Source organism: Astatotilapia calliptera, chromosome 2 (genome assembly GCF_900246225.1).
Source record: "Astatotilapia calliptera chromosome 2, fAstCal1.2, whole genome shotgun sequence".
Taxonomy (NCBI): domain Eukaryota; kingdom Metazoa; phylum Chordata; class Actinopteri; order Cichliformes; family Cichlidae; genus Astatotilapia; species Astatotilapia calliptera.
In genome coordinates this window covers 21,727,321-22,010,861 of record NC_039303.1, presented here as the reverse complement: position 1 = coordinate 22,010,861, position 283,541 = coordinate 21,727,321, and the positions used below count along the sequence as shown (strand labels likewise).

At 41.5% G+C, this 283,541-nt stretch overlaps 20 protein-coding genes across 39 annotated transcripts in view; 9 read left to right on the top strand and 11 right to left on the bottom strand.

Annotated features, from left to right (window-relative positions):
• Positions 1 to 4,996, top strand: part of LOC113033856 (integral membrane protein 2A) — a 6,652-nt gene extending 1,656 nt beyond the window's left edge. The window contains exons 3-6 of the mRNA XM_026188014.1: positions 1,139 to 1,318; positions 1,417 to 1,527; positions 2,238 to 2,382; positions 3,755 to 4,996. Of these exons, the coding sequence (XP_026043799.1) occupies positions 1,139 to 1,318; positions 1,417 to 1,527; positions 2,238 to 2,382; positions 3,755 to 3,849 (531 nt within the window). The 3' untranslated portion in view covers positions 3,850 to 4,996. The remainder of the gene's footprint in view (positions 1 to 1,138; positions 1,319 to 1,416; positions 1,528 to 2,237; positions 2,383 to 3,754) is intronic.
• Positions 4,997 to 5,062: 66 nt separating this feature from the next.
• Positions 5,063 to 15,849, bottom strand: gpr174 (G protein-coupled receptor 174). 4 transcript variants are annotated; one of them, XM_026187988.1, is made up of 4 exons: positions 15,836 to 15,849; positions 9,979 to 10,156; positions 6,759 to 7,208; positions 5,063 to 6,180 (listed from the first exon to the last, which is right to left on the bottom strand). In XM_026187988.1, the coding sequence occupies exons 3-4, from the start codon at positions 7,056 to 7,058 to the stop codon at positions 5,380 to 5,382; spliced, it is 1,101 nt and encodes a 366-aa protein (XP_026043773.1). In that variant the 5' UTR covers positions 7,059 to 7,208; positions 9,979 to 10,156; positions 15,836 to 15,849; the 3' UTR covers positions 5,063 to 5,379. The 4 variants fall into 4 exon arrangements, with proteins under 4 accessions (XP_026043773.1, XP_026043763.1, XP_026043788.1 ...); XM_026187978.1 differs by lacking the exon at positions 15,836 to 15,849 and adding an exon at positions 10,414 to 10,855; XM_026188003.1 differs by lacking the exons at positions 9,979 to 10,156; positions 15,836 to 15,849 and adding an exon at positions 7,314 to 7,331.
• Positions 11,290 to 15,809, bottom strand: p2ry10 (P2Y receptor family member 10). 2 transcript variants are annotated; one of them, XM_026187963.1, is made up of 4 exons: positions 15,370 to 15,809; positions 12,976 to 13,215; positions 12,717 to 12,897; positions 11,290 to 12,435 (listed from the first exon to the last, which is right to left on the bottom strand). In XM_026187963.1, exons 2-4 carry the CDS (start codon positions 13,122 to 13,124, stop codon positions 11,587 to 11,589), a joined length of 1,179 nt encoding a protein of 392 aa, XP_026043748.1. In that variant the 5' UTR covers positions 13,125 to 13,215; positions 15,370 to 15,809; the 3' UTR covers positions 11,290 to 11,586. The 2 variants fall into 2 exon arrangements, with proteins under 2 accessions (XP_026043748.1, XP_026043755.1); XM_026187970.1 differs by lacking the exon at positions 15,370 to 15,809 and having other exon boundaries at positions 12,976 to 13,580.
• A 2,470-nt stretch (positions 15,850 to 18,319) lies between the features above and the next one.
• Positions 18,320 to 23,807, bottom strand: lpar4 (lysophosphatidic acid receptor 4). 3 transcript variants are annotated; one of them, XM_026187913.1, is made up of 3 exons: positions 23,726 to 23,807; positions 19,482 to 20,229; positions 18,320 to 19,371 (listed from the first exon to the last, which is right to left on the bottom strand). In XM_026187913.1, the coding sequence occupies exons 2-3, from the start codon at positions 20,055 to 20,057 to the stop codon at positions 18,883 to 18,885; spliced, it is 1,065 nt and encodes a 354-aa protein (XP_026043698.1). In that variant the 5' UTR covers positions 20,058 to 20,229; positions 23,726 to 23,807; the 3' UTR covers positions 18,320 to 18,882. The 3 variants fall into 3 exon arrangements, with proteins under 3 accessions (XP_026043698.1, XP_026043707.1, XP_026043714.1); XM_026187922.1 differs by having other exon boundaries at positions 23,730 to 23,807; XM_026187929.1 differs by having other exon boundaries at positions 23,755 to 23,785.
• Positions 23,808 to 54,114: 30,307 nt separating this feature from the next.
• On the top strand, positions 54,115 to 56,266 carry cysltr1 (cysteinyl leukotriene receptor 1). Its single transcript, XM_026179862.1, has 2 exons — positions 54,115 to 54,350; positions 55,111 to 56,266. Exon 2 carries the CDS (start codon positions 55,119 to 55,121, stop codon positions 56,151 to 56,153), a length of 1,035 nt encoding a protein of 344 aa, XP_026035647.1. The 5' UTR covers positions 54,115 to 54,350; positions 55,111 to 55,118; the 3' UTR covers positions 56,154 to 56,266.
• Positions 56,267 to 78,551: 22,285 nt separating this feature from the next.
• On the top strand, positions 78,552 to 105,707 carry LOC113033752 (endothelin receptor type B-like). Of its 2 annotated transcripts, none has more exons than XM_026187835.1 (9): positions 78,552 to 78,619; positions 96,841 to 97,346; positions 98,620 to 98,732; positions 98,818 to 99,022; positions 102,340 to 102,489; positions 102,793 to 102,926; positions 103,015 to 103,123; positions 103,211 to 103,283; positions 103,386 to 105,707. In XM_026187835.1, the coding sequence occupies exons 1-9, from the start codon at positions 78,613 to 78,615 to the stop codon at positions 103,490 to 103,492; spliced, it is 1,404 nt and encodes a 467-aa protein (XP_026043620.1). In that variant the 5' UTR covers positions 78,552 to 78,612; the 3' UTR covers positions 103,493 to 105,707. The 2 variants fall into 2 exon arrangements, with proteins under 2 accessions (XP_026043620.1, XP_026043628.1); XM_026187843.1 differs by lacking the exon at positions 78,552 to 78,619 and adding an exon at positions 93,478 to 93,628.
• A 3,997-nt stretch (positions 105,708 to 109,704) lies between these two features.
• polr1d (RNA polymerase I and III subunit D) lies at positions 109,705 to 123,184 on the bottom strand. 2 transcript variants are annotated; one of them, XM_026187885.1, is made up of 5 exons: positions 123,090 to 123,184; positions 117,169 to 117,266; positions 116,679 to 116,755; positions 112,196 to 112,278; positions 109,705 to 110,071 (listed from the first exon to the last, which is right to left on the bottom strand). In XM_026187885.1, the coding sequence occupies exons 1-5, from the start codon at positions 123,117 to 123,119 to the stop codon at positions 110,024 to 110,026; spliced, it is 336 nt and encodes a 111-aa protein (XP_026043670.1). In that variant the 5' UTR covers positions 123,120 to 123,184; the 3' UTR covers positions 109,705 to 110,023. The 2 variants fall into 2 exon arrangements, with proteins under 2 accessions (XP_026043670.1, XP_026043663.1); XM_026187878.1 differs by lacking the exon at positions 123,090 to 123,184 and adding an exon at positions 118,950 to 119,047.
• On the top strand, positions 119,597 to 122,915 carry sybl1 (synaptobrevin-like 1). Of its 2 annotated transcripts, none has more exons than XM_026187864.1 (8): positions 119,597 to 119,758; positions 120,173 to 120,351; positions 120,537 to 120,594; positions 120,865 to 121,002; positions 121,154 to 121,244; positions 121,527 to 121,594; positions 121,742 to 121,834; positions 121,950 to 122,915. In XM_026187864.1, exons 2-8 carry the CDS (start codon positions 120,206 to 120,208, stop codon positions 122,016 to 122,018), a joined length of 663 nt encoding a protein of 220 aa, XP_026043649.1. In that variant the 5' UTR covers positions 119,597 to 119,758; positions 120,173 to 120,205; the 3' UTR covers positions 122,019 to 122,915. The 2 variants fall into 2 exon arrangements, with proteins under 2 accessions (XP_026043649.1, XP_026043641.1); XM_026187856.1 differs by having other exon boundaries at positions 120,131 to 120,351.
• Positions 123,185 to 123,241: 57 nt separating the features above from the next.
• mtus1a (microtubule associated tumor suppressor 1a) lies at positions 123,242 to 147,787 on the top strand. Of its 5 annotated transcripts, none has more exons than XM_026187800.1 (15): positions 123,242 to 123,306; positions 127,258 to 129,252; positions 129,403 to 129,625; positions 130,655 to 130,888; positions 132,151 to 132,243; positions 132,619 to 132,738; positions 137,446 to 137,651; positions 141,706 to 141,772; positions 143,873 to 144,087; positions 144,215 to 144,320; positions 144,459 to 144,532; positions 144,631 to 144,726; positions 145,329 to 145,445; positions 145,535 to 145,632; positions 147,163 to 147,787. In XM_026187800.1, the coding sequence occupies exons 2-15, from the start codon at positions 127,375 to 127,377 to the stop codon at positions 147,389 to 147,391; spliced, it is 3,756 nt and encodes a 1,251-aa protein (XP_026043585.1). In that variant the 5' UTR covers positions 123,242 to 123,306; positions 127,258 to 127,374; the 3' UTR covers positions 147,392 to 147,787. The 5 variants fall into 5 exon arrangements, with proteins under 5 accessions (XP_026043585.1, XP_026043596.1, XP_026043593.1 ...); XM_026187811.1 differs by lacking the exon at positions 123,242 to 123,306 and adding an exon at positions 124,854 to 124,961; XM_026187808.1 differs by lacking the exon at positions 123,242 to 123,306 and adding an exon at positions 125,002 to 125,428.
• Positions 147,788 to 149,120: 1,333 nt separating this feature from the next.
• pdgfrl (platelet-derived growth factor receptor-like) lies at positions 149,121 to 154,329 on the bottom strand. The gene is made up of 6 exons (XM_026179850.1): positions 154,071 to 154,329; positions 152,830 to 153,100; positions 152,084 to 152,235; positions 151,036 to 151,329; positions 150,337 to 150,473; positions 149,121 to 149,386 (listed from the first exon to the last, which is right to left on the bottom strand). The coding sequence occupies exons 1-6, from the start codon at positions 154,123 to 154,125 to the stop codon at positions 149,201 to 149,203; spliced, it is 1,095 nt and encodes a 364-aa protein (XP_026035635.1). The 5' UTR covers positions 154,126 to 154,329; the 3' UTR covers positions 149,121 to 149,200.
• A 1,567-nt stretch (positions 154,330 to 155,896) lies between these two features.
• Positions 155,897 to 165,484, bottom strand: slc7a2 (solute carrier family 7 member 2). 2 transcript variants are annotated; one of them, XM_026187778.1, is made up of 12 exons: positions 165,223 to 165,484; positions 163,714 to 164,091; positions 163,480 to 163,635; positions 162,409 to 162,574; positions 162,138 to 162,274; positions 161,835 to 162,057; positions 160,976 to 161,115; positions 158,484 to 158,586; positions 157,818 to 158,029; positions 157,545 to 157,711; positions 157,336 to 157,444; positions 155,897 to 156,404 (listed from the first exon to the last, which is right to left on the bottom strand). In XM_026187778.1, the coding sequence occupies exons 2-12, from the start codon at positions 164,081 to 164,083 to the stop codon at positions 156,223 to 156,225; spliced, it is 1,965 nt and encodes a 654-aa protein (XP_026043563.1). In that variant the 5' UTR covers positions 164,084 to 164,091; positions 165,223 to 165,484; the 3' UTR covers positions 155,897 to 156,222. The 2 variants fall into 2 exon arrangements, with proteins under 2 accessions (XP_026043563.1, XP_026043571.1); XM_026187786.1 differs by lacking the exon at positions 160,976 to 161,115 and adding an exon at positions 160,584 to 160,720.
• A 7,892-nt stretch (positions 165,485 to 173,376) lies between these two features.
• On the top strand, positions 173,377 to 187,024 carry mtmr7a (myotubularin related protein 7a). The gene is made up of 14 exons (XM_026187770.1): positions 173,377 to 173,558; positions 173,858 to 173,980; positions 174,123 to 174,285; positions 174,525 to 174,682; positions 174,766 to 174,894; positions 175,966 to 176,100; positions 180,166 to 180,298; positions 181,608 to 181,717; positions 183,422 to 183,547; positions 183,875 to 183,924; positions 184,009 to 184,209; positions 184,319 to 184,453; positions 184,600 to 184,726; positions 185,614 to 187,024. The coding sequence occupies exons 1-14, from the start codon at positions 173,535 to 173,537 to the stop codon at positions 185,947 to 185,949; spliced, it is 1,950 nt and encodes a 649-aa protein (XP_026043555.1). The 5' UTR covers positions 173,377 to 173,534; the 3' UTR covers positions 185,950 to 187,024.
• A 1,354-nt stretch (positions 187,025 to 188,378) lies between these two features.
• On the bottom strand, positions 188,379 to 191,785 carry LOC113028278 (uncharacterized). The gene has a single exon (XM_026178431.1). It carries the CDS (start codon positions 191,688 to 191,690, stop codon positions 188,379 to 188,381), a length of 3,312 nt encoding a protein of 1,103 aa, XP_026034216.1. The 5' UTR covers positions 191,691 to 191,785.
• Positions 191,786 to 194,321: 2,536 nt separating this feature from the next.
• On the top strand, positions 194,322 to 206,614 carry cnot7 (CCR4-NOT transcription complex, subunit 7). Of its 3 annotated transcripts, none has more exons than XR_003274058.1 (8): positions 194,322 to 194,465; positions 199,580 to 199,703; positions 199,778 to 199,971; positions 201,917 to 202,078; positions 203,115 to 203,259; positions 203,393 to 203,503; positions 204,731 to 204,922; positions 205,129 to 205,195. XR_003274058.1 is itself a non-coding variant. In XM_026187745.1 (7 exons), exons 1-7 carry the CDS (start codon positions 194,401 to 194,403, stop codon positions 205,258 to 205,260), a joined length of 933 nt encoding a protein of 310 aa, XP_026043530.1. In that variant the 5' UTR covers positions 194,322 to 194,400; the 3' UTR covers positions 205,261 to 206,614. The 3 variants fall into 3 exon arrangements, 1 of the variants encoding a protein (XP_026043530.1); XR_003274060.1 differs by lacking the exon at positions 194,322 to 194,465 and adding an exon at positions 198,743 to 198,943; XM_026187745.1 differs by lacking the exon at positions 204,731 to 204,922 and having other exon boundaries at positions 205,129 to 206,614.
• A 52-nt stretch (positions 206,615 to 206,666) lies between these two features.
• Positions 206,667 to 218,969, bottom strand: zdhhc2 (zDHHC palmitoyltransferase 2). 2 transcript variants are annotated; one of them, XM_026187720.1, is made up of 14 exons: positions 218,482 to 218,968; positions 216,191 to 216,217; positions 214,482 to 214,576; positions 213,740 to 213,860; positions 213,492 to 213,561; positions 213,347 to 213,379; positions 212,104 to 212,224; positions 211,934 to 211,972; positions 211,636 to 211,768; positions 210,883 to 211,009; positions 209,492 to 209,584; positions 209,143 to 209,258; positions 207,944 to 208,011; positions 206,667 to 207,855 (listed from the first exon to the last, which is right to left on the bottom strand). In XM_026187720.1, exons 1-13 carry the CDS (start codon positions 218,606 to 218,608, stop codon positions 207,971 to 207,973), a joined length of 1,143 nt encoding a protein of 380 aa, XP_026043505.1. In that variant the 5' UTR covers positions 218,609 to 218,968; the 3' UTR covers positions 206,667 to 207,855; positions 207,944 to 207,970. The 2 variants fall into 2 exon arrangements, with proteins under 2 accessions (XP_026043505.1, XP_026043516.1); XM_026187731.1 differs by lacking the exon at positions 211,934 to 211,972 and having other exon boundaries at positions 218,482 to 218,969.
• Positions 218,970 to 221,369: 2,400 nt separating this feature from the next.
• Positions 221,370 to 243,008, bottom strand: micu3b (mitochondrial calcium uptake family, member 3b). Of its 3 annotated transcripts, none has more exons than XM_026187692.1 (15): positions 242,672 to 243,008; positions 239,551 to 239,698; positions 237,034 to 237,065; positions 236,800 to 236,878; positions 232,502 to 232,549; positions 232,312 to 232,394; positions 232,165 to 232,236; positions 230,265 to 230,306; positions 228,337 to 228,432; positions 227,815 to 227,903; positions 227,416 to 227,587; positions 225,278 to 225,386; positions 223,909 to 224,066; positions 223,388 to 223,456; positions 221,370 to 222,345 (listed from the first exon to the last, which is right to left on the bottom strand). In XM_026187692.1, the coding sequence occupies exons 1-14, from the start codon at positions 242,936 to 242,938 to the stop codon at positions 223,388 to 223,390; spliced, it is 1,464 nt and encodes a 487-aa protein (XP_026043477.1). In that variant the 5' UTR covers positions 242,939 to 243,008; the 3' UTR covers positions 221,370 to 222,345. The 3 variants fall into 3 exon arrangements, with proteins under 3 accessions (XP_026043477.1, XP_026043486.1, XP_026043495.1); XM_026187701.1 differs by having other exon boundaries at positions 221,370 to 222,342; XM_026187710.1 differs by lacking the exon at positions 228,337 to 228,432.
• A 282-nt stretch (positions 243,009 to 243,290) lies between these two features.
• fgf20b (fibroblast growth factor 20b) lies at positions 243,291 to 245,274 on the top strand. Its single transcript, XM_026187758.1, has 3 exons — positions 243,291 to 244,048; positions 244,282 to 244,385; positions 244,533 to 245,274. Exons 1-3 carry the CDS (start codon positions 243,775 to 243,777, stop codon positions 244,776 to 244,778), a joined length of 624 nt encoding a protein of 207 aa, XP_026043543.1. The 5' UTR covers positions 243,291 to 243,774; the 3' UTR covers positions 244,779 to 245,274.
• A 25,426-nt stretch (positions 245,275 to 270,700) lies between these two features.
• Positions 270,701 to 272,178, bottom strand: her11 (hairy-related 11). Its single transcript, XM_026179839.1, has 4 exons — positions 272,044 to 272,178; positions 271,736 to 271,831; positions 271,522 to 271,615; positions 270,701 to 271,435 (listed from the first exon to the last, which is right to left on the bottom strand). Exons 1-4 carry the CDS (start codon positions 272,095 to 272,097, stop codon positions 270,846 to 270,848), a joined length of 834 nt encoding a protein of 277 aa, XP_026035624.1. The 5' UTR covers positions 272,098 to 272,178; the 3' UTR covers positions 270,701 to 270,845.
• A 4,692-nt stretch (positions 272,179 to 276,870) lies between these two features.
• her5 (hairy-related 5) lies at positions 276,871 to 278,170 on the top strand. The gene is made up of 3 exons (XM_026179825.1): positions 276,871 to 277,025; positions 277,118 to 277,213; positions 277,321 to 278,170. Exons 1-3 carry the CDS (start codon positions 276,981 to 276,983, stop codon positions 277,786 to 277,788), a joined length of 609 nt encoding a protein of 202 aa, XP_026035610.1. The 5' UTR covers positions 276,871 to 276,980; the 3' UTR covers positions 277,789 to 278,170.
• Positions 278,171 to 281,834: 3,664 nt separating this feature from the next.
• pfdn6 (prefoldin subunit 6) overlaps positions 281,835 to 283,541 on the bottom strand; it is a 2,942-nt gene continuing 1,235 nt past the window's right edge. The window contains exon 4 of the mRNA XM_026187679.1: positions 281,835 to 282,108. Coding sequence (XP_026043464.1) covers positions 281,988 to 282,108 — 121 coding nt within the window. The 3' untranslated portion in view covers positions 281,835 to 281,987. The remainder of the gene's footprint in view (positions 282,109 to 283,541) is intronic.

Here is a 283,541-nt window from a genome sequence, read left to right as displayed (position 1 = left end):
GTTTCAGTAGTCGTCATCATGGGCTCATCCGATTAGAATGAAAATTAAGCAGTCATCAATCATGTGCAGGTTTTGTTGTTTTATTGTATATTGTTTAACGGGTAAAGGAAAGAAAGACACACATGGACTGCAATCAGCATCATGGGCTCATCCGGTTAGAATAAGAATAAGCAGTCATCTAATTATTCTCAGGGTTTTCCTTTTATTCTCCAAATCAATAAGGCAAAGAAGGAAGGAAAGAAAGACACACATGGACTGCTCTCTCTCAGCTGCCGCCCCATGTGGGAGTGAAGAAAGAGTGAGGGGTAGGTGAGTGCAGTCCTTATATAACGAGTGACAGGTGAGTGCAATTAAGGCCAAGCACCACACCCAATCAAAGGTGAGGAAAAGAAACAAGGTGCATCTGGTGAAGTGAATGTGCTGAAAGGTGAGCCTTTACAACAGCCCCCTCTGTTCATTTCATTCTGTTTGAAAGTATGATTCTTTTGATTGGATGCTCTTTGCAAACAAAAGGTAAGAGCACTGGGTGGGCGGGGCTTCTGACATCTCAGCCAGAGCCAGTGTGCCATAATTATCAGCATAATTATCACAATTTGATTTGCAAGAAAATAAATGCCTCACATATGCCAAAAATGTTACTGGAAATCTTTATTATCAGTGCCATGTGGAGAGTGAGTGTGTAAACATAAGCTTAAAACCTGATATTAAAAGAAACTATGATCAATAGTCATGGAAAAACTGTAGGCTTGTTTGTGTAAACGTAGTCCTGCTATATGCCGTGATGTAACTGTGCTGGAACCAAGCAGAACATGCGTGCTTTGGCTCCCCCTGGCAGCCTGAGCTTCCTCGACAGCTGCGTGATTGTTTTTCAGTAGTTGGTGCAGTGTGTGAAACGTGAACTTTAGACAGGAACAGAACACACAGATTCACAGCTGATATTGCAGATTCACAGTAATACCAGATGATGCGTCTGTGGTTGTAGAGGCAAATCCCAGCTGCACTGCTGGTTGAAAATAAAATAACTCTATTACAGTGCGTTTTCTTTCTTTTTTTTGTAAAATGTACATAAGCAAAGGTTCCAGTGCCCCCACCTCACTTTACATGTTCTTAAGACTAAATGAGATGCATTCTTCATCAGAGGATGTATCATGGCGCGATGGAGTTCAGAGACGTGTCGTCCGGAGCAGAGAGCCAGCCTTACTACTTGCCGCGAGTGGAGGAGGAGGTGGAGATCTCTGACAACATCGCCGTCATCAGCGTCCCTCCTCCCCGCTTCAGGCCCGGAGACCCCGCTTACATCCTGCACGACTTCAACAGGGTGAGGATTGTGGACTCTGTCACACTTGGCGCAGCTCGGTGGATGATTTCTGCTGCTCTAAATTCTTTCCCGATGATTTCATGTGTGTGTGTGAGCAGAAGCTGACGGCCTATCTGGACCTGACTCTGAGGACCTGCTTTGTGATTCCCCTGAACACCTCAGTAGTTCTCCCCCCTCAGGACCTCATTGACCTGTTCTCACAGCTGATGGTGAGTACGGTCCCTCCTAGCAGCACCTGAAGACACAGATGAAAGTCCAGACTTGGATGACGGACAAACCGAACACATAAGTCTTGTTAAAGCTCATGCACACATAAGAAATTCAGGGATGTGTTGTCATTCCACAAACTGTCTGCTCTTTAATCCTTCTCAAATCTGTAATATCTTTAATTTGTACATATGAAGGTAGGTTTTAAATATTGGCTAAACTGTAAAGTTCCTGTAATTCAGTTTTCTATTATTCACTGGCAGAGACTATGCAATAATATCATCTTAAGTGAAACGTAGGTTCTTGACAGGAAACTAAAGATGATAAATGAGCGACTTCCACCCACAGGCTTGTCCCCTTCTTCCTTTATTCATGCAGTAAACTAGAAGTACGCTGCATTTATACTGCATACTTGTATTCAAAAAGTCTCCATATTCAAATAGGGACTTTTTAAAAATCATTGATGTAGTGTTGGGTAGTTTTAGCATGTGAAGGTGGAAACAGCTTGGCGGAGTTTAGTTTGCTTAGTGAGGAAATCAGGAAATTTCAACACTTGGTGTAGAGTTGTTTCACAAATCTATGTTTCATCACCTTTTTAAAAAAAAATTTATTCAGTTTTCACTGATCTGTTTTATCTGGTGGAAGATCAAAAGTATTTTTTTTTAATTTAAAAAGGTGCCCTGACAGTCTCATGCTCTGGTCTTTGTTCCAGTCTGACTCTTACCGCAGCTACCTGGTGCACGAGGACCTGGTGGTGACGGAGCGCATTGATGATGTCAAACCCCTGGGCTTTTATATCCGCCGTCTTTGTGATGGAAAAGAAACGTACAGAATGCAGCGCCGTGCCAGCCTGCCAGGTATAGATGTGATGGAAATGTAAAACCTCTGATTAACGTGCAGCTCTGTGGCAACCCCTCGGAAATAGGGTGCAGACCAGAGGAACTTGTGTATATAACATGCATGTCTTTAACTGTATTAAGCTGTAATATATAATCCTCTTTAATCTTTATATTACTTAATTATATTATTTAATCTTTAATTACGACATCACTGCTGTTATGCAAGATTTTTTTGCTTTACTCAGCAAGTGCAAACTAAAAAGTTTGAGTTTGCAACTTTTCCATCCTGTACTTGTCTCGTATTTTAGAAAGGAAGCTACTTGGCTGACATTAGTTCTTTCATAAATAACCAGAACGTCAAAATCAATGTCTGTATATAAAATATATCTGAAACTGGACTTTGTCTTACAGTTTCAGGATCATTTGCATTCATAGCTATGTGTAGAGCTGTTAAGTCATAAGCTAACATTAGCGGTAGCTAATGGTAATAAATAACCACACAGTCAAAATTAGGTCTTGTATTTAAAAGACGGATGCCCCCAACATGACTGTGCTCCTTAGTTTCAGGACTACAGGTTTGTAGTCATGAGTTAAGCTTTTTGGTAATACCGTGGTGCTGCTTAGTCATAAACTAACATTAGCGGTAGCTAATAGTAAGCCACACGATGAAAATTAGTGCTAGTATTTAAAAGACAGACCCCACCGACATGACTGTGCTCTTTAGTTTCAGGACTATAGATTTGTAGTCATGAGTTAAGCTTTTCAGTAATATTGATGTAGTAGTGTTGTAAAGTAATCAGCTAACATTATCGCTAGCTAAAAAAATAGCCAGACCATAAAAATTACTGTACTGTATTTCACACTGGTTATGTATAAAACTGTATGAGCTAGCTTGTTTAGCAGAGTGTTAGTGTAATTTATTATGATTTTATCTTTTGGCTAACAGAAACAGCTTTCAAACAAAATACGCTGACCACAACATAAAGGAAGCAAGCTGTCACATAATGCAGTTACAACTTTAGGCCTTCATACATTTCTGATGGTTGAGTTATATAAACATGTATCCCTGTATAGTTCTTATCAAGGATGAAGTTAGCTGCTGACATTGATAACTTTTTATTTACTAGGTACACATTAATATTGATTTTGGAGTCACTAATCACTATGGCTCAAACAGAAACTGCTGACTTATCAAGTAGATGCAGAAATTATACAGTGTCAAACACACTTTGGTTAGAAACCGAATAAGAGGACGAGTGTAAACAGGCACCAACCATGCTTGACACATCTTCCTAAATGTAGTTGTGTTTGAAATGTGTCAAACACGCCCACGGCTGAATATTGAGATGAATACTTAGCACTGCTGCTTATTTGTCTTTTTGTTTGTCAGGTGGAGGCATCCAGAAGCGCTCTGCGGACGAATGTTTCACCATCCATCACTTTGAGAACAAGTTTGTGACTGAGACCCGCATCTGCAAGGCTTAAGCATGAATATAGGTCATAGAGAGCGAGAGAGGGTAGGTGGGAGTGGGCGGTGAAGGGAACAGCAGAAAGTTACTTCTGTACAAAACTCTTTCCAGTTTTTGCCTCCCCTGCTTTTAATCTAGTGTTGAGTGAATTTAAGTTGCAGCATTAGAGCCTAGCCCCCTTCTCCTCTGATGTACTCCCTCGAACCCGTGATAGGTCACAAGTGCGTAAGTATTCATTAGCTAGTCTTGTACTGGTTATTACTTTAAGTCAGTAAGCTAAAGTTAGATATACAAGTTTCATTTATTACGTTGCTTTCTGTTTTGTTGCTGTAGTTTCCTGCAGACAGATCTTATTGATGTTACTATATAACGACACATCCGCCTCATCCAGAGCAGAGCTATTAGTCATCCTACTGAATATTCTAGTGAGATCATATTAGGCGTGTGTTGCGTCAACCTCCTGTCGCCGCTCTGACCCGGGTGCACGGTGCAGGTTCGACCAGGTATTTGTATTCTGTTACAGCGTGATATAGCACAAGTCAGCATGGAGATGTCTGGTACAGTATACGTGTAACATGCTTGTCCATGGATGGTAACGCAACGCTCTCAAGTCACCACTGTTTGTAGATATCCCCCACAGTGCTGCTGTGTGATAACTTTAGTGTTTCTGATGGTCTCATACCTGATGGGAAACAGTCCAGCACCCTTACAATATATGACCAGTTTTTGTGTTTGTGTTTCAAGCTTCATGCGTGATCCTTAACCAGAGTGATGAGCTAACGATGAATAAGCTAAAGGGAAATTTCACTTAATTTGACTTGAAAACAGTCGGTTATCTAATTTGACTATTATGTATCCGTAGTGTTATAACACGAGATGGCTCCCTGTGATCTTTACACACATCGTGTGCTTAAATGGAAAACAGTCGTCCTTGATTTCTGAAGTCTGTCGAGCACATTTTAAGTCATTTTTTAGTAATTTCCTACTTGATGCCTGCACACAGAGACAATCAACAGGAAGTGTGTTTGTAAAGATGGGGTTTCTGTCTCTGCTTTTTAATTGAATACTAGAAGATATTAGGGGGGGAAACGCCCAATGTTGTGTGCAACTACTGAACTGAACTCCACTTTGTTGTTTGAATAAAGTTGCATTTGTTTACCTACTGAACGTCGCAGTGGCTTTGTTATTATAATGGCGGTGAAAGCGGCACCAACACTAACCCTTTTATCATCCTGCGAAGGACATCGGGTTATCAAAACACTGGATCTGGAGGAAAACTGTCGCTGCATTTCGGGGTTTTCCTCTCTTTCACTTGCTGACACTACTCGCCCTTCATCGAGGAAATGCAAATTGAGAGGGGGAAGGGGAAAAAAACATTTATTGAGAAATAAATAGGTTTAAAAAAATAACATTTTAAAACTCTACTTCCATATTTTCACATTCCCGTTTCAGCATAAATGTTATTTCCATAGTTTGCAGGAAGTTGAAGTTTGCATAGTCTTCAGTCTCAGTTAGTGGTTGCGGGGAGGCTGTCGCCACCAGAAGTTTAGTCCTCCTCTTCGTCCTGTTCTCCGGTTATACAGGACAGACGCCGGCTGAGATGTATGCTCTCCGGTATCTCTGGCTTGCTCAGTCGCCTCCAGAATTCATCAGTAGTGAAATAGTACATGATAGGGTCCAGGCTGCAGTTCAGGCTGGCCAGGCAGAGTGTGACTGGGTGACTTCGAAGAACCAGTTTCTGAAAGTCACAGCTGGTAACTTTCTTAGCTTTGACCATAAGGTCGAGAGGCATCGTGGCGTGGTAAGGTACAAAGCACACTAAGAAGACTACAGCACAGCTTAGTATCATCCTCAGCGCTCTCTTTTTCTCCCCTCTGTCAGAAATAGCATTTGCTGTATTTTCCCGAAGGCTCCAAATAGTCATGCACGTGCAGCCTAGCACCAAAACGAGAGGGACGAAGAAGCCGAACAGCTCTAGTAAAATCAAGAGGGCCCACATTGCCAAAGGACCGATATCCTTCCGCAGAGGCAGCTCCGTGAAACACTTATTTGTGTCGTTCCTTTCGGGCAAGGAAGGATCGTGTCTGAGCAGAGGGAATCCGAGGCAGACGGTACAGATGATCAGCCAGATGATCCCACATATTAACACGTCTCCTTTTTGTCGACCCGAGTTGTACAACAGCGGACGCATGATGAGCTCACAGCGACGTATGCTGACGAAAACCAGGAAGTAGATGGAGGCATACATGTTGACGTACTTGAGATAGAAGCAGAACATGCAGAAGAAATACCCAAAGGGCCAGGAGTTATTCAGGTAGTAGTAGATCCGCAGAGGCAGAGAGAGCACCTGAGGAGAGGCCAGAGTGACAAAATTGAAGGCAGAGAACAGCAGGCAAACGCTGATGTACATATTTGCTCTTTGGCGATGATGGTAAGGAGCTCGCTTGGTTATCTAGTAAACAGAAACATTTCTAAATAGATTTTTAAAATAAAATCCTCCCCGTTAGGCAGTTCATTGGAATAAAGAGATGAACTTCTGTAGTTGTTGTGTTCTATAATGGAAGTTTTTTCTTGTGGTTGGAATTCTCCCACAACTCTGCCAACATCTAAGAGTCATTTTGTTTTTTTGACTTCCTAATTTAGTACATGAAAGCAGAACAAAAACTAAAGAGGTCATTACACTAATTTGCTTTATTGCAGTTTTAAAACCGTATTGTAGGATCAGCATTACAACACTAAATGTAACTATTAGAGGCACGAGTAGTGTAACAAGTACTTCTTGCATGCAAACTTCTTCCCTGATTAAAGCTTGACCCCTGAGGACGGCTATGTGGTCACTTAACCACACAACCACATCATGTGATTTCACAGTAATGGTTTAAACTAGAAAGTAAGTGCGAAATACGACTGAAGAGGATTTTTTACCTGCAGTAGGTCGGCCACAGCCAGGTTCATCATGAACACCACGGCCTTCTTGGTCTCTCTGATGTAGGCCCTGAACACCCACAGCGCCAGCACGTTACCCAGCAGGCCCGGTGCTAAGATCACACTGTACACCACGGCATACAAATGGTGCTGGTAGTCTATTATCTCACTGGTATTGGAGCAGTTCATATTAGGAGAACTGACATTCATGTCAGTGTTAAGATGAGCTGCCTTGCAAACCAGCAGGAAGCTTGTATCAGCAGAGCTGCTTGTAGTCCGGTGACGGGTTGGTTTGAGCATCCATGCCGCTGGTTACATCATGCTGCAGCCCGTGCAGCTGGTACTCTCTGCGGCATGTCAGACAGAGGAAGAGTGTCTTTTGTTTTAAGTTTTTGTCCAGCGCTGATGTGTCCTCCAGGCTTCTCTGCGATCCCCAAAGAGTCTGGTGGTCTGGTAGAGGAAAGAAAAGTAAGTTAAGTTAGTGTAGTCGGAGGTGGAAAGCGTTACCAGAAAGAGGAAGAAAAACAACTACAGGTTTCTGTGCTGTCACCTCACACCAAGAGGTTCTGTCTCTGCCTGTTTTCTCACACACTGTAGTACAAATCAGCTCTTGACAGCGACGCAGTTGAGTTTTAACTGCTTTATCTTTCGCCTAGTGCAGCCTAGGGATATTAAAGTTACTGTTTTGCATGTTGCATAGATAGCCATCAGAATTGGAGAAGGAACCTTTTTAGATGAGACACAGATGACATTGTGCTCGGCGGCAGCACCTGCCAGCTATAATCTCCCATGTGTTTTTATGAATAACGTAATTAATCAATGATCCTTGATAGCTGTGTTTTTGCAGTGCCCTTTACAGCAAGCGTGCAAACCCGCAGAGAAGTCGGTAAAATCCCCCACGTGCTGCTTCACTGCCGAGCATTATGGTGCCTGCACTGAGTCTGTGTGAAATAACTACGGCGCAAGGCATCAAAGTGAAACTAGCGTGGTTAGCGCAGGCAGACCAGGCAACTGGTTAACAGCCCAGCTCAAGGAAAAACCTGTCACTAAAGAGCACTTTGAGATGAGGAGCAGCACCGCGGGTGGTTTTTCGATGTAGGTGACGCCTGTAACGCGCTTCTTTTTTTCCCTCCTTCTTTGTGACACACACACAGAGCAGAAAATGAAAGTAACAGAGATGAAATTTTAAAGCTTTTAGATGACCTTCAACTTAGATTATCTTCAAATGCTTTCGGTTCAAATGGAAATAGTAATGTTAGGGACTGAACAGCCTATAGGTGCACACACCCACAGCTATAAACTTTAGTGCGTATAAACCAGTTTAAAATTATGTTTTTTTACTTACTGTTGTCATCCTCTTTTTGATCAGCTTTTGTTTCTTGTTATCTTATTTCTAATGAGACTTATTAGACCCTAGCAAACCCAGGAACGATGTGGTGTTGTGATCTTCCACATACCTAGTACCCAGACACCTGCTATGCTCAAATAAACATCTCCATGTGTTTATTTCTGGCCTCCATTAGTACATTAATCCTCTATCAGTTTAAAAGGGACAATGTTTATCATGTGGACCCTTAAATCATACACTGTCTTCCTCCCTTCCCCCTCTCTTTAAGCTAGCTTTCTTCTGATTGGCTGCTCCTTGCAACCAAAAGGTTTGAATAGCTGGTGGGTGGAGCTGCTGTGCTAACCGCATTGGGATATTTTTAAGTGACATCATCCAGAGCAAAAAGCAGTGAAAAAAAGAACAGAAACTGTGTTTAGAGTATTCTGAAGCCTGAACTTTGACTCACAGGGATTAGTAATGCATACTCTGATGTCATTATTTGGAACTTTGGCCTTGTTTAGCACTATGAGAACACTATATATGTATGGCAGAATGTTAGCAAAGCATATTAGACCTACTTTAACCAGTTTCAGGACATCTCAGGATCATTTATGAACCATTTTATCGATGTGAAAATGCAAATCAGCCAGTAAAATATTGTTCATATTTGACAAGAAACTTACTGCCACGTAAACTGTTCAGAAAAGCATTTTTTGTTTTGTTTTTTACACCTACTATACTCAAAACACGCAGCAAAAATTGTGTAGCTATTTTCGTGCGTGAGGGGGAAATGGCACTTGCCAAACACAAGACAAACAGTGGTTAACTAACTGCTCCTAGTTCTCTTTATGGGCTCCCTCAGCAGGTTTTTATACACGATATTCGCGTTCCTGTTGCTTAACTAAAAGAACGCCACATTTCTTTACAGGGAAATGACTAAATATAGTGGCACATTTGACTACATTTGAATGCATACATTTGGCTGCTAGCATTGCACTGCTGTTTCAGCTGCAACAGTAAAAAGATGACACGGTTTGAGTATTGCCTTCTCACCCGTGTGTCTGCCCTCCCCTAAAGAGTCACGAGATAAATTCTGCGTTGGAGTAAAATGATTAATAGGGTGGACCTTTTTAGAAAAAAACAAAAAACCTTTATTTGGGAATATATTTTTACTTTCTTCAATGTTAAAGCTATTTATCTAAGACATTTACACTTTTTTTTGTTAGTTTGTACTCCTTGTTTTTGTAAGCGGTTACAAGCCAAAGAAGTTTAGGCAGCAGTCTTTTGATAATGACCTGTTTAGTAACTTGTACCTTTAGCAGTGTGTAAGTAAATGTAGCGGAGTGTAAACAGCGATCCCTGCCTGGGATGTACCAGTGTAAATGTATAAAGTAGTATTTGGGCCTGAACTTAACTCCTCACAATCATACACAAACAAACAGTGGAATTTTATTTGTAAAAAGGGGGGGTATGCTAAGCTTGGACTGCTTCTCAGCTCCCTGACTGCCTTTTATGCTCAGGCCGAGGCCCCAGTAGACCGTCAGCCCTCGGACTGCCTTTTAACTCAGTGACCGCTGACCTGTGTGTTACTGTTTGAAAAGGATTCTCCACTTATTACTCTCACTTATGCACGTACCATGTGCTTCCTTCCAAGGCTGTGTGTTGATTTGTATGATGTGCAAAAGGCCAATCTGTGACAAGCTCTCGTTTCCTTCTCGCAGTAGAGGCTTTAACATGTATGTACAGGAGTCAAACCGAGACCATCTGTTGTGAAAGTAACATGTTTACGGTAACGAGCGTCGAGATCAAGCTGAAATTTCCATCTAACCGAGAGAAGTGAGCTGTTTTTAAAAAGATAAAGCTAAAAAGAAAAGGCAAGTGCTGCTCCCCTACCTTAGGACTCAGTAGTTTTCATCAGGTCTTGCCAGTGGAAACACATAATCTCATCTGCTGTGATTCACCTCCGTCTGTGGGCTGCTGGCATGTAAGCAGCTTTCTGAAGATCTGACCTCGTGTTTCAGAACCAAAAACGCTGCCGGTGAGCATCGGGGTCCCTCCACGTGTGTGTGCCCTGTTCAGATACACAAGAAAATATGCCGTGATCTCCAGGAAGTCCACTGACACATAAAGACCAGACACCCCAATACTGGCCCTCACACACACACACGCACTTCAACATAACAGGCATTCCACACACTGGAGAAACAGACAAGGTCCCCCATGAGCCATGACTCCACATAGAAAGCATCCACACACAAACCCCCACACACTCGCTACTTTCTCCGAACACTTCTGAACATTATTAGCAATTAATAATCAACCTCTCACCTCTGTCTTTAAAGATGCTGGAGAAACGAAAAGCTGATAAGACCGAGGCGTCAGATGAAAAACTCCATCCTCCTTTCTCCTCCTCTAACACTCTTTAATTTCAGTGTCCCGCCTCTTTCTCTCTCTCTGCCTCTCTCTTTCATTCTACCTCTCTATCTATCTTTCATATCCATTAACTTTTGTCTTCACTCGTACTCTTTCCTGTTTTGATTTCTTATCTATCACTCGTTGCATGTGTGTCGCCCGTCTGTGTGTCTGCTGTTCTGGGGATTTTAGCGCGCACACACACACACACACAGACACACACACAGAGGGCTTCCTGTGAGCGTAGGGGTGTGGTTTACAAGAATTTTCTTTTGACACTTCTGCTATTACACTCTTAGTTGCCATTTCCTTGTGGACAAAGTCAACACGTCAACACGCACTTTTTTTGTTTTATTGACAGGACATCAAAAAAAATCAATCAAAAATAAATATTTACACCAAAGCCACGACGCAAACTTTCACAAGTTACAATGTGACACTGTCAGAAAGCAAACGCTACACTTTGATGCGTGTGAGAACAGAGAAACAAGAGGCAGGTGCATTTTGGTGGATGATTCATTCTTGGTAGATTTCCTTAGGTGGGCTGCATTTGTGCGTCTGGGGGCTGATGTAGACTCAGAGTTGGCTCAGGCTTGGCCTGTACAGATGGGTGGGTGGGGGGGCGCCTGACAGTTACTGGTTTCAGAGCTGCTGTAACTGCTGCCAACTGCCTTCACCACTTTGCATTCTGAGAGGAAGTGAAGCAAAAATGAGCTGGCACCTGTTTTCACATTTTACCTGAAAGAAAAAAAGTCCAACTCGCAGTGAAGAAACAAACATCAGAGCCAGAGATGAGACTTAAAGCTTTTAATGGGAGTGCATTTCACATACAGCTTTTATTACATAGCTTATATCAAGTTTTATACACACAAACTGAAACATTGGGCAGCGTTTACGATACTGCATGTTGGAGGGTGTTTTCTGCTTGCTTTAGAGGAGGCGGGCTTCACACAACTCAGGTCAATGTCTTTTGGGTTGTTTGTGTTCAGACAGCTGCAACATGTCAGCTGATCATATCCAGCTTGGACCCGGTGTCAGTCGGCTTTAAAGTTCAACAGAATCCTTCATGGACTTTTCCTCTGAGCAATGCTACTCCCTGTATGAGGAGGTGCTCATGAGTCTGCTCTGCAAAGGACACTGGGTCGGTGATGTGGTCGGGGAGGAGATGGAGGACGAGAAGGAGGAGGTGCGCCTTTTGAGGTGCATCCTAAACTCGGCTGTAAGAAAGTAATAAAGGATGGGGTTGAAGCAGCAGCTCAGGCCCGCCATGCACAGAGACACTGGGTGAAACTGGAGCACCACCCTTCTGACGGTGCAGCTGGACACGATACTCTGCTTCACCATCAGGTAGAGCGCGAAGTTGAGGTGGTACGGAGCGAAGCAGAACAAAAAGAGAATGAAGCAGCCCACCACCATCCGCAGAGCACGCCGCTTCTCGCCATTTGTGTGCTTTTCATTCGGTTTCTCCGCCTGGCAGTTGGAGGTGACTGAGTGGAGGCGGCTGCGTGCTGAGGAGTTGAAGGAGTTGTGCTGATCCTGGATCTGCTTCTCCTTGAGTGACCAGAAGATGCGGACGGTGCTGTATGACATGCATGCTAGAGGGATTAGGAAACCACACGCCTCAAGAAAGACCAGCATGGTGATCGTCAACGAGAGAGGAGGTTGGCGCATGGGCAAGTCTTTAAAACAGCCCGCCGAAGTGGCGTTGGAGTCTAAACTCTGTTTGGTGACACCTAAGGGAAACTGGGCATGGGTGCTGTTTAATGCCACTTCATTTTTGCTACTGTTGTTGCTACTCCGCATCAGGATAAAGGGAGAGCAGCTCAGACCAACCACAACCCACACTACAAAGCTGATCAGCAGGTCATAGCGACGCCGCCACCTTCGAGCCGTGAACGGCTTCTGCAGGAACAGACACCTCTGCATGCTGATGCACACCTGAAATCAGAGAGAAATGAAAAGAAGCTACTTTGTTATTTATTCTGAGGCACAGGAAGCAAAGCAGTTCCAAGAAGGAAGACAGAGGCTTTCATTCAAATCACTTTCTGCTTTGGAGTTTAATTTTTAAGACAAAAACAACAACAAAAGTGCTTTGTACTGACATTTGACTGATTTTAAATGTAATGAAAACTAGAAAGATCTCATTTGATTATCCTTGTTCCCTGTGATGAGCATTATCAGGAAATTCAAGGCTTGCTTTCCCTAAACTGCCTGCTTACCAGGAACATTATAGCGGCGTACATGTTGAGATATTTCAGGTAGAAGCAGAACAAGCAGAGACCGCGTCCAAAGGGCCAGGTGTGCGTGAAATAATAATAGATCCTGAGGGGCAGAGAGAGGATGTGGGCCAGGTCTGCGATCGCCAGGTTTATCATGAAGATCACCGCCTTGGTCTTCTTGCTGTTAAACGGCACATACAGAGAGAGTTAGTGAAAACATACCTGAAAATCTAAAGGTGTGAACTTGTATGAGTGTTACCTGATGTATCTGAGGAGGACCCAGAGTGCAGTGGTGTTGAGCAGCAGCCCGGGTATGAAGAGTATCAGGTAGAAGTAGGTGTATATCACGTCCATTTTCTGATTCCAGACCGTTTCATTGTAGTTGCATTCAGTCATATTGGTGACCATATTTCTTTTTCCCTCACAGTGACACCGATGATATAACCAAGCGTGCCTTTCCTTTGATCATAATTTTTTTTTGCTGAAGTACCTTTGACAGCTGAAAGGCAGAGGAGAACTTGTGAAACATCCGATGCACATACACGTTGCGCTTTATCTTTATTTTCATAATTTGCCCTTAATAAAAATCTTGTAGCCTGCGCGTGGAAAGAAAAAAGCTGAACAGTGCTTCATGTTTCCCGTTATGTTGTTGCGAAAGTTGAAACTAAAAGTTTGCTTTGAAAACTGGAATCAGCAGCTGCCAGAGCAACAGTCAACGGTGAACCTACATTTTCACTTTGGCAGGTGTGAAGCCTCCTGCAGTGTGACACATACTTTGTAGCTTTAAACCCAGTTTAACACAGAAATGCTCCAAAAAACAAGAGCAACTGCAAAAAAACTGCATACTGGTTTAATTCAAATCCAATTCAATTCAATTTTATTTATATAGCGCCAAATCACAACAGCAGTCGCCTCAAGACGCTTTATATTGTACAGTAGATCGTACAATAATAGATACAGAGAAAAACCCAACAATCATATGACCCCTTTAGAGCAAGCACATTGGTGACAGTGGGAAGGAAAAACTCCCTTTTAACAGGAAGAAACCTCCAACAGAACCAGGCTCAGGGAGGGGCGGGGCCATCTGCGGTGACCGGTTGGGGTGAGAGAACTGAATGACTGCAAACGTCTATATGTAAAAAAGTATCAAGTGTATTTAGATGAGATGATGTAATCATTGAGTCTAAAAGTGAATGTTAACAACTCATTAAAGGGGCATTCCATGAATTCAGTTCATCCACTTTCATTCGTTGCTGTTGCTCCTGACATCATCATCCCGATGATGTCATTAGCACTACAGGAAAAAAATTTAAGAGTTTGGCTTTTGCTTGAAAATCAACCGGGGCATTCATTTCATGCTATTTGAATCTGTTAGCCACTTTGCAACCCACCTCAGCGATCCCTTTCATGCTGCAACATCAACACCTGCTCTATCCTATGTGCTACTCCTCGTTTCACCTCAGTGTGCACATGGAAAGGCAGAGGGAGGTGTGTCCTCTTAGATCAGCTAAAAATAAATTGCTACAAGTAGAAATATCAGTCTTCCTTCACTATATTTGTTCCTTACTGATCAGTCAGGATATCCCCACCTTTCTTCTTTGGGGCTTGTTTGTGGGAATTTCTAAACAGATTTTGAAGCAGATGTAGCTGCTCTCTGGAGATAAGTGCCATAAAGTCTATTGGACTGGTAAGCTGCAGACCCAGATAAAAACAAGGTGTCATAAAGCAGCAGCCAGCAAAACACAGAAAAGGCTTGCACTAATGGCATATAGCAAAATTACAACAATTTTCTATATGAAGTAATTTTGGTCATCACAGCCAAGCTAATATGAAAAAAAAAATGATTCAGTTAAGATTTTTCCTCCCCATTCTTGTGTGATGGTTAATTGTTTAAATTATGTGTTTTTATATGAGAACGCCATGAAAAAGCTGTTAAAGTGAAAATAAATCAAAAACTGCTTAGGACGGCAGCAGGAAGTGACCGGAAGAAAGATCGGGGACTGGCTCTGCTTATCACGGGAGGATCATCCTTCCTCTAACATCATTATAAGTCCGCACCCTTTCCTACACTAGGCCCACGAGGGGAACACAGTAATAGTGGTCGTTTTTTAAACTGCTTCACCAGATTCAGGCCTGTTTAGACTTGTCTGACAGCTGCTGAGACTCTCAGTTTAAAAAAGCTCCCTGATGATGCCTGTACGATAAAGAGTTGTGTAATACTATCTGAGGAGTTGTGCTTAAGGAAATTACAGAAACCGAGAATTCATTTTCATGACACACCATGAAACACGTGTAAAGAGTTTCTTATAGCTGTTAAACGTGCTAACATAAAATATCAAGTTGATATGATTAAATATTGGTGATACAGTAACTGGTGATTCGCTTTAGCCAACATCGAAACAAAAACAACAATAACGATAACTTTTTTTTTTCAGCGTATCAGAAATTTCAAAGTCTTTATATCTTGTGACACAAAAGCTTTCGTATGCACACGGCGACACATGTACATTTCCAGATTTAAGATTAAATGCAAAGTGAAAGCACTAATAACAGTCCGTTAACATCAGCAATATTCAAAGCATGACTGACCGCAGGGCACAGCAGCATGACGCCCTCACAGACATGTCTACACAAACAAACACTGTGTCAATACCTCGTTTCTTGTGCCTCTAAATCACCCGTATAGGCAGAAGGTCGAGGTCAGAGCCAGGAGCGACCGCGTGGAGCATCGCGCACACCTTCTACAAAGTCCTCGCGCTGTGCAGCAGAAAAAGGAGTCAACAGATGCCGAAAGAAGAATCTGTCAGCGCACTGCAGGTGAAGACAGCATGAAGCTGATGGTGATGTGATATGAGAGTGTTTGCTGGAGGTGGCGGGATCTGGTGTCACTTGTTCTCTGACTCAACTAGCTGCCAGTTTTGAAGGGAAGGGGAAGCTCTGCCCTATTGCGTTTGAGTGTTTTTCTGCAGTTTGCGACGTCGTCACTAGTGCTTAGCAACGCACGTAAGAGCTAAGACGAGCAGAGTTGGACACACATGTGGTTAAACCAAATGGCAGCAGGAAAAGAGGTTATGCTGAAAGAGCACAGGCAGATGCAGACACATGCTTGTTTTTCTTACCTCAGAAATTTCTGAAGATTTTCAAAAGATGTTTTCAAAGGTGATCTGGTCCGCAGACGCAGCAGATCCCGAGGAAATCAGCCCTCTTCTTTAGCTTCTCTTCTTTGCAGTCTGTATTTAAATACATCTACAGTGCAACACTGACGGTGTAAAAGTTGTCTCAGTTCACTGACAGCCGTTGTGACCAAAATAACTGCACTCATCTGCTTCCCCGTTCAGATTCCGTACTTCCGTTTTTAAATCATAGTATTTATTCAGCAAAATGTAGGTTACCTGGCTCCTAGTCCTCTAAAAATTAAAAAGAAAAATTAAATAAAAAAGCTGCATTTGTGTGTCCTCTGACAATGAGCAGTAGCTTTTAGGCTTTGTTCTTGTGGTTATGGTTTTCGTTCACGAGGCCTAGAGAAAAAAAAGAAGGAAAGCCTTCACGTGCTGTAGAAATGTTTAACCACGCTTCAGCTTTATGACATACACTCGCCATCCTGTTACTTTCACAGCATGAGGCCACACCCAGAGAAAATAACTTGATAACACTTCCCATGCTTGCCCCAGCTGCTTTATGGCTTCTCTGAGACTTCTACAGGGCTGACAAACAGGTGACTATAAAGCCCAAAACAGGAAAATAATCAGCAAACGTGGAACGTGGTCTGTGGTCAGTCTGTCTCAAATTAAAAATTGCTGTTCTTCCAACTTGTTGCCACTAGATGTCAGGACAAGCCACTGGTCATAAATGACTGAGCCATGTGCATTTTTCTCTTCTAGATTTAGGGCAGACTGTTTCTTTAACAGACGTGCTCGAACGGTAAACATCTGACTGTTATCTGTTCAAAAAAATGGAAAAAAAGTGACGCAACACTCTTGGAATGAACCACTCGGGGGGTGAAGCTCATGCATACCTCTACACTCCCACTGTTCTTATTTCCTGGTTTTCTTCTCTCCTCCTGCTACCCTTGACCCCAAATCTGAGAATCCAAAGACTGCTGCCCCTCTGTCGTTCTGCTGCTAAATGCTCCCATCATTCACACAACCAGACGCACCCCCCCCCCCCCAACACCCTTATTTCTCACTGTGCATACCAATGAAGCAGGTATACTCTGTTACATTGCCAACTAAGGCAATGGAAAGCAAAAGTTGTAGTGCTTAGTAAAGGAATAGAAAAAACTAAACTTGTACCTACATTGAGTGTAATGACCCCAAGAGAATTTATTGAGCTTCTCCAGCAGGGGGCTGTAAGTACACAGAGAGAAGCTGCGAGCCTGCTGTCATCCTCGGCTCTACAGTTTATGCTTTAATGACCAAACACGAGGTGGTGCTTCAAGCATGGTGGCATAGGGACTACTTGTTGAACTACTGAAACTCGCTGGGTTGGAAGACGGTAGAGTTCAGCAACACAGCTGGTTGCTCTACACTGTGTTGTTTACTCTCTGGACCGTTTATAATTCCAAGGTTTGAAGATTAAATAAAGCCCTCCAAACAATCCAGCAATCCAACCCAAACTTGTAGCTCGGTTGATAACAGGAAATTTCACTGTTAATTCTGCATCTGCTTGTGTTATTGATTCCTGCCTCACAGCTGACCTCAACTCATGTGTCCTACACGTGTATGAATACTTCTGCGTCAGATCTACATTGTAACTTATGCAACAACCGAAACTTCATTTTAACCTTATGCCGAAATCTTCTAAATAACCTGCTGTGTACATCCAGAGAAATGTAACTAAACGTCAGGTTGATGCATACCACATAAGGCTGAGGTGTGGGGATAAAAGGAGTTTACTGTTACTATGTAGATTTCCCACAGAAGTATAAATCAAGTTTAATGTAGAGCAATTAAGCTACAGGTGGTTCCTCCATCTTCAGATGCCAAACTTGACCAAAGTTTAACTTGATTCAGAAGCTTCTTCACAGATTCAGCTGCAAAATCGATTTATTTTGCTGTTGCAGATGCTGCTCTGACCGGATTGTGCATCCTCTTCGGACTTTATGATAAAGATTGGACAAATTCTGCACGTTTCTGCATTTTATACATGCAAATTCAGCAACACTCAAACATCCAAATCTGCTGACACACAAGTGTTTTGTGCTCCATGCAGTTTAAATCCATGATTTTGGGTAAACAGCTAAAGGCGTTCATCTGTACTTGGAGTGTTTGCACATTGCTGTGTGTAAGAGACTTTGAGCAGATCTGCAGTCTAAGGCCGGATTAAGACAGAGAGACCTCATTCAGAGGCAAACAATGGACCATTGCTCCAGTCATAATAAGCATTTGGCCTGTGACACAGCACACAGGCCGAGGTCCTCAACTAAATCAGAGCTGCCCTCTGCGCTGAGGACAAGCTCACACTGGCTGCTTGGTGAAAAACCAAGAAGCTGGAGTAGAAAAACTCCCGCACAAGTTCAAATGTACAGGCTCGCTGACAAAGAGCAGCTCAGAGCAGGTTTGACTGTGAGGACAATCACAAGACCGGAGCAAAGAAATAATGAATGCAATTCAAAAACAGACATTTACTGGCCTCAGTCTTCAACATGATGAGATACATTTGACTCAGCAGGTCAACACAATGCTGTGTTACACAGTAGCATTACTAGTAACACACCACAGTGATATAATGCACTGTGAAAGCTTGAGCTTTATAACAATAATACTTAAGGAACTGTTGTGTTACACAAGTACTAAACAGCATGTGGATGGACATCATCTTCTTCAGAGTCCAGTGGAAGTGTGCATGTCTTATGTTTGATCAATGACATGTCAGAATCTCTTATAGACCCACTTTGAGTCTCTGGATTATTGCAATAGTCCCAGTGTAGTTGGATCTCTGGTCCCTGTAGCGATCGCTCATAAAAACCACAGATACATTCCTCTGATCCCTGGTGCCGGGTTAATCCATAAAGCCCAGGCCATGCCTCAGGACTTACCTCAGGACTTAACTAATCTGGTGAGTTATGTGTTTTCCATTTTCAGGACCAAACAAGTGATTGTTATATTTGTTAAATTCAGGAGTTACAGTCAAATCCACCCTGTCCTTCTTCTCCTTCTTTCTTGAGTCACAATTGAATTTCAGTGATCTTTGTCTCTTTTCCGTTGCTGGTCAGAGTGTGGGTGTCGCTTGGGACAGCGGTCGCTGTGTCCTTAGTCTCCGTGTCACTGCGGGGCATGCTCTCAGGTCGAGAACCAGACCCTTTGCCTCCCTTGGTCAGGCTCTTCTGGAAGCTCTCCGAGGTGAAGTAGTACACCACAGGATCCAGGCAGCAGTTGAGACTGGCCAGACATAGAGTGATGGGGTAAAGTGTTCGAACAAAGCGCTCCACAGTGCAGTTAGCCAGGGCCTGGGTTCGCACCAGGGCATACAGGAAGAGGATAGAGTTGTACGGGACGAAGCAGATGATGAAGATGCCAAGATGGACAAGGATCATCCGCAGGACGCGTTTCTTACTGTCACAGCCGTGACCAGCAGTCACGGGGCGACGCAGCGTCCGCAGAACCAGCGAGGAGCATATTAAATTGGCCAAGAGCGGGAGGAGGAAACCAACAATCTGGAAAAATAATAATAATAAAAACATTATGAAAATTACACCTTAATTCTACGTCTTGGTTATCGTAATAAAAAAACAAAGTCATCTGTATGTTGTGCGTCTCGATTCACCTCGATAAAAATGGTGATTTTAGACAGGTAGGTCTTCCAGGTGTTCTTGGAAAAGCCCTCGAAGCATGTGGTGGCTTTGTGTCGGCTGTTGATGGTAGAGAAGAAGGTCACCGAAATGCCTCCTCCCACGATGGTGAGCCACACGGCGGCGCACATCAGTGCCGCGTTCCTCCGCGTCCGGATGCCGCGTGAACGGAACGGATAGACTATCGCCAGGAAGCGGTCCACGCTGATGCAGGTGAGGAAGAGCATGCTGCCATAGATGTTAGTGATGAAGGCTGTTCCCGAAACCTTACACAGTCCATCTCCAAAAGGCCAGTTGCGGTTCACGTTGTAGAAGACCTTGAACGGCAACGTGAAAACAAACACTAAATCAGATAATGCTAAGTTGGTCATAAACATCGTGGTCTCGTTCTGCATCTTCATCCGGAAACAGAACACAAAGAGTGCGGCACAGTTGGTTATCAGGCCCGACACAAAGACCACGCTGTAAACCGCAGAGTACAAGTTGTACTTGAAGGAGTCGTCAATCCCACAGTCCACCATTCCGGTCTCGTTGATCACCAGGCTAGCCATGTTGAGAGCTCAGCCGCAGAGGGGGGGGGCTCCAAAAAATATATAATAAAAGGGTGCACAACAGCTCAAAAGCTGTCGGGAAACGGGGGTGTTTTAGAGCGGAAATCTGGGGATCAAAGATGTCAGCAGGGGATCCACCAGTCAAGCCCCCTCGGAGTCATCGTCAGTCCTCCTGTGGAGAAAGAAGGAAAAAGCACTTAGTCACTTCCTCATTACAAAACCACTCTAGTTCTCCAGAAAATGTGGTACAACTGAACATGATGCAGATTTCATTTTAGGAATATGGCTGGTTGAAATGTATTACTCTGTGTTTCTACAACTGAATCTCAAGTGTACAATTCTGAAGAAACTACCAGATAGAGCCAAGTATTTAAAAGAAACAAGATACAAACAAAACTACATGGATTATCCATCCAAAACCATCTATATGTACGTATTGATACAGTCCTAAGATTTGGTCATGTTTGTATGTGACAGGATCGGGAATCATGGAGTCGCTCGTGATCAGGTATCACATTTTATATTTTAATTCTGAAAGGCACTTATCCGTGAAATATGCCAAAACGAAAATAGTAAACTTGAATCTTGAACTGCATGATTATTATATATTGTTATCTGGCACTACTACATTTGTAGCTGATCGAGTAGAGTTAGTAAGGTAGGTTGTGAATGTTTCTCTCTAGTTGCTGGTCGACTTTTCTCTGCTTCAGTCAGTTTAGGAGGAAAATAACCTTTTAGACACAAATAACTGTGACGTCTTGTTAAATTCACACTATTGGCTAGCTGATAACATAAAGACATCAATGCTGCTGAAGTGGAACCTCTGCAGAAATTCTTCTCCAGTGCTGTTAATGTCAACTGCAGGTCACAAGTTCAGCCTCTGCCTCCCTGCTGCAGTGCTGTGCGGAGTTGTTTCCACAGGAAGAGGTGAACACGGCACGGTTAGCGTAGTGTCAATAGTGTCAATCGGATGGTAAGTTTCAGTATCGATTAGCATCCGAGTATCAATTTCTCTCATAAATGTAACGCTAATAATGGGTCAATTCAATTAATTCACGGGATTTATATGTAATTATTTGCTATAACAGTTACAAAATTGGGATATACCATTTAAAAGTGCACATATACAGACTGGGAAACTTTACGCCCATAAAAAGAGAGAATATTGAATGAATAACCACGCTACTTTTCATGAAGTCTTGTATGTAATCCCAGTAATCTTTCATATCAAAGATAAGATAAAACAAAAACTGAGGGTGCAGACACATTATGTCAGTATGCTGTGAAACTGCTTCTATCTGAACAGATATTGGCCTTTCACAGCAGTGTCTAATCAGAGGAAGTGAAACAAAATTACTGAATATATAACTATTTCACCATTCTAGCTGCTTTCAGGACTGTGTGAGATAACATAGCTAGAGACCGGAATATGTACTGTAGTGGGATATCTACATATTTCCTTTAAATTCCATTTATGTCCATGAACCAGAGTCAAAGAGTGCAACGTAAAATGAATGTATGGCTGAACTCCAGCTGGAAGAAGTAAATAACCCAGCGTGGTGGAAAGAGCAGCTGAGAGCGGCTCCCACCATCACAGAGCACTGCTGTGGGGTGAAATACAATAGTTTTGTCAAACATTAACAATTACACTGATCTGATATTGTTCCAGACAATGTGTTCCCAAGTTGTTTACTCGATGCTAAATCTGAATGTGTGAGGTCAGAACAGGAAGTAGGCAGATGGAAATGTGTTGGAGAGTGGTAACTATCTTATCTCTGCCACATCCACAACAAATTCATTATTTGGATTGGGGTAATGATTTCCAGTGAATCACAGTGTTCGAGTGGAAGTAAGTTAGAGGAAAGAAGCATTTCCATGTAAAAGAACATGGGCATGAAATTGCTACACAAAATAAGAGTAACTTTCCTTACAAAGTATTACAAATGTGGCAAACTAAACAACGCTTTACACTGAGAAAGAGGTGACGTCACCGAGCAGAACTACAAACCTTTAACTGCTGAGTGATTCAGTTCACGTTAACACATTATTTTAAGTTTCATAAGCAGTGCAGCTGTATGATGTTGGTTTCTAAGGTTTCTAAAGTCAGTTAAAAGCAAACCTCTGTGATGTCATCACACTTTGTGTCCAATTAAAAACAGAAAATTTGGCATTTTAAAGCGATTCCTGCATCCATCATTTTTCAAGCTTCACCTAAAACTCTAATTCTAACTTTCTTTTTTTGGTCTTCCATGGAAATGTACCCATGCTTTCCCACCCAGTTAAATAACCTGACAAGAGCTAAATCTGGGTTATGCAATTACACTAAACAAGCAGTGAGGTGCTCTCAACAGACTCTCCAACGCACGTACAAAGTGATGAGAGTTCAGGCTGTGTTGATAAATAAAGACGAACATATCAAATATGGATTTTCAAGTTCGATGGAGTAAAGCGTACACTAGTCCATCAGCACTGTCCTGTGCCTCCATCAGCCTTTACAATACCCCTACTGTACCCGTCTGCACCAGACGCACGCTTACATATGCACAAGGCTCCACATGTGAACGCACAAACAGGCAAACACTTTAAATGTGCCAGTCCTCCCTCTCTCTCTCCCACACAAACACACTAACACTATGCTTTTCTGTGTGCCGTGGCTCAGGCCCAGGACCCCTGACAGCGTCCCTGATTCACCGTCAGCTGTTGTTGCCTTTAAATGCAGCAGAGCCTATAGAACCGGGAATCTGGCAGCTGAACAGCTTGTTTAAAAGTCAGGAGAACTTCCAAGGTTTGAGCATGTTGTGGATTGCCAGTGGTCCAGCTGAGGGTTCTCAGCCTGGAGTCTGTGATTTCTCGCACAGGTCGTGGACAGCTGCACGGTTACGGGGTCTCCCCCCGTAGCAGCGACAGAAACAGGCCTCTGGAGACTCGCTGATACCAACAGATCGAGTTCAGAGCTCAGCACATATCCAGCTGTTCCTTTCTCTCACATGCTAGAAAGAATGAAAGCACACAGGGCTGAAGGTGGAGGACGAGGAGACGCACAGCGCGGTGTAATAAACGGACATCTTGACTACTTCACAACAGTACATGAAGTCCTCTGGGTGTTACTTAGATCAAAGCAGAAACAGTCAAAAAAAAGTCAATATTAGAACTTTTTTATTATTATTAATAAATGTGAACATTTGCTAGTTTTCTTCTTCTATGATCCCAATTCGAGTATTGATTGAGACCTGAGAAAATGTATTGGACCTGTTTATTATTTAACTATTTTATGATAATATATACACAAAATTATTAATCAAATGTTTTAAAAATAAAGAAAACTAAAAGAACAAATATGGTGCTGGACGTAGTGTAATTTAACCAGGCTGTTACATGCACAACAAATACACAAAAATCTACTCATACTATCCATACTGCAAAAAATCTGTAGTAATGAGCATTACAGACAGATGCTAATGGTATTTCTTTCAGCTGCATCACTCCATCCACAGCTTAGGTTTTCTTTGTTAAAGCTGTTAGACATGTTGCTGGTTTCAGAAGCTTCAAACAACCAGAACCCGATAAAAAGGTGTTTTGTTTTTTTCTCCATTAGAGACAAAATCATCGGTTATCATCAGCTATAAAGGGAACTATTGCAGCTTAAAGACAAAGCAGAGCAAACTTACTGACAGCTGAATGGACGGTGACAGCTCACCTCCCGGTGTTCCAGATCAACTGGCGTTTAGATCAACTGGCGTTGGTCGAACAGATGTGTGGCAGTCTTGCGTTTCAGGAGCTCCTACCGACAAACCAGCAAAAAAACGCCAAATGTGTCATCTGTGACACTTGTGAGGTTGTCTCAAACACACTCCGTCAGTCTTGATGCTGTTGAACAACAAAATGTTTAAAAATGTGGCGAGTTTACCTGGTGATATCCTCATGCGCGACTCGATCGCGAAAACAGCAAACAAGTAACACCACGCCGTTGTTGTTCACAGGACAGCAAGAGTAAACGATCGGGAGACCCTTGTCGTCGTTATCGTTCCCCTCGCACGGTTTATTTCACCGAATTCAGCGTTTTTGCTCCACAACTAAAGCGAGCAGTTTGCTCTGTGCACCAACATGGAGTCGAGTCAACCAGCGCCACCTCTGGCCAAGTGCCACAGCCTACAGCCAGATCAACTGGTGACACACATCTGCAGCACGTTTGAATTCGTGTCATGCACATTTGTACCTTTCAATTGTGTCTGTTTGTGCGTCATGCAAATAAACCTTTGAAATGATATCATGTATTTATTATCAGCCTACATTTGTACAAAATGCCAAATGACATACACATAAGAATCACCATCCTGATATCAACACTTTTGCCCATAAGAAAAATGTCGTGAACAAATATATGACACACCAATATTTCACCAGTGTTGTAACTCACATGTCGCCAGCATAGTCTGCCTGTGTCCCCCCTCTGCAAACGCACATTTCAGAGTTGGATGTGATATACAGTCTGCATAAGTGTGGTCAATCCCATAACGATCCGTAAGGGGATGGCAGTTACTGTGAATGTACAGCAGTCACACAGTGATCAGCAATAAACAGTCCCCAAAACTTGCATATAATCCCCAATGTGGAGCCCATCTACTGACTACCACATAGCAGCTGGACCAGTCCCCAATGCAGGTCAGTCCACTGCTGCCACCTGTGGCCAAGTACCATAGCCTACCACTAGATTAACTTGTGACACACATCTGCACCTGCTGCTATGATCACATTGAGTAAAGGCTGAGTGGCTGCACTCACACGTGGTGCATCTAAATCTACCCACAAATATGTTGAAACATGCAATGCCAGCAATGTGGATTGTCAACACTGAAAACAATCAGTAAGCAAAGACAACAGGGATCATTTGTTTCTGTTTATTTAGCACCCACAACATTTGTAGTCGCCTTCTGCACAGGGGAAGTCCACACACACCGTGTGGTACCACTTTCCACAGAAGGTGCAATCTGCAAGATTGAATGTGATTGTCAGGGTCATTGTCTGACTGTTTATTACTAATCACTGTGTAACTGCTGTGCATTCACAGTAACTGCCATCTCCTTATAAATGTTTATTAGATTGACCACACTTATGCAGACTGTATATCACATCCAACTCTGAAATGTGCGTTTGCAGAGGGGGGACACAGGCAGACTATGCTGGCGACATGTGAGTTACAACACTGGTGAAATATTGGTGTGTCATATATTTGTTCACGACATTTTTCTTATGGGCAAAAGTGTTGATATCAGGATGGTGATTCTTATGTGTATGTCATTTGGCATTTTGTACAAATGTAGGCTGATAATAAATACATGATATCATTTCAAAGGTTTATTTGCATGACGCACAAACAGACACAATTGAAAGGTACAAATGTGCATGACACGAATTCAAACGTGCTGCAGATGTGTGTCACCAGTTGATCTGGCTGTAGGCTGTGGCACTTGGCCAGAGGTGGCGCTGGTTGACTCGACTCCATGTTGGTGCACAGAGCAAACTGCTCGCTTTAGTTGTGGAGCAAAAACGCTGAATTCGGTGAAATAAACCGTGCGAGGGGAACGATAACGACGACAAGGGTCTCCCGATCGTTTACTCTTGCTGTCCTGTGAACAACAACGGCGTGGTGTTACTTGTTTGCTGTTTTCGCGATCGCGTCGCGCATGAGGATATCACCAGGTAAACTCGCCACATTTTTAAACATTTTGTTGTTCAACAGCATCAAGACTGACGGAGTGTGTTTGAGACAACCTCACAAGTGTCACAGGTGACACATTTGGCGTTTTTTTGCTGGTTTGTCGGTAGGAGCTCCTGAAACGCAAGACTGCCACACATCTGTTCGACCAACGCCAGTTGATCTAAACGCCAGTTGATCTGGAACACCGGTCACTGATGTTTGTCGGTGCAGCGGCGCAGCTGTCAAAGGGGGCGAAAAAACCCTCCAGACCTTCTTTTATTTCCCAACTTAAAGGTTTTGCTGCTGCTCCGACTGCAAACTACTTTCCTTAGAGTCTCTCACGAGTTAAACTGTAACCCACCAGCGCAAACCACTGGTTTTTAAGCGAGCCGCAAATCCTGACGACTCGCTCCGTCCGTCCGCTACAAATGTGACCGCATCACAACCCGCCACGCCTGCTGTGCGCGTGCGGAGAGCCGCCCGCACGGTGACAGGAAACGAGACAATAGTACCTCGGCCAGTGAGAAGGAGAGGAGGGGAGGAGGGAGAGAGTGAATAGAGATTTGTGAAGAAGGAGAGGACAAGGAGAGAGGGCCACACAAGAGTGATCCATCACAAAAGTCTTTCTTTTTTATTTTGCTTGGATGAGATAAAGATGGAGAGATTTTATTGGAGGATGTGCGGGTATAAACAGAAGTGCACTAACAAAAAGTTTGTATAACTTCATTGTTCAAGTCAATATTTGGTATGATCATCTATATTCTTCAGTACAGCTTCCTTTTAATTTGCTCAAGTAGTTTTCAGGAATAGTTTTCCAGGTTTGCCAGGGACATTCAAAGCTCATTTTTTTGATGTTGGCTGCCTCTTGTTTTTTGCTCTCTGTCAATATTTTTAATTCCATTTTTTTTATATAACTCCAAATAACAACAACAGACACCTCATATTTATAGCCCCCTTTATATTGTAAGATGAGAACCCAACAATAATGCAGAGAAAACCACAACAACGATTAACTGGGTCTGGGTCCACATTTGCCTACTCGTTAGAGTTGGACAGATGGCACAGCAAGGTCGGATTCACCGGAAGGAAAAGTTGGAGGCTGGTACCCTAGAGATTGTTCAAAGGGCAAAAAACCAGTAGCAGAGGAGGTAAGTGAGTTATGTGCATACCCAACCCACACCAGTTGAGAGGACCAGGAGGAGGGGTTTGGGGGGGGTTACACAGCAGAGAGCTGTTTTTAGTTCTGGGTTTAGCCTCTCTGATTGACCAACATGTTGAGAATGAAAACCTGAGCTGAACTCCGAGGCTCTGAGTGCTGAACATTAGGTCTTTCATGCCTGGGAGATGAACTGAGTTCCTGGGTTGCTGACTATTTCTGAGGGAATTACATGCTGCCTGAAAACATCATCAGTCAATAATTAGTTTCAAAACAGTGCAAGTTACAGTGCAGAATTATTTCTAATAAGGTAGCACCAATCTATGGTGAAGAAATGTCAAACGGTCTGAAATATTGTTGAAGATGCAGCAATTCATAAACATTCACTAGGAGTAAGTGCTGCCTCATAATAACATCGCAGTTATATTGAAGTAAAAATTTCAACCACAAGATAACTGCTGTAATAATGGAGATAGATATCCCATCTGCCACAGGATGAAAGGCGGGGTGCACCTTGGACTGTTCAATTGTCTGTCACAGGGCTAACACAGAGAGACAAACAAGCACTCACATCCACACCTACGAGCAATTTAGAAACACCAGTTAACCTGATCACACTAACTGTTTGGGAGGAACCCAGAGTACCCAGAGAGAACCAACACAGGCTCAGGGAGAACATGAAAACTCCTCACTCTCCCCAGCCTATCTATTTCTTTAGCAGGTCTGTTCCTGCACATCAATCTAGGATGGATTACAAGCCCATTTCAAAACAATCTGAAGTCTATCAGCGATCGTGGCTCAAAGAGTTGGCAGTTCGTCCTGTAACCGGAAGGTTGCCGGTTCAAGCCCCGGCTTGGACAGTCTCGGTCGTTGTGTCCTTGGGCAAGACACTTCACCTACGGCCTACTGGTGATGGCCAGAGGGGCCAATGGCGCGATATGGCAGCCTCGCTTCTGTCAGTCTGCCCCGGGGCAGCTGTGGCTACGATCTCCACCAGTGTGTGAATGTGCGAGTGAATGAATAGTGGAATTGTAAAGCGCTTTGAGGGGTCCGAAAAGCGCAATATAAATGCAATCCATTATTATTATCATTCTACTGTGAGAAACATTAGTACATTAAGATGGAACGGCTTGTTTGCAAGGAAAAAGACTCTTCTCTAAAAGGAACATGGTTGCATCCATTAGGTTTGCTAAAATGCATCTGAACAAACCACAAGACATCTGGAAAAATGCTCTTTGGATAAACAAGACCAAAGTGGAGATGTTTGGCCATAATGCAAAGCGCCGCTATTGGCAAAAACCAAACATAGCATATCAACACAAACACCTCATACCAACTGTCAAGCATGGTGGCAGAGGGGTGATGATTTGTGGTTGTTTTGCAGCTCTGTACCTTGGAGGCAAAGACCCCAGTCACCCATCACATGGACTCTTCACCCTCGTGCCCTCTGGGAGGCGCTACAGGAGCCTCCGGACTAAAATCCCAAGGTACCGGAACAGCTTCTTCCCCACAGCTGTCAGACTCCTGAACTCTGCCTCCTGACATCTGACCCATGTTAACACATGGACTGGACATACACACACACACAACCACCTACACACACAATGGACAACTGTACCCTCATACACACAATAATAACATGGACTGAACCACCACTCACAACCACTAGCACTTTATGGAGCCTCTGTAGAAATTATCCACATATCTTACTTATCTTAACTGCACTACTGTATAGTTCTGTGTAAATAATCATTCTGTACAATACCATAATTTTTAAATCTACAACTGTTTATAACCTGCATAGTTCACATTTCTGTATAGCTGTATATCTCATATTTCTGTATAGTTTTTCATATTTATATCCTGTTCATAGCCTGTACATAGCTTGTACTCACTACAGCCTGTACATACTTATAGTTATAGCATATTCATAACATACTTCATACCGTGTACATTATAACATACCATAATAGACCCATTTCATATACTTACATATCTATATTATTGCTAATATATATTTGTAATATATCTATATCATGGCTAAAGCACTTCTGGATGGATGCAAACTGCATTTCGTTGCCCTGTACCTGTGCATGTGCAATGACAATAAAGTTGAATTCTATTCTATTCTATTTAGTCAACCACAAAGTATTCTAGGGTCAAATACGGGGCCATGTGTCCAACAGCTGAAGCTTGGCTGAATCTGGGTCACGTAAGTGGACGATGAGCCCAGCAAATCAACAACAGAACGGCTGAAGAAGAAAAAAAAGAGTCCAAATGTTGCAACAGCCCAGTCAAAGTCCATACATCGCCATGATTGAAATGCTGCGGTGGGACCTGAAGAGATCTGTGCATAAACAAACGACCGCAGACCTCGATGAACTGAAGTGTGCCAAAATTCCTCCACAACACTGTGAGAAAACTTCATGTTTTTCTGCTAAAAGTGGTTCTACAAGCTGTTGAATCATGCGGCGTAATTCGTTCTTCACACACTTCTTCTGCTTTACCGCAGCTAACTGTTAAATAACGATCTGAGGTAGTATTTAAATCATTTCGAGACCTGGATTTTAAAAATTATCTCCTGATATGTAAAACCTCAGATCTGACAGAGAGAGTACAGTCTTCCGCCCCCCCCCCCCCCCCCCCCCCCCATTATATATAGTATAAATACAGCACAATAAAAAAAATGGATGTGACATCTTCGGGGTGCCTGGCAACTTTACGGAGCCAAAACATAACAGTCAGCTCTGGTGAGTGATACCTCAAAATAACAGCGTAGTGCTATTTTGGCTGATCAAAGTCCTGCTATTGTTAAAACACAGCCATAATCTGTTGCAAAAAGAGTTATTTTTAACCAGGTGACAGGGCGGTGTTGGCCAGGTTTTCATTGTGTTCAGGCTGGCATGGGGCGCTACAGTATGTGAGCATGTGTGTGCTTGTGTGTCCGTGTGAACAATGTGTTTTTGTGTGACAGAGACACAGAGAGTGAGGTGCTTGACAGAGGGGAAGTGGTCTTTAGGAGTAGCGTCTGGCAGGCTGACCGCTCCACAATAGCAGCAGGGAGGACAGGACATCCTGCTTAAAGCCTAAACTGAGCTGAGACGCACACACACACACAGACACACAATGCTTTGCACACCACCAGATGTCTTTAACCGTCTTAATTGCTGATGTTGAAGAACAAGCACTTAAAGAAGTGTGAGTCACACCGTGTGATAAGAGCATATTTCCTGAATGGTGTTTCACATCTTGACTACTGTAATTGAATCCAGATAGTGAGCCTAAACAAGCTACAGCTTCATGTAATCATCTAGAGGGTATCCCATTAATTTGGCAAGGCCTAATATAAGCCACAGTGGCATGTAAAACAGTGCAAACAATGCCATTTTCACATATATCCTTACAGTGACTTTCATCTGCCACCACCAAATCCACTTTAATTTATTCAGCCATCATCAGAGGGGCTGGATGCTAAAGCAGTATTAATAAAATTAAATGTGTAAATAATCAGAGTATTGGACCTATATTACCTCGACCTAGAGCCCCAAAACGTACCCCAATCACACAAACCCATATGCACTCCTCCCTCCTGCTTCTCTGTGTTTGGTAAGGGTAACTAAGCTGTGCGGCCCTGGCCAGGGCTTTGTGAGTCACACCAACCAGAACAAAGACCCCATTACTGCCACCACCGCCTCCTTCCCTCCCTCCCTGGCCTCTTCTTCTTGGACCCTTCTGTCCAACGCTCCTTTAATGCAATGATGAGTGTATTTCCTTTGCTTTTCTTCCCTTGCTTCTGCCCATCCTCTCATTCACGGGCTCCAGGAGGGTTTAGGGGTAGCCCCGTCATGCCGTACATGCCTCTCCCCTGACAACAAGGCTGGACAAAGGCAGCAAGGCAGTATAACACAGGAGTCTCGAGCTTTGTAGGCTCTTTTTGGACTGATGTTAACAGGAGTACAGTGGGCTTTACTCCTTTACTCCTGTGTGCATGTGTGACCTTAGTCCCTGAGACGGCATTAATCTCTGACCTGATTAGACACTCGATTGGGCAGAGCCCAGATCAATGCCGCTGGCTTTAACTGAGGCCTCCGAGAACTACTACAGCTTGAGATCGAGGGGGAGTTGTTTACCCCACAGCACTGATAGGTGCAGCATGAGCAGCCATGGGTGAGTGCCCGTTTCTCCAGACTGAGAGGCGAGGCAGACAGGCTGACCAGACTGACCTCAACCTGTTCAGACTGAGCTGTTTGTCTTTGTGATATAATGGGCTGATGTTCCTCATTTCAAGGGAGTAAAAAGTCAGCTCTCAAAGACTGTATCAGCTCTTTTCCAAACATGGTCTTCTTGAAGGGGAAAATTGGCATTGCTCCAGGGGATAATTGAATTTAGTTTAATTTTAACCCTCTTTACTGTGTGATACAATAGATAAAAGCACTGTGTTACCATAGCTGTGTTGAGTGCTGAGCTTAGAAACAGTAAAAATCCATAAATACCTCTAATGATACATGAAAAAAGGACGTCCTTCATCCTAATAGCATAAACAATATAACCAAAGCTTTGTATTTAAAGTTCGGTTGTATATACTGTATATACAGCTGTTCATTAAGCAACCTACATGCATAGCTGTCTCTTAGTTAAAATTATCTCAGTGCAATAAACAGCTTTTTAGGGCCGGAAGGGGTGCCATTAAGAGGGGGCAATGGGGGCACTGGCCACCACCCAAGATTTGCTGCCCCCTCCAGTGGCCCCCCACTGGCAAGCGGAGATGGGCGTCCGATTACTTTTTTCAAGTAACGAGTAGTGTAAGAGATTACTATTGCAAAAAAGTAATTAGATTACTGTTACTTTCCCGTAAGCACGCTGTGTTACTCCGTTACTGCGTTACTGCGTTACTAAACCTTCATGATTTTGTTTGTGAGAGTGTCTCATGACAGTGACGTAAGCATGTGCGACGCTCGTGGCAGCAACAGACGTGTGCAGATCAACAATGGATAATATGGAGTGATGGAGAGAGTACGACCGTGCAGTTTAAAGCATGGCCGTACTTACATTACTTTAAGTTTTAGTCCGTAAAAAGTGACAAATAACATTAGCGTACACTGTACACTCTGCATGGGAAGAAAACTTCTGTCTACAGCGAAAAATCAAACTTCAAATCTGAGCGAGCGCCTAGCACGCCGCCACGGGAACGTGACATTCACAGAGAAACCCCCGGATCCCCCTGCGGACATGACTGCGACACCAGGCAAACCTCCACCTGCTCCACTCCTGCTAAACAGGTGAACATAGATTTAAGAGCGACAGGACTTAGTGCCGCTGAATCTTTGATTTTATTTATTTTCTGCTGTGTTTTACTTGCATCTATTTGAAAGAGTGTAAACAGAATATGCAGAATGTGCAGAAAATAAGTTTAAATGTTAAACAATTTCTTCAAGTCAAAAACTGTTTCATATAGTTAAATCTTTGCTTAATGCGTAAAATTAAAAGATTAAAACTCATAAAACGTTTTCTATTTGATTCAATTTCATATGATGGATTATGAATAAAAAATAGAATTGGGCTGAAAGGTCTGTTGCTTTATTACGTATTCACGTTGTGTATCATGTTTTTTAAAAAATTACTAAGTAACTAATTACTTTTGAAAATGAGTAATCAGTAAAGTAGCGGGATTACTTTTTAAAGAAGTAATCAGTAATTAGTTACTAATTAGTTTTTTCAAGTAACTTTACCAACACTGCTGTCAAGACTGTCCTATGCTGGTATTAATTCTAATAAACGTGAGCAAACGAGAGCGACACCCTACAATGAGTTGAAACATTAACTTCTTATTTATTCCTGCTTAAAACTGATTATTATGAATTTCAAAATCTTATTTGGTTTTCAGTGTTATCATCTTTAACAGCAGGAAATTAACTAGGCATATATTTCTTGTCTCTCTTTTTGACATATTTGTCAAGTAACCTGTATTTGACAACACTATAATAAAACTGGAAATTCTGTATTTGGTGCGACACTCCACATGACCACTGCTATGAAAACATTCTGGAGACGCAACTGCAGCAGAAACTTGAGAAATCTCTGCTGGAAACATGTAACAGTTTATAAATATTTTATTTATACATCAGAATTAAGGAGGAAAAAATACTTTTCCTGTATATTGTGAGTACGTTTGCAGGTAAAAAAAAAAAATCAGTTAAATACAGTGAAATGAACGTGTGTCACAGCTCAAGGGATGGACATGCTAACCTGTCTAGAACAGGTCTGCAACCTTTACTATCCTAAAAGCCTTTATATGCGTTATCTTTCTGATTTCTCATCCACAGGAAGAGATCCATGCCATCACACAGATTCACCAGAATAAATGAGAACAAGGCGTCAGGTGGTAGAAGTAGGCTATGATGAACTTTTTTTGCTGTTGTTTTTTTTTAATATACATTTATATTCACACTCAGTCTGAGTGTGGTTTTTTTTTCTCCTCCTCTTACCTCATGTTATGTATTTTGTTGTTTTTTTTCCTATCAGCCTACCTTTCTGACATGTCTCCCCAATGTGATGTTTGTGTAAAGTTGGTCAGAAGGTTCCTTTGTGAGTGCGCATGCGCCATTAGCGCGCTGCCTGCTGTAACCCTAATTTCCTTCGGGATTAATAAAGTATTCTGATTCTGATTCTGATTAACAACATGTAAAACTGTAACTTACTGTCAGTTTAATCAGTTGGCGAAAATCTGCACATTAATTGATAGATTTCTTTACAGACATCATAGCTGCAACAGTGTGACAAAGCATGTGGCTTAATGATCTGGACTGATGGATTTTTCTTTCTTTGACACTGGAAAAATGAAACAGCCCAAATGAGGGCGCTGTTGAACTACATGTCAAAACAAGAGGCCATTCTGTACTGTTATATGTTACTGACTGTTTCATTGGTAACAAATGACATGTTTTTGATGAACGTATCACAACCTCATCTTCAAGAAATGTTAGGACAAATAAATCAGGTCCTATCAGGACTGTTGGCAATGAGTGGATACAGGTTTGGTCCATTTGCTAATTAGGAAAAGTCAAACACAGAAAGAGTTTTAAAGTGGCCGACAGGCAGGTTGTTGGTGACTTTCACATGATAGAGTTTTAAGCATAAAAAAAAGAGTAGATAAACTCGAGGAGCATGGCAGCCTTCCTGAGAATCATGGTTAGCAGGATCAGAGAAGAAGTGAAACCCAGGCCACAAGTACGGAGGCAAAACAGCAGACGCATTATTATTACAGATAAAGGCAGTGGGAGAAAACAGGAACAGGAGAAGGAAAATACCCAAGGTATGAAAAATTTCAACTTCAGCCTTATATTTAAAATTGAAAGACAACACATCAAAGATCAAAGCTGAGAGAAGATGAAGTCTAAATGTCAGAGGGCTCATTACAGACATACAAACTTCGGTCCGTAAACCTTTGATGCAAACCGGTCGAGCACAAGGCCCATGTTGATTTGAGATGAAATGACCCAGTTACCACGGTCTCTCCTTTACAGCCTGTAGTGCAGATGAACCTTGACTCGTTTTAGAGAACAAACAGGACATGTTGTTATTTTTAAAAGTGTAACCTCCCACATTGTTCCCCTGTGAGTGACAGCTGCGATGCCAAAGTAGTCTGCGTAGGGCCACCACTGCCAAACATCACGGGAAGGAAGCGGCCACCGAGGCCCCTCTTTCTTAAGCTGTTCCTCGCTATTCAGCTTTAATTGATTTCTTCCAGGAACACTTGAGTTTGCAGCTACACACTGATACACACAAACACAGTAGTAAATAGGTTAGCATAGAAGCAGGGTTCCTCGATCCTCTTCAGTCTTTTACACTGTGTCAGGAGCTCCTTGGAGTGGATTATGTAAAGAAGCAGAGCAAGCAGCTCTGTGCTTCCTTCTGCTGGACACACCGCACACTGCAAGAACAAACTCTGGATTCAGTCACAAGTACGTGGAAGCTGCTGCTCACATTAACTTTGAACCATGTAATGTGTTCACCCCTCTCTGTGGTTGGAACTTCCTTAATTTCATCATGTATGGCAGCGACAGAGCACATATTTCTCGGCACTGACTGCTGTGTGTGACGTGGTTATGTCGCAGATTCTATCCAGATGTAAGCACCTGTCGTTATCTTGAATCTCTCATGTGCTTTGTGACAAATGTGAGGAGTTCAGGTATGACTGTGGTGGTTGGTTAGATCATGTCTTGATACAGCCCTGCCTGCCAAGCTGAGTGTTTGTGGCTTTGGTCCTGCCCAAAGTTACCCACATTTCACTAACCATCCATCAAATCGTTTAGGAAAATTATTTTCCAATCAGCGTGTGCGCATTTGTACTATCCACATAGTAACAAATTAAATCAATAGAAGACATTACGGAAATTACACTGAGGCCATTTCCATTCATTAGAGCTTCCTTGTGACCCATCCCAGTTTGTTGTTTTTGTTGTTGTTGTTTTCCGTTTTGCCGCACAAAAGAAATGATGAAAAGCTGCAGTGAACTGGAAACCTTTTAGAAAAGACTGTTATGAGCTCTAGTGTGCGGTTTTACCACGGCAAACCTTTTATTGTGTTGCACTCTGGTATTAACACCATTTCCTGGGCTGGCTGCCAGTTTAAATAAGGGAGAGACAACAAGTGAGCGCGCATTTGCACGTAAAGCTGATCATGTCATATAAGCCTCTCAAAAATCAAGTGTGAAAGCCGTGTGTGTTCAGATTCCCATTTAAAGGATGTTTTGTCCTGTTGCAACACATTTTGTTGTACCAAAAGTATTTGTTTTTTTAGTAATATATGTCAATACATCATTTTAAACTCCAAGCAAATTTCAGGTGTTACTCCAAGTAATGTTAAAAAAAACTAAACTTGCTTTTAGTTTGTGTTTACACATGAAAAGTTGCATTTAAAAGAATTAAACAGTCTTTTTATGTCTGACAGTCAGACGTTCCTCTGCTCAGTTCATAAAACACTGTACATAAAAGATGGGCATTAAATGTGGTTACTGAAAAGTGAAACGGCTTAAATGTGAACTCTTTTTGAATCGTCGTGCCGAGCAGGGTGTGACGACTTTGAATACAAAGAAAAGAAGAATTGTTTAGAAGTTTATGAGAAAATTACACTAATTCATATTTGATATGTGACCTCAGTAAAGAGCTTCCTAATGAGTTAATGGTTATAGTCACATGTTTTAACTCTTACTGAATATAACATTACATTAATTTTGTCAATTATAGTCCCATTAAGACTCAAACAGATGCAGATAAAGCATGTTTTAGTGCATGGCTCCGCCTGTAACAGATAAAACACAAAAATTCCAAAGATTAACCCCTCGATGCCTACTGTACCACATATGATACAAAGAATGTACTGAAAAACCTGAATAAACTCCACAATGCAGCTTTTTCCCCCAAATGCCAGATAAAGCAAATATGATACAAATTAAAAGTCCATCCATTCTCTTTTCCTTGTATCCTTATCAGAGTTGCTGGGATAAGCTGGAGCCTACCTCAGCTGTCATAGGGCGAGAGGTGGACTCAAATTAAAGGTCAAATTAAAGGTCATTTATGGAAATTAAAATGTTATTAATTTTTAAAGCAAATTCCTCAGATCATTCATAAAGCTAATTTTCCTCAATGATGATCTGTTTCTGAAAAATCACTTTCATTTTACTCTGAAGCTCCTGAACTGGATAAGTGGCTATGCAAATGGGAATTCAGATGATGGGTTAGTCACTGATTAGTTGTCTATTTATGACTACTGTAAGTATGAAACACTTGTATTTCCTGTTCCAGCTGAACAGAAGGCCTAGTGTAACTTCTACTTTGCTTTCTGTAGTCAAATTCATGTTTATTAACATTTTAAAGCATTCATTTTTACATTAGTATATTTTTTTTTATTGGTTTTATAAATTAAAATCAAATAGTCTGTATGACAGATTATTCGCAGAAAAGCTTACATAGTCTGGCTTGTAAAATAAGTTTTTATAAATAAGATTTTGTTTTTGTATAAATACAACCATTTCTCCTCCTCTTACAAAGGTCTAATGATAAGAACTCTTTTTCCTCTGTGGTTGACCATAGAAGATGGTGTAATGCAGCCATGAATTCACCAGCCATAACATCTTCCTCAGATAACACGAGAAGGTAGGCAGGGAGGGGGGAAGCACGATGCCAGGAGGGGAAATCTGAGCATCCTGAAATGCTGAGGGGTCCTGCAATGTTTTGCAGTGTAGCAAAGACGTGAGTTCCAGCAGCACAAGCATCCAGGCCAGACGGCAGCTGAGCTGCGCCCAGCGAGAAGTCCTGAATCTCCGAGTCTGCTGAGGCCAGCGTGACACCAGCGTGGCCTCGAGTCCCAGCAGACCCAACAGCAGCAGAGAGGCCAGCTGATGTGCATCAAGCAGCTGATGACAGAGCACTTTTGCGGCCTCTCTCCACCAAACCAATTTCCCGTCCTTCATAAAACTCACCTCCTCCTTCCAGCCCGCCTCCTCCATCCACTTGCCCAGGGTCGCTCCCAGCTGAATCACCCAGTGCAGCAGCACCAGGCTATCTGAGTGAGCCAGTTGGCTCAGGAGGACAGTGGAGGGCTTGGTGGAGATGTGAGGGGAGCGCAGGAGCAACAGAGCACGCAGGCTGAATACACTGCCCAGGAGCAGGGGGAGGCCCACCCCATGGGGGAACAGCAGCACCGTCACCAGCTTCAGCAGTAAAAACCTGCGTAGCCATCCTTTGGAGGCCGGGTGCACCCCTTTTGTGACTGAACCAGGAAGGCAGAGGCAGCTTATCTCCCAGATCGACTTTAAAAGTTGATGCGACCTGCAGAGAGTGCAGCACGGGGCGGTTAGCTCAGAATGACATAAAACAGTTTAGACACTAAATAATTCTCTAAATTGTCGCTGCCTCACCACAGACTCACTGCTGACTTATCTCGTCTACATAGATTTCTTAATGCTGTTCTCTATTTTTATGAGTAGGCAGTACTACTCATGAAGGCAGAAACCCAGGCAAGCAAACAAACCACTGATAAATTTCTCAGCTTTACAGGAGTCTTAAGATGACTCATGTTAACTTCATTTAGCCTATAAGTCAAGTTACACTGAAAAATACAGCAGTAAGTTATGCTTTTAATTGGAAAATAAATATAACGTGCAAACTTTTAAAATTTCCTAAGCAAAATAGCTATATACCAGTTTATGTGTATAAAAACTCTCATGATTCACAGTATGTATGTATTCAAACCTTAGCTAAAGCTATCTGGAAAACAATACGTTTGAAACTGCTCTTATTAATTATAAAAGTTAGCTTCATTTAGATCAGGGGTGGGCAACTCCAGGCCTCGAGTGCCGGTGTCCTGCAGGTTTTAGATGTGTCCTTGATCCATCACAGCTGATTCAAATGGCTAAATTACCTCCCCAACATGTCTTGAAGCTCTCCAGAGGCCTGGGAACAAACTAATTATTTGATTCAGGTGTGTTGGCCCAGGGTGAGATCTAAAACCTGCAGGAAACCAGCACTCGAGTCCTGGAGTTGCCTACCCCTGATTTAGATCATTTCCTCAGCTTTGTTAACCTTCGTCTATCGCTTCTGATATCTAAGGAACTCACCTGTGTATAGACAGGAAGTCGCGACTGAAGGTCATTGCCCTGTTTCACCTCTTGTGCGTTGATCTCTTCTTTTAAAAAAATCACATTTTAGCCCCTCATCCCAGCCCGGCTGCCGGCGTGGGCAAATGGAAAACAGTGAGTGTGAGGAGCCCCAGCTCTCTTCTCCTTATTAGTGCCGGTTGCTTCAGCTCAGTTGGCTCATTCTCACTCTGTGGTGTCATGTCTGTGAGCAAAGCTGAATCTGACTCACAAGGGCAGAGGATCTGTGCCCAAGAGTTATCTTTTCACAGCGGACATCAGCCTAACCTGTATGTTTTTCAATGTGGCACAGAGACAAAAAGGAGTTTCCTCAAAGAGCCTTTTATACAGACTAATATCAAACCAGTAACTAATACAGCTTCATATAATTTTGTCTTTATTCTTTTTAGATGTGTGATTGAAGAGTTGACTAAACAGCCAGCATGTGCTGTCAACATCTCATGTATTGCTGTAGGGCAGGTAGAGACATGCACACAACAAGGATATGATCACTACAACTGCTGCCAGCTAAGAATGACTCATGACTTGACTCACTTTGACATTAGTTGTATTCAGTTCAAGTTTGTTTATACAGCACCTAGTTACAACAGCAGCCACCCAAAGTCACTTTGTTCTGCAAGCTAACAACCGCACGAAAACCCCAACAATCAGATGATTCCCTATGAATGAACTCTATGCAGCAGTGGGAGGGGAAAACTCTTGTAAGAGGAAGAAACTTCTGGCAGAACCAGCTATGGGTTGGGGGCGATGGGAAAGACTGGACGTGTAGCAGTGGGGAGAAAAAAGAGGTGACTGGAGAAGAAACCAGCGGATCACACAAAGTCCGGGAGTCTGAGCCTATAGCGGCGTAACTAAGGGACGGTTCAGGGTCACCACATCCGACACAAAGACTAATCTTAAAAGTAGAGAGGGTGTCTAACTGGCCCAAATGGACACAAACGGTCTAATGGCTGAAGGCTGTTAGGACGTTTTTGTATGAGGAGAAAGCTTTTAAATTAAACTCTGTGATTAAGAGGAGGTAATGAAGAGAAGCTAGTACAGGAGAAAAATGCTCTATCTTTCTGCTCTGTTGCAGTACTGTCACTGCAGCTTTTTGGATTAACTGCACAGCCTGATAATAATGAATTACAGTAGCCCAGCCTAGAAGTAATGAATGCACAGACTTAGACGGGATGTTTCTGCGATATTGGGCAGATGAATGAAAGGCTGTCCTAGATATTTGTTAATGTGTGGATTGAAGGGCATATGCTGTTTAAAAACAACTCTTGGGTTCCCCACAGTGTTACTGGAGACCAAGGTACTGCCATCCAGAGTAAGACATGCCTAGTTTAACTAGATGATTTGTGCCCCCTGGCTTCACAGATAAATAAAGCTTGGTATCATTTGCAAAGCAGTAAAATTATATACTGTGTTTTCTAATAATACTGCCAGGGGAAACACGTATAACGTAAATAGCGTTGCTCCCAGCAAAGAACCCTGAAGTCCACGATTAACTTTTGCATGTGAAGAAAAGCCATTTACAGCCGAAAATCTGAGTTTATCAGATGTGATTGAAACCACTGCTGCACATTTCCTTTAATACCAATCCTATTATTGGAAATATTAAAGATAATAAAGGAAAATGCCAATTTTATTTAACCTCCTAGGACCTGGTGTACACATATGTGGACATCACATTCTGGGTTGTCTAGACCAGCGGTCCCCACGGACCGATTTATGTCTGACAATATTTTCACGGACCGGCTTTAAGGTGTTGTGGATAAATACAACAAAATAAAACCAGTAACGGTACAAAAACAGAAAATTTATTCATAGCACACAGGAAAAGATCCAGGGAAACCGAGTTAACGATAAAAAAATAACGATAAAAACTGATAAAAACCCTGAAAACCATAAGTTTCACACCCGAGCCTCAACTCTCGCAGCCCAGTACCAAACAACTCCCTGGGATTGGGGACCGCTGGTCTAGACCACAATACTTAATTTTGCTCTATAAGGGCCTAATATCTCTTACGAGAACATTACACTGCCACTGGTCTATCGAAATTTAAAACGAATGTTCTCATATGTGGATATCAGACCCATATAGAGAAAAATCAGGTAAAAAGATAATTCTTTGATTTTACATTCATCAGCTCAAGTAGCAAAGCGAAGTTAAAAATGCATGCCATGAAAGAGTTCAGGTCTTAGGAGGTTAAGGTAACAAACTGTATCAAATGATGCACTGAAGTCTCCCAGGACAAGCACAAAGATGAGCCCATGGTCAGAGGCCATGAGAAGGTCATTAGTAACGTTCACTACTGCTGTTTCTGTGCTCTGAATCCAGACTGAAATTTCCTCAAGTAGATAAGTCCTTTGCAAAGTTAGATTAGTTAGTTGTTTCACAGCTACTCTTTGAAGAAGTTTTCAATAAGAGAAAGGTTGGAAAAGCTCAATGATTAGATGAGACATTAGATAAGGCTTGGCACGTGGTGCCTAGGGACAGCATGTTGCTGCTCTGGATGAAGTAGTTATTGGAGAGAGTTTGCAGAGGCTGATGGGAAGGCAACTGTCTAGATAAACATCAGTAAACAATAAGGTAGCTATAATTAATGAGGTACTTGTCTGAAGGTCGTAAATATTTTTTCCTCGAATGCTTACAATGTTGTTATTATGAAAAACAAAACAAAACATAAAGTTTGATGGAATTCTTGGGTAAAAGAGCTCCAAGGCGAATAGGTTTACTGCAGAAAAGGAACCTCGTGTTGTTCCTCTTTCTTTTATCAGTGAGAAACAGTAAGAAGTCTGCGATTTGTGAAGGTGTTTTTTCATACAGCAACATATTATTTATCCAGGCTGATTGAGAATTATAGCAGCAAGGCAAACTTGTCTAATTTGTCCCTTTCTTTTCGAGAGAAGCCACGCTGTCCAGTATTGCATGAAGTGAGGCATGCGTCGCTCCTAACAGGAGCAATAATGCAATATTGCTCCTAACAGGAGCAATAATGCAATATTTGCCAAAAATGCCACAAACTTTGCATATTGAATTGCTTCATGTATTTGTTGCTGTGCTTATCGCTCATAACAGGTGCAAATTTATTCTGTCTCTAAGCTGGTAAACACTTGTCTGCTGGCTGGACTGAGAACAGCCGTTTTTACTTTTAGTCTGGTGCATTTTGCATGCAGTGTTTACACAGTGAATAAATCAGACGAGTATGTTTGTATCAGACTAGACATGACAGTTCGTTTGTGAGTTCTCATACGCATGACTTTGCCAAAACTAACAAAATTATGTTTATTAGTTTCGATGCTTATATGAAAAGAGAACGGATTTATGGTAGTGGCAAGAGGTGGAGGGATGAGATTCTAAACTAGCCTGTTATAAAGAAAGTAATGTTTCAGAAAATAATGAAACAATAACAAGGAACAAAAAGGAACGAATACTTGCAAGTAATATTACAGTGGCTCTAACATGATTTATCCAGGAAAACATTGGGTGTTAAGATTTAAACACAAGATTTAAGATTTAAAAATATTTTTTCCCATCACTTCCTCTGTCAGCTTCATTGTCCAGGATGCAAAACATATTCAGTTCAATTCAATTTTATTTATTACAGCGCCAAATCACAACAACAGTCGCCTCAAGGCGCTTTATATTTTAAGGCAGACCCTACAATAATACATTCAGAGAAAAAAACCAACAATCATATGACCCCCTATGAGCAAGCACTTTGGCGACAGTGGGAAGGAAAAACTCCCTTTTAACAGGAAGAAACCTCCGGCAGAACCTGGCTCAGGGAGGGGCGGGGCCATCTGCTGTGACCGGTTGGGGTGAGAGAAGAAGGACAGGATAAAGACATGCTGTGGAAGAGAGAGAGAGATTAACAAGTGTGATTCAATGCAGAGAGGTCTATTAACACATGTTGAGTGAGAAAGGTGACTGAAAAGGAAATACTCAATGCATCATGGGCATCCCCCAGCAGTCTACACCTATAGCAGCATAACTAAGGGAGGATTCAGGGTCACCTAAACAAATATAGAAAACATTTTACAATACATGCTGAGGCTAAGCATGGAAAATGATTGTCATTGTGACATATCAGCATGTCATCACACTGCCAGCTCATGAACCGTCTATCTATCATCAGCAAGGAATCCGATCTTTAAGTGATGACATATGAACTCTGCTTCGGGGTCAAAACTACTCTGCGTTTATTAAGGCTGTTGTGTGTTTAACATGTTTTAATGCTTTTTATCTTGTTCTATTTAATCTGAACAAGCCTCTAAAAAAGTCAGTGATCACTGTCGGCCTCGCTCAATTTTATTACCACTGTTTATTTTAAAGCTTCGTTTTTAAAACCTTATTGTTACTCCCCTCGAGTCGTAATAAAGCTCAACTTGTTCTTTGCGTTTTAGCTGACATTTATTTCGGACAGGAGGATTCTTCGACATGCTTTAACATGTAATGATGTCCAACCACAGCCGATACAATGCCGTCAGAACTAAAAAGAAATACAAACTTAAATGAATATTCTTAATAAAGTCCTTAAGCATTCTATATAACAAAACATTCCAACAAAACAATCAATAAAATACACATTACACCTCACACTGCGGTAATTGCACTCAAATATCACGCAACACTAGCGTATTTACATACAACGATAATAAACAAAAGAAAACATTTACCTCATTGGCCTCACTCAAAGGGAATAAAACTTTAATCCTTATGTCGTGGGGAGGTCCAAAAAAGGCACTCTTTTATTTATCTTACTGTAGACGTGCAAACCTTGTGGCTCATCTCTCAATTAGCTTGCTGAGTGTGACAGCCAAAAAAATACCCTCTTAGCAATAACAGACGGAACTATAGAAACGGTTCCTATCTAATTGCACAATTAGCACAAATAACACATTTAAACATATAAATCTAAAGAACAAAACATGAATTACTATTTATTTATTTATTTATTATTTCTTAATATTTCAACTACTAATTGTTTCAGTCTTACATATCTAATAAAATGAACTTAAATGCGAGAGTTGCCTATGACAGCAGCTCACTTATGATGTAACTACAGCCCAGCTCACACAGCATTAATGACTAACCTCGTATTGTGGATGGATTATCTCAGTTATTCTCCTGACTGAAGTTTGGTCTGTTTACAGCATCCTGCCATGCGACTGTATTTGTCCCTAACCATCGGGAACCCTCACATTAACTTTTATTGAGTGGAAAAAGTTAGCGTTCCTCCTCCAGCTTCACTGTGTTTATGTTATGCTAACATAGCTGTGTATCTAGCAATCATGTAGCACATCATTATATACCAGCTAGCCCAACTTGAGTAACCCTACAAACGTCACTGCTGTTTAGTTTTCTGTCTTCATTTATGTTGGAAGTGATAGCAGAGCTGCACGTCTTAATTTGTCTCAGAAATCTCTCAGTCAGAATATGCTATATTATATTTAGATGGAAACTAGCGAGCTAACTTCCTGCTAATTTCTAACTCTGTTAAATTTAATAAATTCTGTTTTCATGGATGCCTGGATGTTAAACTTAATTGTTACACCTGGTAGAGCAGCAACGCTGATCATTTTATTAAAAATGACAGACTTTAGATAGTTTTCAACTCTCAGTAATGCCGCAGTGATCGTTTGACTTTGGGACCTGTTTGGGCCCAGACAAAGCTAATGACTTCAGACAAAATAGGTTATAAACAGTTCATCAAATGAATGCCCTCTGTTCCACATCAAAACCGTTATATATAATCTCAAATGAATAAGGATCCTTCATCTGTCAGTCTGTCTATTTTTGAGAAATGTTCTTCTAATGCACCTCTAGTTGGTGACTCTTTGGCCCAAGCTGGAAATGGTTAGGATAACCAGTGTGTGTGGGGTGGTGGTGGTATTGGGGGTGCCCACGTACACTGAGCCACATTTCTTTCTTGTAATTTCTTTAAGCAGCCTCCAGGAATAGTTCACTCTTAAAAACAAGTTTTCAAACAGCTATTTGAAAGGGTCTAAAATGCTCTTCAGACTGGGTCTTGCTACAAAAAATGTTTCCAGTTAATTTAACTGTCTCTGTTTTCCTGTGACAAATGACATCAGTCACTCACATATGCTGTATGATGAGTGGCTGTTGAGAAAGTCTGAAACCCACAGTCTGCATGTTCTGCACAGTCACATTTTGAGCAATCGCACACACACACGTCCTTCTAGCTGTCTTCATTTCAAAATGAACTTTACAGTGGCCCTGAGAGGCCAAACGGACTGCAACTTCAGAAAACACTTTGCAAAAAAAAAAATGCTGCAAAAAGAAAAATGCTGCAAAAAGAAAAACACTTGCAAAAAGAAAAACGCTGCAAAAAGAAAAACGCCTGCAAAAAGAAAAACACCTGCAAAAAGAAAAATGCTGCAAAAAGAAAAACGCCTGCAAAAAGAAAAACGCAGCAAAAAAAAAAATGCTGCAAAAAGAAAAACACCTGCAAAAAGAAAAACGCCTGCTAAAAGAAAAACACCTGCAAAAAGAAAAACGCTGCAAAAAGAAAAATGCCTGCAAAAAGAAAAACACCTGCAAAAAGAAAAACGCAGCAAAAAGAAAAATGCTGCAAAAAGACATCCAGGCATCCATGAAAACGGAATTTATGACATTTAACGGAGTTAGAAGTTAGCAGGGAGTTAGCTCGGTAGCTTCTATCTAAATACAATATAGCATGTCCTGACTGCGGGGTTTTGGAAACAAATTAAAATGTACAGCTTTCTTATCACTTCCAGCATAAATGAAGACAGAAAACTAAACAGCAGTGACGTTTGTAGGGTTACTGAAGTTGGGCTAGCTGGTATATAATGATGTGCTACGTGACCACTAGCGACACAGCTATGTTAGCATAATATAAACAAGCCAACTTTTTTTCCACTCGATAAAAGTTAACGTGAGTGTTCTCGGTGGTCAGAAACAATTGTAATCGCATGGCAGGATGCTGTAAAAGGACCAAACTTCAGCCAGGAGAACAACTGAGATAATCCATCCACAATACGAAGTTAGTCATTCATATACTGCTGCATGGGCTGGGCTGTAGTTACATCCTAAGGTTTTAAAAACTGAGCTTAAATAAATGATTAGCGGTAATAAAAGCCGAGGGAGGTCAACAGGGATCACTGACTGTTTTAGGAGCTTTTTGAGATCAAATAGAAGAAAATACATAACATTAAACATGTTAACAACACAAAAGCCATATTAAACACAGACTACTTTAGACCCGGAAGTAGGATTCGTCGCGTCATCACTGAACAACCGGATTCAGGGTCTGCAGCCTTAAAGTACGCAGCCTTAACGGTCCTCAAGGGCCGCGTACTCAAAGACAGCTGAGGCCGGAAGTGCGAGGCTTGTAGGCTTGTGAAATGGGACGGTCTAGCCTCCGTCACGCTGCCCAGGTTGCCTAGCAACCATGATACTAACAGCTGGAAACGTTTCACACAGCTTTGTTTGACAGAAATGAAGGAGAACATATTTTGTACATTTGTTTCTACATGAGCTTTGTGTGATTTGATAAGTATCTGAGGCTGAGACCACAGGGCTGTAAAACATGATTGTTGGGCTTCATTTCTGTATTGAACAGTCATTTAAGATTAACTAGTAAATAACAATTAGCTAATGTTGTTCATGAGACTAAAGTCATCTCACTTTGGTAATGTAAATATAATATGGCCAATATTATAGTTATTATATTAATCATTATTAGTTATTACAGCAGTGAGTTTGAACTCCGTGTCAAATACTGAGCTTCAGTAAAGATTCAAGTTACATTTATTTATATTTCCTATCACCTTAAATCTTTACTCAAAGACAAGTATCTTTGACAGTATATATATAGATGTATTATATATGAGACAAATATTGTTCTTTTAATATGTTGGCATTACTAAATTTGGCTCATATGTGTAAAAAAAAAATGTACGAGCTGTGATAACTGTTTCTGATAGAATGAAGAGTAGACTGATATATGAAATATTCCTTTATTGGGTGAGAAAATCAGACCATGTCATAACTGCTTTAAGTCACACAGAATAGATATCAGAGCCTCAAACAGGCTGACTTGTGCTAAATGGGTCAAACTGGGCAGAAAGTATACAAACACATAACATCCTTATAGAATATGATGTAACACTATAGATCAACTTACCTCAGAATATATAAAGCATATAAACAATTACAGCAATATGATGCAACAAACACAGCAGCACTACTAATCCTCATACTCAATACTCAAAGCTTCATAGAACTGAAACAAACATTTATTTTTAGCTCCATTCTGCTGCTGATACATACTTTAGGTTTCTGAATATTACACTTGTTGCTGCCTTTCATAGTGTGTAACTTGAAGGCCCTGAGTACTTTCTCCCACACTGAAAACACTGGAATGATAAAATGATTTGAACATTACCTAATAAGACTGATTCAGGACAGACAATTAGTTATTTTAAACTTTTCTAGCAGTCCTTCACAAACAGGGAACAGTCTGTCTATTCTCTCCATCTGTCAGCTGCTGCTGGCTCTTCCTCCTCCTCTTCCTCACACACTGCTGAGTAGGGATGGGTATCGTTTAGGTTTTATCTGATACCGGTGCCAAATCGGTACTTTTGAAACGGTGCCGGTGCTCAAGCGGTGCTCAAACCGGTGCTTAAAGAATGGAGAACACAAAATTGGTCCAAAAACCTCTCATATTCAGCTGGTTTTTTGTAAAAAGATAACAATGTGTGCCTTTTCTGCAGCTATGGGGCATATATGGTATCACTCTTAGCCGGAAGCAGTGCTTAAACAATGGAAAAAATACAAACTTTGTCCAAAAACCTCTCATGTTTAGCTGTTTCCCTCTTTTTCTTTGGTCATTTTAGCCTTTTTGGCCAGGGTGAAGGGAGTATCTGCCATCAAACAAGAAGACAGCCGCATGTAGCTATGATGATGTTTGCTAGTTCACCTTACATGCATTAATGTAATAACGTGGTTAGCCTACTCAACGTAAATTACACACGAACAACATTAAGCTACTCACGCAGAGAAGAACGGCTGCTGCTGCCATCAAATACGGCACATTTCTCAGCTTTTAAAAAATAAAAGCTATGCGTCGCCAGGTGTTTCATCGGATTCGAGGTGTTACCTCCTTTGACAGTATCACAGTATCAGCTTAAAGCACTTGTTGCAGGCTGCTGAGTTTGCATATTTTGCTGTGAAGTACAGCCAGACTTTTGACCGCTTCGCCTTGGGCATTTTTAATCTGTAGCTCTGCATAAAAGAACGTACGTACCTGGCCCTGCCTACTATCCTCGGAAACGTAAAATGATTGGCTAGAAGTTTATCACAGCTCAGGAAAAAAAAGCACCAAAATAAAGCACCGAAATGTGCGCTGCTTTTCGGTCTGGTTACTACCGTTTATGTCAGAACCAGTGCCATCATGGCACCAGACACCGGTACCCATCCCTACTGCTGAGTTTGTCCTGGTGAATCATCAGGGGTGCAAAGCCTCACAGATGATGTGCAGCAGTGGGTCCCTCAGTCTGTCCTCATTCTGGACACTTGCAGTTGTCACACATGGAAATCAAATGTGTGATAAGCTGCAGGATTCAAACACAAGTGTAACTTGTAAGAAACAGAGAGAGAGTGCAGGACAGACAGGTGACAGTCTCAGGTGTATACACTGCTACAAAACAGCACCAGAGAAGGAGGATTTAGTGTTTGTGTTATTACGAGTGCTAAACAAGAAGGGTTCCCAGATGGTACAGTGGACACATGTGTGATTCCTGTGATTAAGGCATCTTTCTTTCAGCTTAACGAGTGAACCGTCAGCTCGTTCAAACACACGTTAAAGTCCGTTTGGCTCGACACCACCGAACAGAGGCAGCAATATAGCATGGCTAACATTAACAGTGCAGTGAATCCTGCTTGTGCCGTGATATTCAGGACTGCAAACCGAGCAGCATCACTGACTTTCAGCTTGTTGTGTTTGTGGATATATGACTGACTTTAATTATCCATAAAATCATCAGATTCTCTGTAAGATTAAGGTCGACTATCGAACGGCATATAAAGTAAAGGCTTTAAAACCAAGTAAACGCTGAAAAAACAAACATCGCTAATGTCACATAACTTTGCCGGCATGTGGCCAACAGTAATGTTTTAATGTTCTTCATTATTAAACATTTGCACATAAATAAGTGACATCATATTCAGTACTTACTTTTGAAAGTTTACTCTTTGGCCGCCCCGCTTCCACTTCTTTGAAGTGTCTCCCAGTCCCAGTGCACTTGTTGGCATGTTTTGGTTCGTGCAACTGGTCCGTTGGGTTATTTTCTCCCCAGAAACATTTCCGTTGTGTCTTGTGTGCTTTTGCAGCGGTTTTCTTTTTGCAGCGTTTTTCTTTTTGCAGCTGTTTTTCTTTTTGCAAGTGTTTTCTGAAGTTGCAGTCCGTTTGGCCTCTCAGGGCCACCGTACAATTTATAATTTACGATAATCTGTTAGTAGAAGATGCAAAACACTAGACTGAAAGAACACTTGGCTAGTCTACACAATGAGCAGATTTACTAGTAAAACTCTTGAAAATGTGCCTCTTGGTTGGCTGATTTATTTGAATAAATGAAATGTTAGTGAAGATGAAGAAACCCAGGATATATGAGCCGTCTACAGTGTAACAGTAGTTACATCTGACTGATAAATATCTGATAAATAATATCAGTGATGATCTAATCAATGATTTGATTGGAATCTGCATGACCATTTAGGTTAACATGCTCACGATGAGACTCACATACTTAAAGGACACTTGACTTAATACAATTCTAAAAACATCAGGATGTTAGAACAAAGGACTCTCACGAGTCACGACTGATGAGCATCTGGAATCCTCTTGAGCAGCTGGTGTCCTCAGTTTCTAGATGTTTACTGACCGCTGTCAAAGAAGGGGAATGCTACACATAGGTAAACATGACTGAGCTGTGTTTTTTTCCTAAAACAGTTCATTGTCTCAGTTGAAACACTTGATATGTGCTCTCTTGTGAATAAAATATAAGGTTATTACATTTGGAAATCTGTGCATTCTGATGTATTTTGATTTTAAACAACATTTTAACTTTGTTTTTTACAATCGTGGTTGTAAAAATGTTGACACAGATGTAGACTAGATACACTTTCACACAAAGTGTGTCCTCATATCTTTACTTCCACTGAAAGTGGCCTGTAAGTTGTTCTGCTTTTGCAGGATGCTACAAACAGCGCTTACACAATGTTAACAGCTCAGATAAACAACAGTTTCCCCATGAATATTTCTTTTGTATGATTTTGGTTTTATTGCTTTTTATACACTATTAGATTTATCTGTTTGTTTGTTTGTTTTTCATTTGTTTGTATTCACTAAACTAGTCTGGTTTCGTCTTTGTTTGAGAGGTGTTATGTGGTAAATGTGGTAAAAATATGAAACAACAATGCTGAGTGTCATATAACCCTACATACTCTGCATGAGGACTATAACGACTAGCAGGGGGTCATCTGAACGGACCGTATTCTTACATATGTGCAGCATACACTCTGGCTTAAATTCTTTATCATGATGTGTAAAATGAAGCTGTACCATTCAAAGATGTGTCACTATTTCCACTGACCCAAAGCATCCCGGATGTTTGAAATAATATCTCTAGATCAGCTAACAAGAACTCTGTATACATGCACAATGTCAGCGACTAGAAAACCACAAAGCTTTACATGTTGTTTGTTTCCTATGAGTGTTCTGGCAGGGTTCTGTCTCAGAGGTAATTGCTGAGGTAAGTGGTAATTTCAGAGATAAAGTGACCTACATAAACATCTGCAGCATAGCACCGGCTCTGCAAAAACCCACAGAATGGACCATTTTTAAAGTCAGATATCACATCAATCATATGAAGATGTTCTTTCTCATATGATTTGAAACAGATTTGAGTTTCAGGGGATCACACATATATTTAACAGTGATTTGAACCTCAACAAATCTCTCTTTAATCTATAACAGCTATATTTTGCAAATTATGGAGGTGAATAATGACAGACTCAACAGTGTAACACTGGTTTAAAATGATTTAATTAAATGGCGGCTGCTCTCATTTCCATGAAAGGATTGGAGCTGCTGTGAAGTCAGAAGTGTTGTTGGGCCCATTTCAAGTATGTAGGGTGGCTACATCCAATAAACAGAAGTTGACAGGAGTAATACCTAAATCTGTGACTACTTCCAAAAGAAGTCATGGATTCCTCTAGCATTAATGGTTATCACAAAAGAGGTCTGTGTTCCAGTTTACAATGCAGCGACTGCTTTAAACACGCTTTTATGTTTGGTGTTTTTTTTTTAAAATGTGAGCATTAACCCACAGATAAGTCAGCTCTGTCAGCGCTTTCTCTTTTTTAGTGGGTTATTTTTTTTCCCAATCATTGCTAACCCAGTGTAAGCCACATACCAAGCATCAAACCTAGCAACTAGCTAGTGAATGTCCATCTGTTCATGTCCATCCATCTATTTTCTTCCACTTATCCAATTCAGGGTCATAGGTGGGTGGCTAATGGAGACGGATTTGTCGCAAAGCCCTGCCACGCAGGACAAACGCTAGGAAGAAGAAGAGGTGGGTGGCTAACACAGAGAGGCAGACAACTGCTCATACTAAAAGTAAGTGTTGGGGAGTAACGGAATACATGTACCGGCACTACGTGTTTAAAGTTGATTTATTCTGTTACAGTTACCATTTAAAAGGGTAGTATCCAGAATGCAGTTACTTTGTTGAAACAAAGGGATTACATGGTGGTCTTTTCCTGTTTCACATGTTGGGCCATGCTCCCTCAATTTTTGGTAATTCCACGCCGCTGGAAACCCAAACAAAACACGCATTAAGACGCTCTAATGCCTGTGTCTCAATCTCGCGGCCCATGTCACCCCTACTTGCGGCCTGCATATTGACGTAATGAAATATTTTTTTGAATTATTGTTCAAAAAATTATTTAATATGAAGGCAATAGGCAGAGTGTTACAGGCATAGAGAATGTAGCCTCATGGGCAGTGTAGCCCAGTTGTAAGTAAGCTATTAAGACTTGACTGTACACTGTGTTCGTGTAAAAAGTAAAGCCCTACACGGAACCCGACGTATTAGCGATGTATTAGCCAGACGTCCCTTTACTACGGTTCAGAGCCGCGGATCTGTTTTATATACACGCGGAATAGTTTTCTATATGACATCGCTGCAAAAAGTGCAGCCTTACCTAATGTCCACCCTACTGTTACTCATCTATATTAAGATTTAAAAATCTAGTTGGTATTGGTATGGCAAGTAACCCTCAGTGATAGTAATAAATCACACAGCAATAGGACATTCATGTGGTTCTAAAAAGCATGATAATATATTAAGTAATCCAGAGTATTCAGAATACGTTACTCTGAGTAACGTAATGGAATACGTTACAAAATACATTTTGGGGCATGTATTCTGTAATCTGTAGTGGAATACATTTCAAAAGTAACCTTCCCAACACTGCTAATATTCACACTGAAAGCCAATTTAGAATCATCAGCTAGCCTAGCATGCCTATAGATGTGCATATAGCATGCATAGCCTTGCAAGCACATTGACGTGCTTGTGCTGAGGCAGCAGAGCTAACCACTGTGTTGCCCTATGACCGTCGCAGAGAATTTAGCAAGGAAGATAAACTAAAACTAATATGCTGTTAGCGCTCAAACACAGGCTAAAAAGTCGGACCTATCTAACTTGTGTAGCTAATAAAGCTTAATTTAATCCATCTATCTGTAGCTATTCATATATTTAACTGTGGATTTAGCATGGAGGGCTTGATCTTATCCCAGCTGAAAATGGGTAATAAACAGAATACCTGCCGCTCAGGTCATGATCACACCCACAGCCAATTTAGAAATACCAAGTAAACTGTTACACATGTCTTTGGGTCACTGTAGCAAGCCAGAACACCTGGAGAGAACTCACACAGGCGCAGGAAGAACATAGCAATTAGCAGTTACACAGCTGTGGCAGCCGTGGTATTGGGGGAAACAAGGCTCGTCTTTTTAGGCTTTTCCAAAGAGCTACAAGTTAGCTGGAAATGCTGAGGCGAGACAGCAAAAGAGCTCTGTGTAAATGAGCAGTCAGTAAAATTCTGAGTAAATGAGGTAAATCTGGGATGATGCACTCAACATGTTAAGCGTCTCCACTTCCCGCCCACATTGGACTGTTTTATTGCATTTTGTAGATCAATACAATTATGATCCACAAAGAAACCACAGTTCAGAATCCACAAAGTGCACTCGAGTTCATCACCAGTTAACAGTTTTCAAGTGCACGCTCACAGATGCAAACAGATAACGCTAATCTGTCGAGCAAGTGTTTTTAAGTCTGCCACTGCATATGTGCACTTTGATGTACTGATTAATGCTCTAGATGCAAATCCAGATTTCTCAATGCGCCATTAAGTTTTGCGATGGCGGAGGAAAGCATTTGTTGCCAACATTAAGACTCAAATCTCATTGAGGTCACACAAAGAACGGCTACATGTGGTAAACGCTAAACACTTTGTACGTTTTTCAGTTTCTGGCGCTTGTATTTCGTGGAATGTAATGACTCAGAAAAACAAACAAACACACAAATATCCTCTCAACATCTTTCAACGTCTCAAAAGACCTGCCCCCACCTACCCGTCATTACTCCCTGCGTTTGGCGCTAATGCATTTTCAAGCTAATACATAATGTAACAGACGCCTTTGTTTTTTTATGCTTGTGCTGAACCACTAAATAGGTTATAGATGAATTATCTTGCCCTTCCATCCCAAAGGCCGTTCAACTGTGAGAATGAGTTTGCCCATTTCCACTGCAGCATCCGCACTCCATTAACTTAGTGTAAACCACGCTCATTGGCAATATACAAAGGAAATGCAGCACAACAGCTGTTGATGATGTTGTTGTGTTTTCCTTCTTTGGGTTAACTAACTATCTCTGCATCTCCTTTCTTTATAGCTAATCGTCATCATCACCCGTGTCAACCCGAGTTCCAACTTGTTGTCAACATGTTCAGACAAAACAGCTGCGCTAAACTCTCCAGTTTACTCGACAGCTGCATAGTAAACGACGTGTTCATTACAAAGCGACTAGACATAAGCTGTCACCTAAAGCAAAGACTTTAAATGTTCCTATTTCCCAACACTTTTCATGCAGTGCCCAGTGACATTAGACACTATGTACACAATATGTTGTTAGAAATTGCTGTGTCAACAAGGTGTCAGACTCGAACAGGTCAGGCAGGCTGATACAGTCATCTGAGGGGGAAATATGAGAAAATAAATAAAGAACAGATGGTGTTTGCATTGCACCAGGAAAGTGTAAAGTGAGTGGAAAATATGGTTTAGGGTGTGTGTTCAGCAGAAGCAGATACTGGCCTATCAGGATAAATCAGTAAGTGGCAGTAAAAAAAATATTAGTAACAAATTTTGGCAAATGAAAGCACAATATTGCCTACAGCGAAGAAGTAAAAAAAGATCACCTTTACAGTGGTTTCCCCCCATGAGCTAAAGTGTTTGTGATGTCACTGAGTTTGATGTGACTGTGCTGCGTAGTTAAAGGGAAAGACCAGCCCCACTTCAACTTGCTTTCAAAGTGAGCCTCTGAAGACGCAGCATCATTCCATTACTGTGGCAACATCTGGTAGATGAAGCAGGCAGTCGGTCTGAGGCAGCATTGTGATTGCGGACGTCAGGCGGGAGTGAAGATTGACATACCATTTTTGAAAACAAGAATTCACCGGTAAGGAGAACATGCCTTAGCTGGAGTTGAATTTGCTGGAATGTGGGTTTTATTTTTGTGATGTTTATACTTTTGCTAACAGCTGTGGGTGACAGAGAAAGCGCTCAGCAGCGTGTAGGCTTATTGTTAGAAGTTACCACTCATTGTCTGAGCGGTGCAAATAATCTATTTGTTAATTTAAAGAGTGTTTTGAGAATGTCTTTCAATCAAAAGTGAAAGAGCAACAGAAAGTCTGTTAACTGAAACTGAATCAACGAGTTTTTAGCTTCACAGTAGTGAATGTGCATTACAGTTACGCTCAGGTGCATGGTGAGTTATGTAACACATATGCACGCTCCTTAATAATTTATCGCCTGCACAATGCTAAATGAAACGATTTGCCCCGTAGTGAAGTGGAGTCTGACAGAATGTGATCCATCTGTTAATAATGAGTCTGTGACAAGTGCTCACAATGAACAGTGTCTCAACATTTCACAAGAACTGCATCTAAAAGAGACATTAGCTTATGAAACCAAAAACAGAAGCTTTACCATGTGACAGGATGGAGGTTGAAAGTGCTTATCTGTTTTCGGTGTTTCTTCCAGAATTGCACGACAGGCTCACAGACTATCTGAGAAATAATCTACCACATTGGGGTTACAGCACTTTACACAGCTCTGCGTTTTTGCTTTCTCATATGCATATTTTTTGGGGGCCTGAACCACTTTCATTTACACATTTTTATGCACGCTCATAATGCGCTTTCCCTCTGTCTCAGCAGCTACACAAATGGAGAATGTGACAGGTGGTTTGCAGGACAACTCCAGTCAGTGCGAGTCCATCGATGACTTCCGTAACCAGGTCTACTCAACAGCATACTCCCTCATCACAGTTCTAGGCCTGGTTGGGAATGGCTTTGCCCTGGTGGTGCTTATCAGAACGTATCGCCAGAGCTCACCCTTTCACGTCTACATGCTGAACCTGGCTGTGTCTGATCTGCTGTGCGTTATGACGCTGCCGCTGCGAGTTCTCTACTATGTCAGAAAGGGAGACTGGCACGAGGGGGACTTTCTCTGTCGTATCAGCTCTTACGCCCTCTATGTAAACCTCTACTGTAGTATTTACTTCATGGCAGCTATGTCTTTCACGCGTTTCTTGGCTATTGTTTTCCCTGTGCAGAACCTGCGGCTGGTGACAGAGAACCGTGCACGCCTTGTTTGTGGTGCTATCTGGGTAGTGATCTGTCTTTTATCTTCACCCTTCCTGATATCTGGCCAGAAGTTTGATCCGATAACGAATAAAACCAAATGCTTCGAGCCACCTCCACCCGGGAAAAGCTTGAAAAAACTAATTGCGCTGAACTATGTGTCGCTGATGGTGGGCTTTGTCCTGCCCTTTCTGGTCATCATACTTTGCTACGCTGGCATAGTCCGAACCCTGCTTTCCCGCACCCATGCTGCCCGCCGTCAGCGGGGCACAGGCACCAGAGCCATCCGGATGATTGTCATTGTCCTGCTGACCTTTCTGGTCAGCTTCATGCCTTACCACGTGCAGCGCACCGTGCACCTGAACTTTCTGTCTCGGGGAGACACTACCCACTGCGAGAACGTTTCCATGCAGAAGTTGGTGGTGGTGACGCTGTGCCTGGCTGCTGCCAACTCCTGTTTTGATCCGCTGCTTTACTTCTTCTCTGGGGAGGGTTTCCGCAGCCGGCTGTCCTCGCTGCGCCAATCCATGAAGGCAAGCACCATGCAACGCACAGACAGGCGAAAGCCCATCACAGCTTCAGAGTCAGGGGAAAACCAACAGCTGAAGACCGGTTAAATGGCACCATGAAGACAAGTTGTCAACAAGAACATTTTATCAGGCTTAGAGTGAGTAGCGCTCTCACGCCAACAAAAGACAGAAGTTTAAAAATGTTGACAGTTTTAAGTATTTAAACAGACTGTCTCCAGAGGATCATCCTCACGTAAGTTGATATTTATCATCTCAAAGTATTTGTTAAATATTTAAGTGATGTTATGTATTTTCAGTATAATGTAGCCTGTCGTGATCTAAAGGTTGTGGTGTAAATGCAAATATATATGTTATGTCACTGCATGAATGTATTTATATGATGGTGTAGTAGGCTATGACTTTTTATTGAAGGTTCAAGAAGGTCAAGGTTCGAACTTTGTAACTTGCATATGAAGGGTTAATCTCTGCCTCATGGTGAATACTGTAGAAAGAGCAGTGTGGTAAAGACTGTGGGTATTTATTTTCCTTTATAATTATTCTACTCTATGCTGTCGCTTTTATTTTTCACATTTCTTTGTGGAAACATTACTTTGATTTCTGTTTTTTCAGTACGAGTTATCATCATTTCCTGTCTTAGTTTATGTGTTTTGGTTTACTCTGAGATTTCTACACATTTTAGACATTATTTTTCTTTTCTTTTTTTTTAATGTATGAATAGTAATAAATATTTCACATTTTTACAGGAAGGTTTGTGGATTTAGAGGGTACCTCTAAAGCAATAGTTGACATTTTGGGAGATTGGGGAGAACGTACCCATGTGAAACTGAAGCCACATGACTGGAAGAGGGACTAAATAGCTTGCATGTTGCTCTCCACAGGTAACACATCCACCTACAGGTGTCTGTAAGGCTCACTACTCAGTGCACATATTTAATCCCTCGAATGTTTACAGCTTTGGCTTTATGCTGAATTAAACCTCACTTTCACAAAGCAACATGAGAATGGTGCCACTCTTTTTACTACCTGACATTAGCAAAAATAAGCAACATTTATTACCCAAAATGTCGAACTATTCCTTTAAACACATGGAAATATGTTGCTGTATTCAAGCAAATTTTCAAGCCATGTATAATAACTGCATTAATAAAAGATTCTGTCATAAAAGTCTATTAAATTCCCAGAGCCCTTAGGAGCAGCTACACCCTCTGGCCACTGGGGGTCAACACCAGTACAAATATTGTTAGTTCTTGCGTACAGCTCATTGTCTCCCTTGCCATACTATGTTTTTAGAAAAACAATGAGCCACTGTTTTCATGTCTAGAAACTGTGGAGGTCTTTCACAAATTGAATTTGTGAGAAACATATAAGTCATATGATCATATGTATGGTATGTGAGCATACAACCCCAGTTCCCAAAATAGGTGGGACGCTGGATGATCATCTGGTTTGTGTCCTCTTTTATCGACATTTCTGTTTTTTTGTTTTGTTGATTTTTTTTTTTGGCTTGTTTGTTTGTTTTGCTGTTGTTGGGTTGTTTTTGTGTGGTTTTGTGTGTGTTTTGTTGGGATTTTTTGGTTTTTTGGAGTGATTTTGAGGGTAAGTAAAGGTTAAGAGCATATTTCATCCTTCCATAAACCCACAACAGCCATAAATGAATTATGCTTCGGGGGTAATTTAGAAATACAAAACAGTGAGAGAAGATGAGACTGATGAGGCTGACCCTGCTGATTAGAACATAGAAGGCCACTGTATTACCGCTTCATACACAGATAATATCAAGCACATGATCGGCTCCCCCCGCCATTGGCACAAAAAGCTGTTTGTCTCAGTCTGGAAAACAGGAGCTATCTATCCCATAACAGTATTAGTGTACCTCACAGCAAGGATGCTAGCTATACAGGAAGCAGAGAAAGTCCCTGCTTGATTCTTACTTGCTTCTAAAGAGGGTATAGATAATTGTGCACTATTCATTGCAGGAAGTCACTCACATAGCTTTATTCAATTCATGCTGCAGATTCATTCCTATTTAATTAATTTAGCTTCATTTATGTATCATACTTATTTCTTGCTCTGCATTGTTTTTCTGGGACAATCATTTCATTCATTAAACTAAGGCTATTTGAGGCCCACCTTACTAAAGACAGTCTTGTCTATGATTGGCCAGCATCTGGAAGCACGGTGAGGGGCAGAAATTGGGGCTTGTAAAAACTCTTTTATTGTTGGAAAGGTTCGAAACCTGTAAACCTGCTAAGTAACATGATTTTCTATTAATATTTTAATTATAATTAATATTTTTCCAGGTTGGACACGCTTAAAAAAAAATCTTGACAGATTTCATCTGTTAAATGTAACAAATATTCCTCTTATTTTTAAGTACATGAAATTGCAATAAAATTAAGACTTATTTTAAAAGCGAACAAAAATTAATAATGATAAAGACCTAAAATAGAATTAACTGTACTTTTAAATAAACATAAAAAAAAATTTTCAAGATAAAATTATATAATATTAAAATACAATTACAAATTTAACATAATATCAGAAAAGGCTATTTTTTAAATAGAAAAAACGGAAAGTATAGTTTGCCATAAATACTTTTTTAAAACTAATTTTACAGATGTTATTCAACCAAAAGAATAAAATTCTGGAAAAGTATCAATAATAGAAAAGTCATGGATCATTTTAAAGATTTGTTTTTAATAAATACACGGATTTGATGACTTTGAGCAATAAATGCCTGTGGAATCATCCATCTTTGATCATTAAAAATATACTAAATCTAAAAGATGACTTTAGAGATAACTCATTAAACTTCTATGATTAAAATATTAATTATTATGTAACACTAAAAATATCTAAATATTTTGTAATTTCTTAGTCTTTTTGTAAAAAAAAAAATTTAATCAGGAGCATTCGGGAACAATCACATTTTGTATTTAAACTTTGAACAGAAACACAGTGTGTAGAGAGACTCTTCAGTTTTATTTATATATGCTAAAACACAGCAAAAGTTGCCTCAGCATGCTTTATATTGTAAGGTAAAGATCCTACAATAACACACAGATATATCAACAGAAGTTAAATTTCAGAGGACGCAGGAAATGAACTGACCTGACATGTTGAGGCAGTTAAAGATTCGTGGACATTTACAGAGCGACACTGTGGAATTTTAAACTTTTTGCAGCTAATGAAGAAAATGGGCCGTTCAAAGCCAGCAATGAGCACGATGCATCTGCAACTCAAGCTCCAGCCTGGCAGTAAATATCCATGAGCAATCACACTGTCTATTGTTTACATATACTTAAGGTGTCAGCTAACCATTAAAGTAATGAAACCATTGCTTTTCTTTCATGATGTTTATACAAGTTTATACAAAAGTAGAATATGGTGGCGTAGTGGTCAGCATTTAGCACTATGCAGTTAGTGGGGTTAGGCTAATTGAGGGTGATTTGCCCATAGGTGGGCGTCTGTTTCGATAACAAATTTTACCATTCTTGAATTCAAGAATTGCAAGAACTGCTCTTTGACATCACCTTGGAGAAATCTTGTCCCATTCTTCTTTGCACACTTGTTTTAATTCAGCAACACTGGAAAACTTAAGCATGAACAGCCTGTTTAAGGTCATTAGAGAGCATCTCGATCAAGTCTGAGTTTGGACTTCAAACTCAAAACCTCCAAAACCTTCATTTGTTTTTATTTGTTTACTTAGTTTGTTTTTTTCTAATCCACTTTCACTGACTTCACCTTGTCTAACAGGTTCTATTTAAGTGATATCCTTATTCATCAGGTCTGGAAGTAATTAGGCCTGGGTGTGGTTACTGAAACTGAACTAACCATTCAGACTGTCTTCCTCAGATATTTTACTCATAGGAGCGACTTTTAAACATGTTTAAGTCATTACTTAAAACTTATTAAAACATATTAAATGTAAATGTCCAACACTGTAAGATTATACTGAATGGTTTTGTGGGGTTTTGTGTTTTGTTTTTTAAGGGGAAACAGACTTACTTTTACAACATGTGTAAACACTCACTCTGCTAGATGAGAAACACTTGGAGGAGCTTCCTGGGAGAGCTGTTTCTGTGTCAGGCATTTAGCCTTTCAGTCATATTTTCAAATTAAGTAACCTAATCAAAAAAGCTTGCTAAAATTGTTCTGAGGGATTTTTGTATTTGCCTTAGACAAAGAGATCACACTGATGAATACCACGAGCGGAACAGGCCTTGAATATGTAGTTGTCCATGGTGTTTTATTATTCTGTGTTTGAGAGGCCGATCGAGTTTAGGGTTTTTATGGAGCTGATCAAAAACAGAATGGCCCAAAGTGATACAGAATTACCCCACAGATGTTTATTTATTCACTAATATCTAATTCATGGGCGTTCAACATGGAGAAGTAGAACAAGTTTTCAAGCACCGTCATTTTATATCATCACAATCAGTTACTGAGTTTTTGAGCGGTCCTTTTGTTGCTGTTGTTTTTATGCCTGGGACTTTGCAATGAAGTATTATTAGCAGAAATTAGAGTCGAGTACTCTTTTCCTTCGCACATGCAGCTATAATTTTTGAAATTTTTGTCAGCTGATTTGAAATCTTCGAAAAATGTTTTTCCATAGCGTCTTTCCTGCCTGGTAAACAGTCGTATCTGTCAAACTAGTGTGTAACAAAAGCTTTCTGTTGAAACTCTGAACTCTCTAAACACAAGCTGATATTTTTCTTAGACTGGAGAAAGCACATCAAGAGCCAAAGGCCATACGTATGCAACATGTTTTCATCCCCGGGCATCACATCCCGACATTCTGTGAAATCCTGCTTGCGTCACAGAGACAAGGTGTCCTTTGGCTCTCATGCCTTGAGACAGTGTCTGCATTGATATTAAACGCAGGGAGAGAACAGCCTCTTTTTAGGAACCAAAAACGTAGCAGCAGGCTGAAGCAGTGATGGTGGAGTGCCTTGAAGGGCTGGTCAGCTACAAGATTACAGTTCATGACCTGTGTGGGAGGTTTACACTTTGTTTTCCTCACTTTTTACTTTCACTTTCACTCACTGCTTGATTTGGCTTGGCCACCACATTTTTTGTATTGCTGCCTCTGTATGCAACCACAGTCAAGGTGTGATTGACGTGTCAGTCAAGTCTACAATCAAGAGAAGCCTTCACAAATGGAAATATAAAAGGTTTATGGTACAAACAATGGGTTACACTCAACAACAGGAAGATCAGACTAGACTTTGCCAGAAAATATTTAAAAACAAATCTCCTGCACAGTTCTGTAAAAACTGATTTGGACAGATGATCAGGATGTCCTAAAACTCCTTGAAAAGTCTTTAGTTGATCCAAATTGCTGCAGCAAGAGTCCTGACAGAGACTAGGAAAACAGAGCATAATTCTTCTTCATTGGCTCCCTGTTAAATCCGTATCCTACTCATCAGCTACTTGAATAATGTCTTGAATAATCAGGCCCCATCTTATCTTAATGATCTTATAATACCGTATCACCCCATTACAACTCTTTGCTCTCAGACTGCAGGCTTGCTTATGGTTCCTATAATATTTTAAAGTCGAATGGGAGGCTCCCAGTTTGGATTCAGGAGACAGACGCCCTCTCTACTATTACCATTAGGTTTAAAACTTTACTTTTTGATAAAGTATATAGTTATATAGGCTGGATCAGGGATTCCCATGATGCATTAAGTGATTCTTCTTCACTCACCTTTTTCACTCACTATGTGTTAATGCACCTCTTTGCATTTAATTATTTGTTATTATTGATCTCTGGCTCTCTTTCCAAGCATGTCTTCTGTTCTGTCTTCATCCACTGATCCCCAGTCGTTTGCAGAAGGCAGCCGCCCCTCCCTGAGCCTGGTTCTACTGGAGGTTTCTTCCTGTTAAAAGGGAGTTTTTCCTTCCCACTCTCGCCAAAGTGTTTGTTCATAGGGGGTCTTATGATTGTTGAGGCTTTCTTTGTTTTCTTTGTGTTAATCGGGGCTCAAGAGTTGGCAGAGTCCGACAGTCTGGTCGTTGTGTCCTTGGGCAAGACACTTCACCTGTTGCCTACTGGTGGTGGTCAGAGGGCCCGGTGGCGCCAGTGTCCGGCAGCCTCGCCTCTGTCAGTGTGCCCCAGGATGGCTGTGGCTACAATGTAGTTTGCTGTCACCTGTGTGTGAATGGGTGGATGACTGAAAGTAGTGTAAAGCGCTTTGGGGTCTATAGGGACTAAGTAAAGCACTATACAAATACAGGCCAGTTACCATTTAATGTGGGGTCTTGAGGGAACTGTTGTTGTGATTTGACACTCTATAAATATAGAGTAAATATAATTGAATTGAATTGAAATGTCAAGACACAGAAGCTCCACACAATGCATTGAGGTCTCCATCCAAAGTCCATCACCCCAAGACTCTATGAGCAACAGAAAGAGGTAGGGTGAGGATTAAGAGTGCCAGAGACACAATCCAGGAAGAAACACGGAGCATCTGTGAACAGATCAGGAAGATTGCACCCCGGAGAGGAAGCTCTAAGAAGTGGCTGACATCAAGAAATCATACCCGTGTCTAGAAAAGCCTGGCTTACAGGACAACAGACGCTCTGATCATGGAGGCACAGGAACAGGCCCTAAGCAACAGATCCATAGAGGCAGAAGTCTACCACAGCTAACAGGGCCCAAGTTGCAGACTCTACAAAGATGACCTGAGACTATCTAACACATAGTAGCAGGATATTTGTTGGGACTGTCTACACTGAGAGGCTAATTAAGTGACTGAGACAGTACACAGGAACATCTGTGCCGCATATGGACTAGAAGTCCCCAACTCCCGATGGGAGACACCACCAGTGGTGTTTGGGAACAACAGGGCAAAGGTCCCGTGGGATTTCAAGTTCCAGACAAGCAGCTGCTGGTCAACCAACCGGACATAGTGGTGGTTGAAAAGGGGGAGAAGACCACAGTTGTGACAGATGTGGCAGTGCTAGCAGACAGCAACATCAGGAAGGAGGAGAAAATAGAAAAGTACCAGATGCTGAAGGCACAACTAGAGAAGGTAAAGTCTAAAGTAGTAACAGGAGCATTAAGAGCTGAAAGAGTGGTTCCAACAGATCTCTGACCAGGAGAGCGCAGTCCTGAGAACCGCCTCTGGAGGAGGACCCGAGCTTCAGGATCTATATGTTACATACAGCATGTTTGGCCTTGTGGTTTTTAAATAACTAATTGAATTTGGAGAAGAGATCCTTGAATCTAAATAACTACTGGACTCAAGTTATATCAGGTAATTAGCCAAACTTCTTCCAATCAGAGAAGACCGCTACACTAAAAAAAAAACCAGACAGTCACATTTGCTGTACTAACCCTCCAGACGAGGCCCCACCTGCTCTAACAGGAAACTTGTGAAGAGTGCAGCAGTGTCAATGACAGTAATTGTGTATCGTATTGAAAATATTTTTAGCCAGCAGTGTATTTTTGTCCACACTGTGACGCACGCAGAGAGAAAGGCCCCTTCAGTCTGCATGACTTTGAAAATGTTATCATCCCATCACTTCTCTAAATCACATAAAGCCTTGTGGCATTTGTTTTCCACAAAACAAATGAAAACGAGGGTCGCTTTTAAAATAGATTGGGAACTGTTGGGATGTTACAGTGTTGGTGTTGTGTACGTTCTTGTTTTTATCCTGCACTTATAGACCTGACGAGAACTTGTCGGACATCAAGTCCTTGAAGTAGGAAGTGCTAAAGGAATTAGGATCTTGACAGTGTTTCTCATGACTTTGTGCAATATTTCATATTAATTAAAATTGGCAAAAGCCATAGTTTCACTGCTCTCTGTCCGGCCAGCTTACCTCTCCAATAAACAGAATGAATAAGATTCCTAAAACTCTCCAATTCTCAAACTCCAAGAAGCCTAAATCTTGTTCAATCTGTGTGAGCACCAATGACCAAATGAGTCACAGACTTGCTGATCTTCTACCATGAAATTCTCACATAATCTGAATCAGATCAGTCTGAGCAGAACTTCACAGCTGAGTCCACACTATGAGAGCACTTTAATGGCAAAAGCTGCAAATGAACGTTTGGCAGAAAACTTAACTTTGGGAGGATTATTCAAACAGAAAGCTCATTGTTCGGGGGGAGGTCAAAAGAAGCAGTCCCTTTTGAAAATTTCAGTTTGACTCTTTGAGGCGGAAAACTGCTTTGTTAGTCAATGAGGGAAGAAAGAGAGGATTTGGAGCTTTGGTAAGGAGAAGACAGTCGTGATGCAAAATTCACTGAAAAGCTGCAGCATGTCCAGACGCAGTGAAACTGGGTCATCCTGCTGATATCCCAGTTAGACCTCGTCTGTTTTGGTGCCTTATGCACGTCACTGCCTGAACATTAGCAACACATACTGGCCTGTTTGAAAGCTTCAAGACAAACTGGTTAGGAGTACTGGGACAGTTTGTGAGCAGCCTGTACAAGTTCATGTGAACCAAAGAGAGCACTTCACAGAGCAGATCTTGAGCAAATAAAAAAATGTAAACACAATTTGTTCCCTATGAATACTAAAAAGTTATCAGGTATCATCATTTATAAGCATGCAATGCTTAGGTCATGCAATTTAAGACAACAAGAGGGCTTTTAACTCGTTTTAATTCTTCAACTGAAAACTTCATCAGAAACAAAAGACTAGCTTTACAAGGAACTACAAAAGCACAGGAATTGCAGTCCTCTATAACACAAGGGCATAAAAGAAACTGTTTTAATAAAGAGCAAACGTGTGAATTTGAATCCGGCTTATTACAAACTCATCGATGCAGGAAAACGTTAGATTCATCAAAGATGTTACTTTTTGGCTCATATCTCGTGTTTCCTGCCATCGGAATGACCTTTTCAATCAAAACCGAGCGTAATAGCAAAATATTTTGACACTTGGAAATAACTGCCAGGTCCTTTGAGGTGTCGGAAGAAACTCAAATGATTTAGCAAGACTGAAGATTTTGTGTGTTATATAAATAAAAATAAAATACAACAGTTTGAAAAAAAAAAACATTAAAAAACATTGCATGAAAACATGACAAATCTGAAAAAGGGAAACATGCTCATTTTGATTTTGATTCCATCAACATGTTTCATGGAAGTTCAGCTCAGTCTGGAAAAGTGCAGGAGGACATCTTCTGGAAACGACTGCTGGGAATTCAGCCAGAATTCTTTTTAGAAATGATCAGCACACACTGCAACATCCATGGGGGGCATTACTGAACATGGCCTGGGTTATTCACAGTGAAGGTTTCATTAATGCTGATTACACTGGGCAAAAGCACAACCCCTAATTTCCTTATATTTTAATTAGAAAGACACAGATCTTATTGTATTTGTGTTTTTTAGTGTTCTTGAGAAACAGTTCTCCAGGCTTTCTGGAGTTCTTTCAGCTTTTCTTTAGACATTTGGCTGCTTTTTCACCATTTTCAATCCCGTCTTTGTAAGAGACCATTTTCAGAGGAATGTTTTTAGTTTGTTTGTTTCTTGAACCACTTAACGCTGACTTGTGGATAATTCAGTTAAAAAAGGCACCTAACTCAAGGAATGCACCAGTGTGGTGTCTACACAAAACACAAAACTTAACTTAACTTTACTTGGAATCTGTTAAAAACACATCATTTGTTTCCATTTCTTTTGTTTCATGTACAGAAAATGACAATGCTAATATAGTTCAAAAGGCATAAAACAATGTTTTTGCATCCAACAAGATAACTTCAAAGGAAATATTGGCTAAAAACTTAGAATATCTCAGTATTGTGTGCACTGTCATTAAAAAGGTTTTAGGAAACTGGAGAATTGGAGGTCAAAAGAAGAAGAGGCAGGTCTAAAAAACTAGTGTTGAAGTACGCCGACTTCACGGATTCTTTTTGATGGTAGCGACTAGGCGGAGACTCTTACTTCGAAAATCAGACGTCTTTATTTGCGCTTTACAATAAAAGACAGATGCAACCTAGCTAACTAGCCTACTTCCGCTATGTCTAGCGAGGTCTGGCTCACAACCGGGAGTCAACACACAATCTTATGGGTTCAGTGTCCCACCCATTGTACCGCCCCCTTCAACTGTCCTGCCTCCGGTCTTCCTCATCTCAGCAATCTAAATAGAATCACCTAAGTTTAAGCATAGCTCTCTAATCCTCTCTACCTACAATGAAAATAGGAAACCAAGAGTACATAATCACATTCTCCCCAAGCACCTCTTCCCACACTAACTAAAGCAGTTGAACAGCGTTTCATGTCCCTGACACAGGACCTGAGAGATGCATCTGGCCCTTCAGTTTATCTCACTACTCATCACTGAAGCCTCGGTGGAAGGTTGTCTGTCAAGAAGCCATTCTTAAAGAAGGGAATCAGGAGTTAACGGATGAGGTATGTCAAATTACACAAGAACTGCAACTTTGTTGAAGCAGTGTGGGATCATCTTGACAGAGAACAGAACAAAAGGCAGAAACATCCAAAGAAGAGTTTTGAATGCCCTGCAAGAAGCCTGGAGAACTACTCTTAAAGACTATTTAAAGAAATAACAAAGAAGCTGCCTGAGAGAGTTCAGACTGTGCTGAAGAATAAAAGTGGTCATTAAAAATATTCACATTTAAGCTCATTAAAATTGTACCATGTTCTTGTTTTATGTACTGCACTAACTTCCCATTTTCCAAGCCATTTTTTGGCAACAAGCCTCTACTACTGCATGCTTCGGTTTAATTTAATTCAGTCGTTGCTTATTGAGCAGCTCAAGGCAGACAAGAAACCACCACGTATATATAGTATGACATAATGACATCATGCACATAAGAACTTGAAATACTTTCAGGTTAAAATCATCAATAATAAATTATAATTGACTGGCAAAAGACGCTGGTGCATGAGCTAAGCAGTAAAGCAACTATTCCCGCTGTGTTTAAGACAGATAGGATTTATGGCTTCTGGAATAAACCCAACTATTTTCTCCTCATGCTGGGCTTCTTTTGCTCTCTTTTTCTGGAAACATCACAGGAAAACCTGACAGCGTGATGAGCTGACATGACACAAAACAGAATCATCACTCACTCTCGTCTATGACTATCACTGCAGCCACAAAGCAAGTGAGTTATCTGACCACTGACCACATTCATCTTTAAACTTAAAAGGTCATTTTGAATTTGATGGTAGCAACACGTCTCAAAAACACTAGGACAGGGTCGTTTTTACCGCTGTATGGCATTCCCTCATCTTTGAACACCCTCTGTAAACATCTGGGGACTGAGGAGACCAGCTGCTGGACCTTTGGGAGAGTCATGTTGTGTCTTTCTTGTTTGATACAGGATTCAGGCTTCTCAACAGTGCTGGTTCTTTGTTGGATCCTTCGTTTATGATTTGGCACATGAAAAGTCTGAACTGCGGGCAGAACAGTTCAAATTCTTCTATGTGGTTTAACATTGTGTTGCTGAAATATGCAAGACCTTAGTTTAAAAAGACGTCATCTAGATGGATGTTGTTCTAAAACCTTTATATACCTTTCAGTATTGATGGTGGCTTTCCAGATGTGCAAGCTGTCAGCTTTATAGGCACTAATTCAGCCCATTAGCATCATAGACAGGCTTTTAAACTGAGCACTAATAACAAGCTGGATGGTCCCTATCCACTTTAGGTCATCTCCACACTAATACATTTTCGTTTGACAACACATCGTTTTCTCTTCATTTTGGCCTCCCGTCCACACTGAGACGGCGTTTTTAGTCAAGGAAAACTGAGCTTTTTGGAAACGCTCTCCAAAGCGGATGCATTTGAAAACGCAGCTTTTCGCGTCACAGTGCAGACTGCGTAAATGGAGCCTTTCGAAAACCATGACGCATTTTAGTCATATGATGCAGTCATGTAACCAATTCAACTAAGATAGTGGAGGTTATTGTACAGCAGTTGTTTTGTTTGCTCTCCATTTTGACAACCCTGTTAAAGATTAATATCAGTCTGTACATGCTCCAGATAGCTTTTCTTCAAATCCTTTAACTCTCACTCGCTTTTGCAACTTTGTACTTTTGTGTTACTCACAGCAACAACTCTCTCTCATTGTTAGTCCATTTAAAAAACTCGGTGCTTTTCCTCGATATTTTGCTGCAACGTTTCAAAGAGCCAGAAAGTAAATAAACAGCAGACAGAAATGAGGCACGTTGAATTGTCTTACATTTCACGTATGCGCAGTACAGGAACGTAACCGTTTTCAGTCGTTTCAGTGTGGATGAACAACTGTTTGGAAACGATTGAAAACGTTAGTGTAGACCGGGAGTGTTTTTAGACGAAAATACCGTTTTCACATTAGTGAAAGTACCGGCTCTAGATTAGTGTAGACGTGGCCTTAGACTGCAGGGTGCACTTTGATGTTTTGCAAAAAGAATAATAATGGATGTGATTTATATAGCGCTTTTCAATGCCACTATTCATTCACTCTTGCATTCACACACTGGTGGAGGCAAGCTAGGGTTGTAGCCACAGCGAGGCTGGCATATCGCTCCATCGGCCCCTCTGGCCAACACCAGTAGGCGGTAGGGTAAAGTCTCTTGCCCAAGGACACAACGACTAGGACAGAGAGCCCGGGGATCGAACCTTACAGATGCACTTCCCAACCCCCTGAGCCAAGGTCGCCAATGTAAAAGTTTGATTCGTCTGACCAGAGAACAGTCTTCCACTTTGTCTCGGTCTGTTTTAACTGAGCTTTGGCTCAGAGAAGATGATAGCACTTTAACAGTTTTGGTTTTTTATAGTAAAAAATATAGGATTATGAGATATGCAAATCACTGTACTCCGTTTTAATTAAGATTTTACCTATTGTCCCAACTTTTCCAGGATTGTGTTTGTAAAATATGAAATTAAATAGTAGCTCTGCGCACTTAAACAACTATGACGTGCGATGAGTCTAATTACAATTAAACTGGATAGCATGACTAGATCTAAATTTTCTGTTTTTCACACAATCTTGCGAGATTTTCCATGTATCTGTTATGTCACACATACAGGCCCAAGCCCTCTGTGAGGTGAGCGAGAGGAAACAGCTGCTTTTGAAGTTGTAGCTGAAGTGCCCTGGTGTGGAGGAGACTCACAACAACCTGAAAATTGTGGGTATAATTAAAGGAGGCTGAGGAATAACATAACACAAGCCAGCTGCTGAGCCTGAGATATCAGCAGAGTCAGAGGACACAAAGAAACCAGGAAGGGAGAGGTGGAAAAGGGGAACCCAGGAAAAGCTGCTGGCTTGAGCAGAACCAGCAGGTTTGTTTACAGAGGAGTGCTTTTGCCTTGTATGTTACAGGATGCAAAGTAGCAACACTTCTTTACTGTACTTAAGTAGAATTTTTAGGTCTCTGTACTTTTCTTGAGTAGTTTTAAGTTAGGAGCCTGTGAGTTATTATATCACATCATTGCAAACATTCAAACATTAACAGTAACACATGAAATCCTGTTGCCTGTTAACCAGATAGATGAGATAAAAGAGGCAAAACTGTGTGCCAAAGTCAGGGGCTAAAGTGGGTTGTGTTTCGATTTATCGTTATTTAACAACTGCAGTTGTCCGCAAGTTGCGGTTGTGGTACTTTAGCATCTAGCTAGCTCCACTGAAGAGGTGCGAGCATAACGGGAGTGACTTTTAAGTGTCAGCTAATTTCAAATGCGGCATTTCTATCAGCTCAACAAAGCAAACACACAAACTTATTTCAAAGGGAGAGAAAAGAAAGAGAGCTAACTTCACCCAGAGATGGAGAAAGATAAGAAAGACAGGAGAGGAAGAAGAGAAGAAGCTGTGGGTACCGACAAAAAGAATTAGATCACAGATACAAGAGGTGGAAATGGGCTTCCTCCAAAGGGCGGCTGGCCTCTCCCTTAGAGATAGGGAGAGAAGTTCGGCCATCCAGGAGGGGCTCAGAGTAGAGCTGCTGCTCCTCCACATCGAAAGGAGCCAGCTGAGGTGGTGACAAGGATGCCTCCTGGGTGAGGTGTTCCGGGCATGTCCTACAGGGAGGAGGCCCCGGGGCAGACCCAGGACACGTTGGAGAGATTATATCTCTCGGCTGGCCTGGGAACGCCTCGGTGTTCCCCCGGATAAGCTGGAGCCGGTGGCTGGGGAGAGGGAGGTCTTGGCTTCTCTGCTTGGACTGCTGCCCCTATGACCCGGCCCGGATAAGCGGAAGAACATGGATGGATGGATGGATGGATGGATGGATGGATGGATGTCTTCATGCTTTTAAATCAGATATTGGGACTGTACAGGCGACATTAGGTTTTTTCATATTGCTGAAAAAAAGCTGAGGTAGAGTAACTGTTTTATTTAAAGGTGTCACGTTATGTGTAATTCTGGTTTAAATTATATTCTTTGACTTGTTGTTATTCACAGTTATCCACAGCGTCATACACAACAAAAGGTTGCATGAAAAGGTTAATGCAGGATAAACAGGTTAGCTTGTTGTTCTGTGTTGGATTTAAAGGTTGTCCTGCCTGTTGAATCCATTTTAACCTCTCCTCTCTTTTTTAAATATTCCTTCTTTTTCTGTTCTCATGTTCTACTTAACTGATTAAAGCTGACTACTTTCATTAGAATTAACATTTAAACTGAAGTAGAGTTTTTAATGTCATTTATTCGTGCTATTTCATTATTACATTAATATAACACAAGGCTCAGTTAGCTTTGCTCTAAAATAGCTGGTAGTAGCGTCCTCCAAAGAGCTGCGTTTTACTGTTTTACTTTGAGTACATTTTAGAGCCAGTACTTTTTTACTTTTACTTGAGTAAAGAAGCTGAATCAATAACTGTCTTCAACTTTTACTGGAGTATTTATTAATTACTTTATCACGTCTGAAGCATTGTCTATACAATTTTGAACTAAAAGGCAGTCGCTATGGAAATAATCTACATGCAGGCTAATTAAATGAATTGATTTTCTCATTAATTTATATTTATATATATGCTTTCAGACTAATCAGACTATTAGGGAAAAAAGCAACAAGCAATTTGCAAAAATTTGCAATTTGTGAATAATGACATGTACACTATAAAAAATTACATGATTTATTTAACCACAAGAAGTCATATTGGATAGTGTTTAACAGTAATTATAGACTTCCAGTCCTCCTCTGGCATTAACATTGGGGAAAAACTGTGGGCCGGAGCTTCATGGTATGGTTTTCCATGAGCGAGCAGCTGCATGCAGGCCAGGCACAATGCCAGGCATTGGCTGGAGCCACCACTGGACTCTGGAGCTGTGGAAATGTTTTCTATTGAGTGATCAAACACACTTCTCTGTTTGCAAAGTATGATGGACAAGTCTGAGTTAACAAGAATATTACCTGCCTGGCTGCACTGTGCAGGGAAATCCTTGAAGGGAATGAAGGGAAATCAAAATCCTTCAGCTCACTGAGACATTTTGGACAATTGCATGTTTCCAGCTTTGCGGGAACAGTTTGAGGAAGGCCCTTTCTGTTTCAGCATGACTGTGCACCAGTGCACAAAGCATGGTCCATGAAGGCATGGGTTGTATGCGTTTGGTGTGAAAGAACTTGACTGAACCACAAAAAGCCCTGACCTCATGCTCTTCTGGATGAATGGGCAAAAATTCCAACAGACACATTCCAAAATCTTGTAACAAGCCTTCCCAGAAGAGTGGAAATTGTTGTGGCTGCAAAGGGGGGCACCAATCCATACAGAACCAATTTAGATGTTTTACATCTACCTGTAAGGCTGTGAGACTAGACCCTGGCCCCTGGTAACACAAAGAGCTCAGCCCAGAGTCTACAAAAGAGCTTGTTCACACCTTTAGCTTATTTACTCTACTTAAAATCTGCTGACGAGCCAGTAAACTTGTACTATACTTTGGTTTCTTTTCATGCAGAAAAATTCCATTCGAACACCACAACAAACCACACGAGAACATTCAGTCCATTCTGTGACAAAAATAAGTAATAATTTACAGCACAGATTTGCTTTTATAGATAGTTGCTATAGTTTGTGTAATCTCCATGTGTACTCTGCTGTATCAAAGCATACATACTTGCAGTGTACACCTGGTAGTTGAGTCTGAGAGAGGCTGGATCATCTTGATGTAATTACCATATACACATACATGTATGCATGACTGAAAAAAAAAACATATGCATGACTGTGGGCACCCTAAAATATTTTAGAATGGGTTTCTTGGATTTCATTAAACGTGACTGTCATTGTTGGTATATGAGAATGTGGGCGGGACTTAATTGACTCATCTGACTTCCAGTTCAATTCAATTAGGCCAGCGGTCCCCAACCCCTGGGCCACAGAGTCATTTGGTACCGGGCCGCGAGAGTTGAGGCTCGGGTGTAAAATTTATGGTTTTCAGGGTTTTTATTGTTAACTGGGTTTCCCTGGGCCTTTTCCCGTGTTGCAGTTGTGCGTCTTATTTTGAAAGAAATATTTACGTGTTACCATAGCGACGAGAGCATTAAGGGGCAGAGAGGAGGATGTTACTCTGAATGTTGTTGGCGCATTTCAGCGGGACGCTGCTAAAGTTACACAATCACACAGTAAATTGGCTTTTATTGTTATATTTACAAAATACCACAGTTTTTGTGTTGATTGTATGATTTTCTTTTGTTGTATTTATCCGCGACACCTTAAAGGCTGGTTCGTGAAAATATTGTCTGACATTAAACCGGTCCGTGGCACAAAAAAGTTGGGGACTGCTGAATTAGGCTCATTTACATGGCATCAAATCACAGCAACAGTTGCTTCAAGGTGCTTTATACTGTAAGTTAAAGGCCCTACAGTATTAGTTAAAGTTGGAAGGAAAAACCCATTTTTAACAGGACCAGGCCGTCTGCACTGCAGTCCTGAAGTGGTGCCGTGTTATACTGCTCCAGATCCACAGAGCAGACGTGTACCTCTGTCGGTGGGTGAGGCAGTTGCTACAGTAGGAGAAGACAGCATGCAGGGTTAAGGTTGTTTACTTTCTTTTTCAAGTGGCCATTGTGTTTACTTCCACCCATCACATGGCACCTGGTCACAGTCTCCTCATCAGGGCTGAGCTCGACCCTCAACATCTACCATCACAAAAACACACACGCACAATCACACACTCAGATGCACACAATGGGCTGCTTGTTATCTCCAGTGAGTGTACAGGAAGCCTCTCCTGCAGATTTCAGGGTCAAAGTCATGATGTCGGCATGGTCCTGCATGTGCCACTTGCTCATGGCGCAACCTCATCAATGCAGCCTATTGATGCGGCAGCCATTTCCTCCAGTTAACTGAAGACAGCACCTCTTATCCTACGGCCAGTTAACACTGAAAGCCACTGAAATATGAGAACATGGCGATTTTGTTGTTTTCACCGCCGTATATTTCACATCTGAATAATCAGCGGTTTATGTGTAGTCAGCTGAAGCTGCTGCTGCTATTACATGGGACACCAGCTTACGTAGGCTGTTGCAAAGCTTGTAATTAGCAATGTACCCAGCACGCCCTGCTCCCTGACACTGCGGCCATGATAAAAAAAAACAAATCTGTTTTCACCAAACAGTTCTCTTTGGTAGAAACCTTTTGGCCGGTTTTATGGAGCTCACATGCTCATGTTAAGCATTTGTCAATATTTGTGGAGACAGGAAGTCTGAAAGTTTGAAGACCTACCATATTTACTGTTTCATAAAAGTCATAGAGCAGTGATGTGTTTTTGAAGTTAGTTCTGCTTAGTGTTGCCACTGCAAGCTCAAGGGGGAACTCGTGGAATTGTTCATGAAATGAAGAAAAGTTTGCATGTTCTTCAACGAATTTATATCTTACATTCAAGGCATGAGGGAAGTAATAAACTTTAAAATTTAAAAAAAAGGTTTAATGTCTTCCTGCTCTTCCATCCACGGTGATGGCAATGACGCTTCATGCTGTTTTCAGAAAATTCAAGTCAGTGGACCAGAGGAAAGAGAAAAAAATGTAAAGCAGATGTCCAGCTGGGTTTGTAAGCACAGCCAAACCCCCTCCACAGCACCCATGTTGAGGAAAGAACATAAATTCTGATGAGATGCTGTACTAGAAGCCAAAACAGGTTAGAGATTTCAAAATTTTTATTCTACTGGCTTTCGCTGACCTAAAAATCCCATCAGGCTGCTCTGAGACCAGCGCACCTAAACATGCAGCACAAACAGATGCAAAAAAGCTGGAGCTATGGAAGAGATTTCACAAGCCCCGAGCTGTTTGGAATCAGAGTGTGCAAATATAATGGTGTGTGTGTCTGTGTGTAGCCTCTGGGTAAATGTGCAATAATGTAAAACAGGATTTGGATCACCCTCAGCTGTGAGCAGGTGTGAGGTTTTTTTTCCAGCTAGTCAACTTCCTCTCTTGTCCTCTTCTGTCCACTGACCTCGTTTTTAGCAGTCTAAGAAAATCAGCCACTGCGAAAGGACTTTGCCGCAGATTCACAACATACATTTATTGGGCCGAAAAACAACTGGCAGCTTTGTGTCCCCAATTACACTGTTTGCCAGCCGGTAATGGGATGCATGAGAGCTTCATTAGAGGCGGTGAGCCCCTCTCTGTCGTCAGTGACCTCGAGATTTGCATTCGTACACAAACACACCGCAAATGAAAGAGTACAGGAGGCGGCCAAAGACTCGACATTCCTCGCTGGTGGCCGCAAACACATTTACACACACCAGGGTGGCCTGGCCTTCAGTGCTGCCATCATTCAACCAGAAGACAAAAGAGCTGAAAGCATCTGTGCTTCGATTCTTCTGCTGAAAATGGGTTTGAAAAAGAGCCACCTTATTGCTACATGTTTTTATTTTGTGCAGTTCTTCATTAAACATAACATTAACTGTTTAATGACACATAACATGTTTAAAATAAAGGACTGGTGGTACAAGTTATTTTGACTTGAATTTAGTCAGTCTGCCTAACAGAGTGTTTTATCATGTGGGTCAGCTCTTGCACAAGCACATGACGACTAGGGCTGCCACGATTAGTCGACTATCAGAATCGTCGACGACTGATTTAATAGTCGACGCATCGTTTGAAGCTTTGTAAGATCACAAAAGACGCAGGAATAAGTAGTAGGATTTAAGAGTGTAATAATGGACTGAAACAGAAGATGGCAGCACTGCATGTACAAGGATGCCAGCTGCCGTTAAACCCCCGAAGAAGAAGAAGAAGTAGCTCTGTCCCAGAATTCATAGCACAGCCCTGCTCAGTTTACAACAATGGCGGCAGCTAGTTAGTTTTAATATTACTCTTATTATTCTTTCTGGGTCACAAAATAAACGTTTAACATATTGTCAGGAGAGAATGTAGCTGTGTAAACCTCAAATATCTGCTCAGTTTATCAAGACACCACATATTTTCAAAATCGCTCTGACATTTTCGAAGATGTCTGTTACCCACTAGCTCGATAGCTAGCTGGGGGCAAGGCTCACTAGAGCCCGTGAGAACACCGGACACCCTGCAAATCGTTTTCAAACCCACCGCCATCTTTCGCTACTCAGGTTAAACATGATATACAAGTCACTTAGATAACTTTAAAATGTTATTGTTTGGCTTTTTTCAGTATTTTATTTGTTCCTGAGTAAATTGGTTTGGATTAGATTGAAGTTATAGTTTTTACACAGCTGAATAAACGTCAAGCAGACAACTGATTATCAGAAGTGTGAGATGCTCGAGAATATACTCCAGTGTCCTGTTATATTTTAGATAGCAAGGAGTTTATTAAACTTCACTGAAACAATCTGCAAATTTCATTAAAATTTAATAAACTATCATCTTGTCTTTATTTTTAGTTAGCACAGACCTTAAACACTTCAAGCTGTAAGCTAATGATAGTTATATAAGAGCAGATGCTGCTGGTGCAATAAGCTGTACGTTTTACGTCCAATGGATGATGATCTGATTAGTCGACTAATCGCAAAAATAATCGGTGACTGTATATTAGGTAAAACATTGATAAATCAACTTATGTATGCAGATGACCTGGTTGTTTTTAGTCCAAGCAGTGCTGGGTTACAGGATCTTCTTAATGTCTGTACTGAATATGGTGTGCAATATGACATTGAGTACAATGCTGCTAAAAGTGCTGTTTTGATATGTAGAACCAAGCAGGATAAACAGCTAAATTTCCCTTTGTTTAAACTGGCACAAAAAACTCTTGAAGTTCATAAAAAGGTGAAATACCTCAGTCACTTTATTACTGAACAAATGAATGATGATGATGACATATACAGACAACGATGTAAGCTCTATGTGCAGGCAAATACTATTGCACGCAAATTCAGCTTTTGTTCACTTCCAGTTAAAGTGGCTTTGTTTAAAGCGTATTGCACACCGCTATATACTGCCCCCTTGTGGTCATCCTACAAACAATGTAGCATGCAGAAGCTGCATGTTGCATATAATGATGTGATGAGAATCCTATGCAGGATACCTAGAAGTGGTAGTGCCAGTCAGATGTTTGTAGCTGTGGGTGTTTGGACTTTTAAAGCACTTTTAAGAAAGCTAATGTTCAATTTTAGAGAACGGCTGGATGGTTCGAGTAACAGTATAATTGTAGCACTTACAGATCCGACACTGAGTGGTTCCCGTTACTCATCCAGTCTCAGAAAGCACTGGTTAAAGTGTTTGTGTATTTATTGATTTATTTTAAGTAATTGTGTTTTATGTATATTATGGTTTTATATTTTTACAAATGCTTTAGATACTTATTTATATACATATATATATTTAATGGTTTATACCTTGTGTTGGGCGGGGGGGGGGGGGGGGGGGGTTGTGTGTGGTTTTTTTTGTCTTGTTTTTATGGACATGAAGTCTGCCAATAAAGATTGAATTGAATTGAATTGAATTGACTATCAAAATAATCGTTTGTGGCAGCCCTAATGACGACTGTAGAAAAGTAAGTGTGATGGTGATTGTGTTACAGTCCAACTGCAGCACAAACAAAATAGCTGCAAATGTGTGCCATGAACTGAAATGGCTGCTTTAAAGATGGGGACCAGGTCTGACACCACTCACAGTCCATCTTCAAATACTCTGGCGCAATGTGATGGTGACAAGGTGGCAATAAAACCGTGTCTGTCTGCTATCGGTTTGCTGCCAGTTTGTGATTGAATGGGGTTAAGTTGGCAACTACATGCAAACTCTGCATGTAAAACTCATGCAATTAACTGATGAATCAGCAAAGACTGCAAATCTGCTGTTGTCTACATACACATAGATTCCAATTACTCATATTTGGTGTTTATAACTAGGGTGGTAATTAGTTGCAAACCATCAGTCTGTCTGAGAGGGATTGCAGTCAGTCTGAGTTGCCTATCTGGCAACCTGAGCAACTACCTTGTTCCTGAGCCATTATCCAGTAGATACGGTGAGGACAAACTATGACGGACACAAACAATGGTGGTACAGACAGACCAACTAACAAAGATTCTTCTTCTACTGTTTTATAGCAGCGCGCATGGCCTGTTGTTGTATATATCCGATGTAGCTAAAGTCTAAAAACTTCCTGTTTTCCGGGTCATTGTTCACAAAAGCTGATGAATTTTAAAACGCTAATACAAAGCTAAATTGTCATCAGACAACAGCCGGTGTTTTTGAATTTCTGCAAATACGTTCTTTCGTCTGCACTTCAGAAGGATTGTTTACCTGCATGAAGCCAAAGGCTGCACAAGCCTGATTGAACAATGCTATCTGCCCTGAAAGCAGACTGCAAACGGCAACCAAATACTGAGACACACTATATGGACAAAGTAGACGGGCCACAACTCTTAATATTTAGATTCAAGAGTTTTCAGTCCCGTTGTCACAGGTGTATAAATTTTGCAAACATTGGTGAAACAATGGTCATTCTAATCAGCTCACTGAATTGAGCATTGTAGGGGACACAGCCCCTGCTCTAACCACTTGGCACCCTAGGCCAGATTTTAGGTGGCGCCCCCACCCTTGCATTGCAGTAAATTCCACTTCCTATTTACATATACTCCTGAAAGGAACTGAATGGCGTTGTCTTTGACATTTTCTATACTGTACAAGTGTTATATACAGTGCTTTGTTCTGAATAAGCAAATGTTTCTACTTAGATTCAAATGTATTGTCATTACAGTGAATTATTGATTAAATTTAGTATTAACATTCACGGTGTGCACTTCAACACTGATTTAGAGTTTAATACTATAACCAGATAGCAACAAAAATGTAGAAAATGTAACACCTGCTGAATAGATCAAATCTTTAAAAAATAAAATTTCACTGAGGAGTTTAAGGTGGACAAAGTAATCTATAATACTATAGGTGACTCCTAATCCTGAAGCTACAGTGGCCCTGAGAGGTCAAACAGACTGCAACTTAAGAAAACACCAGCAATAAGAAAAACGCTGCAAGCACATAAAACACAACGGAAACAGGAAAAAAGAAAACAGAAATACAAAAAAATAACATATTTCCAAAAGCACAAGGGAAATGTTTCTGGGGCGACAATAACCCGACGGACCAGTTGCGGAAACCATAAGCTAAGAATTGTGCTGGCAGACACTTACAAGAAGTGGAGAATCTATCAGTTTTGCGAGGAAAGAAAAGATGAGAGGTAAGTGTGTTAGCCTAACTATTAGCCTAAAAATCTATCATCAGTATTATATGAATCATGAGATTAAAACACACTTACCTAGCATGTTTTGATCCTGCAACTTGTCCGTCGAGTTATTGTCTCCCCAGAAACATTTCCCTTGTGCTTTTGGAAATATGTTTTTTCTTATTTCCGTTTTCTTTTGTCCTATTTCCGTTGTGTTTTGTGTGCTTTTGCAACGTTTTTCTTAATGCTGGTATTTTCTTAAGTTGCAGTCCGTTTGGCTTTCAAGGCCACAGTATAAAGCACTTTAACTGATCTTAAAACTAGCTATTTATTGATTAGCAAACCATGCTAGGCTAAAGGCTACTAGCATTCAACAGCAAATTAGCAGGTTAACACTACGTTCTGCTAGATAATTAAAGCAAACAAATATTATCATATTATATTTACTGTACCTCTGTCTCTGCTACTTTTTCCTCTTGAACGATCAGATGTAACTGATTCTACTGTAAGATGGAGTCAAATAGGAACCACACCAAAGAAGCCACAAAGTGGCAAACCACATAAAGATACAGAGCTAGGCACTGAGTGCTGAGGCCCATAGTTCTCAAAAGTTGCCAGCGCTTTGGTGATTCAGTAACTGCAGGGTTCCAAACCTCCTGTGGTTTTAACATCAGCACAAACAGTGCACACCAGGGCCCGTATCCCTAAAGATTCTGAGAATCCTCTCAGAGAGCTCCTAACTTAACCTAAAAATTCCTTGCCAGGAGTTTTAGCTTAGAAGTGATTCCAGAACATTTTCAGTGAACTCTGAGCAAGGAATGGATGGAAAATCCTATCTTAGTGAGGAGGTGTGGTTGACCCCGTTGCTAGGTATGAGTCATCATTTCAAAAGCCGTGATTGGTTGATCCTACAAGTTTGATGGAAATGAGCTTTTGGTGATAATGAGCAAAGGATGTACCCTCAAATCAATAAACATATTATATACTCTAATCTTATGCTGACTGTAATTGTAAATAATATTTCACATTCAAGAAAATATCTGGAAAATGAATAGTAAGCTGTAGGGGTTATAGCCTAACATTAGAATCTAAAATATGTGAAAACTTAAACTCATTACACCCTGTTCAAATAATGATTCGTGTCTTATTTGCTCATATTAATATCCTAGCTGGCATATTTTGTACTTTCACTCCCATATGGACCCTGTTGAAAACAAGATGGCCTATCTCAAGAGGCTGTCCTTAATGAAGTAGAAATCACAACGTTACAAGTCCAGTGTGGTCTTAACGAGGGTAACACGGCTCAGCTTTTAGCAATGTCTGTGATTGCAGACCCAAGTCATCACTGCTGCATTGTTGCATTTTCCCAGTTGCCAAATACCTCAGGGTTGTGATTACTTTCGTCTCCGGTGTAATAGTGTTGTGGCGTCGAGTTGGTGAAGTAATTGCATCTCTGAGGAGATCCACCACAAACATGATTCCTGCACGATCCAATCTGTAGCATCTCAATAATTCCCTGTCATCCAGTGTTTGCAGGACATCTCTCCTGCCTCTTCTGTTGGCCATTTTGTGCAGCTGCTTAGGGGAACTCCTAAGCCACTAAAAGTCCTCTTCCCTGCTCTTAGCAGATCTCGCCTTAGGAGCCCTTTTAAGCGCTAGGAATCTTGAGGAATAGCTTTTATATTAACTGGGATTGTCGTGTCACTTTTAGGGGAAATTCTAAGAAAACGTCACGACTCCGAGAATTTTCTTAGAATTTGGCCGCTAGGAGCCACTTTTTGCACAAAGATTCTTTAGGGATACGGGCCCAGGAGTTTAACAGCATAGCTTTACATGGCCGAGCCTTTCATCACCAAGCACAAAGCCAAGAATTGGATGGAGTAGTGTAAACATTTTACTAAACCTGCTATGGAGGTGGCAAGTGCAGGATGAGCACTTGTCAGAATGTTTTTTCTAAAATGCTTCTTTTTAGTGAAGAAACCAGCAATTGCTTTTTAGGAATGTGGGATGTTATTCCCCCAGTAACCATCTGGAATCAAATCTACAAAATAAAATTATGGCGTCAAACATCTAAGACAGTGTGTGCAATTCAGAGGTCAGTTTGGTAGAGTCCTTAGCACTTCAGGAATTTAGAAATGGACAAAAATATACTACACTACCATGCAAATAGTCTGGAATTTTGCTAGGAAAATGGGAAAAAGATGGAGTGATTTATTGAAAAGTTCTCCTTTGGATGTTGGCTGTCTGTTATTCTGTTCTCTATCAAAATGATCCCACACTACTTCAATAATGTTGCAATCTGGGCTCTGTGCAGGCCTTGGATAGTGATCCATAGTGTGTCTTTCTATCCAGGTATGTTTTTACAAAGTGTTTGGGATCACTGTCGTGCTGAAAAATGCAGCTCTTGTCAATCAGATTCCTTCCAGATTGTACTGTACATGATAGTGCTCTCCTGACCTCCTCCATACATACTGATCATTATTTGAACCAAAGCTTTAACATTTGGACTGATCCATCCATAACACTGCCGCTGATTTTCAGTCTAGTTCATGTATAATTTGGCATATATCAGTTTTTTCTCCCTGTTTTCATTTCTTAAGAATGGCTTCTTGATAGCCAACCCTCCACTGAGAGCAGTTCTGATAAGGTGAACAGAAGATGAATCATCTCTCAGTTCCTTTGTCAGTTCTTTTTTTAAGGATATGACTTTCAGATCCTGCTCATCTGCTGTAGATAGGTTTTCAGGTCTGACATTTATACCTTTTTCCTCCACCAGTCCAGTTTCCTCAAAGGAAACACTGGACACCACGCCAAGTTTCCAGCTGATAGCTCTTTGCCAATCACCTTGTTAGTGTAAAAATATTATTTCATGTCTGTCAAACTGTGTTATTCTTGGCCTTTTTCATATATTCAGCTAAAGAAATGAAAGCAAAATGTGTGTTTTTGTGACAGGCTGTTAGTAACAAAGTGCCTAAAGATAACATTTTAAATTCAGTTCTTTACTAAGTTTTCTGTAGACACAGCGTTGTGTCCTCCTTTGAGTTAGGTGCCTTTTTGTGCTTGAATTCACTGGTCAGTGTTAAATGGTTTAACAGAAAAACAGCAAAAGAAAAAAATCATTTGAAAATGGTCAGGCACAAGGACTGGACTGAAGATGCCGTTTAAAAATGGCACAGTCTGATACCATGAAGGCCAAATAGAAAAAAATAAGGAGTGGCTAAAGACTTGCACAGTGCTGCAGATTTTATTTTTAATTACTATTCAGATGTTTATTATCTCCAAACTCTCCAAAGATAATTTTATGTAGTTTCAATCAATGTTCACTGGAGAAAACCATCAGGTTTTCAGTACATGTGATGCTAGATCTCTTGAGTGTAACACGATTTGTTTTGGTTTTGGCATACCAGAATTACACTTGTAAAAAAATACTCAAATGAAAACCATTTTAGGATGTTCTAACAATCCCAGATTTCAATCAGCGCCCTGTACTACTCAGTGTTTCATACAGATGGAACAGCAGACTTGTTATACGTGCATCTCTGCACACACAGGGTGATGAGAGACACTATTTTACAGTCCAGACCTGAAGGAAGCACCAAATGGTTGTTACCATCATTCACATGGTAGTAAAGAACTGCCTGTCTTATTGTAATCTGCATTCAGGGAGCTGTTTTCAGGTGAACGGGTAAAACAATATTAAGTAGTTCTATCTGTCTGGTTCTTTATTCCTTTCTGAACTTTTATTATAGTTTGTTTAGTAAAGTTTCATGTGTGTGAAATGGCTAATAATAAAAGGTTAATAAGATCCTAGCTAAAGTAACAGTTACAGCCTCTGTATTTAAAATAAATACTTGTGTTTAGAGCTAGCAGGGAATATGTCTTGTCCTTGATAATATAAGTACCCAAATGCTTGACTATTGAGCAGAACAACAGTCCCTATATTTACTCTTATATTTTTTCTATGTCCTTTTTACTGCACAGGGTCCACAAACAGTGGGAACAATCCATGATAGCTTCCTGAACTAAAGCCAAACTTCCCAAATTTCAGAATGACTTCAGACCCACGGCCTTGACCTCTTTATTAATAAAATCATGAGAAAAAATATTTAAAACAGCAGTGAGCTTTGCTTCTAGAACTGAGAAGGGACTCAGGATCTTCGCCTTAAGAGTTCGACTGAAAATGCAGAATTGTTTGGGGACTTCAGCGCCACACAGCCAGACATGCAATTGCATAAGCTGGCTATCAGAGTTAAATGTCAGTCCTCTTTTTCCTTTTGTACTCATGGACTCTACAAAAATGAGACATTGATCAGACTTAGATAAGCGTGTGCTGCTGAACTTGGGGAGCCGCTACAACGAGTCTTCAACCTCAGTCTGCGACTGGGGAGAGTGCCCGCCCTATGGAAGACATCCTGCATCGTCCCGGTCCCCAAAAAGAACCGGCCCAATGAGCTGAATGACTTCCGACCGGTGGCACTGACGTCACATCTTATGAAGACTCTAGAGCGGCTCTTCCTCAACCTCCTCCGACCACAGGTACAACATGCCCAGGACCCACTACAGTTTGCATACAAGGCAGGTGTCGGAGTGGAGGATGCCATCCTGTACCTCCTACACAGAGCCCACTCACACCTGGATGGGGGAAAAGGCACGGTCAGGATCCTGTTTCTTGACTTTTCCAGTGCCTTTAATACCATCCGGCCCTGTATGCTTCAGGAAAAACTGAACAGGATGGAGGTGGACCCCTGCCTGGTGGCTTGGATCTCCGACTACCTCACCGACAGACCACAGTACGTCAGGCTGAAGGACATCACGTCTGACACTGTGGTCAGCAGCACAGGAGCACCACAGGGAACTGTGCTGTCCCCTCTTCTCTTCACCCTGTACACCTCTGACTTCTGCTACAACTCTGAATTATGCCACATTCAGAAGTTTGCAGACGACACAGCCATCATGGGGTGTATCTGGGATGATCAGGAAGAGGAGTACAGAAGTCTGGTGAGGAACTTTGTCGCATGGAGTCACACAAACCACCTGCAACTCAACACCTCAAAGACTAAGGAACTGGTTGTGGACTTCGGGAGGTCTAGAGCAGGTCCACTGCCGGTTCAGATAGAGGGGGAGGAGGTGGAGGTGGTCAACAAGTACAAGTACCTCGGGCTGTGGGTGGACAATAAACTGGACTGGTCATGCAACACAGAGCACCTGTATAAAAAAGCCCAAAGCCGACTGTACTTCCTCAGGAGGCTGAGGTCTTTTAACATCTGCAGGAAGCTCCTGAGGATGTTTTACCAGTCGGTGGTTGCTGGAGTACTTTTCTATGCTGTGGTGTGCTGGGGGAGCAGCACAGCAAAGAAGGACTCATCCAGGCTGGAGAAACTGATCAGGAGGGCTAGCTCTGTGGTCGGCATGAAGCTGGACACTCTGGTGACAGTGGCAGAGAAAAGGACATTAAAGAAACTGATGGACATTATGGACAATGCCAGACATCCTCTGCACACGGCCATTAACAACCAGAAGAGTCTGTTCAGTGACAGGTTGCTTCTCCCAAAGACAAGAACTAACAGACTTAAAAACTCCTTTGTCCCACACGCCATCAGACTGTTTAACTCCTCTCTGGAGGGGAGAGGGAGGGGAAACAGGAGGACAAAGGAGGGGGGAACAACTAAGCTGTAGTGCCTCTTCACCTCACTGTACAATACCTTGTGCAATACTTTTGTAAATAGTCAACAGTGCAATAGACTCAATACTTGAAATGTGCAATTCACTTGTATTTTTATTTTTTATTCCTATTTATTCTATTTATCCCCTTCGTATATTTTATTTATATTGTCTCTGTATTTATATATATGTGTGTGTGTATAACTCTGTAACTTCTGTCGGTGCTGTGCTTTTTTGGAAATCGAATTTCCCAGAGGAACCCACCCGAGGGATTAATAAAGTTCTATCTTATCTTATCTTATCTTATAAGTTAGCATAACCCATCCACCCAAAACCAAAAAAAGATTGTTTTTGTGCATGCATGGCTTTCTATATTGTGTGCTTCTAAATTCCTGATTTAGTGTTACATTCATGTGTCTATGTGTGCTAAATGGGTTACCCACTGGTTATGGTGTATCCCACTGCAGTATGACTAACAGCCCCATAGGGACAAATAAAATCAGTGATTTATTTATGGTCAGATTTTCCAGAACTCCTGAAAACCACAAGAAACCCACAGCAGAGGGTGATAAAATAAGAGAGATGACAGCAAAGGCCTCCCTGTAGCGTGACATTCAGCCTGCTTACGTTGTATTTGGGGGGGGGGACAGGTGTTAGAGGAGAACCAGGCAGTACACCGAAGCTCTAAACCAATGAACATATGGTATGTTTTTGAGCTTTACTGGGGCTGGAAACCACATTTAAACCACATGAGAATGATCTGTCTGGATATTTTTTCTCCCCTCAATACAGATGTCCTCTATGAAAACTAGGGAGGAGAGAAATAGTAAATGATTATGTTTTATATGTGTTAACATCATTCAGACATCTACCAGTCAGGTATTGTACTAAAGATGTATTAAAGCTTCATGAACAGCCAAGCATCGATAAGTGAGTGGAAGATGCCACTGGTTCAACCTTCACATAGTAATGGTGTAGTACAATGGTCCCTCGTTTACCGCGGGAGTCACGTTCTAAAAATAAATTGCAATAGGTGAAATCTGCAAAGCAGCCAGCTTTATTTTTTACAATTATTATAGGTGTTTTAAGGCTGTAAAACCTCTCAACCTCAGACAGGCATGAACTTCCATGTTTTTCAAGTTCAAAATCATCATTGTCAAGCAGTTCCTTTTCCTGAGGTAAAAAGAGTTTTAACGAACTCTGAAAAGGCAAAAGTGCTCAGAGACACGACCAAGGTAAGGCAGGCTGAAACCCAACCATCAAGACTGGACCAAGAAACATCTGAAAACAGATTTTTCAAAGATTTTATAGACTGATGACATGAGAGTGACTCTTCATGGGCCAGATAGACGGGACTGTGGCTAGACCAGAAACATGCACTGAGCTCCACCTCAAATCAGATGCCAGCAAGGTGGAGGTGGGGTTAGATTTAGAATCTGTTGGGGATTTTTTTTATTACTCTCACTTGTTCTATTCTTCTAGGAAAGCCAAAACCTCACTTTTGCTTTCATAGACATTCAGGTTTGACTTTAGCATTTTGGATTTAGCATTTTACTTGATCAATAGTAAAAATGAATCCTCAAAAATATACTTTGGCTAATAATTGTTCACAAGGTTCAGAGCTACTTAGTAACCAAACCTGTTGTCAATAAATGTTGTTAGCTGACCAGTTTTGACTGGGAAGACATTGTTGCTGTTTTAACCATGTTTGCAGGGATAAAAGTCACATGCTGGGGATTTTTTGCAGAAGATCTATCCCAAATCTTTCCCATAAAATTAGTCCAATAAGGGAACCAAGCTTATCAGGGAAGGTCAGATTTATTAAGTTCACATGCCAGCTTATTGAGGTTTTCAGTTACAGAACTTCTAAATCTGTCATGCACGTTTAAATTATTCTGCAAGCTATTGTTCCAAACTGAGAACTACTGAACAAGAAACATTCAAGCCCTTGAAGTTATCAGCATCCCTGATGCTGTCTTTGTGTATCAGATGTTTCCTGCACAGGGCCTTAGCGGAAAGGAAGTACCCACCTATCCTGACTCTGACACTAGCTATCTCGTACTGTTATGTTGTTGCTAAATAGACCCTTTGCCCCGAAGCCAGCACTGCAAACGTTGCTTATTCAATAATAAATCGGATGCGTGCAGCAGGTTTCCTAGATGTTGATGTCATCTGGAAGTCACTGTTCCTGTTCCCAAGGGTAGAACCAGCCAGGGGCTGGTGGGAATTGTTCACGTACTGAGGGAGGGTTACAACATGTGTGCATAGTGTGGCTTTGGGGTTATCACTGAGCTACTAATTGGAAAGGCTTCAAAAATTAAAAAAAGAAGAAGAAACTTTGTACAGTGTAAGGTACCTTTTCCCATTTCTCACATCATCAATCAAATTTGTACACGTTTCTGAAAATTACAGCAGACGGGTGTGGACAGAGCAGGGAGGGGGGATTTTCATAATAGCCCTGTGATAACCCTCTCGTCAGTGCTAATGCACACATGCCTAGGCCCAGCTATACACTAAACGTAATACAGAGCTGCAAAACAGATTGCTACCAGATGTGCTTTTCCTCTGCACCAACTATATGACAATTTCCAACCTTACTCAAATATTTACCGGAAAACTGCAGTTATCATAAAACGTAATTTTCTGGTAAATATTTGGCACAGAGATCTCATCATCCAACACTCTAAGAAATTCATGACAAATCGTTCAGGTTGTATCCCTGGGAAAATCACCTATTGAGTAATGCTGCAATTTTCTCAGTCTTCCGTACATTTGATATCCAGCGGTATTTTCTTTATTCGTAAGAGAGAAAACAAAATCACAGAGCTGGTTTGGATTTCATTAAAGAATAAATTCCAAGCTCAATGAAGAGATTTCTCTCTAATATATTGCCTACTGTTCTTCTCTCTCCTGCCAAGTGGTATCGTGCTACAGAAGCAGCAGCGTGCAGAAGAGAAACTATTAGAGTGTTAATGGTGCTGTCTTTGGCAGGACCATGTGCACCTTCTGCTCAACTCATCCCCTGATCCTGTCAGTCTAAAGCTGTATTTTTAGGATTATTTCAGAGCCAAAGCTCATCTTTAAGTCCAACGGCAAACTGATCAGTCAATCCATCTCACAATTTGTCTTAGGATTTATCACCTTCATCCTTCGCCATCGCTGAATTATACTGCTATAGGCCTTGGCTCTTCCCAAGGTAGAACAGTTTCTGTATTTAAATATCGAGAATCTTTAAACAGCTGGTGCCAATTTCAATGGCAGATTGTTGTTGTTGTTCTTTTTTCTGGGGGGGGGGGGGGGGTTGGGTTTTTGTGTGTGTGTGTGGGGGGGGGGGGGTTCTCTTCATAGTTTTGCTTGTAATTGAGTACTTTTGCTCAAATATCAACTGGCTACTCCAGAAGCCCTGAAAACAGACCAGACAATGTGTTTCCAGATAGTCCACAAAGCACTGAGCACCTTTTCTCTCATTTTCCCTTCATGCCTTTTAATCCCACTATGCATTTATGTTGTCTTCTGAGGGTAATGTACCATTTGTTGTTGTAGTGTCCACTATTATGTCAAAATGATGGACAAAATAAGGAAAATTATGCAATTCTTGTCATAGGTCTGTTCTACAAGAAATCTGAAAAATGCTTTAGGATTTATGCTGCCACCCTAAAAGGGGACTCATGGATAATTTCCTATATGAATGGATCCTCCCTTTATTTATTTTTTTCAAACCAAAATGTTTAAAAACAGTCAAAACCAGAGTAACTGTAAATCCAACTCATCTCTCAGTTGTACACAGCGTCCATTGTTCCATCTTCAGGATGATTTGTACTTATATTGGAAAACCAGTACTTCCATAAAACAGACAGGTCCTTCTGCACCACAGCACTGTTGAACAAAGGATAACTTGGACTTGATGCAAGGGCAGGAATATGCAATCCTGAGACAGTGGACCAACACGAGTTCTTTGCAGCTTTAGCAACAGTGATGAGTGAAGTCTGGCGAGGAGGCCTAACAATGCTGTTTAATTTCCAGCATCCTAATGTGGCAATCTTCCTGTGGAATCCAAACTCCACCTATTCAACTTCATCACTCATATACAGTTCTAGCTCCATCAAGCCAAAGCAAAAATGGCTATTGTCCCCTGAGATTTAAGTCTGTCTGGTCACTGAAAGATTGAGTTCAGCTGTGCTCTAAATCTTTGTTTCCCCTCACAAATATCCAATCCATCCGGAGCTAGCTCAGCTGAATAGAGTAAACAATGAACCATTATTTTGTCAGCACTATAGCAGTACCAACTGTACCCTGTTCACACATTTGGAGAACATGGAGAGTATTATGCATCCAAATATTCACTATTCTTTGAGCATGATGTTCTCCCTCATTTCCTGTCACCACTCCAGTGGCAAACAGCTAAACTCTGCAGAACAGAGATGTTTTGGGGTTTTAGCATCATTTTAGTGAAAGATACCAAGAAAAGAAAATAGATTTTTTGGAATCTCTGGACCTTAGGAGAAGAACCACAGAAATTGGATCTTTCTGTAAAAGTTACCAAAAATCATCAGATTGAGCTACTTTGTCTAGAAACAAAAGGAATGAGACACTTTATCTGATAACTTTCTTCCTTATAACTTACAGCCTTTTTTGTGCCACAGACCCGTTTATGTCCGACATTATTTTCACAGACGCCTTTAAGGTGTCGCGGATAAATACAACAAAATAAAACCAGTACCGGTACCAAAAAAACTGGAGGTTTATTCATAACACACGGGAAAAGACCCAGGGAAACCGACTTAACGATAAACGACGATAAAAAAATAACAATAAAAACTGATAAAACCCCCGAAACCATAAATTTCACACCTGAGCCTCAACTCTCGCGGCCCGGTACCAAACGACTCACCCGGGGGTTGGGCACCGCTGACTTACAGCACATAGTGTAGTCTGACCACTAGTTCAAGGAACTTTCCTCTTAGCCTTTCCTCTTTATTTCAATCTACCTTCAAAAAGGCACCCCCTCCTTAAAAATGATTAGCGTGTAAAACAGAACTTTTAATACTCACCACTGAAAAAATATCTCTCCATTAACACCTGAATGATACAACAGCAAGAGCCAGAGGGATGCATTTTAAGGTTGCAATGTTCCACATCACAGCAGCACACCAATAGAGGACGGCTCGGTGTTGTAAAAAGAGCAGTTCTGGCATTTGGCAGTACTTTATGTTCTTATTATCAGTGAAAGCTGACGGTAGCAAGTGAGCTGAAACAGGACAAGCAAAACTGCATGCAATCCCCTGATGATTTTGTCCTGCAGGCTATTCTCACGGTTGCAAAAACTGTATATAAGGTGTAAACGTCACAATAAGATGCAAACAGAATGAGATGTTTGCCTTTTTGGTTAGCGTTGTCACCTCACAGCAGGACTTCTTCTAATCCAAACCTCCTGGTTGACTGGAGCCTTTTTGTGTTGGGTTTGCATGTTCTCCCTGTGGGTTTCCTTTGGGAGATCACGCTGCCCCTCATAATTCAGAGTCATGCATGCTGGGTTAAGTGTTATAAATTGGCCATGTGAATGTTATTTGTCTCCAGCAGTGGATTTGGGATTTTGGGATCCTTGTTCTGTTGGAACATATAATTGTGTCCAACTTTCAACCATCTAGCTGTTGATTTAAGGTGAAGTTGAAGAATGTCTTCATTATTTCATTCACCTTGTTCAATGCAGCATTAGCACTGGCTGCAAGAAAGCTCCAGAGCATGATGGTACCACCAGCATGCTTGATAGTTGGTACAGTTTCTTAGGTTTGAAAACCTTTACTACTGTGAACACAAGTAAAGAAGAGACATGCTATATAAAAACCAGCTCAACCATTCATTGTGACCAGCTAGCTTAATCTTTGTCTTGTCTGACCATAGCTTGTCCATGTGAGCCATTTGAGCTTGAAGGTGTTGATTTTCGAGTGGGTGCTTCTTTCTTAATCAGCCTCTTTGAGTGTTTGGCGATGTTTTACTTCACTGTGGGCAGTGAGACTGGTGTTTCAGGAGTTCATATTTCATGGTGGTTCCTGTGTTGTTTCTGAGCATCCTAACCAATTTCCTGTCATCTGAAGGTGATGGTTCTTCCAGCATTTGTGTGTTGACGTATCAAGTGTTGACGTATCAGAATAACTTGTACTTATATCTATGTACAGTTGTGCTATGTTTCCCTGTTGAGCAGAGGATGGATGGTATTGGTTTGGGAAGTTTCTTTTTGCTGGTGTATGCATGTATATTGCCACTAAAACCTGATTTTACTGTCTTCATATTTTCTGTTTTAAAATCAGATCAAAATAAAATATATTGTAAGTTTTCATAAGCACATATTAAGTTTTAGTTTAGCGAAAAGAAACATTTAGCCTCCATTTGTCTTCACATTTAGAAGAAGATGGTGCATTCACTGTTCGTGCTGCTTGGCCTCTCTAGATTTATGTCAAAAGTCATGTTTCCACGAGCCTACACGAAGAGATTAATTTGAGCTGCTGGTGCTGGCCAGTATTGTTAACCAGTAAATTTTACATATTCTCCCATTATGCAAATTGTCAGGTTAGCTACACCCTAGAAAGACTTCTCTTTCAGATATTCACATCAACAAAAATGTAATCAGTCATCAAGTTCATTCCATTTTTCTGCCAGTGCAGGATTTCATATTGCAGTGCTCATCATTCATTTTATCAGATACAAAGCCAAAATTTGACACAAAGAATCTCCAGAGTCTTCTTGAGTTTTTGATGTTATTTGAGGTGGTGCCAGAAGCCTTGACTAGCAACCTTTCCAATTTGCACCCCACCTTTTCCCAAAGGTAAACTGGGATAACCTCCAGCCCCACCACAGTCAAGATCGGATAAGCGGTAAAGGGAAAAAAAGAGATGGTGCCAGGTTAAAACAGTCCTGTCTGCTGGATAAACTCGTCATGTTTCATCAGGTTAGATCCAGCACCCCTTAAGTTTTTTAACCATATGAACTCGGTGATATCAATTGTTAAAAACTAATGTTGAGTGACCAAGCATTGTTCAAACCCACAGATATTTGTTTTCAGTTAACATAACTCATTACAAAAAGACGTCAAACATCTCTGAGTTTGCGGGAAGACCTTATTTACAAAGTGATGGAGTAATGGTGCTGTGGCATTATGAAGAAGTGTGGCTTTATTTTCAAAGTTTAAAAAACTCCAGAGTTCAAGAGGTTGAGCAGGCATAAATGAAAGATACAAGAACGATTCTTTTTGTGCTTTTTCTGGAAGCGGAACATGATGTGTTGAAATTGGATTTATCACATTACAGCTGAAGAAAGAAGAATGAACTGTGCACTTGTGTGCCTTCAGGAAAAAAATAGCTCAGATGGGTGAAAAGAAATTAAGCGGCAGAAAAACTTCAGCAATGATGTGAGGGGTTTGTTTGTTTGTTTTTTTTAAAGAGTCTTAATAAGTTTGGGGATGAGTTTTGCCCCAGGAGGCTTATTGTGCAGCAAGAAACATCATATCCAACAAATGCTCATCAGGTTCCTCCCACTGGACATCAGCCTGAAGGTGGAGCCATGGAAACTTAACTCACACATGAAGATCAATCATTGTCTTCCTCTATTGTCTTTTTGCAACCTCTGTTCTTTCTTGAGTAGAAAACAAAATAGACTCCAACTTGAAGAGCTGTCGTATTTGCTGCTTTCCAATTTCAGAGTTTGGTGGCTTCCTGTGGTAGAGGAGGAGGAAGAAGGAAGAGCTTTAAAAAGTGCCTGTGTGCATCTGCCAAGGCCAAATTCTCTAGAAGCACAACAACACATCCTCTCTTCGGTTCCTCCGTCTCCTCAAGCACACACAGGTGCAGAGCAATGCTGCATTAAGGAGTGTGTAATGGTGATAATGTCTGTTAATGGTTTAATAATTTGAGGCTGTGGTAATGACAATAATGATGCACCAGGAATAGTCGCGTCCCAAAATAGAGCAGGGGATGGGTGCCATTAAACAGACTCCACAGAAAGGTCCTTTGTTTTGTGTGTGTGTGTGTGTGTGTGTGTGTGTGTGTGTGTGTGTGTGTGTGTGTGTGTGTGTGTGTGTGTGTGTGTGTGTGTGTGTGTTGTGAAGGATTCACACATGCAGAGGGTAAGTGTGCAAGCATGCATTTGTTACAAAGAGAAATGATTTTATTGTTATTGTATGTTTTGAATTGTTAAACTCTAAGATTGTTAAAAAATGAAAGCACACAGTGTGTTTGTGTTTGTTTGATAATGCATGTGTTGCACCTTTTGAATACCTAAACAGCACTTAGTCATCAAACAACAATGCATGCAATAAAAACAAGTGTTAAGTTCACACCTGCAGGTTAGAGTAACAGCAAAAGGCAGATGTGAAACCCTCTGATCCTGCAGCCTGTAAAGATGTTTCCATATTAGAGTCATGCATGCAGTCATATCATAAACATAGGATACATTTTTGTAACAGCATATGTGTCACTGTTGCAACTGCCCACCCTCAATAGCCGAGTTCAGTTACAACGCTAACTTCCTCCATTTGAATAAATCATGTGAATATTTTCATTTTGTGTGTAATCATCTTTCAGTCATGTGGGCAGTAAGATAAATAATACGTTCTTTATTTGACCTATTTTGGGGGAAATGATCATATTACAGCAGTTAAAGTAATGATAAAAGATTTCACGGGGGCAGCTGTGGCGAAAGGTTGGTGGTTAAGTCCCTGGTTCCTCTAGCCTGCATGTGGAAGAAAGGCAAGTTTCCCCTGATACAACCATTGGAGTGTGAGTGTGTGGATGAATGTTATCTTTAAAAAAAAAAAAAATCAGTGTGTTTTTGAATGGATGAATGAGGCTTCCCATAGGTGGTCCAGGTGAATCAGTGTTTTAATAACTGAGATATATTTGGTGCAACCCACCTCAGTTTTCCCCTGGAGATGGAGTCGATGATTCTGAAGAGGCTCATCAGTGGAGAACGGCTGAAGGCAAAAAAGATTCCCATAAAACAAGCAAACAGCAAAGGAAAGGTCATATATTACACATTTATTATTTTGCGGGAACAATCCGATAAGCTTTTCATCTGCAGTATTGAAAAGATGTATTTCTAAAGTCTTCCTGCATTCATCCTGACAACACAATGGAAAGGATGGCTGTGTCTGATTGGCTGCTTTCGCAACCTCCCGGCTTGGGTATTTAACCCCCTCGACTTGTCGGGAGGCTGCTCAGAGCGCAGGCGGAGCAGGGAGGGGAGGTTTTACGCACAGCTAAGCACGGTGTGAACTCTGAACGCCAGGAACTCACACAAACAGCTTCGGGCCAATCAGAGGAATATTGATCTAAAACGTTGAGTTTGAGCACATCATAACAGCGCGGTCCGGTAAGTCGAGTGAAGCTGGTATTAATTTAATAATTAACATTTGATTCAATTTAAATATGGAGAGGCAACAACAAATGTATGTTATGTTATGTTATACTAGACTACAATCTATCTATCTATCTATCTATCTATCTATCTATCTATCTATCTATCTATCTATCTATCTATCTATCTATCTATCTATCTATCTATCTATCTATCTATCTATCTGCAGTTTTGTGTATATATTAACTGCTCTTGTGCGTCTGCTACTGCATTCTCCGGGCTTTTTGAAGTTTGCACTTTGCATGCCAAATATGTTTTGTTGCCATGTCATAGAGTTTTATATTTACTGCTTTGAACCCCATTCAGTCCTTTGTGCCGGACTTGATGAATGCTTTAACCTACTTTCAGCCTGCCCTCTGATGCTCCTGCATGATCGTGTAGTTTTCGGACAGCTGCAGAGCTGAAAACGAGCGGCTTGTGCGCCGCATCACCAGCTGATCTCAGGCTGCGACCTTTGTCGCTTCCAGAACCTGCAAGCGCGCAGGCTTTGTCTTTAAAATGTGTGGCATGAATGCATCACAACACCATCAAAAGAGTAAAGCTTTGAAGAGCTTTTCCTTCTTGCTAGAGAGGATTTATCGGATCTTTTCACCCTGGAGATCCTGCAGGGCACTGTCGGAGAAACATTTAACACTTTAATAGGGATTTTTTTTTTTTTAAAGGAGGCTGTTTAACTATTACCTAAATTCAGGTTCGGTGGATTTGGAAACATTTGGAAGCATTGGTTTTTATCCCCTCACAGCCATGTAAAACGGCACTGTGATGATGTGCACATGATTTTAGACATTGCGCTTCTAAACAGCAGGGACAACGTGACGATGTTCAACAAATATTCCCATAAACTTTACTTATGCGGGATTTGTTTGCTCGGATATACAAGCTCCCAAGCTTTTTGTCTAAAAATACAGTTTTCAGGTTTATGCGCACTGTGTTCTCACTTTTAAAAAAAAATACATAACTTTCAGCGGCTGTATTCTGTATTCTGGGAATCATTTCAGTCATAAAGGCATGCGAAGCTTTATCTGATTGTTGCACTTTTATTGCCAACTAATTATCTAGCCAGCGCTATAAAATTAATGATAAAATGAAGCCACCTCCTTTCCACAGCTTGGGATGAAAACCACATGTTGCTTTCAACAGTCACATTTATTGTGTGCTGCTCGGATAATTCAGAATGTGAAGATCCAAGAAAATTAAGACAGTTTGATGTCATTTCCTCACATCATGGACATCCTGGAAATTTATGCTGAGGATAAATGCTTCCTAAAATCTTCCTGCCATCTCTTACTTTGAGGTCACTCTCATGACTTCTGCCCTCTTCTTCATTGTAGCTCAGATACCCCCCTCCTTCATTCTGGCTCTCCCTTTCCTGTGCATTCCTCCCTATTTTATTGTCCTTCCAAATTGTACGGTAGATCAAGTTGTCAGTTTTCTCCTGTCCTGGCCTCTTGTGTCTTCCTGCATTTCATTGTTTTTAAAAACACAGTTTTCAACACTTCTCTGCGCTCCCACCTTCAGCCCCCACGCACAGGCATACACTATCTGACCACCGCAATATCCCTTCCACTGCTGCTCAGCTGGTTGCCAACATTCCCCCTCCCTCTCTCTCAACCTCTTCAGATGTGGAGCCAGCAGAGCTAAAGGTTGGAGATGGTCTCTAAAGCCAAATCTATTAGATTAAGAGGATCGGGCCAGTTAAAACTCAGGTTTCCAATTAAATCAGACAATTCTGCTCTAACATAGCCTAATGAGCTGCCATGTTACACAACACAAAGGCATCATTCACATGACCGAGACATACGTTTGGACGATGGCCACATTTTTCAAAACTGATTTCTTGTGATATGTGTGTGAGTTGACCCATGTGATTTTCTGTCTTTGTGTGTGAGAACAGAACCAACTAGTGTTTTTCAGTCAAATGCATTTATGAATAGCAGTTGTCTTTGAGCGAGTGTGTGTGTGTGCATGCGCTCAAGCGTATGTTGCTTCTTTTAGTGCAACTGCATTAAATTTTGCAAATGCAAGTGTATTCTGACATGATTATTTAAAAGTAACCCTGTGTGTCCGCAAATTGTTGCCTTTCCAAACCATCATGTCAAAGAGGTTTGCTCATCTGCGCCAAGATGAAGATTGTACCCATGTGTGTGTGAGTGTGTCTGTGTGGTGTGTGAGCGTGTGTGTACGTCTTCACCCCGATAGCATGTCTCTATAGACGCGGTTGTATTCGTCAATCAGCCCATTTATCCCTCCATGCTCCAGGCCATTCTGAGGGTGTGTGTGTGGTGGGAGGGGCATGATTCTTGAGAGGGCTCATAGCCAAGTTAGAGTCCTCTATGAGTGAAAGAAAGAATCAATGTTAGAGCGCACGGGACACACAAACACTGTTTTCATCAATATTTCATCCCTCCTGCTCCCTTTGTTCACCAGCCTTTATTTTACAGCTTCTTTTTCATCGCATAAAAACGCTGCTTTGATGATGTGTTTAATATACGTGCACATGTACTCAGTTAAATATATTGTGACGCCTGTTGATTCAAGAGCAAATTGCTTACTCAGGATTGTGCTTGAAATGTTTGCTTTGTTTTATAATTACTGGATCGAGCGACAATAGGCTGGCTCAATGGTGTGGGGATGATTTTGCTCTTAGTTGATCCATGAACATACTGCAGGGGTCGCTGAGATTGTTAAACGGGTTTCTTTTTTTTAATTTCTTCAAAAAAAGAATTTTCACCATAAACCAAAGCACAGGAGAAATTTAAATTTGCACCTGGTGATGTTGGTCATGCTCAGAGGGGCATTATTATATGTAATAAACTTTTTAATAATCCATTCAGTAGTTATTTTTATAATTATTTGGTACAGAACTGTAAATGTGAACCCCAAGTTGAAAAATCACAGGATCAGCAACAAGTACATATTTTATAGGGTAAACAAAAACACAGACGTGCTTTTGGCGTTCTAGATGAATCAAAAGTCATCCTCTTCAAACCATAAATATCTTTTTATGCGCCCTGAGAATCTAACATTTGTTAGAAATACTTTAGGCCAAAGCGGTGAACTCACCATCGTTGCTGGTTTTCACCTCAGCATGCATTCTGGAAGGCTTGTCTTCATTTCACACATGCAGCAAGTTTTCTGTTTTGATGGTTGAACTATTTTCTCTGCAGGACAACTTGGACTCAGACGTTGCCAGCTGTGGAGCAAGACCCAGTGGGTGGATGCGTGTGTGTGCCTTAAGTGTTTGTTTTCTTACTTCTGTGCACCTTTGGGTGAGGCTTCTGTGAAGATGAGGGCCATCACACTGCTGTGTCTTCTGATGGTTGCGGAGGCTGCAGCCTCCAGGTTCGTCCGTGACTCCCAAAGTGGGCTTGAAGCTTTAGAACCCGGCAACAACAACGCATCAGTTGTTCTTCCACCCTCGCAGCCGGGCCGACCACGGAGCTCGCACCCCCCCATGTGCATAAACCCCACGGAGATCAAGCAAACCTTCAAATATGTGAACACCATCATATCCTGCCTGATCTTTGTCGTGGGAATCATTGGCAACTCAACACTGCTCAGGATCATATATAAGAACAAATGTATGAGGAATGGACCCAATGTACTCATTGGCAGCTTGGCACTGGGAGACCTGTTATATATTGTCATCGCCATCCCCATCAATGTGTACAAGGTAACCAGATTTATACTATGTGTCTTTATGATTCTTCTCATAGTTTAACATCGACTGTACATAAAAGATGGACATAGCTACATTACCCACTGGTTGCTGGATTACCCCTCTGCCAGCTATGAGTCTGTTTGTCTGTTGTTTTTTGTGGCTTCATTTTGGAGTTTGTCACTTTAATGTGATCTCTGTCTCTCAGGTCTCTAATTCAGAAACTGTTTGCTGTGTTAAAATCACACAGTTATATCTTTGAATAAAATTCAATTCACTGTTAATACAAGTGAAAGTTTCGCATGACAAAGTCTTCATTAAATAATTTAGCTGACTTACACAATATGTAGAAACTTAATATTGATTCAGTTTATTACCAAAGCTGAGGATGCATCTTGTATTTTACTTTAGTATTACTTCAAGCTAAAGCAGTTTACATTGCCTAAAATGTAAACCTGATAATTGTAATTTTTTCTGCCGGAGGTTTCTTCCTGTTAAAAGGGAGTTTTTCCTTCCCACTGTCGCCAAAGTGCTTGCTCATAGGGGGTCATATGATTGTTGGGTTTTTCTCTGTATCTATCTCTGTATCAAAAGTTGCCTTGAGGCAACTTTTGTTGTGATTTGGCGCTATATAAATAAAATTGAATTGAATTGAATAAATAAATCAGGTTTATTTATTGCTTTGTAAGATTTGATGTTGCAGACTTGTCTACCTAAAACTTCAAGGGATTGTCAAACCCATAAAAAGGCAGATGTAAAGTGTTATGCTAGGATTTTCATAGAAAGGACTTTATTCACTTGCACTATCCAATGGTCAGAGATTTTAGTGCAGCCAGACAATCCCAGCCTGCAAGAGCTTATTAAACCAAAAAACAATATTTGAAACTTTTTTGTGGGAGTATTAAGATGCATTTCAACTTTTTGATTTAATGAAGAAACATTTAGAGTGCGAAGGCTTTACAACCTCTGATAGATTAGCGAACAGTACAGATTGCTGTGAGCAGCTGAAAAATATAAAGTCCCTTCTGATATTCAGATGTGTGGCCATAATTTGTTGTTACACATGCTGTCCTGACCCTGAGCAGAACTTATTGCCCCTGGGAGATGGACTTGGCAGTCACGAGGAACATGCTGTTGTTGCTTTTGGCATTAGAAGCTGTATTAATGAAAGAAGACACGAGGAAAGAAGGACCCCTAAATGGACCTCAAAGAGGTCTGCCCGCATGTTTACACAGGTGAACTTCTTACATTTACAAAACTCTCTCCTCTCCGTCTCTTTTTCCTGCAGCTGTTAGCCGAGGACTGGCCATTTGGCGTGTACGTCTGTAAGCTGATGCCGTTCATCCAGAAAGCGTCGGTGGGAATCACCGTCCTCAGCTTGTGCGCACTCAGTATTGACCGGTGAGTACACCACTACTCCACACACATACATAGACACTGACAAGTGTTAGTATTAAAAGCAGCTAATGGATGTCTCTGTTTATAGCTACCATGCAGTGACATCATGGAGCAGGGTGAAAGGGATGGGAATCCCACTGTGGAAAGCTGTGGAGGTGACACTGATCTGGCTGCTTGCTGTGGTGCTGGCAGTTCCCGAGGCGCTCGCATTCGACATGTTGGAGATACCATACAGAGGCACCAAGCTGAGGGTTTGCCTGTTGCATCCAGAACAGACCACAAGCTTTATGAAGGTAACCACCAGATTGTCACAGTCAAGTCAAAATTTACAGCATCACAATGTAGAGGTCACCAGTATGAGGTGGAAAAACTGCACAAGTACTTTTTATATAAATGTATTAAGGTCATAAGGTGTTAGTTGTTGCAAAAAGGTGTCCTTTGCTACCTTCGGTTTCCCAATTTTCATCACTGTGCACAGAAATTAACAAGATATTGTTAAACTCTTCTACATTTTGGCCTATACTCTTATTTCTGCAACATGATCACGTTGTCCACCATGTTAATTTGGGCTGTCAGCTTGATAGCATTCTCTAAAAATCACTTAAACACTGGGCTAACAACTGGCAATGATGACATTCTCATTAAAATGCAGGACACTTAACACAATAAATAACATACAAGCTCTTCCTCCCCTCACCCCCAGCCAGTAACTGCAGATGGCTCCCTGAGCCTGGTTCTACTGGAGGTTTCTTCCTGTTAACGGGAGTTTTTTCACCCCACTGTCACCAAGTGCTTTGCTCAGAGGAGGTCATGTGATTGTTGGATAGTTTTCTCTGTATTATTGTAGGATCTTTATCTTACAATATAAGGAGCCTTGAGACAACTATTATTGCGATTTGGTGCAATATATAAAAAAAACTGAATTAAATTAAAGGTGACTAGTGTTTTGCTATAAACAGAATAAATTTGAGATATGCTAAACTAAGGGTGTCATAACATTATAATTTATACCATGAGTTCGCAAAACAGATGATAAACAGCCTGAGAAATACGAAGTGTAGAAACAACAACATGTCTCAGGCATTTTGCCTTCAGTACAGAAAAACTAAACTGTTGTAAATCGAAGAAATGCATCAGCACAGCTCCATGTGTTGATCACAGAACATCAGTTTGCCCGGGGAAGTCGTGTGTAATATTTGTTGGCAAGAATGTGGTAAGAGTTAGATTCCAGGCTGAACCTAATTTATAGCAGAAAGAGCTTAAAATGATGTAGGTACCTTCTTGAAACGTTGTGGATGTACCTCACAGAACTCCTGTTCGCTTATTAAAGCCTCCCGTGGGCTACATTAACTTGCAGCTGCACATTATTCCCACTTACATCAGTGGTCTACACCAAAAGTGGAAAAAAATCCACTGTCCTGTTTTGTAATTTTTTAAAGAAAGCGATCGGGATCTGCGCTAAACTAAAATAGCTTCTTCTTTCCACCATGTCCTTTGTCCTTTTGCACCGACGTTCATAAAATCGAGTTTGTTAGTCTTTGAATAATCCTGCCAACAATTACAGACAGGGTGGCAGTTTAAAGAAGAAGAACAACACACAATATCTAAGTTAGGCGATGGGCCACCATGTGCTTCTAGAACAGTTTCAGTGTGCCTCGTCATTGGTGATTCACATTATTATAAACTCATCAAATCACACGACGACCCCTCTGCAGATAGGTGAAACTGCTGCAGCTGATCAGAGAGGAAGTGACCTCTCCCGTCAGGACTAAAATGTTTGATGCTGCCGGGTCAAAGGTTCAGATTTTTCCTTTAATTTGTCTGCCGTCTGAACCTCCGCCTTAGCTGAGAAAATATGAAAACCAGCAACATGGAAAAACTCCAAACAGCTGGATACTTACATCTTTCTGAGATATATGATCTAAACAACTTCAGTTTGGCAGAGAGGAGTTATGTATCAATTCAAAATGTTTGATAGGGATTATTAAACTTTCCCACAAACACATGGTCAAAGTTATCCAGCATGTTGATTTGGATCTGTTAGGATTGGGCTGAGGGGGAATAAACCCCTTGGATTCTATTCAGCTTGCACCTGATGTTACTTTCGAGTGCAAATGTCAACAGAATGGTTCTCTTCAAAGTAAAGCGCCTGGACAGCAATGATACAATTAGAGTGTTTCTTTAATCAGGTTCCTTTTATCACTCTGCCAGTAAGTTATTAGTGACAGCAAAGAAATGCAATACAACACACTGCAGGCAAAACATGTCAAATTACTTTTTCACAGTTCATTGATAAAGCCACGCAGCAGGATCAAAATCACAAAGATATTTTGATTCTTTTAAATCTGAAGGAAGGAACCACACAGTTCAGTGGAAACAAAGCAGGAAGCTGGCTTTTAATGTGTCATCAGGATTTGAATTATCTTATAAACCTACAATGTCAGCTTTGATCAATAGTCAGATTTAAGCTGATTGTTGCTATGAATCAAGGTACTGTTTATTAGTCATAAGCCACTCCTCATTTCTTTACAATCTCCAGGAAACCAGAGTTTCTGTTATTTTTTTTAAGTCCTCCAGGCTTTCTGAAGGTCTTTCAAAGTTTTTATTTAGTTTGGACATCGCCTGCATCATCACACATTTTTAGTCCGGTCCTTGTGCCTAAACATTTTTAGAGGATCTTTTTTTCCCTTTGTTTTTTCATTTGTTAAACTGCTTAACATTAATCTATGAGGGATGAGTAAATGTTGTCTACACATAACAGTCAACTTGGCAAAAAAACAGTTTAAATTGTATCGTTAGGCACTTTTTTAAATGCAGCCTGTCATAAAAACCACATTATTTGTTCTCATTTCTTGAGCTGAATTAAAAAAGAAAAAAACAGAAAAACACATCAAAGTTTTTGAAGCCAAATAATGTTTGCATTAAAATAATATTCTGCACCATCAAGGTGTTTCCCAAAAACATGTTTTGGTGCAAAAGAAGTGGCTGGCCTAAAAAAAAGATGTATCCAATTATCTATGTCAGAGGAATCGTATCTGAAAATTATGTCCTTAAGAAATAAGAAAGTCATCATCAGCATGTATGTAAAAGTTCAATGTCTGCAGCATCTGTAAAACACCGTGGAGGCTCTGTCATGTTTTGGCTTTCAAGGTTGTTGCAATTTTACAAACTCGTATTTTTCCTTGTATGCTGTATTTCCATGTATGTTTTCACCTATTTCCACTTTTCCTAGGAAAATTTTTTTTTAAAAACAGAGGGGTGGCTCAAGACTTTTGCACAGTACTGTAAAATATAATACACACAATTTTATGTTGGTTTAACAAAGTAAATATTCAAGCTGAAATATCAGCAACAATATCAACATTATCCATATAAGCAAAGATTAGCAAAGACGCAGCTAATCCACCAAAGACGTACAACAGGCCAGGAAAACAGTGATTATGTTGATGACGCAGAGTTCTGGGAAACTTGTGGATCAAATGAGATACAAATGGATTTATGTACTTAGACCAAAGTTGCACTGTACCTGCCTCTTACAGGTTTAACATGACATTATCTTGAAAAATAGATATGTATTTTTTCCAGTACCCTTGTTTTGTTTTTTTCCCAGTTCTACAAGGAAGCGAAGGACTGGTGGCTGTTTGGCTTCTATTTCTGTTTCCCTCTGGTCTGCACGGGAATCTTCTACACTCTCATGTCCTGTGAGATGCTCAGCCGCAAAAAAGGCATGCGCATCGCACTCAATGACCACATGAAGCAGGTAGAGATGCAGATGACAGCCATGCTGGGAACCATTACACTGATTAGCTTATGCAATGGCGATGTCTGCTATAATTTACAAGAATCACTTCTTCTCAGAGAGTACTGGTCACTCAAACTAATGACTAAATTCACTGGCACAGTGGATCTTTATATTAGTTTGTGAAATACAGCTAACCAATGACAGCAAAAATTTTCTTTCTGTACACCACACATTACAGTAACCTGTGAATTGTGATTAGATCAAGAGCTGGGTATGGTCACCTTACTGTTCCTCTGATTTCTTTGTGTGTGTGTGCTGCAGAGGAGGGAAGTAGCAAAGACAGTGTTCTGCTTGGTGTTGATTTTTGCTTTCTGCTGGCTGCCCCTTCATCTCAGCCGTATTCTGAAGAAAACAATCTATGAGGAGGATGACCCCGACCGCTGTGAGCTGCTCAGGTAGGCACGTAGATAGCCAGTGCGATTGTTCTCCATTCTGAACCTTCCTGTAGTCTTGCATGTAAACCTTGGCTTTTTTATCTGTCAGTTTCCTGTTAGTGATGGATTACATTGGAATCAACATGGCCTCCATAAACTCCTGCATTAACCCGATTGCCCTCTACTTTGTCAGCCAAAAGTTTAAAAACTGTTTCCAGGTATGCAATAAAATTACAAATGTGGTTTTACAAGAAAACCTATTTGTCAAAAGTCTAAACCTTTTTTTTTTTTTTGCTGTTTCGTAGTCTTGCCTGTGTTGCTGGTGTTACAGAACATCTCATCTGGATGACCAAGGACGCTGGAAGGGCTCATGCCACGGTAACGGACTAGACCGCTCCAGCTCCCGTTCCAGTCAGAAATACACAAGCTCTTCATAAATGCAAAACACACTAATTGCACACCTCCTCCTGTACACACCAGTGCTCCCATCAGGGACAAACAGCAGTCTCAGTGCCAACAAACTGGCCTTCAGATCAGAGTCAGAAGGGGAACCTGGAGTCACTTCTACAGGACTCGCCGCAGACTGAAAGACTCAAAGATCAACCCCAAAATGCTGATGAAATAATGGAAGTGTGCCTCCTCAGGCTGTAATAGTAAATGCAAAAGCTTTGATGAAACCGATGCTACATAAACACGTTCATATTCCTACGCTGAGGCCTCTCTAGAGGACAACTCGGTGACACTAAAAATGCATTTATACAGAATGTTTATTCAAACCACTATGTAAATGTATGTACAGTATTATTTACATATAGAGTGCAAACTTACCATCATATTTATCCTTAGTACTTTGTGTAGCTATGAATAAGCACTGAAAAACACTACCTGTTGAAGCTTTATTACCTCACGGGGAAAGCTAGAGGGAAACTGTGACCCTTAGTAATTTTACAATGTAGCTTCTATTTTTCTAAGAAAACAACACAAAGCACACGGAGAGCTTGTGTTACCTAAAGACGTGAGGTGTCCACGTGTTATTATTGCCAAATATTTCACCTCTATCGGAGAGCAGTAATGTTTCTGTGGCTGGAAATTAGTCTGAAAATGCTTTGTGAGAGCTGTTTAAGTAATACATTTCTGAGCCATGTAAAAGCTTTTGGGAAGGAAAAAGAAATTTGCTGGTTAAGCTGTATGTAAGTGAATGATTTAAAAACTCACATAACAAGGGAAGGCTAAAAAGTTCCACAACACAGCCCATAAAAAGCTGAGGTCAGACATGACTTAAATGAGGCATCATGGACCTGTAACTTGTGCAGAGAGCAACCATCGACTTTTGTTTCAAACGGACTCAGCTTTTATGTTGAGGATCGTTACTAGGAATGACAGCTGGGTGCTCAGACCCAGAGACCAAACGGGAAATTGCAGTGGAAGAGCTTGCAGCTTTGAACGAGGAGTGTGACCAGGAGCACACATATTCTTCTTATTATCATTATTATCTATTTTTTAAACAGTAAATTAGTCTCCCAGGGTCAGACAGTCGAAGCAGGGCTGGGCTGTAATGTCCTGAGTAGGGTTTTCGCGATACTAGAATTCCGACACTCAGGAAAATACTCAATACCTGATGCTATTTCTAACACCGCAGATGAAAAAATGACAAAATAGGCATACTTCTTTTAAAATATTAGAACAATGCTGGTTCATGCAAAGGATTGAACCACAGCCGTGTTCATTTTCTGTGCTTCTGTCGACTTAGTCCCACGTTTTTGTTGCTGAACAGAGTTGAAGAGGTAGGCTGCCAGTGAGAAATGAAACTGTTTTTTTACAAAAACAACTGTGCCTTCGTGTTAAATTAACAGTCCAATAACTTTACAGACAGGCAGGACTGATAAAATCTGCTGCCTAGCTCCAAAATTACCGTTAATATTTCATTATTAGCCATAGCTGCTAGCTTAATGATAACAGACAACTAACGTGGGTTAGCTGCTAACAGTTAAATGGCTAATGCTAACATTTATGCCAGTCAGATTAATGTTTGTGTTAACTAAGTAATACTAAATGTGTTTGAAACAGGAGTTTTACTGACCTCTCAAACTTCCTCAGAAAGACAGGATATAAATTAAGATGCTTTGCAGAGTCTGTTGATGCGTCATCTCACAATGAGAAGGATAAAGGTCGCTGAAAGTAAAGTGAATACAAGCACTTAATAATCACATATAAATCTAATATAAAAACTCCCCATCAGAAGGAACACATTTATTCTGTATTCACAACATTGTCACTTGGGGAGAAAAAATTGCATGTTACAGTTCATTTTAAGAAAATGGGACAGTGCCAATATTAATAACACTCAGTCCAGTGATAAAGAAAAGCCTAGGATGAACCCATTTTATGTAGCGTAATTTCAGTACAGTGTTTCTAAGATGTGGTTAGAAACGCTTTCACTGTTCTCAGTAATCGTGAAATGTGCGTATTCTGAGAATCCAGACAACGTGTTTGCCGTCATTTGGAAGACTGAAATAGAGCACACTGAAATATGTTTATCATTTTAACGCCTGGACACAACATCAATCAAGTCAGCTGATCATGCAGTATGTGACTCATTAAAATCTATTTCTTGCCATTTTGAGCCTGCTTTCAGCTGCATCTAAGTGATTGTACAACTTTGTAAGTTTCCTTTGTAAGTGGGACCAACAAGCTGAGACACGTCGGTAATTTGACCTGGACGATCAAGTTAAATGTTTATATCCCCTTATGTCTGAAATCACATTTATATTAGTATGCAGTAATAAATATCATTTTATAGCACTTGTGTTGTTTGAGGGTTTTTGTTTGAGTCATTACAGGTCAGTAGAGATGCCATCAAAAATTGACACAATACAACATGTTACATAAAGTAGAAAACAGTGAACAAAACAACCCGTCTTCTCTGTCAATAACAGCTTGTAGAAGCTTAAATGTGATTTTATAAACATAATGCTTTCTTTTTCTTAGAAGAAGCTGCATTTGGTTTGCATTTGATATCACAGATCATAAAATGGCAACTTGTGAAACGTCTTGACTTTACTGCTGACAAATAGAGAAGCTGATTCCAAGAAGCGGGTCTTGTGGTGATTTACTGTAGACAGAATGTGAGAAAAAGATCTTTAACAACTGTTCACATTACAGATCTCTTTAATCTCACAAAACTGGCTGTTGTCACAAAACAACATAGCTGAGTCCTGAGGTCAAACGGAGACGGCGCTGCACTGGATTCCTGGAACAACTTAATTAAAGAATTTAAGCATAAAATCCTCTATTGGCATGTTTACAAGGACTTCAAGGCAAATATTTAAAGATTAGAAAAATAATATTCACTTTATAGGACTTTCTGAGCTCCTACGCCAGACACTTTGGAGAGTTCCAATATGTTTTACATAAACATGGTATGGGCTAGAACTTCATCCTGCTTCTATTCAATTCTAAACTTCGTGACGCTGACAAAACCACATCAACACTCAAAATTATTGTTTGTTAAAAGAATTATATATTCATAGCAATGCTTCAGTGTCCCAGTGCTGCTGTCAACAACCACATGTCCAAGTAAACAGTATTTAAAGTTTGTGACCATGTTTCATGTGGTTCTCTGTCATTATATGAGTTTCGTGGTGTATTTTGCATTTGTGCATGACTGGCACATTAAACTGGGATTTCGAATTAAATCATTTTGAAAACCACAGCAGTGGCATCAATGGATTATTTCTCTATTAGTCATCCCACGTTACAGTGGTTATTGAGCACTTGTCTTTCTACATTTCTGCATAAAAATGACCTTGAAGATTAAAAGATTTTCATGAAATTCAGGGAAAAAAAATCAAAATTACACCTACAGTGGGGCAAAAATGTATTTAGTCAGCCACCGATTGTGCAAGTTCCCCCACTTAAAATGATGACAGAGGTCAGTAATTTGCACCAGAGGTACACTTCAACTGTGAGAGACAGAATGTGAAAGAAAAATCCATGAATTCACATGGTAGGATTTGTAAAGAATTTATTCGTAAATCAGGGTGGAAAATAAGTATTTGGTCACCTCAAACAAAGAAAATCTCTGGCTCTCACAGACCTGTAACGTCTTCTGTAAGAAGCTTTTCTGTCCCCCACTCGTTACCTGTATGAATGGCACCTGTTTGAACTCATCATCTGTATAAAAGACACCTGTCCACAGCCTCAAACAGTCAGACTCCAAACTCCGCCATGGCCAAGACCAAAGAGCTTTCGAAGGACACCAGGAAAAGTATTGTAGACCTGCACCAGACTGGGAAGAGTGAATCTACAATAGGCAAGCAGCTTGGTGTGAAAAAATCAACTGTGGGAGCAATCATCAGAAAATGGAAGACATACAAGACCACTGATAATCTCCCTCGATCTGGGGCTCCACGCAAGATCTCATCCCGTGGGGTCAAAATGATCATGAGAACGGTGAGCAAAGATCCCAGAACCACACGGGGGGACCTGGTGAATGACCTGCAGAGAGCTGGGACCAAAGTAACAAAGGTCACCATCAGTAACACACTACAACGGCAGGGAATCAAATCCCGCAGTGCCAGACGTGTTCCGCTGCTGAAGCCAGTGCATGTCCAGGCCCGTCTGAAGTTTGCCAGAGAGCACATGGATGATACAGCAGAGGATTGGGAGAATGTCATGTGGTCAGATGAAACCAAAGTAGAACTTTTTGGTATAAACTCAACTCGTCGTGTTTGGAGGAAGAAGAATACTGAGTTGTATCCCAAGAACACCATACCTACTGTGAAGCATGGGGGTGGAAACATCATGCTATGGGGCTGTTTTTCTGCCAAGGGGACAGGACGACTGATCCGTGTTAAGGACAGAATGAATGGGGTCATGTATCGTGAGATTTTGAGCCAAAACCTCCTTCCATCAGTGAGAACTTTGAAGATGAAACAAGGCTGGGTCTTCCAACATGACAATGATCCAAAACACACCGCCCGGGCAACAAAGGAGTGGCTCCGTAAGAAGCATTTGAAAGTCCTGGAGTGGCCTAGCCAGTCTCCAGACCTCAACCCCATAGAAAATCTGTGGCGGGAGTTGAAAGTCCGTGTTGCTCGGCGACAGCCCCAAAACATCACTGCTCTCGAGAAGATCTGCATGGAGGAATGGGCCAAAATACCAACTACTGTGTGTGCAAACCTGGTAAAGACCTATAGTAAACGTTTGACCTCTGTTATTGCCAACAAAGGTTATGTTACAAAGTATTGAGTTGTATTTTTGTTATTGACCAAATATTTATTTTCCACCCTGATTTACGAATAAATTCTTTACAAATCCTACCATGTGGATTCATGGATTTTTTTTTCACATTCTGTCTCTCACAGTTGAAGTGTACCTCTGGTGCAAATTACTGACCTCTGTCATCATTTTAAGTGGGGGAACTTGCACAATCGGTGGCTGACTAAATACTTTTTTGCCCCACTGTACATGGGATGGGGCAAAAGTTTAAGAATTTCTTGATTTAGTGGATGATTTAAAGGTAAAATTAGGAGACACATGTTATCAATTCATTGAATGAAAATCGGGCGTGGATGGTGGGTTTTTGATGTTTTTAAGTGAACAACAACAACAACATGACTGGAACAGGGGTCTATCAAAGGCTGATCTTTACAAAACACATTTGAGGGAGTGGATCGTAGTTGGTGTTGATGCTCATGCAGCTGTAAGAGGTTACAAAACCATCCCAGAACAATTCAGACTCCACAAGTCCAATCAGTCAGACAGATGGTGTTCAACTATGAAGGAGAGGTTGACAATCAAAGATCATTCCCACAGCAAACCATGTTACAGTCATCAAGGTCACAAAGGAACAGTCGCAGGCCTCTCTCTCTCTTTCTTGGCTAATGTTTGTGTTGATGACTCCACCATCAGGAGAACGGCGAACGGCAATCGTGTGCATGGAACGGCTTCAAGGACAGAGCGCTGCTCTCCAGAAGAACGTACACAGTTTGCTCAAGATCACATGGACGAATCTCAATACTGCTTTAACAATATTTTGTGAGCAGGTGAGACTGAAATAAATTTTTTTGGTGCATCTGATCTAGGATGATTCAACTTAATTTTGAACTTTAAAGAAAAGTCCACACACAAAATTCACTTCTTTTACCTGCCAAAGTAACCCTTTAAATTAGGGTTGCCAAAGATAAGGCTGGGGACCAGAATCGGCCTAGCAAAGCCGCTGGGCCACCAAACAACTTTGGAAAATGTCAAGGATGCCATAAAGTTTCAACTTTAAATTGTATTTTCATTTATTTTTCACCTTTTCCTACTATGCTTTTCTGGTGACTTGTGGTACTTTGGTTATGTTGGCAAATTTGTGACAAATTTTGACATTTACAGCAATTATCTAACAATTGTAATTCATTCTCACGATGCCTGCAGTCCTGAAACAAGGTTACTCCACACTTTGTTTCTCAGCTGGTTGTTGTTTTTCCTCAAACTCTTTTCCATACTCGAAGAGCGCGCCTTGCTTGAACATGTGACTGATGAAGAGATGCGATTAACCTCAAATAACTTTAACCTTGTTATTCACACTTCACTCCCCTCATATTTTCCCTCTGTATTCTTGGCACTGGGCGCAGTCCTTCACACCACATTCTTCTTCTAATAAGGACATTCGTCAAACACAGCTTCAAAGGACAGATGAGAGCAATCTAGGGAAAAACAACATTTAGATCTGGACATCCGTGAAAACCGTCTCCCTATGAAGGAAAAAAAAAAATAATAATGTGAAATCCATGGCAAAAAGGAAAACGCAAAGTCTTTAAGAGTTTAATGTTTTATATTTGTTTCAATCATCATTCCAGCATTCAGGGAATGATAAACACAAAACGTATTCACATTTATCATCATTAATCAATTTGAAAATACTACAAATACAAAAGCTGCACAGATGTTTGAAACTGATACAGACTGTGTTCAGGAATCGGAGAACTTGCCATTCCTCCTGCTCCCTAGTATGTATATTTAAATAATACGAAAAAAAAAAGTAGAAATGTCCAGGTAACTCATTTTCATGGTGTGGATGCAGAACTGGTGTCTCCGACTCCCTCGCTGTCCCTCGTGCCAAACGCCGTTCATTCCATGGGTTGCTCTTGTCTTTCTTTGAACTCATTAACTCTTGCCTGGAACAAATTTAAAGAACGTCCACGTCAGAGGTGGATTTCAGGCAGCATGTGGGAGTGTCACATTTAATTAAAGTCAGCTGACTGTCCTTTCACTTAAAATTACTGTTTGCTAGAACGCCCAGGGTTTCTTTCTCTGTCCTGTTACGTGCATGGAAATTCAGGTTGGCTTCTTGTTGCTTTCCCCAGTTTAGAAATGAGAGCACCAGGTCAGCTTCTAGCAGGACTCCTGTGATGGGAAGAGACCCTGGGGTAGGAAGAAATTGTTGGCAGCTGCTAACGCTTGGTTTGAATATTCTGCTCTCTATATTTTGCACTGTGATAAAGGAACTCCCAGAGATCATTCATAAAAGTCTTTGAGGTCCCACCTCTTACGTGCAATCTGTGCTCTCTTTGTAAATACCACTGTGCATTTTTTAACGCCAAAACCAATTTGCGTGGGCGTTAGTAAATCTTTTATGTTGTGTGGAGGAACAAAGAACATATGAAAACAAATGGAAAGAAAAAAAACAACCACGTTTTCAGAACTTCAACTTGTCCAGTCTCATGGAAACCAGACAAGTTGGTGTTCAGCATGCATGAAGTTGACAGTGTTGCTGCATTTGTTTCAACAGGTAGCCAAAAAGGTCAAGCTGAAACTTCCACAGCTCAACAACCAATAACCAGCTTCCATCCATCAATTTTCACAACCTTTTGTCCAATGCAGGGTTGTGGAGGGAGTGGAGCCTATCCCAGCTATACCCTGAAACGTAGGGTAGACTCTGGCAGGTTAGCAGGCTATTGTAGAGCCAATACGAAGACATAAAGAACAATTTACAGTGACATTCACACAAATTTAGAATCCCTAAGTGGCCTAATATGCATGTTTTTGGACTCTGGAGGAACCCATGCAAACTCCACGAAGAAAAGCCAGTTCACTATCAGCGGGGTCAGACCCAGGACCTCGCTGCTGTGAGGGGACAGCGCTAATCACTGCACCGCTGCCCTATCAGTCCAGTACTGTCCACTCTAATTACCTTTAATGGTTTAACCTCCCAAGACCCGAACTCTTCCACGGCATGCATTTTTGATTTCTCTTTGATATTTGGGCTGATTGGGGCCAGATGAATGTAAAAACAAAGAATTGCCAGATTTTTTTTTTTACCTGATTTTTGTTTCTAAAAAAATGAGATCCACATATGAGGATATTCGTTTAAAATTTCGATAGGACAGTAGCAGTATAATGTCCTCATAAGTGGATATCAGGCCCTTGTTGAGCAAAATTGAGTATTTTGGTCTAAATAACCCAAAATGTGATGTCCACATATGTGGACGCCAGGTCCTAGGAGGATAATTTAGGTCTCTGTGTTCTGACCAATCACTGGCAGGCACATTCAGCGACAGCTTCAGTGTATAGTAGCAGGAGCAGCTCCACCCAGATCGAGCTGGACATGAAGCCTCCTCTCTCATCAAAATGGAAAAAAAGAAATGATTCCATAACTGTGGAATTTACTGCTCATGACACGAGGCCTCAAGCACTTATTCCTCAGTCATTTATGTGCTCGAATCACAAGTCGATAGAAGTTCAATTTTCAGAAATCATATGAGTATAGGCAGGTGCATGCTTGTTTATAATGAAATTAGACTAATAAAGCTAGCGAGGAGATTGCTCTCAAGGCACTGTGGCTGATTTAGTTAATCAGGAGATAACATGCAGACATGACCGTAGGCTGGGATTTCTGCAAGATTCCAGCTCTGTCATCAATTAAGGGAAATTTAGGATGCGTAAATGATGATTGACTGGATCATGTCGAATGACATCTCCATTCGTGTTTTACGAGATAATCGCTGTGGTCCAAAGGGACCGTGCATTTATACTTGAGCCGTCACAATAGGGAAAACAAGTTATCTGCCCTCCACTGATGATGGCTTTTTCCCCCCATTCCCCACGCACACGCTTAAATTAGAGCTGATTAAACCAATTCTGACCAGCTGTGCTGAAACCACAAACTCAGACTTTCCTGTCTCAGAGTAAAGAGTTCAAGGTGATTCTCAGAGTTTATCAAACCTGTTTTCTGGAACGCACCCCGGGTCATTTTTCTATGTAAGACACATGTTGTGTACAGAACAGTCACACATGCTTACCTGAAATGTGTTGAGAACATGTTGACAAACATCGCTGAGCTCGTTCAGGCCTCTCCGCAGCGGCTCTGCGGCTGGAATTCCCCCTGAAGCAGATAGCAGATACTTCTGACGAAAACCACCACCGACAGCACAAACAGAGCAAAAACAACCGCAGAAGATGTAGGCACTCTGTTAGCCACTCGTCTCTGGGTTTCATTTAGCGCTGTGAGTCATCGTGCGCCCATGATGAGCACAAAAGCGGACGCTCTACACAAATTTATTATTGACAAGGGTCACCAGCGCTGTTAAGAGATGAGAAGCACGCATCAACCACATTTGCAACGTGGGATCGTTTTGTCTTGCTCAATTTGATATTTCAAGTGTCGAAACAAACGCCACACCTGCAAGCGATGCATCGTGAGCGCTACAGAGAAACTCTGCCAACGAACTGACTGCACCCTCACCGACGATGGCTTGTAGGCACGCTACGCGCTCTGGTCGGCATCTCGATGGGGAAAGATTCATTCTGCTGCAGAAATAACGAGCCCAAACACGCCTCGAAGCTTTGCGAGAACTACTCGAGGGCCAAAGAAAACCAAGGAATCCTGGACATTTCCCCCACAGTCACATGACCTGATCCTTGTAGGATATTTACCATATGGGGGACTGACTGTGCTGTTCCTTATTTCCTGTTATATATACTTTTACAGTGGTGGATACTCCTGTTGTAAATAATGAGGTCCATGTATGTACCAGCAATCGCTGTAAGCCAAAAGTTGTTTTGTGCTCCTGAGTCTTTGACAGGTTTTCTCAGGTGCACAGCTCTTGTTATGAGCTTAAAAAACTCTCCTCGTTTAATTCTTTTGTTTGCAATGGCCGGCCAATCAGAAGAAAGCTAAAGGTAGGTGTGCCTTAAAGGAAGAAGAGCTAAAAAAATAAAATAAAAGCTTGTTTCAGAGTTGCACACAGTTGAGAAAATAATCATTTGATGACCTGCTGGGATTATTACGTTTGTTCACTTCCAAAGAAATAAACAGTCTCTAATTTTATCGTAGTTTTATCTTAATGAAGATACTGAAGACACACATTACAGCCATGTTATAAATGGATTTGTGTAATAAGTCTTTGATCTGAGCTGTTCTGAGTGTTTCGCCCACATCTATGATTAAAAAAAGACCTTAAATAGAAACGTAGGAGATAGGAGCACCTGTGTGAAGAAAATAGCAGTTTTTCAACAAACAGATTGATAACACAACAGTGATCCTATTTTATATGGCAGCGATACCTGCAACAAGCAGGACTGAGTCTAAAGTCTACACCATATTTATTTCAGGGCTTTAGTAACATTATTTTGTAGAATTAGATTAATCTAAAAGTATATTATACTTGCCTTCAGCAACCTGCCCGATTTAAACATCATATCAGACCAAGTTAACAGTTCATCTGCATATTTTAATGTAAGTTCTGTGGCTTTAATGTAGATGTTTGATGTTTAAAACATGGATGGGAGCAGCTACAAAGTTCCCTTTTCTTCACGGAAACAAACGTTTCTGTTTCATACGTTAAAAAGAGCCAACTTTCACTTCGCCTGAGCTCAGCATTTAGGTAACAGCTCTGCCTCTTCGTTCTTCACCGTGCTCTTCTGTGGCACCACAATAAACAGGGACAACTTTGTGCAACAGTTTTTATTGATATGTGCGCTCTTATCACTGGTCATCTGTTTTTAGTCGGTGAAACGCTCGTGTTTACACTGTGACATGTGATCGTTACAGAATTGCACATTAAACGAAGCATTGAAGTAAACAAAACAGGGTTGTTGTTTTTTTTAGAATCTAGTTACTCGATGAATCGTTGAAGCCCTAAAACGCTGTCACAGAGACTGCTGACATGCTCGCGTGTCCTCATTCCAGTCACACGTACTCACTTGTTCACCAGCACACTTAAACATGCAGACACACACACAAACTAAATCTAGCTCATCCAGGTGATACAATACTGTCAGAACTCTTCCTGCTAATCTACGAGAGCCAGTGTGTAATTTTTGACAGATATAGTACGCACTTAAACTACTAAAAGCAATGAGCAGTTCGTGGCTCAAGAGTTGGGAGTTCGCCTTGTAATCGAAAGGTTGCCGGTTTGAGCCCCAGCTCGGACAGTCTCGGTCGTTGTGTCCTTGGGCAAGACACTTCACCCGTTGCCTACTGGTGGTGGTCAGAGGGCCCGGTGGCGCCAGTGTCCGGCAGCCTCGCCTCTGTCAGTGCGCCCCAGGGTGGCTGTGGCTACAATGTAGCTGCCATCACCAGTGTGTGAATGTGTGTGTGGATGACTGGATGTGTAAAGCGCTTTGGGGTCCTTAGGGACTAGTAAAGCGCTATACAAATACAGACCATTTACCATTAAAACACCTGTGTTTTAAAGAGAGACAAATCACATGCTTCCTTTTGATGACACTGTCATAAAATAAAATGTTTATCATATTATTATCTATGAGCTGGAAAGCGAGGAAAGTCCCTTCCAGTTAGAGTCTTACTACAGATAACAGCCGTCAAGCTTCACTCATACCCTTTGTACGTCAAATAAGCCACATGTGTAGGATGTGACTTCAAAGATACAAAAGAAAACATTTAAAAATGTTTATTTATTTTTATCTGATTCCTTTGATTAATAAATGGATTAATCAAAGGAATACTCGGCTACTAAAATAATGGTTAGCTGCAGTCCTAATTTGACTCGGTACAACCCAGCCATAATTCTGGCTGCAATCAATTACAGACGTCTTGATCTTAATACGTGTATAAAACACATATATTTTCAATTTTTTCCATTGCAACCTCCTCAAGAACAAGCTTGGTGAGAAGGTGCAGTTATTCACAAATGGAGAATATAAAATGACCATCAATCGCCCTCAGTTTGAATCTCCGTGCAAGATCTTACCTCATGGGTGAGGGAAAAAAAGACGGTGGATAAGCCCCAAGCTAAAGCTTCTCAATGACCTTATGGCAGCTGGGATCACAAACCCCAAGTACACCACTGGTAACACACTATGTAGTCACAGATTGAAATCTTGCAGCACCCACAAGCTCTCCCTGCTCAAGAAGGCCTGTCTTAAGTTTGCCAGTGAACATTTAAATGATTCAGAGAAGGTTTGGGAGAAACGCCTGCGTTCAGATGAAACAAACATCTAACTCTCTGGCTTCACCAACTCTACCTGATGTGTTTTAAAAGAAGAGAATTGCTGAGTTTGACCCAAAGAACACCATCCGCACAGTCAAGCATGGAGGTGGAAAAACTATGATTTGGGGCTGTTTTTCTGGTAAAGGTACAGGACGACTTCACTGCAATGAGTGGCCAGAGGGCGAAGCTATGTACCATAAAATTCTGGCCTAGAACCTCCCTCCCTCAGCCAGAACACCAGCAAATCAACCCACAACTTTCATCTTTTCTGGATGTTTGGTTGATATTCTGTCTCTTTCCATTTAAATAAAGCTGCCATAAAATTAGAGACAGTTTATTTGTTTGTTAAAAAGTTTGTATATTCAGCTGGAGACCTAATAATTACTCCCCCCCGTATACGTGTGCCAAAATCTGGAATAGAAATAGTAAAAGTGGGAACTAATACATGGACAGCTTTACACAAAATCACATTAAAACATGAATAGAACACCTGATTGAAAAAGTCAAAGGAAAAACTGAACTGAGGCCTGGTTAAAAGAATATTTCCCTTTTTCTTATGCTAAACTAAATATACAGCGACACAAAACCGGGATATAGGAAATGAATGTTCGTCATGAGCAACTGTGCAAGTGCACAAAAAAAGGAAACAATTCAGGGTTGTGTCATTGATCGTTAACTGAATATGCTTTTGTTGGCTGCTGTTGAAACCAAGCTGTCAATTTTTTATGTCGCTGCGCTTGACTATCTTGTTTTGATAATCTAAGCGATTAACCAAAAAAAGATGTGGCATTAAAAAACAAACGAAAAGAATGCTGCGGCCCTCCTGGCCCCCTCAACTGACACAGATGACCTCAATCCAGCGTTGTGATTGCGGTCTTGGTGGAGAAATTTAACAACCAAAATAAATACAGATCATTTCAAAGGGCGATCTGATGCCCGAAAGCGCAGTGAAAAAGAGGGGGAATATTTTTTTATTTCTCCTTGTGCCTTGAAGGTAATCGGGTCTAGCTGTATTGAAGCCGTGAAGGAAAAAAAAGAAACCTCCAGGCAACCAGAAACTTGGTTCAACAACAAAAACAAGCTGTTTTCTCAGTCTCGCCGAGTCCTTTCATGTGACAGGGCTGCTCTTATCCTTTGTGAAAGCGGATGACAGATTTTTTTTTTTTTGGCAACGGTGCAAGTGATTATTGCTCTCAAAATTAGGGTGCGTGTGTTATTATTTGCAGTATATCGTGATCAGCCTTTTTACCTTGCAACGCTGCCTGAAAACCTTTATTACCAATAAACACAGCCATACGGAGCCGTGTGAATTAACAGAGACGTCTCTCACCTCGTGTCTGAATGCGAAAGTTGATCTTGCTCTCTGACGGATGGGTGATGGTGTAGCCGCAAAACTCCACATCCGCGCTGGCAAAAGAGAAAAGTGGGAAAATGAAGCTGAGGTTTGCGAGCATTCTCAGAGTTCTGCTTAAAAAAAAAAAAAGACTGGTAATGACTATATTTTTTTAGATTAGCAGACCCTCTCCTGGCAGGATGACAAGAGAGCCCCAAAAACAGGGAAGAGGAGAAATCACATGCTTCCTTTTGATAACACTGTCATAAAATAAAATGATTATCTTATTATTGTCTATGAGCTGGAAAGCAAGGAAAGTCCCTTCTAGCTGGAGTCTTACTACAGATAACAGCCGTCAAGCTTCAGTTTGAATGTCAAATAAGCCACATGTGTGGGAAGCGATTTGAAATATAAAAAGAAAAAAAGAAAACACGACGGTGACCATGCTGAGTTCAAAGGGGGAAAAAACCAACACAAAAACGCTCACTTCTTCATGATCATGTATCTGAGGGAGTTCCCTAACGTATGGTCCTCGTCGTGCAGCACAAAAGTCACACAGCCCTCATCTGCCCCGTCGGCCTGGACCTAGAACGCAAAAAAAGTCCATTCTTAAAACATCGCACAGCCAACATGGAAGAGAAACATTACACCAGCTTCCTCCTCTGAGATTAGTGAGTGGGCGAGCCGCTCACGCTCATTATGCACTTCCAAAATATTCAAAACATACAGAGTTACAGATGCAAATAGAAGCAGACACTGATTGCATGCACAGTTGGGTCCAAGAGTATTTGAGAAAGGACATGATTTTATTTGATTTTTTTGCCTCTGTACGCCAGCACAGTGGATGTGAAATCTAAGAGAAAAAGAAAAATCAAGATGTGACTTGGAGCTTTAATTCAAGTGTTTTAACAACAAAAGTGGACCTACTGTGCACATTTCCAGCTCCATATTTTGCTCATTGGACTCTTTGTTTGGGTCACAGTAAATGTTCTTATTTTTAAACTCAGGCCTCATAAACTTTATCAAACATCTAAAACACACAATGTTACCCCATTCCTCCTTCTTTTAGGCCAGCCTTCATCTGATTGGCCACCATTCACAAAGTGAAGATCTGCACTGGAGCAGCTAGAGCGTATTTAAAGTGCCTGACTTGACCATGTTAGGGATATCCACTCTCAACAGGAGAAACAATAGTTTGCTGTTTAGAGTAAGCCGGAACTTTTTAGCTCTTAAGAGTCTTTTTTTTTAATAACTTCATTATTTTCAAGTTTTTGCTTTCTTTATGGAAAACCATCAAAGAATTGCAGCCATTTTTACACGACAACCAACATTTTTACAGCTGCAAAGGCATGCAGGCCTTCACTGCGGCCGTCTTTAGCTGCCGTTTGTTTGTGACTCTCTCTGCTTTCAGTTTTGTCTTCATCAGTAACTGAAAACCATGCTCTGCTGGGCTGAGCTCTGATTTGACCATTCAGGAATATTTCATGTCTTTGCTTTAGGAAACTCTTGGATTCCTTTCCGTCTGCGGATAAGACGGTGCACTGAAAGCACCGTCTTATCAGTTCTAAAGCACTTTGGCTGAATCTGAGCAGAGAGTACTCCCTGTACGCTTCACAGTACATCCTGCTCCTTCTATCAGCACTCACATCATCAATAAAAACCAATGATCCAGTTATACCGGCATCCACACATGCCCATGCAACAACACTGTCTTCACCAAAGATGATGAGGTACTTCGCCTCTTATCATATTATCCCCTTCCAAGGTAGTTAAAGCAATACTTTTAACCCCCACTTGAATTAAACCTGAAGCTTCATATTTCATTCTTAATTGGCATCTTTATTTCACATCATCTGAGGTAGGAAAATTAAGAAAAATACATCACTTTCCAAATACTTATGGCGTTTATCTTCATAGGACATGAACACTGTTTAACTACTGCCCCCTAGTGGAGATACTGTTAGGTACCCGTGGACTGAGACAAATCCGCATCTAAATTAAACAAGTAGGTACCCTCATGTTCCAAATTACTGTTTGTCTCCGGTGCTGGTAATGCTTCAAAAAGACAGATTTTAGCGTATACTTAAGTTAGATTAACGCCGTGTAAGTTTATTTACTGCTAGTCACTAGCTACCCACGTGAGGAGCACACAGGCGGTCAAATCGCTGTCATTTGCTTCTTTAGTTAATCGATCCGACCTGGAGAAAATAAAGACGAACCCATCCAACCGCGCACACCATCAAACCACACACGATTTTCGCTTTTTACCATTTCTAGTACTGCTTTCTTTTCTCCTTCCCCGGCCATGCTTCACTTTCCCACTGCATCCGTCAACAGAGTAAGGTTTAGTTCTGTGATCTTTAGCCCTGAATATAGTTTGACAGGCAAAGGAAAGTTCAATACGACTGGAATTTACCTCAATGTTTTGGTAACATATGTATGATTGTAGCCATAAATGATCAAATTATCAGATAATTTTCATTTAAAGTGACGCAGCTCTGTGGTTGGTAGAATATTTGTCAAACGCGTCGTTTGGCTACTATGCAGCGTGATTATGGCTTAAATTTTATATTATTGTTGTGCCTGGATGCTTAATAACATAACATGTTTACTTAAACAAATAGTTATTTTTAATACTTACCTAATAAATATTTATTTTAATAAAAGCTAACCTGTTCAGCAATTAACAATGCTAAGTTTTGTCACATCTCTAGCTGCAGGGGAAAGCGTTATCCTAGCGTTCAAGTCGCCTGGAAGACTGTAACAGGGGCAAAATTCGCGGCCCTTCTATAACAAGTTGTTTATACGAAGACGTGACGACGGAACTACGTAATATGTAACTGGGGGTAAAAAAAAATGTAGTTCCAAAAGGGAAACAACGACGTTAAGCACATAGAGCCTGAAATGCGGTAGGAACTACACTCCCCAGCACGCGCTTGAATGTGTTTCCTGTGTGGACGATTTGCGAAGCAGGCAGAAGTCACTCGAAAAGGATTAGCAAACTAGCAACTGAAACGTCTTTAAATGTGGGAATTTTGCGCTAAATGAGCCACTTTAATCGTCGTTGAGACATCCAGGTACTGAATATGATGTTATGTGACTATTACGTACGTTAGCTCAGTAGCTAAAAACAACCGACATGGCGTCAAGTGGCTAACTACCTTTCTGACGCTAATATAGGTTTAATGGTCAACAACAGTGTTAGCTAGCTTGTTGTTTCGCAAATTTTGGTTCATCTAGTTTTAGCTGACATTTTACTCTAGCATGACAACCTGTTCATGATTGGGAATTGTCCTACGGCGTTCTAATCGCAGTATTTGCATTTCTTAGTTACACCTGTTCACATGTCATTTTATTTCCTTCTTCCTGTTATCTGTAACTATTTTTGGCTGTTTCACAAGAATTATTCTTCCCTAATCATTATCGTTTGGGTGTTTCCCCCCCCCCAGCTCAGCAGTAACAACTCGCCTTCCTTGTCCTTCTACCTCCAGGGTGGTAATAAAGGTGAAAACCCAGCTGTTGCCATGGCAATCCTGTTTGCTGTGGTGGCTCGAGGAACCACTATTCTTGCCAAGCATGCATGGTGTGGGGGTAACTTCCTGGAAGTTACTGAGCAGATTTTAGCTAAAATTCCCTCAGAGAACAACAAACTGACATACAGCCATGGCAGGTAAGGGCATGTGCGGCCTGTGTCATCCCCAGTTGGCAGTTTACATCCTGTTAGTGACAATGCCTACGGCGGTGTCATGTGATAAAATACCACAGAGTTCATTCCTTGTAAAAACTGTAGGAAAAACAGCCCTACTGTATAAAACACCTCTCATCTAATGATTAACCCTTCTGCTTTATTTTTAGCTATCTGTTTCATTACATCTGCCATGACAGAATCATATACCTGTGCATCACGGACGACGTAAGTATATATTTGACAGTCATATAATTTTGTCGGGGTTTGGATTTGCAGTAGACCATTTGTAGATGTTATGAATGTATTTTAAGAACCTGAATTAGTATAAAAATAAATATAAACCACCCAGCCACTGTAGGAAATGGACACATGTCCTGTGTTATTGTAGAAAACCTAGCATTAATGCTGTTGCTAAAGATGAGATAGGGTTTTGAGGCAGCCACAATTTATTGTATGCAACTTCTTATAAATCTATTTGACTCTCATCTTCTAAAGGACTTTGAGAGGTCACGTGCATTCACCTTCCTCAGTGAAGTGAAGAAGCGTTTCCAGACAACATATGGCTCACGAGCACAAACAGCCCTACCTTATGCCATGAACAGCGAGTTCTCCTCTACACTGGCAGCTCAAATGGTGTGTATGATGAAAGCCTGAATGTACCAAGCAACGTTTCCTGTTACTGCACTGTGATGTCCTAATATTTCTGTGGTTTAAAAGAAGAAAAAAAAAAAAAAAGAAACGGAAGAAGACGTGAAGAAGTGTGACGTGTTCCTTTTCTTTGCAGAAACACCACTCAGATCCACGTGGACCCGATCGTGTCACTGAGACTCAGATGCAAGTGGACGACCTGAAGGGCATCATGGTCCGCAACATAGGTGAGCATCTCTTTAATTTCCTCATTTTGTATTTATTCATAAATAAATAAACAAACAAGGCTCTGAGATGGAAAAACATTGACTAAAACTCTAATAAACCAAGTTAGATAAAACCTGTAATGTTTGATTGGTGTGTGGTGTGACTTTAAATGAGTGAAGTGTTATATCATGAGCGACCACCTCACTTACGATGCATGATGTGCTGTGTTTAGTGAATTACTCATATGTATTGTATTATGTGTATTCACACTAAATTCACTGTTTGCATTCATGTTTTTACAGACTTGGTAGCTCAGAGAGGAGAAAAGCTGGAGCTGCTGATTGACAAGACAGAAAACCTGGTTGATGCAGTGAGTTTAACTACAACTGATTAGGCTCTGTTGCTTCTACTTATTTTCTGATGCATAACATTTGTCATTAAGTATATACTGCAACTGCAGTCTATTAAACAACAGATATTGTTACTGATTACATTTTTTTTCCTCCTCCTCCTTCAGTCAGTCACATTTAAGACCACGAGCCGTAACCTTACACGAGCCATGTGCATGAAGAACCTCAAGCTGACTCTAGTCATTGTGCTGGTTGCCCTTGTGAGTACAGACATCGAGATGATGAAAACAAGTAGTGCATTGAGCTTGGCTTCTCTGTGCCTTATTTAGTGCAGCAGTTGTGAAGGAAGTGAACTCTGTCTGTGCTCTTTTTCAGGTGGTGATTTACATTATTGTCTCTGCTGCTTGTGGAGGTCTCAACTGGCCCACGTGTGTCAAACAATGAGAAGAGAGCGGGGACAGAAGAGAGGGAGATGAAGGAAAAGGGACAAAGGGGAGAAGTGCCTGTTTAACTCTGCTTGCCAGTGGACACAGTAGAAAATACCACGTTCCTTGCTTTTTACTCCTTTGGCTTCAGAAGAGCTGGAAAACTATTTGCTCCTCCTCCTCCCACCTCCTTTCTCACCCTGACTTTGACAGTGCACATTTATATGCCTTCTGGACCTGGAGTCCCACCTCATACCCACACTAATGGACAGCAGCCACGTGGCCTAAAACTGATGTGGAACAATGGTCTTGTCTTATGTTAGTCTGGTGCATTCATCTTGTCTCATGCACTCGGTTGGCTGATGTATCAGTTACTATACTGTCCTGCACCTGCCTGTGTAATTAATCCATATAGATTTAACTACAAAGGTAGCAATGTTTGATTTGTGAGTGTCCTGTTTAATCTTGGATGCCAACAGAGTATGTGGGTAACATGTTTTAAATGTATCACGAGGGTGTAGTGTATGGGCCTCTGTTGAAGAACTTTAAACACATTGTTGACTAAACTGATGCAGTATACAGACTTTCTGATAAGTTTTATCACTTAGCACAGTTGTATCTTCTAAGGTTAATGTTGTGAAATACCCTGTATGATCATAAAAATAAATATTGTACATTTGATTGAGGAAGAATGGTTGTTTTAAAGCAAGTGTGATTTCTGCCTGTGGAGTTGAGGCTTCCCTTCACCTTTTACCTCCCTCTTTGAGGTTCAGTGTGCCCAAGTTTTCTTTCTGTTAACAAAATGCACTTTTTTTATATTATGTTGTACATAGATTTGCTTCCTGACATCATATGGCTGATGATCATTATGTAATAATTGTACATCCTCATTTAAAATAAATACATTCTGATGGAACTGAGTGATTTGCCTCTAAACCAGGAAAGGACAAAAGGGTGTTGTGACATGTATTCATTTTAAAAAGGCTAACTGAATGTGTCGGTGTGTATTGATCCTAGGTAAATAGCACATGCACGGAATACGTTTATTTTTATTTTACAACTAATTATGTGAGAAATATGACCAACTCACCGTCGGTGTCTCCCAGAGGTCAAAGTTCATGTAAACAACTCTTCTTCAATCACTCCTCCCTGTTGATAGTTGAACTCTGGCACGGTGAAACACGTGACACCGTGAAGTTTTCCACGACGAAAATACAGTGAAAAGGGGAGAAACGAGCACGTGGGACCGACTGCCCACCGAATCCTCGAGCGCTCGCTCCCGTCGCTGCTGCTCGCCCCTGTGACAGGTAGCTAGCAAGTTTTGACATTTCTGTGAAAGTACTTTTTATGAACTCACTTGCCTACAGTATGATTTAAAAGGTGGAGAGAATGTAAAAAAGTTTTTGTTTTTCTTCTTTGTAAATATGTAATTAGAAAATTAAAGGTATCGAAAATTACACCTGTTTTCAATAGAAAATAATGTTAACGCTAAACGCCTCGGCTTGTTTGTCAACCGTTCTTTGTTTGGTCATTTTGGCCAGCCGTTGAAGTTAATCCTTGTATATACTGAACCATTTTGTAACTACAGTCAGAGGAGAACTGCTAACAGACCGTAGACCCCACAGCGACTTCAATGAGCTTTTTCTTTGCTATTTGTAGCAACATCCTATGTTTACTCCTGAAGAAATTGTAGACCTGAGTGACTGCTGGAGGAGGCCTCACACACGAATGGATATCCGTCGGGTTCAGGGGTCGAAGATGTTTTGATCAGAAGTTGCTGTACTAATGACCATCCGTGTGAAAGGGCCAGGGAATTATAGTGCTTCTCTAAACGCCACCTAGCAGGATTCATTCTATTTTTGATAACCCCTGAATAAGTTAATTTATGATAAACTTTCAGTTGGCACAATGTAGGACTTAGTGTTGTTAAAATTTCAGCCACATGTAGCTTTCTGTGAGTATGGACATGTCTCTGTGTAGTTGGTGTTTGCTCATTGCTTTGAAGAGAGCAGACTGCACAGGCTCATTGGTTTAACTTTGTTCCCCTGGGCTGTCTGACCAGCCTTTTTCCCTGAACAGAGCTTGCTGTTTTAGTGTTGGACAGTCCAGTGACTGGGCTTTTGATGGCTGGTCCTGCTACTCATAACCACTCTCTGTGTGATACTGATATGATCCAGTCAACCAGGAAAAGGCCATTTGGGGCATTGTATGCCGTGCCCGAGGGGCTTCGTGAACAGAAAAGCATTGTTCTGTTGCTCTCACTCCAACTTTTAAATGTATAATTTAATTTGCAGGCAGTAACTTGCACTACATTGCTCTGAAGGAGAACAGAGACACTTAAATGGATCCCTTAATCAAACACATTGCGATGTTTGTGTTTTAAAGCTGCTTTTAACTTTTTGCATTGTTGTGTAAGACCAGTGTTTTTCGTTGTTTTTAAAAAGCTCCAATCATGTTTATGTCAAGATCAACAGGATTTAAAAGTTGTAGGACTCTTAAAACCAAGAGCGGGGTTAATAACTGTGCTCCATACCATGATTTACATCTCAAGTCAAGATTGGACTGCCGTGTCTCGGGTCACAGGCCTTGTATAGATTAAGCAGAAATAGCTTGGGTCTTGGTGGTCTCAGTCTCTGGTGTCACATCACTGTTGTCATTTCAGGATCAGGTGTCAAGTTGGCTGTGTCATCAAAGAATGATGTTGTCAGACTGAAAACTGTGTTTTGCCATCATTGTGTGAGTTTGAATGCAAATTCCAATACTGATGTACGGTTAAAAACGTTCATAGTGCAACTTTCTCCTCTTGCTAGGCCTCACATCATTCTGCTCTACTTTTCATTTATCCGTTGCTAAAAAAGCCGCCTGATCCATTCCCTCATAAAAGAGGGACTTTGGCTGCTTAGCAACAGTGAATGCCAAGTCTGTCTGGCAGCCCATGGCCACTCCCCTCGGCATGGATAAGGTAACGTGTTGCTCTCTGCCTCACTTGATCCTTTTGTGAACTTGGGGAATGAACCTCTGCAGTGAGCACTGCCTCTAGCTGGACCTTTGCATGCTTGCACAGGCGGAGCAGTGTGAAGCTAAGTTACTGAGTTTGTCTGAGACAGGAGCTGGTTAGATGGATTGATGATCCACTTCTGCAGCAGGCCTACAGGACAATCACGTTACCTCAGGGAGTGAAAGAAGTGAAGCTAACAACTGCATGGGGGGTCGGGGGGCACTCTCACTCAGACTGTGATGTTACTGATGCACGGCTGATTCTGAACACGAGGACAGAGGAGCGGTGGGATGGCGATAGACTCTCAGCCAATTGCCTGCTTAGCTGGCTGGATTTTGGACTTTGCAAGGAAAGTAGTAATTGGATTGTCTGTGAAAGGCTAAAACGAGGCGAATGGAGCTACAAAAAGTGCAATACAGTAAGCTTAAAAGGTGACTAAAGATATTTTCTTTCTTACTGTAAATCTCTGGATGCAGAGGATGCAAATGGAGGTATTGAAAGTTAGTTTATACTGTAGCCGAGTACCTCTCCTTAAATCTTTGTACACAGTTGTGCTTCCTTCTTTGACTGTTCCTTATTTCTGTTCACTGTCTCAGTGTCTTGTAACTTGAATCTCTTGGTTTTATTTACCCATAAACATCGTCAGGTTGTCAGCACATTACATAATACGCCATGCCCAGGCTTATTTGTAACAACCAAAACAACTGCTCTTTGTCATTGGCCTTGAAGGTGCACTTCCACAGTTCAATGTGCACGTCAGCTTGTCAGGGCTATATATTATACTTCATTGTAGAGATTGCAATGTACAGTAAGGTGTGTTCTCTCTGCCTGTTAAACAAACACATTCATCGAGTTTTTGACCACTGATCGTGCTGATAAGATTCACTGAAACTGTTGGAATTTTTTCAGCTCTGATATTGAAGGCGAGGCAGGATATGGATATAACGCCATGTTTCTTCAAAGAAATAGGCTGTGATTTGACTTCTTGAGGGTTCAATCCTATGTGTCATCATAGGATTTCCCATTTCAAAGAGTGCTTTATTTGAATAAATGTAACTTCATTGAACCTTTTTTAAGGTGATTGAGATATTTTTATTTAAAAAAAGAAAAATCTGTATAATCTGCAGGTGTCTGTGCAACTGCCAACTTGTGTCATACTTCAAGAAGAGCCAGGTCTTTGCACAGGGAAAGAAAAGGGTCATTTTTCTGGATTGTTTTCATAATGCTGCAAAATATCTTGGCACTAAAATACGCAAATAGGCCAAAGGCTTATAGGCCGTTTCCCAACAATGGGTGGCGGGCACTTAAGTTAACAATGTTTTCCCATTAAAAGGATGAAAATGATGGAAACAAAATGTAAAAAAAGTCAGTAAGGATGTTTTTTAAAAGTAGCTAGTAGACTGTATGACTTTATCTTTGTGTACATCCAAGTGTTAATTGTTCTTAAAAGCAATAGCAATGCTAAAAGCTCTTTGTGTGTGCATTTTCAAGTTGTTGGTGACCCAATGTCTGCTTTTCCTGTCATCTGTACCCCAGTGGATTTTGTAGTCGTGGCTGGCGAGCTCTGCAATCCAGCCTGCTTGGATAAACACAACAGTGCATAGCAAAGCTGCCGAGACAGTTCATTCATGTTTTTACTCTCACACGAGCCACGGCAGAGTAAAAACATCCCTCCTAAAAGTTGGTCCATCCTTGCATTGAAGCCATTTTTGAAATCATGATTCTACAGAGACATCAACACTGACTGTGATATTTTCATGCAGTTCTCAGTTTAAATATAAAATGCATCATGCTGAAAAGATTACAAATTGTTTGGGTTGGTTGTTCACACAGGCTCACCAGTTTTGCTGAGCTGTAGATTCAGTTTCCTGCTCTTAGCTGACATTAGTGGCATCGTGTGTTGTTTTCTATTTCAAGGTTCAATAAGTTGTGTATTCAGAGTTGCTCTTCTGCTTATCTTGGTTGTAATGAGTTATTTGGGTTACTGTTGCCACAGTTGGCATCAACAATCATGTCCCGTTAAAAGTCACTTGCATTGCCTTTCATTCCCACTCTGATGCTGAGGTTGAAATTCAGAATATTTGTCAAATTTCTTGGTTTATTAGATATTTGCTTTATGGAGGAGTTAAACAGGTGTACATAATGAAGTGGCTGGTCAGTGTATGTTGGTGCTTTTATGCTGTTCTTTGAACATACAAATGTATTGACAGGCTATGGTGCTGCTTTCACCAAAATGGTTTCTTTTTCTCCTCTTTTACAGAAATCCTTCCCTGGTATCAGATTTTAATGGGCTAAAGTGCTGCCAGCTGAACCCATAACTGAAGCTGTTCAGCACTTGGGATACACAAGAAATAAAATCCCATCAGAATTCTTAAACATGGCCAGTGACCAACCTGAAAGCATGGTGCCTCCACCTCACAGTGACATAAAGCTGATCCTTTCATCTGAGACTCACCCATCCACGCCTGTGTCACCTGACTCCAGCAGTAGTATTTCGTACATGAATGTCAGAGGAGCCAGCAGCTCTGCTGACATTAATGTACTCGAACATCGCCTTAGTCAGTGCTCCCCTGTGGATAACCTTTACAATACCACCTTAACACATGGGGATGTCTTCTGTGGTGTGACTTCAAACTTGAATCAAACCTTCATTGCCACACCTGTGAATGATGGCATTAATTTCTGGAAACAAAACTTGAGCCTCATGAGCAATGAAGACGTGGAGGATTTTATTAGGATCAGAGGGGATGAAAGTAACAATACTGTAATGTCTCAGAGTTCATGTGGGGCATCCTGGAGGGGATCCAATGAGAATGACTGCTGCTCTCTGAGCTCTGGGGAAATGGTAATGAGGAGCAATAGTTTCTGTCTGGAGGACCAGTCACTCTTATTAGTCTCTTCCCTGGAGGAATCATCCATCTCTCCAGCTGCACGTCGACCAGAATCACCTGCTGTATCGAACCTGCTGTCGACCACTATTCTGGGCGTCTGCAATAAACCCGCAGAGAGAGTCTCAGAGGAGAACACAGGCCATCCTTGTCTTGGTGTGACTTTCATTCAGGCAGACAACAAGGAGCTCCTCGATGAGGAAAATGAAATGGCAACATCGAATTGTTTTGTAGCTTTGCCAAATGAGAATGAACGGGGGCTTTTCACAACGTTCATCTGTGAAACCTCTCCAGACTGTGGAAAAGAGGCAAACTGTACCAGTGCTGAAGCAGAACCTTTGCCCCCATTTTCAGCGGCATTTACACCAGAACAAGGCAAGACCTTTGTGTCCACTCTGTCAAATACGCAGGAAATTGATGAGGGTGTTTGCACTTCCACTCCGGTGCAAAACATTGAGAACAAGATAAACGGCCTCCCCTCGTCTCCATGCATTAGAAATGTGAGCAGCCCAGGATGTCACCCTGTTAAACAGCAGCAAATATCTGTCACTAATAAACAATGTTTAGACCCAGGACTGCCACCTACAGCAAGAAAAGCTAAGAAAATAGAAATTAAAAGGTTTCCCAAACCTGACTTCAGTCATGTAAAATCCAAAGTCGTAACAAGAGATCCACAGCAAACCTCAGTGCCAGAAGTTAATTTGGGGAATAAACGTACTGAATCCCTGAGAAGAACCCCAAATGGTATGTTTCCTGCCAAGAGAAGAAGTAGCACTACATCTGATTCTGCCACCAGTAAAATATTTAATGATGGACAGTTAGAAGTGGATGCTGGAGCTGCTAATTTGGGATTAACAGTGACACAGTCATGTGAGCATACTGCTGTGGATGGCCAGGGCAAGAGCAGAGAAACCCCAGCAGGCCAGTGCAGTAAACCCAGCTTTCAAACAGAGGGGCCCTCTTCCAGCCAAGTATCCGAAACCTCAGCACAGCACGCTTGCAGCCAGAGCAGCTTCTCATCCCTAGAAAAATCCCCGGGTAAAAGTGGCCCCAAACCAACTCCAAAGAAGGGTGTGTCAAACAAAGCTGTGGCCAGATCAGGCTCATCTTTGGGTCAGGACAAGTCTTCTGTCTTCAAGACATGGCCTCGCTGCTCATCTGAGAGTTCATCATCAGCGTCCAGGACACCTCAGGAGAAGCAAACAACTCTAAAGTTCTCAGCTAGTTTTAACATTACTAAAGCCAAGACCCACCAGAGACAAACCAAAGCAAAGAACCTGAGCTGCTCTTCCCAGAATAAACAGGCTATACACTCCGAGGACCCTACTCAAAACTCCTCCAGAGAGGTCAAGAAAATAAGCCTCGTGGTGAGTAGATGGAGCATTGATTTTGAAGGTGAATATGTATGAGTGTCAGAGGTGGGGGGGGCTACAGGGGGCTTTTTCTTGTGTGTTGTAGTCCATCTGGGCCAAATGCACAAGACCTGCAGACTAAGTGAAGAATTGTTCTCTTTTCAGGCAGAGTCAGCAAGAGCTCATTTGGATGATGGTAAGACTAGATGTGTACCTTGGCGACCATCCCCTAGACTTGCTAGGAGAACACCACTTTCACAACCTCCACCTGCCAGTCCCAGACCAACCACTTTGTCAGCCAGGCAGAGACTGGGATCCCTGGGGATGAATGAAATCAGGACCCCTAAAGCTGTAGGGAAACCTCAATCCAAGCAGACGAGCATTACAGGTATGGGTCATGTTTGCTTGATTAAACCTGTTATGTTGAACTTGTTCTGTGGCAACAGTTCAGAAATGTTAAAAGTTATTCTTTATTGTCTTGAGGAAGCCAAAGTTCACCTATAAATGCATTAAAATACTAGACAGGAGGCCACAGTCAATGCCTTGTAAAAGTAGAACCTAGGGATTTCTTAACTGGATTTTTCGATGTTATGTAAACAGAATTGTGTAACAGGCCTTTTTAACCTTTTGGCTCAAAGCACCACAGTTTCTTTTCTTTCTTTTTTTTTTTTCCAGGAAGTTGGGCATGTAGTCCAACTGATAAAGCAGGACTATAAATATTTATAATATTCACCCAATACTTCAAGAAGTAACGACTGCAAATTCATTACTTTTCAATGTGCTTTCATACTAGAATTAGGTTGTCATGACATTTCCTTTCCACTAGAGGGTGACATTGAGCAAAGTCTGTCACAAATTATTCAGGTGTTTGTCAAAAATGGACAGCTTGCTCAGCGCTATTGTTAGATGAATCCTGAGGAAAGGAGAGAGACTGTTCATCTGATGGGAAGCGGTCTGCAAACTGGAAAGTAGGGGAAGGAAAGGGAGTTTTTGAGGTTAGCAATGGTTTGAAAGGAGGACAATATTTAAACCAGTTGGACCTTTAGTACAGTAAAATGTCATGACCAATGACATTGTCATTTTTCAGCTGTACACACAGCTTTAAATTTAAATTGAGCTACAGCATTTTTGTTTATGGATTGTTGTTAGGATTGTTTGATTTTTAAATATTTAGAGTTGGTAAGATTGCAAAGTTCCCAAACTTATGTTTCAGTGACTGTTAAAACTGAAAGTAGTCACACTTTCGCATTCTAGTTTTGTGCAATTGAATGTGGTTTTAGCTTTAACTTTTAAAAATATCCTTATTTTTATCTGGATCTGACACATCAAAAATACCTAGAACATGACTCTTTATATGTATTAGTGAGCTTATCCTTAATAAAGAGGTTCATGCTGCTGACCTCATTTCCTTCCCCAGGCTGTCAGAGAGCACAGGCAATAGGAGAGCCATCCCTGGGATCTGCCTCAGCAGCCAACATTGAGCCCCAGGTCAATGGACTACAACCTCCTCAGACTCCCACTCAGCCCTCTGTTATAGGTCCTCGGTCCACCCCTGTTAGTAAACTACCACACAGGACTTTGGGGCCTTTTAGGAGCCTTACTCAAACCAGTGTTCAGCATGCGCTATCCCAAAGCTCTGGGAATACACAAGGTGAGATTATTAAGAATTTTCTGTCGCTTTTAGAAATAGGATATTCTTTCTAGAAATAGTGCCAGTATGCTGTTATATAAAGGTATAAAAACAGTTATGAACTGGTTTCTGGGATTAGCCATGATGTTTATTGGAGGGTTTTTAAGGACACATGTGGCTAGGATGATGACCTACTTTGCCCTGGCTAGGATTGGAATCTCCCCTTGGGCAGTCTTTCTCTGATTGCAATCCTCCACCTCTGCTATGATTATAGGTGCTTGACATCTTAAACATAGATTTTTCTGATTTCTTCTGAAAGGATGTAGAAACATGTTAAACATAAAGCTGAATGAATGAACGGAACCCCAGGAAACTGGGAAAATGATCTTCATTGTAAGGGTTATCTGCTTTGGAGTTCTGAACAGCCAAACAGAATGTACTGATGTGTCATGAATAGATGGAGCAATGTTTTGATGTGAGCTTCCCAAATCCTCAACAGCATAGAGCTCTCTGATTGGCTGAGAGAATATATTTGTCTAAGTCGGGGACCCCCTTGTTGGTTGTCATGGCAACGGCTCCTATTCCACTCTAGTTCACACGCAGTGTTGCCTGGAGGAGAAAGAGCAGACATACACTACAACTGATGCCGTCTGAGGTGGATTCAAAGGAGCGTTTCTTCTGTTTTTTGATTGAAAACCAATGGCTGGCTACACTGGGCTTCGAAGCTGCACCTGGACGGAATTTCCAGCTCATGTTTTCAACAGTTCTTCTTTACTTACACAAGGCAGTGCAGCATCCAGCTGTGACCTCACTCTCTTGACCTGCCTGCTCATTGGATCCTATCGCTTTTGCATCATCCCTTTGTTAGCTGCATTTAATGGAAAAGAGAGAAATCTGTGGAGAAGTAAGTTGGGCTGGCAGCTGACTCATTAGTGGGGTTGCCATGGTGACTTATTTACTGTTTGGGATCTTATCAATTTGGATGACATAACCGTTTGTTTGGCGTGCTAAAAATTGTAGATTCAGTTCTTTTTGCTATTGTTTTGGTCATTTTGTCATCAACATTCCTTATAATACACTCTTCCAATACTTAATTTACATTGTTACATTCTACATTGCACATGCTAGAACTAAAATATTCTTTGTCTCTAAATGGCTTCAAATGACTTTCTGACAAACTACCAGTGATGCCAAAGGTTGTTATACTAATTCCCAGTGAATTTCCAGAACATCATGACATACATTGCAGTATTTAACCAGTATGTCTCTAATGCCTCCAACAGTTTCTGGAGGAGTTGCACACAAAACAACCCCATTCAAATCTGTGGTACTGAAAGCAAGGCTCATCTCGACCTCTGGGAAAAACACTGGACCAAGTAGGATCACACTACCACACGCCACACATATCGCAGTCTTTCATTGTAACATGTGATTATATTTAAGCCTTCTTTGAATAACAATTGATCACTTTTTGAACAGGACATTCTTTTTTTTTTTTTTCTTCTTCTTTTTTTTTTTTAAATCTATCTTTCAATGACCTTCATAAATGTGACCTAATCTGTTAAAGTTTGTATAGTATGGTAACGATGCTTGATAAGCACTGTTTAGTCTTGATTAAATTAAACTGTCTCCTCCTCAAACTAGTTTTGTGTTTCACAGTTGTCATTCACTCAGCAGGCAGTGTGTCACCTTCATTATGGGTCAGATTAACTCCAGCCTCTTTTCTCTCCTGGATCTTTTGCTTGTAACAGCTTTGTCTACGGTAAACAAGCCTGCTGCTTCCACTGGAAAAGGAGCATCAAATTCTATAATTGGTCCTCTGTTAAAGACAGCTTCTGCAAAACTTGCTCGATCAACGCTGGTTGGATCTGGTAAGACTCGTTTTATTCTCTCTGTATTTTACAGAATTTTTAACGTCCTTGTTTGTATTTTCTAAGTCTAAACTAAACATCAGCATGGTGTAGGTTTTGTTCCATTTGATAGTGTGGCGGACCAAAACTAACACAGTGCATTATATACTATTAAAGTATAACAGCAACAGATGAAGTTTTCCTTTTCTACATTTATAGACCTATTAAACTATCAATCCATCCAATTGCTTCTGTTTGAGTCGTAGGGGGAGCACGCCTCCCTCTCTCCCAGCCACCTCGTCCAGCTTATTTGGAGAAACACCAAAGTGTTCCCAGGGCAGCAGAGAAAAATCTGTCCAGGGTACCCTGGTTCTACTCCGGGGCCATTTCCCAGTAGTATATGCCCCGAACATGATGCCCCAGAGGCGTCCTTGTCAGATAGCTGAGCCACCTCAGCTGGCTCCTTACAATATGAAACAGTAGCAGCTCCACTCCGAGCCCCTCTCTAATAATTGACCTCCTCACCCCTAGGACAGCAGTCCTCACTCATGCCTTATCGACTGATCTAGCTGCTATTTAAAGAAATCTATATGTAAGTATAAATACAACGTAGACCAGGCAAACAAATTGTGCAGACAAGCTAGTGTGCTGTCTACTAATGACTAACAATTTCATATTTCCACTGCTGCGAGGAACGTGTGGCATATTAGTCAACCCAGCTTTTAACTTGAGAGTTGCTCGCTGTGATTCATACGCAGTGCTTGAAATTTCAGGGCTTCTCATCTCTTGCTGTCTTTTATGGTGTCAGTGGATTGTGTCTTTGAGCAGAAGCTAAACTGGAACACACATTAAATTAAACCTGATTTGTCATCATACTGACCTTGCCATGAGCTTCCTGTTATCTATTACTATCCCACTGCCAGGGACACAGGGAAATAGAGTAATGCCTTGGCAACTTCAAATTCCCATTGGCTGATGTTCTCATGCTTGCTCCTCCCACCCGTTTTAATGCTCCCTAGCCCCACCCCCTCTACTCTCTCCCCTGGCATCCTGGCAGTGCTACAGCACCGCCATCATCCAGCTTGGAGATGCTGCTTTACTTTGGGAGATTTGTGCTTTTTTTGTGAAAAGCTGACGGCTGACTTTACAGAGGATTAAGAGATTTTTGCTTCCCCCCCCATTCTGCCTTTATCACGTCTTTCAGACTGTGCCACGACCAATGGCCAGGCTTTGACCCTGTACTGTTCACAGCTGGGAATTAATTTTGAGTTGGGACTTCTGCCATGCCGAACTGGGTGCCCTCACTTTTTTCAAGGCCATATCAGTGGAGTAGCTGTTACTACTGCTTTTTATTGATTTATTTAGTAATTTTCCATCAGACCTCATCAGTGCTGCTGTTACCTGAGGCATGATGCACTGAGAGGCACCACAGCTCGTGGTCCTTAGCTAGCACCAACCATCTGAATCGTGAAACTGGTTTTTGATTTTTAAATCAAACTGTTAGCTGAAGACTTTGGTTCTTTTGCATTGTTTTTGAGATGTTATGGTCGCCGAAGCTCTCCTTGTCCAACATCCACGTGCGTCTGACAGCCAAAGGTTTACTCCGAAATATTCAGCTGCTCTCAGGATGCAGGAAGAACACTGTGGTTTTCCAAGCAGGTCTGTCAGTTGTTTTGGTGTTAAATATTGTTGTCAGTGTTATTATGACATTTTGAGCAGTTTCTGTGCTGTTGTATTTAAGCCAATCAGTTTGCCTTTCAAGTAGATATGTGGTGTCAGTTTATGAAATCCATTTTTAGCTATATACTAATTGGCAATACAGATGGCTCCAAAGCATGTGACCCTGGGCTGAAGTATGCTAGGAATGGAAAAATTGAAGAATGATTTAACCAAAAACTGTAATAGTCTTTGACATTCAGTGTTTGTTTATATTATCTTCAAGCATTGATTATGTATCCAAATGTCCCACTTCCCTTTCATGCTTCCTGGGATTTCTGAGACTCTTCTTTCAGTCAAATGTGCCGGGGTTATTTTGGTTCTTTATGTCTAAGTGACTCCATGGCAGTCTTGTTGTAATTGTAGAACTGCATGTTTGCTTAAAGCTTTTGTACGTTTTTTTTTTGTTTTGTTTTGTTTGTTTTTTTTCTCAAATGTGGTAAATTTGTTTTATGAAGCAATTTCGGAAGCACTTTGTATCCTTCTAGTAATTAAATAGTATCATTTCTTTTTTTAAGTTCTAATCTGCTACTGTATCACTGATTCACAAGTATTAAAACTCGTGCATTTTTCTTATTTTCATTCATTATCATACTATTAGAGTTGTGCCCCTTACTGTATCAGCCAAGAACTGTAACAAGCCCCTGATTGTGAGGGGTCTCATCATCCATCATGCTTTGTGCTATGATGTGATATCTCCTCACACCAGCAGAGCACAATGCTGTGGAGTCATTAAATCTCTCTGTTTAAGTATAGAAGTTAGAGTGGTACAGTTATCCTTCTTTGAGTCTGAAGTGAAATGAGAAGCTTGTCATTATTTTGTATTTAGACACTTGGATGAGAATAGCTGTAAGTCCTGTGTTGCTATGGAGTAGTAGACAAAGAAGGCGATTATGTGCTTATGTAAAGGAAATTAAATGTCATGTGGGTGCAGATTTGTGTGTTTATGTAAAGCAAAAGTGACACGATGCTTTTAAAGCATTATAGAAAGGTTTAATAGTGACTCCCTGACAATACGTTTGTTAATATTTGAATATTTCATTAATGTTTTGAGTTTGTATTAGTGTTACACTGGGTCGTCATCACAGGAGAAAAGTGAATGCTTCACTGAAACATAGTTTTACAGCCTGAAATGTGTAAATGTATGAAGCATATGATACAGTAGATAATCTTTTTTCTTTCTCTTCTATACAAGCACGTTTATATAACATGTTGGTGAAGTTGAGATGTTCTCTATTTGTTCTAGTTTCCAGCCAGCAGAGGGCGTTGTAATTCAAACAAACCTCTGCTAGGTTTGTTCAAAACATGCAACACACTTTTAGAGTTCCAATTCAATTTAGTACAACATTAAAAAGATATCAGAACTATGAACAAAATCCATATTGAAATACTTGGCCAAAAAGTGTTTCATGTTTTAGCTTTGTTTACAAAAAAGAGAGTGTAGACACTGAAGTCTGACGGAATGTTTGTAAGACGTTAAAACTGAAAACAAAAGCTTGGAAATTTAAAAACGTGTTGGGGTTTTTTAACTACATATCTCTATTATTTCAGAAAAAATGTTTGAATGGTCTTGAATCATCTGAGTCCCAAACATCAGTCTTTTATAAACATAACTTAGTCAGGATCACAAGTCTTGTGGTTCCAGCTACACGATGGTGACAATTGCTAACCAAACATCTAAATATTTAGAATCTTTCCGTGAATGATGCAGTATGTCCTTTTTTTGGCTATTTGATAGCCTCAGTGAAGAAAGGACAGGAAAGCGGGGGGCAGAGAGAGAGAGAGGCAAAGACATGCAGCAAAATGCCGCAGGTCGGACTCAAACCCGAGCCGACCGCTCTCAGCCGTATGGCATGTGGTCGCCCGCTCAACGCACTGAGCTAAATCAGCGCCCATGCTGCAGTATGTCTTAACAGTTGTAACACATGTAGTTGTTGCAGAACAAGACAGGCGTTTTGTTTGTCTTAAAGGCTGTGCCCAACGCTCGTGCTGAACAGTTTACTCTGGCAGCCGTAAAGTAAGCTGCACATCCGGATACAGAGCTTTGAAAACTCAAGTCTGTCTTTATGACGCCAACATTTTATGGCTGCAGAATGATGAATCTGTTTTTATATAACTCTAGTTTCTCAAAGCAAGATTGCATCGATTTCATCCCTCCAAAATTTGATTAATGAATGAGTTGCTATCAGAATGTTTAATTTGACTCAACAATGACACTCTTACATACAAGTTCAAGATCAATGTGACTTAATTCAAAAAATGTATATTGACTATTGACTATTGTTCAATGTCTAAACATCAACCTGAGGGAGGCTTACCCCTGAAAGGTGATAATTAGTCCCAGAGTAATGAGTCCCACAGGCAGCTGCATGTAGTAGCAGTATATTCCAGTCATTAAAGCTAGGATTCCTGATATGTCCCAGGCTATTTTCACTACTATGTTATGAAACTGTCTCTTAAGAGCTAGCATGATATATAAACATGTCCATTAGTATCATTGTAATTGATGTTGGAACTTTTCTTTCTTTTCTTTTTTTTCCTCCCCCAAAACAGCATGTGTAGTGAAATTTTCAGTCAGGTGTTCCTCTGTTGTAGTAGAGTAAACGATGTGAACTGATGGTAGCTGTTGCATATCAGTGATGTATGTATAAGGCTGATGTAAATCAACGCTGGCCTTGCTAAAATAAGCTGTCCTTGGAGACCAGTGCCTGCAGAGCACTAGACTAAAATCTAATTGTATTCAGTGAATCTATTTTTTCTTTTTTCCATTTTTCCCTTCGGGGCCATCAGAGGAGCAGCGCTGGGATTCATCAGACTGCCTGATTGGACAGATGCATGCATAAGTGCTTTGACTCGGGCCTTGTTGCAAATGTGCGCCTGACATGAGTGTCGTGATTTATACTGTATTGTCAGACCACCTGCAGTGATTATGGAGGGGAGTTTGTTGATGATCGGGGTTGTCACGACACTAAAGTCCTTATTTTATTTTATTGTATTTTTTTTTTCCCACAGTGGACAAGAACAAATCCAAAGCTGGCTCCCACCAACAGCAAGCATCACAACAGAAGCAGAGCAACAGGCCTCAGGATGCAGTGCCAGCGAGTCTTACAGAAGCTGACAGAATAAACCAGAACGTCCAGCAGCTCAAAGGACTGCTGAGAGCCAGTAACTGTAGATTTGAAGCACTCTCCATAGTCTTGCAGCAAACATTGACTGGGGTAAGAATTGATTTATTTCATAAAAACACTTTCATTTGTAGTTTAAAGTATATTTTATGACACACATTTTGTTAGTTTTGAGACATGGCAATCATTAACCAAGTTCAGTGAGTTCAGCTCACAGTAGTTTCTTATGATCATCTGTTTAGAGTAGAAACTAATGTTGTTGAGCAGTGAGTTTGACGTTCCAGTAAAACACATAAAAAAATATTGCTCTTTATATTAAGCTAATAATTTTTCTACACATACATGAGTCCATTGTGCTTGAATCATAACTACAAGTGTTGTAACATCACATCGTGCGTTCTGACAGAGGGGAAACTTAATGGCATTACTGTTTTGCGCATCTATCCTAATAGTCGTACTCCACCCAACCATCAAACTGCCTTATTTAGTTGTCAGAGCAAAACTATGTAGATAATGTGAGTGAAATTGTTTCTTTGTTTGAATCCATGTGTTCTTAAAGAGAAGAAGTACTATCTGCAGGACACAGTGTTTCAGCTCTCTGGGTTGATTCAGTAATGCCCTTGTTTGATTACATCATATGTTATGCATCAGTGGCAAAATGTCTGGTCTGGTAGGATTGTTCTCTCCTGGTCACTTTGTGTTTTGCAGTGGTCAGACGCTGATATGTTTGTGTCTGTAAATCTTCATTTAGCACCACGGTGCTGTAAGCTCAGTTTGTTGTGGTGTAGTTAGGGCGCTCTGCAGCTAACAGTATTTTCAGAAAACGAAGCCACTGCTTCTCTCAGCTGTAATGCATGCAGTCACCTTTGAAGTTTTTTCTCCTTTGGCCTTAATGTCAGCAACTGCTTTTACTTCTGCCTTACTCCAGATTTTGACACCAGACAAATTTATCATTACTGTAGTTACGACAGAGTTCATATTTGGCCAAGAGAAACCTCAGAGGACTCGAGTCTAGGGAACATTTTTGTCTCCATTTAACATGATTCATCATTCTAACCAATCAAAAAAACAGCAATAACTTCTTTAAAAGCTTGTGTGGTTTACTGCACATTATTTCCCCCTGAATTAATTTTTCATTACTTTGGATAATGTCTGAAGTTTATCTGCTAGTTTGTGGAAACATCTTCTAGTTCTTACTGATCTGCAGTATGAATTCTTCCCCACAGAAATAAAAGCCAGAAGGTGGAGCATGTTCCTGAAGTATGGAGTCATGCCTTTCCTTATTCGGGGTGGAGTCAGTTTGGTGCAGGTGTCCAACTCTCACCATTTCTTTCTCCCTACTTACCCGATGCTCCCACAAAATGGCTAAAACTCTTTCGGTTCACTTAGTTTGAAAGGCCAGTGTCCAGTAGCACAGATAAGTTATAAAGATTAAATTTAAGTGATCATTATTTATTTATTTATTTATTTATTATTAGTTTGTATCTGAGAAGCTGATTCATTGGACAGCCTCAGTCTAACCAGAATTTTAACCCTGACAATGGATGTGGTCCACCTGGTGATGAGCACTAGAAATTGGCTTCAAAATGATTTATATATATTTATTTTAGTAGCTTGTGAATATTTTTAAATCAAAACTTATTTTTTTTGTTTACATGAAAACATAACAGATTTTTTTTTTCCATGTGGTCTCGGTGCAGTCATGAGGAAGACATTTGGAGCAGAATACGTTTAAGTCGCTGCTCGTGTCATGTGATGTAATGTGACAGCTGGTATGAGGCACAGTGTGTGATGTTGTGTCACTGATCTTTGCCTCATTCCCCTCTGTTTGGACGGCTGGGTTGTGAAACTGAATGCATCAACAAATATTAAAAACACGCTCGTTCCTCTAGAATACAAAAGTCTCCTCCCACTGAGTCAGTTTTAACTATTGCATGTCCTGCTTCGTTTTGCTACCCCTATAGGATGATACTATTTAATGCTAATGCTTGCTGTATATCAGACGCAGGGACTTGCCTTTTTATATGTAATCTGAAGTCACTGAGGTTGTGCGATACAGATCTAGTGATTTTTGAATGTCGGGTGTATTAATGTTCAGATACGCTTTGAAATCTGGTGGTCACTGATCATACCAAGAATAGCTAGCTGGCCCTGGCCCTGACACTGTGAGAATGCCCCAGCTGTTGACTTGATATGGTTATGAACAGCAGCCAAATGCTAAGCAAGGACTGTTTCTTATCATCTGTTTGGATGGGGTGTTTGCCATGCCTTCTCTTAACACTTTCCCCACCAGACTGTTGTTTTGACAGGGTGAAAAAGAAATGCTATAAGACTGGTTTCCTCTTAGCACAGAAATGGAAGCACATTACAAAAAATCAAAAATACGACCTTTATTTATTTAGCTATTTATATGTTTGCTTGTTAAGTCTCAATATTTCCAGGAGACGGGAACGTGATCTACATCAGTCATGGTCTCAGTTGAGCTTCATGTCATCCTACACCTGACATGGATCATAGTTGTATACACAAGGGACATTTCTCCTCTCTGGATTGGGCTATAAGAGTTGTGCAGTGCAGAGGCTTGTGCTGAGTAATGATATCAAATTAAATTAGCGAAAGCATCCACTGCCTAACAAAACAATCTGTATTTTGGATAATGAAGGAGATTTTTTGCTTACACTGTAGGGCTGCATGGTAGCAAGTTGGGGGTTTTGTTGTTGTTCAATTTCTGGGTGAAAATCATGTAAATAAAGAAGAATAAAAGGGCACTGCTGCATTGTAGTTGATGTGAACCAAAGAGGAAAACAAGTTTAACTGTAGACATTTTCTATACTGCCAGCTAGTGAACAAATAATATTTGAATGCTGGTGAGCAACACGATTTACAGTCAGTGAACATAAATCGTGTTGCTCACACAGAAGCTGGAAATTTCCTCTGTCACAGCATTGTATCATCACCTTATAGGAAGACAGTGCCTGTGCAGCCTGTAGCTCTACAGCAGGATGTAATATAATTGTGCAGAGGGGTGATTTAATCTGTTTGGATGAGTAGTGGGGGATGGTGGTAATGAAGCCTCTCCATGTATCCCACGGGTAGGTCACTGCACAGCACAAGTCCTGCTCCAGCAGCCTGATGTCAGACAGCTCTGAAGAATTTATCTGTTTGCTCCACTCCGGCTGCCTTTACTGCTGTCTTAAAGTGACCTCACCTCACTGAGGAGGCTGTTCTCATGCACACTGTAGCCTGCCCCTTCTGTTATTTTAGATGGAATACGGTAATGCACTCTGCAGTCACTCACCACAGCCAGGGGAAGCGGCTTTTTCAGTCCTGCCTCAGATGTAGTCAGAGCAGTCTGGGAGGAGGTGGCGCGCCCACCTGGACCACTGTCTGTCCTGGAGTACGCAGGGGGGGGGACTCCAGCACCCAAGCCTCTGGCTGAGGCTGGACAATGGGCTGTTCTGGCAGCAAAGCATGCCTTAGTGCTCCCTGCGCTGCAGAGAGGGTAACTAGCTTCTACATTGTTCCACTCTGCAGTGAGGAATAGATGCAGGACAGGGTGAACACGTATTTGCTAATGTAAACTGATCAGTGAGGTGATGTTTGGCTTGTCTTACTTGCCTGATTTTTCTCATATCCATAATTAAATAATGCCAGGTATTCGGTGTGTTGTGCACAGTGTCAGGTTGTTGATGTGAATCGGGACAGTAAGTGAAACGTAATAGACGGGAGATAAACAGTTTTTGGATCATCTATGCGTCAGTTTGAAGTCTTGCAGGAGCACTGCAGCTACAGCACAGCCTTTCCACTGCAAAACTGACTCAGAAAGAGAGAAGTAAGGGAGTTTCTTCTCTCTTTTCTTTTTTCAGTTCCTCTCAGTATCACTTGTTCTGGCTTTTTCTTGTTAGCTGCGTTTGCTGGTGGTGGTGGTTGTTGTTGTGGCTGCTGCTGCTCTTGGTGGTTTTTGTGTGTATTTCAAATGCAGTATTTTAGTAGGAAAACTGCAGTAATTGGATGATTGCATTACTTGCATTTCCCCTTTTGTAATCTTGACTGTCACAATTTAGTCTTGTTACTGTGCTGGAATAAAGCTGCAGAAATAAATGCACGAGTATGTGTGTGTGACTGTTTACCTTTTTCTTGCTTGCAGCGTGATGAAGCCACACAGCAGTGCAGGGAGCTGTCCCAGGAGCTGGTCAATCTTAGAGAAGAGCTGGGTAAGTTGGGTCACCTTGGCTTCATGTTAAGTGTTTGCAGTGTTTAGCTGTGTAAAGAAACTCTGCTGGTGCAGGGTTTGCATTTAGTTACTTTGTCTGGATTTTTATTTTTAATCCCTTAGGTTTGGATTTTTGTTCAGGTTGGTAGAAATTAAGGAAATCTTTAAGGGTGATTTGACTTTATCTTTAATGCTATGCCCTGTTTGCTGTCACGGGTTAAATTTTATATGTGTTTCATGACTAAAGATGATCATTTCCAGATGCAGATAAAGCTTTGACCACACAGACTGTCCATTCAGCACTTTCTTTACTTAACTGTTTTGTCCACTGAAAATCAGTTGCCAAGGCAAGTAGTTGGTTACGTTTAGTTTTTTTGTTAGTGATTTCCATTTCCCACAGCGTGGCAGTCTGACCTCTGAACCCACACAGGAGGGGCTGGTGGAATGCCACACCACATGAGGCCTTGTGAATTCTTGGAGAGAGTGATCCATGTTTTATGTCCAGCTTAAGTGCTGTCAAACAGGCCCGAGCACACTCAAACATGGCTCACACACCAGCCTTTATCTCTTTTACCTCAGGCAGCAGTAGTACTGTGGCCCCTCCCTCACAGCCGCGGGACTTCCACATGACTGCTCTTATATGCTGAGCGCTGTTGTATTTGCACTGAAACACATTCTTCATCTTTGGGAAGCTACATTCACCTCAGGCAGACTTTTTGTAAACTTGTTTGGATGTGTGAAGTCGTTGGAATTATTCTAGGGATATTGTCTCTCTTTTAGTTAATTTCCTTGTATGTGTACTTTACAGATTCTCTACTTATCCAAGGAGCAATTTGTTGATGGTATTTTTGCATTGCTTCCAAACCCCATCTCACCCAGACTCTGAGCCACAAGGTGTTTTATGTGGAGGGGTTTGGACATTAAGGTCACATGACTGCAAAATGCTTTGCTCCTCTTTGTTGAACTATACGTGCCAAAGCCTGATAGATTGTCCCTTCGTTTGCTTGTCATCTGTTCCTGGATCTGCTGCCATTATTCCACTCTGAATAAGGCGGCTCCTCATTCTCAGGCAATGAAATGTAATTCCTTGACTTTCCTTTTTCTATTTTTCTATTTATTTTTTTCATTTGGTTTGGAAGATTACCTTTTGTTTGGAAATGATCTACAAACATCCACTGTGCAGTGACACCCTGAGAACATCAAATTGTACCTGCCACACATGTGTCACTACAGAGCAACATCTGGATTCAGCATTTGACAGCCACTGCTGCAGGTGCACATAGTTGCAAGTCCTGAATGTTTGAGGGGTTTTTTTGTCATTCTTATTAGTGTTAGTTGTACAATAAACAATACATTATTGTATTATTTGGTTCAGTCTGTTACTCTTGTTTTGGATCAACTGTAACCCACATAATTTCCTTAGGAACTATTAAAGTATTCTGATTTTAGAGGAGCACAGCCTGTTTGACATGGAAGAAGTTTTTGTTCTTCATAACTGTCTTAACACTATCGCAGTCTCTCTGTAGTGCACTGACTGACCTGCCAGCTGACAGATATTTGCACTGTTTGTGCACAGACACTTGAGCTGCAGACAGTTTATGGAGTTTGCTTCTCTCACCCACTTCAGCCCAGATATAAACACTTGTCAGTGGAAACAGTTTGGAACTTGTCAGGCTGATTTGGAGATGGAAAACAAAAGCCATCAATGGCAAATAAAGGATAAAATGGCCAATGATCATCTTGGAAATGGTTTAAGAAATCTGCCTTGAGATGTTGTGAAAGAATTTGGACTCATTTCTATTTCTTCTTGTGTCTGGAATTGACATGCAGTGTAGCTGGCATCAGCACTCAAGTGTGCAGGCACCTCCCCTTGAAAGTCAGTTTTTCCATTCCTTTTTGGAGAGCATTTGGTGACACATGTTCGCATCAACGAGGACTTTGCTAAAAAGGCTTTTATTAGAGGGCACATCAGATTTCTTACAGTTACTAATGAAAATTTTCCTCTGACTTTGCAGCTGTACAGACTGATATTTAATAAACAGAGTAGCTGAATACAATGCAAGCTGTCAGCTTTCACCAAGATAAAACTTTATCCTTCCAGTTTCCTCTGTTCATTCATCTGAGCATCTGGAGAAGGAGAATGAAGAGTTGCGTGTTGCTCTGGAGGATGCACTGCACAAACTGCAGGAACAGCACCGTAATGACCTGGTTGAGCTGGAGCAGAGGCTGCAGGCCTACTACCAGGCTGAGAGGGACAAAGTTCACTGTGCCTACCAGAAAGAGGCAGACAAGTCCAAAACTGTCATGCAGCAGCAGGTTTGTCTCTACAGCACCTTCTGATTCTTATTTTGGGAAATTTTAAGATGATTTACAGCCTAGTCTAGTAGTCAATTTTATTTAATCCTGTGGGGAAAATTAACTGACTTTTATGTTCTGTTTAAAGATTGAAGAGCTTAAAGTAAATCATGAAGCCATGAAGTTGGACCTTGAGAAAAGCCATGAAGAACAGCTGCAGTGTGTTAAACAGCAGTATGAGATGTCACTGGAAGGTGAGAGAACAATCCAAATATATTCATCACCTGCATAATGCAGGCATTAAATATTGGAACATTTGTCTTTGTTTTTATTCCATGCATTTTCATTGTGTTCATTTCATTTTGTGATACTGGAATCTGCAAACCTTTCAGAGCTCAGGAAAGTCCACAACCAGGAGCTGGAGGCTTTGGACAAAACCTTAAAAGATGCTGAAGCCTCTCTCTCTGTGAGCTTCCTCTTCTGCTCTTTTAAGTCATCTTACAACAGGACTGTAGCTTACTTTGTAATGGTTTGCTCAGACTTTGTTGTGCTGTACATCCACAGAGTCAAATTGAGGAGCTGACCTTGGAGAATAGTGCTCTAAATGAGAGGCTAACTGCTGAGGAGAGGAAGAGGAAAGAGCTGGCTGAAAACAGTCAGGTACTCTGTGCTTATTATAGCTCAGATCTGATACAGAAGCATCTTGTGACTCTAGTGTCGTTTCCCCCTGAGCATGAAAGATTTAAGATAAAATGGGAACAGATGCAAAAATGTCTTCATATTTTCTTAGAGGATTTCATTCTCAAGTCTGCAATGATTTGTGTTTGTTCAGTAATTAACCCTCATTAACTCTTCTCTACTGTATGAATAGGTATGAATTGAAATGAGTTAATTTCTGCTACATATGCACTAGATTCCCCCGCCCAGAGTTAATTTTCCTGCAGTGCTGTTGTACAGTAAGGCCGCCACTCCTCATTAATGTAAAGTGGCTCTAACTGTACTCTGTATTGTCCTCCAGCATAGTTATTTAGGCTAACTACCTCACATTACCTGTCACTCCATATTTGTTATTAATACACTTATTCAGAAAAAAATGGCACAAGGAGCAGTTTAATAAAACGACACATGATCAGTAATGGAGTGCTTCATTAACCACCGCCCCACCCATATATGGTCTGTTATTATTTATTTATTTATTTATTTATTTATTTATCTTCATAAAGGATCCTAAGCAATTTCCCTCTACTTTTTTTCACTCACAGAAGGACCCTCACACTCTGTATCTGGAGCAGGAGCTACAAAGTCTCAAAGTGGTGCTGGATATCAAAAACACACAGGTCCACCAACAGGAGAAGAAGCTCATGGAGATAGACAAACTGGTCAGACGATAAAGAAACTTAAAGTTCAGCACTGCTGCTGAGACTTTCCCTTTTAAACTCGCTCTTTTCATTCATTTTTTTTTTTCCAGACAGAGAAAAATGTAAAGTTAGACGAGAGCCTTAAAAAAGTCCAGCAAGAGAACGAAGACCTCAAAGCCCGCATGGAAAAACACGCTGCTCTTTCAAGGTAAGAGTCCACCATATGGGTTCATAGTGATTAATTCCACAGAGTGAAGCACCTGAACAGCTGCCTCAGCTCAGACTCATTTTAAATTACTGCATTCATTAAGTGTAATGAACACCAAGCTTTTTTCTGTGTGCCAATATAATTCCTAACCTCTAATGCACCTCCACTTTATTCCAAAAACTATCGATCACGCCACCATCCTGGTGCCGCAGCTACTCACAAAGATTCCAAATATGTATCGAAAAGTGACTCATATTCCCTTTTCCATCTGAGGAGGTCAGTGCGGTTGTAGAACTGTTTTTTTTGGAATTGCTTTTACGACCCTAATTCCAAATAAAATTTGGGATGCTTTGTCTTATCTTTGTTGCCGCACAAAGGAAAATGCCAAAAAGGAATATTGTATGGCTGAGGCCGTCGGTGAGCACAGCATTAAAAACAGGCCTGATTCTGTGATGCTCACAAGCATGTCTAGAAATGACTGTCTGTGAACGCAACTCACAGGGCCTCCACAGCATCCCAACGTTTTGTCAAATAGGGCTGCAAAACTGACCTTTATGCCTTCAGGTGGAAGTTACTGAGATTCAAACTCATCCAAATATAGAAAACACACACACTTCAGGTGTGTGTGTGTGTGTGTGTGTGTGTGTTAAATTAAAGTGTGCACTTCGGTCATTAACACTGGAAGAGGCCTGCTAAATTAATAAAGTAATTCTCAGAAGAAGGCAGCAGTGATAATTTCATGGTTTCATCCAGGAGATGAAGCTGCATCACGCTTGCTCGTGTACATATTTCAGGATGTCAGTTTGAGCTCTTGTTTTCAGAGCTGGGGGCACATCCGAGTAAGCAGAGACTTTATTTTATAGAGTCGACTGACCCAGACAGCATCTATCTGTGCATCTACTATTTTCCTATCGTTGCATATTTGAGTTGTGAATGCACTTTGCTGCCAAGTACAGTGATCTGATTGGTCACATCTGTTGATTTGGATCCAGAAAATCTGAAAACTCAAGCTTGGTTTGGAAAAAATAATAATAGGTGTCCAAAATAATATTATTGAAACATAAAATATTTATACAGATTTTGTGCTTCTGGTGTGTAAAGGCCTTTAGTCTGTGTCCAAATTTGACATAAAGTCAGTTGTGATATAAAGTGCAGCGCAGATGTCCGAGGATGTCTTAGAAACATTAATATATTAACCTAAAACTGTAAAATTGGAAGGAATCAAGTGTAAGAATGTGTATATTAATGAAACTTGTCAGAGAAACACAAAGACACGAGACACTGCTGAAGAATTTTAGATCCTCCTCCTCTCAGCATACGGAGGTCAAGGGAATCTGTCCGGAATGCTGACCCCATTTCCAGAGAACTGATTGGCCGGTAGGTGATGTTTTCATACGTGGTACCTGCATATCTGGAGCAGGTTAGCCTTGCAGCATAAGTGACTGTCACAGTACACCCCAGTTTAAAAAAACTGTATACGATGAAAAGCTTTGTTCAGGCCTCCGCTTGTCTTGTGTTGATGCACCGCAGGCAGCTGTCGACAGAGCAGGCCATGCTGCAGGAGTCTCTTCATAAGGAGTCCAAGGTGAACAAGCGTCTGTCCATGGAGAACGAGGAGCTGCTGTGGAAGCTCCATAATGGAGACTTGAGTAGCCCACGCAAGGTGTCTCCCACCTCCACCTCTCCCTCCCACTCCTTCAACTTCCAATCACCTCGCAGCTCTGGCTGCTTCTCCAGCCCTCCCCTGTCACCCAGATAACAACGGGCTCCTGCTTCCAGGAAGCAGAACACTGCATTTGAGTTATCCGTCTGGACTTAAGAGCCATCTTTGTTTCCTTTGCATTTAGCGAAACATCAGCCTGACCTTGGCTCATTCAGAATGAGCCGAACTCTGACACTGCAGAAATACAGGAAAAACAACACTGCACAGAAGCACTTAATAAGGAAGGCCACGATGTTTGCCTTTAGAATTTGATTCTTTGGATGGAGGAAAGAGGAAATCTCAGGACTTCTATGTAATCAAACACTTTGTTATTTGTAGAGGCTTATCTTTGCTGAAGCTCGGCATACACACACAGTACATGCAGTAAAATACATGCATGTGTACATTTGCGGGAAAAAGAGGAAAAAAAACATTAAACTTCTTATGCCGATTTTTTTTTTCTTCTTTTTTTTTTTTTTTTAAATTAGTATTTTCTTTCTATAAAACTAATAAGTATGTTCAGAATTTCCTTGGTTATGTTATTTTTTTAAGGCTTTTTTTTTTTTTTTTTTTTTTGGGTAATAGTTGGGTTCTGGATCATTTGTGGCCTTGTACGGTTTTGTTTCAATGTTTATTTGACCGAGGGACCAGTCAAAGTCTCTTTGCATGTGTAGCCCGTACCGAAGCCTCCTAACACAGCTTTAAAGTCAGCGTCTGTGCAAAGAGCTGACCAGAAGCAGCTTTGCTCATCTGTGTCAGAGACTGTATCTTGGAAATGTCTGAGTATTTTTGTTTTGAATTTATATAATAGATGTGCTGATCCTGTTTGAAATAATCTATTAATAAAGTCTTGTATTAAACTGAAGCTGTGAAATGGATTGTCAGTCAAAACTAGTAAAAGTGGTACCCACATTTTATGATGAAGCTCTACTCGTGAGCTTTTCTAAGGAGATATTGAAGTTTAAATGCCAAATTTCCCTCACTCTAGTTGACTGAAATGCTATGCAGTGTATATACTGGGTCCAACCTGTTAATGCTTTTATAAACCACAAGCATTCATTCATAATCCTAATCCAAAGTATATTTCAAAATCCTAACCACCAGTAACTTTTCAGCAAAGTGGAAATATCAGCAAGTGTTGCACTGGATCAAAATAAGCTGCAGGCCTCAGATCACATTCCACATACGGAGCACATTAAGACGCCCGCCTGGCACACAGCTCCTCTTCAGACAGAGCGGGACTCTGACTCCTGCCACTCTCCTTTCTGTTTTTTCTTACAGCTTCATTACTCTGTTTAAATGAAGCCTAACTCTGATTAGTCAGGGATGATTGATTTGGTGTCCAACACAGCCCTCTGCCAGAAGTGACAGCAGCCATGTGGTGTCGTCATGACAGCCCCAAATGATTAGGACTCCTCCCCCCAGAGCTTGTGCTATTACCTTCATTTATGTTATTCTACAGTTAAGAAAATTGTGTTTTCCAGTTTTGTTGACTTCTGGGATCACATGATGCATGTTATGAAACAACTTTTCTTTTATCTGATGTTCCTGAGATCTTGAGTAGTTTGGAGTGTGCTGATTGGCTCTTTACTGTTCTTTGGACTTCAGGTATTTGCATGCTTAGACTCCCTGTTGTGCTGCAAAATGAAACCTCTAAATATTTGTTTTAATAGATGTATGTGAAGGACTGTCGTCCATAGCTTGCTTTTAATGACATGAACTTTTCAACTTGGCAAAAATGTATTTTTATTTATATACATGCTGATTTCATGTATTTCATAGATTTAAAAAAAAAAAAAAAAGACACACAAATGTGTCAAAAACTCTTGAATATCAGATGGAGCCAGCAGGTCAGGTTGTTTGGGGCTATTTGGAGATGGTGGTCCCCACGATTGTCTCGCCATGCTGGCTCTTGGCTTTACACATGTATTCTCCAAAGTCAATGGTTTCCATGTCCTCTACCGTCAGGATGCTCTGGGTGACGCGCGTGGTGTAGCCCATACCTCTGTTAACCAGCCTCCAGGAAGTCTGGATGTGAACGGGTCGGGAGCCCTACACAACATGAACACATGATTTCCTCCCACTGTGACAGTTATCAGCAACAATAAAGAGCATAATTGTAACAAACTCATTTCACTTTTATCAAAAGAAAATAGAAAAAAAAATTTTTAAAGGTGGCAACAGAATCTTTTACTCCTAACCTTCAGCTTTTAAGTAGAGCATCACGTATACCACAATTGGGTTTTGTTTTTGTTTTTTAGGGCATCTGCGAAATACTCAAATGCAGTGAGTCACTTTTATGACAACAAGGCTAATGAATCATAAAAACACGCAACTAAATAATACCTTCTCTTTTAAAACCATTATTAAACTATCCATCCATTCGCTTCCGCTTATCCTTTTCAGGGTCGCAGGGGCGCTGGAGCCTATCCCAGCTGTCATAGGGCGAGAGGTGGGGTACACCCTGGACAGGTCACCAGTCTGTCGCAGGGCCAACACACAGGGACAGACAACCATTCACACTCACATTCACACCTAGTGGCAATTTGGATTATCCAATGAACCTACCCCCACAAGCTGCATGTCTTTGGACTGTGGGAGGAAGCCGGAGTACCTGGAGGGAACCCACGCAAACACGGGGAGAACATGCAAACTCCACACAGAAAGACCCCGGCCTGATGGTGGAATTGAACTCAGGACCTTCTTGCTGTGCAGCAACAGTGCTAACCACCATGCTGCATTATTAAAATAAAATAAAATAAACCTAAATATATGAAGTCTAAATTTCAACCTCAGCTCTGTACTGTAGACTCCTTTGTTGTTTTTCTTAATAGTAAAGAGTTGGACAGAATTATTATTATAAAAAGTACATTTTAAGGGCCTTTTAAAAACATGTTGATTCATGCTTAAAAGCTAACTTTACCCATTTAAGGACTACGATGATCTTTTTCATTTTTAATACCTGTAATCGGGTCTGACTTTTAGTCCAGGATTTCTCTTACCTGACCAGGATAAGTCCAAGTGAAGCTCACGTCCACATCTGGCTCTCCCAGCACTGTGCAGGTTACATTGATGTTGTCGCCTCCTCTCACAGAGTCTGGAGAGGTTTCAAGGCTCACAAACGGTGGCCCACTGGGAACTGTCATCGAGAGAAAGATAAGTTCCATCTCCTTAAAGTATCAAAGTCATTTAAAAAAATAAAAAAAAATTACTTATATATATATATATATATATATATATAAATATTTGATGGTATTCAAACCGTTGAACCATACTTGAATCTGGATTTTTCTCCACCTGCCAGTCGACCGTGCCACAGCAGCTTAACTGTATCTAAACCGCACAATAGTTCCATTGCATAAATCTGTCCCCCTTTTGCAAAATCCAGACTGTTTCCACTTTAGTTGGCAGGCGTCCACATTAACCAAGCACAGCAGTGAGGATTAAAGAGGCTCTTGACATTTTTGAAATACAACCCTTTCCTGGAAGCCGATTTAAAAAGTAGACGTCGTAGAAGTAACCAGCGCTTGATTCATAACATTGCAAAAAGTTGATTGTCACCACTTAGAGTCAGTAAGATAAATGGTTATGCGTAGCAGTTAGTTTCACAGAACAATAGTTAGTGTTTCTACATGCAGCATGTTTATATCTTCTATTACTGTATTTATTCATGAGGTGTCATGTGATTGATTTGTGCTCACCCTCCACATAAAGCAGCTGGTACTTTGTGGAGATCTGAGGGGTGTCCATGGTCTCAGCCTTGCAGTAGAAGACTCCCTGGTGCTCTGGCCTCGGGTTTTGCAGGATGAAGCCCTTGGTGGGATCATATGCCATCTGGGTCATATTTGCTGTGATTTCCACCGGGGGGACCTCTCTGTGCAGGGATGTCTTGGCCTGTGGCTCGGTCACACGGCAGGGAACCACGGCAGGCTGGTCTGGGCGTAGATACACAATCTCAAAGTGCATGGTGGATGGAACGAAGAGGTTGTCTTTGTCTGTTTGGAGAAAAAGTTATTGATATTTTTGTTAAGAACTTGCCCATCCCAGCTACCATAGGGCGAGAGGCTAGCTATACTCTGGTCAGATCGCCAATCTGATGCAGAGCTAACACAGAGATACAGATGTTGTTACATTAACACCTATGGCCAATTTATTGGACAGTCTCGGTCGTTGTGTCCTTGAGTTTGAATGAGTAACTCATCAAAGTCAATCGAGTTTTTTGAGTCACTTGAGTCACTGAGTCAGTTGACCAGAGAGTGCAAAAAAATGTACAGTTTCACTCAAACTTAATTTGTTTCTCTTTTCATGTAAATCCTACTGCTAAGATGAGTGATTGAAAATGCTCCAGTAGTAATGCTCCTTAACATTGGTTGCCAACCAAGAAGAAGAAGAAGAAGCTGTGAGCCAGGAGGGAGGGGGTGAGTAAGTGAGTGATTCGTTTACGCTACGATTCAGCACAGGAAGGGAGAGGGTGAGTGAGTCCTGAGTGATTCCCTTACGCTACGATTCTTCGTAGCTTACCAAAGTTGTACTAAAACATTTTTTGACAAAGTTTTTGAGCACCGTGTACCACATAAAGTGTGCCTTATAGTGCGGAAAATACCACAAGTTAAAAAGCAGTCAAGATCCAAAGAAAAACTTTGAGAAGACCTTCAGAAAGCCTGGAAAATTATTGCTCAAGACCACTTTAAAAGGTTAGAAGAAAGTCTGGCTCCTTGGAAGCAAAATATAAAGAATTTTTAAAATTACCTTTGAAATAGATGTATGAGACGTAGGCGCGATCGTGGTCCTTCTCACACTCTGTGCCATCACATACTATCACCCAGCAGCTGTAAGCCCCCGTGTCGGCAGCAGAGGGCGACGTCAGGATCAGCTGACTGTACTTGTCGCTTTGCTTGATGCTGCAGGCGAGAACCAAAAAAATTCTGTTAGATGAGTTAACCTGTGGAATAGTTATGACAGTGATTTAAAAAGGTGTAGTTCATTTTCCTTGTTTAAAAACATGTTTAAAAATAGAGTATTAGAAAAATATATAAATCAAGAATGAAAAGAGCAAAAAGGAGAAAAAACAACAACCTCTTGATTCTTTTGCTTTGATGTAGTTACTTATCTAAGGTGGAAAGTTTTTTTTCTTTGTTTTTTTTTTTTTTTGTTTGTTTGTTTGGTTGGTTTTTGCTTTGTTTTATTATTTTCTTCAAGCCCTGTGTACAGGAGCTGCATACAAAAAGATATTTTGTGAAAAGGGTTGGCGTAATAAGCAAATGCTTCAGCCAATACCTTTTGATTAGCCTTGTCTCATGCTTTCTTTCTTTATGGTAGATTTTTGTTCTGTTTTCACTGTTTGTTTGTTTTTTTTTTCACTGTTTTCACTGAGATTTGAATTTGAATGCTAATCAATAAAATCAAAATCAAATGAAAAAAAATATATATATATATATAAGATGCTCGGATTTAATGATTCACTGCATGAAGTAGTTCGTGTTTCCTTCCAGCACCTGAGGCGTGAGTTATTGAAAGTATCCAGGTAAGTCGGGTAAGACCATCCGATTTTGCTGCCTTTGCAGCGCAGCTCCATGTTTTTCCCAGGAGTCAAAATGGTGCTCTGGCCCAGGCGGAGGAAGCGGCCTTTATCCAACACCTGCGTCAGGAGTGAATGGCTTCTGCCTCGTCCGTCTTTCAGCGTAGGCCACACCTTTACCCGTTTCCCACCTGGCCGGATGCGGTTCTCTCCGATGTCTTTTCTTCGCTTGACCTGCTGGCAGGCACCTGCAAACACAGAGCCATAGAGGGCAGAGGGGAGAAACTAATAATAAATAGATCAATAGATAGATATGATAGATGTAACTTATATATCTATAACGTCCAAGTCTGATAAAGAAGCCAACAGGGAAAGTGCAAAAAAAAAACTGCAGTTCCTACGATGGCCACTTGGGGGTGGCTCAAGTTAGTCCCCAAAGACTTTCATTTTAAAATGACCAAAAAATTAACTCATTTATACCATGATATAAATAAAAAAATAAAAACCCTAAAATGATCTAAAATGATTGTTAGGGTTACAATGACAATGTCACAATAACACTGCAGCTCTGTCCATTTAGGTTAGCTGCTCTTTCTCCAGCTGCGGTAACATTAAAACAGGATGTGTAAAAAGTCCAAGTTACTGGCACAGTATGACCATAGCTGTTCCTCTCCTTTTGCTCTCTTGTTCTCTGTGAAACACACAAACCGTTAAATACAAGAAAAATCAGCCTGAAGTGTAGACTTTCAGAATTTGTTGTTTTATTCCTCAGAGCTGCATTAATGGAAACTCAGAGAGAGGTCAGTAGTACAGGCCAGATAATTAAAAACGCCTGCTGCATACCTTAGATCCAGCTGGTTTGAGTCGCTCTGCAGGAGCACTTTGGGAAAAACTTTCAAAAACTCAAATCCTTTGCATGCTTTTACACTTTGCATACATAAAATGCAAAGATTTTTTTAAAGTCAGTGGCTGCAGACCTCAGAGGGAGTGTAAACAGAATTTAAACTTTGCAGTTTGTGAGTGAGATCTACTGCATGATTGCACCTCCCATTCTACGCCCACCACATAGGCCGATGCTCCCAGCCAGTCCTGATGCATCCTCAGATTGTCTCATTCTCCCTCTTCTGCATTGTTACAGCCAAAGCTGTCGTGATTACGTTAACAGCCATCTTTCTTCACTAACAAATTGTCATGACAGATGTGGAAATGGAGACTTACCATTTTGGAGCTCTACCACGAGCAGAGTCAAGCAAAGCACAGCCCAGAGGTTCATGGTCAGAGGGTCGAGGAATCTGCAAGTTCTGGAGAGAGATCGGGGGGTTTTATGAAGGGGTGAGGCGGGTAAAGAAAGTCAGGCTTGGAGCTTGGCTGGAAATTTGCAGGCTCCAGTTGCCCTATTTAGATTTCCAGCTCCATCCTCCTCACAGACTGAACGGAAGAGGGAAAATAACTTCAGAGCTCCTCTGTTTACTCCCATTTCTCTGATCTGAAGAGCAGAAACTTGTAGTTGGAAGCCCTCTGCTGGCCCTCAGTGTGAACTGGCCTTCTTTTAGACAAGAAAATTCAAGGCACATGCCCATACGTATATCGAAGGAAAGTGAAATATTAATAATGCCTCATTATGAATAGCTAGATATATGTACCAGCATGTAACCTGAAAAAATGTGAGCAGTTCATTGGGAATCCAGAGAGAGCTGGAGGGTCTTTTTTGACTTAGTTTTCTAATTATACCTTTTTATTTTTGTGTCATAGAACAAGGACTTTAGACTTTTAGTGGGAACTTCATTGATGTCATTGTCAATGTTTTCATGAGACTGAAGCACATCTGCAGCCGTCACAATGCTTCTTTCTCTGATTCTTGTGTTTTTGCAGAGACAAATCCTGAAGAGGATTACTTTCTTTGAAATGAGCTTAAAAAGCATAGATTACAACAACAAATGTAAGTATTTCTCTTTGCATAGAGTTTAGATGTGAAAGTGAGCTAACTTTTAATAATGAGTTTTCGTTCTTGAACAATTTTTGAGCAGCACCCCCAAGTGGAGAGTGTGTGTTTATGGACACTCCTGTTTTTGAGAAGTTTCTGAGGAAAAAATACAAACTAAAAAGTTCCTGTGGAAATTACAAGCGATAAGACACATCTGACACTGTATTACCGGAAAATACATTTTATTTTATTGTATTTGTGCAGTTGGTGTGACACTCCATTACAGCATCTTCTGCAGTACGTTCTTCATCCTGTACCCTTATTGCAGTCATCTGCACGTCAGTGTAGAGCTTCTTTGTAGTAGAACACCTTACTAACACCTGCTGAATTTGTTTCACAGTTTTTAGACCACGGAGCACATCGATGAACCACAGCTTCAATGCTCTATGGAAAAATAAACTCCAAGGAAAACACCAGCAGTCCTTAAAAGCCAAGAGGAATGAATACAACCACACAAAATCTCTTGAAACCAGTTACAAACCGTTTAAAAAATACATATATACATGAGGAATGAGGAGCTTACTTTATATACAGGAATACTTTGTTAGGCAGCGATGACAGAGGACATTTTCATGAAGCTTATATTAACAACATGTCTACATCAAAATATCGCAAAATATCAGACAAACAGGAAAATATATGTGATAGAGTGAGAGCTCTGCATCAAATAACTATCTTTTTATTTATGTAGTAACAAGGTCAACAAACTCCAGGGGGAACCTGTTAAATAAGACCACAGCAACAGTTACAGAGATCTCACTACTTATAACAGAGGTTTCTATGGGTTGTTACATAATACTACACATGGCTGAAAACTACCACCAACAATTGGCGTGCTTTCAGGTGAGTCACGTCAGGACATGTTATGTGTCTACAAAACTATTTCACACATTGTACATTTCTCTGAAAGTCTTGTGATTATGATTTATACACAGCTAGTAGAATTATATATGTAATGATCATCCGAAAGGGCTAACAACCAAATGCTGCACTAAGCTACTGGTGTATCAAACTCTACATTGAACTTTACATTGATACCTTACCTGTACAAACCTGTACAGGTAAGGTATGGAAAAGCTTCTCTGCAGCCTTGCACTGACTGTTTCAACGCTAAAATAAATGAAAATCACTCTCCAGTGTGTTACCTGTCCGTTCTCCCTCCATGCTTGTCCACAAATGTGACTCATGGGATGTGATCCCATCCCAGTCATAGAGCGATTCCTCATCATGTGCCACTGATACGTAATACTGATGCTGCCTTTGCAGACTGAATGTGCTTATGAAGCACACACGGTGAAGCTGTATATACAGGCACATCCAGGAATAGCTGCTGTGTGCTTTTATGCATCTGTTCCCTCACACAGTCTGTGAAGGAGCCGGCAGCCTTTAACACTGGCTGGTCTTTTCTGAGCAGATGAAAGACTCCTGTTCCTTTCCTTCTGCATCCACATTGTCACGCTTCTCCTGGTTGCTCCTGGTGTTTTCCTGTGCCGTGCCACTTTGAAGCTGGAGCTGGCGCTGACGCTCTACACTGTGCCACACGCCATACCCAAAGTAGATCAGGAAGCCTGAGAAAAGTGGTGATGAGACAGGGGGAGATGTGGAAAAGAGCTTACAGGGAACCGCTTGACTCTGTTCAAAGGTAACCAAAGTAATCTACCAGCATATCTAAAGCTCTATTATATCTTCATTGCTTACTCACTTTACCGTTACAGATTAATTTCCAAAGGGAAACCTTAAAAGCTTCAAAAAATAAACTAAAATTGAACTGCAGCCCCTCAAATTACCATTTGAGGGTGTTTTCAAGAGTTATTTCCTGCATATCCTCTCATGGTAAAATGTACAAATCCACAGCAGAAGTAAACAACTTTACATGCTGATGTTTAAAAACACAAAGATTGTTAGCTTAGACAATAATCAAGGTTATTTAGCGTTGGTTTCTGAAATCTCATTTTGAAACTTTGATCAAATAAACAGATATGACAAGGAGGGATGAGTATGACTGCGAAACCATTTGCTCATTGGTCAACAACATGTGATTGACAAGTAATTAGCCAACAGGTAACTCTCCTTTTAACATAATATGACTGAAATTTGCAAAGCAGATTAAATATTTATTTCACTTGAGCCACGATCAGGGTGATTGTGGCTGAAGAGTTGGCCGGTTCGAGTCCCGGCTCGGACAGTCTCGGTTGTTGTGTCCTTGGGCAAGACACTTCACCTACCGCCCACTGGTGTTGGCCAGAGGGGCCGATGGTGCGATATGGCAGCCTCGCTTCTGTCAGTCTGCTACAACTGTAGCTGCCTCCACCAGTGTGTGAATGTGAGAGTGAATGAATAGTGGTATTGTAAAGCGCTTTGAGGGCCCCGAAAAGCACTATATAAATGCAATCCATTATTATTATTATTATTATTATCATTATTATCATTATTATTATTAATATGACCCAAATATACTTCCTTAAAAATTTGTATTGGCTCATGGCTAAAGGCACTCACCAGCAGCCATCCACACAGAGAAACGTATCCAGGTGTCTCCACTCAGCTGAACCATCAGGTAAATGTTGACAAATATGCTTAAGATTGGCAGAAAAGGCAGAAGAGGTACCTAGAAAGGAAAAATCAGACCAAAATAATCAGTTTTAGATGCTGTTATCTCATAACAAAAGACCTAGTGTTAAAACCAGAGTTACAGAGCCGGTGCGTACCATGAAGGAGACCTCCTTCTTAGTCTGAGGCTGCCTGATGACCATAAAGATGCAGCTGCTGAAGACGAGCAGACACACGGACAGCGAGGCCAGGATCCACACTTCCAAACCCAAAACGGAGTTGATGTGGTATGTGGTGAGATAGCTGATCACACACACCACCAACACTGTGGATTGACGACACACAATTAATTGTGACACAGAAACCTTACAAACAGACTGAAGTCAATCAGGAGAAAAAATCCTCACTGAGAACGTAAACTGTGAACTTACCTAGAACGCCAGTGGACATGTTGACAACACTGGACGAACACTCAGAAGGTGTCTCGGGAGGGTGTAGAATAGTCTGCAGTGTGGAGCTGCCTCCCTTTAGCATGTTGAGGTGGGACTCTGACTCTGTCAAGTCTGACTCGCCCTCTTCAGACGCGAGGCAATCCCTCTCACCTTTACTTGCCTGCCGCTCCAGAGCTCCATCTGGCTGATACCTGGAAGAAAGAGAAATGTTGGTTTTTACGGAGGTTTAAACTCCAGATTGCTCTGCTGTAAGGCGGTGTTATGTTCTGATGCAGTCTCAGTGTTCTGCACATCTATCAACTACTGTATGTCTTTCACAAAAGCGCTAGACTTTTTTAATTTAAATGATTCAGTTTGACTGAACAAGCAAAGTGTGTCCGTGTTTACTGATATTTGTGGTGCAGGCAACAGAGGTGTGCAGCAAGTTCAGTTTAGCAAGTAAACATCTTTATTTACTCAAGCAGCCACTGAGCAGTGTACAGTCAGACCATTCACAGCCCTTACATCACCAGTGTGATGCAATAACAAGCAAGGCAATCATTCCTGTGGGTATCTGGAAAAGCTATTAGAGACGCCCCTGCAGGATATTACACAAAGATGATTCTGCTCCAGTTAAACTTTTGAGTTATTTAAAAATGTACCAACCTGAGAAGCAGTACACACACAGCAACCAGCGAATAGGCCAGCAGAGTTCCAATGGACATCATGTCCACCAGGGCTTTGAGGTCAAACAGGAAAGCCATGATGGCTAAAGTAAGCAATAAAAGAAGAAGGAAAGAAATGAACACAAACACTTTCACCCTTAACACTTAATTTCAACAGGTAGGATCATTACTGATTCCCTTCACAGTCACAGAACACGATCCTTTACACACACATACAGTAACATGGAAAAGACATTTCCTTCTAATTGAACGTGACAGTCACCAGATGCAAATCAAATTTCATGCAGATGTGTTTTCACTAGAGCACAACAGCTGTATTCATCTCCATATTGAGTCATTTGATGTGAGATATACTGCGGTGTTGCTTGTCTTGTATCTCAGCACCAGACTTCAGTATGGAAGTTTTCTCAGCAGCATGGTTCAGACACAGAGCAGTGGTATGTCCGCTGCTTCTCACAACATTATATTAAAGCAAAAATATCAAAGAAAGCTCCCCTGCTTGGTACCGTCAGGTGCTCAGTACATAGCCTGTGGTGGTGGTGCAGGTGTGCTGGGTCTCTCCCAGGGTTCACATCTGCCAGCCACTTCACAAAACTGCAAGTCTAAGCTGGATGAGTGCGATCCACAGCAGGAGAGCTTTAAAATACTGCGAGAGCCAGTGTTAATTCTGTCTCACAGTCATTTTCATCATAGGTTTTGCCTACGATCCTTTGTTTTCTAACAACAACAAGACGCTAAATAAATAAAAACGAATACACGAGGACAAAAACTATGATGAAATGTATCAACGCTTTTGTCAAGAAATAATCTAATTTGAGTCAACTGAATCAACTTTAAATTCAGCTGTTTAGTTTAGACATTTATCCAACTAAGACTACATTTAAATAATTTGGATGACTTAATTATGACTAAAACTGAATTATGTTTTAGTCAAGAGACAACGATTAAACTGAATCTGAATCCAAAATTAACACTGGTATGTGCACCACATTGACACACAAAGGCCAGACTACTTGAAACGAATACATCCTATTTTACTGAAACTTTTTTCAAATACTTAGATTATAAAAGAAATACTTTTTTACTTTTTTCAGAAGGAATGCACAGTGATGCTCCACTATCAGTAAAGTAGATAAGCGCGCGTGTGTGTGTGTGTGTGTGTGTGTGTGTGTGTGTGTGTGTGTGTGTGTGTGTGTGTGTGTGTGTGTGTGTGTGTGTGTGTGAGTCCTATGCCTAGGTTTACGCGGCTGTGTTGAAAACTTCACCTCAGCTCTTCTCTGCTCTGCTAAAAGTCTGATGCCAGGAGCAGCTGCTGTGCTTTGGGCTAATATTAGCGTACATGACAACTTGACTGATTCTGTTTAGCATGTCCACCAAAATAGTTTAGCACACTGAACACTTGTCTTTGCTGTTTGTGCCCAAACACAAAGTACAGCTGAAGCTAATGCAACACCTCCAGAGCTGAATAAGCCAGCTGCAGTTGCCCAAATGGCCCCTTGAAGCTGCTTCCAGTTTACTTCCATGTCCAAATGGATAACCAGCATGAGGAAACGTGTACAGCCTGGAGCAAAGAAATTACTTTATTCCTGCTACCTTCCCTCTGCACTAACTGGAACTCTCCATCATGGTTGTGGTGTTGTTCCCTTTTGGAGCATTTTAATTGAATTATTTAATAAATACCATCAACTGCCAGTGCTTGTGTTATTTACTTAGCAGATATCTGTGTCTCTGTGTATCTTCCTAACCATGCCTGTTTAAAACTCTTCCATTATTATTATTATTATTATTATTATTATTATTATTATTGCCAGCACTTGTATTTAGTTACTTTCTAGCTTCTTTTTCAAAAAGTAGCCAGCTGGATTTGTGGACATGTGGTGAACATTTTTAAAATCAGACAATATCCTTGGAGATGGAAACTCTCTGAACTGGGTTGTTGGTTTTGTCACATGCTTGTGGAAACACCATCACCCAGTTTATCATGCAGTCACCGTCACCAAACGATTATCTGTAGAGAGATTGTTTTAAAAGAAAAAGAAAAACACCACGATACAACCCCATGATAGATCTGGCAGCTTACCCGCAGTGGTACCTGCCGCCATGGTGGCAGCCACAGGTGACTGGCGCTTACTCACTTTGGACATAAATTTGAATAGAATACCATCTCGTGCCATGGCAAAGAGAATGCGTGGTAGAGGGAACATGGAGCCCAATAGACTAGGGAGAAGAGGGTTGATGGTTAAGTTGAGGGCTTTCTGGGAAAGAAAACATGACACCTGCACAACTGTGAAAGAACAACAGGTGTATACAGACGTATGACAAGGTCCTTACACGCTAGATAATTAATATCAGAAAGCGTAAGGCCCAATTTGATTCAGAACCAACATTGACTGCGCTGTGTCTTTCACAGTTGATCGGTGAGGAGAAAGATTAGCTTAGAGTGATCCCACTTGGATTCTCCCTGGCTCTCACCTGCAACTACACCGGAGCTCATAGTGGCAATAAGTGGGGTCTTCGTCTTAGGATTGATTCGGGCTAAGGCTTTGAAAAGCACCCCATCCTCTGCCATAGCATAGATTACACGAGGCATAGGGAAAATGGAGCCCAGCAGACTGCATGAGATAGCAGAGACATGCAAGACCAACACATTAGTCAAAAGCCCCAAACCAGGACAGTAAATCACACACACATAGGGCTGAAACACACACTGAACGTCTTTCTTTCCTGAAGGTAATATCATCATTTTTTCAAGTTTAGCAGCGGTGTGCAATCCCATTATGTTTTAAAAGGGATTGCACTTTTCTTGCATAAGGATAAAAATGCCAGTCAGTACAATAACAGCATATATAAATTACAGGCACTGGCAAAAATACAAAATGTAATTGCTTTGAGTCCAATCAGATAATCTTCACCTGAATGTGACCATGAGATGGATTGACAAGGTTTCTTGATAGTAAACTGATTTATAGACCATCCGGGAAGAAAGACAGAATAGAAACTGCACCATTAGATAGTTTGGAGACACTCTCCAACTTTCTCATTAAATGAAGAGGCTTTAAATGTCAGAATGACATCACAGAGTCATGCAGGTGTCTCAAAACAGACACAATTACATATTGCACCCGCCACACCCCAGATTAGAAGGAAGAATCAATCCATTAACAAGACACACCTGGAGATATGTGGTCAAAACTTTCAACCAAATCTCAGCCCCATTTATCCGTCCACAGCGATCACAAATGTAGCATTACATCTAAAGGTTTTCTGTAGCAACACGTGTTCGTTTTCTAATGCATGCAGCTTGATTTGTTAAAACAAATCCAGCGGTTACCTTGTGGATAGGGCGCATAGTGAACCCACAGCCACCACATACTTCGCAGGGCCCCAACCCACATATTCAAATGCCATAGGCAGGGGACTTTTTTCGTCCAGTAGGTAGTAGGGCATCATCAGCGTGAGGGCAGCTGACACGCCAAAGTATGCCAAGAAGCACACGGTCAGTGACACCACGATGCCAGTGGGAATGGCCCTCTGAGGGTTTTTGACCTCCTCACCTATCAGACACAGACGCATGAAAACATAAAGCTCTGCTTTCGTAAAACTCACATTAAAACTCAACCCGACCGTGACTCACCTGTTGTTGCAATGCAGTCAAAGCCAACAAAAGCATAAAAGCAGGTGGCAGCTCCTGCTAAGGTCCCACTGAAACCATAGGGCATGAATCCTCCAACGCCATAATCGCTGCTCACATTGGCTGTCACGGACAGGTTCCTGTAACATGTACACTCGTGACTGGAAGCAATGCTGCTTACAAATGCTCTGCACGTTGTTTCATATTAACTGATGTATTAAAGGGTAGGCGTCTTTGCCCCGTCTAGGATTGCCTTTGCAAATAAATCAATTACCTTGTAGCTATGGTGACATTTATAAGGGAGTCTTCGGTTATCTTCCAGTTGTATGCGTCTCCTTTGACAAAGCCAGAGATGATAACGAACAAGAGCACGAGCACATTGATCGATGTGAAGACTTTATTGACCCAGGCTGACTCCTTCACTCCAAAGGACAGAAGTCCTGAATGTGTAGATAGAAAACAGAGCTCAGATGTTTGCTGTAGAATATTTAAAATGCCTGCACAACTCTATCTCTGTCTCTCAATCTAACCCTGCAAGGATCCAAGTCTAGCTGTCACTGATTGCAAATTGTCACAATTGAGCCAACTGATTATAAAAAAAGTTACCTGCTTTGTTTAGCATGCTATATTAGCATCCTGGGTAAAAGGTTATGTCTGTACTGGTTTCTGTCGTGAAGGAGGATTATCAAACTTATCACAGCTTTTCCTCAGGACTACATGGATATCTGTACAAATCCTCAAATGAAACTAACAGCAGTGCGTGCAACAAATGCAGAGAATGAAGGCAGAAAATTATTTGCTGTGTTTTAGGACACGACCCGACTCAGATTTTGTTATGGATTATCTTATATTTGCATAGCTAGTGTATCTGCCATCCTCACAAAAACAACCAAACACTGGTGGACTGTTACTGAGTCCCACTGACTTAATGTAATCATCGTATTGGCAGGCCGAGAGCAAAATCCATGATTAAATTGTTTGAGGGTTAAAGGGTTGAACGTAACAAAAACTAGTGCAACTGTGCAAAATTCTCCAAATTACTGTATGTGAGCAAGACACAACTTATGCTTAGACTTAAGTGATCAAAATCTGTAGGAGCTGCAAAAATAGGGTGCATGTGTGCACCTAACAGACTCACACAGCCCTCTGGGATCCCTCGCCCTCTTTAACACGAGAGTCCCCTGCTTTCCTGTTTTAGATTATGTTATATTATGTCAGCCGTGGCTCATAAGCTTGTTTTTGCTCAAGATGCAGCCAATTCTAAATTTCATTTATTCGCTGCAGCCTGTGTGTCAACGGTTTGACATGAATCTTGTGATTTTCAGCTTTTGTTTTGCTGCCTTACCAGAGAGCAGCAGAATCAGGCAGACCGCAAAGAAGTCAGGGTACTGGGCCAAACCGGGAGAATTCATGCTGAAGTGGGTTTTACAGAATATCTCTATGTGTCCTCCTATCATTTCATCGAATGTGCCGCTCCATGCTCTGGCAACTGAGGAGGTGCCTGTGAGGAAACAAAGAAAATTGGGGAGCCGGTGTCTTCTTTACATAAAAACAAATTTGAGCATTGCCCCTAACTCACCGATCACATAAGAAAGGATTAGATTCCAACCAGTGATGAAGGCCCAAATCTCGCCTACAGTGACATAGCTGTAAAGGTAAGCGGAGCCGGTCTTAGGGACTCGGGCGCCAAACTCGGCATAGCACAGGCCGGCCATGACAGAGGCCATGGCGGCGATTAGGAAGGAGATGACGATGCTGGGACCGGAGTCTCCCTTGGCCACCTCTCCAGCCAGTACGTACACACCAGCCCCCAGAGTGCTGCCCACTCCCAGAGCAATAAGGTCAAGGGTTCCCAAGCAGCGGCAGAGCTTGGAGTCTTCCAGGCTGTTTAGGTCGACCACTTTCCTTCGCACCAAGGAGCGGCTGAATGACAGAACCTGCTTCAGCATGTTGACACCTGAAATCAGAGAGCAAAGAAAAATGTTAAATAAACTAGTCTGCTCACATGTTGTGGGGCATGAGTTGATGATTTAATAGTTTTAATATTAATACTTGAGGCCAACCTGTCAAAATCACAGTGCAACCAAGAGAAAGAAAATTACGTCTTAAAAATTCCCTACAGGGCTCCAGAACTGCGAAACCAAAAGGGCCGTGTGCAAGTGCAGTCTGAGTTAGCTGCACCTGCTCTGCAGTTTGAACTTACAGCTTGTTCTCTGCTGACAAATCACAGGTTGCACAACCTGTGAGATTAACCAAAAGGTGGGGGGACGAAAGAAACGTTAACCCTGCCATGAATTCTAGGAATGCTGCCAAATGCTGTTGCTGGCAAAAGGTCCATACAGTAAAGACTCCTATCAGAATGCATTGTTCAGGATTATCGTGCAGCTCTAACTACTCAAAGAGCTGCATTCATGAAAGACATTCCTGCAGCCTTCTGTACTAATTGCATATAAAGGACATTAAAAGACTGTACAGCCTCCTTTGTGTTCATTCAAATGTCTCTTGTTCCATTTATGAGATCGATGGGGAAGCTGTCTAAAAATATTTGCATGAATACAATATGTTAAATAGGCATGAATACTCCCACTCCATCATGAATTCCTGCTCATTCTCTTTGGCGTTAGAACTCGTTCTTCAAACTTAAACTTTGATCATCGTGACCATAAAATAGCAATGACAACCGTCCAAATCTACATTGATGTCTTTTGCAATGCAGATTTGTATTTGTTTCTATTTAATATCAGGAGATATTAATTTTCAATGTGATGGCTCATTAATATTACAATGAGGGCTGCATCACAGAATCTCCATAAATACAGTGGATGGAAAGTGAAGATAGCAGAGAGCAAAATAAGATTTTGGCAAGTAAAAGTCCAGCTTTGCTTAAAGTATAGTGAAGTAGAAGTTGTAGTTTGCTGGGAAAGACGTCGTGTGTGTTTTTAGATTGTGCCATGACTGCATGCAACATGTGGTACGGATCTTAAAGTGAGGCTCACCAGAGTCCTCACAGCGAAACTGTTAGTTTGCAAAAACAAAAAACGTTCAAAGGTTTGAACACGTTTCTACTTCATTAGACATGCGGACCTACCTTAGAACAGATGAGTAGGAAACTGAGGGGTTCACGCTGAGACACAGAACCAAAATTAGCTGCTAGAAGTCTCAGTTATTTTCTTCTGCCTTGGTTCTGCCGAGAACCTTGAGAGATCAGCTGCACAGTGAAGCTCAGGTAAAAGTGAGACTACACCTACAGATCTGCGCTGGAGCCTCAAATCTCTCCAGTGTGCTGAGCGCTCATTCACTGTGCTGTCACATAAACTATACAGAGCAGCAGTTTTCACTCCTCCCCTCAGTGGCTCAGTGTTTCTTCATAGGATTTGCCCCTGCCTTACCCCTAAACTGACGTCCCTAGAGGAGGGACGCAAGAGGAGGAGGGGACCCAAGGGAATTAAAGTGGGGTTGGGGAATGGGTGGAAGAGAGGGGGGCACTTCCATGCTTTTGGTTTGTGGGAGTAAGATTCTGTGGAGGAACTGCACAATAAGCTCCCTTCACAAGATAACACAGAAAAAAATGAGGTTTTACAGTAATGGGGAAAGGATTTTTTATATTTTTGTCATTTCTAATACATACTCAGGCTAAAAATTCCCAGCTGTCCACACGCTTACTGACCACTGGGCAACATGATTGGGCAACTTTCTCTGATAAACACAAGTACTGTTTACCCAGTGCAGCCCACAGAAGCGCTGCTAAAAGCCCTGATTGGTCAATGAAGGGTGTAGAAGTAGTGCAAATCCTCCTAATGGAAGACAGATATTGCTCAATGTACCCTGAGCCATGACCCATGACTACAAAATCAATAACAGCTCGCCATGGTACGCCTCCAGAAACGCCTGGCATCTCCACAGGAGCTTCACTTATGAGCTCCAGCTCCTGGAGGGAAAAACAAAGTCCCATTTTTCCATCAAACACGACCTGCAAATTACAACTAAAGGTCGAGTTTGCAGCGGAGACTGTGTTTTATTTTTTCTGCCAGGACCAGCTCAAACCAGCTTAAAACCTCAGTGGGAAGGTGGCAGCTGGGCCCTAGAAACACGTCCAACCCACAGACCAGAGATTCGACAGCATGACAACAACAAACTCTCTCTCAGTTTGGCCATCCAGCCAAGCAGCCCAATATCATGGGCGATTGCCCACCGAGCCTGGCTGCAGGAGCGGATTAGCTGACCGGCATGCTGATGGGAAAGCAAAGTTTTCCTTAGTAGTGCGCTAACAGGAGACACAGCATTTAATGCTCATGCTCTTCACATTCATATGGACTGAAATGAGGGTTAAAGCAATTTTTCTTTTTTTTCTTTTTTAAACTGTGTTGTTTGGTGCTTTTAGGAATGGACGAGCTTTCCTCACATACCGTTTACACTGTAACCATGGAAAGGATGGAAAGGACCCACCGAGCTCGCTGTATTTCATTGTTGACATGTGCTAATTGTGTGAAGCCAATTGGATGCCCTGATGGCTGAGTGAACCAGCTCCAAAAACGTGAATATGGTCAACAGATTGAGTGGTGTTTGTCTTGCAGATAGCAGGACTCGTTAACACGGTCCAGTTAACACTACTGTCACCAGGAAATGTTAGAGTGAACAATTATTGATAAGCCAGGCTGCAATGACAGAGATGCCCAGATTTAAACATAAATGTCTGGGACAGGAAGACACTTTTATGTGAAAATGCCAAAGTTACAGGGTTGGAGGATACCACTGATAACTTCAAGTAATGAAAAACAAGACATCATTTTTTATGTCAAATAAGAAAACAGCAAAATGAGCAAAGAAAAGTTCAGGGTGGCAAACCAGTGTGTTAAAATGCTGCTGCTGCTGTAGATCAGATATACTGAGCTGAACCAGCATCATCGTGTAGCTCACTGTAAAGTCAAAGGAGAAACTCAGGTTAGGCATTTGCTTAGAAGGCCAGAGTGGTTTAGATGCCGAATTTCATGGAATGGTGTAAAGCCTCTTTATATTGCTTTTCAAGAACAGTCTGGGGGCTCGAGCCCAAAGACATTACCTGTTCTTAGTTTGACATAATGCTGTTTTTATGAGCTACAAAGACCACTGCTGAAGGAAAAGTCACTCGGAGCTCTACTGAAAGTGATTTCCTGTCTGTATCTGGGTCACTGTGCAGTGTAGACGGTTGTTTTAATGGGTCACACTCCTGCAGAAAATGTCAAAAATCACAAACGTCCACGCATTAAGTGTTGAATGTGGGTCATAATACAAGGACTCAAGCCATCAGATATTTCTTGCAGCATATTTGGAAATCGCAGCAGATTCTTTTAAGCGTGATCAGCACTTTTCAAGTATCATGTTTGAGACCCTCGAGTGAAAATGACTTCCAAAAAAGTGTACCCACAAAGCTGGATGGTCTTCATAGGGAATTTCGCAACATTAAATACATATTGGGTGTTTGGCAATTACTACCACTGGACACACATCGATAATAAAACACATAACTTGTTGGATTCTTTTCTGGCTCGTCTCTGCTGAAGTGTGACATTAGAAATGAACTTTTTTCTTTATACTAATTTCACAATAAAGTTTTGTTTTGTTTTGTTTTCAGGGAGAATTTCTCATGCATGAATGCATCAGGAGCCACTAAGTCACAAATCCCTCCTAGTTAATTTTACTGCTTTTATTCTATTTTCTTTTCTGGTTATTGCCCGGCAACAGATGGGCGCTGCTTCTCACTGGTGTACGCTGGGCTGCAGATGATAAAAATACAGAAATGCTTGAGTTTTGGTTTGAGTTGCCAAAACTATAAAGATGTCTGCAGAGCTTGATAAAGTGAAATGGGAGTGGAGGCTCATATAGCGTCCAGTTTCAAATCATGTGGGGCCCATCTGTATTTGTACTCATAATAGCTTTAACATTAACTAGCAATCTGTGCATATTCAACATATCCTGTCTTCTAATCATCCTTATTTTGGACAAATTACATCAGCTTTTGTTTTGATTTCAGGCCGGTGTCAAGAAAATTACAGTGATGTTTGAACAAAGAGAGAGGACAGAATTTAGTGCACAATATTTCCAAATCAAGTATCTATTGTCTCTGTGTAGTAATTAAAACATCTTCATAATGTAGAACAAAGGTAAAAAAGAAACTTGCATATCAGAGCTATTGATAACTAGTCATAATGATTAGAGTATCTAATAAACCTACAAATATCAAAGCCCCAGGATGTAACTGTGCCTAATTAGACATGTTCTCCTCAGTTCCTCTCTGCCCTGGTCCTTTTTGTTATCGCAATACTTTGACATTTATTTTTCCAACCTCGTGCAAAGATTTCACACATAATACCAGCTGGCTCACTGGAACTGGTTCACATCAGTGGAATGCAGTCTTGACATGCCAAAGTGTCTGTGGCAACAGAGCTTCACATATACTTCAGTAGGTCTAATCCACCAGAATCACTTAAAACACTCGACAAACAAGAGAAATTCAAACCAGTTTAAGCAGTGCGTGGTCTGTCCACACCAGCAAACTGACTGGATCAACTGGACAGGCCGAGTGTAAATCCTCTCTTAAATTCATGACGACCAATTTACAACATAAACGATCAATCCGATCAAAATGTGCACATTTTCCTTTTAAATAAACTGAAACTGGTAAATGTCATTTCCTTGACCTTTAGTTATTGTTCCCTTAAAGTTCCCAGAAAATGACAGTTACAAACCTTTAAAAATGCAGGATCTGTCATGGTCCTGGGCCATGTTGGCCCAGCATTCTTAGTTTTCTTGTATTTTTGTATTTTGTTCCGTATGCCGTGGTTCCTAGGTTCTGTTAAAAATGTTCCTTATTTGATTACCCCCTGTGTGCCCCTCTGTGTATCTGTGAACCCTCGTTTCCCCTCATGTTTCATTTAATGTTTTCCCCAGCCCGTTATGTCTGTGCTCTCTCTCCTCCTGTCTGAACCTCTGTGTACTTCCTGTTTTACTTTGACAGTCTCTCGTCAGTATGCGTCATGTTGTGTTCACTCCTGCCCTGTCTCGTTACGATTATCTGTGTCAGCTGTGTTCCCCGTGTGCTCCCACTTCCCTCGTTAACCCTCTGTGTATTTACGTGCATGTCTCCCTCAGTTCAGTGTTGCGTCGTCAATGTCTCCTCCCTGAACCTGTGTGTCTTTCTGTGTTCCCTCGGTCTTCTGTTAGCATTCCCAGTTTAGTTCTCTTTCTTTGTGAAGCCTGCAATAAAGCAGTGATTTTGAGTTCAGCTTTTTGTCTCCGTGAGTTTTGCGTTTGGGTCCTCTTCTGCCTCCACACAGCCAGTTCATGACAGTATCATTTTCTGAGGAGTATTTTTGCAAAATCTTTTTTTTGTTCCTGCAGGGAACATTTCCTAAACATTTCCTGAGAATGTTGCTTAAAGGTTCTCTAAAAGTTAAATATCCTTCAGAGAAAATTGCTATATAGTTCTAACAAGTGTTACAAGAACTGTCACCTTCAGGAAACATTAAGAAAAATGAGTTTTTCACATGTGAGGGGATGTTTAGGGAGTCTTCATGAACTGTACATAAAAGATGGACACACTTACAGCGATATCATCTATTTGTTTTGAACTGTGTTCTTTGAAGCCTCAACATTAACATTCTGGGTGCAGCCATGTTGCATTTTTGAAGCCAGAAGGTGAAATGCAAAAGCTTGATTTAGGCTTTTGCAGGAAATCTGTGTCCTAATTTATGTAGTAACCATGAACTCTGTTTATCCCTACACCGCAAACTTCCACAACATTCAAGTCGTAAAGTATGTATTGACCCAAAGTGTAGTTAAATTCCTGATAGGTACACATCATGTTACATAAAGGTTGCGGCATTGAGTTAAAATCATTTCCAGTTATGGCGTAAGTTAAGATTACGTAGATGTATAATTCACGTGTTAGGCTAGCAAGCTTGGTTAGCAAGCAGCATCTATAAACTGCACCAGTGTACCTCACAGACATGTATACTTTGTAGTTAGTGATAAATGGTGGTTTTCACCACACAAATACATATCTGTCAGATAATTCCAGTAAAAATGCTCCAAAAGGGCCTAACGGCACAAACTGGTGTGGAGTTTAGTGACTCTGATTAGTGGAGATGAGGCCTATCAGTCAGCTACTGGCTACAACTGACTCTGCGCAGAGACCTGCCAATCAGAGTGGCCATGTGAGCATGTTTTCAATGGATGAAAATTGGGCATTATAACATGGGTTTGTGGGAATTGACTTTCATTTTGAACTAAAAACCAAGTGGTCATTAGAGGAACTGCAGTTTGTGACACTTCTGTGTTGGCTGCATTTTTGTTCCCCCTGTTGGCCATTTAGGAGAATTTTTATTCTAAAAATTCTAAATTGTGGTCTTAGGGCGAGTTTAGCGGAACTCATTTTATAGGGTTTGGAGCCTTTTCCACAAACTATGTATTTGTACTATTCAGTACGACTTATGTATGTGAAGGTTCTCAGTAGAGCTGGGCGATATAAGATTTTTTCATATCACGATATGTTTTTTTCATTTCAGGCAATAACGATATCTATCACGATATAAGCCAAATAACTATAGTTGTAAGATTTAAATGTGCCGTTGCTCACAAGTAAAATGTGAAATAATCAGCAGCTTGTTTTTATTTAAATATTTATTTCCCATAATAAGTTCAACAGGGTAGATGTACTTAAGGAACATGAGACTTTTTCAGATAAATAAAGGCAAATATTGCAAACTACACAAAAGGCAGCCGCTAAAGTGTTTAAGTTTCAAAATAGAACAAACGAAACAGACTAAATTGTCGATTCCACTTAGAAACAAAATATTAATTCTAAAAATAAATCTTAGTTTGTTTTACAGAAGAACAGACAAAACAGACTAACTTTTGTCAATATCAAATAAACTGAGAACTAAAAGGAAATTCTCAATCTCTCCTTGTTGTATAGCTTAGCTTTTCAAACAGTTTTAACTAGAGATGAACAGGGAAAAGGGGGCACAAAGACATACTTTTCTTTCTTATTCTCATTTAAAATGTCGAGCTTTTAATAAATAATTATCTGACACCCAAAGTTTTAATTTGATGTAAAATGAATAGAAGTCAATTACTGTATATAGTGACTATTAAGTCTAATATATATACCCTAGTAAGCTATAGTACTCTTTACTTTGGGAAGGTACCATCTGTGCAGTCTGCAATTTTGTTGAAGAAAGATGTTGAATCTATTTAATATTTCTTGAAAAATAATTGATTTCTGTGCATTTTTTTTTCCGCACTGCATCAAATTAAGGTTGATTACGTCGATTAAGCATCATGAGGTGGAGCGTGAGGGGTGGTTCCCTATTTTTTATTTATTTATTTTTGTTGTTGCTGGGAGTTGGAACCCTATTAGTTAGGTTGCTTAATATTTACACTAAGTACTCTTTAAAATACCAGAATAGGGAGGATGGTGTAGGTTTAAGTTTATTAGATTGATCAGTATTGCTGAACTATGAAATATTTTTTTTTGTATACAGGTATAACAGAATAGCTTTAGTGTAGTTGTTGTTTTAAACTTGAGTATGAACTTGCAGACTTGCAAAATGCAGCAAGATATTTTAAAAAACAGTTTTGTTGGTTAAAAAACATTATATCGGATTCATATCGGTATCGGCAGATATCCAAATTTATGATATCGGTATCGGTATCGGACATAAAAAAGTGGTATCATGCCATCTCTAGTTTTAACAGTTACCTTAGTCTGACAAAAGCCGAATGACAAATTAGCGCTTCCAGTCAGAGACTGAGGCTACGTCCACACGTACACGGGTGTTTTTGAAAACGGAGGTTTTCCGTTTTCGTTTTAAAAAATAATCCCGTCCACACATAAAGGGAGAAATGAAGGAAAACGCTGCTATGAACATGCCAAAGCAGCAGGTGGCGCTAGATTCCTAACCGTGCAGAAATGTTGGCCAATCAGAAGTCTAGAAGCCTCGGTGGGAAAAAGTAAACAAAGCTGGGGCATAGAAGCAGAACCGAGTCGTATGTGTGGAGGGACAGTAACTGTGTGTATATGTAAGCATTTAAACACTGCAGAGAGTAGAATTGACAGTAACAGTATTGTAGAAATTCATTTCACCGAAACAATAACGTGGCGCACAGTGTGACGTCAAAAAATGCGCACACCTTTGACGCTGCGTTTTCTCCGTTTTTCTAGTCCACACGTAAATGCAAAAACTGAGTTTTTAAAAATCTTCGTTTTCAGTGACCAAAAACGCCGTTTACGTGTGGACGAAAGGTGCAAACGCATAGAAAAATCTGCGTTTTCAAAAATACCTGGGTACGTGTGGACGTAGCGCATGCACCAGTTTATTGTATTTCCAGACTTGCTTTCGGCACAATTTACAGTGCACGCTACTCTGTTTTTTGTCAGACTTGAAATAGCCGAAATACCTTCACACTACGGAGCTTCTATGGCTCTTCCGTTTGACAATCTCTCCGGCATTGGAACCATCATCTGTTTTCTCTTCGGTCACGCTCGGTTGATTTTTCTAGTCGGCACACTCATTTCCTCCATTACCCGGGCGGTACGGTGGCTGGCTGCTTCCCAAACAAATACACATGTGCGGCTTGGCACTTGTGCTGTACGTAACAAGTCACGTGACGTGACGCTGCGGCTGTGATTGGTTCGGCTCTGCGCTACTTAATTTGGATTGGCTGTTCTTTTTTTTCTTTTTTCTTTTTTTTTAAAGAGGACAAGAGCGGCGAGATCTATCACGATAGTTGAATTTTTCTATCGAGAAAAAGTTATATCGCGATACATATCGTTATCGTTCTATCGCCCAGCTCTAGTTCTCAGTCATCCAGTCCAAGCTTTGCCAAGAGCTTGGAAAGAAAATGTTCTGGACTTCTGCTTCTTCTTGCTTGAAGATGTTTCACCTCTCATCCAGAAGCTCATCCAAGAAGCTTCTTGGATGAGAAGCTTCAAGCAAGTTAAGGAAGTCCAGACGCTTTTCTTTCCAAGCTCCTTAGACTATTCAGTATGTCCTGAAACCAGCGCCTGAGTTTTTAAAGTCATCAGGTCAGCATTCACTGAGGTTGTCGCCCTCTGTTGGCCTCTAAAATGAATGATGTTCAGGGCTCGTCTGTGTTGGGTTCACTTTTCAGACACAAAGCTGTTTCCATCTTTTATCTACTGTCTATGTTCACAACCGTGACGGTAACAGCACGACACCGAGCGGGCTTTAGGACCATGCGCTGAAGTCAGCTCAGGCAATAGCAATATTATGGCTGCTTAACCTGAGAGCTACTGACGGACAGCTCCAACCTTATGAGCCAATTTAACGCCTTTTATAACACTGTTGTGCACATATTCTAGTGCTGGTAGTTTAGCCGTGGCTGGAAGCTTAGCTGCCGATGGAGCACATCCGACTGCCAAAGGTAACCGCGGGTCTGGCTGCAGTGATTTGCTACATTTCCGCACTGTACTGCCACTGGCGCTCCAGCAGCAAAGCGTCATGCGCACTCTAAGATCAAATCTAAAGTCAAATAAATAAGACAAACATCTGTCTCAATCCAAAGGACGCGTGCTGCTGTGTTCGCCACGTTGGCAGTAAAGTCACTGCTTTGAGGATGTGTTTCTCTGTCATCTCACACATATGTGCAGCTGTGTCAAACACGCGTGAGATGTGCAGAGGATGAGGCTGTTTTGATGCTGTCCTTCCTCCTCCCCCTTCCAGGTGGAGAATGTCAAGCTGCTTGACAGAATCTCCCACAGAAGGAGGAGGGTGGGCACCCTGTACCTGACTGCCACACACACCATCTTTGTGGAGAGCGAGGCCGGAGTGCGCAATGAAACATGGGTAGGGATCACAGCCCGTGATAAGCAGTCTGTTTGAAGAGAAAAAAATGTTAAGCGTGCGTCACCAGCAGGCTGCAAGACTAACATTTTGCAATCCTCCAAAGCACACTTCAGTAAATTTGTTTTTTTTAACCTTTGCTCAGGTACTTCACAGTTTGGTGTGCAGTGTGGACAAACTGGCTGCAACTCCTTCAGGATGTCCTCTGCTTATTCACTGCAAGAACTTCCAGGTTCTTCATTTTATCATTTCTAAAGAGCAGGAATGCCACGATATTCATCTGTCCCTGCAGCGGCTCTCCCAGCCAGGTGAGCTCTGTCATTATGTCAGCAAAGGCTTGGACTGTATTCCTCTTTGATTATCTTCTTTTTTCTTTATGCCAGCATTTCTGTATCACTGTAAATATCCTAAATATCCTGTAAATATCTGCTCATTTGGTCTAGTTTTCATCTCCTCTGCTTTTGCAACACTTTGGCCTTTTGGACTGAAACAAGTTGAAGGTTGTGCTCATCAGCCTTTAGCTGTCAGTCCCTGTTTTGTCTTTCAGAGAGTTATGACGAGCTGTACTGCTTCTCCTATAAGCCAAATGTTGATGAGAAGGAGAGACGACAGGAATGGGACTTCTTGGACCTCAAGGCTGATTACAGCAGAATGGGACTCCCAAGCTCTCTGTGGAAACTCTCCCCAGTTAACCAACACTACAAGGTCACTGAGCTGGCCTTAGATGCACATTCATCCTAATATGGACAGCTATGCCTAAAGGTTTGTTTGGTCTTTTTTTTCTAAAGGTGAGTGACACTTACCCTGCTGACCTGTTTGTACCCGAGAGTGCCACACCACCGGTCATAGTGGGGAGCTCCAAATTCAGAAGCAGAGGCAGATTTCCTGCCCTGTCATACTACTGCAAAGACAATCATGTAAGTTTATTACAGAGTATTTCTCTTTTTATTTCCCATACACTTCCAATCTGCCCCATAGTAATACAAGGGATATGAAGTGATGCTAACAGAGCTAAAATCTCCAGTCCTGCACAACGAAAAACTTTGCAGGAGCTGAGGTAAGAGATTATTTACAGGTATATAAAATAAGTTTTGAATGCTTCACTTGGACCGTTTTAGCCACAAAAGTGAGAAAAGTTGGTCTGTTCTTAAGATGAACATGAGTCACTGCTGTCAGGAAATCTTTTCCCATTTCCACGTGAAAGCAGCATCTTCATGATGATTGGCCGGTAGAGAAACAGCACCAGATTCTGTATTTGTCTGAGGTCATGTATTCAGATTCAGATATCTTAATTAATCCCAAAAAAGCAATAGTGGCGACCTGAGAGCAACTTCCTGACAAAATGTGGTCAAGATGGTTGATAATGTATTTTGCCTTCTTAATAAATACATTCTTAATAAATGTTTTTTAGCAGGGGTAAGATATGACCCTGCTAAATACTGTTCCTCTTCTTCAACTTCTTTTTTACAGCCTTGTGTTACAAGGCTGTAAAAAAGAAAGCAAGACAGACGTCCATTTGGTCATTAAATAACAACATGAATCGTTACTGTCTCCCTGATCTTGGCTTCATATTTGTGAAAGTCGTATATCTGACACGAGAAAAAGCCAAAGTGCTCATAATTTATTTTATTAATCCATAATTCGACGTTTAGGAGTGCTTTATGTGTGTGAGGTCAGCTTCCCAGGGTTCAGGGTCCTGCTTGTGCAGTTCAGCGCATACAAAAAGCTCCACTTTAGTTCATGTGCCCAAGGGGAGAGCCACACAGTGATCTCTGGCTATTTCCCATGTTGCTATTAAATGTGGAGATATGAGAAACTGTGTGGTTGAATAATTTAAATTGAACATGCAGGGGAAGGAAAAGTACTGTGAATTTCAACTCGTCCTAATTCTCATATATTAGACTGGTTATTGTGCGTGTGCACTGAATGCTGTGAACTGATGAGGATGAGTCCCTGTATGAAGCCTAGCTCCTCTTGCTTCCTCGCAGGCTGCCATCTGCCGCAGCAGCCAGCCCCTGTCAGGTTTCAGCGCTCGCTGCCTGGAGGATGAACAGATGCTTGAGGCCATCTTGAGGTCCAATCCCTGCAGTGACTTCATGTATGTGGTGGATACCAGGCCTAAGGTGAGCCCTTTGTATCTAAAGGAAAGGCCTGCAAGTGTTTAAAGCATCAACTGTATATTCAGCTGGGATTTATTTTTCCAGACTGTGCGCTGCCGGCTGAAGATCTCACAGCAAACGCTTTGAAAACATCCCAGATCTCTGCTAGGTGTTATATGATCAGTATTGATGGCAATGTTTCTGCAACATATGCGTTTTATGTAATTTGGCCTCTGAAAGTGTTTGAACTCAGTAGTTTGCTTTGCTTCTAGATCACCATAACTTTGCCTCTACACAGCAAAGCCAATGAGCATGAAATAACAACTCCCTAAACAGAGACATCCACTGAAATTCATCATTTTCCCTTTCTTTATATCTTATGAAGATCACGTCTCTATAACTCTTTTTGAACCATGGCCAGCACAGTGGCGCAGTGATTAGCACGGTTGCCTCACAAAAAGAGGGTCCTGAATTTGATTCCACCACCTGGCCGGGCTCTTTCTGTGTGGAGTTTGCATGTTTGCCCCCATGTTTGCGTGGATTCTCTCCACGTACTGTCTCTCTGTGTTATCCCTGGCGCCCTGTCCAGGGTGTACCCTGCTTCTCGCCCTATGTTAGCTGGGATAGGCTCCAACCCTTGACAAGGATAAGTGGAAGACTATGAACTGCTTTATGTTTGGACACTGCTTCAACTCCGTACTCAGACCATTCCACAGTTTCACTCCACGCACAGAAACACAAAAACTTTTCCTGGTAGTTCACACATTCACAAAACCACCTGGTAGTTCATTACTTTTTGCTTTGAACAGAAATTGTGCTATTTGGAATTCCATTAGATCTGCAAATTTCAGTATTTCAAACTGTAAGAATAGTGAGTTTGTATAATTCTCTGATTCCAGACTTCTGCACAACAGCTTAAGTAAAGGGAAACCAGCGAACGGTATGGTAATATGGGGAGATGTACAGTCTAATGCCTGCTTTGCCTTGTTTAGTATTGCAATGCTTCTTGATACATTGGAATGAAAATATCTTACGTGTGCTCTCCAATTAAGTCTCTCATCTGTTATTACCCCAAGAAATATATTTTCATTGACTCTTTATTCTTTATGCCAACACAGAGGATTTTAAAATGTGACCGTGATGATATGTACAAAAGCACAGCCTCACCTGCACATTGCATCTACAGGATCAGTCCTACATTTGTCTCGATCTATTATTGTCTCTCCATTTGCCCTCTATTTGTTTAATATGCATTTTGAGCGACATATCGTGGTGAAAAACGACTCCCAAGGTTCCTCACATTGTTACTGGAGGCTAAGGTAATGCCATTCAGAGTAAGCATCTGGTTGATACCATATTTCTAAGATTTTTAGGGCCGAGTACAATAACCTCAGTTTTATCTTAAATAAAGAAGCAGAAAATTAGAGGTCATCAAAGTCTCTATGTCTTGAAGACATTCCTTCCGATAACTAATTAGCAGAGGTGTGGACTCGAGTCACATGACTTGGACTCGAGTCAGACTCGAGTCATTAATTTTATGACTTTAGACTTGACTTGAAAAAATGTTCTAAGACTTGTGACTTGACTTGGACTTTTACACCAATGACTTGGGACTTGAATTGGACTTGAACCGGTTTACTTGAAAAGACTTGATATTTTACCCCAAATATAAAATTTAACATGCATATTATATAGAGATTGAAAATGTGACGTCATTCACGGGTAGAACCGCAAAGGATTCTGGGAACTCGTGGCAAGCGGTACTAGCGCACGCAGGCTTTCAATTAAAATCAGTTATACAGCGATAAAAAGAAACACAAGAAGCCGTTGTATTATTAACTGCAATAGCCGGTCGCATGACAGCCACGGGAAGCCGACGGGTAAAGAGATCGGTTGTTATCGGATTACGTCGTTGAAGAGAAATTGTTCAAGCCATGTTTCCGAAGTAACAAAGATGCGACGGATGGCCTGGATTGCAGCCATTCAAAGATCAAATATAACGTCCCAGAACACTCCAGCTCACAGGTTAGTCTGCTCCAAGCATTTACACGAAGGTCAGTGTTTTTTAGTAGTTAATACGTCATTTTCATAACATAATTGGTGATATAGGTTACAAGCAAGTCTGGCGCTGAACAGAAATGGTCGCGCTATGCTCCTTTGTTTATTGTGCATAAATAGTGAATTGTCCTGACACAATATTGCGTTTCGCTTCTGTTATTATGGTACATTGACAAAAACATATGCTTTTATTCACAGGATAAAACAGTTGTTTTGTATCACCAATTGCCCAGTACGATTACAGCATACAGTATTATTGTCACTGCTACATTTCTGTGATGCTACCAGAAATTATTTCCACTACTAATTAATTACCGTTGAGCTCAAAGGTCCTATTAATAAACGGTTAAGGAATGTGTATTTATGACGACGATTTGTGAGACTGGTAAACTTATGATACGTACGATGGTCTTTCGTTCTACACGGTGCGTTTCAAGGTCCTGTACCCATCTGTCGGTAAACTGTACCTGGGCTTGTTGCAGTGACCGGAAGTTACTAAACTTCATGAGTGTGTGCACTCACTCCAAGAAGCGTATAATTATAAATATGCATATAAATATGCTAAGATGAGATAGCTGACTTCATCTAACTAGCAAATGTTGTCCAGGCTACGTTGGTGATACAGTTTTTTTAATGTGTATGATATTTTTGTCATGCGATTTTAAAGCCAGTCCTACAACCGCATCCAAGAATAACATGCAGCTTATCTCAGAACTGTCGGTGAAAATTATTCTTGGAGCTAGGTTTAATTGAGCTGCATTTTAAAGAGGTGCAATTTCACAATTTGTGTATATTTTCTAAGTTCACTATTTTGTCATGTGTTGAGAAAAACACAGATTTAAAAATTACATGGTCTAATATTTACATTTAGCATAACTGCAACATGCTTTTTTCGTTTTGTTTTTTTTTAAAGACTCGAAAGGACTTGAAATTCAAAGTTTCAGACTTGTGACTTGACTCGGACTTTTACACCAGTGACTTGAGACTCGACTCTGACTTGCCTGACATTACTTGAGACTTGACTTGAGACTTGAGGATAAAGACTTGAGACTTACTTGAGACTTGCAAAACAATGACTTGGTCCCACCTCTGCTAATTAGTGTGTGTTATCTGGCTTCATTGATAAATAAAGTTCTGTGTCATCTGCATAGCAGTGCAAATGTATGCTACGCCCTCTAATGATACTGCCTAAGGGAAGCATGTATAATGGAAACAGAATTGGTCTCAGCACAGAACCCTGTGGAACTCCAAAACTGACCTTAGTGTGTGAGGAGGACTCTTCATTTAAATTAACAAATTAAAGTCTATTAGATAGATGTGATTCAAACTACTACAGCACAGCACCTTTAATACCTGCAGCATCCTCTTATCGTGAGTGGTATATCTACCAATTCTGGTATTCTATGGCAAATGCCAATTTAGCTCCATGGTCTGGACAGTGAGCACAGAGCCCGCTAAAGGATGTCGGGCCCTCTGGCCTTCCTCGTGATATCTGATGTCTCGTCCTGCTGATGGGTTAAGGACCTTCTATGGCCCTGTCCAGCTCTGGAATCTCCTTCATGCTCTTCAGACTTGGCTGCAAGACACAGCAAATCATCTGATTGATGTGCCATCGTGGAAGAGTTGGACTCCTCGTGTTAGATGCAGTGCATCTAACTAAATGCATAAATTGTGAAAAAATAATGAATGAAAATGTCTGTGGCTCCCATCTGTAAAATCATTCCTGATGTGGGGGCTTTTCTCATTGTTGCCCCTCTAGTGTACCTGTTGTCAATTCATAGGAATAACAGTACCTTCTGCTACCCAACTGACAGGATCAATATCCCAGAAGTTTAATCAACTTGATCCTATAGTCTGATTCTTCCTTTATAGTATAATGGGAGGAGGGAAATAAGTTTTAGATACACTATGTTACTATAGTCCAGTATTGCTACTATAAGTTGTAAAACCAGCCTCTTTCTGAGATTACAGATTGTCGGGATTCTTGAATGACAGCTGGATAAAAAAAACTGACAGAATTTTTTTTTCTAGCTGAATGCGATCGCAAACCGAGCTGCAGGAAAAGGGTATGAAAACGAAGACAACTACTCCAACATCAAATTCCAGTTTGTTGGGATCGAGAACATCCATGTCATGAGGAACAGCCAGCAGAAAATGCTGGAAGGTAATTACTATGTAATTATCATTTAGCTATAATGACAGCTTGAGCTGGTTTTTTATTTGCTTTCAAGCAAATAAAAACCCAGCTCAAGCTGTCAAAAATGTTTCACCACATCATATTTTACACAGATGTTCTGGCATTGTCTGTTTAAATTGGCCGCATCGTCACATTACTAAAGCAGAGCGGGTCCCCCGTGGGGTTTTTTCATATGCAGTCACGCAGAGTGAACTGTGCTGGAATCAAGCCTCAAATGAGCCCACAGGAGAATTTCTGGGTATTGTGCAGGGGTGCTCCTAGGAAGACTTTGAATCCATCTGGGTTTTATTTCAGAGCTATTTTGGTTTCCCGGAGCGGACAAAACCCCGGACATTATCCCCCAAAGAGAGACAGAGGGCGTGAGAATGATGCGATTTCAAGCCTGAAAAGTTATAGCTGCTCTCAGTTGTGATAACTCTTTGCCCACTAGCAGCACAAGGGAAGTCTTTAAATGCTGGAGACAGTGCCTTGCCCTTTCACGTCTGCCCTCTGCCTTCTTCTCTCTGCCCGGTTGCATACTTCAATAAGATTAAGAAGACCCCCCTCCCGCCTGACAGCAAAGCCTCAAACATCTCTTCTTAGTGCAAGTCCACTGTGCGAAGTGTTACAAAACCTTAGAGGCTAAAATGAACCCGTTCACCTGCTTCTCTGTTATCAGCTCTTACAGGTCAGCAAACTGATGTAGTATCAACATAAAACCCACTTTGTCCACACCTCAGTGAGTAATCTGAGGGTTACAGTTTTCTAAAGGTGATTTGTGACCATTAGTGTAATATAGTCTCATCAGCTGAGTTCGATTGAGTTCGTGTCACGCTGCCTGTGAGTGAACCTGACGATGGAAAATGTTTGGAAAATAATTTAAATACATTTTACAATGAAACGACACAGTGAGCCTGCAGCCGTTGGCACTAGAGGGAAAAGTTAGTGCATCATTAAAATGAAAAGGATTCATCCTCTGGGGAACCATTACTGTCTGGGCAAATTGATGGCAGTTGAATAAGTGAACTGAAGTGGTTTTATATTGCTCATCCCCAAGTGGCTGTTGCTGGTGTGAACAAAGCCATCGCCAGTGGGAACAAATAACATGAGAAGATAAACAGAATCTGCTTTAAAAAAGCAAAATATGCTCGGGTGACCCGTATGTTGTCTCAGCGTGCACAGATTCCCTGTAAACTTGTCTCTGCTGCTGTCAGTGTTCTGTGAGGTTTTAATAAAGTCCTGCGATCAGGTATGCTCCGTGTTTCCTGACAGTGAGACAGCTGTGTTGTGGTTACAGTGTGTGAGCTGCGTTCCCCCTCCATGTCTGACTTCCTGGAGGGTCTGGAGAGCTCAGGCTGGCTGAAGCACATCAAAGCTGTTTTGGATGCAGGCATCTTCATCGCCAAGGTCAGTCTGGAGGCTAATCCTCACTGTCTGCCTCACCGTTGCCCTCAATATTGGTTTAGGTGTGGGTTTGTTTGTGTTTTGTATCTTCTGTGTGTCTGTGTGAAACCAACATCATCCATCTTTGCAGGGACGATACGAGAAGCCCTTGAGGCTTTCCCCCAGATTTACACGAATGAGCCACAACCACTGACAGATGAAGTGGTTATCATATTTATCATCTCATTACAATGTACAGCGGTCCCTCTTTTATCATGGGAGTTACATTTTAAAAATAACCGGTGAAATCCACAAAGTAGCCAACTTTATTCTTTACAATTATTATAGATGTTTTAAGGCTGTAAAACCCCTCACTACACAATTTATACACTTTTCTCAGACAGGCATGAACATTTTCACACTTTTCTCTCTAGTTTAAACACTCTCAAAGTTCAAACCTTTGTAGAAAAATAAGTCCAGTATCATAGAATGAAACCAAAGATCAAACCCTGTTTTCAGGTCCAGAACATGGGAATAGAGCAGCTGTGAGAGAATCCAATCAATGGTACAGAAGTGGAGGAAGCAAGAAGAATGAGTTGAGGAAAGTTTGACTTATCTGACTGTTTTGTTTCACTTAATGCACCTTATAATCCGTAGCGTCTACCTTCCTTTAGCATGTCCAGAAGTCCAACATTTTGTGCGATGGTTAGCATCTTTCTCTGCCTTCTGGGTGCTACCGCAGGTGTCTTTGATGGTGCAAAAGGTTTCATCGACATTGTTGTGTTTGTATGGGAGAAAACTTACAAACATACAGTACAGCACTTCAGAGCAGAGTGGGTTTGTTTTGCATGTTTTAACTAAGAGATGGGCCTGACAGCAAAACTGTATGCTCATTGGCTAACAGCGTGTGATTGGCACCAAGCATATCCATCGAATGATCAGTGTCAATAAAATTAACTTTATGTCTTATTCAATATTACCTGAAACTTATTACTGAACCTATAAATTTAACAGGAAGATGTTCACTGGGGTCAACGAGACAACAAGCCGAGGACCGTTTTCCCATAGACTCCTATACAACCACGAGTGTTTTGGAAAGCCAACATTGTTGCCCCCTGCTGGCCATTATAAAGAATGCAGGTTTAAGACATTTCAGTGTTGGCTTCACACTTCAGATCCACAACTTCCTCCATGTTTTATACTGTCTGCACCTCAAAACCACCTTTGTGGTGTTTTTAGCTACAGCAGATTACTCCTCGACCACATTTTGTTATGATACCATCACGAATGTACACAGAAAGACACACACAGACTGATACCGTCTGCGCTGCTGTGGCTTTTTAATAATGTTCCAAATTATCCAAGGGAGAAAGGAGTGTCATTAAAGAAATTGTGTGGGTCTTCTAATTAAAACATCATGATTGTACTTTTTTAATAACACGTCTCTCAGGTTTGAGGTAATACAGCTAAAATTAGTAAAAGGTCAGTATGGGGTACGGGGTTCCTGTGATTAAAACTTATCTGATGACTGGCTGGTTTTCTTCTCACAGCTGCTGTAAAATAGCGTCTGTGTGCAAAGCAGAGGTACGTATAGTGCACAAGTGGAAAATCACCACATCTAATTTTGGACGTTTTATTTGTCTTGTGTGTGTGTGTGTGTGTGTGTGTGTGTGTGTGTGTGTGTGTGTGTGTGTGTGTGTGTGTGTGTGTGTGTGTGTGTGTGTGTAGGCTGTTGCAGAGGAGGGCGTCAGCGTCCTTATTCACTGTTCAGATGGGTGGGACCGTACTTCTCAGGTGTGTTCAGTGGCCTGTGTGCTGCTGGACCCCTACTACAGGACCCTCAGAGGATTCATGGTACATACTGGAGCTTTTTTAATTTAAGATACAGAGCGGGGTTACAGCTCAGTGGTATCATGTTAATATATCCAAATGCATTCTGGCTTTACATCAAAGGGGGTCATACTAGGCTCACGCTGCTTGTTTGTTTAATCCAAAGCTATCTTTACTGGCTAATGTGAAATACACCAGAAAAATAAATAAAACACAGAAGCCTACTTTTGAGAAATCCCCCTGGAGTCGGGGGGGAAATTACCCCACAAAGTGGGTGTGGAGGTTCAGTCGTTCTTCCCGTGACTCAAAGTCATCTTGCTTGTGTTTTAACACTTTTCTTTCTGCATTTAGGTTCTCATAGAAAAAGACTGGGTCTCATTTGGACACAAGTTCTCCCACAGGTCTGCCTCTGAAACGTGACTTTCATGGCATCTGCTGGATGTGGTTTAAATCTTCTGATTTCATTCCATGCATCTCTTTTCCAGATGCAAACACGTGGTTGGAGACCCCAAAGAGGTGTCTCCCATCATCGATCAGTTGCTGGAGTGCGTGTGGCAGCTGATGGAGCAGTTCCCCTGTGCCTTTGAGTTTAACGAGAGGTTTCTAATCACTATACACAATCACTTCTACTCCTGCCAGTTTGGCAACTTCATTGGAAACAACCAGAGGGAGAGGATAGAGCTGAGGTGAGATTTAAACCTGCAGACACCATGTTGGGAGAAGATTGTCTTTTTGTCTTTCCCCTGACCTTATTCTCATATTTATTTCCCTGTCTTCCATTTGGACTTCACATAGAGTTCATGAGAGGACTCATTCTTTGTGGAGTTATCTATGGGCGAACCGTACAGACTACACCAACCCCCTGTACAGGCCAAACCACAGCCAGACTCAAGGGCTCCTCCGTGCATCAACTTCCCCCTACAGTTTTAAGTAAGTTCTCTCCAACCGCACCAGCTCACACAGCATCACTTGAACCCTGGTATGTGCACTCTAATCAGGAAGATAATCATTATGTGAAAGGTAAAGACATTCATTGAAATTTTATTCTGCTGATGCATTTCTCTTTTTTTATGGAGATTTTGGAAAGGGCTGTACAACCGTTTTGACCATGGGATGCATCCTCGGCAGTCCGTAGAGGATTATCTACGGGCCATCCAGGAGGAGACACAGCAGCTGGAGGAGCAGCTTTCTTCACACACACAGGTAGGACAGGGCTATGCTGATCTGCCACAAGCTTAAAGCCATTTAAAAAAGGCCATAGGTGTAACAGAAATTGCTGAAAACCTGATGCTGGCTATAATAAAACAATGTTTTGGAGCTTGCTATGTAGCAGCAGAGTAGTCAGAATTCCCATGTTGATTCCTGTGGTCCTACAAACTGTGGTATGCATGTGCAAAGTAATGAAAGAAGGAGGACTTGTCTGATCACATTTTTTCTTTTACACTGACATATCTTTTGTTTACCTGAGAAGGAGATAACATCAGCGTGACCCGTGGGAGGAAGACAAACTAGCTGAGGTGGCGTGATGCTCAAAGGTCACTGGTTACTTTGGCAACCAGTGACCTAAACTTCGCTGCATGTCACATTCACCCCAACATGGCAGTTATATTCCCTCTTCCAGCAGGATAATGCAGCTCAGCAAATTCCCCAGACCTTCCCAAATTCTCCAGTATGTGCAGCATGCTGAAAAAAACGTAATTCCTTGTGAGTAAATTTAACAACCTGTGCACAAAGAAGCCATCACGCGTGCGAGGATATACTAAAAACTGGCACAGGATTACTTTAAAGCTGAAGAAATCTTTCAAATCGGATATTCTAGGAAAAGTTTTGGAGCCTTTTTATAACTTCTGACATAAATATTATTCCATGCTAATGTGATGCCAAAGGTTCTGGAGCCTGTCTCTGGATGGGTCGCAACTGTTTTGACAGCACGGGGGAGGGGCTGCACTATATTAGGGAGGTGATTTTAATATTGTGGCTGATCACCGTGCATTCATACTACAAGTCAAAGGAAAAAAAGAAAATTCCACCTGGATGTTTTTGTGATTATAGAAAATGACTGTTGTCTTCATTTCTTACATTATCAATAGAAGATTTCTGAGCTGGAGCAGGAGCAGGAGTGCAGTGATTCCTGCAAAGCAGCCGCCTTTGATAAGAGCCCCACGGTTTGGGCACCTGGTAACAACCTCGGTCTAGCCAACACTCCTCAGGACTACACCGGCGGCTTCATCACCGGCAGCCCCTGTCAGCCTAAAGGACCAGACAGCATCCTCCTGCCAAAGAGCACGAACCAAATATCTGACGCCAGCTTCTCCAACGGCAGCGACCAGGAGTCTGGGATCGCGGACCTGAGCTGCCGTTCACCTCTCAGCGAGGACAGCACCAGGGATCCGGACTCCGATGAGGCAGCCTACTCGGCTGCCTGAGGACGTGTAGCATTGGCTGGGAGGCGCAATGCTAGCCAGACGTCACCTGAGCGACACTGAACAAACACTACCATTACGTTGATCGTGTGACCCGACTATTGGCCAATTTCAGTGCGGGTTTTATTGGGGTTGCACGATTTGCTTACACTTTTGTTTGCATGCATGGTGGACTTTCCATGTTCCTGCATTCCTTCGTGTTCATAGTTGTTTCCTGTAGCAGACTGCATTTAACCTTGTCTCAGTTAAAGAGTCCAAAGAAAGCTTACATTTTTGGACATTTTAATCCATATTCAACAGAAAGTAGGAGCAAGACTGACTCTCTGCAGTTTACTGTATTTCTAATGATAAGCCATGTAAGTGCTTCTATTCAGTAGATATTTGGCTTTACAATGTAAACACCTTAACAGTGTAAAATGACATGACGTGTGCTCTGAACATAGGCCAGTAATACATGGTATTAGTTAACATTTAATGCTGAAAGAGTGGCAGTGATTCTGATATGCCCAAATGTAGCAGCACTTCAACCCCAAAGGACTATATTTATGACTGAGGTGAACTCACTCTGCAGGCCACAGTGACCTCAGCTGGGGCTGGGAGTCATTACACTCTAATAACCAGCGGTCAGTGGTTTGTTTTCAGCACCTTGCGGTCCACTCCTGAATATTTCAGCATATTATAGACAAAGTGATTTAATAAACGTCTGTGCAGCGTGTTTCGACATCAGTGCATGACTGAACTACCGGACTGAACACACAAACATGGTGCTGCTTAGGGCAGCAGATGACCAACAGAGACTCCTTTAGTGTTTGTGTTATCTCAGCTGTCCAACTGGCAGTAAAGCTGCTTGCTATAGTAGTGCAGTACCCATTATTATTTTGGTGAACTCCTGCTAAAGAACAGTGCAAAGATTACTGGGCAAAGCATGTGAAAATATTTTTGTACTATAACCTATTTTTGTCTCCTCTGACCTCGCTTTAAATGTTTGTTTTGTTGTTGTTTTTTCAGTGTCTAAAATGTCTGAGTCATACCAAATTCTGTCCTTGTATTAAAAAAAATACCAGAAAAAAGCCTTAAAGCGTTCTGATGCTGCTCTCATTTGTTCAGTTGGATCACGATAAGTTTGCAAAAGTGCTCGAAAGGCAATCTTATGTAAATTTAAGTCAGTTTTCTGCCATATACTTACTTTTTTCTTGTTTTATTTAAGTGGGAATAGAGTCAGATTACAATATCACATTCAGAAATGGAGAACAGTGTAAGTAAACTCAGCCACTGCACAAAATGAGAGTCTTTGCTAAAGTGTGCTGTTATTGTGCCATTTGTGTATTCAGGTCACCCGTTCTCCTGATCTAATTTTGTTTCTCTAGTCAGATACTCGAGCAGCTGCCTCATAAATGCACAGTCTGACATTATTTACACAAAGCAGTAAGGCTCAAATCCTTCATCTGAAAACAATTTATTTGATATTTGGACTTAATCACCATAAAACAGATTTGCATTACATCATCAGGTAGGTAAAGTAAATGGCAGCATAGACTGCCCCTCATTTTAGGGATGAATGATGAAGACTTCAATGTCCTTGTTGTTGCTGCACAGCTGTGCTGGCGGGGAGCCAGACCCCAAAGCGCTGCCACCACCAGCAGTCCTGCTCCATGGCTCATTCAGCTGTTTTATTATGGGTGTGAGTTTTTGGTTTATCATTGTAGTCTTTACAAAATGTACAGATTAAACCAAACCTCTACTAAAAACTGAACAGACAGTTGGCTAAGTAAGTAAAGTAAGTCAAATTTTATTTATATAGCACCTTTCAAGACAAAGATCACAAAGTGCTTCACAAAAAATACCGGGGCATTTAAAAAAACAGACAAAAAGTTAACCCAACACAATTCCAAAAACATGAGTTTTTAGTTGTTGTTGTTTTTTTAAACAACAACAACTCCTGAAGACAGGAGTGTAGTGGCGAATTTCTGTCCCAAGCTTCGAAAAAATAATTCTTCCACTTCTTAATGTGAGCTGTTCAGATTTATTTCTGACTCGTACATACAAACAAAAGATGTCACGGTCAAAAAACTATTTGCTGCTACAGCGCACACTTCCATTGCCGTCCTGGCTCACTCTAACCTGCTACAACACATGCGCTGTAATGTTTTCTTACCCGACACAAATTAAACACGCAGCATTTATTCTCTAACAACATATCATACAAAATTAAACATGTAACAATAACTGAAACAGTATCAAAAATATTTCTCTACAGATTGGCTCTAACATTTCCAGCCCCCTAATTGGAGGGCGTGAAGACTGACAATTAGCGAACACTTACAAAAGAGCCAAATAACATTAACACTTCCTGTATCACACATGGTCATTCAAATTATCTTTCACAAAACCTGTAACCGATCAGAACATATACTGTATTTTCTCATTCCAAGTTACATGACATTCTCACAGATCAAGCATAGCTTGTCAATGGGTCTTTCTAAGGTGTTAGTCTTTGTCTTGATGATCACACGCCGCACCAGACCCTTAGCATCTGGAATGACACGAAGAACTCTCCCCAACATCCACGAGCTTCTTGGCGCTGACTCGTCGACCACCATTACAATGTCCCCCACAGTTACATTTCTTCTGACCTGAGTCCACTTTTGACGCTCTTGAAGCATAGGCAAATACTCGCGCACCCACCTCTTCCAAAACAAGTCAGCAAGATATTGCACTTGCTTCCAACGGCGGCGGGAGTATGAATCTTCCTTTCTGAAAAGTCCAGGAGGCAAACCCGGCTTTTTCTTCATTAGTAGCAAGTGGTTAGGCGTCAGTGGTTCCAGGTCTGTTGGATCATCTGTTACTGTAGTCAGCGGTCTGTCATTTAGTACTGACTCCACTTCACACATTAGTGTCAGTAAACCTTCATCATTGACCAACTGTTCCTTCAGTATAGACCTCAGGACCTTCCTCACGGTTCTAATCTGCCTTTCCCATATCCCTCCAAAGTGAGAACCAGCGGGTGGGTTAAATACCCACTGGATTCCCTTTTGCATGAGACAATCTAGAATCTTTGACTGATTCCACTCTTGAATGGCTTCGCGTAACTCCCGTTCAGCAGCAACTAGGTTGGTGCCATTATCTGAACGCATGACAGATACCTGACCTCTTCTACACACAAAGCGTCTGATGGCGTTCAGACATGAATCAGTGTCCAAAGTGTGCGCAATTTCAATGTGCACTGCTCTTGTTGTAAGGCAGGTAAACACCACACCATACCTTTTTACTGTGCTACGGCCATGCTTCACATTAAACGGTCCAAAGTAATCCACCCCAACATTAGAAAAGGGGGGTTCATCAGGTAGAAGCCTATCCTCTGGCAAATCTGCCATCTTCTGTTCCAGTGGTTTGCCTCTAGTTTTCCTGCAGATTACGCACCTTGACAGAAACTTCCTCACTTCTGAGTTAGCGGATGGAATCCAATACTTCTGTCGCAGCCGTGAAAGCATATACAGTCTTCCACAGTGCCCAATCTTCTCATGTATATCCTGCAAGATCAGTGTGGTGATATGTGAGCCCTTTGGGATAATGACTGGGTGCTTCACATGTTCTGGCATCCCAGCAGCTGCGAGGCGACCACCAACTCTCAAAACTCCGTCCTGCATCACGGGATCAAGTTTCCTCAAGTGACTAGTCTTTGTCACACACTTGCCTTTCTTTAACATGGTGATCTCTTCTTGGAATTGTTGACTTTGACAGAACTTGATGATCTCTGTCTCAGCTTGCACCAGATCTTTCAGGGTAAGTGTTGTCTGCATTGATTCGTTGTCTTGTTCTTTCTGTTTAACGTACGTCTCTTTCCTTTTTTCACATCGTCGTAGCAGTAAGTCTTTGAGTTTGATCATCCATGCCACAGCTCTCTTCACTCGATGCCAGCTGGAATAGTGATTGATCAGCTTGTTCAACGTGTGAACATTCTCAGCTGCATTTGTGAGATGTACCATGGTTGCATGCCTCACTTCGCTGTCATCTTTATCAATCCTTTCCTTGTCAGGTCTTTCTGGCCACTGTCTTTCTGGGGTTTTCAGGAAAGCTGGGCCGTGGAACCAGCTTAGATTCTTCATGAGCTTAGATGGTGCAAGCCCTCTGGATGCACAATCAGCTGGATTGATTGCTGTACCAACGTACCTCCACTGCTGGGGATTTGTTAGCTCTCTAATGACCGCAACGCGATTGGCCACGAATGTCTTGAAGCGAAGGTTTTCATTTTCAATATACTTCAACACAGTTGTGCTGTCAGTCCAGAATGTAGATTCAAGAAGATTCATCTGAAGCTCCGTTCTTAACATTTTGTCTGTCTTTGCAGCAACCATAGCTGCAGTCAACTCTATTCGTGGAATAGTGGTTTGCTTCAGGGGCGCCACACGGGATTTTCCCATCATTAACGTACAGTGAACCCGTCCGTCATTGCTGGTCATCCTCAAGTATGATGCTGTTCCATATCCACTTTCGCTCCCATCAGAAAAATGGTGGAGCTGTGCTGTTGCGACAGGACCGAAGTCCAATGGTCTCACACACCTGGGTACGGTTACCTCTGACAGCTGGCACAGCTCTTGTAACCACTTGTTCCACTTATGACTGAGCTGTTCTGGGATCTCATCATCCCAAGCAAGACCCTCCCTGCATAACTGCTGCAAGATCATTTTTGCAGGGAGAGTTCCTGGGGAAAGGAATCCCAGTGGGTCGTAGATGGAGCTGGTGACGGAAAGTATTCCACGTCTCGTCACAGGTCTTTCTTTGATGTTAATCCTGAACTTGAATGCGTCAGACTCAGGGCACCATAGAACTCCTAAAGCACGTTCCATAGGCAGCAGGTCATGGTTCAAGTTCAGGTCTCTGACATCTTTGGCTCTCTCATGCTCAGGGATGAATGAGAGCAAGGCACGACTGTTGCTTGTCCATTTCGTTAGGTGAAATCCTCCACCAGAACACAATTCAGTGAGGTCTGTGTATAACTCCATACCTTGAGTTTCCGTGGCAACAGACTTCAAGCAGTCGTCAACATAAAAATTTTCCAGAACTGTGCTTACAGCTTCAGGTGATGATTTGCTGCGGTTCTCCTCTGCTGTTCTTCGCAGTGCATAGTTGGCACAACTGGGAGAAGAAGTCGCACCGAAGATATGCACCATCATCCTGTACTCAGCAATGTCTCGATTGAGGTCCCCTGCTGGCCACCACAGAAAGCGCTGCAGGTCAGCATCGTCATCCGGGACACACACCTGATGGTACATTGCTTCAATATCTGCTGTAAAGGCTATAGACTCTTGCCTGAACCGTGTCAGCACTCCGTTCAATGAGTTTGTTAAATCTGGCCCTTGTAGAAGTTCACTATTCAGTGAAACTCCTTGGTAGCTGGCAGCGCAGTCAAAGACCACCCTCAGCTTCTTTTTTTGTGGATGGTATACCCCATGGTGGGGAATATACCACTGTTTTCCATCCTTGCGGTTTAACTGTGTAGTTGGAACCTCAACGGCATATCCCTTGCTCAACATGTCACTCATGAAGGCAGTGTATTCTTCATGGAGTGCAGGATTCCTCTTCAGCTTGCGCTGAAGGCTCAGTGCACGCTGTAACACTGCACTTCGATTGTTCGGCATCTGAACGCACGACTTCTTCGTAGGAAGACTTATGGAATAGTGTCCATCAGTGAGACGAGTAGAGCTTGACACAAACTCCATAAAGTGGTGGTCCTCTTGAGACATTCCTGCTTTATCATCACAGTGACGCTCTGGAAAGTCGTGGTTATACTGTCGTACAAGCAGTTGTTCCACGTTGTCAATGGCTATTCTGTTCACAATAGCACATGGTTGTACATCATTGGCTGCAGCATCCGTTTCTCTGAGTGGTCCATTCAGAATCCATCCAAGTGCTGTCTTTACGGCATATGGACCATTGTCCTCACTTGGGATCACCTTCCATGGCTCCAATATGGTGTATTCTTTAGTTCCAATGAGAAGCTCCACTTCAGCCTCAATATGAGGCAACCTCACTTCGCGTAGGTACGGCCACTTGTCAACCTCTTTCTGGAGTGGGATGTTCTCTCTGGAAACAGGAATACTTTTCTGTGTGAAGACCTTTGACAGTGCGATAAAGTTGTTGTCTGCCAGACTGCTGACTTCCAATTCTGTGAGCACATAACTCTCCTCTCGACTTTTGGAATTAATGGTCCTCAACGTTAGCTCGGTTCGTCTGCCTTGCACCTTCAGCTGCCTTGCCAAGGCTTTGGTGCAGAACGATGCAGAGCTACCTGGGTCAATGAAAGCGTAAACCTCCACAGCCTTGTCACTCTTGCAGGACTTCACCCTTACAGGTACAATGGCAAGCACGCAGCTGCCTCCAGCCCCAGTACAGGCACTTGTCTCCTTTTCTTCAGACAACCCTGCTGGGCCTTTAGCAGTGCTACCCATATTGACCTCATCGGGAGGCTTCTCTTCCTCATAACTTGAGAAGTGCAACAAACTTGGATGCTTGAGTGAACAAACCTCGCACACCATCTTCTTTTTGCAATCTCTGCTCATGTGACCCTTTAGCAGGCATCCAAAGCAAAGTCCGTTTTTCTTCAAGTAGTCCACTCTATCCTTATGAGTCTCCTCTCTAATCTTGTAACACTCTTGCAGTGTATGAAGTTTCCCACAGAACATGCAAGGTCTTGTGAAGGCGCAGTTGAGTGAAAGGTCACTCTGGTTCTTACTAACTCTGCTTCTTTTGTCCATTTCTGAACCTTGGTTAACCTTGATAGCAAAGCTGCTCCCATGTCTAATGTCTTTCTTCAACTTATTTCCTTGCTGTGGCTTTTTTATAACCTTGTCTGACACTGCTGTTTCAAGATCGCCAAAGAGTGGGTCGGACATGATCTTTGCTTGGCGTTCAACGAAGGCCACCAGCTCTGTGAATCTTGCTCTGTTGCAGCGCCGCTCCTGGATATCATATGCATGGACTCTCCAGCGCTCTCTTATTTTAAATGGCAACTTGGAAATGATGACCCTCATAGTTGCAGGGTTGTCCATCTCTTCCATATAGTCCACATCCTCCATAGCATTACGACAGCTCACCAGGAATACAGAGAATGCGCTCAACGCCTTTCCATCTTCAGCCTTAATTTGTGGCCACTTCGATGCCTTCTCAATTAGCGTGCCAGCAATCTGTAACTCATTTCCATATTTATCTTGAAGCAGCTGCAAAGCCCTTTCATACCCCCGATGTTCAGGCATATGCTGACAACTCCTCACAAGATCACGAGGCTCGCCTCGAGTATACTGCTCCAGAAAATATAGCTTGTCTGAATTGCTATCAGCTCTGGTGTCAATAGCGTGCATGAATGCCCTCATAAACGACCTGTATTCCAAAGGATCTCCGTGGAACACTGGCACATCCCTTTGTGGTAACCGAGCCAGCTGTTGGTTCTTTACAAGCATCTCTGTGATATCTGCCTGTTTCTGCATAACTTGATAAAGCTCACTTGGTCTGGTCTCCTGAAGTGAGACACCATCTTGGCGTTGGCTCGGCCCCTGCAGTGGAGTTCTATGTGTCTTAGGCATGGCCCCTGCTGCAGTACTTGGATCACCAGGATTCCTCCAAGAGGCAGACCTCTCTATCTCTGTTGGCTTCCCTGGTGTGTGTTTTACGTTGCCATGACCATTTTCGTTATTCATCTTCAGGAGGTCACGACGTGGCATTACCGTAAGTCTGGTTTCACTCACTTGAGACTTAACTCCTTCACATTCCTCATACACTTTCACTTTGGCAGTAGACACTGCAATGGCTGTTTCAATTTCCAGTCTTTCCTTTGCAGCTTTAATTTCTGCTTCTTTTAACTCTAGAGCCTGTTTTTCTTTCAGAGACGCTGCTCGTGCCATCAGAGCTGCTCTGTTAGCTTCTTCCTTGACGCGCTCCGACGATGCTGTCGACACCCTTGACGTGTTGGATACTTTAGACTTGTTTGACACTCTAGATGTTTTTGACACTCTGGATGCACTGTCCATGGGAGTTATCTCTTGATCACATGTTTGTATTTCAATCCATGTATTAACTCTATTAATGAACTGCAAACATCGTTCTGACATTGGCTGAAACCAAAGTTGTTGGTCAGCCTCCTTTTCCTCCTCATCTTTAATACACAGCAACACTGCATAATTGCATTCTTGAAACTCTTCATACAACTTCTTGTAAACTTTCAGTGCCTCTCTCACATCATTTACAGCCGGCAGAATTTCATGGCTCAAAAGTCGCTCAGTTTCATCTTCTTGTGCTGTCACTTGTCCTAATTTGCCTCTTCTCACCTTTGTGAGCTGATGCAGTTTGAACTCCAGACCTTTGTCTGTCATCGCCCTCTGGCTGCCATCACGCGTAACTACACCCACACTGTCATTAATGTCGTCCGCCATTGTAATCATATAACACCGCTAAGCCGTAATGATTTTCTTCGGCACAGCTGTCGGGTGGTGTACTGCACAAACTCCTTTATGCTACTTCCACAGGTAAGATGCATCTGACAAAACACCTTTTACTTAGCTGTTCGCCGTGTTGTTGTATGTAGGCGTCCTTATGCCGACGATCCGGTGACTTTTCTATGTCTCAGTCGGTGGCTCCACCGCGGAAAACATTCCTCCGTTACTCGCTAGTTTTTTGACTTTTATGTAGTGGCGAATTTCTGTCCCAAGCTTCGAAAAAATAATTCTTCCACTTCTTAATGTGAGCTGTTCAGATTTATTTCTGACTCGTACATACAAACAAAAGATGTCACGGTCAAAAAACTATTTGCTGCTACAGCGCACACTTCCATTGCCGTCCTGGCTCACTCTAACCTGCTACAACACATGCGCTGTAATGTTTTCTTACCCGACACAAATTAAACACGCAGCATTTATTCTCTAACAACATATCATACAAAATTAAACATGTAACAATAACTGAAACAGTATCAAAAATATTTCTCTACAGATTGGCTCTAACAAGGAGGTAAAGACTGCGGTTGACTGTTGTTGAGGAGATCCTACTGCTGGAAAAACTGAAACTACAGACTGAGCATGAAAAGAGCACGTTTTAAAAGACTGGGACAAATGGTTGACATATAAAGTGAAGGAAGGACATAAGTAATTTTAATTACTAAAAGAGACAGATTTGATTCACACTGCAGGCTTAGGACTGTTTATATGTTTATGTATCTATTTTTTAGTCTTAGATAGCTTCCAGTTTTGTTCTGGCGTTTTCCTAATTATCATTATCTTTTTATGCTTAAACAAAGCAAAACAAATTCAATTCAATTTTATTTATATAGCGCCAAATCACAACAAAAGTCTCCTCAAGGCGCTTCATAGATACAGAGAAAAACCCAACAATCATATGACCCCCTATGAGCAAGCACTTTGGCGACAGTGGGAAGGAAAAACTCCCTTTTAACAGGAAGAAACCTCCGGCAGAACCAGGCTCAGGGAGGGGCGGGGCCATCTGCTGCGACCGGTTGGGGTGAGAGAAGGAAGACAGGATAAAGACATGCTGTGGAAGAGAGACAGAGGTTAATAACAGATATGATTCAATGCAGAGAAGTCTATTAATACATAGTGCGTGAGAAAGGTGACTGGAAAGGAAAAACTCAATGCATCATGGGAATCCCCCGGCAGCCTACGTCTATTACAGCATCACTAAGGGAGGATTCAGGGTCACCTGGTCCAGCCCTAACTATATGCTTTAGCAAAAAGGAAAGTTTGAAGCCTAATCTTGAAAGTAAAGATAGTGTCTGTCTCCCGAATCCAAACTGGAATCTGGTTCCACAGAAGAGGGGCCTGAAAACCGAAGGCTCTCCCTCCCATTCTACTTTTAAATACTCTAGGAACAACAAGTAGGCCTGTAGAGCGAGAGTGAAGTGCTCTAATAGGGTGATATGGTACTACAAGGTCATTAAGATAAGATGGGGCCTGATTATTTAAGACCTTGTATGTGAGGAGCTGGACTTTGAATTCAATTCTGGATTTAACAGGAAGCCAATGAAGGGAAGCCAAAACAGGAGAAATATGCTCTCTCTTTCTAGTCCCTGTCAGTACTCTTGCTGCAGCATTTTAGATTAGCTGAAGGCTTTTCAGGGAGTTTTTTGGACATCCTGATAATAATGAATTGCAGTAGTCCAGCCTGGAAGTAATAAATGCATGAACTAGTTTTTCAGCGTCACTCTGAGACAGGATATTTCTAACTTTAGAGATGTTGCACAAAGAAGGTTTTAAGAAATTATAATAGGAATAGTAATGCATATTTGTTTACATGATTTATAAAAGGAAAGGGAATAGTAGAGGTGGGCGGATCAATCCAAATACTGATAGTATCTATATCAGCGCTGGTGCTGGTATCAGATTAATACTAGCATGATAGGATCGAGGCTTTGTTTCTATCCCCTAAGTTCAGTATGTAGCCCACTGAATTGCATATATATTATGCAATATATAAATACTATAAATGCAATTATTTAAAAAACATGTTTATATATACATATATATATATATATATATATATATATATATATATATATATATATATATATATATATATATATATATATATATATATATATATATATATATACATACACTCAACAAAAATATAAATGCAACACTTTTGTTTTTGCTCCCATTCCCCATGGGATGGACATAGAGACCTAAAATTCATTCCAGATACACAATATAACCATCCCTCCCAAACAGTGGTCACAAATCAGTCCAAATGTGTGGTAGTGGGCACATCTGCTATATTGAGATAATCCATCCCACCTCACAGGTGTGCCACATCAGGATGCTGATCTGACATCATGAGTAGTGCACAGGTGTACCTCAGACTGCCCACAACAAAAGGCCACCCTGGAATGTGCAGTTTTGTCTCACAGCAAAATGCCACAGATGCCACAAGCAATGAGGGAGCGTGCAATTGGTATGCTGACAGCAGGAATGTCAACCAGATCTGTCGCCCGTGCATTGAATGTTCATTTCTCAACCATAAGCCGTCTCCACAGGCATTTCAGAGAATATGGCAGCACATCCAACCGGCCTCACAACCGCAGACCTCGTGTAACCACACCAGCCCAGGACCTCCACATCCAGCAGGTTCACCTCCAAGATCGTCTGAGACCAGCCACCCAGACAGCTGCTGGAACAATTGGTTTGCACAACCAAACAATTTCTGCACAAACTGTCAGAAACCGTCTCAGGGACGCTCAACTGCATGCCCGTCGTCCTCATCGGGGTCTTGACCTGACTCCAGCTCGTCGCCGTAACAGACTTGTGTGGGCAAATGCTCACATTCGATGGCGTCTGGCACGTTGGAGAAGGTGTGCGCTTCACGGATGAATCATGGTTCACATTGTTCAGGGCAGATGGCAGCTGAGAATGTCCCAGTTCTTGCATGGCCAGCATACTCACCGGACATGTCACCCATTGAGCATGTTCGGGATGTGCTTGACCGGCGTATACGACAGCGTGTACCAGTTCCCACAAATATCCAACAACCTCGCACAGCCATTGAAGTGGAGTGGACCAACATTCCACAGGCCACAATTGACAATCTGATAGACTCCATGCGACGATGTGTTGCACTGCATGAGGCAAATGGTGGTCACACCAGATACTGACCGGTTCTGGGTCCCCAGACCCCCAATAGCGCAAAAAACTGCACATTCCAGGGTGGCCTTTTGTTGTGGGCAGTCTGAGGTACACCTGTGCACTACTCATGATGTCAGATCAGCATCCTGATGTGGCACACCTGTGAGGTGGGATGGATTATCTCAATATAGCAGATGTGCCCACTACCACACATTTGGACTGATTCGTGACCACTGTTTGGGAGGGATGGTTATATTGTGTATCTGGAATGAATTTTAGGTCTCTACGTCCATCCCATGGGGAATGGGAGCAGTAACAAAGGTGTTGCGTTTATATTTTTGTTGAGTGTATATATATCAAACATGCACTATGAAAGATGTCTGAATGTTTTTGTGTTGACTGTCATGTCTGTTTTATTTATCACCTACGTCACATTTAACCAGCAGAAGCTGACCAACAGTGCTTCAAAGACAGACATATTTACCTTCCAGGTCACCAATAAAATGCAGTTTCAACAAAAGCTGAATGGTGTTTTTTGTTTTGTTAACTAATTATTGTGACGATTTAGTGACCATTAAAATGTGTTCAAAATTTGCAAACTGATGATAATTCATTTTCTAAATCATGACACACTGCTCTACCGTCCATAAGCTGCTGGTATAGATTCAAATTAATGTAATACGGAGCCTGTATTTACTTGGTTTCGGATCAATAAAAAAACTTGGAGTATTCCACAAGACTAGAACTTAGTTGGTTAAGGTTAAGGTTAAAGTATTCTTAAATGTATGAATGTGATTGGATTAGGAGAATAAAATGCTGCAATATATTTGTCACAATCATAACCAAATTAGTTTTGATTGTGATTTTTTAACTTTCTTTTGTGGTAGAAACCGAACTTTCTTCTAATCATTTTCTAGAATAAACGTTGCTGCTGGGTTGGTCTTTTTTTGGTGTTCATACTTTGCTGACAAAAGTAAATAATAATATTAATAACAACAACATTATTATTGTTGTTGTTGTTGTTGTGTTTTTATTTACTGAAATGACTTTTATTCATGTATTCATTTTCATTATACTGACTGGAGCACTAGTGCATATCTAATATAGTAAAAAAAAAATTAGTACAGTTTTCAAGGGCTCTGTGCTTAAGCTATACTTACACACGTATATACGCGTATGACGTTGCTGTGTTACGTGATGACGTCCAGTTGTAGGCTCAGCTATGATGGCAGCCGTAGGTTGACATCAATACGATACTGAATATAAAGTATTTAAAAGTTAGCGGAAACTCCCCCGACACTATAACGTGGAACAAACTAACAGTTTTCTGATAGTACACGCTTAAAACACACACCCGCCCGGTTTGGGGAACGGTAAGTTAACGAAGCTACGTTCACCTTTGCTGTATCAAAGTGGCGCCGAGTGTGTGTCTGTGTGTGCGTGCTTGCACCAGTCTCTTTCATGTTCTGCACACAGTCTCAGTTATCTGTGAGCTAGCTGTCCACTTGCAGGAGCTGCTTTGTCTCATTACAGAGCTCCTATTCCTCCTGCCCGTGTTAACTAATGCTAGCTCTGCAGCCTGCTAACTGTTGCAGGTAACCTAGCTAGCCGAAGTGCTGCCGAAAACCCGAGCTAATGCGAAGAGCAGTCGGCTAAGCCCGTCCTGCTCATCATGAGGAGATAGCTGCTCCTCCCACTGGTTCCCTTTATGTAACAACAGTTAGCATACATTATACTAGAATAGAAACACTAACTGCGAGTAAAGTTAGCTTCCCCAGTGTACCACAAGCAGGCTAAAGTTATTTCCTGTGCCCAATATAGAAGCCTCATTTGTTTTCAGTCAAGTGCTGTGTCAGGAATCCTTCTGTGCCTTTGGTTTAGGTGTTAAAGTGCACTTGTTCAGCCCCCTTTAATGTAATATGCTGACCTATGACAGTACACTTATGCACCACGTTGCAGATGTTGTGTTTATATTCAAGTACAATTCTTTGTCTCCTTGCATGGTGAAGTGGCACTATGCCCGCAGCTACTGTGGATCACAGCCAAAGAATATGTGAGGTTTGGGCCAACAACCTGGAGGAGGAGCTGAAGAGGATACGACATGTCATTCGAAAGTACAACTACATTGCTATGGTGAGTGGTGCCACAGTCGCGGCGCCTCTCCGTGCCCACATTTCCGTTGTTCATCGTGACTCGTCTGCTTGCAGGACACGGAGTTTCCAGGTGTTGTAGCCAGACCGATCGGAGAGTTCAGAAGCAACGCTGACTATCAGTACCAATTGCTGCGCTGCAATGTGGATTTGCTCAAGATAATACAGCTGGGCCTCACATTTATGAACGAGCAGGGGGACTACCCACCCGGGACGTCAACGTGGCAGTTCAATTTTAAGTTTAACCTCACGTAAGATTGCAATCCGGTCTGTCTGTCTGTTGTATTCCTGCTGGAGCCCCATAGATGGATTGATCAGCTGATAACGGCCCATCAGTGCGTGCAAATAGTAAATCCTTTCTTGACTTTTTTTTTAAACTACATGTTATACATACGAAGATGCTCCATTGTTTACAGTACTCCTGGCTCGTTCTTAAGTATAATAAACAGACAGCGTTCACTGCTGCTGGAAAGACAGAGATGCTGTCTTGCTTGTGAAATACTGTAACTGCACACACTACTGGGGTTTTGACTCCCTAAAAACCAGCAATACAAAGTTCCCCCAAAATCCTTCTACTGATCAGACTTTATTTTTCTCGTATTCAATTTAGATGTGTCCAGATTTGCAGTTAACTGCAGTGTGGACATGCTGTTGCTGTCTGCCTTCTGACAGTAAGAAAACCGTGCCATGCCTTTACTCACTACTGTAGTGTGGCACTGTATCCATCTGTCAATACAAAATGTTGAGAGATTTATCTGATGGGCTTGATCCGCTTTGTGTGAATGCATTTGACAAAGGACTTGGATGTAAAATAAGTTTGTTTCTTTCTGTGTAAAAGTCTCCACTCCAGCTTTAACGGGACATGAATCGTTTCTACATGCAGGCCCGACTGTAAATATTTGGACAGCTTTTGGTCTACGCACTGTTTCAATATGACACTAAGTTTGAAATAAAACAATTAATACTACACTACACTGCCAAGTCTCAGCTTTAATTTTGAGTATTGCATTAAAACTATAGAGAGAAGTGTGTGAGACAGGGGCCCAGAGTTTTGGTGCTCAAAAGTTATTCAAATACACACAAAATCATTGTGTTTGCAGTTTTGTAAGCGACTGCTTTGAGTTTTTGACTTAAAGACAGTTGCAGATGCTTTGTAACCTCCCTGCTGATGATCTCCCAGTCCTCAACTGCTCACGTACAGCTCTTTGCTGCTTGTGTCAGCTACCGCCACCTTTTGGAATGGCGCTCAATCAGAGGGCTGACTCGGCCAGTCGAGAATTTTCCTTCTTTTTACTCTTGTAAGCCTTTTGGTTTTATGTAGAGGATTGTAGTCCTGCTGAATAATGAAACATCCAACAGGTTCTGATGCAATTGGCTGAATGTAAGCACAACTCTGCATTCAACGTATGGCTTCTGCCAGCAGTGAAATCATCAACACCAGTGAGCCAGGGCGTTTGGCAGGGTTACGTGCACGAATCCTAACAGAAGCCCTTCGATGTTAGATGATGATGTGGCATTTTATGTTCCAAGCTTTTCCCTTCCTAGAGATGTTTAATCATTTTAATAGAGGTAAATTTTGGTTTGATCAAACAGAACGTGGTTCCAAAACACTACTTTATTTCTTTTTGTACATTTTTTGCAAACTGCAGCCTGTCAGTGGTGAGAGCTCTGAAGTCATGGACAGGGAGTCGTTTCTTGAAGGAAAAACATGTACGCTGCATCCTGAAGTGCATTCATAGTTTGTTGCTACCATCGATATATTTTTTCTGCGGATCCACAAAAGACCCAACCAGCTGATTTTGGCAATCAACGTTTTCTTTTAGTTTTAGTTTTTATTTGAACAGAGGATATTCTTCTAGTACATTTCTGTTTAGTTTTGTGGCTTTCTTTTTCTTCACTGTTTGCAGTTTAGGTGCAGTGTGTTAAAGGGTTTGATCTCCCTTACATTTTTGTAATATTCATCTAAACCTACTCAAATGAATCCTGAGACTTGGCATTTTAATTTATTACACTTTTTTTTTTGTCCCCCAGAAAAAAGCTGTCCAAATTAAACATGAGTTGATTGTCTAATGTTGTAAAATTTCGTACGGCCAGTTTATTTGTCATTCAAGAGCAACATTATAATCCCTAAACTTAAACTGATTACTGACCTGTTACCTAGTTGACTTTGTTGTTTGTGACTTTCTTCCCCTTTAGAGAAGATATGTATGCACAGGACTCCATTGAGCTCCTGACCACTTCAGGGATTCAGTTCAAGAAGCACGAGGACGAAGGCATTGAGACGCTTTACTTTGCAGAGTTGCTGATGACATCAGGTGTGGTGCTCTGCGACGGAGTCAAGTGGCTGTCTTTTCACAGGTATTCTGCTCTGACTTAATCTTCGCAGTGTCATTAGTAACACTTGTGTTTACCTGCTGCTTTACATCCAGAAACTGGCTTATAGCTATTTTATACACACATGGCAGCAAAGGCAGATTTCCACAATTTTTTACTCTTTAATAACAAAGCACTTATTAGAAACACAGCGTTTTACCTTTGGTACACTATCACCGAGTTTGAATATTATATATTACCTTTGTAAAAGCTCTTCAAATATGAGTGTTTGAACCAAATTACATGTCTGCTGAGCTGTTCAGACATGCTGTTTAGTTTCAATTTGAAATTATATTTAACCTGTCAAATAGTTTTGTCTTGTCTCGTCTTTTTAATAAGAAATGTTACAGAGCACCAAGATTATTTAGCCACAAACGTGTTAACACCAAAAACACAGCACTGTGCCGTCTTTCTTTGCATGTTGCTTCCAAGCAGCCAGACTTGCTGTCAGGCTTTCTAAAGCTCCTTCAAACTTTTCCTCTGAACACTGACGACTTTTTCACTGATTTTTTTCAAGTGTTTGTACCTGAAAATATTCAGAGGAATGTTTTTTTTTCCTGTTTGTTTGTGAAGCCATTTAGCACTGACCTCTGAATCGTCCTAGCATTAAATGCACCTAACTCAAGAGATGAACCAGTGTTGTAGCCACATCTAACACACTACTTTGCAAAGAACTGGTTTTAACTACTAACTTAACTACTTTGTTACTAGCAGATTTTCACAAAAACACATCATTTGTTCTCATTTTTATGTATGAAAAAATACCAAAGAGAAAAAAAATGGGACAAAAAAACCAAAGATTGGGTTTGAAGGTCACTGATGTCACTTTTATTCTCGTCTAGTTTTCTCAGTTGCCACAATGGAATTTATAACTACAGTGTATTTTTATTTCAATGTTTCTTTGATATGAAACTCTTAGTTATCTTTGTTTCCTTGGAGACTGAAAGTGATATAGTATTTGACACCAGCTGCTGTGCTCCTAAGCAACTTTGTTAAAGTGTGTGCTGTGTGTGTTTTACAGTGGCTATGACTTTGGATACCTGATTAAGATTCTGTCCAACGCTAACCTTCCTGAGGAGGAGGTGGACTTCTTTGAGATTCTTCGCCTGTACTTCCCAGTCATTTACGATGTCAAGTACCTCATGAAGAGCTGTAAAAACCTGAAGGTGCTTCTATAAATATTCCAGCAGCATGCACGCAGCATCTCCTGCTTTATTAATTTAATCACCTTGATTTCTGATGCAATCCCTCAGGTTTTACTTTGACTGCATGCACTGATCTCAAGTGTGTTGCTTTCAGGGTGGGCTTCAGGAAGTAGCTGAGCAACTAGAGCTGGAGAGGATTGGACCACAACATCAGGCTGGTTCGGACTCTTTGCTCACAGGCATGGCTTTCTTCAAGATGAGAGAGGTACGTACCCCGTGTTCGAGAGTGGAGAGGATCAGAATAAGGACCCAGTTTATAATACAGGTTAACACGTTATCAACCCAAAACTCAGACGTGTTTAATACATGTAATCAGTTTAAAAACTTCAGTCTCTGAGAAAGGCTGAGTGTAGGGTCAACATGAACATAGAGCTGGGGACACTGTAAAAATGGCTTCAAGTCCTAAACCGTTAATGGAGTACTTTTGTAAAACTCTGTGATTTAAAGTCTGCACTTCACTCACATCCTGATTGTTTGACGACTGATCTGACCATAAACTCAACAGTAAAGTGTTTAATGTCATAAATAATATTCAATTCAATTAATACAGTACCAAATCACAACCACTGTCACCTCAATAATACATACAGAGAAAAACCCAACAATAATATGACCCCCATGAACAAGCACCTTGGTGACCATGGGAAGGAAAAACTCCTTTTTAACAGGAAGAAACCTCCAGCAGAAGCAGGCTCAGGGAGGGGCGGGGCCATCTGCTGTGATTGGTTGGAGTAAGTGAAGGAAAACAGGATAAAGACATGCTGTGGACGAGAGCCAGAGATTAATAACAGATATGATTCAGTGCAGAGAAGTCTATTAACACATAGTGAGTGAGAAAGGTGACTGAAGAAGAAATACTGAATGCATCATGGGAATCCCTCCGCCTATTACAGCATCACTAAGGGAGGATTCAGGGTCACCTGGTCCAGCCCGAACTATATGTTTTAGCAAAAAGGAAAGTTTGAAGCCTAATCTTAAAAGTAGAGATAGTGTCTGTTTCCCGAATCCAACCTGGAAGCTGGTTCCACAGAAGAGGGGCCTGAAAACTGAAGGCTCTCCCTCTCATTCTACTTTTAAATACTCTAGGAACAACAAGTAGGCCTGCAGAGCGAGAGTGAAGTGCTGTAATAGGGTGATATGGCACTACAAGGTCATTAAGATAAGATGGGGCCTGATTATTTAAGCCGTTGTATGTGAGGAGCCGGACTTTGAATGTAATTCTGGATTGAAGTAAGCAGTAGGCTGGTTTTCCCATAGCAACCAGAAAAGTCCCCACCGTGCTGGCCAAACCTAATAATACAGGTTTATTGCGCTTTGATAGAGGTGGGCAGATCGATTCAAATATCGCAAGTATCGATACTAACGCTGGTACTTGTATTGGATCGATACCAGCATGAAAGAATTGATACTTCACTTTGTTTTTCTTCTCTAGGTTCAGTGCGTTACTCCCAATCATCAGAAAGTAGACATGGCAGTGCAAACAGCGCTTCTTTCACACAGGCTCCACCCCCTCCTCCCTGCTCTGCTGTGTTTAGTTGTTCTGAAGTCATGTGACTTGAATGCTTGAGGAAGCATAGTGTTGACCTTGAATGAAAGCATTACAAACAGTAATGTGTGTTGGAAGGTTTGTTTTATTGTCTTAAATAATTATTCTGGAAAGTTATACCACTATGATATCAATATCACCAATACCAATAACTGATATCGGTAATTTTGGACCTTTATTTACTTGGTACACTTTGACGTGATCTTTTTTTCACACTTTGTGTGTTATCCTAACCACTAATCGATTGTATTATTGTGTGGGTTTTTTTGTAATCCTTCCCATAGATGTTCTTTGAGGATCATATCGACGATGCAAAGTACTGTGGTCACTTGTACGGGCTCGGCTCAGGCTCCGCCTATGTCCAGAACGGAACCGGAAACGCCTATGAAGAAGAGGCTAACAAGCAGCAGTCGTGACATCGCTCCGAAACTCTTCCCATCCTGCACTTCACACCCAAAATCAGTGCGGCTCTGACGCCAAGCTCCCGAGTGACAATAATGATGGAAGAAGAAAATAACCTACACGTGCATCGTTTAGCAAGCTGTTTCTCAAGTTTCTCATAGGCTCTGCTCACTTTAGACCAATGAATATGATGGTCCAAAAAAAAAAGAATCACCGCTGTCCTCACACATGCAAACAACTGCATGTTTGAGTTTAGTCTTTTATTCCTAAGAGGCAGCGTAGACGGCGTGTGGTCGGTTCAGTTCAATTTAACATGCTTAAAAAGGTGGGATTTTAGTTTTCCTAAAGTGTTCTGTAGAAATGTTTTGCACTTTAAAGCTCTAACCTGATTTTATAAGGAAAGCTGAAAATGTTTCCGGTGTGTTTGTGTGTCTCTCTGGCCTCTTTGTTGCCTTCTCTATGTTCCCATTTCACATTGTGAACATGTAAAGCTGTACGATCACAACTCTCACCACGCTCAGCCTTAATAATAACTGCATTCTTATCTTTTAACTTTTTAATTTATTGGCATGGACTAGTTGCCCCCATTTCAACACTAAGTCCACACAGATTTCCTCTCTGATAGTTGGGGTGTGTTTACATGCACTTGAATCTTGAGGATTTTTCTAATCGGTCCCGTTAATGTTAAGTTTATAACGACCCGAGTAAGAGCTAAGTCCACTGTAATAAGCCTTTTAAAGCGGTGCAGACCATAAAGCAAGTGGATGCCATTTCTTTATTATCAGTTGGTCAGAATGGATGCACACTGATGTGCGTGTAAACATTATGGATACACATCACCTCAGCCAACCAACAAAAATGTGTTGGGAAGAAAAACAGAATGAAAGCTGTAGGAAGTGCCGAGGTAACCACTGAGTAACCACCAGAGAGTCAGTTTTTGTTTTAATTTATAGTTTTAGTGTTGAAATAAAAGAAGAGGAATGTTTTACTCGAAGTGACGGTGCTTTTTTAACAAGCGGGAGTTCATTTGTAGTTCTGACCTTTGAATTAGACTTTTTGTGCTTTTTGGTTCCCTTCAAGTGTTGCTTTTCCAGTTCATTCATGCCGCATAAAACTGCCGCATGTACAAAAGAAACAAAAACAAGAATAAACGCTGTTGTTGAATAGTATCCTGAACTTGCATAGGTGCGTGTTAAAGCGTAGGCTCACGGCTTATTAACCTCCGGTGACAGAAACTCGACAGCTGAAGCACTTCCCTCTTTCTGCAGTACGTCTTTCTCTCACTGTAACCGAGTCGAAGAAGAATATGCAATAAAAAAGAGGAATGTTTTTAGATGATTTTGTAAATAAAGGCTTGAAATTTTTCTACCATCGTATCTTTCAGTGGCTTCGCGTTCTTCCATTAAAGAATCGAGTGAGACCGAAGATGAGCTCATTTTATTCTTGTAAGGCATCACAACTGTACAGTACATTGCCTCTCACATCCATATAGTCTTTAAGTCATACACAGAAGAATAGAAAAATAGAGATCGAACACTGACTGTCACTATGAAGCTTTTTGTTTTGAGAAGAGCGTACATTCTTTAATTTTCAGTGACGCTTTTAATCGTTTCCAGCCTCAGAAGGTCAAAGTGAACCACACGAAGCGACCGGAGCAGATTTTTTTCTTTTCTTTTTTTTGCTCTGCAGTACATCCACAACATGTGAGATATTAAAACAATCAACAGAATCTGCAGCAGCATCGCACAAAGGCTTGTTTTTGCTGGCGGGCCCTTCATAGACAGAACAGTCGGGAAGCTTTTTGGCCAGCAGTTTGACGTCAGACTGTAGGACATATTTGGCAGGAGGGGGGACTGGGGGAGGGGCGCTGTCATACGCACAGAGCACCACCAGCTTTTAGGTGTGACGGCAACATCCTCATATATGCTATAAAGATCTAGCAGAGCCCTTATTGGAATTTAATTACTACTAACTACTCTTTTCTGTGGTGGGCGGGGGACACGTTCACTTCACAAGGTGTGTTTGCGTTGACATCCTGAGATGAGAGCATGCATCATTTCATCAACTTGCACAATACTCAACACAGCGGGTGGAGAAACCTGCCCCCAGCCCCTCAAACGACAAAAAAAGAAACAGAAAAAGAAAAATGTCTGAAGGAATGTCAGTTATATAGCACATTAACATCACTACTAATCTATACTCAGAGCAAACATTTGGCAAACTGCATCTACTCGAGCGCTACGCTGTGAGAACGACTGAAAACGAACAGACTTGCAGACTTTTGAACTGGGACGTACAAAAGCAGCTCACTTATAGTTCAAAGTGCAAAAAGTCCGCTCTTCTGTTGCTGCTCTGTGCTTGTCTGTATAGAAAAAAGAAAACGGGATAATTGGAATGCAGTTTCAAATACGGTCGACTTGTTCCAACTTTCAGGCAGCAGCAGATAATAACGATAAGAGAAGTAAATGACGATTATTATGTTTTCCTCCGGTTTGTTAGCGAAGTCAGTCTCTCATAAGCATGGTGCACTAATGGAAAACGACAAATATGATGTCACCACCACGTCACGTTCTGATAGGCACGGACACAGAGGAGGGGGCAGCATAGACCTGCGAGACAAAACAAGGAAACGTGAATTTTAAAAATATAATCCTGAATCTCATTCTGCAGGTAAGGTGTGCGTGAGCGTAAACATACTTTTCTGGTTTGTAGTGTCAAACGTGGTTACGCCTCGTTCTCTATGGTCATCCCTGGGTTACTGGCACCTGAATCAAACACACAGGTGGAACATTACTCAACATCTTGGAGTGCAGTACTGTGCAAAACTCCTGAGCTCGCACTCAGTTTTTAACATTTTAACTGGAAAATGGGAAATAGGTGCAGCAATCCATGACTGATGGTGCTCCACACACACACATATATTTCACTGCACTGCGTGTTTGGGATTTTTGCCATGCAAAAAAGAATAATAATTCCATAAATTATGACAACATCCCAAACACGACCGAGGGGAATCCAGCCCAAACCATTACAGAGCCTCCAACGTGTTTTACTGATGGCTGTCAACACAACCGTCCCTCCTGTACGGTGGCCCTGAGTGGACAAAAACAGACTGCAACTTAAGAAAACACCAGCAATAAGAAAAACGCTGCAATAAGAAAAACGCTGCAAAAGCACACAAAACACAACGGAAATAGGAAAAAAGAAATAGAAAAAACGAAAACAAATAGGAAAAAACAGATTTCCAAAAGCAAGGGAAGTGTTTTTGGGGAGACAATAACTCGACGGACCAGTTGCAGGAACCAAAATATGCTAGGTGTGTGTTAATCTGATGATTCATATAATACTGATGACGAATTTTTAGGCTAATAGTTAGGCTAACACACTTACCTCTCATCTTTTCTTTCCTCATAAAACCGATAGATCCTCCACTTCTTTTAAGTGTCTCCCAGAGCAATTCTTAGCATATTTTGGTTCCTGTAACTGGTCCGTCGAGTTATTGTCTCCCCAAAAACACTTCCCTTGCTTTTGGAAATCTGTTTTTTCCTATTTCTGTTTTCATTTTTCCCCTTTGTTTTGTGTGCTTTGCAACGTGTTTCTTATTGCTGGTGTTTTCTTAAGTTGCAGTGTGTTTGGCCTCTCAGGGCCACCGTACTCCTGACCTCCTTCGCACATACTAACAATGTTTTGAGCCAAAATTTTCAAATTTGCATTCATCACCCCATGAGGCCTGATTTTCAGTCTGGTTCGTGTGATTTGGCATACCTCAGCCTTTGATCAATAGCTACTAAAAAAAACCATTCCTCTGAAAATGAGTGGCTCAAGACCTTGGTACAGTGCTGCTGTTTTATCATCAAGCAGCTGCGGAGAACCCTACAGAAGGAGCATCATCTTACCCTTTCTGTCCTTGTCCGTTGCAGTTTCATTCTCTGACCAGGAGGGGGTGCTGGTGAGCAGACGACTCTGGCTTTCTCTGAGTGGTTTGGAGGGGAACTGACGGCCCTCTGCTGCACTAAGATTACACAAACAGAACCGGGGGTGAAAATCAATGCAAAATGTTCCTGTAATCTAAACCTGGAGACCCATCACTGATAATGGAGCTGCTAACAGGTGATCTATTTTCTTGCATAATTAAATCTGCACAATTGATAAAACCCCTATAGGCTAATATGCAGCTGTGCAGACTCTGTTTCTGTAAAGTACTCGAGTTCACATATTAATTGGATGGTGTTATTTTTTACTCACCTCTTGTTGGCTGGGTTGGAGCCAGTTGGTGAGGAGGGCTGCTCCGGATCCAGATTCACCAGGCAGGTTGGGAACGAACAGCCATCGCCTAAACTGTAAGGCCACCAGACAAGAAGAAGCACAGTTGTCATGATCCAATTACTGCAGATTGTAAGTGTTCTATGTTATGGATGCATATTTAAGTTTAAGCAGATTCTGTTAAAGCAAACCTGTGTATGTTTTTACTGAATATGAGTCCCTTGAAATTATAGGATTAAAAAAAGCTAAACATTAAAGCATGTATGGATAATCAAGGCAGGAAAACGACTCTGCAAAGTTAGTTATGCAATGCAGTGTTGTTAGGTAACACTAGCCACCAAAAACTGCTATTCATACCAACCGCTGTGAAATGCTAAAAGCTGCAGTTCCTCTAGTGGCCACTTGAGCCCGCCACCAACATTCCGTCAAACCCCATCGACTACAGTGTTAAAAAAAATCCAACTTTACAGCACAAATAAGCACGGTTACAGCTTTTCTCTTTAAAACATCAGATATTTACATTTAAATAACAGCATAGCTTGGCGTGTAGTTAATTGTAACGTGACATCCAGGAAGTCCATGTTCCATTTTTATCGCAGGTCAGATTCTTGTTACTTTGCAGTTCATATAGCTGTCACTGCCAAATTGCTGTATAGTCACAAAATAATATTTAAGCTGCAAAACTGGAGCATCAGCATCAACTCACAGCGGTGATGTTGCTGTTTCCTGAGATCTAATGCTCTGCTGCTGTCTCTTCTGGGACTTTCTGTCTCTTTTGAACCATTTTGTTTCAAACTAAGTGGCGATGCTCAGCAATCCCTGAGCTCACTGCTGACTTCATTCATTCACGGCTGCTTTGACAACGTTGTGTTTAAATATGCTAAAATAATTCCCTAAACTGCTTCTTTTTTTTACAACATTGCCTGAAGGACATGATTATGAAGAAGATAAATGTGAATTCCCCACATGACTGTAAGTGTAAATGTTAATGCCGGCATTATTCAGAGCTGGTTTTGATCTAATAATATAACATTCTGAATAGGCTGTTTGTATGACTTTACTTAAGATACCAGGGGGAAAAAAAACATAAAAGAATGCTCTGATATCATGCTTGGACATTTTTCAGTCACATATTAGCCTCTCAGCAGGTGTGGGATGATTATAATTCTACTGATCACATTATTGTATCCTGAAGCAGCTCCTCGAGTCTCTGACCTGATTGCTCTTCAGGCTAGACTGAAATTTTAGTGGTCATCGGGGTTTATAAACTGTAAAATAACCCTCTGTAGGCTGGTGTTAATCATTTATGACTGGTTCAAATGCTTTGTCTGGTATTTGAGAAGTGGTTTTCAAGCTGCTTTTGATGAGCTCACCTGGAGAAGACAGGGATTGGCCAGTATTTGACTTCATCGCCAAACACCTGGCGGAAGTTCTTGCTGAAGCCCAGACTGAAGCCGTTCTTATCTGTGCCGTGACGAAACACAGGAGAACGCACTGCCTCTGTAACAGCAGATGAGGAGAAGAAGAAGAAGAATTAGAAACACAGCACTCCCTCCTCAGCCTCTGCACAATCTGCTAATTTTAAACTGGAGCTCGATCAAACAGCGGATCATCGCGGGACCCGCTCAGGCTGAACTGTGGCATCGAGAAAACAACTCTGAATCAAAGTGTCTTTGTTGTGCAGGAAAAACTAGATCTCAGGCTGTTTCGCCAGGTGTGACTTCTCCCTCTGAACACCGTATCAGTGTCTCTTACTAAGCTGCTTACTGCTCCCAGCCTTGTGTCTTTGCATTACACTGTAACATACTCCTCTGGATAATCCACTCTCCTCCACGCACAGGGACAAAGTGTGCCACTGTGCACGCATAATGGGAAACTCCTCTGTCTGACAGCAGCCCAAAGAGGCTCATCAAGGCAGTGTGCTGATGAGAATGGTGACAGATGGAGAAAGGGGGGAAAAAGGCATACAGCATCCTTCATCATTAGTGCAAAGACGATGCTGTGCAAACAGAGGAGGCAGATTCCTAGAAAACAGAGCGCTGGTGTCCAGCTGAGGCTTTGCAAACACTGCGTCAAAACTCAAAACACACAGACGCACGCATGCGGGCGCGGAGGACGCTACCTACCGAGAGTGGATCTGTTCTTGCAGACGAGCCAGCAGTGATAGATGAAAAGCGAAGCCAGGCTCACGGAAAACATGGAGGCCGAGAAGAAGAGGAAGAGGATGTGGAACTTTGCCTGAGTGTCTGGGAGGCCGTTCTGAGAAGGGAAAAACACACACACACACTTTAACAGAGCTACACCGGCACAAAGCTGACACAAGAATAAACTAAATCTCATCAGCGGGTTTTCTCTAACTGGAGAGACTTCAACTAGCTGTTTTAAGGGAAGCAGTCTCTAATTTAGTAGCTGGTTGGTTCATACCAGGTATTCTTTTAGGCGGAAATGTGCTCTACCTCCAGCCTTGTGAAAAAGGGTAAAACATAAATATTCATCTGTGATTAAACAAGTTGTTTAAAAACAACAACAGCAACAACAACAACAACAACACATTCACGCACGGACATATTACACCATGATCGCTTCGTACTTACAGTCCAAAACTTGATGAAGTACTGAAGATCCGTAGCAGTTATAAAAAGGCAGTAGAGTAGCGAGTACAACAAAAACAGCATGAAAAACTTGTAGTTGGCGAATCCCACACAGTTGTTCACCCTGCAAAATAACGAATGGATGAAAGGACGCAGGCTGCTGATGGAAACGATTGTATGCACACTTCAATATTCCTGAGACAATTCGGACACCCTTTACATCGCTGTGCAGAGCAGCAGGGATGGGCTAGGGGGAGGGACCTTTTTTAATGTTAGGTAATGAAACTAAGCCGACAGAAAGCAGCTGTTACATTTGTGTCTATTATTTCAGCTTTTTAAAGGGGTTTTTATAATAAAAACGCATAGCTCAGTCAACAAAAGGGGAAGATACAGTCTGCCAGGCAGCAAAGTGACAGAAATGTAGTGTTTCTATCAGGTGTTTGTGAATTTGTTTGTGTTTTTTAGCTGGAAAAATCATCAACCAGCAATTAGTCCTTTTAACCAATCAGAGGCCAGCACAGGTGTGTGTGGTTTCACTCCCAAATAAAACCAGCTAATTAAATAAATAACTAGAAATCTCAGATTTTATTGCTTCATGTCCCAGTATAAACTATATACACAGTTCCTACTGATTCTCCTGTTTTTCCCCTGAACACCAGATATGGTGCATTATTCACAAGAGAGCCAACAAGCTGATCGTGTTTACCAAAAATTAGACACACTAGGATTGGATTTGTCTTGTCTCCCTCTGCTGCCAGAACCAGCTGGTAGCTTCGAGTATCAAATCAAGCTGTTTGTGCATCTACGTCAGGGGTGGGAAACTTTTTCTGTTTTTCCAGAAGGCTTTACTGACTTAGATAAAAATGAAAGCTGGAACACCGAATTGAAATTTGCTCAGAGGTGATGATGAAATTATTGGAAGCAGAAATGAAAATTCCACCAAAAAATTAGTCTATATTTTTTTCCACTAGCCTGATATGCAACACTTCCATTATGAAACTGTTAAGGGCAGAGTGGGCTGGGCTGTGTGGTCTAAACGAGGCCTGTTTGCTAGTTATCTTGAATGCTCTGGCAATGTGGTGCAATCTCAGTATGATGGATTGCAGTGAAACTCTATTGCTGTGGGGCTTTACTGAAAGGGAATTTATATCGCTAAAGAGCATAAGTGCACGTGAGTACAGCGGTGCACTAATGCAGTGTCAATAATCCAATACTGTGTGTTAAATAAAAGACAGTCACTCCATACCAGGGGCAGTGGTGATCCATCTTCAGGATGCATCTGTAACACAGCAGGGTGAGACGTCAGTGAAACTGTGAGTAACTCTCTGTGCACCTGCGTGCGGCGAATAGTGCGGTCTGTTCTCTAAAGGTGCATGAGCGAGGAGCCGTACTTATCACAGACTGAACAGTGGTGACATCGATCAGGCTTCAGCAGCTGGCAGCGGTCACAGAAACGGATTGCTGAGGAGACACAGCCAATTCAATCACACAGCCGTCAGCAGCAGTACCAGCAGCCTCTCCTAACTCCTGACCACAGACTAACAAGGTGACAGGCGCTGAAATGAGCTCTGAGAGCTGCGCGTCAGTCTAGACTATTCCAGCTGTTCTGCCTCAGCGGCACCGCGTGCCGTTACTGTACCTCCGGAGTTGGTGCGGGTGTAGATGGGCAGATCCTTGGCTATCCTCCTCAGGATTTCCTGCTGAGACTCTCCCCGATCTTCACGCTCCAGCAGCTCCTTGTCAGAGTGGGACAGGTGAAACTATGGAGGGCAGAGCACGGAGGGAAAGGCAAACAACACCTGTGATTTATCAGCAGACCAATCTCCCATCACTGCTGTTCACCGCCCCTTTGCATTTGTTAAAACCGATTGAATTATTCTGCCAGACAAGCCCCATGCTGTGTGAGAATCAGTAATGCGGGAATTTCTACTACTGTGAAAGCCAACTTAGCAGGGCACTTTCTTCCATTTGTTTCTGGGTTTTCTTTTGGTGTTTTTTTTGGGGTGGGGTGGGGGGCTTTCTCCAGCCCTCGCAGCCACCGGGACAATTTATAACCGAACACTGGAAACAAATAACCATAACAAACAGCACAGCAAATGTAAGTCTGGACTTTTATTCCAATGATTGCTGCCTGCGTGTCTGCGGTTCGCCTCTGTGGAAATTGCAACCGTGGCTTTTCTCTTAAGATGTATGCATGCGTTCACCCCGCGGGGCTTAAGTGCTGTGGCCAGGATCAGAGCCATTAAGAGTGCAGATCCAGGCACTTCCACTGGAGAGTATTATTAGTCTAAATGCAGCATTCAATCACACGGGGAAGCGCTAAACTACAGCTTCCCTTCACACTGCGACATGCACGCTGCGTCACGGTCGGACACACTCACCTCCTTCAGGGGGTTCATGGGCTTGGTGAAGATGGTTTGCCAGTACGCCCACACAAACATGATGAAAACGACATGGTACACCAGCAAGTATACGACTGCAAGCAAAAACAAGAAAGAAGAACACCAGCGTCAATTTTCAGCGGTGCACGTACACTCCATTGAACAAGAACGATGTTGGTGATTCAGTTTCGCCTTTTTCATTGGAAAATCGGTAGAGTATTAAAAATCAGCCTGCGGTAATTATTATTTGTTGTTGTGCCAAACACTGGGACGGTGTAAATCAAAGTGAAGGAGAAATCGGGCTCAATGAACAAGTTGTATAAACTCAGCATTGAGCCAATCATGGCTTCAGTATGCAGCTTAATTACTTTTAAGATGCCTTAAGTGTGTGCTGATGGAAATTTTATTGCAGGCACAGAATCCATTTACAGAGAGTCTCTTTGATTATTTCCTCTGCTAAAGCGAGCGCCAGGGTGGAAGTGTGCCATTGCTGTTTGTCAGCAAAAACAACTGAGCTGAATTTCATGAAACTTGGTAGGAAGCATGTGAAAGAGAGTCTGGAGGTGGAGGTATGCTCTGGAGAGAAGAAGAATGAAAATCTATAGTAGAAGCAAGACAGAATGCATCTGCGTGAATAGTGGAGGTATAACAGTGGAGATGCAAGGAGGTAGTGAAGGTGGATGAGCTTAAATGCCTGGTGTCATCCAAAGCAACAGACAATGCATAAGAGAGGTGAAGAAGAGAGTGTGGGCAGGGTGGAGCAGGTGGAGATGAGCATCAGGGGGTTTGTGACAGAAGGATAGCATCAAGAAACAAAGGGAGGGTTTACAAGATGGTAGTGAGGTTATAAATTGTAATAAACTATAAGACAGGAGGCGGACTTGGAGGTGTCAGAGTTGAGGATGCAAAGGTTTTCATTGGGAGTGACCAGAATGGACAAAAACAGCTCAGGTTGGAGATTAAAGCTAAAGAGGCAAGGCTGAGATGGTTTGAACGTGTGCAGAACAGGAAAAAGGAGGTTGAAGATGGAGCTGCCAGGCAGGAGGAAAACAGGAAGACCTCAGAGAAGGATGTAGAGAAGGAGGACATGCAGAGGGCTGGTGTGACAGAGGAGGACGCTGGAGGCGGGGTGAGATGGAGGCAGATGATCTGCTATGGAGACCCCTAAAGGGAGCGGCCGAAGAGAGACAAAGACGCAATATAATTAAAATTGAACTGAACTGAGATCAGTTTCATGTAACTGGAATTTTCCAACTATGACAATGAAGTTTACAGCGTAACAGCTTAATAGGTCTTCTGACAAAGCAATTAATTTATATTTCCATGCATTTTAACATTATTTAGCCATGTTTCTTTTTTAAAAAATAGGTGGAATCTAACCTGTCGGTGACATTAAATGCTACTAGTTATCAGGATTTATCCTCTGGAGAGTCTGAATATTTAACTCCATCCAACTTCCCTCCTTAAAAAGACTGCTGAAAACAAACCACTCCTGTCTTCATTTGGTGTCTTTGAACTTACCTCCATATTGTGAAATGCACACTAAATAAAAACCTTTAAACATACAGTTTAATGACAAAACCCAATGGCACATTTCCAGCTGGAGGGCTTACCTTTGCAAAGACTAAAAGGCCACTCAGCTCAACACCTAACAGAGAACAGCTGCCTCATGGAGCTCAGGATGATAAACGCCATTATAAAGCACTTACCCTTTTCTCCTGTGTCTTCAATGGACTCTGAAGAATGGAAAGGGAAACAGTGAAAAGGCACAGTCAGACTACCAGAAACAGATTTTTCACATATGCATTTCTTCCTTAACTTGGGGATGACCCACGTGTGGGGTGGTTCTCATTGTGACTGTCAACATGCTCGGCCATCAGTCAGCGCCTGAATTGAAATCAGCAAAACGGAGAAACGCTGACTCTGTAGAGCCTCCGTCCCAACGTCGGGTCTCACACCAGTCACAAAATCAATATGCAACACGCTCCCTGTCAAACAGTTTGACTCATTGTTCCTCCATAGCTGAGCATTGAGTACAGGTAGTGAAAAACAAAGGAGCATCCTGCACAGCGAGTGTGTCTGTGTCTGAGTGTGTGAATTCCCACTGAAGGGACCGGGTGAAGCTGGAGGCTGACAGGAGCGCCTGGATGAGCATCCCAAAAAAACCTGCACACGGACACACGGACACACACACACCTTCAGCGCTGGACTAAAACATTAGAAAGGCAGAGGTTAAGACCTGTTGGGAAATTTCCTGTTGGTGTTTTTTACATTTACCTCAAAGCAATGATTAGTTAAGCATACGGAATCATCTATCTTTGGCAATCAGGCAGTAACGCAGCGTGCACACACACACAGACACTCAGAATAGGTGAGCCAAGGAGCTGAATCGTGGCACACAGTCAAAAACTGTGTGCATGTTGCCATGCCAGCATAAAAACCCCAGAGTCTGACGGTGTGTGTGTTTGATTAAGGACATGTACATGGATCAGCGCTCCCTAATCGTGTTTGCATTCCTGACAAAAAGTGTCTCCAAAAATGGACAAGAAGCTAAACAGCATCTGACTTCAGTTCTTTAACAATCTTTAAAAGGCGATCGATTGTTCAAAAGGCTGATGTTGTGGGTGGGGGGGGGGGGGGGGGGGGGGGGGTTGCAGGAAAGTGGGTCAACCTCAGATAGCTTGGGGGTGAATTATGTAAGCCAGACAATGGGATTAACATGAGCTGATGAGCGAGCTGTATCAGCTGATGATGCTTTCACACAACTGACTCTGTGTATGGCTGCGGAGAGCACGCTGGCCCCGAGCGGCCACTTTCCTGGCCTGCTGCTGCTGTTTTCATCAGCCCGTTCCATGTGACCCGAGAGCATCGCTGTTGTTTCCCCGTTGTTCAGCAAAACAGTGCAGTTTTATAAAGAAAAGGCTATTTTTCTATTCCCCTGAAGTAATGAAAGAAGTCTTGTGGGTGGCGGCAGACACGTGGTGACCTGTAATTCTAGAAGAGGTTCATCGTGGGACAGGATCTAGCTGCTGTGTCATGACACTATGACTCCTGCACACTCTAAGCTCTGGTGTCTGTCTAAATTTGGAGAAGATCAGATAAAGGATCAATCAGCCAGAACATCAAACTGCTTCTGTTTGGTCTCATTAGATGTTCTCCATTATTGTGCCCCCCCCCCCCCCCCCCCTTCTTTTTTTCCCCCTTTTTTGTGACAGAGCAGATTTTCTTTCCTTGTGGTCTGACAATGTGCCAAATGGAGCACAAGAGTAGGCTGCCGAGACTCCACTGAGACATCCTAGAAACCATTACTCACTATCCAGGTCAACTTTGTGCTCACTGTTCACCGAGGAGGCTCGCCGTCTGTAACCGCGCCACCCAATAATCAGCTGCAGGAGGGGAAGTGAAGGAAGGATGACTGACTAAAGCCATAAGAGACTTTTATTGCTATAGGATAATGCCTGCAGTGTTTGTCACACGATGAAGCTACTGCAAACTGAACCTGAAGCTATTACAGTAAGACTTTAAGATAGTGCTGATAGAGGCGTTAGAATCAGATAATCTGAGACAGATGGTCCAATCCCAATCTCACACCCTGTGCTACATACTTCATAATAAAAGCAGGCTGCACAGTCCTCCAGTTGCACTGTGAAAATACACATTTCTCACTTGCCTGCAACAATATGCTGACAACTGGCTGAAGTGTTGTTGTCATGTGACTGTCCACACACACACACACACACACACACACACACACACACACACACACACACACACACACTGCGTGAACAATAAAGACATTCTTGTGAATGCCAAAATAAAATAAATAAATAACAAGCCTGATTCACAAACTGCTGAAAGGGAAATGTGTTTCCACCCAATCTCAAAAAATCCACACACACACACACCAGTTAGGGGCATTTCCCCTTTCCTCACACACACTCTCTCTCTCTCTTACACACACACATCATCCCCCCTTACTACCGAGACAGCTCATTCTTACCTATGCAAAGCTGCAAAACATACGCGTAGTATGACCACGCCACTATCAGAGCGATGAACAGGACCGGGATCCAGTACAAAACTCTCTGACAGCCTCGCTTGATACTACGCGAGCCCGACGGTGCCATAGTCTAGGAGCGGATCATTTCCCGTGCGCATTCGCGTGGTGCTCTCCCCTCTTCTCCCCCGCTGCGTGTGTGTGCGTGTCTTCCCGTAGACTGTCACTGCATCGTAGCTCCGGCTCTGATCAGCCTAATCGACAGCTCAGACGCAACATCCTAAACCAGCCTCCCGCCCTGCCTCCTCCTCCTCCTCCGCTGCTGGTGGTGGTGGTGGTGCTGCTTGCACCGCTCTCCCCTCTGATCGTCCTGCTCGACTACTAGTACAGACTACAACAACACATCAGACGGCTCACGCACACCTGTGCACGAGCTCAAGCACACATTCACTACGAGTCCGCGCTCGCCTGCTTCCCCACAGGTTGCCATGACGTCCGCGGGATGCTGCAAGCCTGGCACATTTTTCAGCGCGCGCAGAAAATGGGTTCAGCAAGTTCAGACGGACTCGTGCGCGCGCGCCGACTACAAATATAGGTCCAGTCTACACAAGACTGTGAGGTCAGTTGTACCTCTCTGGTCTGTTTTATTTTTTTGTTCAGATGGAGTGAGTGATGTGATTCAGCTCCTTCCTCACACACTCATCCTGCTCTCTGTGTTCTTGTTTGTTTGTTCGCTCTTCTGTCCCTCTCTCTCTCCGTCCTACCTTTGTGTTTAATCATTGCTTGACAGTGGAGGCGGAGGTCTGCGCGATCCAGCTGCTTCTACTGCATCTCCACCTGCAAAATATTCTCGCAGTCCTGCCGCAGGATGCTTTGTACAGGCAGACTGCACACTATAGCGTGTGCCATATTTTGCATAGTGATTTATGATTTTTAAAAAAGCAAAGAACTGGAGGTTCAAAGGGAAACAGAAACAAATATCCCATAAAAATGTAAGTAAAGAGCACCTTCTTAGTATTTTAAAAGGGATAGGCACACATTAGATTATAAATATTAGTATTAATATGTAATAGTATGTAGTGTTTGCCCTTACATTTACTCATTCCTGGGTGCGGGCTGTATTCTAACCTCCTTTTCTCATTTCATATCAACACATGCTCCAGTTGTGTAGGCTACAGCGTTAACATGGCCTCTTATTTAGAAGGGAGAACATATATTTTTCCCCTTCAGACTGTGTTGTAGAGAATCCTAACCCTCCCCTTCTTACATTGAAAGAAACATTAGTATAGAGGAGCAGGCTGTTTTAGAGTACCCTGACACAGTATGCCTTTGAGATGCAGGCTGTTATTGTGACATTTTTTCTCCTTCATTCAAAAAGGGCAACCCTGAAGGCACGTGCAAAGTTGTGCAGCCATGTCTTTTCAAAAGTTGATGTTGCATGGTTAGGGCCAGGGCATGACACCACAAACCTTTGCAGGTCTAAAGCTTCTTAATCTTCGGAGTGAAGACTGAGAGAGAGCACGCCAAAACTCTGCACAGTAACATCTTGCATCCCAACGGCATACCCAGTCAGGATGCTCTATAATACAGCCTGCACTCATAGAGTAATGTAAGAAGAGGAAGTTAGCAAACAGAAAAAAGGACAGTGCGAAAGACTCAGCAAAGATAACACAGTATGATAAACAATGAAAATAATTATTTGAAAGCACCACAGAATCACTGGGAACTTCGCTGTATTATATTTCAGTATAAGCTGGTTATCCCCTAATTTATGTGTTGAACTTTACAAACGTTGCAAATTGATGCGTGTAAAATGTACCAAAGGACAGAAAATGTATTTAAATTTCTTCAGAAAGGACTTCAACCTACACTTAATGTGGGCCACAAATGAATCATAATTATAAATATAACTATAATAGAATAAATGATAGAACAATAAGCACTTACAGGTCTTGTGCTCATTCTATGGACTCTCCCCTCGTGTGCCTCACAGTGTTTGGGTACACGGACCAAAATCAATCAAGTCAATCAATCCAGATCATTATGGCTCACTTTTTGACCAGTTTTCAAAAGTATTTATTTTACTAATTAATATATTACACATGTGTATTATTATTATTTGCTATGCACATTATTGAGAGCCCTGTTGTGCAAAGCTTAATTAATTGTGATCATGAATACGTGAGTTTACATGAGAATAGCTGATGTAAGGTTTTATCTGACGATAAAGTGAAAATATCCTTATGAATGTGTGTTACTTTGGGAAGTACAGCCCAGTTAAATGGAGGGAAATTAAACTGATTGAAGAGATGGCGCTGGAGGGCAGCGCAGATGACCTGAAGCTTTCAGTGAAGCCACAACGTGACACAACAGCAGGCGTCGGTTACATTTCCACATGGATTCAGACTAATACACTTGGATAAGTGATGCTCCTCAGCCTGTGGAATGTGGAATTCTTTAATGTTTATAGTCTCTCAACTTGGTGCAGTTCTTTGAAGTTGCTGAAGCACCACTAAACAGACATTTTCAGATGGCACAATATCTGTTTATATGAACTTGATTGCTCACATGAAAGTGAAGGAAAAGTGAAGCCCTCATCAAAACAAGCTGGAATGCAAAGTACAGTTGAATAGCTAAGAATGAATGTGTGATCACTGAAATGACACTACCTTTCATGTAACTTCAGTAAGTGCAGGATTAGAGCTGAATTAATCATTCAAAGATTAAAAAAAGCCCCTGATTAGAGTCTTGAACACCCACACAGCCCCAAGTTCCCAATGATTAATACTGTTAATGATTTGCCTTCAGGTTGAGATTAAAACAGCTAATTTTATCTAGTGTGGTGCTGCCACCAGTCCACTGTAATCACAGAGAGGAGAAAGCAACAGCAGTTTGTTGAGAGGACGCTCGGCCGAGAGCGGTTTATTCGCTTACAGGCGTGAAAACAGTGATCACGTGAGTGACGTGCATGTCGGTGTAACAGTCAAAGCCTGATCTGAAATAAAGAGGCAGCTCAGCTATTCCAATATTTAAACAGAGAGTAGTCTGAAATGCAAACACATTAGTCTGGTTAATAATAAAGCATGTAACTTTTTTTCCCTCAGCACAGCTCTACCCAAAGCATGACATTGCTTAAGAACTCATTACAATAAGTGGAAGTTAAAGGAACAGTACATTTAGTTTCGGTAACTCCATTTATATTAAAGCTCAGGAGTGAAACAAACATATGGCTTTAGCATTTTGCATACGTTTATACAGAGGTCATCCCTGCAAGTGGTGTGAAAGCACTTCTCTGCACCAGCCAAGAAATGATTAACACTGTTAGCTGCCTGTAGTCAAACGGGGGGGAAAGCCACAGTGAGTGTGTTCGGGCCTGCTGCCTCTCTGGAGGATCCTGGAGGGTTTTAGCTGCAGAGCTTTGGGGGCGAGCGAGAGGAGGAGGGGAAGCTGATCTGTTCAGGGGGGCTGCAGAGACCACAAAAGGACCAAGTATGCAGGCATATCAGGCTCAGGACAGAACGAGTGACCAAAAAAAATACTTAAGCATTAATAAGAAAACCCTGATTTTTCTTTTTTAAATTAATAAATAAAAGTCAGCAACAATAAATAGCAAAAGCATATAGTTAGACTTGCAGAGTCCTGTAACGCTGGGTGTTAAGTAGCAGGTCACTGTGTTCATTTGACCGCTTACAACGCCTCTTCCATTTGGCTGACCACATCCTCTTCGTGCCACATCCTGTTTATTTCAAAGCTTCTAAGATAGAGCAATAATGTGCTGCAGTGTGCATTAACCCTTCTGTCGTCGCAGAGAGGAGACGCTGCTGATCCACACTGTAAGACATGCACTGGTGCTGGGACCTGCACCTGCTGACAAAACAGAGAGAAGAGAAAAAAGTAACCATGAAACCAAATCGCATTAAGGGAGCATTAAGACAATTCAGTGTTTCCCTCTGAGGAACAAAAACCTTCTCTTAAAAAAGGTCATGGAGCTCAGTGAAGCAGCAGTCCTGCAAGTATGTAGAGAAGAAAAAAAATCAAGGTCTTTTGAAGTATGATGTAAGTTTAGTAGAGTAAATTTTTAGCACAGGCTCTGTACACCTATTGAGCACAACACTGTGCCCAGCTGCCTAATATCATGTTTGTGCCCCTTTTGCTGCCAAAACATCCCTGACCCATCAAGGCACGGGCTCCACTAGCTGTGGTATCTGGCACCAGGATGTTAGCAACAGATCCTTTCAGTCCTGTAAGTTGAGATGTGGGGAATTTGGAGGCCAAGTCAACACCTCAAACTCATTGTTGTGCTCCTCAAACCATTCCAGCAGACATTACCCACAACCTAACAGTGCCTTCACCAGCTCACCTTATTCCTATAGAAGCATTTCCATACACAACAAACTGTGATGCTCTGTGTATTCTGACACCTTTCTGTCAGAACCAGCATTAAGTTTCCAGCAGTTTGAGCTACATGAGCTCGCCTGTTGGATCGGATCATGCGGGCCAGCCTTCACTCCCCGTTTGCATCAGTCAGCATTGCCTGTCCATGACCCTGCCAGCGGTTCACCACTGTTCCTTCCTTCCTTTAGTTTCTTCCTTCCTTTTCTTCCTTCCTTCCTTCCTTTTTTTTTTTAATCAGAGATCAGATTATTATGCCCTCTCCTGCGAGGTTCCTTTGAAACATGTATACAGCTTTAAACTGCACTGCTCACTGCTCATGTATGCAGGCCTAAGCCGGTATCTGGTGGCAGTTGTTCAGGCGTTAATATTACAGTGAAACTTAATGCTGCCGACGAGGACAGCGTGGGCTTCAAACACATCTCCAAAGACTGTGTGCTGCTGTAGTGCAGTTTTTAATTCTTTGTATTTTGTCCCATTCGTCAGTGAACGCTGACACCGTGCAAAAAGCTTTTACCTATTTGCCTGAAAGCTTCTTCTTCATGCAGGATTTGAAAGAGACAAACTTTTCCTCCACTCGGACGCCCTGTGAATTATGTGCGAAAGGGGAAAGAAAGAGAAAGAAAGTCAGTTTGATTTGAAGAGAAGCCACTAGATGGCAGTATAGTGCCATATAAAGCTCAACTCTTTGAGTTGTGTTTCAGTGACAAAATGCAGCAGGAGTGTAATTTAAACATTACTATGTGGTGTATCTAAGGATACTGCAAGCTAAAGAAAAATGGCACAAAATCAGCCTTTACTTAAAGTCAAAATTAAGCAGAACACATGACGATTTTGTTACTAGAAGCTGATCAAGTAGAGGAAATTAGTATCGCTGAATGTAAACATGCATATTTGAGTTCTTAATTAAACCGTATTTTCCTGTTTGACTCTGATTTATGTGCTCACCTTTGAGCCCATTTGCACTGACAGAGAGAGTTAAAGAAAAAAAAAGCAGAAAATAGATCAATAATGCATAAAAGCCCTCAGCTGTCCTACCCCAGCACGGCGGTGCAGCCGGTCCTTCATGACGCCAACAAACTCCCTGTGGCTGAGCTTATTGTCGTGGTCCTCATCGAAGATCCTGAAGACAGTGCTGACCAAGTGGGGGGTCAGTTTGATGCCGGTGGCCACGTACACTGCTCTGGCAAATTCCTCTGCAGATGACACATTATCACATGTGTATTACCAATGTTAACAGTATCAAACATCAGTATCAAGCTTTGGATCCTCGCAATTATGTGGATCATACTTTGATACCATCCACCTAAACATTGCTGCAGTCCTGCCACGCTCCATGATTCCCCGGATCTCCGTCCAACTAAGCATCTGTGCGATATGTCAGACCAAGGACACGAGGCACCCTCAGAAGGCCTTATTTATGCCCTGAGTGGCTCCAAGCTGTTTTCGTGGCACCATCACCATATTAGGTTGGTGAATCTAATGCTGTGGTTGGTCAAAGGAGCAATATTATAAATATTAAAGCTCTCTCAACTTTTAAATGAAAGTCAGAGCGGTTAATTTATTCATGAAGAGCACAACTCAGACTGGTGGAGGAATTTACGACACTCTGTGCAACAAATAAATATACTTCTATTTTAATCGAATGGATTTAAGACTCGAGTTCTACACAAAGCATCGAATCACATTTTAAACAGGAGCAGCTAAAGCGCAGGCTGAACACTTCAGTCAAAGTCACCTATGAGTCAAAGGTCATCGAGCCCATCATCTCTGACCAGCCTCACAAAACTGCCTGTAGCTGCATGGGAGCAAATCCCTGCAGGCAGGTAACCTGCTGCACTGGAGGCTGCTTGAGCAGTTGTAATCTGTTAATACACTCACATGTAGATTCAGTGTTCAGGTGTGGATTTACTTTTTCTGGCTCTAGCTAGATGATGGTACCATTTTTTTTCAGATCTGTTAACGGTAATGATGCTAAGGAGACGTTTAAACTCTGCACTTTTTGTCTCTTTTTACAAACATAAAGAAATTGAACATTAGAGTTGGAATAATCATAAACTGTAGTTATATCACAGATTTCGACGTCATGCGACAGACTGGCGACCTGTCCAGGGTGTACCCTGCCTCTCGCCCTGAGACAGCTGGGATAGGCTTCAGTCCTCCCGCAAGCCTGAAAAAGGTTAAGCGGAAGAGAATGGATGGATGGATTTTTCTCGACTTAAAACTCTTCATAATTAGTCCAGGTAGACTACGAAATGGTTGGTCTTTTCTATAGAAGTTTAGAAGTTGTGTTTTTGGTTTTCCCCCATGAGTCAGAGACAGACAACAAGAAGTCAGAGACACAAAATAAAACTAAAATCACTTTAAAAGCACCTTCTGTCCATGCATCCACAATGTGAGACGTTACCTTGCCCAGTTGAGCGGTTGGCAAAGTTGTACATTTGCATGGCGATGGTAAAATCCTCCAGGTTGTTAAGGAATTGGAAGAAGGACCGAAACTCCTCAAAAGTGATTCCCTGCACAGGAATAATAACCAAATAAAAAAGGCAAAGCTTTTATTCACGGACACGATACCGCCGAGACACGTAAAGCAAACAAGACACATGTGTCAACACTCCGGCACCGTGTGCTAAAATTCACACAATGTGTAATCTGCTTTCTTTCATCTGGTGGGGAATCCTTTAGTGTGTGTGGGACCTTGGAGTCATCAGATAGATAACACACCCAAACAGACAAAGTATACATTGCTGGATTTTCCCTGTGCGGTATGGACACGCTGAGCTGTCAGCAGTGGGTGAGGAAGGGGGGGAGGATCGTCGCTTTTGGGAAGAGGTCAGGCCGTTTGCAGACTTTTCTAAAGCAGATTAACCTGATACTTGAATAAACAAAAACAAAAGTGATGAATCCCCAAACATCTCAGGCTTGGCTGATGACTATAACACTGAGCCCATTGATGTCCACTCAACCATCCTGCAGCTACTAGCTGCTTCTCTCGCCAGGGGCCCAGCCAAACAGACAACACACACAGCCGAACAAATGGAGTAATGACTAATCTGTGATGCTTTGCTGTTTTAACAATGTGAGAGCCATAAAATATCTCTCAGCGTAATGATGAGACCCACTTGATTATCAATGGAAATCTAGCAACAGGCTACTCCAGTTGGCTGAGGAGCTGCTGGCACCTTCTCATGCGGGTCAGCGTGCCAAGAGGAAAAACAAATTCAAGCCAAAATGAGGCTGTTTCACTCAACAGCTAATTCACAGAGCGGCATTAAAAGGAAGAGATGGGTGAAATGCTTCCATGTTCATGTAAACCAATATCTTCGCAGACTACTTCGGGATTAAAGCCCCACATCACCACGCGAGGATCCAAACTTTGTCTTTGTAGAAGAATCGTGATTCTACAGAGCATCTAGTGAAAAGTCTGCATAGCTTTTGGAAATCCCCTCCGACTGCTGGAGTGATGCAGTGTTATGACTTTTGCAGTTGTTTTTATTGGGGTTTAGCAATTTTGAAGCTTTGTGTTTTATTCGGGCCACACAGAAGTGGGAATTCTTTCATTTTGGGAATTTAACAGGACGGCCACAATATTTTGTGGCTTCACAAGGTCTTATCTTGTCTGATGTAGTAGTTTGCCAATTAGCAGCAACACATATCTTCCATTTAGGCTAGAGAGTATACTGGACTATAGGGGCGATATCATTCCCATGCATATTTAAGTGCAAACTGAGTTGAATTAAACTAACCATCTTCAAGCTAAAGTTTGGCACAAAAAAATGTCAACCCTCTTTTCTTATACTCAGCAGCTAATTACAGTGAAATCCAGTGAAATGCAGAAATTCTGAGCTGCGGCTGCTGCTGCAGAAAAACAAAGTCAATGCACAGTTGCCAAAAACTGCACTTCCCTGTGTGGCCACTTGAGGCTCCAAAAGCAAGCCGACTCATGGGCATCAGGGGGGACAATGTATACAACCTGCTGCAAAAATTATTTGGTCATTATAGCTAAGTCTACAGCAGCCAGGCAATTTAAGAAAACACAAGCAAATAGACAAAATGCTGCAAAAGCACACAAAACACAATGTTTCGGTTTCGGTGTTTTGTTGGCTTTTCAGTGCTTTTGCTGGTGTTTTCTCAGGCTGCAGTGCGTTTGACCTCTCAGGGCCACCGTATATTTACCCCTTCATAACAATTGTACTGACTATGACATGCATATAACTCAACTCTTCCAACTAAATGAAGGTTAAAGGTTTTGTGACAGCATGAATAAGACCACGGCCTTTATCATGCTGTATGATGAAGGGCATGGACACATGAATATGGTATTTTATTTTATTTTTTAAAGGTGCAATACTTTAAACTTCGGGTGACATTAGAGTTTTCATTCATACAGGCTATGATGAAAATACAGATGTACTTCTTAAATTCATTGTTAGGAAGTAGGGGGATACTTTGCGAGTATACTGGTGGTATTGGATTATATTATACTGTAGGTTAAACCTCGTTGTTTGAGTAATGTTCAAAGGGAAATTGAAGGTAAAAGCGCACCTTTTCATCTGGTATACTGTGACGCATGTTCTCCAGATACCCGCTAACATCCTCGACATTGGTGTAGCGAAGGAGGACCTGAGCAAAATCTTCCTCGCCGATGGTGGGCATGCCTTTGGAGTAGGAGAGGAACTCTATCTCAAGCACCTCTGTCTGCAGGTTGTCCATGAACCTGAAGGAGGGAGACAGACGGCAGCTGCTGACAGGAAACGCCATCGCCAGAAGCTTGGTACAAAGGAATACTTAACATAGTCAATAACAAAACCACTAACTGTCGGTGGGTTAGTACGGTACGGTATGAAAATGATTAATGGCCGTATAATAGCATCAGATAATGATTTTTTTTTTCCAGGGACATCGTCATTAATCACCGAGCAAGCAACGGGTTTCTCGACTCACTTGTAAAAATCCTCAAATTTCAACTCAGCTTTGCCTTTTTTCCCAAAGAAATGCACCAAGAGTGTGGTCTCCGATTTTAAGTCCACGTTCTATGAGAGGGAACAAAAGTTCACAGCATTAACACACAGATTTAGCTACAGACTGCAAAACCACACAATGCAACAAATCCCACTGATTACTGCAATCATTAAAGCAGAAACAAAGTTTCAACAAAACTTCCCATCCAGCTGTCAGGTTCAGCTTTTGAATGTTCCAGATTCAGCTCGACTCAGAATTAATTAATTCTCCTTTTTAACAAACGTGTGCCATGCAACAGAACCATCAGCCATGCCACGCTTCTTCCTGTCGACGCGCCATTTAAAAAATTCACACCACTGATTAGACAGATGCGTAAGTGGAGAGCGCTGTGCTCCCTAACACATTATTGTCAGATTCCAGCAGAAGCATCAGGAAACTGAGGATCATGCACAGCATCGTTTTTGTGATTATTTAGCAAAACAGCTAAAAAAAGTGCCCGGCTACCTCGGTGAGATCAGAAAACAGAACTTGACTCGTGCCACGTCTGAGAACATCCCACATGCCTCGGGCAGCCACATGCTGACCGTCTTTTTTTAGAACCTGTGGTAGCAATCGAAGCACAGCTGTTAGAAGACATAACACATCTGGTTCGTGTCACCAAGAGAAGGGGAATGGAAGGTGGATGAACAGACTCAGACGGTACACGGCGTTACAGGCGGGAGGATCGAGGAAACAGAGCGAGATGGAGAACTGGGCAGGCATACAAAAAAAAGACAGACAGACAGGTGAGCTGAATACCCACAGAGACAACGGGGACAGACACATGCAGAAACAGCGCGGGGCTGACACCTGCGTATCCGAGAGGCTGATCGGCCCTGACATGAGCCTGCGCTGCAGCGATGCATGCAGCCTCTTGGCAGGGATGTCGAGCCAACGTGGCTAACACATGTCCAAAGCATGCGAGGTGTAAGACCTGGAGGAGGATTCATGCCGGGTCAGCGCTGAAACTGAATCCGACAATATGTCATCGTTTGATGCTACACTGCAAAGTAAATGCAGGCAATCAAACACCTTCCATCTCCAGAACTGTAGTGTTTTTTTGCCCCACGTCACATCCACTGCTCGATGCTTACTGGAAGCCACTCTGCTGTATTTTTCTCAACGAGCTCGGGCGGCTTAGATCTTTGATTAACGGATAATTACCATTATTACAGTTTACACTTCTTCCTTAGCCTTCCCAGCTGCCGCGGAGCGACTACAGCTGCTCCAGAAAACATTTTCTCCTTACTGGTGTGCAATAAAAAAAAAGAAAAAAAAGATCACAGGAAACCAGTCTTCTGTTTAGTGAAGAAAAACAAATGTAACTCCCACTTATGAAACAAAAGATGTTGGTCCCCTCTCATTCTCATTGTTTATTATTTCAACCCATCGTTTCTTGAGCCTCAAGGCCTCTCAAGTCCCGACATCACCTCCCTGAAAAACAAAAGTATTGCAAAAACCAACCAGAAGCAGCCAGCTGCTGCTGACACGTGTTCTTAAGTGTGGCTTGCTTCATTTCATAATATTTATTTATCTTATTCAGTTCTTTTTTTCATCTCTCAGGCCCGAGGGAGAAAGCGAGACAGCTGATAAAACAGCTCTTCGTCTACGCCTCAGTGCTTCTTAGCAGAGAGGGAGATGTACGGCATGATCCCGCAGCTAATTACGGAACAGCTCTTTAATGCTGGCCGCTGTTCCCATCTCATCCCATGAAAAGACTCTGAAACACTTGTAATTAGAATATGCTGGGGAAAGCCCAACCGCAGCACTCAAGACGTGCCTGTTATGTCTTATTGAAAAGGTTTGACTTTTGAACTCTGTGCAGGAAAGACACCTACAGTAAAGCAGAGGGAATCAAAACACACAAAAAAGAAAGAAGAAGAAGACACACCTACAGGTAAAGTGTTCAAACAGCGCTCTGAGTTAGCTGCAGGCTCTCCTACGTGTTTGCAGAGCGGCTTTCACAGTGCTTCTGCTGCTCCCGTCTGACTGGCATCTTCATGGTCAAACCCATCTCTAAAGGTAACCTGAGCCTAAATACCACTCCTCAAGAAACTGTAAAAATAAAACATGTGGGTCCGAGCAAAAGCGGTGTCAGTCTTCAGGTAAGAGCTTTTTGAAGTGAAATCTCTTGCCCAACACTGACAAAAGGCGAGTACATAAATCATCTGAGCTGCACCCCTCCTGCTTTTGCCACACACACAAATATGAGATAATTCTAAAGCACAGAGTGAGGTATTTCGGATTTCACTGAATGTGAAGTGAGGTTATCTCGGACAAATACGGGTGGTGTCAGCCCCTCAGAAACATGTATATTTCCTATGATAACTCAGGTTAAGGAGACCACATTCCAGAAAGCGTGCAAGAAGAAGCACCGTTTACAGGCAACATACGCTGCGAGCCTGGGATTTGTGATTTCCGTAAAGCTGCAGGCTCTGAAATGCAAAAGAAAAAAGACGACAGGTGAATTAGTGCAGAGCTTATAATTCACAATGTATTTTAAAACAGGAAGACAGCTGGAAAAGACATCAAGTCGAGACAGCGTATCTGACAATGGTCCCAAATTACTGTTAAGCCTTATAAACGCATGCACAGCCAGCCCATCCTGATCTAGAGAATCCATTCTAATGATCTTTTTGATAGTTATACGGGCGCAATTTTAATTCAAGGCCGTCCAGAGATGCTAACGTTTGTCCCAGCAGAATAAGCTCCTCTATGCTGCGTTCTTATGAGATAAGACCTCAAAGAGTCGCTCTTATCGCTCTATTGAGCTCGCCCTGTTTACATCCACCTGCATGCAGTGTAAGACAACTCCAAAAAGATGAAAGCCTTAGGCATGTTTTACCCTGTATGACCACCGTCACCTCTGTGCAGCGAGTTTTCTCTCTAGGATTACTGCAAGTGTCTCAAGCGAGCACAGACCCACACAGTCTGATCTGACCTCAATGTTGAGATTCAGACTGATGTCTTTAAATCTGCATTACTTCTTTTCTTTTTTTGGCACTAATGCGGGAAACAGAGCAGGCAGTAAACATGCCGTCTCACCAGCTTATTAAGTTCATATGAGAAGAAGACTGACAACATTTCATTGGAGGTTTCTGAATGTAAATCAATCATTCATTCTCCTTTCAGCTCTGATTTTGGCCTCCACCACCTCCTCAGGGACAATATGGCTCTTTAGCTGCAAACTATGTTCTGCTCTAAGGGGGCAGCATTCGTTGGATTTCTAAAAGCTCTTTTTTTCTTAGTTGGAAACAGTTAAAAAGAAGCTGTTGTAGCCCATAAAAAATAGCTAAATATATAAAAATTATGTTTTGTTTCAGCTCTGTCAGTTCACACCAATTCCCAGTTTGTGGTCAAAGCGCGAAAATGCACTGAATAATGAAGGAATGAAAACTGCAGTTCCTCAACGGCCATATGAGGTCATTAACAGTAAACTCCCTGTTAAAATGGCCAACTTAAGTAATGCTAGCAACACTTTTCTAGTGTTGCAACTCAAACCGGTGGCTGCTGTTTGTTGCTATACTTGTTTGGCATTCAGTTTTATCTCTACCGTTAGCGTATAACTCTCCAGCTCATTATCGTGTTCAGTTTAAATAAAAATAGCTTAGCTTGAGGCAAATTAGTGGTGGCATCTATCGTTTCCTCAGAACAGCTTTTGTGACACACTGAATTACCACCTTGTTGCATGTTGTTGCCATAGATTGTATGTCAGAGAGAGATGTCAAAAATGTGACTTCACCCACTGGCTAAGTCCTTCAAAGTGGGCTTCAGTGTGGAGCCAGAAATGAGCACATCTTGAATACTGAGCTATTAGTTTAGTTCACTAGCACCTCAAGGCCCTTTATATTGTAAGGTAAAGACACTACATTAATAGAGAAAAAACTGCAACAATCAGATTACTACCCCAACCACCAACATGAGTAAGTATTCTGTGACAGCGGGAAGGAAAAACTCCCTTTTAACAGGAAGAGACCTCAGTCGGAAACACACTCAGGGAGGGGCTGCCATCTGGGCTGATGATTTGCAAGATATCAATAGACTGTGTCCAGTGTGTGCACAGAGACAGGAAAAGGTGTTAAATTAACCCCACAGCAAGCCTCATTGCTTTTCTGATAAGCGCATAAAAAAACAGATCCAGACCTCCAATAGTTCCTATATGATAAGTTGCAAACTTTGTCACAGTGTTGCTTGTGCAGACGGCATGCAGCATGCTTTTCAGGCCTTTTCTGGTGAATCCAGGCTGATGGAAAAAAAACATTAGAGCCACTAAAAAAGGATTTAAGCTCATACTTGCTGGTCCTGTCTTTGCATATCTTCAGTAATGTCTTTTCTGTCCTTCTTCTTACGGAAAATTTCTTCCAGCTAGGATAGAACATACCATATATTAAACATCAAATCCATGTGATTAAATCTGATAAATAATGGTGATTTCCATACCACCAAGAACTCCCTTTTGTCCACCATTTCATTTCCATCTGCGTCAAACATGTTGAAAGCAATCCTGAAGCCTGCATGGGGCTCTAGAAGCAAACACAATGGATTTACGTCAGACAGGCGTCTTTATATTGCTTTTTTAAAATATAAATTTTAAAGATAACAGAGTAAATCAGTTCAAAGGTATGCTGACTTGTTAAAATGCAGAGCAGGAAGAGGTACTCTGTATAACTGATGACACCTAGAACAAAGACAAAAAAAAGAAAAGAGTCAAAACAAGAAACAAAAACCTAAATGTTCCTTTTCACCCCCAAAATGGCATCAAATGACTTAACCAGGTAGCTCAAGGTGTTTGCAGATGTTCAAAGTCATGATGCCGAGATGAACAATCCATCCAAAGAAACAGAGCACGCCTTCAGACACAGGTAATCTCCTCGTGCTTGGCGATAACATCTTAAAAGGTGCCTTTTACTTCATGCTTGGTGTTCCCCTCACACAAACACCAACTTTACAACTGAGCTGACCTATCTGGACACAAACCCAAACAAATTTAAGGCCCGTGGCTTTCTGATCGTGTTTGGGTAACAAGGTGTAATACATTCTCGAGTGATCTGTCACTGATTGAGAATAGCCGATTTGGGCTTTGTGTCGCATCCTTCAGCCCCCTTTGTTGTGTGACACGGTAAAGAGAAGAGTAAGTGTCAGGAGACATCTCAACCAACTAAGGAGGCTTCTCCCTCCTGCCTCTGAAAGCATTCCCAAGCTTTTGTTTGCTCAGGAAGATAGAGAATCGAGGTAAGATAGTTCTGGGTGACTGCTCTGGATGTTATGGGAAAAGAATTCAGGTACGAGGTTTGCTGCAGGGAGATATCTTCAGAAAGAGGAACACTCGAGGAATAAAACCCAACTAGTCAGGAAAGATTTAGTTATTACCGTCTTATGCTTCTCCTTGGAGCTGGAAGCATTTTGCAAATGCACAAACTAAGGTGGGAGAAGATCATCAGTTGTGCATGGGATCAGCCATAAAATCATCGAAAAATATTCTAAAACAAAGCACCCAGCTCTCTCAGTTTGGCAGGTATGACCCTATAATGACAACAGATCTCTACCTTCAAAGCTTTTAAAGCTTAAACAGCTTGAAGACAGGGAAAAAAACTTTTAAGATTCCTGCCATGTCTCACCAATACCACACACCTTCACTCGTGGAGGGAGACCCCCCTTCTCCCTTCAAGCTCAGCCTCTGAGCTCAAGTAGATGTTGTTAGACAATACAAAGAATTCCACAAAAACACTTCATACAGAGTGGCAGTCCCGGAGATGTAATCCAATGCCATTCTTAGGCTTCATCATGTCCGTGGTGATCAGGGGGGTGGCCAGTGGGACATGTCTCGACACAGCTGGTTTCAAACAGCTCCCTCATTCTCAAAAGCAACGCTTTGTTCACAGATCAATCTAGTCCTTTTTTCACTGACAAAGCTGCAACGTTTAACAGCAGGATTAAAAGCTCCAAATCCCAGCATTGGCACTTAGCTAAAGCAACACAGGAGGAGAGCAGAACAGTGAGATCTGATGCTCCACTGCCACGTCTGACCTGCTGCGCTCAGAGTTTGAAGGCCCAGGTGGAAACATTAAAAGGGGACTTTGAGTCACACCGACAACTTCAGTTGGGCTTCGTGTGATCTCACGAAGACCTCAGGTTTGCGGCAGTTTCACAGTCTGCTGTTTTCAGCACATATAGGCTAAAGACGTGCAGAGTGCAGTGTTCATGTGTACGGTTTACGGGCCTCAGGAGCCTGCACGGTGCACACGGTGAAGACTGGGAAGTCACAATGTTGCCGAGTGCAAAGTGACAGATTTCAGTTGAGCTGTCAATGTAAAAACTTAGCACATAAATTCGATAATTTATGCCACCAACAAGAAATCACTACACTTGAGTAGGTGACACCAGAACATTTTAAAAGCTCTAACCTTCTTCATGTTTTAGCTTTTTAATTGTGCATGGTATAATGAGCATAGTGGCTCATAGTGTAGTGGTTTACAAGTGAAGGATCCCACTGTGTGTTTTGCATACTGTAATTAAAAGTAGAGGGCGATCATGGCTCAAGTGTTGGGAGTTCGCCTTGTAATCGGAAGGTTGCCGGTTCGAGCCCCGGCTCGGTCGTTGTGTCCTTGGGCAACACACTTCAAAGCCTACTGGTGTTGGCCAGAAGGGCCGATGGCGCGATATGGCAGCCTCGCTTCTGTCAGTCTGCCCCAGGGCAGCTGTGGCTACAACTGTAGCTTGCCTCCACCAGTGTGTGAATGTGTGTGTGGATGACTGGATGTGTAGAGTGCTTTGGGGTCCCTAGGGGACTAGTAAAAGCGCTCTACAAATACAGGTCATTTACCAAAACTTAGGGAAAATCTGTCTTGGTTGCCTTTTCTCCTTCGTATTTGTGACGCTCTGTCTGAAATGTAATACATTCTTCAGCAACCTGTCCTTTCTTTATATTTTATGAGCAAAATGGGAATATTTATTGAAACGTGCAAACATACAGGGAAATATAGTATAAAAGGCGAAAAGAGAGTTTGTACAATTCTAACGAGCTTAAAAGTGAATATTTGTATGATCACCTTTATTCTTCAGTGCAGACTGAACTCTCTTAGGCAGCTTTCTTTTCAATTCTTTAAGTAGTCTTCAGGAAGAGCTCTGAAACATTCAAAGCTCTTCTTTGTTCCAGGCTCTGCAAAGATGGTCCCACACTGCTTCAATAATGTTGCGGTCCGGGCTCCGGGGAGGCCAGTCCGTCACTGATAGTGTGTTTGTCTATCCAGGTATGGTTTTACTGTGTTGGGAGTATCCCCAGTGTGTCTTTTGTCCTGTCTTACTCCCCTCACATCCAACCAGTCAGCAGATGGCTGCCCCTCCCTGAGTCTGGTTCTGCTGGAGTTAAAAGGAAGTTTTTCCTTCCCACTGTCACCAAGTGCTTGCTGATAGGCCATCATAGGTTGTTTTGACAAGATTCCCAACACCACTGGCTGAAAGCACCTCAAACCATGACAGGGCCTCCACCGTGTTTTACAGTTGGCTGTAGACATTTACTGTTGTACCTCTCTCTCTCCAAAACATTCAAATCAGTCCAGTTCTTGTGTCATTCGGCATACGTACGTCAGCCTTTTGTCCCCGTTTCCCTTCCTTAAGAACGGCTTCTTGACAGCCACTGAGACCATTTCTGATGAGGTTTCAGTGAACAGTAGATGGATCAGCTAAAGGGTCAGATGCATTTCTCAGGTTTTGTCTCAGTTTATTAAAGACATGACTTTTCACATACTAATCAACTGCTGAAGTTAGTTTTTAAGCCTGGGTATTTTTTCATCTACTTCTCAAGTTTCCTTTTATTTTATGGATACAATGTGCACCATGCCAAAATCTTCCAAGTTTTCAGCTAATAAAGGCGCCCAGTGTCCAAAGAAAAACACGAAAGAGAACTGTTGCTCATGACCACTTTAAAAAAAACAAAATTAGAAGAAAGTCTGGCTCCTTGGAAGCAAAATATAAAGAAATAACCTGTGGATCAAGACTTTGGCAAAGTACTGTATATTTACTTGTATATATATAAAACCTTATATATACATGACCTCTCTGCATTGAATCATGTTGTTAATCTCTGGCTCACTTCCACAGCATGTTTTATATCCTGTTTTCTTTCTCTCACCCCAACCAATCACAGCAGATGGCCCCGCCCCTCCCTGAGCCTGGTTCTGTTGGAGGTTTCTTCCTGTTAAAAGAATTTTTCCTTCCCACTGTCGCCTAAGTGCTTGCTCATAGGGAGTCAAACAATTGTTCGGTTTCTCCTCTGCATATATTATTGTAGAGTCTACCTTACAATACAAAGCGCCTTGGAGTGACCGTTGTTGTGATTTGGTGCTGTATAAATAAAACTGAATTAAATTGAACCAAACAAATAATTTATGTACTTGTGTTTTTTGGAGGTTGGGTCTGTGACCCAGCATTTTTCTGTTATTTTGTATTTTCTTTGCTTATATATTGAGATAACGTTAAGTTCTAGTATTATATTAGTTTGACTTGAGTTTTAGTCTCTTCTATGTCGCCAGATTTATGAATCTTTTCCTAACATTTGTAGCATTTTTAAGTGCTTTTTTTTTTTCAAGGATGCTTGTCACAGGCTGCTTACAGTCATAATTGTGTAATTTATGAGCTTCCAATAACTTCACCTTTGAAGCATTTTACTACAGACACAAACAAGCCTTGTTGTGTGTACTGTACCATCAATGAGCCATTCCTTCAAGAAAAGGTTATCTAAAAATATATCTATGACATGTTAGCAGACTGATGGAAAGATAAGATAGAAACTACGACCCACGCTTTCTGCTACAGATTGGCACATGGACAACAGAGCACGCACTGAACGAGACATGGGAGGGCCTTAAAAAATAAAATCTCACAAAGGATTTATGTGTACAGCAGGAACACAGAGAGTGGGTTCTTTACCTCGTTCATGGATATTTCTAAACAAATTAGATGATCCTTTCCAAACAGGTGGGGTATCAGCCAGCATCTTGTCTAATTCCTGCGAGAACAGAAGAAAATCCCTGATCTCACATTCATTTCTTAGCCCTTCAGTGTGATGTATTTGCTGGTGTTACAGTAATTTGAGAGGATTTTACACAGATAAGGAGGCTCTGTGAAGCAGCATCAAGGGCTACAAATGACGGGAAAACTCACCTTTTTCGTAAGGGACTTGCAGACTCTCCTACCTAAACGAAACAAGGCCAACAGTTAGTTGAGTCAAAAGTACAGGACTGGGAAGCACGAGTGAAAACAAATGTTTACAGGGACAGAAATATACGCTGTGTGTTTCCATGAGCACATTCCAGGGGCCAATAAAGCAGAAGATAAGCAGAACACATCATAAAAACACCTGGCTGGGAAACTGTGTCGATAACATTGACATTAACCCTCCACCGACACATTTTAAAGCCTCTGTCTGGAATAACGATCCTGCAGATCTTATGTATGGCAGCACTGAACAGAAAAGCATGGCTTTATTACAGCCACACAATTAACACTAAGCAGCTTCACAACAATAACAAATAGCGTGCCACTACCTTTCTGCCTCCTGTTTACCTTCATCATTAGATGCAGCGATAGAGGCCACACACCTGATGTTACAATCAATCACAGTAAGTCAAGACTGCCTTATCATTACATTTATGGTATCCGTGCTAAGTTGTTTGGTCTCTGTGGGTCCCTGTGACTTTGTTACCACATAAATGAGCCATAAAAGTAAGGTTGCTGGTAAAGATGTCTATCTTTATGCAGGTGTTATGACTGAAAGCACTTAGAGCTGTGTCTAATTGTCCGATGATACTTCGCAGGCCCTCAGCAACAAGGATATTCCGGAAAACAACACCCTGGGGGGTTTTTTTTTGTTGCTTTTTTTAAAACTGCTATTAAATCATTGCGTAACTGAAAACAATCGGATGAAGGAGTGGAGATTTATCTGGTAACATGACGGACATGTAATTAAGCAAATGGCAGCTGACAAAAGCAGTTAATTCATTCGCAGAACAACAAAGCTCACGGAGGCCATGCGGCATCTGCTGTGTTTGTGAAGTAAATGGTAGACCAGGTCCTCGTGCACGGATGACAGAGACATCTTTAAATAAATCAAAGTCAGATAAATCTTTAATACAACAAATGTAATCTCACCAGAAGCATTATCGCCTGCTTTTAGGATGCCACTGAACTCAAGAGCCTGCGTTTCACTGTAAAATTAGCATCCCAGTAAATGATAAGGACTTGTCCCCACCCTGTCTTTGTGATCAGCCAAGGAGAAAAAAAAGATGCTGAATTCAAAACTCCATATTTTACACACATCCTGCAGTCTTAACCAGAGAAACTAAATGAGATTCCTTTGCCGAAGTTCCTGACTCCTGAAAAGTCTGATTTCTGGAATGGCACTTTCCGATATGAACCCCTGCGAGACACAATACAGCATAGTTACAGGTGCTAAATGTTGGTCCAACCCTAACCTGAGGCTCCAGGTAGCAGTCAATTGCCACTAAAAGCTATATTAGTATGAAAATAATTAACAAGATTATTGATAAAGGTGGAACACAAAACCGTGAGATAAAGAGACGACAGTCAAGTAAAGTGTTACGTCCCTCTGCAGCCCAAACTGTCCTCGCACTGATGATGGTGGACTGTTTGGGTGTTGCATGGGCTTAATTAAACACCTGATGAGGTGTGGGTGGAAGCATGCCGGGTTGGCTTGGGAGGATACACCATTTCTTGCTGTCCATCATGCTCTCCTGGATGTGTATTCAAGAGGCTCTGAGGACTCAAAAATGTTGGCTGAATAACGTGAATTAAAAAGCTAAAATATTTCAGCCAACTTAAATGTGCTTCAAGGGCCTGTAACCGTGAACAGTTTTCATAACAGGAAGGTACAATTTCGTGTGGCTTTGTTAAGTATACTAAAGTTATTTTACAAAAGAAGAAAAAGAAAAACAGCTGATTCTTCCATGGAATGAGCACCCGCGCCCTAGATTTGAACCTGGTATGTCTGATTATTTTATAAAATGCTTGTTTATTATAAACAAGGCACAGCAGATGGCCCCGCCCCTCCCTGAGCCTGGTTCTGCTGAAGGTTTCTTCCTGTTAAAAGGGAGTTTTTCCTTCCCACTGTCACCAAAGTGCTTGCTCACAGGGGGTCGTGTGATTGTTGGGGTTTTCTCTGTTTGCTTTGATTTATTTTAGGGTCTTTACCTTAAAATATAAAGAGGTTTAATTGATTTTATATAGATAAAATAAGCTGAATTGAATTTTACATTGTGGCTTTATTTACTGAGCTGTAAGAAAAGAACCAAAACTCAATTTTACCATTTATTTCAATGTGCTAAAGCAATACACATAGGTGAACTGAAAAAAGGTTTTTTACTGTCAGTTTCTTGTTCTAAGGTCTCCAAAGGTCCTATTGGCTCAATAAAGGGCAAAGATTTAAAAGCAGTTTATGAATTGTTTGACCGTGTAGTGAAAAAAAGGAGGAAAACACACTCTTTATAGCCCCAAAGGCCACAGTGAAATCTTCAAGCTAATCCTGGCATTTTATAAAGTAGAATAAGTAAGAGATTAATTGACTGGCTAACCATTTGACCCGAGCACCAACACTCATTCCTTCATTCCTTTCAAAGCACATGTGGCACTGTGTTGTGAGCTGGCTGTCAGGAGCTGACTCACTCTTTGGTTCGCTCAGAGTGACCGACTCGATGAAGTTCAGCGGAGTCATGTAGAGCTGTCCCTCGTACTCCACCGAACTGAACAGACGAAATCTGTTTTCATAGGAGGACATGTAGGCATCTCCATCATCCAGACCGTAGGTCCTTGTCTGCAAGCACACACAGACACACATGCGCCATGAAATACTGCAAATCATATCAGTGATTACAGTGTCTGAAAGATGCTTCTTATAAAATCCATGGAAGCTTTTTCTGTCACGAAAAGCCTCGCTCACATGGCACAACAAAGAAGCCCATGCTTTAATTCGGTAATGGGGCGCATGTTATGTCAGCCTTATTTTTCATCCCTGCACAGCAGATAATGTCCCTACAACTGCTCAAACCCAGGCAGATCAGAAGGCCGGACTGGTGAAGACAGAGTGGATCTCTCTGTCAGGTGGCACACCGCCAGGTCCACTGGGCACAGAGCAAACACCCGGGGAATGCGTGCCCCCCTCTGCTTAACCATTAAACCCCCTCTAACCACCCCCGCCTCTCATCAAATATCAGCATGTCCGCCAAACTCTGGTGTCCAGTTTCCTGTGTCCCTGGATCCCCCCTTTATGTGGACACCAGTTGAGCTTACCTCCCTCCTAGCCACAGATATCAAAGAAGCAATCTTTTCGCTGCGTGGAGCCAAGCGAGCACATCACACATGGTTTACGAGTTTGTTTACATCCCCCAATGATCTGTAAAAATCTTGTTAGCATTGTCGACACATTTCTGCGGTGCTGTGTAACAGGACACAATGCACACAGGTTAAACAATTAGAACCAGGCTGCAAAAGTCTGTGTATGAAGCTTATAATTGGTGCTGAAAAGAATGGGTATAAACAGGGGGAGACCTGAATCAGAAACATTTAAAAATCTGCTGAAGTGACAGCAATTACTTGTTTCTTTGGATTTTAATTTATCTATTTATTTATTTTTTGCAGTTGTCCTCTTTGTCTAAATGCTACTAAATACTATATACTTTCCAGCGTGTTTTAATCCTTTAAAGCCAATATTTGATACATGAATTTGGGGGGTTTTAGATTTCTACATCATCAGTGTGACTCCCCCTGATGTAGCAAATATGACACAAATTAAAACTCATACATGCAAATTAATATTTAATTTTTTTATCAGAAGGTTCACAAAAAGGATTTAATTTTCTGGCAATTACTTCATGTTTTAAAGAAGCTTTAAAGAATTAAAATGACTCCTTTGTGTGTTGTTCTGGTTTACAGCTGCTCAGATGCCATGAATTGTCCTTGCTTTTTGAAAGAAGGCAATGTTGCGCCTGAAAAGCAAAATCACCACAAAGGTTTCATTTACAAAGAAAACATAATATTTTAAAATAACATCCAGTCCTGTTTAGATAAGATGATCACTTACTGGCCACTTTATTAGATACACCTGTCCAAGTTCTTTTAAACACAAATATCTTATCAGCCAATCACATGGAAGCAACTCAATGCATTTAAACACATAGATGCAGTGAAGAAAACCTGATGGAGTCGAAACTGACCACCAGAATGGGGAAGAAATGTGATTTTTTTTAAGTGACTTTGAACATGGCATGGTTTTTAATGCCAGATTGGGATTTTCTCACACAGCCGTCTCTAGGCTTTACAGCGAGTGGTCTAAAAAAGAGAAAATATCCAGTGAGCAGCAATTCTCTGGGCAAAAATGCCATGTTGATGCCAGAGGTCAGGGGAGAATGGCCAGATTGCTTCAGGCTGATAGGAAGGCAACAGTAACTCAACACAACCAAGGTATGCTGAAGAGCATCTCTGAATGCACAACACGTCTAAGTTTGAAACAGATGGGCTACAGCAGCAGAAGAACAGAGGCTATAATTCACACCAGCTCACCAAAACTGAACAAGAGAAGGTTGGGGAAAAAGACTCCTAGTCTAATGAGTCTCAATTTCTCAAGAGACATTTGGATAGTAGGGCCACAATTTGGCAGAAACAACATGAAAGCATGATCCATCCTGCCTTGTATCGACAGTTTAGGCTGGTGGTGGTGTGTGATGGTGCAGGGCATATTTTCTTGGCACACTTGGGGCTTGTTAGTAACAACTAAGTATCATTTAAACACTATAGCCTACCTGAGTATTGTATCGATTATACTCATCCCCTTATTATCACAGTCTTGACCTCTTGAACATGACAGTGAGTTCACTGCACTCAAATGGCCTCCACAGTCACCGGATCTCAGTCAAACAGAGCACCTTTGGGATGTGCTGATACAGGAGACTCCTATCGTGGAAGTGAAGCCGACACATCAGCAGCAACTATGTGATGCTGTCAAGTCAACATTGACCAGAACCTCAGAAGAGTGTTTCCACCACCTTGTTGCATTTATGAAACGAAGAATTAAAGCAGCTGTGAAGGTAAAAGAGTGAAACCTGGTAATAGGACGGTGCATCTGACAAACTGATCCGTGAGAGTATAGATAGAGGAAGTATACTGTAGTATATATCGTCATACTACAAGTCATTCAGACCACTTACAAAATGCTAAAATAGTAAATTATAGAAAAGTATTTTAGAAAACACCACACAGAACAAATTCTGATATTAACAAATACACTGCAGCACAGTATCTGGTTACAAATGCAGTCAGGTATTCCTCTTATGTTGTCCACCACTTAAATCTACACAGCAGTGCGTACACAACATTAAATGTTCAGTCTTGGCCCATAGGCTGTAAGCCAATCAGGCAAAACCTTCAGTCATGGTGGCCACGCGATCTGGGACGCCTTTTGACCACTTTTTTTTTTTTGCCATTTCAGCACCAAAGGTCGCGGATAGCTCCTTATGGTAACGACATATAATTATAACTGTCACTTCACGTGCACGAGACAGTCTTGGTGATCACGTGCTGGGGTTCAGGTTGCTGCTGTTCATTGAAGATAAACTGAGAGTATTTTTAATTTCTTTCCTCTCTCTGTGTGTGTGTGTGTGTGTGTGTGTGTGTGTGTGTGTGTGTGTGTGTGTGTGTGTGTGTGTGTGTGTGTGTGTGTGTGTGTGTGTGTGTGTGTTGGAGTGAGCTGAATGTTGTCGCCATACAGCAGCCGCTGCTTACTTTATCGTACCTTATCGGTGGCGGAAACTGATGGCAGCGCCAGATGCATGAGTCGAGCCTCGACGTGGCTCTTCAGTCCGGGGCGCCTACCGACGTGCGAGCGGCAGGAGTAATAATAGTAATAGTAATAATAAGCGGCGCCGGCTGTGATGCTCGCTCCCGCTGCGATAAGTTTCTGCGCTTTAGTCGCCTTTGAGGGTGTTTGAGGCGGTTTCTGCGCCGTGAACGTCTCTGCTTTGGAGCTGAATGAAACGATAAGCCTGCGCAGTGCAGCCATGGCTGTTTACACTATGGTGTCGTAACCGATATCACGCGCACACACAGACAGAGAGAGAGGGAGAGCAGGGGAGCTCGAGCCGTCTGCTACTCGCGAGCTCGCGAGAAATGCCGTGGGTATTTCAAGTAGCTCGTGGATTAAAGAACGTCAAATTTGTAGGAGTGAAAGAACTGCTGGGGGGGGAAACTACACGTAGAGTTATATCTCGTGTAAAAGGTGATGTAAAGTGGTTTATAGTTTATCTTTGCTATTTTTGGTTTTATTTTAAGTGATGCGCGCTCAGTTTAAGCCACCAGCCCACCAACAACTCTCTTTCTCTCTCACTGAGATAAGAGGGGGAAAAGGCCCTGTAAGGGCACGTCTAATCTGACAGCCCCGCCCACTACGAGTCCTGTGGTTTTGCACCTGCCTCTGAGCACAAAACCTCCAGGAGCTCCTTTTACCTGCACTGCAGCGTTCAACGAGCCCCTTACTTACTGAAACCTCCGCCACGGCACAACAGAGGCGCGAGCATCTACTGTGGACAGGTATGCAACATGCGGGCTGTCTGACCAGCAACTGCAGCCCACCTCCAACTGATGAAGAAGGCGCACCTTAAAAAAAACAACCCAACAACAACCCGGAGAAGTCTGTGCAGCCAGTAGCTGAGATTTTCTGAGTGTTTGATGTCAGGGGAAACGAACCCGAGGCTGTGACTGCCACACGGGGACATGTGCTAAGTAACACAGGAGGAGAAGGGACGTAAACATGCAATAAGTGGCAGCCAGGTAGCCTACTACGCAAGAGCGCTCCCTCCGGACCTCCTCTCTGAACTTTACCCGCTGAGCTCGGACGCGATGGCTGCTGCTGGTGGTGGTGCTGCCACTCTGGGAGAAGTTGGAGGCGTCTGGCACGGCATCGACGGTGTCGCACAAGTCGGCTCTCATTTCTTCCTCACGGAGAGCCAGACGCGGCTGGAAGAGCACCTCGTACCTGGGGACAGATTCTCGGATTTAACGCACCTCAAAGGAATTCTCAGGAGGAGGCAGTTGTACTGCAGAACTGGATTTCATCTGGAAATACTTCCGGATGGCACAGTGCAAGGCACGAGGAAGGACCACAGCCGTTTTGGTAAATACTAAGATCATTTTTTTCAAAATATAATTCCACTTGCAGAAAAGTAGTTGAGATTAAACAAATGAGAGGAAGAACGAAAACGCGCCAACAATGGTATTAGAACAGACAGGTTTCGATCTGATTCTGATTATTTACAAATATTAATTGTGGTAATGAACTGAGTTTCTTTGATCGTATTCTTTTATCTCTGCCAGGCTTTACAGAACAACTGTGTTATTCTCCTGCAGGTATTTTGGAATTCATAAGCCTGGCTGTTGGATTGATAAGCATTAAAGGGGTGGACAGTGGACTCTATCTGGGGATGAACAACAAAGGAGAGCTGTATGGCTCTGTAAGTATCATTTCTCTTGTTCCTGTTGCCCAAATCTTTATTTCTCAATTTTTTCCCCTGCGAAAGACTTTTTCATTCCTCTATAATTAATAATCCTAATGAATAACTGGGATGTGTGTTTCTGTTTCCCCCCACATCATGTTGCAGAAGGAGCTCACGGCTGATTGTGTCTTCAGGGAGCAGTTTGAGGAGAACTGGTACAACACGTATTCATCCAACCGCTACAAGCACGGAGACAAAGGGACGCGTTACTTTGTGGCATTAAATAAAGATGGGACACCAAGGGATGGGACTAAATCCAGGCGGCACCAGAAATTTACACACTTCTTGCCCAGGCCTGTGGACCCTGAGCGCGTGCCAGAGCTGTACAGGGATATCCTGGGACACAGCTGAGAGCTGGAGGCCTGGTCCAGATCAGGAATAGATGCTTAAAAAGCCTTGGCAGGCAGTCCTGGGAGCAGAAAGGAAGAAGGAGGGACGCAGGCGGGGATGTGACCGGTCGCAGGCTGGTGAACAGCAGCCCGACCAGCGGGGATAAAGGCATCGGAGAAGGGGGTGGGGGGCCTCTTGTAGGAATGCACGGGCCATCATCTCTCAGCAGCCAGGAGGACAGGCTAGAATGTCTGCACGCTCTGCATGAGGGCGTCATTTGTTTCCACAAAAGTACCAGCGTGGATTAGGAGACAAATAAGAAGCAGGGCTGAACGGTTGTGGAGTATCTCCTCAGTTGGACAGAGATGCCAGCTGGTGTGGAGTCTGTGGGAATCTGTGACATTACAAGATGGTACTACAGTGTCACTCAGAGAGACGTAGCTTGATCAGAAGGACTTTGAAGGAATACAGATTTTTCTTTAATCTCACCTGTCTTTAGACCTGTTTAAAAAAACAAAGTGTAAAAGCTTATTTATTCATTTTAGATACACATATTTATGCTATATATTTATTTATTTGAGAATATATTTTTACAGCTAGAATTGTAACGATAATATAGAAAACAAAAGCCCACTAGAAACTGTACTATAGAAAAACTGACACACTGAACTGAACTGTCATTTATTCAGCTAGTACTAATGACTAAAAAATTATAAAAAAAAACAATAGCAAATTCTTTGAAAAGATTCCCACATCTGGCATGCATTTTATCATAATGTGATTACTGTGAATTTTTTTTTTTTTTTTTTGACACGGCAACTGACACGGGGGTATTTAAATAAAAAAAAAATAAAAAAAAGGTGTGCTTTACTGGTTAACTTTGCCTCTGAACAGTTTAAACCTGCTTATGAGATCAATGTTGTCTTTCTTTATGGATGCCATTACGCCTGGAGACGAATCATAGACCTGATGGATGCATAAAACTTCAAAGCTTCCCTCCCGAACGCTCCAATCGTAGAGGACATGATCGAAGCCAAATAAAATCTGACCTTTAGCTCGGGTCCTGCCACTTTAGCAGCTGCATAAAAAGAAGAGGTCAGGGCGATAAGGATTAAGAAAGTCCTGCTCACCATTTGAGATTTGTAGCCTTGTTGTCATGTCCTATTAAAGAATGTCCAGGTGGCCAAGACATCTTTAAGAAATTGTAGTCTCTCTTTCTCTCTTTTTTTTCTCAATATGTCTTTATGTTCAAAATATTAATTGCACATGAACATCAAAATAAAACTACATTGCAGTATCTCTTATCTGTACACAGTTTCCTCCATGGTTGGGATCAGATCTGTGTTGAAGCATGAAAGATCAGTCTGTGAACTGTGTGTGTGAGTGTGTGAGCCAGTGGGGTTGTCTTGATATGGATAGTCAACCCTGCTGCCAACTCTCTCCTGTCTACAGAGTGATACTGTGGGACTTTCCCACCTGCACACCTTGAACATCAACTGCTGTCGATTAATGACAGCATCCAGGAGTGGATTATATATCCTGCACGCACGTGGACATCCCCCTGTCCATCCAGTAAACGCACGCAGGCCTATTCCAGCATGTCTTTCTTTAGACACTCAGTTTTCAAACAGGGCTTTGTTCCTGTCTTGTTCCATGTTTTCCAGAGTTTGTCCGTGACTTTGACCTGGAGCTTTTTGCTGTTTTTGTTCCCGACATCTCCAACAATACTAATGTTTCAGTGCAGGCTTTGTCGCCATTGCCTTTGTAGGCACGAAAAGCAGACTTTGTCCAATCTAAGCGCGTAAGCCCTCCCTTTTCACATTTTGAAGGTCATCTCTTTAAACATGCTGGAAATCCTGACTTGTGATACCTGATGCCCAGAAGTGCTCTTTGGCACTTGTTAAACTGGTGGGGTTTTTTGGAGTCAACTTGGCCCCTTTAGACAGATGCTTTTGTTCCCCCCGTTCCTCCTCCTCCTCCAGGTGGTCCACGACTCCTTGCTGAAAACACTTAAACCCCTTCGTCCACACCCACTCTGGAGGGCCGTCTGCCATGCTTAATGGATGCTCCACCGACTTTCATCGCGTCCTCAGCAGCGGCCTTAAAGAGCCCTCGGGAGGGAAAAGCAAATCAAGTTTGTGTGAATGTGTGGGTATGGCATGAGTCCACTGGCAGGTGTGGAAGTCAGTGATCTTCCTCATCTATCTTCACAGTCCAGTCAGGCAGCGCAGGTGTTCCCTCAGCACTCCAGCTCTCACACTCTGATCTCAGGCCTGCTGTTTGTCAGCTGGGAACATGACTTAGCAGCAGCAGCAGAAGGAGGAGGAGGGTGGAAATATAGCCAGCTTTGTTGTCTGCCCCCAATTATCAGAGAGCATAATTTCTATATTTAGAAGGCTGCATTGGGGAAGACAGGGGAGGTGCCGAGAAGCTCACCTGTTGCTTTAAAGCTGTGGCCACTTCTAAGACTGTGTTTGCACAGGGATGGTGCCTGCAGCTTTGTGTCATTGCAATCCTGCAACTATTGATTTCAGGCTCTTTGTTGTTTGTTTATTCCTTAGTAAATTGCTGTGCGCACAAATTATTAGCTGCATGTGTGTTTATGGGCATTACAGCAGAAGTGTAAGTATAGCGTTATCCACTTGATACTTTTAGGCTTTTATCCTAGTCTATGGAGAGACACAGAGAAAGAGGGAGAGAGAGGCATTCCGGAAAAATCTACATCCAGCCTTCCCAAATATCATCCCTTGATCCAAGCTTCCAGTAGTCATTCATGTTTTGTGCCCTGAAAAAGAAAAATAGCGTTTTTTACACGTCCTGCATTGTACTTTGTTAGAGTTCAATAATTTTTAGTGTCATAGCTAAGAGGATTTTGTGGTTTTGCACTTCGCACGCTGCAATTAGACCGGCATACCTGATTTACTGACACTCCACATCGCGAGCTGTCAGCTCCAGTGGAAAATATGCTCCTCTGTTTGCATCTCCATGGAGACATTAGTAGAAAACAGCCATGTTTAGGTGTTGTGCGGTACAGAAAGGAGAAGAAGCCGGGGCACATTTCTGCAGAGTTTAGAGTTTCGGTTAACAAGGCATGAAACGGTGCCGGTGACTGACGGTGCTTTGTTCGACTAAAGGGACGTGAACACACAGAACCTGGTGGAGGCTGAGGAATCTGAGCTGGAAAATCCACAGCTGCCATTTTTAGCATCTAACAGGGCAAAAACAGCACACAGAGATCAGCAGGGTGTCGATAAAAGTATATACCACACATGATGCACTCTAATCACCAATCACACGCAGATAACAGGGTTTAAGAGCATGTAAAAAACAATATAAAACTTTTTCACACTTTCTAATCAGTTTGCAAATTTAATTATTATTTTTTTATGGAGTCAATAATCATCTTTATGTCCGGATTTGTTGATAATTACAGCTCCACCTTCAACTGTAACACAGATGCTAAATGCTCCACTATGCCAACATCCAGTCAACAGCTCTGTCTCCTGTTTGGCAGAGTGCAGCTGAGCCTTTTGTCACTGGAAATAACCGTCTGCTCGGCACTTGGAGCAAAGTTAAGAAAGCATTGGGAGTGAAGCAAAACAGTCCGGCTGTGGCCAAAACAAAGAGCTAAAAGGCATTAAAACAGTACGCAGAGCTGAAGCTTTGATATTACAAACAGGAATTTCATCAGTTGTTAATATAAACTATGTGCTAATGCAGCGTTGATTGATCGAGTATTATATGACAGTACTGTGTGCTAATTTATCATTGGGATAATGGGTAAGCTCACATTTCACACTTGAGTGCACATTTCTGATTAAATGTTTGTGCCTGTTTTATACTCTGAAGGCATGAACTTTAACTGTTTTACAGAATAAAAATTGCATCTTTTTATTAATTCCCCTCACTTTAGACCAGCTCGCTCAAAAGAGGCCCCTCACATCTGCTGACCAAACCAGTGTGTGAGTTCCTCCGGAGCAGCCGTGTCACCGTTTCCTCTGGCCTGCGTGTCCACATTACAGAGTCACAAATTAGGTCTTGACATTTCGACGCTATAATTGCCTCCCAAAAAGCATGAGGCATCAATTAGGCTCTCAGCACCATGGCAGGTTATCCCTACAGGACATAATCGCCACTCCGGGCTCCTTGGCTGGACTGTCCCACCAGGGCAGATGCAAAACATCCACACACACAATAACCCTGCAAATATGCAAATATGTCTGGATCACTAGTGGATTTGTTTTTTGTGCAATCATGCCAAGATAAGCAATAAAACCAGCCGCTGTGGTTCCTAAACAGTTGCCATTCTCATTAACACCAAATTATCTCTTTGAACTGAAAGCAGTGTGGCAAAAAAAAGTGTGTGAAATCCATGCTGGGGGAGTGGCAGCAGGTCTGAAGGTGCCGCCGCACTAAATAACAGCACAGATCTCTTTGATTTCCCAACTCTGCTGCAGTCTGACAGTTTGTGCTCCCGCAGGGCGTGGAGATCTCTAGGGTCAGAAAAAAGGTCAATTGGTTCATTTCCATAGCTTCCACTTTTAACATTCTTGGACACTTTGGAAGCAATTGAAAGAAAAAAGGAACACCAGCTAGCATTTACAGACATGCATAAACAAAATAACACACAGAGAAATAAAATATAAGACCTTGTGTAGCTTGGAAATGCTGGAACATATTAGATATAACAGACTTCACATTCACTTAGAGCATTGTCTTTCTTCTAATCTGGTAATTTGGGAAGATTGCAGGCAGCTACAACAACAAATAATGACTTTATTAAAAGTTATTTGACATTTGTGCAGCTGCTTTAACCAGTGCAAAAGTCCACCGAAGACACACATGCTAGTTTGGTTTAGATGAGATGAAAGCATCACACAGTAGCTGCACGTTCATGACGTGAATGTGGCGTTCCACCACATCGCAAAGCTGCACCACTCAACTGAGATCTGGTGAGTACAGTGAAATCACTGTCATGGTGAAGAAACCAGTTTGAGACGATCTGAGCTTTTGTGACAGTGACTGTGAGCAGAAAAAAGAGCAGTAGTCTTAAAATGTGATGCAAGAAAAACAAGCCTTTCTTGTCTTCATCAGCAGATTACCTCACTGCGTGAAGTCAGGCTTTCACTTAACTATGTTTGCCTTGATACATCACACCGAGTGGGACTGTCTGTTTTGACCGTACGGGTAGAAGGCGCCAAAGTAAAGAGTCCAGCTATGTGTAACGCTTACCGCCTGGTTAAAGAGCAAGTGAGATAGCGGGAGACTGTACTCTCGCTGCCTACCGGTGAAAGTGGAAATGTGCTTTGTTGCCCCTCAGTCAGGCGGAAAATTGCAAACCCATTTGTCATTGTGTGCCAAGATGCAGAGGTCAGTCAATGGGTTCCTTCATGACAAGCTTACGGAATCGAATGTTTTTCCACGGCCTCACCCTTTCACACCTGCACCTCCAGGTAAAATAACAAAACAAGGGGAGAAGGAGAGAAAAGAGGGCTTAAAGCAAGCCACATAAAGACGGGGGAAGAGAAAAACGATACGCGAGAAGAATTCACCGTGAAACCCTGCACGTCTATTGGCCATTTCAGCTCATTTGAACCCAATATATGTTCAACTCACAGTGGCAGATGAAATGCCGTGCTTTGGCCAACATCCAAATCCGGAGAATACCACTAATTATTCCTGCGAGTGACAACAGAACATTCTTTGTTTTTTGTTTGCCTCTCATTGAGGACAGCAACTGCTTGAGCTGACAGAACAACAGCAACACTTAAAACTTTTCCACTGCTTGACTGTTTCGTCCACACAGAGGCTCTGAGCTGCAGCAGTCTAAAGTAAAAATAGAATCAGGTTGATATGTGCCTTTAAAAAAAGTGATTATGCTTTAAATGAAGAGCATGGACAACAGGTAAAAGATGAGAGAGGATCACACATTTTAAAAATATTTGTATTATTTGATATCAACTTTAAAAGTCGTAACTATATCTTAAACATCTGCTGTTGTTTCCAGGAAATCAGAAAGATATCTTGCATGTTTTTCACCTTGTGAAAGGAAAGTGAAGAAAGCAAATATTCTAGCTTTAAATATCAGCCTGTGAGACATTATTGCATTTAACCTTCTTTTTTTTCACATCTTTCTGTTTCCCTGAACTCTGTTGCCTTTTTTCTTGCAACACATTTATCCAATACATTTAGGCACTGGGCTCAGTTTCAAATATTTTCATCTCACGTTTTCAAAGCATCATTATTTCAGAGAGGTTTTTGTTTTTATTGCTTTTTACTCATGGTCAGTATAAAACATGGGAGTAGTTTCCGGGTCAGAAAAATGAAGCCATTGCAAAATTGCCTTAGACCATTCTTAATGCATTCTCTCTAAAGGCCACCAGGTGGTGATAGCTGTGGTTGAAAAAAGACGTGATCCTATAGAAGTCTGTGGGAAAACAGCTTTCTGTTTTGACCCCTGTTAACTCTTTCCAGATGTGTTTATGGGCACTGTCATCCATCTCGGGTCAAAGTGAATATAAAAGTAAAGTCTGTTTTGTAAATCTTGGTCATACAAAATTGAGGATTATCTATTATGCTCTTTGGCTAACAACTTGTTGCTGTGGAGCAAGTGGTTTTTCACAGTTAGACCCGCCCTTTCTCATCCCATTCATATTTTTGAAATCAAGATGGCGACCAGTGACTGTAAAAAAGTGACAAAAATGCTCCTATTCCTCACGATATACATAAATTTAGCCTGGATATGGGAGCTGTCATCTTGCAGTATTGATAGATTCAAACAGAATTAGCTGCTTAGCTAAAGTACTTTCTAACAATCACCCAATGCAAAGACTCAAGCTGCACTCTAAAATCTCAGTGTCAACAAAGCTATGGTCATACCAGCAGTTAGCGAAGTGATGCTAACATGAACATGCTAAGATTTTTACCATGTTGACATGCTAGTCTTACAGCACGTTTGCCATCTTAGTGTGCATAACACTAAGCAAATGGTAACACTAAATACAAAGGTTTATGAGAGTATTACATGAAATTTAGACGTTGATTTGACTGGAACATCCGACCGGGCATGCAAAAATTTCCCTGTAACCCGAAAGCTATTTGACTACTCATATAAAAGACATTTGAAAAACAACTACCATCTAACAAAGAAAGGTCAATAATTGCTCTCCATATTAAGAATTTAAAACCACGGCAGCCTAATATTTGTGTAGCACTCTTTGAACTTAGAAACTCATATTCTAAACATGACGTTATCTGGAGATCACGCTGCCAGAAGTACAAAGACAAATGGGCTGCAGAAGAAACCGGGAGACAAGAGTTTGTAGGGATTTGCATAGCTTCACTCTAAAGTGTGAAACTTCTTTTGCACTTAGATCAGTTTTTGTCAAGTAATCCTTAAGTTAAACAATTAAAATTCATTTTCCTTTCCCTTCTAGGAGAGTGTGTTTAGTGATTGTGAACAGCTTATCTCCTATGACAAGACTGCTCTACAGATAGAGTAAACAGGGCTTTGCCATACAGTACATTAATCTGTAGCTCTTACATAGTTGCATTGTATAAATCACAGGGCTAAACATGAACAAGCCCCGGCGAGTCACTAGGCTCTGAGGGTGCCGCTTGAGTCGCTTGTTGTTTTGGAGAATAGAAAGGAGTGTGAGCCAACACAGAAACCACTTCAGAGAAATCAATGTGAATCAATAGACCTGTAATCTGCTGCATTATAAATGCTACGACCCCTAATTACATCACTTATGCATAGTGTTAAGTGTGTATGATATAAAAGCTGGGTGAAAGTGGATTTGCACAACTGTTATCACGCCTGTAACCTCGGATCACATTAAAATGAAACCAGACAGCAGTGTGTGCGTCTGCGTGTGTGTGCTCCCTGCTGCTGCGGCTGCTCTTCGCTGTGATCTCTGGGAGTGTTAGCGGTGCAAAACGTTGTGGCGAACTTCAAACAGGCGTTGCAGCAGAGCTCAGATCCTCCTCCACAGTAATAACTTTGAGTGCTTCTGGAAGAAGGAAATCCCCTGGCCAGGAAAGACACATGACTCCACTACAGAGGCAACGAGACGGGCGGTTTAACACAGCCACCTCACTGACTCCACCTTTAAACCACAACACACAAGACTAGTGGACGGGGCTAAACCTCGGTTAACTTGGACACAAACTTCTGCACGTCCCAGACACCACCAACTGTAAAACTGAAGGCCATTTTGTTTTTGTAAAATAGGGGGGGGGGAGAGCCTTCTTATGGGTTTATTGGATAAGATAGCATTAACTCATATCAGGTCTGTATTTATACAATCTAAAACCAGACTAAGTCTATCTCAGGGAGCTTCACAGTGTGCAGACCATTCAACAATATGTGGATCTAGTCTTATAGACCTTTCTTCAGATTAGGAAACCTTTTACAAAGTAACAGAATTTGGATCTTCTTCTAGTATAAACAGATGAGAAAACTGGATGAATGACAATGAAAATTACTTTAAAAACTCTCAAATGGAATTATAACATGATTATTTCCCAGCCAGCATGTGTGATGAAAACTCCTGTGACAGTATCTTTAGAAGACTTTCTAATGGACCCATATCAATCAAAATCCATCCCAGCATGCTGCTCACAACTGCTGATATCTCCTGCTTATCACAGATTCAGTGTTTAATCAGCAAAGCCTGGAGCGAGCTTTTATTTTCCCAAAGCCTGCATTTGTTCCAGTATCAGAGGCAACATGAAAAACCCCGAAAGAACCGCAATAGGTGATAAACCACAAGAGTTAAAAGAGACTGAAAGAAGAGGACGCGCCGTTCAAAGATCGAGATTTTGACTTTTTTTTAAGAACAATTCTAGTTCGGTGAGCATGTTGCATACATGGTGTAATACCTGAGATGTGAATTGGCAAGTTGCGTGTTCAACAAATATAACGAATGCAACATCACCAACTGTCCCTTAGAAGAATACCAAATTCTTCTTCGCTGAAGATGAAAATATCACACATATGCACAACAAACAACATCACAACTCGTGCACGTTAAAGGCCTCATAAAAATCTGATGTTGTCTGCAAGCCAGCTAGCATTGGCACCGTTGCCACTGAAAACATATCCTCCTCTTTGTGGCTGAAAATTGGGTTGTGGGCATCTCTTTTCGTCATGTATGAAGCGTACACAGTAATTGGAGACTAATTGACTCACTATGCAGTCACCTTGCAAATTTGTAACAGTTACAGTTAATTGCTGTCTTCAAACTGACGTTGGCGCATCAAGACAGCGATAAAGTGGCAAAAAGATGGAGCCAGCCTGCTATCAGTGTCAATTAAACGTGTTCAGGTTGGCCAGTAAATGCAATATCTTTACGATAAATTGGCAAAAAAATCTCCAATTTCTTGCTTTGTACATACACAGAAATTCACATTAACTACTTACGTACATTCAGCCAGAACCTCATAGATTTGAAACAGAACTTCAGAAATCAGTGCAGACTGACTCAAACTGATTGCAGTGTAAGATAAGATAAGATAAGATAACCTTTATTAGTCCCACACGTGGGAAATTTGTTTTGTCACAGCAGGAAGTGGACAGTGCAAAAGTTATGACGCAAAAATTAGAATACAATAAGAATAAATACAGTACACAGCTGTACAGAATAGAATAAAATAATATACTATATACAGTAGAATAAAATAGAATAAAAATATACAATAAGATAAAAATAGAATACGAATGCTATATACAACTGATTGCAGTGTACGGGCGATCTGTCTGAGCAGTTATGTGAAAAACTGTCTGAGAGTAAGTGCAGTTGGCGATAAGTTGTCACAGGTGACCTGTGCAATCGCCTTGCGATCAAAAGTTGGTTGCTGCAACCTCCTGATATTTTTACTAATTATAAGGAGGTTGCTATTCTATTTTTACAACATGCAGCTGAGCCATGCTAGAAACTCTGAGACACATTAATGCTTTCAGTTAAAAGCAAAGATACAGTTTAAGAGGCAAACATAGTTCAGTATATAACTCTTCATAGTTCTATCAGGACCACTTTTTGCAGTCTGGCTCTGTTCTGTGATGTAGATATTGAAAACCAGTGCCCAGTTTATGGTCTCCACTGTCCTCATGAATTGTAGCACATGCCAATAGTGACAACTGCTGGTGTCGAAATGCTCTACTGTCATTTGGGTTGGATTTGAACCTATTGGTTTTTGTCAAGCTTAGTTTATGGTAACCTAACATTAAGCAATTTGTGATGGCAACAGTGGCAAGCAAAAACTAGATGTAAATGGTTGAGGAAATGTGGTGACATCATAGTCAAAGCATGCAACAACCAATGGTGTGACCTTAAACTACACTTGAAAAGGTGGAGAGAGTGCAGAATGTGAATCACAGAACAGAGCGGACATCAAGGACAAATGAGATGATATATAAGTCCGAAATGGTGCAAATAACATGAAAAATTGGGTGGGTTGCAAATTAGCTTGCAGGGGCAGTGGTAACTATATTCAGGCTAAAGGGTGCTTTAATGCGGGACTTTGCTCGTCTGCTGAGAATGTTGGCTGATCTTGACTCCATGGTCCACTTGAGCTAACGCTGAGCTCAGTTTGAGCATTGTATCATGCTAACATGTGGATATGAACACTAAACGCAAAATCAGGCTAACGTAGATGCCATTTGTTTTCCAGATACATGCTCAAGAAGTATTGGCCAAATCAAAAACTGGATGTGGCCATCAGTTTTATTGTAGACCTTTCCAAACCCTAAACCCCAGATGTCAAACTCAAAGTGACATTACAGGAAAATTCATGCAGATTTTTAAGAGATCTAATAATGTGGACATACGTGGTTTAGTCTCTAATAACACCCAGGACTAGTTAGAAAAGCCTTCACAGATCAGTGACCGCTATAAGTAGAATACAAAGATTAGCAGTAGCTGGACAGGGAGTGGTTTTGATGAGGTTCTTCTTCCTTGTCCTCCTGCTCATAAGGCATGCATACCTCTCCACGTCCCAGTAACTAATCACCATACAGATCTGGCCAAGAACAGAGCGACCGAACACACAGGAAATATCATATTTAAGCTTTGTAGACCTTCACTTGTGCTTCTTGGGTTCATTTCCCATGCCTCAACCAAGGAGATATGAACAGTGTCTGCTTCAGTAGGCAGACATTAGACTTCAAAGCTTTGGGACTCAGCAGAACAGTTTGGGGAGTTGTTCAAATGTTCCAGTGTTAGAGAGAGGAGCCATTTATTTCCTTGCCATTTCCCTATAATGCTTACTGTGCTTGCACTAATAGGCTGGTCCAGCTCACATTAGTCTGTCTGGTTGGCTCTGGTCTTTCAATAACCCAGGTGTGTTTTTATTGGATTCAGAGTTATCAGTGAGGTGATCAAAAACCTGCTGCCAGCTAGGCAGGTCAACCACTCTGTATTATTGAAATGCAAAAAGAAATTGTTGGGCAAAAGAAAGACAATACCTGGTTTCATTATTAAAGAAAGCTAATTTTGTCATATTTGAGTATTCAAAGGTAGAATTTGACACTTTTCTTTCTCAGTCTTGGTTTAGATTAGAAAATAACTCAGTTTGTCTCTAAAAGAAACAAACCAGGAAAAGCACTATCTTCCAGTGAGTTGATACCCAGGATCAAAGCGCTTCCTTGCGCACATCAGGAAAATACTGGGGACTCATTTCAAGCGCTCAAAGTGCCACATAGATGCTTAGCCACACATTCCCCCTGTCAGAGTTAAACAAAGACAGTTTTCTTGTGAGGAGAAAGGCATGCTATTTCCCCAACATGCCTCACCCAGAGCGACCAATCACAGTCGCAGTTACAATCCCGGGCCCTGAAGGAAGACAGGTAAGGGTTTATGTTGTCATTGGTGGATGTTTTGCAATTGGGTGTAATACATCTCACAGTTAATGTTTATTTTCACAGAGACCACCTCATTCCTTTGGTCTGACCCACAAGGATGCTGCGCAAGATCAGAACAGAGCTGATTGAAGTATGCTTGAATGTCTGCAGAGTGGCTGACATAATTAATTTGTTCAGGTTTGGCACTGGGCTTGTCATTCTGTAAATTGGAAACATTTCAGCAACACATCCTTTTAAAAAAAATGAAATCAAATGCAAAAAATAGCATTTGGCATTTGCAAAAGATTCCAATGGGGGGAAAATGGCGACACCGTATTAGGGAGGTAGCCCACATCTAACCAGTTAAGGTAAAAAAAATATGTTTTTGAAACAAACTGGTCCAAGCAAAAGTATTTATATCTCCAAAAAAGAAAGGTGCTGAGAGATACTAATGTGAAAATGATACTATTGATGCTAAAAAAAAAAAAATTACTGTGACAGAAAACTATTACTGCTTTCAGCAGATAAAGTTAGCATAATTTAGATGAACTGCTTTTGCTAAGGGTGGAAAATAGTGAGCGTAATCTGCTGTCCTGGCACTGCAGCTCAGGACCTCAGTCCAACACAAAAGTCAGGGCCTTGTGAAGTCAGATGTAGTGCCACAGAGTATCAGATCAGTAATAAAACATCGCTGTTAGCTTTGGGTTCTAAGCTGAACCTGAAGAATGTGGTTCTAATGGAGAGGACAGCAGGAGACCCAATGAAGTAGATAATTATGAGATGAGGCTTGAGAACTCTTTCATGCCATCTTTTACTTCTGAAAGCCAGTGATATGCAAAAGTATTGTCTATTTGCCTCGCTGTGATGTTGTGGGCAGAAAAGAAGAGAAGAAAAAGCTGATGACAGGGTACTTTCATGTTACTTATCGTGGCACCTTATCAGAGTGATCTAGATGGGCTAGACAAAGTACCACCAGGTCCCGTAGCTCTGAGGAGAATTTCATCTGTTCCATCACATCGCCTTGCCTTTACTCCTCAGGGAAGATGAGAGGTTGGTGGTCCATGCATTTAGACCACAGTGAAAAAAGAGGAGGGAGCCTGAATGACAGATAAGTCTAGTCTCAAGAGGAGGCAGCTGTGTTTTATGAAGAACTTAGAAATAGGGAGCTGGATGAAAAGAGACAAAGAAAAGCTCTGATAAACTACACACACATGGTCTCACGCAACACTTCTCAAGAGGAGATAGCGTGCTCATCTCTTAAAAGTTCCTCAAGCTTTCAGAGGGTATGTTTGAGGATGGGGGCGATGGGACTCGAGAAGAAAACGTCACCACCAAAAATAAACACTGGGAGAGGCAAACTAATGCTTATTTATCAGTGCCGGAGAATCTCTGATTGTGACGTAGAACAAGCGTAGCAGCTTTGATGTTAGAAAGCACTGATCCCCTCGCAGTACATCGTGTCGCCGCTCTCAGGCCTTCAGAGTGTGCTATGATAATGTTCCCAGATGTCACCAGATATGTATAACACACACAGAGGCAGGGAGACTGTAACGGGAGTGACAGTGGAGCTTGAAGTAGTCAGGAGAGTTAACAGCATTGACACAAGAAAGCCCTGCAAATCCTAAGATGTCAAAAATGAATTAGAAAAACTGAAGATTTATGCTAACTAACTAGCTAACTCCTGCTAACATGCTCAGAAAGACAGTTTGGATAAATGTGTCATTAGTTTAGAATAGCGGCATGCTAATGTTTGCAAATGGCACTAAACAGAAAGTCCCAGTCAAGCGAATGATTGTGGTCATAAACAGACCTGATGATGGTGCCAGATAACACTGTAAATGTAATGCGCTGCTGCTAGCTTGGCTACTAGTCAAGCTAGCCGCAGCTTTTGCAAACAATGATTTTAAAAGTTTCTGGGCACATCTTCTCATACACCTCTGGACCATGTTAGGGTCTCCTCTAGAAATCTGTACTCACTCCTCACCTGATCCACAACCTTGAGCTTTGGAAACTGTGGATTCTCCAACTAAAACCCCTCACTCGCAGCCGAAGACACAGCTAATTACTATAATGAAGACCAACTGGACATGCTGGAAAAGCTGATGTGAGTTTGAGATTGGCCATATTTACATCAGGTTCCAGTAAATGTTTGATTACACATCATAAATAGCCAGGCTAGTTGGGCTAACCAGCCCGCTAGCCGATCTTGGAGCAGTTTAACTTCAGTGCACAGATTCAAGCTGTTTCCATCACAAAGAGTCAGTGAGTTAGAGTTGGATGATTTGAAATTATGGTCCTCGTGGATTGTATGAAATGATAAACTGAACAAGTCCTAAAAATCAGAATATGATCAGAATGTCACAAAGAACAGTTCATCAGCCAGGATTTCACTGTTTACACACCTAATTATAAAGAATGGACAGTTGACTGTACAGTGGTGAAAAACTCACAAGCATCATATAACCAACACACGGCCTGGTCCATTTGTCACACACACCAGGAACATCCGACACCTACAGCGATGGGCTCTGCTGTGACTCTGCTGTGTGCAGAGTTTTACTGGCATGCTGTGCGCCCACCAGAGTTCACCTTTATACCCCAATGAAACAGAAATCTGAAGAGAGTGGTCCCTTCGATTTTAAGGCACGATAGGTCACTGAATTGTTAAATGAGTATGATATCAATCAAATGTTATGATCTTTGTGGTCATCATATCTCAACCCTCCTGACCGCTTTATGAGAGACTGAAGCTAACCTGTATTAAAACCCGATTCTTTGATCCCCATGATAGAACAGAGAAAACACGACTCATAGTGGTCAAAAACATTTATAATTCTTTTTATTCAATCATCTTCCGGAAGAGAGAGCCCTGCACAGCCCTAAAAGCCAGTTGCAGAAACTCTAACATTAGAATTTAATAACGTCTCACATATAGGTGTTATTTTGGTACTTTACACGTCACACAGTTTCGATACAAACACTCCTTATATGGTACAAGTTCCTCTTTTCTGTCTGGCTTCCTGTATTTATTAATATACTTGTACAGCTCTACACTAACTTCCTGTTTTTCAGTCTGGCTGAGCACTCAGTTTATGAGTCAAAAGTGGCCTTGCTTTACAAACCTTCATTATTAAAGTACATAAAACAATATAATAAGAAAATAAGCACTAAGGATATATTAATTACATGACAGCTGGCAGCATATTGTGGACCAACACCTTAGTAAGAAGTTGTATATTGTATTTTTTTCCCCGTTTTTCATACACCAAGCATCACTACTCTCTGGTCACTTACTGATTAGCATGACTGCACTAGCCACCTCACAAATGACTACCACCTAAGTTAAAAGTGTAGGTATTTGGCAGTCAAGATATATAATTTCCTCCTTTCCGTTGCTCTGGTGCTTGTTCCTGCATGGAGCTGCAGTGGGAAACCCCAGATCCCCAAGACAGAGCACACTCTGCTCACCTACATCAGTTCTGCCAGGTGTCATCTTGTGAAAGTGCAATAAAAAAGCATTTTTTCCACACTTGTAATGCATGAGTAAGTCAATAAAGGACTAGAATGCTGTCTTGATTAGTTTGTTCATTCTTAGAAAAAGAGGCTACCTCGTTTCCTGAAAGAACACCAGGCTTGTATTTATAGATTTGTCATGGCGTGGTAAATTTGGAACACTGTGCACTTTGGTGTCAATCACCTTTTATCAACCCTTCCTATTAAACTATCCACTGTTTGCTGTCAAACATAGCGCAGCCACTATAAATTGAGGCAATACAAAGTCAAACACAGTTGCAATAAAGACTAATTTTATTTCAACCGTGGCTAATTTTAGAGCTTTCCTAATATGCTTTTTATTGTTCATAAACTCTGGCTTCAGACGCTGCCGTCTCCAGCAGCAGAGGTGGAATTCTTACTTTGTCGAGATAAGGACAGAGTGCTCTATTTGTCAGTGCATGGGGCCCCTTAAGGTCCCGGAGAATCTGATGTCCACACACTCTTTCGCCTGCACTGACATTTTCTCAGCAGTATGAGGTTACATACAAGAAAAAGACATCTGCATCATCAAGCCCGCTTTTTGTCCGAACAAAACAGCCTCTCACTCCTGTTTCTGCAGACGTTGGCCGGTGGAAAATGTCAAAAGTTCCCAAATGTTTCCCTGCAAAACAAAGTATTCCGTAAATAAGAACGGACAGGAGCTAGTATTTTTAGATGACCTATGTATCAGTGGCTATTTTTATCTGCAGCTTCTGTTTGGTACGCTGACCTGTGACCTGTTGGGCTCCTACTGAATTCTAGAAAGGGGCAAAGAGCACTAAGCACACTGAAGTACATCCCTAGGATTACAAGCATTGCAGGGTGAGAGTTTGTAACCTGTAGTGGCTGCAGGCAAGCAGGGTCACAGCCCACCCATGGGTGGGGGTGGAGGGGGCGGACAGGGTCACGCAAGCTGAAGAGGATGCATGTTCCCAGACAGAAAATGGAGCGCTCCAGAGCTCAAACACAAAACACAGGAAAATGCTGGAAAACAGGCGGGAGAGGCTCGAGTCAAAACCCCAAGTTTGAAGAAATGGCTCCTCTGGGTTAAAAGTTTAAGACAAATGTGATGAATGTAGCACTGTGATGACGCCAACAGAGATGCATTTCAGGTCAGAACATGCTGACAATTAACTGCGCTTTGAATCTCAAGATATCGCTAAGCAGCACTGGGAAGATTACAATTTGGACCGCGCAAGCAACGCGAATGACAATATGCTTTGGCATACTCGATTGCAAAGGGGTCCCCCGGGAAGAAAAGGTTATAGGATCTCTGAAAAGACAGCCATTGTTCATCATCTACAGCAAAATGACTTTGTAAAATTGAGAGGAAGAAAGGCAAACCACTGGACCAATGTGATACCAGTCTCTGAAAGTGGAGAGCACTGATGCATGAGTGGAAAGCGCCTTATGTCAAATATAATTGCCCTGCTCTGAAAAACAAGCTAGCAACATCTGATTCAATATCCTCTCGTTTGGCTCAGGTTACTTCCTGTCCGCTTAAAGCATGTTTGTCGTGACAATGGAGCTCCCGTCAAGATGGTGGGATGTTCAGTCTGAGCTAAATGTGTTACTTTTTCTTTCAAGTTAAAGGATTTATTTTAATCCGGCATAGTTTCCAATCTTAAAGTAACAGTTGCACATTTAGGGAAATAAGATTTTCACTTTCTTGCCAAGAGTCAGGTTAACAACTGTGTGTGTGTCTCTACAGGCTGCAGATGTTTGCGGGTTTGCTTCTGTTAGAAGACTGGAAAGAAACAGTTTGTCCAAGTGTAACAAAATCTGCATCCCAGTATTACCAGCAGTTATTCAAGTTATAGATTTTTCTTTAAACATACTCACTATATCAAAGATTGGCCTTCAAATTTGGCTTTTGGGCTGTTGCCATCTTGTCTGTTCAGGAGTTTTTTTGTTTTCTTTTGTGAGATCATATGTAGATAATTGGGTAGACCAGAGGGGTATACTGAGAAGCAAGATTAATAGATTAGCCAGATATCTCAAGCTTAAAGTCAGAGTTTCCTGTGTTACGAAAGGGGCTCTCTTTTTACCCTGCTAAATCACCATGGTAACTGATGTAGAACACATAACCTGGTTATGTCAGTTTAACCCTTTCATACATAGCGGTCACGACAGTGGACAGCTATTCAAAGGCTGTTTTCTTGTATTTGTGTCGGTGTTGATGGCATACTTGCACATAAAGCACCACATTGCACACTGACATGTCACTCCATACCCTGGCACCCACTAGTCCTTTAATGTTATTATAGATGTGTGACGTGTTTCTGTTATTTAACCCTTTCAAGCATGAATTATGACAACCTTAATCAAGATTTTTTTCAATTATTTTTATTCATATTTCATGCCGAAATATTAGGGGGGAAAAAATCCTGATTGAGGTTGTCATAATCCATGCATGTAAGGGTTAAAATCCTCTCAAATTGCCACATTTTCATTTACTCCTTTGTGTACTTCATGTTTCAAGCACAGTATAGATTTTCTGTTGGGTTTACATGTTTTATATGAAACATATGTAATGCAGATTTATTCCATACTCGAATAAAACCACAGAGTTAAGTGCAAACTGCATTGCATTGTCACAGGAATGTGCATGTTGTTTAGAAAATGTGTACATGTTTTATATTTGATTCTCATTGGCTATTTAATCTGTTTCACACAGCTGGAATTCCAACAACTGCAACGCAAAACAGACACATCAAGAATACCTGTTCAATCAGTGCAATTAATTTCACTTTCATCTGCCAACAAACCTTATTAGTCTATGAGATGGTAACCTTTAATGTTTAAATGTATCCAGGTTTAAGTTTCAGAACTTGCAGCCATCACCTTGTAAATAAACAGCAGCACTGAGAGCGCACTCAACAATAAAATACTTAAATAAATTGTATTTTATTACACTAACTCACCAGACACCACTATCTAATATTGTCACTGACTGGAGTAGGTGACACTCATAGGAATCATATTCTGTGAAGAAAAGCCATGTGACCTGTGAAACCTTTTTTTATGTGAGCATGCACATTGTGATATCTGTTATCGCCAACTGGGGTTTTAGGATTTGTCAAGCCAAGCTAAGCCTAAGACAGCCTGGCTGTGTTGAACTTAATATAACCCTCTAAGGAATTACTAGCTGATGCCAGCACTAGCTAGAGCTGATAAAAAAAAAGAAGCATTCATATCTCAAAGTGATATTAAATGGGATGCTAACTTTGATTTAAAAAGACAATTTAAAAATGAAATTGACTTTCACAGGAAACTGGGTAGCTGACTCCAAAGTCTGTCCTTTACAATCAAGTACTGAAGAAAACAGAAATGCACCCACCCACCTAGAAATGCTAGCTGTGTACCTTATTACAGGCGTAACATTTTGCAAGAAGGGTATGCAGTAAAAATGAATAAATACCCATCATGCAGTTGTTTGGAAGAGGAACGTAAAGTAGAGCAGTCAGAACTGTTTTTGTATCAGGCTGTCAACATATTTCTTGTAAATTTGGGCATTTTAACATATTTGTGTGTGTGTGTGTGTGTGTGTGTGTGTGTGTGTGTGTGTGTGTGTGTGTGTGTGTGTGTCTGTCTCATCTGGAATGTAAGGGTGTGGTTAGATGAGAGTGATCTTGGAAGGAAAAAACACTAAATCCTGACTGTGGCATTTCCAGTTGAGCCAAAAAAAAAAAAAAAAAAAAAAAAAAAAAAACCACACAAATGCAGAAAGACTTACATGAAATTGTAATGAATGCAAACAAAATAATGACTGTAAGCACAATTTTTAATAATATTACTATTTTCTTACCTTTACAAACAAAATGTTGTCGAAATGTGGAACTCTGTCTCTTTTTTCATGCAACAGCTGATTCAGTGAGATTTAATCACAATGCAAATGATGCTTTTTTATTGTAAGGGGAGACTTCTTCACACACAAAGGTTAGTTGTGGTTTTCACGCACTTCTGTGCTCTGACCATTATTTTTTACATATACATGCTTCTCTTAAGCAATGTTAATAGAAGACAGTGTATTTTCACTGCTATGCAGATGATATTCAGTTATATCTATGAAGCCAGATGACAGAAATCAAATAACTAAACTACAGGTATACCTTAAAGACATAAAAGCCTGAATGTCCCATAATTTTCTTCTCCTGATTTCAGATGAAATTGAGGTTTTTGTGCTCAGCTCTAAAAATCTTAGAACCATGATGTGTACCCAAATACTTACTATGGACATTATTACCTTGGTCGGCAGTAACACTGTGAGAAATCTTTGAGTCGTTTTTGATCAAGATATGTCCTTCAGTGTGCATATTAAACAAATTGCTTTCTGTCCATGCAATATGTGTAAAATTAGAAACAGCTTGCCTCAGAGTCCATGCCTTTATCATGTCACAACTGGACTATTGTAAGCCAATATTATTGGACTGTTCTAGAAGTTTCCTCTGTTGATCCAGAACGCTGTAAGACCTCATAGTACTTTACATGTTGGGGAGGTAATTTAGCCATTTGAATCAGCTGTGTTGGATCAAGGACACATGTAAAACCTGGAGGACACTGGCACTCGAGGCCTGGAGTTTCCTACCCCTGGTCTAGAGATCTACAGCATATGTGCAGTAATATTGTGGTTTAATCGACATCGATTACTGAATGTGTTATCTGCATCATCAAACTAGCTTCTTCATTAATTATTTATTACATTAATAGTGTTAATGATGAACCAGTTCCAATCTTTTTTATGTTATAATTGAGACTGTAAGTCATAGGTGTCAAACTCCAGGCCAGTGTCCTGCAGGTTTTAGATATGTCCTTGATCCAACACAGCTGATTTAAATGGCTAAATGACCTCCTCAATATGTCTTGAAATTCTCCAGAAGCCTGGGAACAAACTAATCATTTGATTCAGGTGTGTTGACCGAGGGTGAGATCTAAAACCTGCAGGACACCAGCCCTGGAGGCCTGGAGTTCGACACCCCTTCTGTAAGTCAAAGCTATTGTGAAATACTGCAGTTATAAGTCATCATCACTACATATCATAAGTGTGAGACTTTTTTTTTTTGCCATAAATGAAACAAAAAATCAAAGCGGTTCTTTTATAATTCCCTCCTTCGTGTTTGCAGATGCATACTGTTATATTGAGATAGAAAGGTGGAGGAGGTAGATGTCTCCCAAGGACACGTGTCACACTGCGTCCTGCTTTGGTTTGCAGTCCTGAGTTGTTGGCTCGGTGCTGAGATGTTTGCAGTGGCCCTTCTCATGGCTTTTCTTTTGCCCCTTGCTGCTGGCCTGGAAGCATGTCCAGCTGTCCCATCATTCTGTCAGCGCTGCTGTCTCCCTCAGCCCCAGATTAAAAACGCTAAAGGGGCCGCCAGGAAAAGTGGCTTGCCCTCGTCTCTCAGGACTTATGTCAAAAATGTTTCAGTCCTCAGGTAATTTGCTACAGTCTGGGATCCTTTCACTATTTACATCAAAGACCTTTGCAAAAAGAGGGAAAGAGAAAGAAATGAAAGGTAGGAAAAAATGATATTTAGTTGTGAGTAGTGACAGATCTACATTCTTGAGTATTGACATGCGATCTTAGTGAGGAGTCCTCCTCTCTGCGCGGATGCTTACGGAGTCTAGAGCAGTCCTTCAATCTGACTGATAAAAGCAGTGGGTCCGTGGACTGTCTTCCAAAGCAAAGCTTAGTCAAACAAATCGACTCAACTCCAAAAGAATGCACAGTCACTCCTACACAAATAGACAGCACACCAGACACCAGAGGTTCAGAAAATCACAAACAGTTACTCCAGAGAGCAGTTCCTCATCTGTTTTTCTCACATTCGACAGATTCCAAAATATGAAGGGCAAAATGTGCATAATGTGCTGTCTGGATTTTTCCTCTGCATACTTTTCAGGAAATTTCATCATGTTGCCAAAATATAGGGAGGAGCACTGGATCAGTCTGAAATGGCCTTGGAAAGGTGCACAAGTATTCTGCATTTAAATGTAAGCTGATTCTCCCTCCTGTGTAAGATCATTTTCCGCTGTTGGACCTACAAACGGGTTAAGACCTGTGAAATGAGGGAGAGGAATCAGAAGTGTTCCGATTTTGAAAGTGTATTTGTGTTTTTTGATTTAGTTTCAATGACAAATACCAAGGAAAAAATATCAGGACTGATGATTTTTATTTAAAAAATTGAAATGATCTTTTTGGGGCAACGTGATATGGTGCATAGCACTGTCACCTCACAGCGAAGAGGTCCGGGGTTCGACTATAAGCTTGGGCCATTCTCCCCGTATCCTTGAGGAATCTCTTCAGTTTCCTCCAAAGTCCAAATACATGTATGGGGTTAGGTTAATTGGCCGTAGGTGTGAATCTGTTTCTCTGTGTTAGCCCTTCAACAAACTGGCAGCTGGGATAGTTGGGAGTTTTAATCTATTGAGCATTTTACACAAGTTATAACAGACAGTTCAACACGTGGTTTTTAGCTTAGTTTTCGTCTGGCCTGACCAATGGGCTCCGGTCATGGTGAGGCGTCCGTCATCCATCGACAGTCCATAATAAGACACGTTACTTCTCCCAGAGTACTGGTTAGATTTTAGTGAAACAAGATTAATTTGTCCTGCCGGTAACTGTGAGCCCCACTGACACCTTAGGGGATTTGAATGTTTCCATACGTCACACATTACAATAACCTGTGACTTGAGCGACCAGATCACTGACTTTGAGGTGACCTCTAAATTCTAATACAGTCTGCTGTCTTCATGCGTAAAACAGTAAATGATTTTCATCATCTCACAGTTTGAAATGTGTACTTGTCCTGATTTTTTGCACTGCAAAAGAAATTTAGCCGTTCTCTAATCCTTTCACATTCCCAAGAATCTGCCACTGCTATGAGTGAAGCAAATGATGGAAATCACAGTCACAAACATACCCTCCCACAAAAGATAAGTGTTTTAAACTGCATTCTTTGTAATGACGAGTAGGGGGCGACTTCAAAAATTATGGTGCCATTTAGAGTAAAATGGACAGTAAAGCATTCCCTACCTTGTGACTGACAAGTCATTAAACTATGAGTGTGCACAACCTTGCTAACTAATTTCTTTTATATCCTATTGCTGGTTACTTTCAGGATCAGTGTGGATTTTCCAATACCACAAATGTTGTAAGTGTTGTGATGCCATAAGCCAACTTGATCTCTCAGATGGCCCCAATCAGAAAATAATCAATAGAATACCTCTTTTTGCATTTCTTGTTCTCTTCGATGTGGGCGCCCCCGTGTGGTCACAGACTAACTGGTAAATAGCCTGCATTTGTATAGCATTTTACTCAGTCCCTAAGGACCCCAAAGCGCTTTACACTACATTCAGTCATCCACCCATTCACACACACATTCACACACAGGCGATGGCAAGCTACATTGTAGCCACAGCTGCCCTGGGGCACACTGGCAGAGGCGCCCCAGGGCATCCACATATGACCATACATGACCTTTTTGAAAGGGTGGTTCCAACATCAGAGATACTACAGTAGTATGATAGCTTCAACATACTGAATAGAATTAGATTTGTCAGTTCTACACTTTAAATTGCGTCTCATGTAGTTTGATTTGATCATTTTGTGTGTTGAACCCTAACCAAAAACAACAATAACCTAAACTTTATGGTTATTCTTTAACAAAAACTAAGTTGATGACCTGCATCTAAAACCCGCGATGCATGTTGGGTACTGATTATCAATCAACGAAACATGAAATGTCCAAATGTGCTCTACCAAAGCTGATAAATATATAAGAGCTGCTTATAAATCTCTGATGTTTGTCACCCTCGGTCCTGAAAAGAACGCCTGTAGATGTTTTCTGGATGTCTCTCCTTCTGGCAGACAGTCATAACGAGCACCTGCGTTGTGGACCTGCTGGGCTAAGTACAGTGTGCATACTGTGTAGTGTACATACTGCACTTTCAACACATACAAGTGTGCACATGTGTGATGGAAGTGTTTGACACCAGCATTTGGACTTTTGAAACGCACCAACACAAAGGAATTTGCAGATTCTCTGCAGGCCGAGACAAACCTGTGACATCTTCACAGCACAACATCTCGAGCTTTCTACAAACCAGGAATGCAACCTGGCAGAAAAAAACAGTGATTAAAGAGGGTAACAGGATCAGCTGTAATCAGCTTGTCCTGAGAAAATGCCAGGGATTTTTCATCCTTTGTCAGGTCAATCCAAGAGGTGATTTCTTTTCCTATTAATTATCTGCCATGCCGCAAAAAAAGAAAAAAGAAAAAAATATCATATCTCCAGCATGAGCAACTGTCTCTGCTTTCTTTCCAGAATTATCAAAATAGGCAGTGTGGGGAAGCGAGCTATACAGTGATGTGCGTGCCCTCTCATTTCTTTGACAAAGAACAATGGCTACCTCATAACTCCAGAGTTTCTTCAGAAGTGGGGGGGGAATAACGATTATCCAAAGACATGTTCTCTCATGTGACAAATTCTGTTTTCACAGGCCAAATCCTTTGGTGCCTCTCTGCTGAAAATATTCCGAGCTTGTAATAGAGATTTAATCAGAAGATAAGGAGTGGCCTGAGCACTGAGAGACGGAAAGAGAGAAGAGTGATGATCGTGCATCTCGAGCTTATCGCTGATGGAATAGCTCAATGACATCCTCTATTTAGCCCGAATGACAGCCGCCTTTTATAGCACCCGCTGGAAGACAGGTCACGAAGGAAGCCAGATCACCTTCTCTGCCACACAGGTGTATGCTGTGTCAATGCTGCCCTCTTTTGATCGTGTAAGGAATATCATCAAACCGGCTCAGCTTTTTTACACTTTCATTCTTATATCCTGGAAACTACATGTGTCCACTTATACCCTACAGCTTAATTTATGGGCAACACAAGAGGGCTGTGTTAAAAACATATTACAGAATATCATCAAAGAGGAACTTTGACATGGTTTGACACCTTTGAGTTAATTTATTGCACATTTTTAAAATTGTATGTATCCTAACTTCAAACATTGCATCAGACAAATTTTAAAAAGTGATCGATCATCATGTCAATGTTCAAGTTACTTCATTTAACGGCTCTTATCCATTGCCCTTCCAAAGCTGGTGAAAAAATGTAATTAAAAGATTCATTTCATAAACACAAACACATTCTGTTCAAGCTTGGTCCTAAAGGGCATGCTTTAGTATTGTTTCTAAGGCACACAGGGCAGGGCAGTAAAGATCAATTACTAAGTTGCTGTGTGAATTCAAAACTGTAGTCAAAACCCAATGAATTCTTCAATTTATCTCACACAGTCTTAAGTACAGTCTTATGGTGCGATGTGGAGGCTGTGTATATGTACCCTAGACCCATGGTTTTCAAACTTTGGCTCTGATGCCCTTGGTGGGGCATTACTGGGGGAAGCATGAACATTCTTTGGCATCTAAGACAAGGTTTGAGAACCAGCGGGATAAACTATGCCTCTAATGCTCTTTAATGCCACATAAGTAACATGACATTAACATACTGTGTGTAGGCTCATTTTTAGCCAGCGGAGCTGCTTCTGATACTGTCCTAAAACAGCAGGGAACCAAATGGAAATTTGAAGCCTAATATTTGCAAAACACACATTAATTATAATGGATTGGATTGATATAGCACTTTTCAAGGCACTCAAAGCGCTTTACAATACCACTATTCATTCACACACTGGTGGAGGCAGCTACAGTTGTAGCCACAGCTGCCCTGGGGCAGACTGACAGAGGCAAGGCTGCCATATCGTGCCATCGGCCCCTCTGGCCAACACCAGTAGGGTAAAGTGTCTTGCCCAAGGACACAACGACCAGGACAGAGAGCCCGGGGATCGAACCAACCTTCCGGTTACAGATGCGATTCCCAACCCCCTGAGCCACGGTCGCCCTTATTATCACTGATGCAATCCAGAGCTACACTGTTGCACTGTGGTTGATGAACTGCCCCGTGTTTCTTGGGCAAACACGCCTCCAGATGTTGCCACAGCCTCCATCAGTTGTTGCTTTACTGCTGTGACTTGTGAAAATGTACATGAAAATAATGTTTTCAAGCTCTTTTAGTGAGATTATAAACAAGATTTGATTTGATATGTCACCACTCACTGTGAAGTATTTTAAGGCTGCCTGAGAAATTGCCCTGCACCTCTCAACAACTCTGAACAATAAAATTAAATGCTAATTGTAAAGCTGTTGTTGAGATCATTGGCTGTTAAGTTTCAAAGAGCTGAGACACTCAAACCATGAATGGCCCACTTTACCTAATGGCCCACTTTACTACAGTTTACCTTATTAGCATTTTAAAGAAAAATACATTTAGCATCTGTTGCAAGGTTGTTGGGTTCTGGTTTTGTTTTTTCCCTTACAGATTAAGAGCTGAAAATACAAATAAAATAAAATCAGTTTCTGGTCTCAGCCTGGCCACAAATATTCTTTAAAAAAATGTATGGCTCTGCCATTGTTCAGGATTGTTTAGGAGCTATTGATTTAGATTAATTACATGTCACATGGGCACGGGAGGAAGCAAATACACACTTTACGAATTTGAACTTAATTTATTTACAAGAATAGTAATACATTATAGGCAACTTTAAAAATCTGTACACTGTACATTCAAGGCTTTGAGAATTTTCCACCCTCAATTGCAATTTATCCCCACTAGGTGGCTCTGCTCCTGTCAGCATGTCAGTCTCTGATCCACATCAAAACCAAGGCCTCCAAATGGGTGGGGAAGAGTTTGGTGCCAACACTTCCCTGTGTAGAAGGTTTGAGGGGGGTCTCATTGTGGTGAGAGGGGAGAGGCTGGAGTGAGGAACTGTGGGTGAGAAGCTAAAGAAGGAGGTGTTGGAAGATGGAGGTGAAAGGCTGGGGGGGATGGAGAAGAGAGAGGCAAATGACGCAAAAGAAGAGGTGGCATACATGGAGAAAGAAGGGGAGAGCCAGGGAGAAGGAGGAGGGCTCAGGTAGTCATGGCATGGCGTGGAACAAGCGAGAGGCTGAAATGGGGAATAAGACGGGAAAAGCAAAACGGGAGGATCTTTGGAGTTGGATGAGCAAATGGTATCCACAGATGCTGCGCGCTGGTTGAAGTCTGGTTTCAGCTGCAGACCCTCTGCGTGATGTTTAAGCCCCTCAATCAGGCTTGTTCTCTGTGCCGGTGTTATCCTGTGCATGTAGCTGGTCAGCTGGGCCACACACTGCTGAAAACCTGCGCTCTCTCTGCCAAAGAGAGGAGGAGCATTGGACTCCGAGTGGCCACTGTCTGCCAAAGGAGCATGAGTATCAAATGAGTCTGCAGGATGCAAAAAGACAGAGATGTGAGGGATAAACAAGTGGAACATGAATATGCTGGTTTTAGTTTGATTTTGCTTAACTAACCATTGCTCGGGCCCTTTTTATCAGTCCACTTTTGGAGATAGTCAACAGCCAAGTCCAGAATCTGTGCTTTCTCTATTTTTGGATTCTGCAGCCGCTGTTGATGATGGACAGGTCAAATCAAAGAACAAAGGAGAGGAGAAACCGTTTTTTCCCACTGCATTTATGGCTTACTTGCCAACTCATACACAGTTAAGGTTGTTCAGACATTACTCACTGGATCAGATGTGGCATTCATCAGCAGATGCCTCAGTTCAGCTAGACTTTGATTTATTCGATCTCTTCTCTTCTTTTCCACAACTGGCTTCAGAGTCTTTGAGAGGTCACGACAAAGCTTTGCTTTAGTGATGTGATGAAAGTTCAACACAACGAATGCTGACTTCACTGCTTTGCTAAAGCTAAGAAGCTACTTTGTCCTCGTCTACCCAATTTAGAATAAGAACATTAGCTTACAGTGATAAAAAGTTTTCCTAATCCCAAAAAGAATCATGCAATATAACACAGAATAATGATACAGTTTCCTACCCTTTTCCTGCTCTTCCCATCATTCTGGGTTTGGTTTTGGAGTTTCCTGGTCATGTTGCAGTGCTCTATCTAAATGTCCTCCAGCGGTTTAAAGCCCCCTGCCTCCTACAGGGGGACTTATAAGTGCACCTCCTGCGACCTCTGATTGGCTGGCACGTGTGCGTGATGACACTGACCAGAGACTGGAGTGACTGTGGGAAAACCGAAACTTGAAACCGTTACCAACATGGTGACAATTAAAGACAACATGTTAAATCTGTGGCTAAACGTGTGGCCTATAGATAGATAGATAGATAGATAGATAGATAGATAGATAGATAGATAGATAGATAGATAGATAGATAGATAGATAGATAGATAGATAGTTTTTTTAATAAGGAAAGAGGTTTGGTTGCAACACCAAGAAGGTGCACTTGGTGAAGTGAGATCATGGGAAACATCCCATTTTCGTGGGAACAGGGACAAAGTGAGAAAACGAGCAGCTACAAGAACTTTTGTGACGTGTGAGACATCAGCACGTTGCATGAAGTGATTTTTGTCCTTCCTTTTCTTTAAAGACCAAGTTGAGATGAAGGAGCAGGGCGCAAGTTGAAGATAGCCTCGTGTGTTGTCTGCGTTTGCAGCTTTACGCACACAAGATAATCGTTAAAAACTAGATTTAAGCAACTTCGTGAGCGCACAGTTGTAGATATGGGCCAAATGGGAGAAGGGCAAGTTGGTGTGCTGACGTGATGACGTGTGAAGATGATGATTATGACACCCAAGCGTTAAGTGTGTGCCAGTTTCTCCTTCGGGACAGTTGGTTGGGTGTTTGGACTTCACACAAACTCTTTCAAAATCAAACCACTTGTCGACCTCGCTCCACGTTCCCAAACCTGTCAGGTCCGACACCCCAGCCTCCTTTGTCACTGGCACACACGAGGAGTCACCATATTAGAACTGAATGCTCCATTTCTCTGCTAGAAGGGCAGCATTTCAGACCAGTCAGTTTCCATCCTAGGTTTCACGGGCTCATTATTTATGGGGCGGGTTCACGTGGCTTAAATCCTGCACACATTAATGCTCGAGCGCACTCGGAGACCCAAACTGTGCGTTTACTTGTATTTGCATTCACAACTTGAACACCTAATTCCTTTCTATATCTATATTTTATATCCTCATGCTGCAAATGGTGTATCTTAAAGAGCGAGTTTCTTTCCCGACTGCCATAGAAACCAGGGCTGATCCCCGGGCCTCCACTAATCGCCCTTTCTTTGATTTGAAACGGAAGTATCATTGCTTTTGAAAAGCTACTTAATCTCCTCTGGATCCCCGTGATCCGATCATCCCAGTGTTATCTCCACACTCTTTAGCCCATTATGAGGATCAGGGTGACCATAAATGCAGTGCACAGAGAGCTACACCAAGCTAAAAGCGCAGTTAACGCCAACTTCACTCACTCTGCGTCATGTGAGAACACGCAGGTCGCACTGAAACAGTCGTTCAGCTCGATGATTTCACTATTTGTATTTCGATAGTTAATAAGTACGCCCGGGAAAGATTTTTTTTAAAGAAGGAAAAAAAGTGGGTCTCACCAGCATGACATGTTGGAAACAATTACAGTAGATCAGGGTCAGAAATACATCTGTTAATGTATAAAATGTTTAAGGCCAAACACATGAAACAAACAAGTTTAAAGAACAGCAAAAACATAACAGTGTGTGGAAGCAAGATGCCGTGAGGGCATCCATGTTTGTTATTCAGTAGAAAACTAGAAAAAGTAGATTTTTTTCTTGGTGATGTTGATAATGATCATTACACCTGAGTGTAAAAATCAACTTCTAAAAAGTCTTGAGCCATTCCTCGTGGCTTTATGCTTCGCCTCCAGTGACTTTCTGTAGTGTTCAGGCTTTATGGAGGCGTTTGTGTTTTTCTGGACATCGAATGCTTTTTCATATATTTTCAGTTGTTGTATCTCACCACTGTCTAAGCAATATCTTGGGGATTTTTTTGTTTTTGTTTGCTTGTTAAGCCACTTAACATCATTCAAGCATAAAAAGGCACCTACCTTAATGGAGCAAATAATCTATTTTATTTATTTTGTTTTAATATTTCTGTATTTATTTATTGTTACCAGCGGCCTCTATCTATGGGGCAAAAATGCCAAATTTAAGACACAATTTGACATGCAGAAAAATGACTATTTTTTGCACGAATAAGGGGATTCCCAAAGAGATTTTATTCGAAACATGGCGTGTGCACTTTGTCCTTAAAAAACAACAACAACTGAGGACAATCCACAGGTGGAGGACAAAAGAAGAACATGCAGGCCTAAAAACATATCACCAGCTAATGAAAATATCAGTAATGAAAAGCACGTCCTTAAGAAACAAGGGAACAAAATCCTGACACAAGACCTGAGAGATGCCACTATTCCTTCAGCCATTCTTACAGTTTTTTTTTAAAATTGGTTTGGTACTATTTTCATAACTAAAGTGTGCATTTTTAAATCTCTCAGTACAAAACTCACATTTGATCACATTTGTAACACCACTAGTCATTCTTTAAAATCTGATGTCATGATTTCATTGTATTTGCACATATTTTCATTCCACTTAATCATTGTTTCAGAACACATGATCATTGTGATATATTTTGAGAACATTTGCTTTAATCACCCAAACAAAACAGTAAGATCTTTTTTCAACTTTGTACTTTTACCAATCATTTCATTCAGGAGCAAATAATATAAGGTAAGCGTTTCAAATTGTCCTTGGTGATGAATGAGTGTAACTGAACTGTAAAACTTTACACAGCAAATATTACACTTATGTTCAGACATAAAAAAAAAAATATATATATATGTGTGTGTATATATATATATATATATATATATATATATATATATATATATATATATATATATATATATATATATATACACACACACACACACACACGAAAAAGGGAGAAAAAACAACAAGTCATTTACATAAGCACAATATATTTTTTATTTTATTTTCATCACTTTTACACAATTAATCAAGCCGGTCATTAACATTGGGCCATGAGTTTTCATCAACATCACAGTGGATGTCTTCATTGTTCAGGCACCGTGGGAAAAATCTCCTGGCATGACAAATCCAGGCTTGACATTGCTCAGCAGTTATATCACCACAAGCTTCACACATGGCTTGAAGAAGGGAGACATGCTCATGGGGATGGCGATCATACACCTTCCACCTCCATGTAGAGATGAATTTCTCAATTGGGTTGAGGAAAGGGGAATATGGTGTGTTTGAAACCATTCCTGAACCAGCTGTGCATGGTGGAAGCTGACATTGTCCCACACAACAACATAGACGATGTCTTCTCCCTGACAGGCCTGCTCCAGTTCATTTAAAAAAAACTATCAGGTGTTCAGTGTTGTATGACCCTAGAACTGGTCTACAGCCTACCACACCATCTTCAGATATAGCTGCACACATTGAGATGTTCCCCCCACATTGTCCAGGGACGTGGATGGTAGCCCAATAAGGTTACGTCCTCTGTGTCTAGTTTTTGCCAGATTGAAACCGGCCTCATCAACAAAAATATACTTGTGATGATTCACAGCAGCATCCAGCTCCATCACCCTCTGTTACAGTAATTGCATGCCAGTTTAGTGTTGTATCTGAATATATTCTGAACGCAGTTGTTTCACCTGGACATTGTTCCTCTCAAAAGGAACTTACAAATGACCAGACAACAATCAGTCAAGTTGAAAATCCATGGACATAATGAATGATTCATTGATTAAACATTAAGATCGGTTGAATTAAATGACAAAAAAATGTATTAAACTGAATAATAAGGGATGCAAATCAAAAATTTTATAGTGATAACATTATGAAAGGCAGTAACTGTGAACGAAACATTTATTTAGATGAAACACTTATTTTGTGTAGTGAAAAGGATATTATGTCATTATGTGTATTGTACTAACACAATTGAAAATATGCTGAAATGTTTGAAAAAGGTGCACTTTTGATGATCTGTTGTGATATAAGTACTAAGAGTTTTGAAAATGTACCAATTGCTTGTGGAAACTGCGCCAAACCAATAAAAAAAAACTGTAAAGGAAGGAATTAAGGGGTGGAAGGCTGAGGTCTACCACACTACACACGAAAAATCAGTGCCGAAAAATCAAAGTCTGAATCTGGGGTGCTGAATCCAACTTTACATTTTTGTTTAAATCGTCATCAGCATGTGGAGAGGAGGCCAAGAGAGACGACTGAGTGTATTTATGCAAATCGTGCGTTAAAAACAATAATCCTATAAATCGAGTGCCTGTTCAACGTATTCATTGGATCACCATTTTACTTTCCAAAAGAACAATTAGACAACTGTTAATGGCATCGCGTTTGCTTTTTTGTTTGTTTTGAACGAGTCTCTTTGAGTGTTAGGTTTTTAAGGTATTCTGTGTCGGGGTGCACAAGCAAAAAGGCAACATGAGGCTGATGAATTGATGAAGAAACGCACAAAAATAATTCAAAATAGAAATATGAATGAGGCAGTGTTTGCGCAAATACCGCTGATCTTTATTTTCAAGCATCAAGCAGACACAAGCATTAACCGCAAAGAAAAAGGAGTAGACAGAGTTCATGCTTTTGGGGAGCCGATCTAAAAGAAACTGTCCGAGTTAAATGCGTAAAAAAGGCAGGCCTCGTGTGTAGCTGTTTCACTCGTTCAAAAAGTTCCATTAAATCAATAAACATTTTTAATAAGAGTGCCTAAACAAAATCATTTAAAATTCAATGGAAGCAACGGCTGTATCGAACCACGTGACTCAGATTCTTTCGGGTGTCAAGAGGGGGCGTGACCGTGTGCACGGGGATCAACAAATTGCAACAAGGGCGCAAACTTGTGTCATTCGTTCGGTTTGGATCTGCAGCAACGAGGAGAGGCACGAGGCAAGCATGAAGGCTTCACCTGGAGCTCGAGGACAGAGGGCCGCCAGAAGGGTGAGTTACATCTCCGCAGGAGCAACACTTTGTGCAAAAAGCGCGATCTTCCTGTTTGCAGTCTAAAGTGTTTTACTTTTTCGCCCACAAAGATTTCTAAACCTCAGATGGAGAAGCGCAGGCGGGAGCGCATCAACCACAGTCTGGAGACTCTGCGAGTTCTGATGCTGGAGAGCACCCACAATGAGGTACGTCTCTGCGTCGTAGTTTTAATTTCGATTGTTCATAATGTTTTTGTTGTTGTTGTTGTTATTTATTTTATATGCTGTTTGTGAGTGATTTGATTTTAATGCAGAAACTAAAGAATCCGAAAGTGGAGAAGGCAGAGATTCTAGAGAGTGTGGTCGATTTCCTGAAGGCAGAGGAGGATGTACAGAAGGATCACCAGGCTTCAAAGAGGGCCCTGTCCGTGGAGCAGAGACCGGCCTGTGCCTGCCAGTCCAGCTACCATGACGGCATGAGGACCTGCCTGCTCAGGGTCAACCAGTTCATAGCCAGCAAGAGCCAGGAGGCAGGGGAGCCCAGCGGAGCGGCTGTTCGGGCTTCCTTTACGCTTCCAGAGATCCCCATGCACCCCACCACTCCCGGCCACATTCACCATCCTCCTGCTGCTCTGCCTCCTCATCCTCTGCCCTTCCATCACCCCCAGCTCTCTCACCACTACCTGACGCAGACGGCTGGCTTCCACGCTGACACCAGCAATCTGTCCCCCGCAGGTGTGGGGCACATCCCTGATCCCCTGTGGAGGCCCTGGCCTCAGTGATTCCAGCATCAAGACCGAGGCTTATGTGTCCTTGTAACTACTGTACCTGCTGTAACTATGCGAGCAAAATGTATAAATGTGTATTTTTTAGGCTACTGCGCAGCCTGTATTTAGCTCACTCATGTCACTTTCTATTACCTCGCACATGTACGAGTGTAATCAGTGATTTCTCTTTTTAAAACGTTGAGCCTCACCTATATGTGCTCATAAGTTTTTTGGGGGGGGTTTGGGTTTTTTTTTTCCACATTTACGCATCAGTACGTAAAACATTTATTTGTGCTGACAGGACGGGCGAAAAATTGCTTTCCCTGCTTTACTGTTGCTGAGGGTTTTGTTTTTGTTTTTCCCTCTTTTTTTTTTTGGCTCGAACGTGTGTATATATTTGAGCCACTGTGTGTGAGAAATAATTCATGAATGTGTTTGCTGAGTCTTCAATAAAGACACAGTTTGCTCAAACCTCCCAGAGTGGCCTGTTGTATCGTGTGAAGCTTTTAAAGCTGCTGCACTTGTAGATGAAACGGCCACAGGATAGTTAACCACAACGATCGACAGTTATGACATCCTTTGTGATGCTGATAGGCAGGCGAATCATCAGAGCAGTTTTTTTTCAGGGGTAGAGGAGCAAACAATGGCGCCCATTCACACACTGTCCAGAGTCTAGACTCCTTCAGGGTGCGGCACCATCCAATCCACAAAATCCTCCCACGTCAAAGAAAAGGCTATAGGAAACTAAAAAGCTAGTTGAATATATATATATATATATATATATATATATATATATATATATATATATATATATACACACACACCTGTGGGAGGGGGGGTCAACATTAGGGTCTTTTCTTATTCTTTGATATGCCGACAGCTTTTTTCGTTAATTTCTCTGGCATGAAGTAATGTTGCTACTATATGAAGTAATGTTGCTACTATATGAAGTAATGTTGCTACTATATGAAGTAATGTTGCTACTATTTAAATGTCCAACATATTATAAATGAGGGATCGATAAAGGTGAATGTCTGGTTTAAATCTAGTGCGTTTCCTTTTCAACAAATTTTATTGTGTTTTGTTCAAACAAAAGCCAGAAAAAAATAACAAAAATTAGATTTACATTTTTGCATTGAATCATTTCTAACTAAAAGCCTTACTAAGAAATTATCTAAATATGTTGATTTATTTGTTAAAGTGAGACCTTTTACCGGGTTTAAATTGACTCGGAGCCTCACTGAAATTGCTGTATTGTTTTATGGTGCATTACTTACCCTACATACAGATTACAGACTTTACAAACCAAAGTTATAAAGCTGGATGCTCCGGCGGATCCTCTTTTCATAGTTACAAATCTTTAGTTAACTGAATGCAACATTTTTCTGAATGCTTGTGTAATGTAAAATAATGTAAGACTTATAGATTATTCCTCTCACAGATACGATGCAAAAAAAATGCTTCTGAGGGGAAATAAATGCAAAGTTAATTATACAAGTTTTAGTGTAAACTGTAGAGATCCACAATTTTAGAATGAGCTTCAAAGCAGTTGCTACTAAAACCCTGTATGATAAAGACCTTTTAAAACTATTGGATTGGTGTTATTTATATGTGAGGATCCTTGGGTTATTTTAGGATATTTGCATTGATTTAGGGTAGGATGATAATATATGCTGAAAATTATATATGTATTTGGTCCATGTTATCTAAAGTTTGAGTCCCCATTTATAAGCTTTATATAATATTATGTTGGACCTTGTATTTGAGTTGATTTGTGATTTAAGAATAAACTGAAACTATTCCAAACTTCTTAAATCTTATTCTGATAATTAAACACACATAGAATAAGTAAACTAATTAAAGTAAATACATTATATAAATACAAATATATTAAACTATATTAACGTCCAGATGGTAAAATGGTCTGGTTGAGTAATGTAGGTTTGCCAGTTTTGTTGAGGTATATTTGATGTGGTCTATTTCCACCAAAGACCTATACTTAGAACATATACTAACAAGGTTCTGTAAAAGGAGCATGTTGGATATATTCAGCCAGTGTCTTGATGCATCTCCATCATTTAGATCTTGGGGATATTCAGCCAGCAAGTGTTTTGCTGTTGTTTGTGTCATCAAAGCCACTGAAAGGACAGCATCACGGAAACTGTCTCTGGTGGTGAGGGGAGGGGGGCTGATATTTATTTAGCCTTGAGAAACTTTGAAATCCACGTTCTGGGTTTTGGTGACAGATTTGATGAAACTGTCTGAATAGGCTACCGCCAGGTGTGATCAGTGCGATAACAGCCTCGATTGTGTGCTTATCTGCATTTGAAAAAAAGATCCACTCAAAACTGGGAACTGCCCCCGATCAGCATTTCAATGCACGCTGGATGTGATAGGTCACAGCCCAACGCTTACCCGTCCTGGATAAAGTAGCGGTGATTGTCCTGCAATCATCCCCTTTTATTTGAAAATGTAACTGCTCTCGTTTTCCCTTCACATCGCTGAAATGCCTTAAGTTTTTAAAAAAATGACAGAGGACACAAATAAAAGAAGACATTTTAAAGAATGTATGTTTTTCTGTGTTTGTGCGTCAAAACTCACAAACTCATCCACAGCTTCATGTTTATAGCGACTTGAAATATCGTGTGTCTCTTTAAGTCTCCTTATCAAAAATCCTACAGGAATTCCTTCAAAGTGCGTTTGAAAACATCTATCAAAGGAGGTGTTAGTCCCGCTGCGCTGATCTCTGGACAGGATGCTCCTTTGTGCGCCTCTAAGCTTTAACCGCACGAAGAAAAGCCCACACAAGACTAAGTAAATCAATTAAAGTTGAAATCAGATTAGGTTTCATTAGAGGGGCATCTGTCTAAATGAAGATCAAACAGGTCAACAGGAAACTTGTTTTTTTAAAGGCGCTGTGAAGTGGATAAGAATACAACCTATAAATCAGATAGATTTGCTCAGAATGATGCCAGAGAGGACATGAAATTGAATTTTGTCCCAAAACAAATATCCCAAACTGCATCGGAAAGTGTTTGACTAAACCTGCAGATCAGCAGTTGCTCCCGCCCGTGATGGTTTTCCCACATTAGGGAGAACACAATAAACACGCCGTTTGCCCTCCACAACAAAGCATTTGACGCTCGCAGGAGACACAAGTCAGAGCCACAAAATACAGCACATGATTTAATAGCAGGTAAACAGACAGTTTTTATTGTCTGAAATCAATAAAAAACAAAGCAAAGTATCTCTCTCGTGTAGACCGACTAAATACCCGAACGTTCAGCTGGTTTCGGTCTGTCAGTGGCTCGGCTCTGGCTGTGTTTAAAGCATATTGCACCTCCAGGTGTTAATGGGTCTGCTGGAGCACGCGCGCTGGAGATAACCGACTCGTGCACGAGGACACCTTCGTGTCGTAGTGCCAATTACCGCACGTCCTCGTGAGGTTAGCGTTAGCCAAATTAAGGATACTCACAGCAGATGTGAAACATTTTAACGCAAACCGGTGATGCAGGAGTTTGAGCCCGTAAATGCGCTCGGCTTCGGCTTTTACACATGTAGCCTACGCTGCAAAGCAGGGTTACAATTACACAGGTTAGCGGCGAAATTCAGCAAAGAAACCGATTTACGTGCGACTTTTATAACACAATTGGTATTTCTTCTGTATGAACAGTTTTTAAAAGCTCAAAATCCGCTGGCTGACAACAGTTTAGTCGCATATCTATATTAATTTAGAGTATATGTTTTTCCTTTAAACCCTCAGACAGGCTTCACTTCTTGACTATTAGTGAACCCCTCCGCTGGTGGTAAATGGAGAGGAACGCACATTCATTGAGTTGAACAAAGCAGCACCGCTGTGCTTTTTTCTCTGCTGTAAGCTGTGGAAGAGGTCAGTGACTGGACAACATCTGCTCTGGTGGCAACCAGCATGCCCCAGTAATTAAGGCAAATGTTCACAGAAACAAACACAGAGTGCTGCACAGGCCTGGTGTGTAATTTGTCAGGATGCAGCACATGTCCTAAAGGTAAAATGCCCCCTAAAATGAAAACTAACGCAAAGGTGATGGTTCATGACAAAAAAAAATGTTTATTCGTATCAAGAGAAAAGTCACAGTAATAACACTGCAAAGAAATGCCAAGAAACAAGCAGAGTGTCGCAGGTTTACATGATATTAACTACTTTGTGTAAGCGTGCGTGCAGCTACATCACTCCATCAGACTTTGCCCACAGCGAGGCCCTGTGCTTTCTGAAACTCCTGTTGTAAACTTGACAACACTTCTCGATGCTGTTCGGATTTCTTTTCCATGTCTTTCAGTAGCGTCTCATACCTCTGACTGCAAAAGGACAAAAAAAGGAAACCACTGAGTTTTAAACACACACACAAATGAGGAATATTTAAATCCCATTCTTGTACACTGAACATCTGTAATTATTCAGGATTATAATACTTTAACATTTAATATCTCAAACCATTCAAACACAAAAAGAACGCTACCTTAAATTAAGTATTACAAGCCCACACACCCACATTTTTGCATTTTGCATTTTGTTGCCTTGTACTTGTGACATGTGCAATGACAAAGTTGAATTCTATTCTATTTTTATCTATAATTGTACAAAAAAATGTAACCCGTTTAAAAAGCACAAAGTGGCAATAAAACTGAATCAAGAAGTTAGTTTAGTACTTTTGCCTAAAGGACTCTGGTCTTTTTAAATCTTCTTCTGCTATTATGTAATCTCAGTGAGGAGAAAAGACTGACACAGATCAAGCTCATGACTGCCCTCTACCTATGAAGGAGCACAGTGACACAGCTAAAGTCTGTTCTCATATCTACAATGGAGTCATCTGTAAGCTGCCTGCACAGTTCATTTTTAATGGGCAGGCATTGTTTCTGATTTTATGAGGTTCCAGTTGTCCCAAAACTACGTTCACATGTGAACTGTAGTGTTTACCACAGTATTAGACATGTGGCTATAAAAACACTTTGGAACAATACATATTGGAGCAATAATCAGCTGCCTCTCCAGTGAGTCCAGTGAAAAGACTCTGGTTTCACTGTCTTAAGGTGCAGACTGGAAAAGGACTTCAGTCCACAACAGGGGAAATGGAATCAATTTGACCATAACATGAGACTTTCTTTAGAGGCAGCTGGGTGATATTGAGGACAGCTACAAAACTGGCTTGGTGTGCACACCAGTGGGGAAACATGAGGCGGGAAGACCTGGGGCAACACAACAAGAGCAAGGGCACAACAAGATGGATCTATTCTCCTGGACAGATTGCAAACAATGGGGAAAAAAAAACAAAAAAAAAACATGAAGTAATAAAATACTTTTTCAAACACTGTCCCATGTATGTCGACAAGGACAAGAAGAGCAAAAAGAGGAAAGAATTAATGTTGGAAGTTGAACTGAAACAGACAAATGTTTTCCCAGAGCTGGTTTAATTAGCTCTGTAAGTATAGCCTGGAGTTGAAGTTAAAATGCTTCATAAGAGTCTTCTGTTGCAGATTCAGGCCACAGTGGGACCAGAATATTGGCACAAAAGGAACCTCTGAGTCCACTGTATTTAGTCTACAGCGAAGCAATAGTAATCCTAAACAGATTTGCTGACTCCCACCACATCCTGAACTCATCCTGAACAAAACTAATTTCCCATGTGTGGGACTGATAAAGGTTATCTTATCTTATCGGAAAAGAAAAGAACTTGGACTCTTATCAGTTATTCCTTGAGCTTAATATGACTAAACAACATGACAGCTGATTT

Excerpts from the sequence above, each read along its gene's own strand:
- mtmr7a (XM_026187770.1), top strand. The coding sequence starts at position 173,535 with ATGGAGCACATCCGACTGCCAAAG. Across the intron at positions 173,981-174,122 it reads GAGTGCGCAATGAAACATGG|GTACTTCACAGTTTGGTGTG; the intron begins GTAGGGATCACA and ends ACCTTTGCTCAG. Across the intron at positions 174,895-175,965 it reads ACTACTGCAAAGACAATCAT|GCTGCCATCTGCCGCAGCAG; the intron begins GTAAGTTTATTA and ends GCTTCCTCGCAG.
- zdhhc2 (XM_026187720.1), bottom strand. The coding sequence starts at position 218,608 with ATGGCACCGTCGGGCTCGCGTAGTATCAAGCGAGGCTGTCAGAGAGTT. Across the intron at positions 209,585-210,882 it reads CCAATCCCTGTCTTCTCCAG|TTTAGGCGATGGCTGTTCGT; the intron begins GTGAGCTCATCA and ends GTGGCCTTACAG. Across the intron at positions 209,259-209,491 it reads TCCAACCCAGCCAACAAGAG|TGCAGCAGAGGGCCGTCAGT; the intron begins GTGAGTAAAAAA and ends GTGTAATCTTAG.
- her11 (XM_026179839.1), bottom strand. The coding sequence starts at position 272,097 with ATGACCAGGAAACTCCAAAACCAAACCCAGAATGATGGGAAGAGCAGG. Across the intron at positions 271,832-272,043 it reads ATGGGAAGAGCAGGAAAAGG|ACTCTGAAGCCAGTTGTGGA; the intron begins GTAGGAAACTGT and ends GACCTCTCAAAG. Across the intron at positions 271,616-271,735 it reads TGAATGCCACATCTGATCCA|CGGCTGCAGAATCCAAAAAT; the intron begins GTGAGTAATGTC and ends CATCATCAACAG.
- fgf20b (XM_026187758.1), top strand. The coding sequence starts at position 243,775 with ATGGCTGCTGCTGGTGGTGGTGCTGCCACTCTGGGAGAAGTTGGAGGC. Across the intron at positions 244,049-244,281 it reads GAAGGACCACAGCCGTTTTG|GTATTTTGGAATTCATAAGC; the intron begins GTAAATACTAAG and ends ATTCTCCTGCAG. Across the intron at positions 244,386-244,532 it reads AAGGAGAGCTGTATGGCTCT|AAGGAGCTCACGGCTGATTG; the intron begins GTAAGTATCATT and ends ATCATGTTGCAG.
- slc7a2 (XM_026187778.1), bottom strand. The coding sequence starts at position 164,083 with ATGCTGAAGCAGGTTCTGTCATTCAGCCGCTCCTTGGTGCGAAGGAAA. Across the intron at positions 161,116-161,834 it reads CTATGCGCCCTATCCACAAG|TCTGCTGGGCTCCATTTTCC; the intron begins GTAACCGCTGGA and ends TATCTCATGCAG. Across the intron at positions 157,712-157,817 it reads CATGTCCACTGGCGTTCTAG|TGTTGGTGGTGTGTGTGATC; the intron begins GTAAGTTCACAG and ends GTCAATCCACAG.
- pdgfrl (XM_026179850.1), bottom strand. The coding sequence starts at position 154,125 with ATGAACCTCTGGGCTGTGCTTTGCTTGACTCTGCTCGTGGTAGAGCTC. Across the intron at positions 151,330-152,083 it reads CTCATACATCTATTTCAAAG|ACAAAGACAACCTCTTCGTT; the intron begins GTAATTTTAAAA and ends TTCTCCAAACAG. Across the intron at positions 149,387-150,336 it reads CTTGGACTTATCCTGGTCAG|GGCTCCCGACCCGTTCACAT; the intron begins GTAAGAGAAATC and ends CATGTTGTGTAG.
- mtus1a (XM_026187800.1), top strand. The coding sequence starts at position 127,375 with ATGGCCAGTGACCAACCTGAAAGCATGGTGCCTCCACCTCACAGTGAC. Across the intron at positions 129,626-130,654 it reads CAAGCAGACGAGCATTACAG|GCTGTCAGAGAGCACAGGCA; the intron begins GTATGGGTCATG and ends TTCCTTCCCCAG. Across the intron at positions 144,727-145,328 it reads AGCTGGCTGAAAACAGTCAG|AAGGACCCTCACACTCTGTA; the intron begins GTACTCTGTGCT and ends TTTCACTCACAG.
- p2ry10 (XM_026187963.1), bottom strand. The coding sequence starts at position 13,124 with ATGGTCACCAATATGACTGAATGCAACTACAATGAAACGGTCTGGAAT. Across the intron at positions 12,898-12,975 it reads GTCCTCCTCAGATACATCAG|CAAGAAGACCAAGGCGGTGA; the intron begins GTAACACTCATA and ends GCCGTTTAACAG. Across the intron at positions 12,436-12,716 it reads ACGCCGCTATAATGTTCCTG|GTGTGCATCAGCATGCAGAG; the intron begins GTAAGCAGGCAG and ends CTCTGATTTCAG.
- her5 (XM_026179825.1), top strand. The coding sequence starts at position 276,981 with ATGAAGGCTTCACCTGGAGCTCGAGGACAGAGGGCCGCCAGAAGG. Across the intron at positions 277,026-277,117 it reads GACAGAGGGCCGCCAGAAGG|ATTTCTAAACCTCAGATGGA; the intron begins GTGAGTTACATC and ends TCGCCCACAAAG. Across the intron at positions 277,214-277,320 it reads TGGAGAGCACCCACAATGAG|AAACTAAAGAATCCGAAAGT; the intron begins GTACGTCTCTGC and ends ATTTTAATGCAG.
- lpar4 (XM_026187913.1), bottom strand. The coding sequence starts at position 20,057 with ATGGCTAGCCTGGTGATCAACGAGACCGGAATGGTGGACTGTGGGATT. Across the intron at positions 19,372-19,481 it reads AAATCACCATTTTTATCGAG|ATTGTTGGTTTCCTCCTCCC; the intron begins GTGAATCGAGAC and ends TTATTTTTCCAG.
- cnot7 (XM_026187745.1), top strand. The coding sequence starts at position 194,401 with ATGATTTTCTTCGGCACAGCTGTCGGGTGGTGTACTGCACAAACTCCT. Across the intron at positions 199,704-199,777 it reads AGTACAACTACATTGCTATG|GACACGGAGTTTCCAGGTGT; the intron begins GTGAGTGGTGCC and ends GTCTGCTTGCAG. Across the intron at positions 199,972-201,916 it reads AATTTTAAGTTTAACCTCAC|AGAAGATATGTATGCACAGG; the intron begins GTAAGATTGCAA and ends CTTCCCCTTTAG.
- cysltr1 (XM_026179862.1), top strand. The coding sequence starts at position 55,119 with ATGGAGAATGTGACAGGTGGTTTGCAGGACAACTCCAGTCAGTGCGAG.
- gpr174 (XM_026187988.1), bottom strand. The coding sequence starts at position 7,058 with ATGCTCAAACCAACCCGTCACCGGACTACAAGCAGCTCTGCTGATACA. Across the intron at positions 6,181-6,758 it reads CTGTGGCCGACCTACTGCAG|GTGCTCTCTCTGCCTCTGCG; the intron begins GTAAAAAATCCT and ends GCCTCTCCTCAG.
- LOC113028278 (XM_026178431.1), bottom strand. The coding sequence starts at position 191,690 with ATGTCTCAAGAGGACCACCACTTTATGGAGTTTGTGTCAAGCTCTACT.
- micu3b (XM_026187692.1), bottom strand. The coding sequence starts at position 242,938 with ATGGCTGCACTGCGCAGGCTTATCGTTTCATTCAGCTCCAAAGCAGAG. Across the intron at positions 232,395-232,501 it reads CCTGCTCTGCATTTTAACAA|AGCCCCATGCAGGCTTCAGG; the intron begins GTCAGCATACCT and ends GTTTGCTTCTAG. Across the intron at positions 230,307-232,164 it reads TGCAAAGACAGGACCAGCAA|AGCCTGCAGCTTTACGGAAA; the intron begins GTATGAGCTTAA and ends TTTGCATTTCAG.
- polr1d (XM_026187878.1), bottom strand. The coding sequence starts at position 118,988 with ATGGCCGGGGAAGGAGAAAAGAAAGCAGTACTAGAAATG. Across the intron at positions 117,267-118,949 it reads AGAAAGCAGTACTAGAAATG|GTCCAGGCCGACGGGGCAGA; the intron begins GTAAAAAGCGAA and ends TTTGCGTTCTAG. Across the intron at positions 110,072-112,195 it reads ATGTTCTCAACACATTTCAG|GCAAGAGTTAATGAGTTCAA; the intron begins GTAAGCATGTGT and ends AATTTGTTCCAG.
- LOC113033752 (XM_026187835.1), top strand. Across the intron at positions 99,023-102,339 it reads AGACCACAAGCTTTATGAAG|TTCTACAAGGAAGCGAAGGA; the intron begins GTAACCACCAGA and ends TTTTTTTCCCAG. Across the intron at positions 102,927-103,014 it reads GACCGCTGTGAGCTGCTCAG|TTTCCTGTTAGTGATGGATT; the intron begins GTAGGCACGTAG and ends TTTATCTGTCAG.
- sybl1 (XM_026187864.1), top strand. The coding sequence starts at position 120,206 with ATGGCAATCCTGTTTGCTGTGGTGGCTCGAGGAACCACTATTCTTGCC. Across the intron at positions 121,003-121,153 it reads CTACACTGGCAGCTCAAATG|AAACACCACTCAGATCCACG; the intron begins GTGTGTATGATG and ends TTTTCTTTGCAG. Across the intron at positions 121,835-121,949 it reads TCATTGTGCTGGTTGCCCTT|GTGGTGATTTACATTATTGT; the intron begins GTGAGTACAGAC and ends GCTCTTTTTCAG.